Below are 282,240 nucleotides of genomic sequence, written 5' to 3' on the forward strand. Positions count from 1 at the left end.
GCATTGTCTGGGTTACTGTGAAATCACAGAATCTTCATAAACAAGCTAACTGTTAGGGATGGCGGAGAAATCCGCCATGGGCTCCAATGAGGCCGGATTCTTTAGAATCCGGCCCCCCTGGAGTCCATGGTGGAATGGACTACCCCCCTGCCACCCCCCGAAATCCCCCCGGGACGGACCCTACCTGGCGGCAGCTGGTCCGGGTCTGTCGTCTTCGTTCCGCAGCCATCCGCTGTCAGGCTGCGGAACAAAATTGCATCCGGCGTAGGGGACACCATTTGCATCCCTGCCCTTTGCCATGATTGGCTACGTAAATATTTACGTAGCACAGCCAAGGGCAGGGAAGCAAATGGCATCCCGGATGCCGGACACCATTTGCGGCCACAGCCCGGCAGCGGACGGAAGTCTGGCTGCAGGTGGCCCCAGCCAGCGGCTCTGCGGACTCACTGCAGAGCGGAACAGGCCAGGGAGGATTCTGGTGGGTAGGATGGATCGCCTCCCCTGCCAGCGGATCCCGGAGCAGGACAGTAAGTGGGGTTCGTACACCCCTACTAACTGTCATGCGTGAAGATTGTTGACAATCAATGCAACTTTGGTTGCATTTCATATATATATGAAATTGGCATCAGTTCTCTCGCTCAACAATATTGAGCTTCGCAGGATGGAAACTCATATTTCAGACTCAACAAGCCTCCTAGTACAGCCTTCCCTAACCTGGTGCTCCCCAGATGTATTGGACTGCAACTCCCATCACTCTAAACCAGCATGCCATGGCTGTGGTAGGCTACATAAATATTTACGTAGCCTATCACGGCAAAGAGCAGGGACGCAAGTGGCGTAGCAGACGCCATTTGCGTCCACAGCCCAGCAGCAGATGGCTGCAGAACTGAGATGATGGACCTGGACTGGCTGCCACCAGGTAGGGTCCATCCCGACCGGCCTTTGCGGGGTGGCCGGGGGAGCAGTCCATTGGATTCCTGCATCAAGCAGGGGGTTGGACTCAATGATCTTGTAGGCCCCTTCCAACCCTACTATTCTGTGATTCTATAAAAGAGTTAAAGCGGCAAGAAGAGGAGCGAGATCAGTGAAAGATAATGGAAGACTCCAATATGGGGAGAAAGGGGCGGGAAGGAAGCATGTGTAAGGGGAGTCAGTGGTGATCCTGCATTTAAAACGGAAGCATAAAGCCTCGTTTTAAATGCAGGATTTTAGGCTGGTGTAGAAATGCCCTCTGTCACTGAGCCACAGCCCCTTCCCCCTTCCAGGGTAAAGGAAATCAAAATGATATCAGCAGGATCTCTGACAAAGTGACCTATAGCACTGTGGTTGGAAGGGGAAGGCAGGTATAAACACTTAATCACAAGGGAAACACAAATTGAGTGTATCAAAGAGAGATGTTACTCAACAGATCTCCCCAAGACATGGAGTTCTTTATCAAAGGCAACGTTCTAGAAAAAAGACTTGACTTCAAAAATGACTGAAGCATGGTTTTATTGGGTCTTTTTGCAGCAATTAATGCTTTTTAAGAAGTGAGGTGTTGTGTTACAAGCAAGCTGTGTGTGTAAAATTGGAAAGGGGGGAAAGATTTTGCTTGGAAACCAAACCATATCTGTTTAAAATTTTCAAAAGCCTGGATCCTGAAACCCAAAAAGTTGGGGGGAGGGAGTTAAAAGGGGGAGGGGGTTATAAAAGGAAACTCAGGATTTTCTATAGTAGCTTTAGAAGTGAAATTAGCAATCATGATGTTTAGCCTGTGTATTGCTGCACTCTCTGAGTGCTGAAAGTGCCTCACATCCATTATCTGAATAGTTGGAACAACCTTGTAAGACAACGTTCTACTACCACTGCTACTACCAGCACCACCAGTAGTTCTGCTGCCATCTCACTCCACACCTGGAAAGGATTCTACGAGATGTTTCCAAATGGCGGACTCCCACAACCACCACCGAGAAGACATTATGAAGCTGTTCCATCTTTCCCTCCTTAACTGATTTTCTGCAGAAAGAAAAAAGATGAAAGAAAGCAGTGGGGAAACATGGGAGGTTACAAGCAGAAGACCATGTCTGGGCTCCTTGTAAAATTCCATGACTGAGGCACAATCACAGCGCAATGCAAGCCTCAGCTGGAAGCACGGTCAGACATTCTGTCGAGCTCATCATACGAATATTCAGCAAAATCTGAGACACAAAGAATGTTAAAAACAACAGCAACTTCTGACCAAATTAAGTTGGGTTAGCAAAAAAAGAAAAAAAAGAAGAGCTTTCAGGTTTCAAAGGAAGCATGAAAGTGTATATACAAATCCCAAATCAGCAGAAGCTGATTTTGTTGATTCAGCAAAAATTAACATTGTGTGTGATGCGATCCTTAGGATGGACATAAGCACCCGCCCTCTACAAAACTAGACGCAGAGATTGGGCACACATGACACAACAATCCATTGTGGGTAACAAGCCAAGGTGAGTTGTCATGGTGTCCAAACCCAGACCGCTATCCACAGGGTGATTTATTTGGGTCAACAAGCCACCCTGACAACCCATGGCTTGTTCTAGGGGATATCTTACCCACAATGGATTGTCATGTCATCTGAACCTGGGAAAGTTCAATTTTATCACAGGTTGTTGCAGTTGGGTACAGAACCACTTGGCAAGAATTGCGAAGACCCCTGCCATTCTTCGTAATCATGCCCGCCCGTGCCACCTCCAGCCTCCTTGCCACTGACTGCCCCTCCACCAATGTTGAAATGGCACTTCGAAGGGACTATCAAGTGTTCGCCACCTTCCCCCCCCCTTTTTTACGGTCCTTGAAAACTGCACAGTTCTGTTCATCATTTGTTGTTGTTGTTACTATTATTATTATTTCACAAATCAGCAAGCCAGCACATAGGGCTGTCCAATGCGTGTAGACCTGTCTTGTCAATGTCCTTGTAAGTTTCGGCTGTCGGTTGTCAAAGGGAGTGAAGTGCAGTAGGTAACTTTAGGAAATTGACAAGGAAAGACTGCACAGGCAAATTTGCACACACTTGCCAAGGACCAGGGGAAAGTAATAGTAAGGGAGAGGTACCAAAAGGGGGGAGGTGTCAATATCTCCCACTTAGCAAGGTTGTCGTCTCACTTTTAACTGTTGAACTGACACTTGTCAGTGTCCTGCTTCCATTCACCACTTCCTTGAGTCTCCAGCAAGGCCAGAAAGGGGAGATCTTGACTCCCCGCCCCACTTTCAATAGCTCCTTTTCACAGAAGGTACTGCTGCAGGTACTGAAGGGTTTTGTTTTGTTTTCTAAATTCTAGAAAGTATCTGCACAAATTTAAAGGCAGGGAAATAAATGAGGGGGGAATTGGCACAACTTTACAGGATAAGCAGCACAAGGAGAAATGATGACCTCATTTGCGCATTTTGGGGGGCGCTGAGAAAAACAATGAAAAAAAGCTGGGGAATGAAAAGGGGTAGTGATAAGAGCAGGGAGGGGGAGACAAGATGGGTTCTGCCATGAAGAACTTTGGGGTACCGGCTGGAGGACCAAGGGGGAAGGATGGAGAGAACAATCCCCAATGAACCCAATAGTCTGTTGGGTTCACTGTGGGTTGCTCCGTGAACACACTGCATAGCTTATTTGTAGGGTGGCTTAGCATGGTGTCCAAACATGGCCAGTGAGACACAGAGACAAAGAAGGATATAAGGAGACAGAGGAAGAGGTTTTGGTTGGATGTATACTGCCAATTTGGCTGGCTGAATCTGCCAATTTCAGTTTCTCTCAGTTTCTCATTTTTCCATTATCAAGCTCGGTTCCTCTCAAACTTTGACAGTTTCTCAAGTCTTACATTTGGTTTATCCTGAACTGTGAGAATTTTTTTTTTGTTAATGTGCATGAAAAAGCATTTTTGTGTACATTTTTCCTAATACATGCAATTTTGAATGCATTTGAACTAATATGCACATTTTTGCAAGTGCTTTCCTAATATAATGCATATTTAAGAACATAAGAAGAGCTCTGCTGGATCCGGCCAGGGCCCATCTAGTCCAGCATTCTGTTCAGACAGTGGCCAACCAGCTGCCCACGGGAAACCAACAAAAGGACACGCGTGCAACAGCACCCACCCATGCTCTCCAGCAACAAGTATACACAGGCATACTGCCTCTGATACTAGAGGTAGCACACAGCCAGCAGGACTAGTAACCACTGATAGCCTTCTCCAGGAATTTATCTGCTCCGCTGTTAAAGCCATCCAAATTGGCGGTCATCACTACATTTGAACATTATGTTCTCTAACATACACATTTTTGTGTGCTTTTTTATTGGAGAAGTCCACTACAAAATCCAGAAATGTGAATTTTAAAGTATAACTGAGTTTTGGTTTGCATAATACTGGGAAAGTGAGAAAACCAGTAAGTTTTCATTAAAATGTGGACTGAATTAATTTCTCCCCCATCCCTAGTACAGGAATATCTTGAAAATTAGAGCAAAGAGATACAAACATCTGCTTAATTGAAGGGAATAGCAAGGAAAGGATGAATATATTGAGGTCTGTGCAAGAGAAGGGATGGAGATGGAGGAGGAATGAAAAGACAGCCAGATGCCTAAATGAATCCTTTGATTTTCTGTTGCTTCCTTAATGCCCACGCTCTGTTCCAAGGGATGATAACTAACCTTGAGAAGGGATTGTAAGAGTTTTCCTGGCTTGATCTGCAGGAAATTCCCTATCAGAGGCAGAGGGGTGGGTCCCGGGGGTAGCTTTCGCTTGCATGGTATTTTCCTCTTGGCTGATATGACAATAAGACAGGATTGGTAGATGACAAGGAAGATGGTGACCACACCAGCCAACTCCATGATCTTTGTCTCCACCTGTTCTTCTCCTTTTCCAAAGTATGGACCCTCTCCTGTTTTGCTGGGGTTCTATGTTTTTCATTAGGGCGGGCTTTGGCACCACCTTCCGCATTACATGAGTGCACAGGGCAAACATGTTGAGTGCCTAATCCCTGAAACTGGTGCAAAATCTAATAGTCTCTTTTCTGGTTAATCAGTATTGTGAACAAAAAAAGGATTTCTAGGATGATGTCTCTTAGCCTTTTTATCAAAGTTGTTTCTCAAATATTATGGTATTTTTAATTGACAGTAAACCCAGCATTGAAGTCAGAAGTAGGGATGATGGAGAAATCTGCCACAGACTCCAATGAGGCTGGATTCTTTAGAATCAGGCCCCCCAGAGTCCGCGGTGGAATGGACTGCTCCCCCCCGCCACCCCGCGAAGGCCGGTCGGGACGGACCCTACCTGGCGGCAGCCGGTCCAAGCCTGTCATCTTCGTTCCACAGCCATCTGCTGCCGGGCTGCGGATGCAAATGGTGTCTGCTACGCCATTTGCATCCCTGCTCTTTGCAGTGATAGGCTACGTAAATATTTATGTAGCCTACCATGGCCAAGGGCAGGGACACAAATGGCATCCGCTACACCGGACGCCATTTGCGTGGCAGCGACTGGAAGTCCGGCTGTGGACGGGCCTGGCCAGCGGCTCCGCAGACTCGCCGTGGAGCAGAGCCAGCCAGGGAGGATTCCGGAAGGAGGGACGGATCGCCTCCCCCCCCCCCCCCGCGGACCCCTTCAGCGGACGGGTAAGTAGGTTTCGTATACCCCTAGTCAGAAGCAAAAGTACAAAGTTGGTTATCTTTCAACTTTTTTGAGAATCGTTTTGTTTCTGCAGTTCTTGAATATGTGTTCCAGTGCTCTTTCTTGGGAGTGTATGTGAACAACTCAGCCATCAAGATCCGAAAACAGATAAAAGGGAGACTTACGGGTGAAGCCTAGGAGCTGGTGGGGTTTCCCAACTGGCTGTCTTTGCTTTAGATGCAACAATCAGTCTAATATTGATAGCCAAAGCCTGGCTTCTAAAAGGCACCCCCACATACACAATATGATTTTATTGGGAATTTTAGACCTGCTAGTTTCTAATTGTTAGTTAAGACATCAGAGGAGCTATGCTGGATCAGACCAAGGGTCCATCTAGTCCAGCATTCTGCTTCCACAGTGGCCAACCAGCTGTTGACCAGGAACCACAAGCAGGACATAGGTGCAAGCAACAGCGCCCTCCCAGCCATGTTCCCCAGCAACATTTTCTCTTTGTCTTGAGTCACTGGGATGGAAATTGAAACAGATCTATACATACATGCAGCTATAAAATTTCTGCCTGAGGCACCTGCTATGGGTGTTTATACTGGATCCTGAAGCAAAGTCCTTAAGCTTCCTGCGTCCTGGCAGTTGAGTGCCAGTTATTTGTTCCTGGGTGTCCCCTTATTGCAGTGTGGTTTGCCTTAGACAAAAGGTAGCGTCATGTTAAATAATTACTGGAATATCTGCCTGTTGTGTGCTGCTCTTTATTTGGTCAGTTTGTAGGCCACCCTTCAGTACAAGGCTCCCAGGGCAGTGTACCCCAGACCAAACACAATATAACAAGGGTGGGAAGAAGGTAGGTCAGGATCTACTTGTAAACCTTGGGGTGACTTGCCATCGATCATCAAGGGTTCCTGACTTCCAAGGGCTCAACTATAGCAGCTACAAAATGTCTGCTCCAAATTAGGCTGCTCTAATGGAGAGAGCTTGAGGTAAAAACCAGGCGTAAATCAATGGGCGGATTCACATGTCCTGCTAAGCCAACCTGTGGTAAGCCCCGGTGCGTTGGCTGTGCGCAGAACAACCCACGGCACGCCCAGCACACAGTGGGACTTGCTGTGGCCTGATCTCCCGCTCCGCCCCCCTCAGTACTCTGGCCGGCTCTGGCACATATCCCAAGCGCCTTTGCAGCAGAGCCCATCTTGTCTCCTTGTCCCCGGCCCCCTCCCCACTGCAATTGCTACCCCTTTTCATTCACCACTCTTTTTTTCCAGTGCTTTGGGAGCACACAAATGGGGTCATTTTAACATTATTATTATTAGTGTCCCATTCAGCACTTCCCTGAGTCCCCAGCAAATCCAGAAAGGGAAGACACTGGCGCTCCCTCCTACTCACACCTCCTTCTTAGAGCAGTTACTGCTGTGGTTGCTGCACTACTGGGGGGGGTGGGTGGGCAGGGAGCCAACATCTCTTTCTGGACTTGCTGGAGACTCAGGGAAGCGTTGAATGGGAGTCGGACACTAACCAATGTCAGCTCAACACTTGATACTGAGAAGATTTCATTGCCAAGTGGGAGATGTTGTCTCCCCCTGCCCCGCCCCGCCCCATTTTGGCACACCTTCTTCTCTCACTTCTCTCATCTTTGACAGCTGAAACAAAGACAGGAAACCAACAAGGGAAGGCTGAGTACTGCCAGCAGCTGAGTGGGCGGGAAGCTTCAGTCTGTTTCCCGCCTCCCAGCTGAGCAGAGCAGAGCAGAGCAGAGCAGAGCAGAGCAAGCTGCTCCAGCTGGCCCAGGGACTACAGAAGCAAGCAAGCTCCCAGAGAGCGAACGACCGGAGCGAGCAGACAGGGGGAGCAAACAGGAGTTGGCCAGGGGAGCTCGTCAGGGGAGGTCAAGGGGGAGGCCCCTAACATTTTTTTTCATTTTTTATTTTATTTTTAACTAACTTTTTCCATTTTTTTGTCTTGTAACACACACTTTCACACCAGTGGGACTCTGCTTTTAACCTCTACTGAGTAGAGGAGCAGGCACAGGCTAGTCTAGAACAATCACAAGGCTAGACACAAAAAGGGAAAAGAGGCAATGGAAGGACAGGACTCTCTGGTGGTGGTGACCTGCAAGGTGTGTGCAAGGTTTGTTTTCTTGCCTGGGAACAACATGGCCTACACCTGCAACAAGTGCAAGTTGATCACACTGCTGGAAGAAAAAGTAAGTGGACTGGAGCAGCGACTGTCGACCCTCCGGGGAATAAGAGAACACGAAGAGTTCTTGGACAGAATGGGGGAACTACAGCAGCAAAGGGCAGACCAGAAGCTTGAAGAGCAACAGCAAGATGAGGCAGTGGGAAATGCTGAGGTGAAGAAAAATGGAGTAGAGGATACTTCTTGGAAAAGGGTGACAGGAGGAGAAGAACTAGCCGCCACTCTGCACCAGTGGAAGCAGTGGAGCTGTGGAACCAATTCCAGGTACTTGCGGATGAGACTGCAATGAGAATCACAGGGGAACCTACATGAGAGTGAGCAAGAGGCTAAAGGTCAGTCAAACAGAGGCGATGAAACCCAGGCCTACAAGAAGAAGAAGAGAAGAGTGGTAGTAGTGGGAGACTCCTTGCTGCGTGGGATTGAGACCCAAGTATGTTGTGAAGAACTGTGGACTCGCCAGGTATGTTGGTACCAGTCCCGGAAGGACGAATTAGAGATGTGACTGAAAGGTTGCCTGCACTCATTAAGCCCACTGACAGGTATCCCTTTCTTCTCATCCATGGAACAAATGATACCGCCAAGCAGAGCTACGAAGAAATCACGTCAGACTTTGAAGCTCTCCATTGGTAGAGGCGTTCAGAGCACCATCTGGTCCAGTTTTATTGGATGAGTTTCAGTTACTGAGGCCTGAGGTTGCGGACAAGGTGTTTGGCCAAGTCCGATCGACCACTTGTGTGCTTGACCCTTGCCCTTCATGGCTTATTAAATCAAACAAGGAGGGGTTGTCCGGCTGGGTCCAGGAGGTTGTAAATTCCTCCTTGAGAGAGGGAGTGGTGCCTGCCGCTTTAAAAGAGGCAGTAATTAGACCACTCCTGAAAAAGCCTAACCTGGACCCAGAGGATGTTAACAATTATAGGCCAGTGGCCAACATCCCCTTCCTGGGCAAGGTGCTTGAGCGGGTGGTTGTAGGACAGCTCCAGGCACTCTTGAATGAAACGGATTATCTAGATCCATTTCAATCGGACTTCAGGCCTGGTTTTGGAACGGAAACTGCCTTGGTCGCCCTGTGGGATGACCTCTGCCGGGAGAGGGACAGGGGGAGTGCAACCCTGTTGATTCTCCTGGACCTCTCAGCGGCTTTCGATACCATCGACCATGGTATCCTTCTGGATAGGTTGTCTGGGTTGGGAGTTGGAGGCACTGCACTGCAGTGGTTCCGCTCCTACTTGGATGGCCGATTCCAGAAGGTGGTGCTGGGGGATTACTGCTCTGTGCCATGGCAATTGTGCCATGGGGTTCCACAGGGCTCTATTTTATCCCCCATGCTGTTTAACATCTACATGAAACCGCTGGGGGAGGTTATCCGGAGATGTGGGCTGAGGTGCCATCAATATGCAGATGACACCCAGCTCTACCTCTCTTTCTCATCAAAACCAGGTGAGGCAGTGGCTGTTCTGAACCAGTGCCTGGGCACGGTAATGGACTGGATGAGGGCTAATAAACTGAAACTCAATCCAGACAAGACGGAGGTACTGTTAGTGGGTGGTTCGTCTGCCCGGCTAGGTGATATTCAACCTGTTCTGGAGGGGGTTGCACTCCCCCTAAAGGATCAGGTTCGTAGTTTGGGGGTGCTCTTGGATCCAGAACTGTCACTTGAGGCACAGGTGAACTCAGTGGCACGGAGCACTTTTTATCAGCTTAGGCTGGTATACCAACTACGCCCTTATCTGGACAGAGATAGCCTTGCTACAGTTATCCATGCTCTGATAACTTCTCGTCTGGATTACTGCAATGCGTTATACGTGGGGCTGCCTTTGAAAACGGTCCGGAAACTTCAGCTGGTCCAAAATAGGGCAGCAAGATTGTTAACAGGGACTGGCCTGCGAGCTCATATTACGCCAGTACTTTTCCAGCTGCACTGGCTGCCAGTCCATTTCCGGGCCCGATTCAAAGTGCTGGTGTTAACATTCAAAGCCCTTAACGGCTTGGGGCCAGGTTACCTGAAGGATCGCCTCCTCCCATATGTGCCTGCCCGGACCTTAAGATCATCCTCAGCGGCCCTTCTCCGAGAGCCCCTGCCAAAGGAAGTGAGGCGGGTGGCTACTCGGAGGAGGGCTTTTTCTGCTGTGGCACCCCGGCTCTGGAATGAGCTCCCTAGTGAGGTTCGCCTGGCGCCTACATTGTATTCCTTTCGGCGCCAGGTGAAGACCTTTTTATTTTCCCAGGCATTTTAGCATTTTAGCTTTCTAAATTTTTATCTTTGCTGTTTTAAATCTGTATTTTAAACTCTTGCACTGCTGCTAGGTTTTATTGTGGTTGTATTGTTATATTGTGGTTTTAATGTTCTATATATTTTAAATTGTTTTATTGTGTGTTGTTTGGTTTTAGTTTTTGTGAACTGCCCAGAGAGCTTCGGCTATTGGGCGGTATAGAAATGAAATGAATAAATAAATAAAGCTTTGGCAAGGAAACTCAACAACTTTGGGGCACAGATAGTTTTCTCATCCAGTAGTTAGAAGCGGGATAGAAAGGGAATGAAAAATACTCTGGGTGAATGATTGGTTATGAAGGTGGTGCCGACGAGAGAGATTTGGATTCTGGGACCACGGGCTATACTTCCTGGAAGATGGGCTGTTGGCAAGGGACAGGTTGCACCTCACAAAGGATGGGAAGAATGTGTTTAGCCACAGCATGAAGAACTTCATCAGGAGGGCTTTAAATGGAATCCTACGGGGAAGGGAGATGTAATGTTGGGGGTAACAATGGATGTAGGCGGATGCACCGCAATGGAGGGAACAGCTCTGACACATGTAGGAAGAAAGCCAGACTATGAAGCACATGGTCTTCGATGTCTATATACTAATGCCCAGGTATGGGAAACAAACAGAACGAACTTGAACTCTTAATACAGGAGGGAAATTATGGCTTGATAGGTGGGATGTCTCTGAGACTTGGTGGGATGACTCTCATGACTGGAATACCGCAATTGAAGGATATAACTTGTTCAAAAAGAACAGGAGGAACAGAAAGGGAGGTGGGGTTGCACTGTATGTGAAAAAGACATATCTCTGCACAGAAATACAGGAGGATGAGCTTGGTAGCCCCATCAAGAGCATCTGGATCAAAATAAATGGAGCAAAGAATAAAAGGAACATGGTGTTCGGAGTCTACTACCGGCCACCCAACCAAGGAGAAGACGAGGATGAAACTTTTGAAAAGCAAATTGCCAATGTTTCAAGGAAGCATGATGTAGTAGTAATGGGGGACTTCAATTTCCCCGACATTTGTTGGGAGACACATTCTGCAAAACATGGCCCCACCGGGAAATTCCTGACTTGTGTGGCCGATAACTTCCTCCTACAGAAGGTAGAGGAAGGAACTAGAGGGTCGGCTATCCTTGACTTGATCCTAACCAACAGAGATGACTTAGTGGATAAAGTAGCAGTTACAGGAACTCTGTGGGAAAGCGACCATGTTGCACTTGAGTTCTTGGTTCTAAGGGAAGCAAAAGCTGAGTGTAGTCAAACGCGTACCCTGGATTTTAGGAAAGCTGATTTTAATAAATTCAGAACAATGATCAGTAAGGTCCCATGGCAAGCGACGCAAACGAGAAAAGGAGTCCAAGATGGGTGGGAGCTTTTAAAAAAGGAAATTCTCAAGGCACAATCACAAGCAATTGCAACAAGAAGAAAAGGTGGAAGACAACAGAAGAAGCCAATGTGGCTTCACAAAAAGCTTAGGGATGACCTGAAAACAAAAAAGAACACATATAGGAAGTGGAAAGAAGGCCAAGTAACAAAGGAAGAGTACAGGCAGATAGCACAGAATTGCAGGCATGGCGTCAGGAAGGCTAAAGCTGAGAATGAGCTGAGGTTGGCGAGGGATGCTAAAAACAGCAAAAAGGCTTTCTTCAGCTACGTGTAGGGATGTATGAAAGTCCCTTACCTTTCACGAAACTTGATTCACGGTGGGGGGGAGGCGCTCCATCCCTCCCCCCAAAATTCTGGCCGGGGGGGGAGGCGACCCGTCCCTCCCCCCTGAAATTCTGGCCAGGGGGAGGCGTCCTGTCCCTCCCGCCGCGAATCCTTGCCGGCTGGGACGCAAATGGTGGCAGCCATAGCCGCCGCTGTTTGCGCCCCTGCAGTCAGCCGTGATAGGCTACGTAAATGTTTACGTAGCCTATCACGGCTGAGTGAAAAAAAAAAAACCACGCGTAGGCAAATGGCGGCGCCCATGGGCGCTGCCATTTGTGTTCTTATTTTGGCACATGTAGTCTACGTAAATGTTTACGTAGACTACGGCGAAAATAAGGGGAATGCTATTAAGGGGAACGCTATATGTAAATGTTTACGTAGACTACACGTGCCAAAATAAGGAACGGAAATGGTGGCGCCCATGGGCGCCGCCATTTGCATACACGCGGTTTTTTTTTCTTTTTCACTCAGCCGTGATAGGCTACGTAAACATTTACGTAGCCTATCATGGTATTTTTTTTAAATCTAAGCATGATAGGCTACGTAAATGTTTACGTAGCCTATTACTTTTTCTTTTCTTTTTTTTACTGGAAATGGTGGCGGCGGTAGCCGGTCAGAAGACCGGCTGCCGCCGCCAAACTGCCGCCGAACCGCCGCTGGAGCCACCGTCGCCAGGGACATTCGCACAAGGTAAGTCCCGTCCCGGGGGGGCGGGGGGGCAGACCGTTTTGCCACCAATTTCGGGGGGCCGAATGCCAGTGCACTCTGCACTCTGAATTCTCTCAATTCTCTCACTCTCAATTCCAAGATCCTTCTTGCTTGTAGTGTTGTTGAGCCACGTATCCCCCATCTTGTAACTGTGCCTTTGGTTTCTTTTTCCTAGGTGCAGAACTTGGCATTTATCCCTATTAAATGTCGTTCTGTTGTTTTCTGCCCAGCGCTCCAGTCTATCCAGATCACTTTGAATTTTGTTTCTGTCTTCCAAAGTATTAGCTATCCCACCCAATCTAAATCTATATGTATTCAGGATAGGATGGAGTGGTACTATACTGTATTGTATTGGTTTGTGGACTCCTCCAGCCCTTCTCCTGTTATAGTTATCAACAACTGAACTGACTGTCACCCATCTAAAGGCTGAGCACAAAACAGAGGTTGGAGTTTATGACTCCACTGGTATAGCAGGGCTTCTGCAAGATCCTCTGCCCCCTCAGCTGGAGAATCATAAGTGTAGGGTTGCCCCCTTAGGCTATGTCAGGGTGGACACTGAGCCCACAGAATCCCAGAGTAGTTCTGATTCTGAGGAAGAGCAGTCGCTCCTGGGAGGGGAGCGCGCTCCTCTTTCCCAGGGCCAACAGCTGACGGAGATTCCTCCCACCAGCATTCCTAGCTTAGATAGCAGTCCTGGGAGTAACAGAGCGTGGATAGCAGACTTGGTGGACACACGACGCCGACGCAGAGAGCGGCGCCAGATGGAGGGCGTGGAAAGGAGGCGTAGTGCCCAGTTGGTGTGCAAACAATGGCTGCGCCCAGAGGATCCAAGGGAAAAGGGGAGGGACTCTCCCTAGTCCTTAAGTTCAGGGGTCTGCCAGTAATTCCCTTTCAAACGGGGACCAGCTGTTCCATCGTAGGGCATAGGTACTCTGCTGCTCAGATCTAGTTGCAAATGGTAGAGTTGTTAAGTTGTAAAAGAGGAATAAAGCTTTGAAAGGAATCCCTTTGTCTGTGTCTGGACTTGGCTACTGGATTAGACTGAGAGAGGCCTCCAAGGAGCCCTTGACAGGCTATAAGTGTTTCAAATTTCAGCTGTTTAGTGTGTAAGTACCTATGACTATGATATCCAACTGAGCCAGTAAGGCTACTTCCAGACAAAGGTTTTACTGTGCAATTGCACCACTTATGCACTGAATTCTACATGAGGTCCACATGTCACTGTCTTCTATTTGTAGCCCTCCCATATTTATCCAATGCTTCTTCCATTTTTTCTTACTAGAAAAAAATATCTGTGAAGGGAAAAAATGGAAGAGGGGCACAATGCTGTGACAAAACTCCTATATGCCGATGTAGCTCAAGAGTGCCCCCTAAAGTGTCTGGTAAGATGGTACCATGTCAGGATGCCTGAACAGGCTTATCACATCTCTTTCTTTCTCAATATGCATCCACAATCTTAAGATCTTATTTGAATAGGCTAACTTGTTCAAAGTAGCAGAGCCTTTTGAGAGGTATGTTTACCATCACTGGGATCAGCCACTAAGTGATTTTCTGACTTTCTAGCTAAACCACTGAGATAAGAAATAGAGGCTATCACATTACTGGACAAAACAACCATCAGTTATTCTAAGGGGCTGGTTGTTGTTGTTGTTGTTTTTTACTGAAATTGGATTCACATAAAATTAAGTTTTTGTTCACTCCTTGAGAACCTTCCATATACTATCTAACTGGAGGCCAAGGTGCTCTCACTTAGACCATCCTGTCTGCAGTGAACTCTGCATATGTTCTGGAACCCAAGACTCTACTCAAATACATAACATGTAACTAGCTAAATTAGCTAGTTTAGATCCTCGCTAAACTCTTCCCCAGCTGAAGGACCACAGGGTAACCACTTGTGTTCTTAGGACTGTTAGGTTTTGAGCTTCTGGGCTTTGCGCAAGAATGTTATTTATTTATTATTTATTATTCGCATTTATATACAACCTTATCTGCTAAAAAGCCATCAAGGCAGTGTACAACAATATCCAAAGCACCTTTCTTTTTATTTTTTCCTAGAGCTGAGCTCAAGGCAAGGGTCCTTGACAATAGGGCTCAGAAACTCCCCAAGCAGCTGGACTGATTAAGGTATGTTAAGCAGTTCATCCTGACTACTGGCAGCCTATTAGTAATTCTTTGGGGGGAGGAAACCGTGTAAAGAACAGGTCCACCAATAAGAACATTTATTCCCCTTCCCAGTCCATATAAAATACCTTTTGATTGTTAGCACTGGGTGTCCTCCATCTAGAACAACCCTAAGTGAGGCCCAGGTGTGTGTTTTTAATATATATAATTATATGCACATACATTTTTAAAAATCTATTTGCACTGCTGATTACTAGGGTCTTTGAGTCTAAAATAAAATTTCCATGTTTATATTTCCACCTGAAATATAAAATGCCACTGGTGGGATACCAACCTGGTCCAGTATGTAATGAGTTGTACAGTCAGCCCAGATGTTTATCCAATACACAATGCCCAATGCTGCCAAAGTTCTCTGAGAAGCCAGACAATGAGTCAGTCTGCATGTAATGGTGGCAAATTGTGGGTTAATGAATAACTTCCAGTGCCTTATACTCTTATTTCCTGGGAGGCGTTTCCACCAGCAATTTACTCCAAGCCAGCTGCGTGCTGAGGTCGTCAGGGATACATGACGTTGTGGCCATCCAGCAGCCACCCTGGTGCTTATCACGGGATTTCCTGAGACTGCTTAAAGTCTGATTCTCAAGTCGGGTTCTCCGCGGTATAGTTGCTGTGTGCCCCAACCCCCACATTGACCTCGGGTATGCTAGCCCTGCCCAGAGGGGCACCTTTCACCATGACCGCAGTCAAGGGGTGTTTCCTCCCATTGTGCTGAATGAGGCTTGCTCTCTGCATGCCCACAGAAATAACAGAGAAGCCCCTCAGTTGACACTGCAACATCAAAGCCCAGTTCCTTAAGTGCGATCAAGCGTGATCTCGAGGCTCCGATTCATTGCCTTGGAAGTAACTACTTCACAGCTTCCTTATAGAGATCCTGTGGTTTAAAAGGGGGGCCGGTTTCCATCTCTTCCCCACAACAAACCCATTACTGTCTCCTCAGAAGTAACTCCCATTGTGCTGAATGAGGCTTGCCTTTGAATGCCCACATCAGAACTTACAGAGATCCTGCTCTATTTAATCATAGAATCATACAATAGTGGGGTTGGAAGGGGTCTACAAGATCATCGAGTCCAACCCCCTGCTCAATGCAGGAATCCAAGTCAGAGCATCCCCAACAGATGGCTGTGCAGCCTCATCTTGAAGGCCTCCAGTGTGGGAGAGCCCACCGCCTCCCCAGGTAATTGGTTCCATTGTTGTATTGCTGTAACAGTCAGGACATTTCTCCTGATGTTCAGCCGGAATCTGGCTTCCTGTCACTTGAGCCCATGATTCTGTGTCCTGCACTCTGGGATGATCGAGAAGAGATCCTGGCCTTCCTCTCTGTGACAACCTTTCAAGTACTTGAAGAGCGCTATCCTATCTCCCTTCAGTCTTCTCTTCTCAAGGCTAAACATGCCCAGTTCTTTCACTCTCTCTTCATAGGACTTTGTTTCCAGCCCCCTGATCATCTTTGTTGCCTCCTCTGAACCCTCTCCAGTCTGTCTGCATCCTTCTTAAAGTGTGGTGCCCAGAACTGGACACAGTACTCCAGATGAGGCCTTACCAGTGCTGAGTAGAGGGGAACTAGTCCTTCACATGATTTGGAAGCTATACTTCTATGAATGCACCCAAAATAGCATTTGCCTTTTTTGCAGCCGCATCACACTGTTGGCTCATATTCAGCTTGTGATCGACAACAATTCCAAGATCCTTCTCGCTTGTAGTGTTGTTGAGCCATGTATCACCCATCTTGTAACTGTGCATTTGGTTTCTTTTTCCTAGGTGCAGAACTTGGCATTTCTCCCTATTAAATGTCATTCTGTTGTTTTCTGCCCAGCGCTCCAGGCTATCCAGATCACTTTGAATTCTGTTTCTGTCTTCCAGGGTATTAGCTATCCAGCCCAGTTTTGTGTCATCTGCAAATTTGATCAGCATTCCCTGCACCTCCTCCTCCAAGTCATTAATACAAATGTGGAAGAGCACTGGGCCCAGGACTGAGCCCTGCGGTACCCCGCTCGTTACCTCTCCCCAGTTTGAGAAGACCCCATTGATAAGCACTCTTTGAGTCCAATTCTGTAGCCAACTGTGGATCCACCGGATCGTTGTTTCATCTCGCCCACTTTGAGCTAGTTTGCTCATCAGGATATCATGGCATTTTGTCGAAAGCTTTGCTGAAGTTGAGCTATATGATATCTACAGCATTCCCACGGTCCACAAGGGAGGTGACTTGATCAAAAAATGAGATCAGATTCGTCTGGCAGGACTTGTTTTTGACAAATCCATGTCGGCTTCGAGTCATCACGGCATTGTTTTCAAGGTGCTTCCAGATGGATTGCTTTATCATCTGCTCCAGAATTTTCCCAGGGACTGATGTCAGACTGACTGGTCTGTAGTTCCCAGGTTCCTCCTTTTTGCCCTTTTTGAAGATAAGGACACCATTAGCCCTCCTCTGATCTTGAAATGGCACACTTTAAAGCCCAATTCCTTAAGTGCAATTAAGCATTGCCTTAGGAAGTAAGTGCCTCACAGCTTCGTTATAGAGATCCTGCAGGTTACAATGGGTGCTGGTTTCTGTCTTTGTGTTTACTGCTCTCTTTCCCACAACAGACCCATTGCTGTCTCCTCAGAAGTAACTCCCATTGTGGTCAATGAGGTCCTTCAGGTTACGATGAGGGCTGGTTTCCATCTTTGTGTTCCCCCCCTTTTCCCAGCACAGGCATATGTGTGTCTACTTGCAAGTTACTCCCATTGTGCTCAATGAGGCTTGCTCATTGAATTGTGCTCATGAAATGCAGGTACATCTGGACTTTCAGGGGAAAGGAGAAAGGGAGAGAGGGGGGGAAGCCTCTCTTATTGGTTGAGCAGCCCCCACCGGTCAGATGACGTTCACTCCAACCCCCACCCCCACCAGGAAGTATGTTCTGTGAAGCGGTTTTTACTGGTCCAGAGAATCTGCTCATGGAACCCTGCTCACAGCAAAGTCGATTCCTTTCAAAAAATCTGGTACTCCTCCATTAGCTTCTCCTTCTGTTGTCATGGAAACACGGCCCTGGACCCTGCCTTGTGACTGAACGTCTGTGCTGTTGACCTCTGGACTCCTGTTCCACTCTGCATTTTGAACTATGTTTCTATTTGTCTGCCGTCTTGTGTTTTGACCTTGGCTGCACCTCCAACCTCTCTTCTGGAAACCAACTGCTTGCGTGGTCCAACTGTGCCTTTGGCTTTTGCCTGTTTATTGACCCATCTTTGGGTTTGCCCCTCAATTACCTTAATGCTGAGTCTGACCCAGCCTAAGCAGGATGGATTCCTCTTCCTCTTTGCTCTGTGGTGCTGCCCTTTGGGGGTTCTTCAAGTAGGAAGAGGAGAAGCACATCTCCCAATGTAAGAAGCTTGGGGAAAGGTTTAGTGCCTGTTGTTGCCTGGCCTGAGGCCCAACACACACTAGCCGGGTGTCACAACCTGGGCCTCTATTGGCCATGATGGCTAAGGGCTGGCCAGCATCCATTTCACAGCAGACCTGAGGAGTCAGCAAAGCAATCATTTATTTTGTGCAGCCCATGCCTATGGCTTAGATAGCAAACGTCCCTCCCTCCGCTTTCTGTCCATTGCCCAATTAACCTTGAACGTTCTAGGAACACGTGTCCTCACACACACAGCTCCCCCTATGGAGGGAGGGGGGGCATTATCGACCACTTCAAACCCCTACCGGTTTGGGATCACTGTGTCTGGTCCCATGTGAACCTGTCCGTCCACTGAGGTCATCAATGGAGGCTCCAGTCCAGGCCCCTTCAGCGAAGACAAAGAAGGTGGAAACAGGAGAAAGGGCAAAACTACACATGACAGTATTCACACAATTAGCAATGGTGTGACTGGTTTGTTCTTTTTTAAGGAAATAGCATTGGGGTGTGTGGGGGGAATCTGGATCAGGACCACAGGGTGAGGGAGAGAGGCATTATCCCTTTGCCTCCCTCCACTATGGACCTGATGGGGATCCCACCGCCACCACCCTCAGCCCCCATAGCTGCACTTTGCATTGGAAGGAAGACTCGCAGAGGGATTTCTCCTAAATCTCATAGTGAAATTAAGCAGTTCACTATCAGCGAGTGTGGTGTACGTGGTAGTGGCGGCAGCAGGAATCCTGCCTCGGATATTTCCTTTGGAAAGCACGTTTAAAGATTCAGACTTCCCGGATGAGGCAAAGAGGCTCCTCCATTTGTTGAGGGCTGTAGGACCCCAGTAGTGCTCAGCCCCACGGCTGCTGCTCCCTCCTGCAGCGTGTGGACAGGACCGGCTCCACTGGAGGCTTCTCCGTTTTGCACGGATTCACTGAGGAGACCGGGCAAGGATTTGCGGGAAATCTGCTCTCTGTAGATTCCTCCTGCCTGACAGCATTTTTCTTCAGTGGCAGTGGGGGGACTGAAGGCCGCAAGGTTAATGCGACACTTCGTTTTATCGCTCACATTCCCCTCTCTTGCCACTTCCAAGTCACCCTCTTCTACAGCATGCCAGTACAGGGGGGAAATGTTTTTTCACATTTCATTGGTCTCCCCCTTGTTAAAAAAGGGGTGACTGCGGAGAAGAGCGAAGAGTGGCTGGTCGGCGCTCCCCTTTTGTTGTTCGCCCCAGAAAGAGCTGAGGAGGCTCCTCTGTCGGGGCCAGTGGAATCTGCCCTGCCCCCCACAACCAAGGGCGGAGAAAGCCCTGAAAACGAAGGGCCGAGTCATACTCGACGGGCGCCAGCCACGCCTCTGAGGTAGCCTGGGCCTGCTCCCCGCATGGGCCTCCTCTCTCAGCAGCCGTAGCATGGTGGCTTCCCTCCATGGTGGCCTCCTCCCAAACCTCGGTTCTTTTCACCTCAAAACTGCCAGGCCTCAGTGCTCCTCTTTGGCTTTAAGTAACCTCCCGCCTTGCACCGCATGAGGCAAAGGCGCTGCTGGATGCCTTGTAAGGGGCAGGGGGCCCAGGGCTCTTATAGCAGGTGCACAGCAGGGAGAAGTTAAACAGGGCATCAGGAGAAACTTCCTGACTGTTAGAGCAATAAGACAATGAACCAATTACCTAGGGAGGCGGCGGATTCTCCCACACTGGAGGCGTTCGAGGCGTGTAGGCTGTACGGATCCTGAGGCTCGCTGTTGTCACAATTCTCATGAACCAACTAACTGCAGCACTGTCCCTTTCAGTAATGATGCAGACAAGGTTGTAATATTCCCAACACCAACTGGTGCCATCTCTCACTCAACTCAAAGCAGGGGGCTCTTAAATTTTATTTTTCAGTTTGTAAAATGCACTCAACCACAACAATCAGCTTGTGGGAACTGATCTTAGTGTCAGGGTTCCCCTGTTGCCTACTGAATACTCCAATAGCCAAAATCAACACTCAGACAAAAGGGTTGCTTTCCAAGGCTTTAATTCCATTTATCCTAATGAGGCATACAGATGCTAATTGCTTGAAACTTAGAGAAAATACAAAAGAACAGCCATCTAGGGGTTTCTAAGGGTTAGGGCGTCAGTTGATCTCCAATTGGGAAAAACGCAGCAATTCTCTGAACTTAAGGGGTGGGAGGGGAAGATCTCCCCCTCTCCCATGATGCTTCTGGACGCGCTGTTGATGTTGAGCCAATCGGGCTGAGCACTGAAGCTCCAGCCCCTGCGATCTCTCGCTTATTCCTGCGTCTGCACCTCACGTCTCGAAGTTCAGATTGTCCCTCCCTTTCCATGCCTGGTTCACTGTCGTTCCCAGGGATGTGAGAAGGGGGGGCTCCCCCTCCAGCTGCACCTCTGAAGTCTGAGAGAGTTCCTCACTCACGAGTTGTCTCTCCTCCTTGGAATCAGCTGCTTTGGGACTCTATGGGCTCAGATACAACCCTGACACTTAGTTTGCAAACAAAGCTGGTTTCAGGGGAAGAGACTGGGGCTAGATTTGTATGGAGATAGGTTGGCCCCTTACGCATTGGCAAAAAGGAGAAAATGCATCACCACGAAAAGGGGGTGAAAGAGCATTTGCATAAAATGTGCGCGGGCTAATTAGTAAGTGTAGATGTATATTTAGGAATATGCTATAAGAGGGGCCGTGGCTCCGTGGCAGAGCCCCTGCTTTGCACACAGAAGTTCCCAGGCCCATCCCTCGGCAGCAGCTACAGGTTAGGCTAGCGAGGAATCTTGCCTGAAACCCCGGAGAACTGTCGCCGCGAGTCAGTGTCAACAATACTGGGCTAGATGGATCAAGGCTCTGACTCTGCATTAGGCAGCTTCCTATGTACTATCGTTTAGATAGTCCTTGGGGTGATACGCAAGGATTCCTGACTTCTAATAGCTTAGCGAGAGCAACAACCCAAAGGTTGTCTGTTCTAAATTAGCCTACGGTAGCAGAGAAAGCTTGAGGGAAAACCAGATGTGAATCTTTGTGTGAAAGGACTATGAGCTCAATTCTGCTAATAAAAAAACATGTTCTTGGGCTGAGCATATGGTCAGAGTCACCTTGGTCCTTAATTCTATGTATACAGAAGCCCCCCTGAACCACCATTTTGTATCTGGCTCTGGTTGGTGAATCTTGAATTTGTAGTGAAAAAATAAAGTGGATACATCAAGCCTGAAAAACGAGCAACAAAACTGAAGAGGCTTTTACAAGTTGTCCTCTGGAGTGGCTGAAAGAAACTCGGTGCGGCAATATTTTTAGAGGTACCAATAAATTTGTGAGAGGCTGGGAAGTGAACCCCAGGACCCCTTGGTGTGTCTTTCCTGGACAACCAAACAGTTTTGCCCCAGGATTCTCTCCCAAATTGCAAGGGGCTGGCTGCATTTGATAGCTGGCATGGAATAATATTTAATACTAATTTAATTATTCGACAGTTGACAACCAATGGCATTTAATATTTCATGGTATGAAATTGTGACAGTTGTATTTCTGACAGTTGACAGCTTAAGGTGTTTCTTATTTGATGTCTGCCAAAATCACAATTATCATGAAATATCAATACCCATAAAACACTCAAATGTTGGATTTTGAGATAAAATTTCACATTCAGAATGGGAATTCCCATTTTGTGTTCAACATTTTGCACTCAAAACGTATATGGCAAAATTGCAAATCTTTGCAAATAGTTGTGTAGCAGATCAAGCCGATCTTTCAGATTTGCATCATCTTACCCCTGCTGCTCAATAGGAAATTCTATAATCAAATGTCTCCAAGATAATTCTGGAATTAAAAATGAAATCCCAGTGTCTAATTAGTTACCCAGTTTAGCCCTCTGATCGGAGAGTAGTTAAAATATCTTACCTATGAGGTTTGCCAGAGGAGAGACAGTACAGTAGTACCAGGCCATTAGAACCCTTTACTTATTAGAAAGGAATCCAGATAAGCAGGTACCAATGTTAAATTTAGGTAGGGATGTACGAAAGTCACTTACCTTTGACGAAATTTGCTTCGCGGTGGGGGGGAGGCGCCCCATCCCTCCCCCCTGAAATTCTGGCCGGGGGGGAGGTGCCCCGTCCCTCCCCCCTGAAATTCTGCCCGGGGGGGAGGCGCCCCATCCCTCCCGCCGCGAATCCCGGCCAGCCGGGAACGCAAATGGCGGCGGCCGTAGCTGCCGCCGTTTGTGTCCCTGCAGTCAGCCGTCATAGGCTATGTAAATGTTTATGTAGCCTATCACAGCTGAGTGGGGGGGGGGAAAAACTGCGCGTACGCAAATGGCGGTGCCCACGAGCGCCGCTATTTGCGTTCCTTATTTTGGCACGTGTAGTCTACGTAAACATTTACGTAGACTATGGCAAAAATAAGGGGAACGCAAATAGCGTATTTGCATTCCCCTTATTTTCGCCGTAGTCTACGTAAATGTTTACGTAGACTACACGTGCCAAAATAAGGAATGCAAATGGTGGCGCCCATGGGTGCCGCCATTTGTGTACGCGCAGTTTTTTGGGTTTTTTTTTCACTCTGCCATGATAGGCTACGTAAACATTTACGTAGCCTATCACGGTATTTTTTGAAAATCTAGCCGTGATAGGCTACGTAAATCTTTACGTAGCCTATCACGTGTTTTGTTTCGTTTTGTTTTTACTGGAAATGGCGGCGGCAGCAGCCAGTCAGAAGACCGGCCGCCGCCGCCCCGCCGCCACCGCCGCCAAGGACATTTGCCAAAGGTAAGTCCCGTCCCGGGGGGGCGGGGGGGCAGACCGTTTCGCCACCAATTTTGGGGGGCCGAATGCGCTGGCATTTGGCCTCCCCGAGATTCGTGGCGATATTCTCTGACATCCCTAAATTTAGGGTTACAACTTTGACTTAGCAGGGTTAACAAGGGTACCATAAAACAAGTAGCTACATGATGAGGCCATAGGCCAGCAGATAAGTGACCAGTAGCCTCATTCCAGATCATAAAAATAATGAAGTATGTATAAGGTAACAAGCTTACAAGACAGCATGTTACCAAGGTAATATGTCTGTGTCAAAAACATACCTGTAACATGTCAAAGAAAGCTAAAATGTATGTTGTTATGCACATTAGTCTTGATAAGAAGCTTCAAAATTTGATAATCTTATTTAGACAAGTGAAGATTTAAAGTAGAAATGGTATCTTTGGAATTCTTAGATAAGAAAAATAAACTGTAGTTTGAACATATTTTATAGCATCCAAAAAGTAGATAGATGATAGATAGATAGATAGATAGATAGATAGATAGATAGATAGATAGATCCAAACTATCCTATGCCCCCCAGATGCTGTCTAGGGGCCACAGGATTGCTCTGTAGATGTTGTGCATGTTTTATATTTCCAGCTGCAGTGTAAAATTCCGCTGGTGGGATCCCAGTGTGATCCAGTATATAATGAGTTACCCAACTGGCCCAAACGTTTATCAGACACGCAAGGTTCCCTGAGAAGCCTGCCAAAGCCTCCCCTCCCAAAAGAAACCAGCAAGCAGAGAAACTATTAAGAACAGAAGGCGGTGAAAAGACAGGTATGCTGTCTCCTGGGAGGACGGATTACAGACGTGACTGAAGGGTTGCCTGCACTCATAAAGCACACTGATAGGGATCCCTTTCTTCTCAGCCATGTGGGAACAAATGATACCGCCAAGCGGACCTACGAAGAAATCACGTCAGACTTTGAAGCTTTGGGAAGGAAACTCAAGAACTTTGGGGCCCAGGTAGTTTTCTCATCCATCCTTCCAGTAGTTAGAAGAGGGATAGAAAGGCAAAGACAAATACTCTGGGTGAATGATTGGCTACGAAGGTGGTGCTGACGAGAGAGATTTGGATTCTGGGACCATGGGCTACACTTCCTGGAAGATGGGCTGCTGGCAAGGGACGGGTTGCACCTCACAAAGGAGGGGAAGAATGTGTTTGGCCACAGCATGAAGAACTTCATCAGGAGGGCTTTAAACTGAATCCTACGGGGACAGGAGATGTAAAGTTGGGGGTAACAGTGGATGTAGGCGCATGCACTGCAACGGAGACAGCAGCTCTGATAGCGCCCAATAACAGTCTTCAGACACATGTAGGAAGAAAGCCAGACTATGAAGCACATGGTCTTTGATGTCTATACACTAATGCCCAGAGTATGGGAAACAAACAGAACAAACTTGAACTCTTAATACAGGAGGGAAATTATGACCTGATAGGTATAACTGAGTCTATCTAGCCGTGATAGGCTACGTTAATCGTTAGGTAGCCTATCACAGGGGCGTTTTTTTTTTTTCTTTTGAAGTTTGCGGCCGGGGAGACGGGGCGCTTCTCCCCGGCCTGAATTTCGGCCGGGCGAGGAGGGAAGCCTCCCCCCCCCGGCCTGAACTTCGGGGGGAGCAGCGAAGCGCCTCCCCCCCACTGCGAAGCAAGCTGCGAGACCAGGTAAGTGACTTTCGTGCACCCCTACAGAGAATAGCAAGGAGAGACAAGAAGGCCTTCTTAAATGAACAATGCAAAGAAATCGAAGAAAACAATAGAATGGGAAAGACTAGAGATCTCTTCAAGAAAATCGGAGATCTCAAGCGAACGTTTTGTGCAAAGACGGGCATGATAAAGGACAAAGAAGGCAGGGACCTAACAGAAGCAGATGAGATTAAGAAGAGGTGGAAAGAATACACAGAAGAACTATACAGGAAAGATCTGAATGTCCCTATGACATTATTCCAGCTGAGCTATTTAAGATCCTAAAAGATGACGCTGTTAAAGTGCTTCACTCAATATGCCAACAAATTTGGAACACACAACAATGGCCACAAGACTGGAAAAGGTCAGTTTACATTCCAATTCCAAAGAAGGGCAACGCCAAAGAGTGTTCAAACTACCGCACAATTGCGCTCATTTCACATGCCTGCAAGGTGATGCTCAAAATCCTACAAAGTAGGCTTCAGCAGTATGTGAACCGAGGACTACCAGAAGTACAAGATGGGTTTCAAGAGGCAGAGGAACTAGAGATCAAATCTCCAACATTCGCTGGATCATGAAAAAAGCAAGAGAATTCCAGAAATACGTCTATTTCTGCTTCATGGACTACGCTAAAGCCTTTGATTGTGTGGATCACAACAAACTCTGGCAAATTCTTAAAGTGATGGGAGTACCAGACCACCTTACCTGTCTCCTGAGAAACCTGTACGAGGGTCAAGAAGCAACAGTAAGAACCGGACATGGAACAACCGAGTGGTTCAAAATTGGGAAAGGAGTACAACAAGGCTGTATATTGTCACCCTGCTTATTTAATTTATATGCAGAGTACATCATGAGAAACACCGGGTTGGATGAATCACAAGTCAGAATTAAGATTGCCGGGAGAATTATCAACAACCTCAGATACGCAGGCAATACCACCCTAATGGCAGAAAGCGAAGAGGATCTAAAGAGCCTCTTGTTGAGGGTGAAAGTGGAGAGTGCAAAAGCTGGTTTGAAACTCAACATTCAAAAAACTAAGATCATGGCATCTGGCCCCATCACTTCCTGGCATATAGAAGGGGAAGAAATGGAAGTAGTGACAGATTTTATTTTCTTGGGCTCCAAGAGCACCGCAGACGGTGACTGTAGCCATGAAATTAAAAGACGCTTGCTCCTTGGGAGGAAAGCTATGGCAAACCTAGACAGCATAGTCAGAAGCAGAGACATCACCTTGCCGACAAAGGTCCGTCTAATCAAAGCTATGGTTTTCCCAGTAGCAACGTATGGCTGTGAGAGCTGGACTATAAGGAAGGCTGAGCGCCGAAGAATTGATGCTTTCGAACTGTGGTGCTGGAGAAGACTCTTACGAGTGCCCTAGACTGCAAGGAGGTCAAATCAACCAATCCTAAAGGAAATCAACCCTGACTGCTCATTGGAAGGACAAATATTGAAGCTGAAGCTGAAATATTTTGGCCACCTAATGCGAAGAGAAAACTCCCTGGAAAAGACCCTGATGCTGGGAAAGATTGAAGGCAAAAGGAGAAGGGGACGGCAGAGGATGAGATGGCTGGATAGCATCACCGATGCAATGAATATGGACTTGAGCACACTCCGGGAGAGAGCGCAGGACAGGAAGGCCTGGCGTGCTATGGTCCATGGGGTCACGAAGAGTCGGACATGACTGAACGACTGAACAACAACAATAGAAACATAGCTTCCAAATCCTGGGAAGTACTAGTTCCCCTCCACTCAGCACTGGTTAGGCCTCATCTGGAGTACTGTGTCCAGTTCTGGGCATCACACTTTAAGAAGGATGCAGACAAACTGGAGAGGGTTCAGAGGAGGGCAACAAAGATGATCAGGGGACCGGAAACAAAGCCCTATGAAGAGGTACTGAAAGAATTGAGCATGTTTAGCCTTGAGAAGACTGAGGGGAGATATGATCATAGAATCATAGAATCATAGAATAGTAGGGTTGGAAGGGGCCTACAAGGCCATCGAGTCCAACCCCCTGCTCAATGCAGGAATCCAAGTCAGAGCATCCCTGACAAATGGCTGTCCAGCCTCGTCTTGAAGGCCTCCAGTGTGGGAGAGCCCACCGCCTCCCCAGGTAATTGGTTCCATTGCCGTATTGCTCTGACACTCAGGAAGTTTTTTCTGATGTTCAGTCGGAATCTGGCTTCCTGTAACTTGAGCCCATTATTCCGTGTCCTGCACTCTGGGATGATCAAGAAGAGATCCTGGCCTTCTTCTCTGTGACAACCTTTCAAGTACTTGAAGAGTGCTATCATATCTCCCCTCAGTCTTCTCTTCTCAAGGCTAAACATGCCCAGTTCTTTCAGTCTCTCTTCATAGGGCTTTGTTTCCAGTCCCCTGATCATCTTTGTTGCCCTCCTTTGAACCCTCTCCAGCTTGTCTGCATCCTTCTTAAAGTGTGGTGCCCAGAACTGGACACAGTACTCCAGATGAGGCCTAACCAGTGCTGAGTAGAGGGGAACTAGTACTTCCCGGGATTTGGAAGCGATGCTTCTATGAATGCAGCCCAAAATAGCATTTGCCTTTTTTGCAGCCACATGGAAGGCCCGCTCAGTCTTTCTCCAGAGCAAGCGGCACCATTCCCAGTGCCTCTGAGCAGCGTCTGGCTCATCCGAGCCGTGATGTCACTGCCGGTCTCTGAACTGCATAAGAAGCCTCAGGCTGGGGCAGTCCTGTCCCCCTCTTCCCAGAGCTGGGGCCATGCTGCTGACATCACGAGGTGCCTCACCCCTGCAGGGGCGAGGTGCCACACCGCTGCTGAGATCGCTCAGAGCCTCTCCTCTAGGAGGAGAGGCTCCACGCGGCCAGAGCAAGGGGCCAACAGTGGGTGCTTTACCTCCCCAGTCAGGGCTCTCTGCTCTCCTTCCTCTTCCCCTGAGACCAGGAATTGCAAGGCACATGAGTTCCTGTCTGCAGGAAAGGGCTTCAGCCCAAGGAAAGATATTATTGTTTTTAGAAGGTCTTACTACAAACTGTAGCCTCCACCCCTGCTTTCCCGTGTGTGTGTGTGTGTGTGTGTGTGTGTGTGTGTGTGTGTCTAGGCTTCAGGCCTCAGGAATATTCCTTCCCACAGTCTTGAAAGCTACTTTTAGGCCTGGAGCACAGCTCCACCAAGAATGCAGCTAATTTCCCCACCAAAGTATAGCTTGGTGAAGGCTGGAGCATCCCCAATTGGTCTTAAGTGTTAAATCCATTTGTTCAGCTAATTCCTCCAGAACTAGCTTGTGCATTTGATACTTTGTAAACCTCAATAAATGTTCCATTGTGGCTTTATCCTCTCCAACAGTGTCTGAATGTGAATCTCTTTGGGTGAGAGTTGCCTTCTTTCTTTCTTTTTTGAATCTATCTTTATTTTATTTTTATAAATGAAATAAACACTACCAACAATATAATCAGAATCTTCAGTTTCCAACATTACAGTATTCTAAGAAAAAGAAAAAAGGGAGGATAGCAAAAGAAGGAAGAGAAAAAAGGCGGGGGAAGCATTATATTAAACTTCAATAAGAACAAACCAAATATCCAAACCATCTTATAGCACAGGAATAGAAGCAAACAATCCATTTCCATTGGCCATATATTACCATTCAGTTAATGCGTATTAATAAACATTAAAGGTTTAGCCAACAAGGAATAGTAATAATAATAATCCCATAATGATATTAATAATAAGAATACTAATAAAAAGGGGGAAAAGAAAGAAAGTTTAAGAAAAGGATGGGTGAGAGTTGCCTTCTTGGCCATAGACGCTCTATTGCCAGTGTCTAAAGATCCTTTATAAGCGGGTATGTGAGACTTGTTAGAATGTGTGCAAGTGTGAACACAGGTCTCACTAGGGCACATCACAAAACAGATTTTGAGGTATGAAATTTGTGACAGTTGAATTTGTGACAGTTGACAGCTTAAGATGTTTTTTATCTGATATCTTCCAAAAATCACAATAACAATGAAATAATATCCTTAAAGCACTCAAATGTTGGATTTTGAGATAAAATCTTTACATTCAGAATGATAATTCCCATTTCATGTTCAACATTTTGCATTCAAAATGTATATGGTGTTGGCAAAATATTGGAAATCAGCAACTATTCCAAGTACTAAGGAATAGCTGCTTGAACTATTAGAACTGGCTCATATGAACAAATTGACAGAGATGGTCCATAAAAGAGATGGGATAATGCTCCAAACAGATTTTTTTCTTGAAATGGAACCCATATGTTAGGAATAGTGTTCATGTGTGTGTGTGTGTGTAAATCTATATTCAGGATAGGATGGAGTGGTACTACACTGTAATGTATTGGTTTGTTGACTCCCCCACCCCTTCTCCTGTTACAGTTATTTGATTGTTTTTGTATTTGTTTCTAAATAAATGTATTTTTTAATGTTGGATTTTGAGATAAAATTTCACATTCAGAATGAGAATTCCCATTTCAAATTCAACATTATGCATTCAAAATGTCCATGGCAAAATTACAAATGTTTGAAAATAGTTATGAATATCCATTTCTGACTTTATGTTCATCATTTTAACATGTTTGACCCAAAATAAGTCCCAATCTCCTGTGCTTCGAATTCACAAGTGGGCTGATGCACCATTCCTTTTTTCCAGCTCTGTTCGTATCTTCTAGCAACAAAAGAGCAACTGTAGTGTGCCAAAGCCTAAGGAGGTGTAGCTTCTGTTGGCATTGCACAGCCTCGATCTTCTGGAGCCTTTACATCCTGACACGTAACCTCAGGCTCCATCATCCAGTTTTGACCTCCTCTCTTTTGATATATGAGTACAGGCCCTGGATCTCCAACACACCCTTCCCTGCCCAGCTGCAATTGTCCTTGAAAATTGCCCCCTGCATGTCCATTGAGTTGAAAAATGCCTTCTATTGGCACCAGTTGAGACTTATTGCTCTGGGGAATAGACGTGGGGCAGTGGGCAAAAGACCCGCGACTGGGGGCCCATGAGCCTAGGCCTAGCAATGCCACTGGCCCTGAGTGTGGGCTGGCACCCCCTGCCTTTGGGAACAATCATGTCATGTGCTGCAAGGAGCCATGGGAGAGCTCATCCCTCCCTCAGCAACTCTCTGTGCATCCTAGGGAGGCCCAGTTGCTGCGTGGGGCACCCTTGCACAAGGGGAAGCCAGGCGAGGGTGGAGCTGTGCACTTCCTTGGCTGGACCTTCTGGGCACATCAGTGGAGGCTATTAGCACTGGATCAGGCTGAGGGCCGATGGGTCGTGGACTTCTGATGCTACTGGCTTGGAAACCTGGTTATGTTCCCTGTATCACAGTGGTCCTTTGGACTGGTGAATGGCTTATAAGAAATTAGAAGGCCAGAACAAATACTCAGTGTGTTATTTTTAATATACATAATTTCTTGTCAACCCCAAGGCGAAAACACTCTCAGATATAGATATATATAGATATAGATACACACACACACACACACACACACACACACATCAAGAGGCATCAAAGTCCTTCAGGATCAGCAGGGGTAGGAAGGGCTGCAATGGGTCAAGAAGGGGCCCATAAGAAGGGCACTCCAACCCGCTTCCATCCCGGACTTCTAAAGACACCCCAATCCACCTTTGGGAACAAGGCCTTATTTGAGGGTGAAATATGGAAGCCATCCTCCAAAAGCCCTTTATGAGAGCCAGAAAAGAGAACAAAAGCCCACCACTCTCCCTGCCCATCCTGGGAATCCAGCATCTGCAAGGGGGGGGGGTCTGAGTTTGGTCTCTGCACTCATCGTGGGATGATGGAGAACTGGTAGAAGGGCGGGATGCTGGCAAAGCCGCTCTCCTGGGGCATTGGGTCAATGTCCTGGGGGGCCTGGAGGGGCTTCAGCCAGAATCTCTGCAGGACGGTGGTGAAGAAGAGGAAGAGCTCCATGCGGGCCAGCGCTTCGCCCAGACAGATCCGCTTGCCTGCGAGGGAAGGAGGAGAGTAATCAGCAGGGAAGGACCCAGCAAGCTTTGCAGCTGGTGCCTGGCTTAGGCCAGGGGGGTCGGCCTCCTCAGGATTGTGGCCAGAGCAGCTCATCTCCATGTGTGTTGTACCTTGGAAAATCCAGAATGGCTCAAGCATTCAGCAAGACAAGTAAGAGCGGGGGTGGGGGGTAGAGCAGCCTTCCCCAACCTGGTGCACTCCTGATGTTTTCGGCTACAACTTCCAGCCTTCCTGGCCACTGGCCATGCTGGCTGGGGCTGTTGGGAATCAAAGTCCAAAACATCCGTCGGGCACTGGGTCGGGGAGGACTGGGGTAGAGATTTGTGAAATAATACGTGGGGTGGAGGAAGTGGGGAGAGAGAGGAGTGTTTCTGCAACTCAGGGTCATCCAATGAACCTGATAGGCAGGACTTCCAGGACAGGCAAACAGACGTTCTTCCTTCTTTCCAGTGTGTGTGTGTGTGTGTGTGTGTGTGCGCGCGGGGGGGGGGGGGGGGCTGACAGATTGTTGTTGGCCCAAGAGGTAGCGATGCCTACTCTGTGAAAGAGCTCCACAGGGGAATTAGAGTAAGTCATGATGATGGAGGTGGAGGGGAAGTGGCCACTAGTCGTGATGACTATATGCTACCTCCAAGATCACAAGCAGATTGCCACTGAATAGTTGCTGATCTGCAGGATTATTACCTGTGTGACCATCTGCGCGGGTCCCCTGGGTATGTACTCAGTTCAAGAAGGCTGGATCAGAGGCAGAACTCAGAGGCTCTGCATGACGGGTCTGATCCTAGTCCTCTGCAGATGCTGGCGTGCGGGCCCACCTTGCACCTCCTGCTCCCCAACAGCCTGGCTTCCGGAAAGCCTCCCCACGGTCTATCAATGGCCTCCATTCGCCACGATGGTGCCTATGTGGGACTTGGGGGTCATTACTGGCAGCCAGTGCGACTCCTCCAGAAGTGGTGTACTATGATCCCGGGAAGGGGTCTCACTCAGCAGCCACTGGGACAACCTCGTGCAGCTCACTGCAGTAGTCCAGTCCTGTGGTTAACAGTGCATGGACCACTGTGGTCAGGCCATCACTGTCCCGGAACGGCGGTAGTGGGCAGGCCAAGCGAAGCTGGCAAAAGCCCTCCTCGCTGCGGCAGCCACTGGTGCCGCATCAGACCGTGGCGGATCCAGGCACACCCCGAGCGACGCGCCTGATCCTGGAGAGGGAGTGCCACCCCAATTCCCCAGGGAGGCGGTGGGCTCTCCCCACTGGAGGCCTTCAAGACGAGGCTGGGCAGCCACCTGTCAGGGATGCTCTGACCTGGATTCCTGCATTGCGCAGGGGGTTGGACTCGATGGCCTTGTAGGCCCCTCCCAACCCTACTATTCTATGATTCTATGACTCTATGATCCCCCACAGGCCACTTCCCTAATGCCCAGATATGGGAACCACCTCTCCACAGTGCCTCTGCCTCAGGATTCCTCCTCAGCTTACTGCCCTCATCCAGCTCGGAGGGGATCCTCATGTGAAACTCCACACCTGCTTTGGCAGAAACAAGAGTTCCCTTGGTGTCTGCGGCTCATGGCTGAACTATGCCCCATCCCATCCCGCCATTCCTGCGTTAGAGACTCTTTCCAGCAGGTGTTGCCCGTATCCTCGTGTCCACCATAGCGGCCTCACGCTTCTGCTGCCTGTTTATTTGTTAGCATGTGAGAGGGAGGCTCAGCCCCACTTCCTCCACAGTCCCCAAGGCTGGCCGCCCTCCTTCCAGTGCACACGGCATCAGGGTTATTGGCGTGGGCAGAGGTGCGTTCGCAGGAATAAGGAAGCATCTGTGCACATTTTTACCATAAAAAGCGGGGGAAGCAGATTAGAGATGTGCGAAAAAGCCATTGTGTAAAGGACTCTATGTCAGGAGAGATCTAGCCACTGCCAGAATGGCTGTTTGCTAGAGGAGACCCACCTTCACAGGTTCAGACAGCGAGCATGTGAAAGCAAAGCAAAAGGGATGGGCCCCTTCTCATTTGCGGAAGTGCTCAGGAGGGTGGCTCTACCTGAGGAGAAGGGCACAAAGGCGTCGTTCTTCTTGAAGCGTCCGTTCTCATCCAGGAAATGCCCTGGGTTGAAAGCATCTGGGGTCGGAAACTTTGTGGGGTCATGCAGGACGGTGGTGAGCATGGGGTAGATTTCTGTGCCCTAGGGAAGAGACGGTGTGGAGGTCAGAACTGCACAGAGGCAGCAGCAAGAACAAGAGCTCTGCGGCTGTGGTCCGCAGACCACTGGTGGTCCATGAGCTCCATTCACATCATCTGTGGAAAGGATGTGGAACAGTCAAGAGTACTGGCCCTGTATGGGGAGGCCCTTTTGACCAGGGCAGGATTAACAAGGCGGTTAACCCAGCCCTGGGCTGTGGGCCATAAAGGTTCAGACTGTGAGGCTGGCCTGGTCCACTAGTATTTCCAGTGAAGCGTCTTCAGCACTGGGCAATGGCCCCAGTGCTGAAGAGATGATTTGATTGACGTATGAGCTACCTCTTTGCCTTGATTTGTAGAACAACCAGAACAAAGTTTACTAAGAGATTTACGGAGATTCCCGGGAACTTTCAGCTGGTCTGTGGGGGACCAAAGTTTGAGAACCGCTGACCCAACGAGAACGTGTGACCCAGTGATCCGCCCCCAGCTAAGTTCTCCTCCTTATTATGTCTACGAAGTGCTGCCGGTGTGCGGTGTAGCCGTGTGGGTAGCTGGCCCACATAAGTATGGCGCTGACCTCAGGGAGCTCAACTGACCTGTCCGCCGCAAATGCTACCCGATGGGCTGAGCTACAGGAACAGCTGTCCGCCTCTGCCTGCAGCCGGGCTTAAGCCCTTCAGCCAGGCTGAGAGGGGGATGCCAGTGGAGGAAACTGGGATCCCACTTGGGGCCCCATTTGTTTCATGAATGGCCAGGAAGAAGGAGCCCAGGCTTTTAGGCAGAGAGGCCTCCGGAGCAGGCCCCACCATGGCTCAGGCCAAAGAGCCATCTAGCCCAGCATGCAGCTTCTGGCTGTGGCCACCCGGATGCCCCTGAGGAGCTCTCAGTCCTCCTTGAGGATGCTGACCCCATTCTTGGACATAGCCATCAGGACCTGCAGTCAATACCTTCCGCGGGCAAATTACGGGCTGAGTGAAGCAGCCCCTCGTTAGCAGATGCCCGTTGGCGGCTTGGCTTAAAGCAGGTAAAGCAGGATCCCGCGAATATTGCTAAGCTCTCCAAGAGGTCGCTTGGCTGCGCTGCCCCCTGACCTTCCCGCACCATGCACCTCAGGGATGACGTAGCCTCGGAATTCGGTGTCGCGCGTAACCGAGTGGGCCACGTTCATGGGGATGAGGTCGCTGACCCTCTGCACTTCGTGGATGACGGCGTCCACGTACGGCATCTGGCTCCGGTCTTCAATGGTCGGGACGCGGCTCTGGCCAATCACTCGGTCAATTTCCTCGTGCATCTTTGCTGCCAAATGCATTCCAACAATCAGTTACTTTGATTTCTAACTCCAAAATGGAGCTGAGTTTCTGACTGCAGCTTAGCTCAATGGACCCCCATCTTTAGAGCCTGTGAGATGCTGAGGGATAAACCGCCCAGGTGAGGGCAGTTGCCTGTTAGCCCAGGCCCAGGGCTTCCTTGAGCCAGTTGGCTGGACTGTGGAAGAGTGGCCGGAGGACTAGATGGAGCTGCTTTGTCTGACCCAGCATGGTCAGTTCTGACAGAGAAGGCCCATTTGATCCTAGCACTCTCTGCAAAGCACAAAGTTGGAAGGTGGCAACTTCGTACTCACACAGAGATACGTACAGAAACACACATAATGCTTAACTCTGAAACTGCTCTTAACCTAAGACTGAAACAGAATTGTACTGATCGTATTGTACTGATTGTATTAGTGCATTAGTACTAATGCATTGTACTAATGCATATGGGTATAATCAGTACAGAGATTAGTGTGGTGAACCGTTGGGGATATGAGCTTTGCCTCAGAACATCATTAGGAGCTCAAAACGTAGAGCAGAAAGGTGTCAGTGGAATAAACTTCCGTTAGATAAGAAGAGGGTTCACAGTAATGAACTGTGAACAACAACAAAGATCAACTTGGCAACAATGCAAAATCCAAAAAAAGATTTAGAATTTTATCACAGTTGGACTTGAAAAACACTTTTTGTACTCAGAACTGAATTCTACCAGTATCCCGTAGGACATTGATATATATGTCCGCAATTGTGTATTGGTACTTAGTGTTTGGGGAGATATATATATATATATATATGTGTGTGTGTGTGTGTGTGTGTGTGTGTGTGTTTAATGGATATATATGTTTGTAAAACACTCAGAGTAAGTTGTACTGTGTGTTGGTCTTGGGTCTTGGCTGTGGTGGAATTGTACTCGATCAGGCTTGGACAAGCTGTTTCTTGACCTGGGGAGACGCCCTAGGGTGGATCTTAATAGCCATTGTTACAGGGTGTTTGCTTGCCCGGGTTTCTCCCCTCTGTACCTTGCACCTCCGGGTATTTCATCAGCAGCAGAAACCCGTATCTGAGGGTGGAGCTGACAGTCTCCGTCCCGGCAAAGAACAAGTTAAGGGTGGTGAGCTCCAGGTTCCTGATGTTGAATTCACTGGATGGGTTGTCTTTTTCCTAGGAACAAATAATCATTAGAACATTCCTATCTGGATGGCTGATGGGAACAGGAGGGGGGGACAGGAGGCCCCCTTGTTCTCTGTTGACAGTGGCCATGGGGAAGTGTTTTGTGCCTGCAGGGTGAACAAAGACCAGACTAGCTAAATGTAGCATTAGGTCTTGCATTAGACCTTTCAGCTGGCTATTTAACATCGACGTGAAATGTTCACTGGGAGAAGTCATCAGCAGGTTTGGACTGAAGTGTCATCTTCAGAAACGTAGTCCAGGAGCTTCAGCTGGTGCAGAACGTGGCCACCCGAGTGTTGGTGGGGGCACGGTGATTCGATCGTGTAAGGCCTATACTGCGCCAGCTGCACTGGTTGCCAGAGTCTTTCTGAGCCCTATTTAAAGTGGTTTTTTAACTTTTATTTTATTTCTGACATTTATATCCTGCCTTTGTTCTCTTGCGAGGAACCCGAGGCAGCTTACATGATCCTCCTCGTCCTCTCCTGTTTATCCTCGCAAAATCAACACCGTGCAGTAAGTTGGTCTGAGCCTGAGAGTCAGTGACCAGGACGCCCAGTGAGCTTCAAGGCTGAGGGGGGACTTGAACCCTGATCTCCCAAGTCCCAGTCCAGCGCTCCAGCCGCGATACCACACTGGCTCTCTTTAAAGCCTTAAATGGTTTGGGACTGAACTACTTGAAAGACTGTCTACACCCATATCTGCCTTTGTTGTTTATTCGTTCAGTCGCTTCCGACTCTTCATGACTTCACGGACCAGCCCACGCCAGAGCTTCCTGTCGGCCGTCGCCACCCCCAGCTCCCCCGCACTTTAAGATCAGCATGCCCTCCTCATTTGTCCACCTGTGAGAAAGCTTTGGCATGAGCAAACAGAGTGCTGCAAATAGTATAGAGACTGTAGAGCTCCAAATTTGGTTTTAAGCCATTGCTTAGTGTGCTTCGATCCTTGGTCTGTTAACGAAAGGATGGTGGCTTTTGATTTCCTGGCACACCTTTTGTCAGGTGTAAAAGACACTGCATCCATTTGTGTAAGCAGGAGATTGCGTGTCTGCAAATACTGAGTGGCTCCTTAATCTTCATGTGAGCCTAGTCGTTCGGCAGTCCCCGCCCACCTCATGCCCCAGCAAGGTACCTTCTCCATCTGGATGAGGAAGCAGTCGATGAAGTCCCGAGGGGAGTCGGGGTCGAGGGTCTGCTGGCTCTCCTTCACTCTCTTGGCAATGAAGAGCCTCATGCCTCCCAAAAGGTCATAGACCTTGGTGTGGGGCCCTGGAAAGTACTTCAGGAAATCCACATATATGTCGTAAAACTGCAGGAGAAGAGGTCGTGCCGAGTAAATGACCTGCAATTCTTCCACGGGACACGCAACACTACCTTCGTTTGCCCCGGGGAGGTTTTCTGGAGATGCTATCATGCAGGGGGAACCTACAAAGGGCAGACTTCCTGCGTCTCCTGTCCGTCATCTTAATGAATCAGTGCAAAACTACAAAAGTCCACGTTGCAAGAGAGAGCAGCAGTGGGGCTGAGCGCTACTGCTGTCCTCATGCCTTCAACCAATGGAAGGGCCTCTTTGCTCTGCCTGGGAAATTTGAATCTTTAAACGGGTTTTTGGAACAAAATATTTAATGTAGGACCCCCCCACACACACACACACACACTAAGGCATGGAGAGCTCTTTAATGGACCGATACCACTAAAAGTGCAATATGAGATTTAGGGGAAGTCCCTGTGAATGCACGTTTGCTGCCTGCAGGAATGGTAGGAAGTCTGTTTGGTAGGCGAACCCCCGCCCCCGCACCCCCACTCTCCAGCCTAACCTGTTTGTAATCCTCCCAGGCTCGTTACAGGCTAACTGTTTTGGGTGGAGAATGTTGACAAGGCAGCTGTGGCGCAGGAAGGGGAATTGGCCCCTCCGGTATGCCAACGGGTTCGCCAGGGGCCCGGGGACAGTGAAGGCTTTATCCGGTTGGGCTGCGGGCATGGGAGCGGGAGAAGCCCAGTGAGAGTGGCCAATGATGTAAGAGGGGCAAGGAGGGCAGGGAACGTGGATCTCATCCTTACTCTACCAACGTATACCCTGCCCTTGGATAATGAACATTTCCAAGGTGCCAAAGATTAACAAACAAAAAACAAACCAATAAAGTCACAAAACAAAAAATAAAGCAAGCATAAAAGCCTCCCCCAGTTTGGTGACCTCCAGATGTCTTGGGCTGCAACTCCCATCACCCCCAGCCCATGGCCATGCTGGCTGGGAATGATGGGAGTTGCAGTCTTTCTCCTCGTTTTTGACTGAACACAAAGGGGGGAGTTGGTGAGTTGAAGTCCTCCACCCTGGGGGTACCTGAGCCCAGGCTGTGCTCATGCCCAGGAAACTGTCGTTCATCATCTTCAGGAGGGCCTGGAATTCCTGGTCTCCATAGTCAAAGCGGTTGCCAAAGACGATGGAGCAGATGACGTTGGAGACTGCGCGGCTGAGGAAGAAGGTGGGGTCGAAGGGCTTCTCTGGAGCACAAGGGCGGAGAGGAAGAAGGGAGCATCACCGTACCGAAGGCCCCATTATTGACTGGAGGATGTAGCAGAGGGCATCTGGAGTAACTGCAAAATCTGCCCCTGCCTCCATCCTCTAGTCTAGCCATCCTTAACCTTTAAAGTGGACCGCTTAGCGATTTTAATATAGTAGGTGGTACAGAAGTATTTTCAGAAATAAATAAATGAGCACATAAACAAAGAAGACTGGATGCCCTGCTTTGGACCACAACGCCCAGCATTCCTGACCATTGGCCATGTTGGTTGGGGGTCATCGGAGTAGAAGGCAAAAACATCTGCAGGGCACCCAGTTAGGAGACTGGCCTAATCCATGTCTAAGTCAGAGAGGTGCCTGTGACCTGTTTCCTCGAAGATGTAGGACAGGACATTTGGAATAACAGCACAATCTGCCTCCCCCTCCCCATCCAGCCTTTCATTTGTGTCCAACTCAGAGTGGTGTCTCCTGCTCTCAGGAGGGAATTCTATTTCTCCCTCCCTCCCCGCTCATTTGGAATGAGGGAAAACCCACGTCTGTACAATGCCACTTCCCCCTTTCCTTTATTCTCCCAGTTCCTTTTCACTACTTCCCCTCAACCGATATTTGGACAATAGTGATGCTCAAGATCCCCGGCCTTTCCTTCTTCCTCCCTGCCCCCTCCCTGCTCACGGCTGGTCTTCTGAAATTCCTCCAGCAGGAACTGGGCCTCCTCCTTGATCCGGTCCTCGATGCTTTTTTTCCCCATTCCGAAATTCCTCAAGATGGTGAGGGAGAACCGCCGCAGCTGCTTCCAGCGCTCCCCTTCAGCAAATGCCACCCCTGGGGAAATGGGAAATGGAAAAGAAATGGAATATCCTCCAGGAAAGAGCGGAAGGGATGCTGTTCTTGCAAGGCCAAGCTGCTCGCCTCACCATATCCTTGGAAGGTCCTTTCCAGAGTAGGGTTGGTTTTCCTTCCGCTGAATTCTTCGGCCTTGTCTACCAGGGCCTCCTTCACGGCATCATGTCCACATAAGACCACAATCGGACGAGTTCCAAAATAGACGGTGAACACTGGGCCATATTTTTCACGCAGCTGCACAAGAAAACAACCAAAGGCTTATTATTATTTTTAATGGGGAAATCTTTTATCCAGTGCTTCCTTTTTTAAACAGTGCCTTGACTGTTGTGATGGCTACTGGAATCAGTGGCTTTAAAAGAACATCAGTTCTCTATCCACCAACTTGGATGGGTTTACAAGGGGATCATTGGACAAATTCATGGAGGATAAGCGTATCAGTGGCTTCCTGATCACGATGGCTCCAGGTGCAGAAGCAGCATGCCTCTGAATGCCGATTGCTGGGGAGCAGGAGCAAGAGGATGCCATTGTGGTCCTGTCCTGCTTCTGGGCTTCCCATTAGGGCATTTGGCTGGCCACAGTGGGACAGGATGCTGGGCTAGAGATGGACCTATCATCTGATCCAGCACAGAAGAGGACAGGTCTTTCAAGAGCTGTGAGCCATGACAACTATCTGGAGCCCCCTTGTCCAAATGACATCAGCAGATCTTCTTACAAGGTGAGCTGCCTTGGAGGTCCTGTTTTTGGAACACAATGGCAGGATAAAAACATTTTAATAAATAAATACATTTAACAAATAAGAGACCAGAAAAACCACAGGGGGGAAACCCTCACACTGTTAACACACCAACATTTTATCACCAGGGAAACACAAACAAAGATGATCAAAGGAAGGTATTACTCAGTTATTTCCCCATGTCTGGATCTCCCCAAGACATGCAATTCTTTCTCTAAGGCAGAGCAAAGTTCTAGGAAAGCATTGGACTTCAAAAATAACCCAAGCATGATTTTGATGGATCTTTTTGCAATAATTAAAGCTTCTGTGAAGTGTTCAGTTACAAGGAAGCTGTATGCAAAATTGGAAAGGAGGGAAGGTTTTGTTTGGAAACCAAACCATATCCATTTAGATTTTCCAAAAGTCTGGATGCCAAACCCCCAAACAGTTTTGGGGTTCAAAAGAAGGAAGAGGTTTATAAAAGGAAACACTTTCTGATAGTTCCTTTGGAAGCAAAATACCTAGCAGTCATCATGTTTAGTATGTACTTTGTTGCACTTTTTGAGTGCTGAAAGTGCTTCACATCCATTATTTGAACAATCCTTACAACAACCCTACCAGGCAGGCAGACAGTTTCACTGCTCCTTTCACCACCACCACCAGTAGTTCTGCTGCGAGCATTCAAAGCAGGAAAGCATTTCACAGGGTCTTTTCGGATGGGGGGCTCCAAGCGTCGCCCACAACGGACATTGTGCAGCTCTTCTGTCTTTCCCTCCTTACTTCTCTGAGGTAAGATGACAGACTGAAGAAGTGGTGGGAAAGTACAGGAGAGTTACAAGTAGAAGATGATGTCTTCTAGACTCCTCATAAAATTCCATGTATGAGGCAGGGCAATTGCAAAGTAAAAGACTCATCTGGAAGCACCCACAGCCACTCCCTAAAGACACTCAGTGAAGCTGTTCATAAGAATATTCAGCAAACTCTGAGACACAAAGGTTAAGAGCAACACCAACATTTGCCCATGTTACACTGGGGTAGGAGGAAACAAGCTTTCATGAACTCTAAGCAGAAGAGCCTAGAATTCTGTGAAACTCTACCAGAGAATCATAGAATAGTGGGGTTGGAAGGGGCCCACAAGTCCATCGAGTCCAACCCCCCGCTCAATGCAGGAATCCAAGTCAGAGCATCCATGACAGGTGGCTGTCCAGCCTCATCTTGAATGCCTCCAGTGTGCGAGAGCCCACCGCCTCCCTAGGGAATTGGTTCCATTGTCATATTGCTCTAACAGTCAGGAGATTTTTCCTGATGTTCAGCCGGAATCTGGCTTCATCATCTACCAAACAGACATACAGAAGACTATAGGGAGAAGGATGAAGATATTTTGGTTGGAGGGATAGGTACAGAAATATCTAGAGGAGAAGAAGAAGAAGAAGAAGAAGAAGAAGAAGAAGAAGAAGAAGAAGAAGAAGAAGAAGAAGAAGAAGAAGATACACACATGTTCTTTATTTGAGGGAAGCACAAGGGAAAGGATGAATCTATTAAGGCCTGTGCAGAAGGGGTGATGAAGATGCAAGAGGAGTAAGGAGATAGACAGATGCCTACATGAATTTTGAACATTTCCTTTCAATTGCCATTTAATTCTTAATGCCCATACTCTTGAAGGATGCTTACTGATGAGGCTTTTCTTGTGCAATCACGGTGCCTCATTCACAGAATATTACAGGTGTCCAGACCATGTTGTCTTCCATTTGTAACCTTCCCATGTTCCCCCCACAACTTCCATCTTTTTTTCTTACCAGAAAAGAACTATGTTAAGGGGAAAAAGACAAAATAGCCGCACAAGGCCTTCTGACTGGTAGCACCAGGAGCCCCCCATCTGGAAGCACCCCAACTCACCTTGAGAAGGGATTGTAAGGTTTTCCCTGGCTTGAGTTGCAGGAAATTCCCTAACAGAGGCAGAGGGGTGGGTCCCGGGGGTAGTTTCCCCTTGCGTGATATTTTCCTCTTAGCTGATATGATGACAAGGCAAGATAGGTAGATGACAAGGAAGAGGGTGACCATGCCAGCCAGCTCCATGATGCCAGTCACCTGCTGTTCTTCTTTTCCAGGGTGTGAAACCTCTCCCGTTTTGCTGGGGTTCTATGTCATTTATTGGGGCGGGGTTTGGCACCTCCCTTTGAGTTACATAAGCACACAGAGCAAACACGTTGAGTGCTTAATCCCTGAAACTGGTGCCAAATCTAATAGTCCCTTTCGTGGTTAATCAGGAAATCAACTTGATTTTGAATAGTTGATCCACAGGATCAAATAATTTTCTGGGCCTGTATTCATAAAGGTAGAAGGATTGCTAAGATATTGTCTCTTAACTGTTTTTATCTGCTATATTCCTCAAATATTATGGCATAGTTTTTACTGGCAGTAAGCCTACCTACTAAAGTCAGAAGCAAAAGAGACTCACTCAGTTTCTGCACTTCTTGAAAAGAATCATAAAGTTGAAGGCAGCTATTTAGCCACTGATATCCAGTTTAAAGCATCCCTGACAGATGGCTGTCCAGTCTTTGCTTGAATACCTCCAGCGACAGAGAGCCCAGCACCTCCCTAGGCAGTTGGTTCCACAGTCTGACTGCTCTAACCATTACAAAGTTTTTCCTGATGTTCAACCAAAATCTGCCTTCCTATAACTGAATCCTGTGATTTCATGTGCTTCTGTGTTGGATCACAGAGAACAAGTTGTGCCCCTCTTCTGTGTGATAACCCTTTAGGGACTTGAAAAGTGCTATCCATCCTCAGTACTTACTTCTTAAGGCTAAACATACCCAGTTCCTTCAATCTTTCCTCATAGGACTTTGTTTCTAGTCTCCTGATCATCCTGGTTACCCTTCTCTGAACTCATTCCAATTTAAAGTGTGGTGCCCAAAACTGGAAATATATTTAAGGTGAGTTCTGACCAGTGCAGAGTAGAGTGGAATGATTATTTCCCATGATTTTGAAACTGTACTTCTGCGGGTACAACCTAAAATTTCAGTTGCCCTTTTTGCAGCCACATCACACTGCTGACTCATATTCAGCTTGTGATCAACTCCAGCTCCAAGATCCTTTTCACACAGACTACTGCCAAGCCAGGTATCCCACATGTTATACCTGTGCATTTGATTTCTCTTTCCAAATGAAGAACTTTGAACTTGCCTTTGTTGAATTTCATTGTTATTTCTGCTCAAGATCATTTTGAATTTTGTTTCTGTTTTCCAGGGTATTAGCTATCCCACCCAATTTTGTGTCATCTGCAAATATGATAAGAATTCCCCCCCATTTCTTCCTCCAAGTCATTAATAAAAATGTTGAAGAGCACAGGGCTCAGGACTAAGCCCTGCGCTCTCCACTTTCACCCTCAACAGATCTTCTTCGCTTTCTGCCATTAGGGTGGTATCGTCTGCATATCTGAGGTTGTTGATAATTCTCCCGGCAATCTTAATTCCGACCTGTGATTCATCCAACCTGGCGTTTCTCATGATGTACTCTGCATATAAGTTAAATAAGCAGGGCGACAATCTACAGCCTTGTCATACTCCTTTCCCAATTTTGAACCACTCGGTTGTTCCATGTCCGGTTCTTACTGTTGCTTCTTGGCCCTCGTACAGGTTTCTCAGGAGACAGGTAAGGTGGTCTGGTACTCCCATCTCTTTCAGAATTTGCCACAGTTTGTTGTGATCCACACAATCAAAGGCTTTAACATAGTCAATGAAGCAGAAATAGACACTTTTCTGGAATTCTCTTGCTTTCTCCATGATCCAGCGAATGTTGGCGATTTGATCTCTAGTTCCTCTGCCTCTTCGGAACCCAGCTTGTACTTGGGGTAGTTCTCGGTTCGCATACTGCTGAAGCCTAGCTTGTAGGATTTTGAGCATCACCTTGCTGGCATGTGAAATGAGCACAATTGTGCGGTAGTTTGAACACTCTTTGGCGTTGCCCTTCTTTGGGATTGGAATGTAAACTGACCTTTTCCAGTCTTGTGGCCACTGCTGAGTGTTCCAAATTTGTTGGCATATTGAGTGCAGCACTTTAACAGCATCATCTTTTAGGATTTTAAATAGCTCGGCTGGAATACTGTCATCTCCGCTAGCTTTGTTGATCGTAATGCTTCCTAAGGCCCGCTTGACTTCACTCTCTAGGATGTCCGGCTCAAGTTCAGTGACCGCACTCTCATGGCTATCAGGGACATTAAGATCTTTCTTGTATAGTTCTTCTGTGTATTCTTTCCACCTCTTCTTAATCTCATCTGCTTCTGTTAGGTCCCTGCCTTCTTTGTTCTTTACCATGCCCGTCTTTGCACAAAACATTCCCTTGAGATCTCCGATTTTTTGAAGAGATCTCTAGTCTTTCCCATTCTGTTGTTTTCCTCGATTTCTTTGCATTGTTCATTTAAGAAGGCCTTCTTGTCTCTCCTTGCTATTCTCTGGAAATCTGCATTCAGTTGGGTATATCTTCCCCTTTCTCCCTTGCTTTTCGCTTCCCTTCTTTCCTCAGCTACTTGTAAAGCCTCCTCAGACAGCCACTTTGCTTTCTTGCATTTGTTTTTCTTTGGGATGGATTTAGTTGCTGCCTCCTGAACAATGTTATGGACCTCCGTCCATAGTTCCTCAGGCGCTCTGCCTATCAGGTCTAATCCCTGAAATCTATTCCTCACCTCCACCGTATATTCATAAGGGATATGATTTAGGTCAAAACTGAATGGTTTAGTGGTTTTCCCTAAGTTCTTCAATTTCAGCCGAAATTTTTCAATAAGAAGCTCATGATCTGAGCCACAGTCAGCTCCAGGTCTTGTTTTGACTGACTGTATAGAGCTTCTCCATCTTTGGCTGCAAAGTACATAATCAATCTGATTTCGATATCGACCATCTGGTGATGTCCATGTGTAGAGTCGCCTCTTGTGCTGTTGGAAAAGCGTGTTTACTATGATCAGTGTGTTCTCTTGGCAGAACTCTATTAGCCTTTGTCCTGCTTCATTTTGTACACCAAGTCCATGCTTGCCTGTTATCCCGGTGATTTCTTGACTTCCTACTTTGGCATTCCAATCCCCTATGATGAAGAGGACATCTTTTTTTGGTGTTAGTTCTAGAAGGTGTTGTAGGTCTTCATAGAACTGATCAACCTCAGCTTCTTCGGCCTCAGTGGTTGGGGCATAGACTTGAATTACTGTGATGTTGAATGGTTTGCCTTGGATTCATACTGAGATCATTCTGTTGTTTTTGAGATTGTACCCCAGTACTGCTTTTCCCACCCTTTTATTGACTATGAGTGCTACTCCATTTCTTCTAAGGGATTCTTGCCCACAGTAGTAGATATAATGGTCACCTGAATTAAATTCGCCCATGCCTGTCCGTTTTAGTTCACTGATTCCCAAGATGTCCATGTTCAATCTTGCCATGTCATGTTTGACCACCTCCAGCTTACCTTGATTCATTGACCTTACATTCCAGGTTCCTAACAATATTGTTCTTTACAGCATCGGACTTTCCTTTCACCACCAGACAAATCCACAGCTGAGTGTCCTTTCAGCTTTGGCCCAGCTGCTTCACTCTTCCTGGTGCTACTTGGAAATATCCTCTGCTCTTCCCCAGTAGTATACTGGACACCTTCCGACCTGAGGGGCTCATCTTCCAGCGTCGTATCTTTTAGCCTTGTGATACGTTCCATGGGGTTTTCTTGGCAAGAATACTGGAGTGGGTTGCCATTTCCTTCTCCAGTGGACCACTTTTTGTCAGAACTCTCCACCATGACCTGTCCATCTTGAGTGGCCCTGCACGGCATAGCTTATGGCTTCACTGAGTTACGCAAGCCCCTTCGCCACAACAAGGCAGTGATCCATGAAGGGGAAGAGGACATGAATACACTGAAAATGTTTTTAGAGCCATGTGAGGCGAAGGTTGTGAGCCTTGTGCTTCCAATGCACATGTGGGCCGGGGCACCTTTCTGTCTCTCTAGCTCTGTTCATATGTCCTGGCAGCAGAAGAACAACTCCAGTGTGCCAAAGCCGAAGGAGGGGTGGCTTCTGTTGGTATCACACGGCCCTGATCGTTCTCTGCTTTGGTTCCACTCAACCATAGAGGACTCCTCCCTTGTTTTTCTGCTCTCCTCTGCCCCTTTCCCTTTTGGGTAATTATGTTGGTTACCAGCAACTCAACTGGCACTTGCCCAGCCAAAGGCTGAGCACAAAACCAAGGCTGGTGTTTACAACCTTTTCTCTCTAATCTAGGATGCTGGCAGGGGAAGCATTAAAAACAACAACACAATTTTCTAAGTAGAATCACCAGAGGTAGAAAATAACCATTTCTTTCCTGGTTTAAATACCTCCTTTAAGACCACTGCACCATTCTGTTCCCTTCCAAAAGTGAGAATAAAAGCCAGAAGTGCCATTTTTTTCTCATGCTAGAAGGATGAAGTGACAAAGAATCTTGTAGTGCCTTGAAGACTAACAAATGTATGATGGCCATCAGTCTTTAAGGTACTACAAGATTCTTTCTTGGTTTTGCTGCAAGCTCCCATACTGGAGGTTGTTCCCTCTAGGGCTAATTGGCAGATTTAAGGTCTGTTTGTACATGAGCATTTGTAGAAGATCAAAGGTCCTTATTAGCTCACAATGGATCTGAAGTTGGAATGGAGGGTGCCAATTTGGAGAACTTTGTTTTGTTTTCCTTCCTAAAACTCTCTTTCATTTCTTTTTCTTCTCTTTTTCCTTTCACCTGATTTTCGTTTGTAGGGCATTTTTGCTCAAGGGTTGTTGTTTTTTTCTTCTTCTGGTAACACACTTCCAAAATTGGAGAGGGAGAGAAAAACAAACAAAAGATTGAAGAAACATTTCCCACCAGAAAATGTCAGGGAGGATTTAATTAACTGTGACTGGACCACAAATGTGGATTCATAAACTGGGATTAACACCCTTCTCTGGCTACAGAAAGATGAGCATGTTTCCCAGGAGGGTGCAGGTGAGGGGCGTATTAAATTACCTGGGCACACTCATTGCCAAGGGATGAAGCACTTTGAAAGGCTATCAGGTTACCTCTCTGGGAAAGTGTGTAGGCAGTTCATAGTGGTGGGTGGGGCTCTTTCTGGGGCAGAGGAACATTGGCCCTTGGGTTGGGTTGTGGCAAAGGAGACGGGGGGGAGTAGCTTTTGGAACTCCAGGCACGTGGCTCTTCCTTGCGCCGCATGGAGGCCCTTGCATAAGAATCGGCGGCACTCCTGAGGGGGGCACAAAAGGAGCAAAACCAATAGCAGCTGCCCTGCTCCTCAGAACATGCTCTTGGTTCGATCTCCATGGTCCTGGGTGCAGCCGGTCCGGTGGAGCCCTGGAGGATCACGCTGTGGCCAGCTGCGGAGGCCGTGGGCCACGGAGCACGTGCTTTGGGAGAGCGCAGGCTTTGCAGGCAGAAGTCCCAGCAGGTTCAGCCTGGGGTGCCTTAAAACAAACTTATCTCAGGGACCAGAAGTGGGGAAGACCGTAGCTTCCCCATGCAGGACTCCTGGCCCATATGCCTAATCCAGCCTGCAGAGCCTTCTGAGGTTCCACCAGGGGATGGTGCACAGAAGCAGTCTGCAGGGGACCCCCACCATGACCTCCCATCTCAGACTGGGAACATGGGCAGCAGAGAACTTGGCCAGTGCTGAGAAGAGCAGGGATGTCCAGCACCATGTGAAGCCAGAGACCTGGTCAGCACCAGAAGCAACAGGTCTGTGGCCAGCCCTTTCTCCCTGCTGAGTGGGTCACATAACCCCATTCCTCTCTCATAGAATCATAGAATAGTAGGGTTGGAAGGGGCCTACAAGGCCATCGAGTCCAACCCCCTGCTCAGTGCAGGGATCCAAGTCAGAGCATCCCTGACAGATGGCTGTCCAGCCTCCTCTTGAACGCCTCCAGTGTGGGAGAGCCCACCGCCTCCCCAGGTAATTGGTTCCAATGTCGTATTGCTCTTACAGTCAGGAAGTTTTTCCTGATGTTCAGCCGGAATCCGGCTTCCTATCACTTTAGCCCATTATTCCGTGTCCTGCACTCTGGGATGATGGAGAAGAGATCCTGGCCTTCCTCTCTGTGACAGCCTTTCAAGTACTTGAAGAGTGCTATCCTGGACAGGATATCCAATAGGATAAGAGCACTATCCTACGCAAGTACCTGGAATTGGTTCCACAGCTCCACTGCTTCCACTGGTGCAGAGAGGCGTCTAGTTTGTCTTCTCCTAACTGTCACCCTTTTCCAAGGAGTATCCTCTACTCCATTTTTCTTCACCTCAGCATTTCCCACTGCCTCATCTTGCTGTTGCTCTTCAAGCTTCTGGTCTGCCCTTTGCTGCTGTAGTTCCCCCATTCTGTCCAAGAACTCTTCGTGTTCTCTTATTCCCCGGAGGGTTGACAGTCGCCGCTCCAGTCCTCTTACTTTTTCTCCCAGCAGCGTGATCAACTTGCACTTGTTGCAGGTGTGGGCCATGTTGTTCTCAGGCAAGAAAACAAACATTGCACACACCTTGCAGGTCACCACCACTGGAGAGTCCTGTCCTTCCATTGCCTCTTTTCCCTTTTTGTGTCTAGCCTTGTGATTGTTCTAGACTAGCCTGTGCCTGCTCCTCTACTCAGTAGAGGTTAAAAGCAGAGTCCCACTGGTGTGGAAGTGTGTGTTACAAGACAAATAAATGAAAAAAGAGTTAGTTAAAAAAATAAATGAAAAAAATGTTAGGGGCCTCCCCCTTGACCTCCCTTGCCGAGCCCCCCTGGCCAACTCCTGTTTGCTCCCCCTGTCCGCTCGCTCTGTTCGCTCGCTCTCTGGGAGCTTGCCTGCTTCTGTAGTCCCTGGGCCAGCTGGAGCAGCTTGCTCTGCCCTGCTCAGCTGGGAGGCGGGAAACAACAATCGCCATGGAGAAATGCTGAAGGGGGGGGAGATTGCATCAGTGGGGGTGGCCACACCCACCTACACCATCCAGCCTGTGGAGAGCTTGATGGTGTGGTGAATCCAGCCCCCCGCCATAGATGTGTTCTGCACCCCTGGCTTATTAGGCCTTGAGCATAACATATTGGGCTAGATCAGACTTCCTCGATCGTTCCTTCAAGATGTGCTGGACAAGAAGTTTTCCCAGCTGTTTTTAAGTCTTAGCCTTACTTAACTCCTCTTAACAGGGTCTTAGTTTGATGCAACATCTCAGTGTGCCCAAGTGAGCCTAACTGCCTGGAGAATCTCACTGAAGAAATCAGTGCTAGCAAGCAATCTAGGTAAAACTGCATAACTTCAAAACTTACTGGGGGGTGGTAGATAAAACCTGAAAATTATAGGAAGGGAGATCACTCAGCCAGATGGCATTGGCTGGTAAAGATTAAATAGAAGCAAATTGCTATTTGTGTATGTGCTCTCCCCTGTTTTGTTTTGTTTTATTAATTGATTGTTAGTGAAAGATTTGTTGTGTGATTTTACTGTCTTTTATTGATACTGTAACCCTCTTTGGGATCCTTTCAGAACAAGGAATGGGTAATAAACTTTATACATGAGTTAAATAAGCAGAATTTAGGGGACTCTGATATGAGGGAACACTAATCTGGAGGGATGGAATTTGTGGGATCGTCCTTTCCTTGCGCTCATCGGCTGCTGAGTTTAGGGTGTATTTCACACATGGCCCAATGGCCCTACTGGGTCTGTGAGGCAGCTTCCTATGTTACCAGGGGAAAATGTGGTCTGTCGGCCTGCTTCTTGTTGAACTGCAGGCTCGCCTTTGGACCCCATGTTGATCTGCAGGCCTTTGAACTCCATGTCCTTCCTGAGCTGTTCCGTCTACAAGGCCGTTGTCTCTGGCCAATGATTTGATTACAAAGACAAACAAAACAGAGAGGGTGAAGTTGTGAGCACATCCAGTAAGTAGCTTAGCAATACTGCAGGTGATTGAGCTGGGCCTACCAAAGCAAGAATGTGTTGAGTCAGTTGCCCTGGAATGTTTCCAGATGTAAGGTGAGGCAAAATAAGGCAAGGGGTTTCCCCGCTCCCTCTCTCAGAATGCTAGAACTTGGCATCTTCCAAAGAAACTGATCTGCAACATGTCCAAGATGTTCCTTCTTCACACAATGGGGGAAGAGAGATTCTGTGTTTGCCATCAGTGCTTGGCTGTTTCCGCCTGCCTTGCAACCCCACACCCGCCACACCCCAGGAGCCTTCCAAAGGGAGCTGTTGCTCCTTTTGGCAGGGGTGGTGGTGAAGGTGTGGGCCGTCTCCAGGGGCCCGTCTACATGGGAAGTTTTCTCTGATGCGGCTGTGGCTTAAAGTTGTTAGGGACACATGATGTCGTAGCCAGTCCACACCAACCAGCTGCATCCCTCTTGAAAAGCCACATTTCCTCAAAGTCCGTGAAATACTCTGTCTTTTTGACTTAAAGCGGCTCCCAGGCAGTTCCCCTGCAGTGTGCCCCGTCCCTCTGCATTAAATCCCGGGCATGCCTCTGTGATGTGGCTGTGACCTGGCAGTGAGTTGGTCAAGGGGTGGGGCTGCTCCCCCCCACACACACACAATTCCCTCTTTTTCCCCATTTGCAGTAGGGCTGCTTTCACAATAAGTAGCCTCCTTTAGGGATGTACGAAAGTCACTTGCCTTTTACAAAATTTGATTCGCAGTGGGGGGGAGGCGCTCCATCCCTCCCCCCGAAATTCTGGCCGGGGGGGAGGCATCCCGTCCCTCCCCCCCGAAATTCTGGCCGGGGGGGGGAGGCACCCCGTCCCTCCCGCCATGAATCCTGGCCGGCCGGGTCTGCAAATGGTGGCAGTCGTAGCCGCCGCCGTTTGCGTCCCTGCAGTCAGCCGTGATAGGCTATGTAAATGCTTATGTAGCCTATCACGGCTGAGTTAAAAAAAACAAACCACGTGTACGCAAATGCGTTCCTTATTTTGGCACGTCTAGTCTACGTAAACATTTACGTAGACTATGGCGAAAATAAGGGGAACGCAAATAGCGTAGATCGCTACGCCAAAATAGCGTAAATCGCTACGCCAAAATAAGGAACGCAAATGGCGGCGCCCATGGGCGCCGCCATTTGCGTACACGCGGTTTTGTTTTTGTTTTTTAACTCAGCCGTGATAGGCTACGTAAACATTTACGTAGCCTATCACGGAATTTTTTTTAAATCTAGCCGTGATAGGCTACGTAAATCTTTACGTAGCCTATCACGTTTTTGGATGTTTTTTTTTAAAACTTGGAAATGGCAGCGGCGGCAGCTGGTCGGAAGACCGGCCGCCACAGCTGCTGCCGCCGAACCGCCACCGAACCGCCGCCGGATCCGCCGCCGCCAGGAGGATTTGCCCAAGGTAAGTCCGGGGCGGGGGGGCAGACTGTTTCGCCACCGATTTCGAGATTTGTGGCGAAATTCTCTGACATCCCTAGTCCTTTTCCCATTCATAGTATCAGTGGCCCTGTTTCATTCACACTAGTGGAGTACCCAGTTCATATGTAGTGCACCATAAAGAATACGCAGAGCAGGAGAAAGGGTGGCCAGCCGCTGTTTCGCAGTCGCGCAATGCACCTGCAGCGAAGGGACACACAGACGGGAAGGAGAAAGGGCAGCCAGTGCAGCACGGGGGCCTGGACAGGGCTGGGAACAAGCCTCCCCAATCACAGACTTGTGCTGGGTCGCCCCTCCAGAGCAATGCAGCAGTTTGCTGTTTCCATTCACAGGTAGCAGCCGCTGATTCATTCTTATCTCCCATTTAGAATAGTCCCCGGAGTGTGCGATTTCCCTGCGGGGGGGGGCTTAGTTCACATTGGGGAAGTGGAGGTGGCGGCACCAGCAGCAGCCCCCACCACCGCTGACCCCAGAGCACTAGCAGAGGGAGGCCATGCCGGCCCTTTCCCTCCGTGCAGGCCCCAGGCCCTCCCGTCTGCCCACCTGTCAGCCTGCCCCAGGCAGACCGTGGGCGTGAGGGGAGCGTCGGCGGCTGCGAGGGGGAGAGAGGTGCAGGGCAAACTACCCAACACGATTCACCCCTTCCATGACACGTCCCTGAGCGCCAGAGCAGGGAGAGGGGTGGGGGCAGGCCTCTGTCCCTGGCTGAGCAGCATCCGTGGGGTTTGTGGTGAAACGGCATTTTGCTGTGTTGTGTAACTGCGTCTGCTGACGTTCGTTTGCCTGCTGGATACATTCTAACAGATCCTTTCCCCCAGTGGCCATGGTAAGTGTGGGGAGGGGGGGCGGAATGCTCAGATGTACATGGCGTCTCCCGACTGGCTGGGCTTTTCCAGTGGGGAGGGGGGATCCCAGGCCCCCGGTTCCCTTTAGCGGCGGGGACAGGGGCTGGCTTCCTGGGGAGCAGGACTGGGGCCCTGGGCTCTAGTTCGAGGGGTGGCTAGATTCCCCTGGGAGGTGGAGGGAGATATTTATTTCAAAGCCTTATTATTAGAAAGGGTAGAGTAGGTAAGGGACTAATAAAAACTTGGAACAATAATTTTACCACATGCAACTCGAACCACACTGAAACATCTTATACCGTGTAAATAAAGCTTCATTTTGAATTTGTTCTTTCAGACCACACCATTCTTGGTTTCATTTGTTACCAATAAAAAGGTAATATTGTTAGATAAAAAGTTCTTGCTGCTGGTTGAAAGAAAGGATGCCAGGCAGGCAGCAGTGGATCCAACACTATTTTATTAGTCGTTTTGCAAAACGGGTGCAGAGCAGTCTGGACCCCGAGCTAAGCATGCACAAATCTTTTATACCCCCCCCCTTTACAATTTTCTGTTAGCCACGAGTCATGTCAACTGACTGAGCCGTTAGCTGACTCATTAGGGCACGACTATGTCAACATGTTTATTTCTGATTATGCTTATGTGACTGTCTTGCTAGACTTCCCCTTTTTCTAACAATATGAAGCTATGAAAGAAATAGGCCAAAGTCTAGGAATCTACGCGCATGCGTGCGCGCACACACAAATTAAGGGTACTCTCCTCATGAGGAGGAGGAGGGTGGCAGCATCCTAATAAAGTGGTAGCTTAGGTTATAGTTGATGTATCACTTCCACACACACTCGCTCTACGGTGTTACCTCAAGGAAGAGGTTGAGAGATGATAGAGGTACTGAAGTTCTGGGGCTAGAATCAGTACTCGGTGTTGTCAAAATATTCATAAGAGTGATAATGTTGTAATAATCACAGGCAGGAGAAGGGTGATACGTCACGGAGGGATGACGTCCGCTTCTCCAAGCAGGACTCCGTCCATTCAACCAGGAAGGGCGGCTAACAGCGCAGTTTGACCTGTGAAAAGCGGGTTTCAAGGTCGTGTTTACTCCACATTTTTTGCCTCATGATGTGCTCCTGATGGACCAAAGCCGACTTCATGAAAATCTGCATTAAACATGAAAGCGCCTCACATTCATTGCCATGTAGATTCGGCCCAGGACAGCCTGGGGACATTTGCCCAGAGAAAGGCCTTTTCTATCTTAAGAACATAAGAAGAGCCCTGCTGGATCAGACGAAGGGTCCATCTAGTGCAGCACTCTGTTTACACAGTGGCCAGCCAGCTGTTGACTGGGAACCTACAAGCAAGACATGAGCACAACAGCACCCACCCACCCATGTTCCCCAGAATCTGGTGTACATAGGCTCACTGCCTCTGGTGCTGGAGGTAGCACATAGCCATTAGGACTAGTAGGCCCTGATAGCCTTATTCCTCCAGGAATTTGTGCAACCCCCTTTTAAAGCCATCCAAACTGGTGGCCATCACTACTTCCTATGGTAGTGAATTCCATAGTTTAACTATGTGCCATGTGAAGAAGTCCTTCCTTTAATCTGTCCTGAGTCTCCCACCGATCAGCTTCATAGGATGCCCCCACTGGGTTCTAGTATTTTGAGAGAGGAAGAAAATTGTCTCCCTATCCACATTCTCCACACCAGGCACCTCGCCTCTCCTGGTGCTTTGCTGCGAAAAGACAGCGAGGCGGGGAGGTTCCACAAGGGTGCCCTGTCTCTGCTCAGGACATGGGACCCTGGTGTGGGGAGGGTCTCTTTCCACTGTTTGAGGGAGGGCTTCTGGAAGTGCTTTGTGGTGTTTTCTTTCCCTTTATTGCTGCAAAGGTGGTGTGGATGAGGTATCGTACTGTTCAGTCTCTTAACATAAACTGCTTGGTGAATTGTCTAATCCCAGTATATGTGATTGGTACTGGAGATCATTAATTGACTTACTGGTATGTCTTGCGCTTATTTAAATGTTGATCTGTTTTAAGTGTAATTGAGTTAATGTTGTATTGGAAGGTGTTATAATGTTTGGCAATTGTATTTGTTTTGTGAACCACTGTGAGCACAATGTATTGTGGAAAACATCGTATACAAATAAACTGATTATGACCGCACAGAATTAATCTATGGAACTCCCTGCCACGAGGGGTGGTGCAGGCTAGAGGCAAGGGGCTCTAAATGGGGCTTCGACACGCCCACGGAGGAGGGCCAGCAGCAGCTGCAGAGGTCAATCAGGGCCTATTTTTAAATTATTTTTCATTTGTTCGTATCCTTGTTGTAAGCTGCCCTGGAAACATGGCTACAGGGCGACATACAGATGCCTTTAAATAACTAACTCTGGACCATGAAGGCTGAGAGGAGCTCCATGTTTCAAGGAAGACAAGGATGTCTGGTTCCCTCATAAAATCCCATGAGAGGCAAGGCATTTGCACAATAAAAAACGCTCATCTGGAAGCAGCAGGGACCTGTGCTAGGTGGACCTTGGGCTGGATTTTGCTGTGAATAAAATCACCCACTGAGAGGTTTTCCATAGGGGAGTTTTGAGGGGGGAAAGAAAGAGGAAAGAGGGTATAGCTTTCCCAGAGCAGGAAGGCCACCATCTCTGGGAGCAGGGTTGACCCTCGTCCCACCCCGCCCCAATCAAAGCAGGGCCTCTTCAGCCCAAGGACAGGACTCGATGTCAGAGAAGCTCTCCGACTGCATTCCAGTGGTGGACAGGGATGAAGAGAAACAGGTCAAAATACCAGCATATTTTTGCTTGAGGTTTGCACCGCCAGTAATGAAGGCTTAGGAGAGGAATTTCAACCTTTTTGAAGGAGGGGGGGACTGCACTAAAGCCTGATAAAACCAAACAGCTGGTGGCTGGGAAAGAGGCAGGGGCAGGGGGCATGGCCAGGGGAAAGGCTCATGCAGTCACACTGCATACCTGGAGTGTGTCACCTGTCTGTCCCCCAGAAACTTGATCCTGGAAACACACTTTCCAGCCTCCTCCCTCCTCCGCTCTCGCGCTCTCTGGGCGTGCCGCAGTTCTCCCCCTTGGCTATACGGCTGGCCATCTCATGGGCATGCCTGTCTCCATGTCAGTTCTTTCCCCTTCCAGTTCCTGCAGAAGTCAGGAAGAGGTGGCCTCGCTGGGTGCAGGGAGAGAGGGAAGGATGGAGGCTTGGCCGCTTTCCCTGGCCGCTTTCCTCCTCTTGCTCCTTCTGCTCTGGCGGAAGAACCGCCCTGGGAACCTGCCCCCAGGGCCCCCCAGCTGGCCTCTGCTGGGAAGCCTGTTCCACCTGAAGGGGCCCTCGCTGCTCCAGAGCCTCCTGAAGGTGAGTTTCTGGAGCGTCCCAACGGCTCCTGTCCCAGCAGAGCAGGAAGCTGCTGGGCTGGATGCAGCCGGGGGAATCAGCTCCTTCCCAGGAGTGGAGAACAGTTTTGGGGCCAGGCACCAAAAGACCCCCCTTGGCCCTTCACCGACCAGGTGACCTCAGGGTACATGGCCTCGCCTCTCCAGTCTCTGCACTGTGGACTGCCCAAGGGATGGAGCAGATGCAGTCGCCCTGATCAAGGGGGCACCTGGACTGCTCCACCAGGGACCCTCCCCTGCTTTGCCCAGGGGGGATGTGTGGCACAAACGAGCCCCTGGCTTCACGTGCCGTGCATCGTCCCCATGCAAGCGACACGTGGAGCGCTTCTAGCATCGGCCAGGTCACCCCCTGCCTGCATCCCCATTTCTCTCTCTAATCTGTGATCGGAGGCAACAGCAGGAAATCTCCCAGCAGGCAGGGCTACGCCTTTGAGCCCCACCCCCTGGCGGATGCAAGGAGGCTCCGAGGACTGGATGGGGCGCCTCCATGCCAGATTAAGCACATGGGATGGAGGGGCACCATTTCTGCAATGAGGGAGGTGGGACGGTCAGACCAGAGTCCTCTCACATCCAGCCTTCTCTTTCCAAAGCGACCAACCAGATACCCCAGTGAGAAGCCCACAAGGAGGGCATTAGTGCAATAGCACCCTCCTGCTGGTCAGGAGGACCTGGCATTGAGAGACATATGCCCTCTGATCCTGGAGATAGTATATAGCTATCAGGACTAGTAGCCATTGATAACCTTGTCTTCCATGGGTTTGTCTAATCCCTTTTTACAGCCAACCAGGTTGGTAGCCAAACAAGAACTGATGTTCTTTTAAAACCACTGATTCCAGTAGCCATCACAACAGTCAAGGCACTGTTTAAAAAAGGAAGCACTGGATAAAAGATTTCCCCATTAAAAATAATAATAAGCCTTTGGTTGTTTTCTTGTGCAGCTGCGTGAAAAATATGGCCCAGTGTTCACCGTCTATTTTGGAACTCGTCCGATTGTGGTCTTATGTGGACATGATGCCGTGAAGGAGGCCCTGGTAGACAAGGCCGAAGAATTCAGCGGAAGGAAAACCAACCCTACTCTGGAAAGGACCTTCCAAGGATATGGTGAGGCGAGCAGCTTGGCCTTGCAAGAACAGCATCCCTTCCGCTCTTTCCTGGAGGACATTCCATTTCTTTTCCATTTCCCATTTCCCCAGGGGTGGTATTTGCTGAAGGGGAGCGCTGGAAGCAGCTGCGGCGGTTCTCCCTCACCATCTTGAGGAATTTCGGAATGGGGAAAAAAAGCATCGAGGACCGGATCAAGGAGGAGGCCCAGTTCCTGCTGGAGGAATTTCAGAAGACCAGCCGTGAGCAGGGAGGGGGCAGGGAGGAAGAAGGAAAGGCTGGGGATCTTGAGCATCACTATTGTCCAAATATTGGTTGAGGGGAAGTAGTGAAAAGGAACTGGGAGAATAAAGGAAAGGGGGAAGTGGCATTGTACAGACGTGGGTTTTCCCTCATTCCAAATGAGCGGGGAGGGAGGGAGAAATAGAATTCCCTCCTGAGAGCAGGAGACACCACTCTGAGTTGGACACAAATGAAAGGCTGGATGGGGAGGGGGAGGCAGATTGTGCTGTTATTCCAAATGTCCTGTCCTACATCTTCGAGGAAACAGGTCACAGGCACCTCTCTGACTTAGACATGGATTAGGCCAGTCTCCTAACTGGGTGCCCTGCAGATGTTTTTGCCTTCTACTCCGATGACCCCCAACCAACATGGCCAATGGTCAGGAATGCTGGGCGTTGTGGTCCAAAGCAGGGCATCCAGTCTTCTTTGTTTATGTGCTCATTTATTTATTTCTGAAAATACTTCTGTACCACCTACTATATTAAAATCGCTAAGCGGTCCACTTTAAAGGTTAAGGATGGCTAGACTAGAGGATGGAGGTGGGGGCAGATTTTGCAGTTACTCCAGATGCCCTCTGCTACATCCTCCAGTCAATAATGGGGCCTTCGGTACGGTGATGCTCCCTTCTTCCTCTCCACCCTTGTGCTCCAGAGAAGCCCTTCGACCCCACCTTCTTCCTCAGCCACGCAGTCTCCAACGTCATCTGCTCCATCGTCTTTGGCAACCGCTTTGACTATGGAGACCAGGAATTCCAGGCCCTCCTGAAGATGATGAACGACAGTTTCCTGGGCATGAGCACAGCCTGGGCTCAGGTACCCCCAGGGTGGAGGACTTCAACTCACCAACTCCCCCCTTTGTGTTCAGTCAAAAACGAGGAGAAAGACTGCAACTCCCATCATTCCCAGCCAGCATGGCCATGGGCTGGGGGTGATGGGAGTTGCAGCCCAAGACATCTGGAGGTCACCAAACTGGGGGAGGCTTTTATGCTTGCTTTATTTTTTGTTTTGTGACTTTATTGGTTTGTTTTTTGTTTGTTAATCTTTGGCACCTTGGAAATGTTCATTATCCAAGGACAGGGTATACGTTGGTAGAGTAAGGATGAGATCCACGTTCCCTGCCCTCCTTGCCCCTCTTACATCATTGGCCACTCTCACTGGGCTTCTCCCGCTCCCATGCCCGCAGCCCAACCGGATAAAGCCTTCACTGTCCCCGGGCCCCTGGCGAACCCGTTGGCATACCGGAGGGGCCAATTCCCCTTCCTGCGCCACAGCTGCCTTGTCAACATTCTCCACCCAAAACAGTTAGCCTGTAACGAGCCTGGGAGGATTACAAACAGGTTAGGCTGGAGAGTGGGGGTGCGGGGGCGGGGGTTCGCCTACCAAACAGACTTCCTACCATTCCTGCAGGCAGCAAACGTGCATTCACAGGGACTTCCCCTAAATCTCATATTGCACTTTTAGTGGTATCGGTCCATTAAAGAGCTCTCCATGCCTTAGTGTGTGTGTGTGTGTGGGGGGGGGTCCTACATTAAATATTTTGTTCCAAAAACCCGTTTAAAGATTCAAATTTCCCAGGCAGAGCAAAGAGGCCCTTCCATTGGTTGAAGGCATGAGGACAGCAGTAGCGCTCAGCCCCACTGCTGCTCTCTCTTGCAACGTGGACTTTTGTAGTTTTGCACTGATTCATTAAGATGACGGACAGGAGATGCAGGAAGTCTGCCCTTTGTAGGTTCCCCCTGCATGATAGCATCTCCAGAAAACCTCCCCGGGGCAAACGAAGGTAGTGTTGCGTGTCCCGTGGAAGAATTGCAGGTCATTTACTCGGCACGACCTCTTCTCCTGCAGTTTTACGACATATATGTGGATTTCCTGAAGTACTTTCCAGGGCCCCACACCAAGGTCTATGACCTTTTGGGAGGCATGAGGCTCTTCATTGCCAAGAGAGTGAAGGAGAGCCAGCAGACCCTCGACCCCGACTCCCCTCGGGACTTCATCGACTGCTTCCTCATCCAGATGGAGAAGGTACCTTGCTGGGGCATGAGGTGGGCGGGGACTGCCGAACGACTAGGCTCACATGAAGATTAAGGAGCCACTCAGTATTTGCAGACACGCAATCTCCTGCTTACACAAATGGATGCAGTGTCTTTTACACCTGACAAAAGGTGTGCCAGGAAATCAAAAGCCACCATCCTTTCGTTAACAGACCAAGGATCGAAGCACACTAAGCAATGGCTTAAAACCAAATTTGGAGCTCTACAGTCTCTATACTATTTGCAGCACTCTGTTTGCTCATGCCAAAGCTTTCTCACAGGTGGACAAATGAGGAGGGCATGCTGATCTTAAAGTGCGGGGGAGCTGGGGGTGGCGACGGCCGACAGGAAGCTCTGGCGTGGGCTGGTCCGTGAAGTCATGAAGAGTCGGAAGCGACTGAACGAATAAACAACAAAGGCAGATATGGGTGTAGACAGTCTTTCAAGTAGTTCAGTCCCAAACCATTTAAGGCTTTAAAGAGAGCCAGTGTGGTATCGCGGCTGGAGCGCTGGACTGGGACTTGGGAGATCAGGGTTCAAGTCCCCCCTCAGCCTTGAAGCTCACTGGGCGTCCTGGTCACTGACTCTCAGGCTCAGACCAACTTACTGCACGGTGTTGATTTTGCGAGGATAAACAGGAGAGGACGAGGAGGATCATGTAAGCTGCCTCGGGTTCCTCGCAAGAGAACAAAGGCAGGATATAAATGTCAGAAATAAAATAAAAGTTAAAAAACCACTTTAAATAGGGCTCAGAAAGACTCTGGCAACCAGTGCAGCTGGCGCAGTATAGGCCTTACACGATCGAATCACCGTGCCCCCACCAACACTCGGGTGGCCACGTTCTGCACCAGCTGAAGCTCCTGGACTACGTTTCTGAAGATGACACTTCAGTCCAAACCTGCTGATGACTTCTCCCAGTGAACATTTCACGTCGATGTTAAATAGCCAGCTGAAAGGTCTAATGCAAGACCTAATGCTACATTTAGCTAGTCTGGTCTTTGTTCACCCTGCAGGCACAAAACACTTCCCCATGGCCACTGTCAACAGAGAACAAGGGGGCCTCCTGTCCCCCCCTCCTGTTCCCATCAGCCATCCAGATAGGAATGTTCTAATGATTATTTGTTCCTAGGAAAAAGACAACCCATCCAGTGAATTCAACATCAGGAACCTGGAGCTCACCACCCTTAACTTGTTCTTTGCCGGGACGGAGACTGTCAGCTCCACCCTCAGATACGGGTTTCTGCTGCTGATGAAATACCCGGAGGTGCAAGGTACAGAGGGGAGAAACCCGGGCAAGCAAACACCCTGTAACAATGGCTATTAAGATCCACCCTAGGGCGTCTCCCCAGGTCAAGAAACAGCTTGTCCAAGCCTGATCGAGTACAATTCCACCACAGCCAAGACCCAAGACCAACACACAGTACAACTTACTCTGAGTGTTTTACAAACATATATATCCATTAAACACACACACACACACACACATATATATATATATATATATCTCCCCAAACACTAAGTACCAATACACAATTGCGGACATATATATCAATGTCCTACGGGATACTGGTAGAATTCAGTTCTGAGTACAAAAAGTGTTTTTCAAGTCCAACTGTGATAAAATTCTAAATCTTTTTTTGGATTTTGCATTGTTGCCAAGTTGATCTTTGTTGTTGTTCACAGTTCATTACTGTGAACCCTCTTCTTATCTAACGGAAGTTTATTCCACTGACACCTTTCTGCTCTACGTTTTGAGCTCCTAATGATGTTCTGAGGCAAAGCTCATATCCCCAACGGTTCACCACACTAATCTCTGTACTGATTATACCCATATGCATTAGTACAATGCATTAGTACTAATGCACTAATACAATCAGTACAATACGATCAGTACAATTCTGTTTCAGTCTTAGGTTAAGAGCAGTTTCAGAGTTAAGCATTATGTGTGTTTCTGTACGTATCTCTGTGTGAGTACGAAGTTGCCACCTTCCAACTTTGTGCTTTGCAGAGAGTGCTAGGATCAAATGGGCCTTCTCTGTCAGAACTGACCATGCTGGGTCAGACAAAGCAGCTCCATCTAGTCCTCCGGCCACTCTTCCACAGTCCAGCCAACTGGCTCAAGGAAGCCCTGGGCCTGGGCTAACAGGCAACTGCCCTCACCTGGGCGGTTTATCCCTCAGCATCTCACAGGCTCTAAAGATGGGGGTCCATTGAGCTAAGCTGCAGTCAGAAACTCAGCTCCATTTTGGAGTTAGAAATCAAAGTAACTGATTGTTGGAATGCATTTGGCAGCAAAGATGCACGAGGAAATTGACCGAGTGATTGGCCAGAGCCGCGTCCCGACCATTGAAGACCGGAGCCAGATGCCGTACGTGGACGCCGTCATCCACGAAGTGCAGAGGGTCAGCGACCTCATCCCCATGAACGTGGCCCACTCGGTTACGCGCGACACCGAATTCCGAGGCTACGTCATCCCTGAGGTGCATGGTGCGGGAAGGTCAGGGGGCAGCGCAGCCAAGCGACCTCTTGGAGAGCTTAGCAATATTCGCGGGATCCTGCTTTACCTGCTTTAAGCCAAGCCGCCAACGGGCATCTGCTAACGAGGGGCTGCTTCACTCAGCCCGTAATTTGCCCGCGGAAGGTATTGACTGCAGGTCCTGATGGCTATGTCCAAGAATGGGGTCAGCATCCTCAAGGAGGACTGAGAGCTCCTCAGGGGCATCCGGGTGGCCACAGCCAGAAGCTGCATGCTGGGCTAGATGGCTCTTTGGCCTGAGCCATGGTGGGGCCTGCTCCGGAGGCCTCTCTGCCTAAAAGCCTGGGCTCCTTCTTCCTGGCCATTCATGAAACAAATGGGGCCCCAAGTGGGATCCCAGTTTCCTCCACTGGCATCCCCCTCTCAGCCTGGCTGAAGGGCTTAAGCCCGGCTGCAGGCAGAGGCGGACAGCTGTTCCTGTAGCTCAGCCCATCGGGTAGCATTTGCGGCGGACAGGTCAGTTGAGCTCCCTGAGGTCAGCGCCATACTTATGTGGGCCAGCTACCCACACGGCTACACCGCACACCGGCAGCACTTCGTAGACATAATAAGGAGGAGAACTTAGCTGGGGGCGGATCACTGGGTCACACGTTCTCGTTGGGTCAGCGGTTCTCAAACTTTGGTCCCCCACAGACCAGCTGAAAGTTCCCGGGAATCTCCGTAAATCTCTTAGTAAACTTTGTTCTGGTTGTTCTACAAATCAAGGCAAAGAGGTAGCTCATACGTCAATCAAATCATCTCTTCAGCACTGGGGCCATTGCCCAGTGCTGAAGACGCTTCACTGGAAATACTAGTGGACCAGGCCAGCCTCACAGTCTGAACCTTTATGGCCCACAGCCCAGGGCTGGGTTAACCGCCTTGTTAATCCTGCCCTGGTCAAAAGGGCCTCCCCATACAGGGCCAGTACTCTTGACTGTTCCACATCCTTTCCACAGATGATGTGAATGGAGCTCATGGACCACCAGTGGTCTGCGGACCACAGCCGCAGAGCTCTTGTTCTTGCTGCTGCCTCTGTGCAGTTCTGACCTCCACACCGTCTCTTCCCTAGGGCACAGAAATCTACCCCATGCTCACCACCGTCCTGCATGACCCCACAAAGTTTCCGACCCCAGATGCTTTCAACCCAGGGCATTTCCTGGATGAGAACGGACGCTTCAAGAAGAACGACGCCTTTGTGCCCTTCTCCTCAGGTAGAGCCACCCTCCTGAGCACTTCCGCAAATGAGAAGGGGCCCATCCCTTTTGCTTTGCTTTCACATGCTCGCTGTCTGAACCTGTGAAGGTGGGTCTCCCCTAGCAAACAGCCATTCTGGCAGTGGCTAGATCTCTCCTGACATAGAGTCCTTTACACAATGGCTTTTTCGCACATCTCTAATCTGCTTCCCCCGCTTTTTATGGTAAAAATGTGCACAGATGCTTCCTTATTCCTGCGAACGCACCTCTGCCCACGCCAATAACCCTGATGCCGTGTGCACTGGAAGGAGGGCGGCCAGCCTTGGGGACTGTGGAGGAAGTGGGGCTGAGCCTCCCTCTCACATGCTAACAAATAAACAGGCAGCAGAAGCGTGAGGCCGCTATGGTGGACACGAGGATACGGGCAACACCTGCTGGAAAGAGTCTCTAACGCAGGAATGGCGGGATGGGATGGGGCATAGTTCAGCCATGAGCCGCAGACACCAAGGGAATGCTTGTTTCTGCCAAAGCAGGTGTGGAGTTTCACATGAGGATCCCCTCCGAGCTGGATGGGGGCTGGATGAGGGCAGTAAGCTGAGGAGGAATCCTGAGGCAGAGGCACTGTGGAGAGGTGGTTCCCATATCTGGGCATTAGGGAAGTGGCCTGTGGGGGATCATAGAGTCATAGAATCATAGAATAGTAGGGTTGGGAGGGGCCTACAAGGCCATCAAGTCCAACCCCCTGCGCAATGCAGGAATCCAGGTCAGAGCATCCCTGACAGGTGGCTGCCCAGCCTCGTCTTGAAGGCCTCCAGTGGGGAGAGCCCACCGCCTCCCTGGGGAATTGGGGTGGCACTCCCTCTCCAGGATCAGGCGCATCGCTCGGGGTGTGCCTGGATCCGCCACGGTCTGATGCGGCACAAGTGGCTGCCGCAGCGAGGAGGGCTTTTGCCAGCTTCGCTTGGCCTGCCCACTACCGCCGTTCCGGGACAGTGATGGCCTGACCACAGTGGTCCATTTCATGCATTTATTTTCATTGTTTATCTTTCTACATCACCCCATAGCCAAAGCTCCCTGGGCAGTTCACAAAAATGAGAAACCATTAAACATACATTATACAGAGTACAAAATCATTTACAAAAAACATATAAACCAATAGCCCAAACACAGAAAACATGTATCTAAAAACCATCTTTAAACACTCAACCGAAGACAATCCAGGACCTATTTATTTATTTATTTATTTATTTCATTTCTATACCGCCCAATAGCCGAAGCTCTCTGGGCGGTTCACAAAAACTAAAACCAAACAACACACAATAAAACAATTTAAAATATATAGAACATTAAAACCACAATATAACAATACAACCACAATAAAACCTAGCAGCAGTACAGGAGTTTAAAATACAGATTTAAAACAGCAAAGATAAAAATTAGAAAGCTAAAATGCTAATTAGCAAGCTAATTAAAATTAAGATAAAACAGCAAAGATAAAAATTAGAAAGCTAATTAAAAACTTTAATTATATACTGCTGAATGCCTGGGAAGAGGGCAGTTTTAACATGGCACTGAAAAGATAACAATGTTGGCACTAGGCAGGCCTCGTTGGCGTGATCATTCCAAAACTGGGGAGCCACCGCCTAGAAGGCCCTCTCCCCTGGTGGCACCTTCTGAGCCTCCCTCGGAGGAGGCACCTAGAGAACAGCCTGAGATGCTGAAATTACTCTGTGGGTTGGCTCATACCCTGCATGGGCAGCCTCAAGATTGGACTGTTGCAATGCGCTTTGTGTCGTGTGGGGCTGCCGGTGAGGTTGGCCGGGGGCTGCCGCTTGTAAAAACTGCTGCAGCTAGTTTGGACAGCCTGCCAGGAACATATTGCACCCATTCTGAAGGCGTTGCCCTCGCTGCCACTAAGCCACTGGGCCTATGCTGACATATAAAGCCCTACATGGCTTAGGACCCAGTTGCCTGATGGAGTGCCTTCTCCCTTATGTACCTGCCCAGATATTACGATCGAGTGGGAGTGCCCCCTTGATGGCGCTGCATTTGCCTGGAGTCCCAGAAGCAGCAACCCAAGAGAGGGTGTTTTCCATACCCACCCCCCGACTGTGCAACTCCCTCCCCCCGCACATGCGGGCGGCACCATGTTTTACAGCTTTCTGGGCCAGCTAAGGACCTATTGGTTTGCCCCAGCTTTCGACTAGATTTTCCTCTCTTTTCTCTTGCTGCAGTGTGTAAACTGTGGTTTGTCTGTTACTGTTCTCTCCAGTTCGATTGTGTTTCTTGTCGATGCTGTATTATTTAACTGCACTTTATTGCCGGCTGCCTGCTTTGGGATTATTTTCTATTGCAAACTGGGTAAGATGTTTCTTAAATAACAAGTAGTAATTGGGGCAGGTTGGTCATATAATAAAGGCCATAGAAACATAGAAACTACTTTGCCTGATCGGCTCCTTCAAGTTCAACAAACTCTGTTCCAGGGTGGTTGAGCGAGAAGGGTGTGGAGGCTGCATCCCACCCCCTGATGCTGCTATGCCCCTATGGTAGGCATAGGACATCCTGCCTCTGGACCTGAAGGTCCCATAGAGCCACCATCATAGCTAACAGGCGACGCTGACGGACCTCTCACCTCCCCAGCATGCTTTGGCCGGTTTAGGAAGTCCCCAAAATAGTTTGGGGAGGCTTTGCTGAGAAGCAGGAGACGGCACGAGCGGAGACAGCATGCCAGAGCCCACCAGGGAGCAGCCTCACACTCATTTCACACAGAGCCATTGACGTCTGCCTCTGATCCAGCCTTCCTGGGTGCAAAACGTGTCCCAAAGATGCCCCTCACATGGCTGCACAGCCAGCAACCCTGCAAGCAAGCAAGTGGTGTTCAATGGCCATCGGCCCCTGATCGTGGAGGGAGCATATAGCCGCCATGAAGGGCAGCCACCTCTCCTCCTCCCCCTCCCCCCCTTCAAGAGCTCTCTTAGACGGAGAGCTCTCTCACCACATCTTGTGGCAACAACCATCTATCAGCTAATCCCCAGAGACGCACATCGGGGAAAGAAGGAAGGACTTCCTTGTGTCTGCCCTGGAACTCCTGCCAATCACACGCATTGGACAACCCCAAGTTGTGGCACGCTGAGGGAGAAGCACTTCTCTCTCTCAACTTTCTCCAGCCCATGGGTATTTCACAAACCTCTTCCATGTCCCCACCCCCACCCCCTGCTCTTGTCCTGTTGAATGCTTGAGCCATTCTTGGTGTTTCCAGGTACAAATCACATGGAGATGAGCCCTGAGGAGGCCGACCCCCCTGGCCTAAGCCTGGCATCTTCTGCAAGGCTTGCCAGGCCTTTCCCTGCTGATTACGCTCCTCTTTCCCTCGCAGGCAAGCGGATCTGTCTGGGCGAAGCGCTGGCCCGCATGGAGCTCTTCCTCTTCTTCACCACCGTCCTGCAGAGATTCTGGCTGAAGCCCCTCCAGGCCCCCCAGGACATTGACATGACTCCCCAGGAGAGCGGCTTTGCCAACATCCCGCCCCTCTACCAGCTCTCCGTCATCCCACGTTGAGCAGAAAAACCATACTTGGAGGGCTCTTTCTCCCCTGGGTAAGCTGGATTTCCAAGAGCGCAGCAGGCTCTTGTCCTCTTTTCCGTCACACACAAAGGGGCTTTTGGGGGCTTCCATATTTCACCCTCAAATCAGGCCTTGTTCCAAGAGTGGACTGGGCTGCCTTTGGAAGATCAGGTAGGAAGCAGTGTGGTAGTGCTGGCTCTCCTGTTATCGGTCCCTACTTGACCCACTGCAGCTTTTCCTATCCTGTGAATCCCAAAAGACATGGATGCCTCTTTGAATGCATTTTAAAAATAACACATTCAGCCTTTGTGTTTGGCCTTGTGATTTCTTATAAACCACTCACCAGTCCAAAGGACCACTGTGATACAGGGAACACAACCAGGTTTCCAGGTCAGTAGCATCACAAGCAGGGGCATTGTTAGGGATGGCCACCTGGGCATGGGCCCTGGATCTTTTGAGCTGTCCTAATTGCCATTTTTTTACATTTACCAATTGACTTGCATTGGAAAACAAAAACAGCCACAACGTAGAAAACGACATGGAATTTGGAGGCTTGGTAGCCCCCATGCAGCTGAGTGAATATGCCACATTTCAGGCAGTTAGGTCCAGTGGCTTTTGTACTAGTCACAGGTAACATTTGCTATTTTCAAGAAAATCTGTCAAAGCAAAGAGCTGTAATTTTTTTGTGCTTCCACATACGTGCACGGAATTTGGGGACCTGGCAGCCCCTGTCAAGCTGACTGAGCCTGACAAATTTCAGACAGCTAGGCCTAGTGGCTTTTGTGCTAGCCACAGGTAAAATTTACTTTTTTCAAGAAAATGTGTCAGAGCAAAGAGCTATAATTTCTTTGTTCTTCCACATAAGTGTATGGAATTTGGAAACCTGGCAGCCCCCATGGAGCTGATGGAACCTGCCAAATTTCAGGCAGTTATGTCTAGTGACTTTTGTGCTAGCCATGCGTAAATTTTCCTTTTTTCAAAGTCTAAAACAAAAAGTAAAAACTGTCAAGCCACCCAGGGGATTAGGGATCCTAATCAGAAGGTGTTTAAGGTGACCATTAGGAGGTCACTGTCCCTAATCTCTGGTGTAGGTTTTTTCTGAGGTGCGAAAAACCTCCCTCTCCCTACTTTTCTTTTCTGCTCTTACATGCCTACTGTTGGGAGCTTGCCTGCAATGAAATTTTGAAGAGGAAGAAGGAAGGGAAGAAAGAGCTCCATGTGAAATACTGGTATTTCATACAGCATCTGATTTTACTGCGCCAAACTGGAATCTTTGGATTCTGCAGAAGTTTAGTAGCTTCAGTACAGCAAAGGATCCAATCAGCCTCCACAAACTTCTTTCTCCCCTTCCACTTTAATTTCTCCTAAATAGCTGTAGGACTCAAATAATCCCAAAGGGAGGGCTGGGACTATGTGGCATCATGATCGAGGAATTTCTGGGGCTTTTAAATGGTTCTACAGTTTTAAAAAAGCTAGAAAAAGCCCTCATAAAGTGCATTTAAGTATGTGCAATCCTTGCAAACCCTGCACAGCCTCCTAAATTCCTCTGAAGTACTACCCCTCTGAAAGGAGCCACTTGGCTTAAGGAATCCTCTCTACCCCCCACCCCTGCGCACATTTCCAATCACCATTCTTCTTTTCTTCTTCCCTCCCCTATCCTGGTCTTTCTTTCTTTCTCCTCTTTATTCCACCCAGAGCATCTCTTGGGGAATTCTTAAAGAGAATTCTCTTCGGTGGGCAAGGGAAGTTCTGAACTGTGTTTGACTTTATACAAACAGGCAAGAGGGCTGGTTTTCTCCTTCTCCTCACCCAAGTCTTTGAGAAGAGTGGCTTCACATGGCTGCAGAGAAACAAATCTGGGGCTGTTTTGTTGCCTTTATCCAGCAATAGGAAGGGCTGTAGCTCAGTGGTGGAGCTAGGGATGTACGAAACACCTACCTGGCTCTGCGCCGGGCAATCCACGGTGGGGGGGGAGGCGCTCCTTCCCTCCCCCTGGAATCCTGCCCGGCCGGCTCTGCTCCGCCACCAAGCCACGGAGCCGCCGGCCGGCTCCATCTGCCCACAGCCGGACATCCGGCCGCTGGGCAGCCCTGCAGGGACGCAAATGGCAGCTGCCGTAGCCGCCGCCATTTGCATCCCTGTATTGAGCCGTGATAGGCTACGTAAATGTTTACGTAGCCTATCATGGCAGGGGGAAAAACCTCAGCGTACACAAATGGCGGTAGCCACCGCCATTTGCGTACACTGGGGTTCCCCCCCCCACCTTGATAGGCTATGTAAATACTTACGTAGCCTATCATGGCCTCCACAGGGACGCAAATGGCGTCTACTGAGAGGAGGAAGCGAATGCCAAGCAGTGCGGACGGGAGCAGGTAAGTGCTCCGTTTCGCGCGCCTTTCGTGGGGTGGGGGCGGTGGGGACTTTGTCCCGCGCGCCTTTCACGGGGGAGGGGAGGGGTCTTCGTTCCGCGACAGATTTCGGGGGGCCGAATGCACTGGCATTCGGCCTCACCGAGATCCGTCGCGGAATTCTCTGACATCCCTAGGTGGAGCACATGCTTGTCCCAGGTTGAATCCCCAGCATCTCCAGGTAGGGCTAGGAAAGAATCCTGCTGCCTGAAACTTTGGAGAGCTGCTGCTGCCAGTCAGCGTCAACAATCCTGGGCTAGGTGGACCCAGGGTCTGATTCAGTATGAGGCAGCTGCCTATGTTCCTATGAACAGAAAGCTTTAATTTAAAAAAAAAGAGGTTTTGGTTTGTTTTTTAAGTGGAGGGGAGATAAATATTGCTAATTTAGGCAATGCTAGGTATGCCTACTGAGAAGTCCCATGATGTTTAATGAGGCTTACCCTCAGGAAAGTGTGCGTAGGATGCCAGCACAAGTTACTTTTGCAGGGAGGTTTGCATCTTGATGTTCTGCAGGTTTATAAGAAATAAGTCCTGAGTTGTGAGCATGGCACTGCAAGCTTAACACAGCGCCTACCCAATTCCGTCTAATGAACTGACTACCCCTTCAGCTCAGCCCTATGCATGTCTTGCCATTTGGGGGTTGGGGTGGGGCGGGGTTGCATGAACTCTAGCTTCAGCGGTGAGGGAAAGGCACTTAGGACGTGCTAGGAGTTTCTCCATAACTCAGCCCTTGTTCTGAAAACAGACTCATTGGCTGAATCCTGGTGAAGTCTTGGCACAAATGAAGTTATGGGGAGGAAGATACAATGAGAGCTTGTGCATAACAAGGAGGAGGTAGAGAGGAGTTGCGCAAAACAAGACATCTGTTTTGATGAAGAGTTGCCGGAGGATGGCAGGATGAGGAGGGATGGTTGCATGGAGGGGAACAGAATTGGTAGGGGGAGAATGTAAGTGCTCAGTGGTGAAAGAAAAACATTCTGCACATGCTCAGGGGCACTCTATATTTAAGAACATAAGAAGAGCCGTGCTGCATCGGACCAAGGTCCATCTAATCCAGCATTCTGTTCACACAGTGGCCAACCAGATCTCCACGGGAAACCCACCAGCAGGACATGAATGCAATAGCACCTTCCCAACCATGTTCCCCTGCTGCTAACATTGGTGAAATGTAAATAAAGTCTAGTAATTCTAAATTTGCATGCATGTACATCCTTCAGAAACTTCGCAGGTTTCTTGCCTGGGAGACACCTCTAATGACCTGTGCATTTTCATACAAATTTACCCAAAAACTGTTGGGGAAGGGGTGAGTGGAAGGGAAAGCAAATCACTCCCTCCCCCAAATTGGAGAACTCCCCTTCCACATGAACTGTTGCACCTATCCTTCTGAAATGTTGCTGGTTTCTTACTTAGGGACAACTGTAGGCTGTCTGTAATTTTCAGAAGAATGGTCCACAAGGAACATAGTATGTCCTCTTTTGGAGACCTCAAAATGTCAAGGCCACCCTTGCACAAAAACCCTTGAGGCTAGCATTGTGAAATGTGGCAGAGAGGATCTCCTCTGATGGGGCAATGAATCCTGAAATGTTTATCCAATTCTTCCAAGGAATTAAAATGTTACTGGCAGTTCCCTTTAAAAGAAAATCAAAATATAAACCCTGCACCTATTTTCCTGACATTGGGCAGGTGTAATCCCTTTTTAGGGGGCTACTATGCCTGAAATTATCATCCAGTTCTGAGCAAGAGAAAAAAGTTACAGTTTTTTTCTAATTTCCCATGGTCGTCAGCAGGAAGCACAAAGACCCATTCTTCCAAACCTTGACTCAGGTTTGGTGCTGAGCGGAAGTGATCCGACTACAAATTGGCCTGAGCAGCGGTATGTTTTCCAAAATGCTGAATCGGGGTCTGAGTTGAAGTGGGGTGGGGGGTCAGTGCACACTTCTTATGTATGTATGTAATCTATACACACACACACACATGCAAGCACACTGCATGCACACACCACACACACACACACACATATATATTAGACGTGCGCTTAAACTCATATGCGTGCATGTGTGTGTATGCAAATTTGTGTTATGGGCCTGTGCCCCAGATCTTTTAAGAACCTAGCAACACCCTTGATCACAAGTCCATGACCCATCGACCCTGCCTGCTCCAGAGGTAAATAGCCACCACTGATGTGCCCAGAAGGTCCAGCCAAGGAAGTGCACGGCTCCACCCTCGCCTGGCTTCCCCTTGTGCAAGGGTGCACCGGGCATCAGCTCGGCCTTCCTGGGATGCGCAGACGGCTGCTAAGGAGGAATGAGCTCCCCTCGGCTCTGCGCCACATGTGACATGGCTGCTTGCAGGGGCAGAGGGTGCCAACCCATGCTGACAGGAACACAGGACACTGCCTTATGCCACATCAGACCCATGGTCCATCTAGCCCAGTGCTGTCGACACTGACGGGCAGCAGCCGCTCTCCGGGGTTTCAGGCAGGAATTTTTCCAGCTGTACCAGGAGGTGCCAGGGATCGAACCTGGCACCTTCTGCAGGCAAAGCAGGGGCTCTGCCAGTGAGCCATGCCCCCTCAGGGCAGCACAAATGGCACACACCCCACCTCAGTTCTACAGCACTTTCAAATTACAAATGGCAGCAGCAGTCGCAGCCGTCGTCGTCGTCGGGACCATGCCACCAGTGTACATGGCACCACAGGAGCTACTTTGGCGCCGCAGACAGGTGCCTGCCCCAAAGGTAGAGGGGAATGCAGGACCGCGCCGTGGCAAGTCCGGGGGGTCTCCCGTGTGGTGTCCACAGGCACGTCCCTTGGCGTCTGCCCAGCTCCCTGCCCCTCCTGATGTCCATGCTGTTTTTACGTTACAAAATATGTTTAATATGGGGAGGCTGGAGCACTTCCCCGTGGGCCCCGGAGCCACCCTTATGAATAAAGCAGCGGGCAGCTGCCATCGCTTCAGAGTAAAGTGCACCCAGCTGCCCAGTAAAGAAAGGGAAAAGGTATGCTGGGAGGGGAAGTGTCTTGGGGGAGCTAAAGAGGGTGGCAGAACGCATCCTGGGGGTGGGGGCTAGAGGGCTAGTCAAGGGGCTATTTTATCTGTGCGCGGGGGGGGGTTGCTTTGGGGGGGGGGTTCTGCCTGGGGGTGCCTCCCTGAGCATCACCAGTTTGCTTCTCCTGAAATGGGTATTTTGCTGCGCTTTGCGGGGCAAATATGTGATTTGACATTTGGGGCTCAGAAGTCACCTCTGCCTTGTACTTAGGTTCTCGGGGAGCCGCTTGTCTTTGCGCCTCACCAGTTCGCCTTCTGGGAAACGGCTGTTTTGTGGCTGGACAAACCCATCATGGCAACCATTCTGTGAATGGGTCAGCCCCACCCCCTTGGCAGCCATTTTGTCAGAACACCCACAGCTCTCCCTCAAAATGCCAAATGCATCTATGGACCCAAACAGTTTGGGGATCCCAATATATAGCATAAAACAGAGGCGCAAAACCTGTTAAGCCACATCAGGTATCTGCTGTGGGGGGGGGGGGATGTGTGTTTGTGAACACACATGCACATACACAAATATTCACATGCAACGTAGAACATACATGCGCACTCAGTCCAACTCCTGCCCAAGAGCATTTCAGAGGCCTGGTACCTGCTTTAACCAGATTAAGGGCTTTTCTACACGAGGCTGTTAATACGCTGTATCTACTTTTGGTTTCGTTGCCAAATTGAGATCCGAGCACTACACGAAGAGTGTTTCCTTTCCTGCTTTACCACTACATAACGTCTAGGTGGCACTGTGGTACAGCAGAATAGCACAAATACACAAGTGAAAAAAGTGTTTTCTTTTGCTTTCACAAATAACACCCCACTGCTCTAAAAAATGTGTTTAAAGTGCTCTTTCAACACAGAAGCAAAACTGGAGGGTCACGACATTGTCTAAAGAACCTGTAAACAACCAGGAGTAGGGAATGATGAGCACACAATAAATGCCTTGTGTAGAAAAGCTCTAAAAACCTCTCAGAAACTTCAGTTCTCAAACCACTCACCAACCATCCCGGAATCTTGGCTCCTAGCCCTTCTCCCTCCACTAAAAGAAAAGAAAAGGAACATTTTTATTTGCAGTTTAAAGACTGTCTGGGGATAGTGAACCCAAGGCAGAGTGTTACAACTAGGGTGGCTGGGGTCTCTGGCCCAAACTACACACAACAGTATCCACACAATGGGAGTTCTCCTTCCAGGGCAAATTGCAGCTGCGGGGGGGGGGGGAGAGACACCTCAGGACCTTAGTGCCGGTGGAAGGTTAATGCCTCCCCCTCCTGATCCATTTGTCTTCCCCGCCACTGCTATTTGCACAGTTAGCTATGTATGCGATTCGCCACTGGGTGAATCATGTCATGTGTGGTTTGTCCCTTTGCCTCCTGTCAGCAGCTATCTTGTCATCTCTGAACGGTGTGTGGGGGGGGGTTGGAGTGGAGCCTCCATCGATAACCTCAGTGGAGGCAGAGGTTCATATGGAAGCAGAGGTCCTTCAGTTCCCTTGGTCCAAACCGATGGGGCTTTAAAGAGGCCAGTAGAACACTTCTCCCTCATAGGGTAGCCAGACAGGTGTTGGGAGGTTTATAGAGCACAGATACGTCATTCAAGGCTGATTGAGCAATGGATGGAAAGGGGGGCAGACAGGGATGGGGCTGGGCTTGCTGGCTAAGCAACAGGCATGGCCTGCAGCAGCCTTCCCCAACCTGGCACCCTCCAGCTGTGTGCACTGCAATTCCTATCATTCCCAGCCGGCATGGCGACTGGGGAAGGCTAATATGAGGTTAGCGAGGCATGCTAAAAGCAACAAAAAGGCTTTCTTCAGCTACGTGCATAGTAAAAGGCAGAGGAAAGAAATGGTTGTTCAGCTATTAAATAAGGATGGCAAAACGATAACAGATGACAAAGAAAAGGCAGAGGTGCTCAATTCCTACTTTGGCTCAGTCTTCTCCCAAAAGAGGGTCTATGACCCCCCTGGCAAAGGCAAAGTGCAGGCTGGGCAGGATTGCAGCTTGAGATCGATAGGCATATGGTCAAGGAACACCGAATTACTTTGAATGAGTTCAAATCTCCAGGGCCAGATGAACTGCATCCTAGAGTCATAAAGGAACTGGCAGAAGAACTCTCAGAACCGCTGTCTCTTCTCTTTGAGAAATCATGGAGGACGGGGGAAGTGCCAGACGACTGGAGGAGGGCTAACGTTGTCCCTATCTTCAAAAAGGGTAAAAAGGAGGAACCTGGGAACTACAGACCAGTCAGTCTGACATCAATCTCTGGGAAAATGCTGGAGCAGATGATAAAGCAATCCATCTGGAAGCACCTTGACAACAATGCCGTCATTACTCGAAGCCAACATGGATTTGTCAAAAACAAGTCCTGCCAGACAAATGTGATCTCATTTTTTGATCAAGTAACCTCCCTTGTGGACGGTGGGAATGCTGTAGACATCATATACCTCAACTTCAGCAAAGCTTTCGACAAAGTGCCCCATGATATCCTGATGAGCAAACTAGCTCAAAGTGGGCGAGATGAAACAACGATCCGGTGGATCCACAGTTGGCTACAGAATCGGACTCAAAAAGTGCTTATCAATGGGACCTTCTCAAACTGGGGAGAAGTAACGAGCGGGGTACAGCAGGGCTCAGTCCTGGGCCCAGCGCTCTTCCACATTTTTATTAATGACTTGGAGGAGGAGGTGCAGGGAATGCTGATGAGATTTGCAGATGACACCAAATTGGGCGGGATAGCTAATACTTTGGAAGACAGAAACAAAATTCAAAGTGATCTGGATAGACTGGAACGCTGCGCAGAAAATAACAGAATGACATTTCCTAGGGATAAATGCCAAGTTCTGCACCTAGGAAAAAGAAACCAAAGGCACAGTTGCAAGATGGGGGATACGTGGCTCAACAATACTACAAGCGAGAAAGATCTTGGAATTGTTGTCGATCACAGGCTGAATATGAGCCAACAATGTGAGGTGGCTGCAAAAAAGGCACATGCTATTTTGGGTGCATTAATAGAAGCATAGCTTCCAAATCCCGGGAAGTACTAGTTCCCCTCTACTCAGCACTGGTTAGGCCTCATCTGGAGTACTGTGTCCAGTTCTGGGCACCACACTTGAAGAAGGATGCAGACAAACTGGAGAGGATTCAGAGAAGGGCAACAAAGATGATCAGGGGACTGGAAACAAAGCCCTATGAAGAGAGAGTGAAAGAACTGGGCATGTTTAGCTTTGAGAAGAGAAGACTGAGGGGAGATAGGATAGCGCTCTTCAAGTACTTGAAAGGTTGTCACAGAGAGGAAGGCCAGGATCTCTTCTCCATCATCCCAGACTACAGGAAAAGGAATAATGGGCTCAAGTTACAGGAAGCCAGATTCCGGCTGAACATCAGGAAAAACTTCCTGACTGTAAGAGCAATACGACAATGGAGCCAATTACCTGGGGAGGTGGTGGGCTCTCCCACACTGGGGGCCTTCAAGACGAGGCTGGACAGCCATCTGTCAGGGATGCTCTGACCTGGATTCCTGCATTGAGCAGGGGGTTGGGCTCGTTGGCCTTGTAGGCCCCTTCCAACCCCACTATTCTATGATTCTATGATTCCGTTTTTAAATAGATCGCAGATAATGAGCTATCAAATTACCCTGCTGTGTTCTGCTTCAGTTTCCTCCGTGAAAAGACTTAAAGCGGGCAAGAAGAGGAGTGAGACCAATGGAAAATAATGGAAGGTTCCGATACGGGGAGATGGGGGGGGGGGAGCGCATGTAAAGAGAATCCGTGGTGGTCCTGCATTTAAAATGGAAGTAGAAAGCCCTGTTTTAAATGCAGGATTTTAGGCCGGTGTAGAAATGCCCTGCAGCACTGAAGTTGTTGGTTTGAGTAAATGGTAATTCCGTTGTGGCATATAAAACAAGCAGATTGCTGGTTATTCCATGACCAAAGAATGCCACCATGTGACATCTCAAAGGCGGGCCTTCCCAGTGATGCTCCTGTGCCGTTCAGGAAGCAGGGAAGGTGATACATTTCAAAAGCTTTCTGAAAACGAACCTGTTCACTCAGGCCTTCTCTGGCTTGTAAAGAAGTAGTCAAACACAAATGCAACCGGAGAAGCAGAGCCAGGAGGAGAACCCAGGCCAGCAGCACTGAGGTCCATTCACCAAGCAAGGCCAGGGACACAGGGTTGAAAAGCCAGGGTCAAAAAGTGTTTCCAGCCGCTCTCAGTCCCAACTGAGCACTGATAGAGCTTCCAGAGCCCTAGCCAAGGCTCTGCGCTTTGCTCAGCTGCAAGTCCTCTGCACTTTTGGCAGGAGTCTTACGCATGAGAAGCGCCTTTACCCCTGAGTAATCTCACGCGGGAGTCTGGTTGCTGTGATTCTGAGGTGCGCACTTTCTCTCCACGTGGCAGCCTGCGCCTCCGCCTTCTGGGGCCGGCATGCTCAAGGGCGGAGTGGGCACTCTGCTTCCTCCTCTGCCGCCACAGGGGCGTTACAGTCCTCAGGGGTCCCACCTGGGGGTCCCTCGGAGACTGCTGCTGTAGAAGGGCCTGATGCATCTTCTCCCCTGATGCGAGAGGTGCCTGGGGTCTTGCTAAGGTCAGGAGCCCCACAGGGAGCTCACGCTCTGCCAGGTCGAGCTCCTCATCTGACAAGTCATCCCACCTGCTGTCAGGTGCAGATACGACTGCCAGGGCTCATCCTCTGAGCCAGAGGACAGCGGCAGGGCTGTGTTCTCTTGCTGGGAGGGCCCTGACTGTCCCACCCCCCCTGAGGGCGTAGCCTTTGCCTCGTCCTCATCATAATGCTCTGCTGCACATCCAAAGGCCTCAGGACAGGAGTCAGGGTCATGACAACAGTATAGGCTGCACATCCTATTGCTCTTTTTCTGCCATGATAAAAAACAGAAATAGAAGGAAGCCAACACAAGTATATTGATATGAAGACTTCTTTAGATCAAGATTGACATGTACTGTAAGACTCTTTATTAGTAGTAATTTTCTGAGAAATTATTCAGTGATATTTTGCAAGGCTTAATTGTGTTCAGATTTATTTCCTTATTATTTCTTTATTTGATTTGTACCCTGCCTTTCTACCAAGAAAATGGCACTCAAGAGAGCTTACAATCATAGATAAATAAAAACATCTGAAACAATAATAAATGCATTAAAACACAACCATTTGGGGTGGGTTAGGGTATTTTTAGAAATATGATGTTTTAATGTAGAATTTTATTGTTTTAAACTGTTTCTATTATTGTACATCACCCAGAGCAGCTGGGTGACCAGCCAGATGGGCGATAAGAAAGAAAGAAAGAAAGAAAGAAAGAAAGAAAGAAAGAAAGAAAGAACAATAACAGAATAAAAATAGCACCCAACCCAATACACCCACGTACACACTAAAGGCCTGCTTAAATAAAGACATCTTTGCCTGCTGGCAGAAGGACAGCAGAGAGGAAGGGAACCTGGCATTCAGCACCACGCTTACCCGCTCAGCCAGTCCGCACCTGTCCCCCCCACCCCACCCAGGAAGGGCAAAGTGCCAACACATAAGTGGCCGGCCTCACCTCTCCAAGGATCCTGTCCACATTCTTGGGCTGTACAGACTGAAAAGTAATATAACTGGACAAACGGGCCAAAGCTACATCCACCAGACCTGTATCAACGATGACATCCATGTCAGCACAGATATGATCAATTTTATCTGCAAAGTGTTGTGCAAGTTGGTCCCAACAAGCTATCGAGTGTCCACCTCTTCTCACAGGCCAGAGCATAATCAGCCTCTCACCTCCCCAAAAAGCTCCATTGTGTGCCTCCGTGCAGATTGTGGCAAATATTGGGACCCATATTGCCCAGCCTGACTTAGCTAAGCAGTCAGAAGATTCCATAATCAAAGGCATCAAAAAATATTCTGCATTAGGATTTCATGATTTCATTCCAGCATCCAATCCCACACAACTGGGCCCCTTTGGCTGAGAGTAAAAAATTTTTAACCACAGTCCCGTGGGAATCTTGTTGTGATACCTAACATTCTGGGAAACATCTGTGCCAGGGTGGAATGGTAAATAGCTGACAATGGAAGTTTTCGTGTCAAAACAGGAGATTGCAAATCGAGGGGGTCACAGTGGTATTAGATCATGAGCAAAAACAGCCATAAACTAGAAACGTTGGGCTTCTTCACGTGGAGCTATTGAGATTGGTTATTCCCAGAAGTTTGCAGGCCCTTTATATGATGTCATCAACCTCCAGGGTGTCTCCTGCACTAAATGACCCTTATTCCATTTTTTAAAAGATCGGAGATCATGAGCTACCAAATTACCATGCTTGAGTTCCACTGGAGTTCCCTCATGAAAAGAGGAAAACCTGCAATAAGAGGTGCTAGGCCACAGCGCCATCTAGTGGCTGTATAATGAAACATATGGAAGACTCAGAAAAGGGGGGAAATGGTGGGGAAGGAAGCGCATGTAAAGGGAGTCTGTCGTCATCCTGCATTTAAAACGGAAGCAGAAAGCGCTGGTGTAGAGATGCTCGTTATCAACCCAGGAAGGGATGCTTGAAACAGGAAACACTTGGTCTCCCAGGCTAAAATGCAGATACAACTATTTTTGAGACAATCGATTCATTTGTCACTGACATATCAGTTGTATATTATGAAGGTCATGGACGTTGTCTCCCAGACATGTTTTTGTAGCTAGAAATCTGCTTTTGAGATCAGGAGATATAGATTTATTAGTAATGTGCTGATACTTCCACTGTACTGAAAGGAAACATAAAACCTGAATGTATGTAAGCAGATAAGCACAGGTACAAATGCTTAACATGTATAAAAGGCAGTCCAGGGATCAAAGATTTTGGTTCCCCATGGGAGACCTCACCTTCTTTGCTCGATCTGGGAGGACTGGTAAGGTGCCATATTTACTGTGACATTCTGCTCTTCATCAGCCTTCGTGCTAGAAATGTATCTTGACGTTGTTTTGATTCTGTTTATGTCAGCATCGTGTGCTTAGTGCTTACTCTGCACGAGGGATGTACTTGAAATAGGTGAAAGGAAGAAAAGACAAAAGCTTGGTCTCTAAGAGTTGTTAGTGAACTAAAACTCTGTGTCCAGTACCAGAAAGCAGTAAAAACCTGCATTTCCTGGTGACACCTGCTGCTGGGGAACAGGGAATGGGAGTGGGTAACTGGTGGACGAGCCCCCCGCCCCCATAGAATCCCTGGGTGAGGACAGATTTGTCACAAGATGCAGTGGTGGTGATGAAGTACAGTTTATTTGCCACCCTCTCTACCACAGAGTGGGCTTTTGAATTTGCTCTAGCCTGTATTCGATTTGATTCCGAGTTTTCCCCCAACGTCACTGTGGTTACTATCCCACCTTTTTCATCACCTCCAGGGAGCTTGTTTGGCTTCACTCCATGGGAGAGGGTGCTCAGGAGCAATCGTGTCTATTGTCTGGATTGTCCATTCCAGAGGTCAATTAGGGCTTTGACAGAATTACCCAATGTGACAGGAAAATCCCCAAGAGCCACCAGAAAACCATCAGGGCACATCAGGCTCCTGGGTGGACCATCTTAATCAGTCCACAATAAGCCAAGGGGACTCGAGCACCAACCCCTAGACCCCCATCCCATCCAGTCAGGCCTCTGTGATACAGGCCAGCTAGGCACGTGCATCCAGGATCACGTCCCAGATGGTGCTTGCTTTTCCATTCTCCAACCTTGTATTCAGCAGCAGTACCTTCAACTTGGGGAACTGTCTCCAAGGCTACTCAGGCTCTCAGAGCAGCCTGGGAGCAACCAACGCACGGTTGCAATGCCCACCTCCTAACAACCTCGCCGCCTCCTGGCACCATATCTCCCACTGCCTTCCACTGATCCAGTGGCCTGCTCCCTGTATCCCTCTCTCTGGATTTACAATGTTATCTGCCAATTAGAGACAGATGTTGTTCAGACTAAGCAGAAACGCCTGACGTGTTTCACAGCTCCTACTCACCCGGGCCCATTGACCATGGAAACAGGCAAAGTTGGTAGTGCTGAGGAAGTTGTCCCCCACTTTATACTGCGGGTGACATATGTATCCTCTCCTTTTCTGTTTCCATTTTAATTCCACTTCAAACTAATTGCCAAGAAGCAGTTTCAGCAGCACTTAAGGGCCCTGCTGTGGAAGCAATCTGAGCCTCCATCAGGTGCATTCACGAATTTGACTGAGAATATATTCATTCAGTGGTGGCACTTAGAACATTCTGGATGCACACATCCCACTGCTCTTTTTCTACCCTGATAAAAACCTAGAATGGAAGGAACCCAACAGAAGTATGTTGACGTAAAGAATTCTTTTAGATCAAGATGGGCAGATAAGAATCTTTATTAATAGTAAACCTCTGAGAAATTATTCAGAGATGTGGCTCTTTTTTGGAGCAACTCTTGCATAGCCCAGCTCAGTCAGAAGGCTTCATTGAGTATAGAGTTATTACGTTACCTTCCAGTGTGAGAGAGCAGCCGTTCAGATGAAGCAGGAACACCCCGCGTGCATCTGTGCTCGGCAGACATCCCGGCGCTTGCTCCTCGGGGCCCATTTACCGTGGAACCACGCGAAGCTGGTAGTGCGGGGGACGTTTTCCACCACCCTGCACTACTGGCAAAATGTCTATTTCTTCCCGGTCCTGGAGTGTTTTCAAATTCAGGTTTTGCAACACAGTCGTGAGAAACAGAAAGAGCTCCATGCGGGCCAAGCTTTCACCCAGGCAAACCCTTTTCCCTGGAGAGACAGGAAACGGGAGTTCTTTACAGTGTGTTTTTGTATCACAGGAAAGTTTCTTAAGGTGCACGCAAGATGAGTACAGTCCTTTAAACCCAATGCTCAACCCAACAGTCACCATCTCTCTCTTAATGCAATCCAGTAATTAGGCCCATCTCTCTCTCTCTCTCTTTCTCTCTCTTTTCCTCATTAGATCCTCATAAGCTCTAATATTGCAGCCACTCTCCATTCCCTCTCCATTGCTGAAGCAAAACACAGGTGTGCCACCTGCTGAAAACGGCAGAAATGCCTCGCTCTTCTTAAAGGCTCCATTTTCATCCAGGAAGTGGCCAGGATTGAACTTCTCGGGTGTCTCAAAGTGCTGGGGGTCATACCAGACAGATATCAGGAAAGGCATAATGGTGGTGCCCTGGAGAGAAAAAGCAGAGCCCCTGACGGCAACAGTTAGCAAGCCTGGTCCAGGGCAAGGCCCAGCTCCTCCTCAGCCTGCATCAGAGCTAAGAGGGTACTTAAAGGCCCCAGGCTGCTTTGGTGAATTCCATGTTAGGGAGCATTAAAAAAGGGATGGAAAATAAAACTCTCAATATCATAATGCCTCGTGTGGAAACTACACTAGGGGGTTCACAGGTGAGGTGAGCCTTACACTACGGGTGTCTCGCCTCACAGTCTTTTAGCTACCACCCTGTACAGGCTCACAGTTTTGCATTTTCTCTCCCCCCCCCCATCTGCTACTGCTTATTTTAAATTAAAACAGGGGAACTGCAGCCATCTGGACCACTCTAGCTTAGCAACTCATGGTGGTGGGAATATGTTAATATTGTTCTGAAGACACACACACACAATCTCTTCAGCTCTACACCTGCTGGGAGTATTTTGCTTGTGTGTTAACGTTTCAATTAGCCCCCGACTCACAGCACCTGGGGAAGGCGGAACCCCCGGAACTGCGTGTCGCTGGTCGCTAAATGAGGAGCCCCCACTGGGGCTATGTCTGCAAACCGCTGGATCTCATGGACGACCGCGTCTGTGTAGGGCATCCAGCTCCGGTCCTCCATGCAGGGGCTTCGATTCCTCCCAATGACCCGGTCAATCTCCTCTTGGATTTTGGCTGTAAAGAAGTAGGTGAGGTGCTTGGTTTAGAGCTATGCTGTGTGGAACAGAGGGGCTGGGATAAGAGCTGACTGGCAGGTGGAGGGAGTTACATATATTTATGGGAGGAGTCATAGCTTAACAGGAGATCCCAGGCTTTGCGTGCAGAGGCCTGGTTTGGACAATACGACAGCCCACCGTGGCCCAATTAACTCTTGGGAGGCACATCTGCCGTTATGAATATGCAAGCCCCAGTCAGGGTTTACAAGGGTTTGTCATGTGGTCTGAACCTGGCCACTGGGGGTTGTTTGAGAAGTAAACAACCCTTGCAGAACCCATGGTCTGTTTTAGGGTTGAGCAAGAGTTGTTTGACCTTCAGATAACCCCCAGCGGTTGGTTTCACACAACATGACAAGCCGCAGCAACCCCAAGCCAGGGCTTGCATATTCCCAATGGTGGCCAGCACGCTATGCAGCTCCTCGCAGCTAAATTAACCCATGATGAGCTGTCGTGCCATGCATACTGGTCCAGAAAGTCCCAGAATCAATCCTTGGCATCTCCAGTTAAAAGCATCTCAGGAACCAGGGCGTGGGAAAGGCCTCTCATTTCCTGAGAACCTGGAGAGGGGTGGCCAGTCAGATCAGACGACACTGGGGGCCTGATTCATTATAAACAGCTTCCTACCTTCCTATCAACTTTTAGAGTAATTGTTCTACATCCCATCTCTTCTCTGTATCAATAAAAGAAACCCCTGCCTGGTTCCTGGTTCAGGTATGTTACAGGGTGGTAAAGAACTACTACAATGGGCTCTGAATCCACTGTATCTACTTTCAGTTTCATAGCAGAATTGAGATCTGAGCTCTACACAAGCAGCCTTTCCTTTCCTGCTTTTCTACTACATAACCTCTCGCTGGCGCTGAGCTACACAATTACACAAATATGAAAATACATTTTCTTTCATTTTCAGAAATAATACTCCATTTTCTGTGCTCAAAAAACCCCCTGGGAATGTGCTCTTAAAAAAACAGATGTGGAACTGGAATGTCATGACATTGTCTAAAGAACCCACAAACAACCATGAGCAAGGAATGTCAGGCGCACAATAAATGCCTATGTAGAGAAGCTCTTAGTTCCTAGGTAGAGAAGAACCCTACACTGCTGCCTAACTAGTTCTCTCACAGGACAGAGGCAGTTACTCCATTTTCCAGGACTATCCACCCCACCAAAGCACCATGGGTTCAAATCAGAGATGGGAGTCCTGGCTTATTTGGCAAAGAAGGGACCCAGCAGCCAGCCAAGCAGAAATCCTTATCGATGGGGCCAAGCAGCTAGCATGAGACAGGGCAGATCTGGTTTTTCACCTTCTGTCTCTGGGTACCGGAGGAGGATGAGAAGTCCGTATCACAGGGTGGTGCTGAGCGTCTCTGTCCCCGCAATGAACAGGTTGAGAATCGTAACGGTCAGGTTTTCGTCATGGAATTCGAAGCTGGATTCTCTCTGTCCTGACAGACAGAGTGGTTTTAATGTTCTATATATTTTAAATTGTTTTATTGTGTATTGTTTGGTTTTAGTTTTTGTGAACCGCCCAGAGAGCTTCGGCTATTGGGCGGTATAGAAATGAAATAAATAAATAAATAAATAAATAAAATAAAGAGAGAGAGCAACACGATCAAGCCAAGCACAAATTGGCATGCTTGCAGGAAAGTTTTAAGGAAGGCTGATGAATGGTCAGTGGGATTGGGGAAGCAGTCCGATTCAAGGTAGCATAGAACAGATTGGTAAAAATAACAGCAGGTCATTGGTGCATCTTGGAAAGTGCACTGATCCTGCACCTCACAGAAAAATGCAGTTTCACATAAATCCCAAATACTCAATATTACGTTCTGTGGGATGCTTAAACTAAATCTCAGGTTTTGCTGATAACATTTAAGGAACTAATGCTTATCAGTTTGCCACATTCAAATCTTCATGTTCTGTTTCCTGAAAGCCTCTAAATCCAAAAGGATCTGACATTAGGAATATCACAGAGGCCACTGGCCAAACGTCCACTCTGAAACTAATTTACACTCCTCTGTGAATATTCAGTCACCTGAGGTTGTCTTTGCAGTTCTCCTTTCCCCTTGGTTCTGATACACACCTGCTCCATTTTGGCGAGGAAACAATCGATAAAGTCTCGAGGGCAATTTGGATCGAATGACTCCCGGTGCTTCTGGACCCTCTGAGCGATGAAGCTTTTTAAGCATCTGGTCACTTTGTGGTGTGAGCCAGGCAGGATCCGCATCAAGCCTGGGAAAAAATTATTTGCCTTTGAAGAAAAGGAATATATTTCCCTGCCAGAGCCTGCCCATGCTGAACATCCTCCATTCCATGCATTGGACCTTAGTTCCCAAACCCTGCCCAGTTTGTTTTCCTTAGAAATAAAAAGGAGTGATTTAGCCCAGGAAAAACACAGGGAGAGGCAGCGGAGGCCTGGCGGAACTAGCACTTTTTCTTAACCCAAGCAGTTATTTTAGAAGCTATGGAAACGGCCTTCATCCCGACCACGCAGCTGCTGTCATTACCCAGACCCTCCAACATTTCGCCATTAATGTTCCTTTCAAACACACGTTTTGGCAATGTCCATTAGTCGCTTCTTTTGGGGAGGAGGTTACTATACGGCTAAGTTTTGTACTGGAGTAGTCATTAATGTTCGTTTATTGGGATATCTGGTCCACTTTTGTTGAAGCTCATGTTTAATTGTTAGAAAGTTGTACTTTCATATGTATGCATTTCATATGTATGCATTGCTAGGGATATATACAAATCCATGTATGCATATTTTTAAAAAAACTGGAAAAAAAATCACAGCTGGAAAACAGGGACACTTTTGTGTCTTTGCAGTGCATGCATAGCCCTATTTTCTCTCCAAGGATCTCTGCCTGAGGGTGCCCCTCCTCTTAAATATTGGTGAAGGTTCTTCTATTCCAGTGATGCATTGCATGTATTTTCTCTGCAACTGCCCAACCCATTTTGGGGCTTACCTGCATAGGAAGCTGTCTTCTACTGAGAGAGATCACAAGTCCATTTAGCTCAGTATTGTCAGTACTGTGCCAGATGACAGGAAAGTGACCAATATAACACCTTTTTTAAAAAAGGGGATGGGGGGGTATTGTCCAAGAAATTAGAGGTCAGTCAGCTTAACTCCTGTTCCAGGTAAATTGATGCAAAGCATGATAAAAGCTAGAATTATTGAGCATGTAGTCTTGCTGAAAAAGAATGAGCATGGCTTCTGCAAAAGCAAGTCCTGATTCACTAACCTTTTAGAGTTCTTTAAGAGTGTCAACAAACATGTTAACCATTGGGGTGATCCAGGATTGTTTACTTAAAAAACAACAACAGAGACAACAAACAACTTGTGTCACCTTAAAGACCAACAAATGTATTATGGAATAAGCTTTCATGGTATACGGTCCACTTCATCTTAAGCATTATTGTTATCCATGGTTTGGGCATCAGGATTGTAAACAGAGAAGTCAGAGAGAACTGAAATGCAGAAAGAACAGACCCTGGCACATTTTACACATCAGGAATAGCCACTGTGGGTGAATTTCCCCATGGTGCTTCTCTTCATGGCAGCGCCCACCATTTTGAAGATTCAGGGCAGGGCGGCGGCATGCTGCTATGGCTTCTCATTCTGTGCAAACCTGGCAAGGGTGGGTAGTTGGGGTGGTTGACAAGCCACCCGCACCCCTAAAACATCCCATGGGTTCTGTGTGGCTTGTCAGCCACTCCAACAACCCACCCTCACTGGGTTCGCATGTAGCAGGAGGCTGCGGTGGCAGGACTTTGATTGTAAATGTAGTGCCCAAGGGTGCGATGGGCTAATAAGCCACAGTGGGCAGTGGTGATTATGCAGACCAGGACAGTGATAGTTACCCAGTGTTATCACCACTTGCTCAGCAGTAACACCGACATGATTGCACTGATGAACTGATTAACGTACATAGTATGACAACAAGACTTTGTCCCTGTTCAGGCCACAGGAGATACAGCTGAACCTCTTGATGAATCAGCTTTTTCACACTGAAATCTGTTTTTAAAGTTCCTTGCTGTCAGGATTCCCTTTTGCCCTGCTGAGAACTCCAATCAACACTCAGACAAGAGGCTGCATTTCCAAGGCTTTAATTCCATTTACCCTAGTGAGGCATACAGACGCAAATTGCTAGAGACTCACAGACTACAAAGGACAAGCCTTCAAGGAGTTCAAAGGAGAGCTACGAAAGTTGGTCTCTGTTTGGGCAAAAGGCAGCAAACTCTCTTAACTTAAGGGGTGGGAGGGGAAGATCTCCCCCTCTCCCCTGACACCTCTAGGCGCAGCTGTTGACACCGAGCCAATCGGGCAGAGCACCTAAGTTCAGCCCCTGTGATTTCCCACTTGTGCCTGCGTCTGCGCCTTGCGTCTAAGAGTTCAGGTTGTCCTTCCCTTGCCTCCCCCTGTTCGCTATCGCTCACAGGGGAGAGTTAAGGGAGGGCCACTCTGTCCAGCTGTGCCTCTGAAGCCTGGGAAAGTTCCTCCCCCATGTGTTGCAGCTGTTCCTCAGAATCTGAACTGCTCTGACCCTCTATATGTTCAGAGGCAACCCTGACACTCACTTCAAGAATGGCCACCTTAAAGTCAGGCTTTTTTAAATCACACTACAGGTGTTAATCAGATCCCCAAGGCAACAATGTCTGTGTACTCACCCAGCAACTGTTTTGTGACTGGCTACTGTTAATAATGAAATTTTCACTCTCTGTACTTTCTGCATTTCGCCTCCCTCTGACCTGTTTACAATTCCCCATCCCTGTGTGTGTATAATATAATATAATCATATAATATACGCACACATACTTGCAAGTTACATCTGCTGAAGTGGCCTGTAGTCCATAAAGGTCCATAATAAATGTCTTAGTCTATAAGTTGCCAACAGACAACTTTGGGCTTTTCTACATCAGGCTCTTAAACTGTTGTATCCACTTTCGGTTTCGTCGCAGAATTGAGATCTGAGGAGCACACAAAAAGCTTTGGCTTTCCTGCTTGTTTGCTACATAATCTCTAGGTGGCACTGTGGTATAGTGGTATAGCACAAATAAACAAGAGGGGAAAGCATTTTCTTTCACTTTCACAAATAATACCGCATCTTCCCTGTTCTAAAAAAACTCGCTGGAAGTGCTCTTTAAAAACAGAAGTGAAACTGGAGGACCATGACATCATCTAAAGAACCGGTAAACATCTGTAAGTAGGGAATGATGAGCGTACCATAAATGTAGAAAGCTCTTTGTTGTTTTTGCTGCAAAAGACTAACATGGCTACCCCACTGGACATTGTTTACTTGGACTTCCAAAATGCTTTTGAAAAAGTCCCTCACCAAACACTCCTGAACAAACTTAGCAGTAAGGAGAGGTCCTATTATACTTCAGTAACTAGTTAAACAAGACAAAGCAGAGAGGAGGAATAAATGAACAGTTGTTTGAATAAATTAAAAACACATAGCATTTTTCCCTGTGTGTATTTCCATTCCCGTGGGCAACCAGGTCACCTGGATCAGGTCGCAGAAAATAGGGACTGTAGCTAGTAAACGTGGATAGTTGAAGATTGCACTTACCTGTCCCGAGGGGGATAATAAAAGTTGTACAGTTTTGTTGATCAGATTAAGTAAAGTGATGAAATTCTTGTCCTCATATTCAAACCGGTTGCCAAAAACAACAGAGCAGATAATGTTGGAGAAGGCATGACTGAGGTTGAAAGTAGGGTCAAATGGCTTCCCTGTGGAGGTGGGAGAGCGGGACAAGTGGAGAGTTTATTTGCCAATGTGGCTTTTGAGGTCTGTGGCTGGGTTGATTTCAGACCATAGTGTTGCAACTGCTACTCTCCCCACTTCTCCTCCATATTGTCCGAAAGTTCACAGACCTCAGAGTTCCTTTCTTAAAAAGTAAAGATTCAGTGATGATAATCAGTCTCACATAATGTCCTCCTCTAGATCCTTCCCAAGAACTAACCCTTCTACTCTGTGTTTCATGAGGACTAGCACCTCTGATTTTCAGTGTGTGGCTGCAGTTCTTTCTCTTTTGCCTTCTTCTGCACATTAAAAAAATGAAAGAAGCAAGAATGTCAACCACACAGAGAGACAGACATTCACACATGGAACGGTTTCCACACCCCATGATTTGAACTTGGAGGGAACAGATGCGAAGGAAGGGTTGGTATACCCCACTGCCCTTCAGGGCCCACTTCTTCAGAAACGCCTGCCTTAGCCCCTTGCCAAAAAGCCTCCTCCTCTCTTTTTGTGCACATCACCGCCCCCCCCCCCACCTTCAAGCCCTCTTTTCCAAAGCCACTCCATTTTTTTTTGTTCAGTTGATTATGTAAATTTGTTGTTAGTATGGTACACCACCTAGAGTGGCCGGGTAGCCAGCCAGATGGGCAGCTAATCCATCCATCCATCCATCCATCAAATAAGTAAATAAATAAATAGACTGTCCACTTTGGTGCTCTGTGCCAACACATTTGGAGAGCTTAGCGAGTGTCACATCTGCGCAACATCCCCTTTGGCCCTCCTCGGACAAAGAGCCACCTCCCCTTTGTCTCCACTGCTGACCCTAAACCACAGCACCCTTGTCAGGTGGCACAGGGACGCAAGGCGAAATTCACCTTGCATTTTCTGCAGCACTGCCACCAGGGACTGGGCCTCCTCCTGGATGCGTTCCTCGATGGATCTCTTCCCCATCCCAAAGCTCCTCAGGGTGGAGAGGGAGAAGCGACGCAGCTGCCTCCACCATTCCCCGTTGGTGGAAACCACTCCTGAAAGTGGAGAAATACACCAGAGATCAGCTCGGAGAAAAGCGCAGAAAGATAACACAGAAGCACTGGGATGCAACAGCTTGGCAGTGACATGGGGCATCTCTACACCAGCCTAAAATCCTGCATTTAAAACGGGGCTTTCTGCTTCTGTCTTAAATGCAGGATCACAATGACTCCCTTTTTCACATGCTTCCTTCCCCCCCTCCCCTTCCACCTCCTTCTGCCTGTATGGAGTCTTCCATTATCTTTCATTGATCTTGCTACTCTTCTTGTTGCTTTTCCTCTTTTCAGGGAGGAAACTGAAGTGGAACACAATGGGGTAATTTGATAGCTCATTATCTGTGATCTGTTTAAAAAAGGAACAAAGGGCACTTAGTGCAGGAGAACCGAAGAGTCACGGTGTCATGTAAAGAGCCTGCAAACTTCTGTGAAGGCACAATCTCAATCACAGGATAAAAGCTCCATGTGAGGAAAGCATTGTTCTGGATTCTCTGCAGGAAATGAGTGACAGAAGCATAGAGATTATAGAGAAAATGCCTAGCGTGGAAGCCAAGAAGAGCGAGAGTTGGGAGTTTGGCTGGAGTTAGCATGAGCTCCGGGGCAGCCTTGAGGGACGGTGGAGCTGGCCCTGCACTGGTTGCTCTCCAGTAATCAGCTCAGGATCAGAGGAATTCCTGCCTGCAGTAACTGTTTGACTGGATTTAATGACGCGTTTTGCATGGTCATCACAGCCCACTGTGGCTCATTTAAGCCAGAGTGGACTGCAGCGCACACCAGCACATGCCAGGAAACTTTTGAATATTCAAAGCCAAGCCTGCAGCCATTGTCATATCATCCAAACTCAGCAAGATGGGTTCTTGGTGGTTTTAATGAACCACCCACAGCCCTAAAACAGCCCATGGGTTCTGGGTAGTTATTAAACACACCAACACCCCACCTTGCCAGGTTCAGATGACACGAGAAGCCAGGATTGGATGACGGTTGTGCCTTGAATATTCAAAATGGCCACCCGCATGCATTGCAGCCACTTGATCATGCGAACTGTCCCAAAATTTGCATGCATTCTCTCTCTCTAGACCAGACTTGGAAACCAAATCCGGTGGCGCTAGCCCTGGATCTTCTCATCTCCCGGGGACGGGATGGGACAATGCCAACACAGGCACCATACTCTCTTCAGAATCTGGCCAACCTCTGCCTCGTCTCCCTTCCCCTCCAGCACGGTGGCAAAGTCTCAACAGGGGCAGAGGAAGCCGCTTTCTACTGAGTCAGACCAGACAAGGGCAGCGATCTCCAGGGCTTCAGAGACAGGAGCCTTCGCCAGGCCTACCTGGAGGGGCCGGAGATCGAACCTGGGTGTGCAACGCACATGTTGTGCTGCTGAGCGGTCACCCTTCCCCTAATATTGCAGGAGCGTTTCCCTCCACCCCAGTTCTGTGTTGCATCTCTTCTGCTCACAATCTCTTTCTCACAAGCAGCCGCTCACCATACTCGGCGATGGTATCGCCCAGGGCCAGCATTGGACCTCTGCCACCAAATGCTTCTGCGTTGTCCATAAGTGCTTCTTTCACAGCTTCATACCCACACAGCACCACAACTGGCCGGGAGCCCATGTAGAGGGTGAAAACTGGACCATGCTGCTCCTGGAGCTGCCGAGAGACAAAGAACACATCTCAGTAGCCCGGATTTGGACACAAAGCGACAGTGTTACAGTGGCAACTATTCATCTGGCCCAACTGTTGAGCCTAAGCAACCCTTGGTTCTGCAAGTCCCAGAGCAGCCGTGATGGACTCAAATGGATGACACCAGTGGGGAAGTCCAGCTCTGCACAATCCCTGAGGAGGCACATGCTGCTTGTGGATGAAAGTGGCACTTTTGGCCATCAAAGAATGGGATGCTGTTGGCCCTGCTCTGAGGCTTGCAAAGAACAAAGAAAGACACAGAAGGGAAGGCAATGGGGGGAAGAGGGAGAGGAGCGGGGATGACAGACTGGTGAGTTGCCAACCGTCAGCCACATTCAGTTGGGGCCAGGCTGACCTTCCCTTGAAGGTGCAGCTCTCCAGATGCCAAGGCAGAGCGACTCCGCCGACCCCTTCGTTCTTCGGGCCCAGGGCAACCGCAGTTGGAGCAGAGCACTCTTTCCAGCGGGAAAAGGAAGCGAGTTCCATGCAGTTGCTCCTCCTATGGCCAATGGTCAGCGCCAGGCTGGTCCTCCTCTTATATTATATTATTTATTTATTTATTTATTTATTTCTATACCGCCCAATAGCCAAAGCTCTCTGGGCGGTTCACAAAAATTAAATTCTATACCACCCAATAGCCGAAGCTCTTGCCATGATGTCCTTCTGGGGAGGCAGGGCTGTGGCTTCCCTATGGCCCTTGGTCCTCTGGCTAGTGAGAGAAGCCATATCCTTTCCCCCTGACACGCACCTCAGCACCGCCGGAGGTCCCTCTCCCACACACCTAGCTGCTGCTTTTCTGCCCTTCCCCCCTAGTCACCCTAAGGCTGCATCGAATGCATACTTGCATGGGACTTGCTTCTGAGAAAACATGCAGCAGGTCAGGATGCATGTGAAATGTTGTTGTTGTTGTTGTTGTTGTTCAGTCGTTCAGTCGTGTCCGACTCTTCGTGACCCCATGGACCATAGCACGCCAGGCCTTCCTGTCCTGCGCTCTCTCCCGGAGCGTGCTCAAGTCCATATCCATTGCATCGGTGATGCTATCTAGCCATCTCATCCTCTGCCGTCCCCTTCTCCTTTTGCCTTCAGTCTTTCCCAGCATCAGGGTCTTTTCCAGGGAGTTTTCTCTTCGCATTAGGTGGCCAAAATATTGGAGCTTCAGCTTCATTATCTGTCCTTCCAATGAGCACTCAGGGTTGATTTCCTTTAGGATGGACTGATTTGACCTCCTTGCAGTCCAGGGGACTCGTAAGAGTCTTCTCCAGCACCACAGTTCGAAAGCATCAATTCTTCGGCGCTCAGCCTTCCTTATAGTCCAGCTCTCACAGCCATACATTACTACTGGGAAAACCATAGCTTTGATTAGACGGACCTTTGTCGGCAAGGTGATGTCTCTGCTTCTTACTATGCTGTCTAGGTTGGCCATAGCTTTCCTCCCAAGGAGCAAGCGTCTTTTAATTTCATGGCTACAGTCACCGTCTGTGGTGATCTTGGAGCCCAAGAAAGTAAAATCTGTCACTGCTTCCATTTCTTCCCCTTCTATATGCCAGATGCCATGATCTTAGTTTTTTGAATGTTGAGTTTCAAACCAGCTTTTGCACTCTCCTCTTTCACCCTCAACAAGAGGCTCTTGAGATCCTCTTCGCTTTCTGCCATTAGGGTGGTATCGTCTGCATATCGGAGGTTGTTGATAATTCTCCCAGCAATCTTAATTCCGACCTCTGATTCATCCAACCCGGCGTTTCTCATGATGTACTCTGCATATAAGTTAAATAAGCAGGGTGACAATATGCAGCCTTGTCGTACTCCTTTCCCAATTTTGAACCAATCGGTTGTTCCATGTCTGGTTCTTACTGTTGCTTCTTGACCCTCGTACAGGTTTCTCAGGAGACAGGTAAGGTGGTCTGGTACTCCCATCACTTTAAGAATTTGCCAGAGTTTGTTGTGATCCACACAATCAAAGGCTTTAGCGTAGTCAATGAAGCAGAAATAGACTTTTTCTGGAATTCTCTTGCTTTCTCCATGATGCAGCGAATGTTGGCGATTTGATCTCTAGTTCCTCTGCCTCTTCGAAACCCAGCTTGTACTTCCAGTAGTTCTCGGTTCGCATACTGCTGAAGCCTAGCTTGTAGGATTTTGAGCATCACCTTGCTGGCATGTGAAATGAGCGCAATTGTGCGGTAGTTTGAACACTCTTTGGCGTTGCCCTTCTTTGGAATTGGAATGTAAACTGACCTTTTCCAGTCTTGCGGCCACTGTGGAGTGTTCCAGATTTGTTGGCATATTGAATGCAGCACTTTAACAGCATCATCTTTTAGGATTTTAAATAGCTCGGCATGTGAAATAGGACGCAGTAAATGCAAGGGGGGCTTCACAGGCTCACGCCACCACCCACAGGGAACAGGCCATTTGAACAAATGGGTGGGCGGGCGCGTTGTGGGCTAGGAAGCAGAGCTCCCACACTGAAGACGATGCACCTGTGGATTTCTGCCTGTCCTGCAGCTGATAAAGGCACAGGGCTCCTTCACACTGAGCTTTTATCCTGCAATTGAGATGGCTCCTTCACGGAAGTTTGCAGGTTCTTTACATGGCGCTGTGATCATTCCAGGCATCTCCTGCACTAAATGCCTGTTGTTCTGTTATTAAATACATCGCAGATAATGAGCTATCAAATTACCCCGTTGCATTCCTCTTCAGTTTCCTCCGTGAAAAGAGGAAAAGTGGCAGGAAGAGGAGCGAGATCAATGAAAGATAATGGAAGACTCAGATATGGGGAGAAGGAGGGGGAAGGGGGTGTGGGGGAAAGGAAACATGTGAAAAAGGGAGTCGTCGTGATCCCGCATTTAAAATAGAAGCAGAAAGCCCTGTTTTAAATGCAGGATTTTAGGCTGGTGTAGAGATGCCCACAGAAACTCTCAGCTGGGTGGAACAATCCATCAGAAGCCACAAGGGAAATTGGCTCCCAGCTCTGCCACTATCTCCCCTCTGTTCCACTTTCCCTTAAAAAGACATGTGTAGCTTTTAGATTTTAGGGCCTATGGAACTCCCTGGCACAATCACTTGAGAGTTTCACAAATTGATCCTTTTCCGCTACCACCTTGGAATACTTTAAAACCTCCTTGTTGCTTGGTATAAGACACTTAGGCATAAGATGGGCACCAACACTAGTATGGAGACAGTACGAACTATTTAACAAGCTCGTTTATTAAACAGATATTTTGTACATAAGGAAATAATGATAGTTATTTGGGGTTTTAAAAGTTGCTTAATGACCGTTCTTAAGGACTCAAGAGACACTGTTGCTGATACAAGCCTGTAAGGGTGCAGTCCTATACATGTTTAGATAGGTCTATCCCCAGCCGGCATGCTGGGAGTTGTATTATTTATTTCTCTCGCCAAACATGCATAGGACTGCACCTTAAATTACTTATTTTTAATGTCAGGCCAAATTCCCTAAACCTCCACCCCAGCCAGTTGTTCACAACCAGGTCCAGTGAATTGATGCAGTCTTCCTCTTGGATACAGCCTTCCAAAGCACCTCCTGTTGTGCTGTTGGCAGCTCGGACAGTTTATCCGTTTTTCAGGCCTGCTCATATAATCTTCTTCTGGGAAGGTCTTAGAGCAGCCTCCTGGCATAACACAGTCACCTGCTCCCTACTCCTGATCTTCACCTGCAGTGAGTGAGCATCATACTGTTAGATTAAAAAAGTTCTTGCTTTTGGTTGGAAGAAAAGGATGCCAGGCAGGCAGCAGTGGATCCAACACTATTTTATTGATCGTTTTGCAAAACGGGTGCAGAGCAGTCTGGACCCCGAGGCACGTATGCAAAAGCCTTTTATACCTTATCACTTCTATTGTTCTTGCCAGTAACCAATAAAACAGTCAGTACATCAGTTTACCAAGCCGTTAGTCATGAGCGCGTCAGTATGGTTCCCCTTTTTGCTCCGCCTACATTTTCCCCGCCACTCGGGCTCTTACGTGACTGAGGCGCCAACCAGTTATGGAGTCTCTTTTTCTAACAATTCCCTCCTTTAAGTCTTTATTCATGTCTTAAAGCGCTTAAAGCAGAGTCTCTTTATTGGTACAATAAAACAAGAGCATCTGCTTTGACAGAGCAGTTTCAATTAATCGCTGGGATAAGCCTCTAACGCAGGGGATAATGCAACAACCAAATAATACTAAAACTCTGGCCGTTACTGCAAACGAGATAAGGATCAAGGCCACTAGGTGCTTCCATTTTCCAAACCATCTTTCCAACCAGGCGGTCACGGGGTTGTTAATTCCTGAATTCTCAGCTAACTCCTCGGATAAGGTGGTGAGGCCCCGCAAGGCCCTTGTTACTGTGCCGTCTGGAGCAGTGTTGTTAGGGATGAAGGTGCAACATCGCCCACCTAGCATAACACATACCCCTCCTTTTTCTGCTAACATCATATCAAGAATACGCCGATTTTCCCAGGCCATTTGGCTAGTGGCATCTAGCTGCTCAGCCAATCCCTTTACAGCATCACAGGTGTAGTTTATAAACCTTTGTTGATTATAATAAATGTAATTGATCCAATCTACATTTTTGTTAATTGTCACCCACCAAAACAAGGTAGATTCAAATCCTGCAGCGATTTGATTCCTCCTTTTGAATTCATCTGGTACTCCCCGTGGCACCCCTATAGAGTCAATGTATATTTGATCATCAAAAGGGGTTAGCAACCACTTCCGTCGGGGTTGGTTAGTTCCTTCTACTGGATGATATGCAATTGAAAAGGGGACCGCCAATTGGACTAATCCACAAGCTCCGGACCAATTGGAGGGCAACACTTCATATAACTCTAGACCCCCACAGTACCACCAGAGATCAGCCCGTGGGATTGGAAGGGAATTATTCCTAAAGCGAGTGGAATTAACACATTTTATTTTGCTTGTCAGGTTCCCCAACTGCTCCCCCATCCCTGTAAGGCCCCGGTGTATGCATCCAGTATGGTTTCTTTGTTGCAAAAAAACTATGGAGGGTCTAATGCGATTTTTTAATTTGAGAGGAGGGTATAGCTTATTGAGAGTCTGGCACTCCTCTTCTCCCCACGCGTCAGGGTGTTGGAACAAGCAGATCACACAGGTGAGGAGGGAGGGAGTGTCCCATCCTAGAGGAAAAGGCATCACTCTCGCTACCGAACTTCCTGCGGCACAAACAAAACAGTCAGACTTATTTAAGGACTTGGCGGTATACTTTGCCCATTTTAACCACACATTATCAATTTCCTCTGTTATTGGGATTCCTAACCTGGCTTTCCAGGGACGCTTCTCTCCCTCAGGGATTTGCACCAGAGGTGGTTTGGGAGGCGCAGGTGTGGCATTTGGGGGTTTTGCTTTAAAGCTGTCAACCCTAAACCCTTGAGGTATCACCACCCATGTTAATATTTCTTTGACTAGCATTATCAACACCACCCACAATACTTGCTTCATATTACAAGTTTTTTGTAATTCGAACCCGAGCTTTTCCCAGATGTTGTGACTTGTATATTACAGGTGATTGTGGCTCCTGGATGGCTTCTTTGCCTGTGTCCCTGGCAGTTTCCGGGGGGGTGCCAGGGAGCAGAGGACCGTTGCCCGTGTCCTCCTGTTCTTTCCAGGTGACAGGAGGAAGCAGGGGTCGTCTAAATGGCTTCAACCGGCTGCAATGTGTCCATTTGCTAGAACCTACAAGTTTTACACATGAATGGCTGGTTGGTCCCACTAGGTAGGGTCCTTCCCACCCTTCCTTTAAAGCTTCTTTATTCCACTTTTTCAGCAATACTTCATCTCCTGGTTGGAAAAGATGGATGGGAGTATCTAGCGGCAATCTCTGGAATGGGACAGAGTAGGCCCGGAGCTGTGAAAGAACAGACTGTAGAGAAGTCAACTGGCCCATTAACATTTGATCTCCCATCTCCCATTTGACCTCCTCCCTCCTTCCGCAGTGTACCCGAGGCGGGAATCCAAACATTAGCTCAAAGGGGGACAGCTTTATGTCTTTTCTTGGCATTTTTCGAAGCTTTGGCAGAGCTATTGGCAGAGCCTCAACCCAAGTGAGTCTTGCCCCTTGCTGGAGCTTGATTAGTCTCCTTAAGACTCCGATTGGTTCTTTCAACTTGCCCACTCGCCTGGGGTCTCCAGGGGCAGTGTAGGTGCCACTCTACCCCCAGGGCTCGTGCCAACCCTTGCGTAACAGCTGAGGTGAAATGTGAGCCCTGATCGGATTCTATAACTTCAGGCAAGGAGAACCGGGGCACCACCTCCTGTAACAACTTAGCAACTACAGTTTTTGCTTGACAGTTTCTGCATGGGAACGCTTCTACCCACCCCATCATCTGACACACTATTACAAGCAAATACCTGTAACCCCTACATGGTGGCATTTCAGCAAAATCAATCTGTACCCTCTGGAAGGGATAGTACGCCCATGGTCGCCCTCCTTTTGGTGGAGGGGGTGCCCTGGGGGAGTTAGTTTTCTGGCAGACCTCGCAGGTTGCGGTTAGTCGATGGGCGCGTACAGTTAGGCCAGGAGAGACAAATAGCCTTTTTCAATAGTCAATCATGGCTGATGCCCCAGGGTGTCCAAGAGAATGATGCACTTGTTCCAGGATAGCTCCCTGCAGGGTCTGTGGGAGAAGCAGTCTTCCATCCGTCATATGGATCCATCCATCGTCGTGGGGATTCACTTTGTGTTCTTGTGCCATTTGCAACTCAGAGGGGGAGTATGTGGGGCGCTCTCCCCTTCAGGGTAAGACAAAGAATGTTCCTTGGATTCCTTCCCTGGCTGCTCTCTTTGCGGCCTCATCAGCTCTTTGATTTCCTTGCTTCCACTTTTCCTCTTTTTCCCTTCCATGGGCTCGGACATGGATAACAGCCACTTGTAAGGGTAACTGGAGGGCATCTAAGAGGTCCACGATTAAGCCGCCATTGGCAACTGGGGATCCATTTGCTGTAAGGGATCCCCTCTCTTTCCATAACTGTCCGTGAGCGTGCACAGCGGCAAAAGCATTTTTACTGTCAGTGTAAATGTTTACCCGCTTTCCTTTGCCTGCCTGCAAAGCTCTTGTCAGGGCCACCAGTTCAGCGGATTGGGCGGAGAAATGAGGAGGCAGTCGTTCTTCATGGGCACTCTCGCTTTGGGTGACGACAGCTGCCCCTGTGTAACGCTTTCCATCTAGCATATAACTGGACCCGTCTACAAACAAATCTTCGGCTCCCTCTAACAGTTCATCTTCAAGATCTGGCCGACCCTTGGTATCCAAGTCTAGTACTTCAAGACAATCATGATCTGGGAGCCCCGGCCCAGGTGTGGCCTGTATTGCCAGTAACAGGGTGGCGATGTTGAAGCTAGAGCAGGCCTTGAAAGTGGGGCTTTCGTTCGTTAGCAAGCCTATTTCATATCGGGAATGCCGAGCCAGGTTGAGGAATTTGCTTCCTCCCCCTGACCCTAGGATTTGCAGTACCCCATGTGGCACCCAGACCTCGATGGTCCCTCCCATTGTCATTTTTTCAGCTTCAGTGCAGATTAAGGCTGTCGCTGCTACCGCTCTCAAGCAGCTCGGCCATCCTCGTGCCACAACATCAAGGACTTTGGAGTAGTAGCCCACTGGCCTCCAGGAAGGGCCCGTCTGTTGGCAGAGTACTCCCGAGGCTACACCCTTATTCTCATGCACATAGAGTCTAAACGGTCGACTGGGATTTGGCATGGCGAGGGCCGGTGGTGACACAAGGGCAGCTTTAAGGCTGAGGAAAGACTTATTCATTTCTTTAGTCCATTTCCATTTGTCTAATTTATCTTTCTGCAGCACCTCATATAGTGGCCGTGCTATTTCCCCATAGTCGGCTATCCATAGCCGACAGAATCCAGTCAATCCCAGGTAGGCCCTTAGCTCATGGGGGGACGTAGGGACAGGGGTGTCACGAATGACTTCGACTCTTTCTGATCCCAAGCTTCGGGTCCCCTTGGCTAAGTGGTAACCTAGGAATTTTACAGTTGGTCGGACTAGCTGCACCTTCTCCCTTGACACCTTGTAGCCCCCCCTCTGCTAGATGATTAAGGAGGGAAATTGTTCCATTAAGGCACATATCCTTAGCCTTGGCTGAAATCAGGAGGTCGTCACAGTACTGGAGGAGATGCACCTCAGGTGCTGATGGACCCAAGGCTCGAGGTCCCTTTGAAGTTGCTGGCCAAAAACGACTGGTGAAAGATTGAGCCCCTGAGGGATCACTGTCCATGTTAATTGTACCTTTGACTCACTCTCTGGACTCTCCCACTCAAAGGCGAACAAAGGCCTCGAATCAGGGTGGAGTGGGATGCTAAAGAAAGCGTCTTTTAGGTCTATGACAGTGAACCATGCATGATCTTCTGGAATTCTTATGAGAAGGGTGTGTGGGTTAGGGACCATAGGGTGGGGGGGCCTCGATTTGCTGGTTAATGAGGCGGAGGTCTTGCACAAGGCAAAACCCCTTGCCCCCCCCTTTTGACACAGCGAGAATGGGCGTGTTGCAGGGGGACATTATCTTGATGAGTCGACCTTCCTCTCAGAGCTTCGTTATTACTGGTTGTAGACCCAGCTTCCCTTGGCAGGAAAGCGGATACTGTTTCACATGAACTGGTTTCGCCCCTTCCTTGAGAGGAATTTTGTACGATGCTGCCGATTTGGCATGAGAGGCCCCTCCAACCCCGGCCCAAACCAGAGGATTGACTCTGTTTTCTATTAAGCACCATTCTTCATTTGCCTCTGAGGTGGGTTCCTCTATGGCTTTAAAAAGGTCCATTTGATATTTGCTGCTCTGTTGCTTGGGGAGTTGTACTTCTATTCTTCCATCAGGAGTGAAAGTGATCTCAATTTGGAGCTTAGTCAATAAGTCCCTCCCTAACAATGCCACCGGACAGGAGGGGGTACAGACAAACGCGTGTTCTAGGTGTGTTTTCCCAACGTTGGTAAACAAAGGACGAGAAAGGGGCACTTGCGTTGCCCTTCCCTCGACCCCCATTATGGTGGTTAGTTCCCCCACTTCCCATTGGTGGCTTGTTAAGGGGAAGTATGGACAAGGCAGCCCCTGTATCTACAAGGGCATCGTAGGAGCAGCCCCCAACTTTAATTTTGACCATGGGGTCCCGTCTTGCCTCGGAGACAGCCAAGAGGGGGCCGGACCCCGGTCTGTCCTAATCTCTTTCTTGTTCATACAACACTCTTTGTTCTTCCTCCCTGCTTTCTTTCTCTTTCTGTTTTAGGGCTTCACAGTCTCGCTTCCAGTGTCCAATCTTTCTACAAAAAGCACTGATCCTTTCCTAAGGGAGGCCCTTTTATGTTCCCCTTTCCACCCTTCTTAATCCCTCCTTGCTCAGGCCTGAGAACGGCAGCAAGTAGTTTTGCCTGTCTCTTATCTTTCTCTTTTTCTTCTTCTTCCTCTCGTCTTTCATAGACCTTCTGGGCTACCTCAACCAGGACTCCCAAATCAGCCGCCAGTCCTCCTTCGACTTTTTTTAACTTCTTTCTGATATCTTGGCAGCTATTTCCTACAAACTGCATTGTGAGAACCCGTAGGTTATTTGGGTCATTCAGGTCGATGTCAGTATATTTAGCAAAGGCTTCTCTCAGCCTTTGGAGGAAGACGGCGGGGGGTTTGTTTTTGTCCTGCTTTAACGTCAAGACCTTTTGCAGATTGGGGGCCCTTCGAGCGGCCTGTTTCATGCCCGCTAAAACAAGCCAAAAGTATTCAGCATGTAATTGCCTTTGCGCTGCCGTGGCCACTTCCCAGTCAGGCCTCCCAATGGGCAAAACCTCTGCCACCCGCTCTTCAGTCGCCTAGGGGTTCTCTTCTCTAAATCTAGTTCGCGCCCCACAAGAATAGTCAGTTTTTGACTAAGGAAACAAGTGTTTAACAACATTTGTGTGTCGTCCCAGGTAGGACTGTGTGTGAGCCTCACATTTTCTATTAAGGACAACAATGGACCAGGGTCCTCCTCAAAGGGAGGATTGAACTGTTTCCAATTGTACAAATCAGACGTCGTAAAGGGGACGTAAACAAACATTGTCCCCTGAGGGTGTTGGGCGGTAGGATCGGGGACCTCTCTAATAGGGAAGGTCAATTTTACTGGTGGCTGAGGGTCCTTTCGTAAATTGTAATTAGGCCCTCCTTTAGTTTCCCCCTCTTTATCAGGCAACTTTTCCTGGGTTCGAGGCCCCCAAGCACCATTTATCTCTTTAAGATTTTTCTTGAGGGCATCCAAACAATCTTGGAAAGTGTCCTCGAACTCAGTCATAGACTCGGGGCCAGACCTTGGCTCACGAGGAGGGTCTCCCTCAGGAATTTTCAATGGTTGCAACCCTTGGGCAGGCTCCCTTGGAGGAAATGGAGGCTGGAGCGGGCGTTGTCCCCCTGCGACAGCCAACCCGTAGGGAGGAGGAAGTAATGGATCCTCGGGGGCCGTAGCTACCACCCTAGGTGGTCCCTTCCTCATTAATTTTTTTCCAGTTAACACAGGGAGGGCCAAGGACATACATTTAACTACCCACGGGGCGGGCTTGCCGCCAAGGGGTACGCAAGTTGCCCATGAATCAATATAGGGGAACTGATCCCAACTTCCCCTCTGTGTTACTATTATACGTACATCAGAAACTAAAGTCGGGTCAAAAGACCCCCCAGGTGGCCATTTGGGCTCCAATATTGGCCATTCCCTGGTACAAAGAAGGACAAGACGATCCTTCGTCATTTTAGTTCCATAATCTTGTTTGAAATGTGACCAGTTGCGCAAACAACACTCCAAGGGCGTATGGGACTCTTCCGTGGGCCTGGATTGGGACCCGCCCATGATGGTGGGATTTCACTCAACAAATCTCGCGCTTCGCCCTCCTCTGACCCAGCTCGTCGCCGGGATAGGAAAATGCAGATCGGGGCTCCTCACTCGCTTCGCCCGTAGGCGTCTCACACAATCACAAACATACCACCGTCCCCCATGTGTCCCCTAAAGTAAGCTGTTTTACTTACCCCAAGCCCTCCTCTGTCCCGCCCGCAGCCACATCCAGCTGCCTATTGATCCACTGCCGGTGCCAAAAAGGAGTGATCACGTCTCCCTCTCCCTCTGGCGTTGGTCCCCAAGCGCCTTCGCCGCCGCCAACGTGAGGAGAAGGCAGTGTAAAACAACCGCCTGTGGACACTCCTCCTCCACGGCCCCTCGGCTCAGCACGAAGGGGACGCGCCCCGAAGCAGGATCCGAGTCACGGCACCAAATTGTTAGATAAAAAAAGTTCTTGCTTTTGGTTGGAAGAAAAGGATGCCAAGCTAGTCAATATCAACTGAACTTTTACTGGACCATCACCCCCAGTCTCTTCTCTCAGCGCCCTGTAACTTTTTGCAAGGATGACGATTCATAGGCCTGGGGTGAGTTGCTGTGGAGACAAGATAACTTATCTCTACTGTCCTAGCAGTTTCTTCTTCAGTACAGAGGAAACAATGACAACAGTTATGGGCTTCTGAGGAATCTGCCACATTGGCACAAGGAAGCCGATCAACATGGCCTTGCCTTAGTTATTTTCCACACTGGCGCCCGTCGAGTATGACTCGGCCCTTCGTTTTCAGGGCTTTCTCCGCCCTTGGTTGTGGGGGGCAGGGCAGATTCCACCGGCCCCAACAGAGCCTCCTCAGTTCTTTCCAGAGCGAACGGCAAAAGGGGGTCGCCGACCAGCCACTCTTTGCTCTCCTCCATAGTCGCCCCTTTTTTAACACGGGAGACCAATAAAATGTGAAAAAACATTTCCCCCCTGTACTGGCATGCTGTAGAAGAGGGTGACTTGGGAGTGGCAAGAGAGTGGAATGTGAGCGATAAAACGAAGTGTCGCATTAACCTTGCGGTCTTCAGTCCCCCCACTGCCACTGAAGAAAAATGCTATCAGGCAGGAGGAATCTACAGAGAGCAGATTTCCCGCAAATCCTTGCTCCGTCTCCTCAGTGAATCCGTGCAAAACGGAGAAGCCTCCAGTGGAGCCGGTCCTATCCACACGCTGCAGGAGGGAGCAGCAGCCGTGGGGCTGAGCACTACTGGGGTCCTACAGCCCTCAACAAATGGAGGAGCCTCTTTGCCTCATCCGGGAAGTCTGTATCTTTAAACGGGCTTTCCGAAGGAAACATCCGAGGCAGGATTCCTTCTGTCGCCACTACCACACACACCACACTCGCTGATGGCGAGCTGCTCAGCTAAGTAGTGCTACTAAAAGGGCTGAACTCTGGCTCACATCCTCAAGATCCCATTGGCCTCGAATGGAACATCCCACTCCCAGCCAACATCCATACTAGAGTGGCTGGGTAGCTGGCCAGGTGGGTGGCTAATAAATCTAACACATAAATGAATTCTTCTGATTGAAAAAAGACAGCAGGGCGGCTGGCTGGAGCCAATGTCACCCTGGCAGCATTCCATGGAGCTTCTGTGGGGCGCTATCTCAACAGCTTTTTAAAAGGTTGAAAAACCTTTTTATCTCTCCCCTGGAATTAAAAGGGGAGGCAAAGAGCGCATCTGGATGAAGTCTTGGAAGATTAGTCCTCGCTGCGAAGGAGTGGGGGGCTGGATTCCGAGACCAGCCTGCCAGAGCTTAAACATCGCTCAAAGTTGTTTTGAAACTCCTATCTAATTAGGAGGAATCAGGGCTGACGTGCTCCTTTGTAGTTTATGGATTAAGAAATACCAGCAATATCTGAGGAATGGTTTAAGAAATACTAACAATATTTGAGGACCTGCAAGATCTGTTTGAAGAGCAGAATGGCTACATCAAGGAGAAAAAAAGTAACTGGATCTCCACCTACCCCCCCCCCCCATACCTCCTCTGGCAAAGGTTCCGAAAACTGAAGATATGGGGGAATTACTTGCTCTGATAAAAACTTTGTCTTCGCAATTTGCTGAACAGGCTAAGAGATTGGATACAATCCAAAATTCCATCACTGCCCTACAAGGGGCTGTGGATTTAATCAACACTTCTTGGCAAAAAATGGAGGCGAAAGTTAGCAAGCTGGAAGATCGAGTTGCAACAAATGAAACTGCGTCACAAGCTTTTTTCAACAATTTCTCTGTCAGAATTTCTCAACTGGAGGCTTTTACATGCAGGGCAAATGTACGTATCATTGGTATTAAAGATCTACCTAGTGATGTAAATTTGTCTACTTTTGTAGATAAGCTTTTGCATGAGATACTCCCTGTGCCATCTGATTATTTACTTGATATTGAGCAGGCATTCCATGTGCCAAATACCAAAGGGACTGGTCATACGATTATAGTCCAATTTGCAAGAATCTCCACAAAAAATTATATCCTGAGTTTGGCAAGAGGGGGTAGAAATCTTTTCTGGAAACAAGATAAAGTTATGTTATTTCTGGATTACACCAAATAAGTTGCTGATAAAAGAAGGCAATTTATCAAGGCGAAAAATCTGGCAAAACAAATGAACGTACAATATCATTTAAAATATCCTGCTACATTTTGCATTTTTTCTGAAGGTCAGATGAAGAAGTTTCTAAATCACGAAATGGCGGAGGCATGGCTAAATGCAAAAACATGTGAGATTTCTGTCCCAGCCCCATGAACTGGAATCTACAAACATGTTTTGTTAACTGGTCATGTTTAGTCTGTAAGATTTAGGCTAGGCCAGAGATAATTGCTCCTATATAGATCTGTCTTCTTTCTCTCATTTCCCCCCCCCTTTTTTAAATCCTTTCTCTTTAAAACTGATATGATATATTGTACTTAAATCTACTGTTTGAGGGTATATAGAAATGTGCACACTCATTTATATATCTAGTATAAAATACATTAGTGATTGCTGTAAGGTTGTTTTTATCATATAATATTATAAAATGTATTATTGATTTGTTATTATTATTTATTCTTTTTAATTTCCTTCCTTTTTTATTACTATTATTATCATTATTATGAGACTAGTTAGTAAGGTTCTTGGCTGGTTAAATTGTTAAGCTTTATAATTATATGTTAACTGAAGGGCAATATATGGTTACTGGAAATGAATTGTAGGCCTGCTTCCTTGCTATACGATTAATGATAGAATATTGAAATATAAGGTTGATTATCTATGCTCTATTGAATTGTAATATTGCCAGTGTTATAGGTATAATTCTTAAGTAGAATGGGATTCGAAGTTGGTGTGTAATGGATTCCTTCTTCTGTTTTCTGTTTTCTTTCTCTCTTTTTCTCCTTTTGTTATTGTTGTGTCCTCTTAAGAATACTGTATTGTTGGGAAACTGTAGTTACTGATTAGGTTGTTGGTATTGTTTATTTCATTTAAAAAGATAAAAATAGAATAAAAAGTATTTTCAAAAAAAGACAGTGGGGCTCTAGGCCAATGGGAGAGCCCCTGCTTAGCATGCAGAAGGCACCAGGTTCAATGCTGGGCACGTCCACACAGGGCTCGGGAAGACTGTCGGAAATCCTGGAGACAATAACCCAGAGGAGGCAGTTCCCAGAACACAGTCAGTACAAAAGATAAAGAAAGGAACCATATAGTTATAAAATGGGTATAGTTGTGATTGTTGTTGTTGTTGTTGTTGTTCAGTCGTTCAGTCGTGTCGTGTCCAACTCTTTGTGACCCCATGGCCCACAGCACGCCAGACCTTCCTGTCCTATTTTGTGATAGTTCAGTATAAATACAGTGCGTATGTTATACAACAATGATTACAATTGCTGTAGTCGGTGGAACTTTTATTATTTGTTCTGGGAGATCTCCCGCTGATGTCCCGTTTCATTACTTCATCAAAACCAACTTAAAGCCAAAACTTCCTCCATTAAATCAACATTTGTCTTAAAGCCAAAAAGTCCTCCATTTAATAACAACCTGGAGAGCCACTGCTGCCAGTCAGTGGGCCTGTTCACATAATCAAGTAGCCCACCGTGGCTTATTTAATCCACGATGGACCGCAATGTGTGTGGGCAGACATTTTGAATATTCAGGCCACGACGTGTCATCTGAACTTGACGAGAGGAGGCTGTTAGCATGGTTAACAAACCACCCACAACCCTAAAAGAGCCCATGGGGTCGGGGTGGTTTGTTAACCACACCAACAACCCACCCTCACCAGGTCTGGATGACACAACAAGCTGCAGCTGCAGCTTGAATATTCAAAATTAGCCTGGCACATGCCACAGTCCAACTGCGGTTGCGGTGATTGTGCAAACTGGGTTGGTGTATTAGAGAATAGTGAGCTAGACGGGCCAAAAGTCTGAGTAGATGGTGTAAGGCAGTCTTCTGTGTTCCTAGTGTTATGCCCTCAAACCCCAATCCTCTGACAGGTGAATCCGCCAGGGGTGCAAGCATTACCCAGGAATTTTGGTTTCCTTTGGAATGAGGTCGTGGAGGTCTTAAGGTGCTTTTGTGATTTAAGGATTATTTACACATCTATACAAGTGGAGCATAAGTGGAGATTCACAACAGTAACACTCCAACAGATATAGCGTCCTCATCAGGTTTCCCAGGGGGACCACCGGTGCCAGAGGATTCTTGCAGAAAGCAACTCAGCCCGCTGTGTGTCTCCTTCGGTTTCACTCCAATTTGCAGGCCTGTCGTTTGGTTTCCTGCTTGCACACAGACCTGGCTTGCCCACTTCCCCCACCTAGCGATGATCCTCTCCAACCATCAACTCTGTGGCCATCTTGGGCCATCTTTAGCTCCCACTGAAATGCATCCCCTGAATATTGCAGGCTACCAACAATCTCTTTTGCCGGATCTTATGAGGTATTGCATCAAGGCATCCATCTTGGTGTCCCACACACAAAAACCTTATGAGTGGGAAGAGATCATGAGAGGCCATTCAGACCAATCTATCAGGCTTAAAACACTATCACAAGGAGCCAAGCTACATGTGGATGGTGATCACATAGTGAGCAGCCGAAGGTTAGCTTTTTATCTACTCTAGTGTAAGCGCATGCCACTCTATGGGAACATCATGGGACCATCATGCACCAGGAGGGGAGGATTAAACCTCCCCCTTTTTTTCCAAAATTACACACACACGCATGGGGGGGGCGGTTTAAAAAAGAAAAAAATCCTCCACTCAGTGTGTGTGCATGCAGGGGAGAGATTACAGGGAAAAAATAGTGGAGGGGAGGTTTAATCCGCCCCTCCTAGTGTGTGGTAGCCGTGATCCAAATTACTAGAATAACATAAGTGCACTCTTCAGAAAGGAGACTGCATCCCTTCTGGCACCAAGGATACACACTCACCCTGCGCAAAGATGAGATGATATTCTGAACACCGACTTGGAGCAAGTTGCCCAGCAAAGGCAGTGGGACGGGCCCAGGGGGCAGGTTGCCCGTCTTGGTGTGTCTCCTCCTGCCCAGGATAAGCACGAAGGTGATGCAGGAAAGCAGGAAAAAGGGCACCAGTCCAAACAGACCCATCAGGAAACGGAAGGCTGTGGCTGACGTTGCTGCTGGAACTTTGGTTGTGCAAAGAAGGACTCAGGCACCCAGAGACCTCCCTGTAAACTCAGGGAGCCACCCAGCTTTCTGCTTAGAGATGAACTACTTTCCAGAAATGGGCAAATGAAAGGACAAAAAAAAAACTTTGGGCCTGTGTTTGGGCCAGCGCTATATCACCCTTTGGGCTTCACTTCAGTTTTGCACGAGAAAGAAAGGCAACAGGCATTCCGACCCTCCTTTAAAAAATAAGGCAAAGGAGACCCCTTGTGTTTAGAGATTAACTCATTTCTGTGAACTGAAAGGGCCTTGACCGCAATGAATAAACGTATTTGTCTAGGGAGAAAAGTGCACATGGCTTCTTGCCAAGCCTGACCAATGAAGCCCCACTTGGATGTTGTGCAGGAACCTCCCCATTGGATGGAGGCCATGTTGGTGAAGAAACCCTTCTTTTTACAAGAGCTGTACCATTCAATGACTGCAAGTAAGAGAAGGGGAAAGAATGAAAAAATCCTGCCATAACGCTTATTGTGAATTAACTGGGACACTGCTTGGGGCAGAGACATATCCTATGTTATTGTGTAAAGTTCTGTGCCTGTTGATGGTGCATTATAATTATTTATTAACTATAAATTCATATATGGGCAATGCATTTGCATTTATACAACCTCTTCCTTGGGAAATTTTCTGTCCTATTTTGAGAGCGAAGCTCTGTTCACACGAGGCATTTATAGAGCACTCGTGCCTGGCCATCCACGGAAGTCTGCGGGTTCATCACATGACGCCATTGTCATCCAGGGCCCTCCTGCGCTAACCCCCGCAAAAAGCGTAGTTAAAACAACAACAACAGTTTAAATGAAGTATTTAAAAACTACGGGGTGCACCGCCACTTTTCAGCCACTAGATGGCACTGTTTTTCATTGAAAAATGCACGGGCTGTGAGAAAGGGCGCTTGGCCACGTTCCTCATCTAATGAGCCAATTCTCATCGCGAGGAAGAACATGTTTTTTCTTTGATGTAGAGACGTCCTAGGTCTCTCTGGAAACTAAGAATGTGAGAACATAAGAAGAGCCGTGTTGGATCAGATGAAGGGTCCATCTGGACCACTATTCTGTTCACACAGTGGCCAACCAGCTGTTGACCGGGAACACAGAAGCAGGACCCAAATGCAACAGCATCCTCCTGCCCATGTTCCCCAGCAACTGGTGTACATAGGCATATTGCTCTGATACTGGAGGTAGCACATAATCTTCAGGACTAGTAGCCATTGATGGCCTTCTCCAGGAATTTGTCCAGTCCCCTTTTAGACCCATCCAAATGGGTGGCCATCACCACATCCTGTGGTAAGCGAATTCCATAGTTTAACAATGCTCTGTGTGAAGAAGGACTTCCTTTTATCTGTTCCGAATCTCCCACCTATCAGCTTCATGGGATAACCCAGGTTCTAGTATTTTGAGAGAGGGCAAAAAATGTCTCCCTATCCACATTCTCCACACTATGCATAATTTTGTACACCTCCATCGTGTCTCCCCTTACCCTCCTTTTTTCCAAGCAAAACAATCCCAGTTATGTTTCCCTCATAGCGGAGATGTTCCAGCCCCTTGATCATTTTAGTTGCCCTTTTCTGCACTTTTTCCACCTCTACAATCTCTTTTTTTAGGTATGGTGACCAGAACGGTGCACAGTATTCTAAGTGTGGTCACACTGTAAAATTGTATAAGGGTTGTATGATCTTGGCAGTTTTATTCTCATTTTTTTTCCTAATTATGCCTATCATGGAATTTGCCTTTTTCACAGCCGCTACACACTGGGTTGATATTTGCATCGAGCTGTCCACCACAACCCCAAGATCTGTTTCTCGGCTGGTCACCACTAGCTCGGATCCCATCAGGTAATACTTGAAGTTGGGATTTATTGCCCCAGCATGCATAACTTTACACTTGCTTACACTGAATTTCATTTGCCACTTGGATGCCCATTCTCCCAGTTTGGAGAGATGCTCTTGGAGCTCCTCACAATCCCTTTTTGTTTTAACAACCCTAAATAATTTGGTGTCATCGGCAAACTTGGACACTTCACTGCTCACTCCCAATTCCAGATCATTTATGAACAGGTTGAAAAGCACTGGTTCCATATTTCATGATCTTGAGGAAGTTCCTTAGAAAGCCGCAAGGGGACCACGACAATAGAGATGCTTTCGCCTTTAAAAGAAGAGCGTATGTCATGAAACTAGAGTTTTTGACTAGACAATATTTGTTGCCTTTCCAAAGAGAAAGACAAAGAGAAAGAGATTGAATTGACTCAACTGTGGGGGACTTTGGAATAACCACTGGTTATTTAATCTGGAGCACCTGGCAAGATTGTTCATTTCATGTTTTCTTTTTATATATTTGTAGCCCATTATGGATAACGCTTACAAAGAATGGATTCAAAAGTATCGTCAATAAATCAGTTCAAAGGCAGTAACCGTTTGTAACTCTGTGCAGTGCAGCACCCTGGAGGAATGCCCAGAGTTCAACCCCTTTTGACCCCGAGAGGCTATGGCACAAGGGCTGGTTCTGAGAAAGGGAGAGGTCCTGAGGAGGCTGTGGGCGGTGGTGCAGGGGAAGAGACTTCAGTTCTACTTCCCCCACCCCACCTGGAAGTATGTTCCTTTCAAGCACTATGTGAACCCTGAAAACTGGATTTTAAAGGTGCAGTACACTCAGCTTATCTTGCTCCATGTGTCCCTGGCGGACCAAAGCCGATTCTATGAAAATCCAGGTAATACTCCAACACGCTTCTCATTCCGTTGTCGTGAAGATCCCACCAGAGAGAAAGGCTCTGAGCAATCTGATGAGGGAGAGACAGAGATGGAAAAGAGAGGTCCTGAGGAGGCTGTGGAGAGAGAAAAGGAAATATAGAAAAGGAGACAGAGATTCTGATGAAAGATCTTGAGGAGGCTGTATAGGGAGAAAAGGAGACATATTGTGAAGAATGATCTCATGTGGAAACTGGGAAGAGGGAGACGGAAAAGTGAGGTCCGGAGGAGGCCTTTACTAGCCACCTAAGCTGTAGTCTTTTTGGCAGCAGGTAAAGGCCTTTTTTTATTTTCCCAAGTTTTTTAGTTGTTCCATTTTAAAAATTGCATCAGGGCATTTTTAGATCTTTGTACCACTGCTGACTTTTTACCTGGTTTTTACTTTAGTTTTATTCTGTTTTAAACTTTTTAAAATCAATTTTATTGTGAGTTTCAACAAAAAACAAAAACAAAAATATAACAAAACCAAAACGTTGAAAATATAACAACATGCTCTAAAGTCCTCAGTTTCAAATATTACAACACTGTAGAGGGGAAAAGGGTGGGAGATGAATAGATTACACATAAACTTCAGTAAAAGCAGACCAGATATCCAAATATAAGTCCATTCGCAAATGACACCTATATACCACTCTTTCAAATGTTGCTAGTGTTGTTAAGTTGGTAAGTCTTCAATCCACTGCATTATAGGTGATGAGCTTTTATCCTTCCGGTACTGTAGTATCAGACTATTAGCAGCCAAGAGGGTGCAAAAATCCATTTATGCTGACTGTGTGTTACATTCCAAAAAGCAGGTAAATAGTTTAAGAGAACATGTACATCAGTAAATATTAAAGACCTTTGCAATACAAAGTTTATCTATATGATAATTTCCTCCCCAAAGGAGGCAACTATTGGGCATTTCCAAAACGTGTGAATAAAAGAAGCATTAACTGCATTACACCACCAACAATTAGCCAAGTTCAAAAACCTTTGTTAAAGAGATGTTGTGGCATCCAATAGACCTGAAACAAAGGTTTTTGCTGAATGAGACATAACCAGAGGTTCATAGAGATATCAGATACAGACGTCAAAGCGGAGGTCCATTGATTAAACAAAACAGGACATTCCAATTCCCTAGAATCATAGAATAGTAGGGTTGGAAGGAGCCTACAAGGCCATCGAGTCCAACCCCCTGTTCCATTCCTGCTGTAGACCCTATATATCATATTTATTCACTGATAATAAGTATTTATAAACATGAATCGTGGGTCGATATACCTGGTCAGCTTCAATAAGTGTTTCCAATAGCAAAGGAGACTGAGGCAGTAAAAGCAGCAGGACCAAATCTAGATACTAACAAATGTTTCATTTGCAAATACTGCCATTCAGCTGCAGCAGGCAAATCAAATTTATCTTGCAAAGTTGAAAATGGCAAAAACTCATCATCAGCACCCAATAATTGATCCAGGGTACAGATCACTTTATCTGTCCAGGTCCTCCACAGAAACATTTTCATTCCTATTCTTAGATCTGGATTTTCCCATAAGGTCTGTTTTAAGGTTTTTATATTATGTTTTACTATGTTATTGTACTTTGTGGTTTTATGTTTTGTTTTGTGGATTGCCCAGAGAGTTTTGGCTATTGGACAGTAAATAAATGCAATAAATAATAAAATCTATAATAATAAAAGAGGATGTCTGTCCGTCTGTCCATCAGTGCCATAGCTCCAGGACCATGAAATCTAGACACCTGAAACTTGGCATGCATACAAAGTTATTTTGTTTGTAAAATGCATTAGAGAGCAATCCTATGGTCCTTGGGTTGCTTGTAAATCTCCTAGGGACCATGCTCACCCCTGCCTCCATCTTCCCCTGTTCATCCCTGACTCAGTCTCTCATCCTTACATGTCTTGTCTTTCCTGTGTCGAACATTTGATTGTACGATCCTCAGGGAAAGGACTTGTCCTCTTGTACACTGCCATGTACACTGATGGTGCTAAACAAACAAACGTCCCTTAGGTGAGCACTCAGGGATCACACACCCCTTTATATGATCCGCCAGGTCTAGAAATTAGCACTGCATTGTTCGAACAATACAGAAGTGAAGTACTTCAACTGCTGAGATTAAGGTGGGAATATTTAGCACACTTTTAAAAGATACCCAAATGCTATCTCCCATTCTTTCTCTTTTCTCAATCATCTTCCTTATTTTCCAGAGTACATTCATGTTTGTGGTATAAATTCCATGTTGCACAACCCCACCCAATTCAAAGCGTGGAAGATCTTTTACCTGGGGCACTTCCTACCCTAGATGAGAAGGACATATTTAAGGAACCCACTACCTTCATGCCATTTTCTGCAGGTGAGTGTTGCAGAAGAATGTTTTTTTTTAAAATCCTATAACAGAGCCTCCAGTCCCCTCTCACATAGAAGTAACGCCCATGAAATCCCTAACTTTTAAAATCTGAAATGTAATGAAAAACCAAGCCTTTTAACCTTCTTCAAACATAAGGATGCTAAAAATACCATCTTCTTGTTCTTGGAAATGACAAACGCAACAAGTTCAAACACCAATAAACCGGTTCTATTCTTAACCACCTACAACCACAAAAGCAGAATAGGTTAAAGGAAAATTATGTACAGTATATCCAAAAATATGACAACATTTTAATATAAATGCTAATGCCTCACACAAAATTAAACGATTAGCAGTCAAAAATGCCCATCAATACATCACATACATAGGCTGTACATAATCACAATACCAATTTGCAAATCCAAGGCTGTACAGGTACACAACAATACCAATATCTCAAACGCATTTTGATCAATCTGGGCTAAAAATATCATCATCTTGTTCTTGGAAATGACAAACTCAACCAGTTTTCTTCATGAAAACATCTGAATTGAGGTGATCAAGGCTGCAATCCTATACACACTTTCCTGGGTGTAAGTCCTTCTTTACATGTTTTGTCTGTTTCCTTGCTTTCTGCTCGGTGTGGCTGGGTGGGGATGGGGGTGGGTGGGTTTAGTGATGAATTCCCATTTAATTGCCTCTAATTAGTCAACTTCAGTGTTTTTTTGTTAAAATTACCAGGTTTCTCACTGTCCCTAACCATCTGCTCCCAGCAGTGGTTCATGCCCTGGTTTCCTCTCTCCTAGACTACTGTAATGCGCTCTTTGTGGAGTTACCCTTGAAGATGGTTCAGAAGTTGCAGCTGGTGCAGAACGCGGCAGCCCGCCTGACTAAAGGCAGCCGTTGGTGAGACCACATCACTCCAGTGCTGAAGGAGTTGCACTGGTGACCAGTTGTTTTCCAAGCCCAGTTCAAGGTGTTGGCATTGACCTTTAAAACCCTATATGGTTCCGGTCCAATCTATCTTAAGAGCACCTCCAACAACACCAGGGATGCCACTCAATGAGACTGGCCTTAGTAGGCCTTTTGTCTTTCCCATCAGCCAGGACAGCTAGGCTGGAGAGGAGTAGGGAGAGGGCCTTTTCTGTGGTGGCCCCCACTCTGTGGAATTCCCTCCCTAGTGACCTCTGTCACACACCCTCTTTGATGAGCTTCCTCCGGGCTTTAAAAACCTGGCTGTTCAGGCGGGCATTTGAGGTGGGTGAGGGTTTTTTAGAGCAGTGTTATTTTGTTATGTTGTTTTGTTCAGTTGATTATGTAAATCCGTTGTATTTCGTGTTATTATTAGTATTGTATGCCGCCTAGAGTGGCCGGGTAGCCAGCCAGATGGGCGGCCAATAAATCTAATAAACAAACAAACAAACAAACAAAGTCCCATTTAACTCAGTGGGGCTGACTTCTGAATCAACATGTATAGGGTTGCACTACGTGTCTATACTGTTCTTCACTCTCCTCTCTCCAACAGAATTATTTCTGCACAATTAAAACAATCCAGTCCCTTTATTTATTTTCCACTCACCCTGCCGGGAAATGCTCCTGCCCGGAGAAGCGTGGCTCAGAGAGATTTTGTCCTCTACCTCAGCACCACGTTGCAAAACTTTTCCCTAACCTCTCCTGTTGGCTCCAAGGAAATCGACATCACCCCAAAATACAGCAGTTTTGGGAAAGCCTCATGCCAGTACCAGTTTTGCCTCGTTCATCACTGAAGCATGGCACCCGCTGGTGTAAGAGTTGCCTGATGATTGTGGATTTTTCAGATCTGATTTGTGGCAAAAAAGCAATTGCCATGCCAGCCTCCCCACCGTAGATAGGAAAAGTGCTATGGAAGCTTTTAAGGGTTACTACACTTTTAATCAAAAGCTTCCTCCTTACATGTTCTGTTTGTTTCTTTGCTTCCTGCTCAGCATAGCTGGGAGGGATGGGGGGATTAGTGATGAATTCCCATTTAATTGCCTCTTATTAATCAAATTCTGTTTGTTTTTGTTAAAATTGCCAGGTTTCTCACTGTCCCCACATTTTCTATACACATTTTGCTATAAAAGAAAGATAACACACAAAAATAATGGAAGGAAGATAGTCATTTAAGACAAACACACACTATACAGGAAGCAGACACTGATGAATTAAGAAGGAATTAAGGAACATTTTATCTCTAATCCACTATCTGTGCTAAACAGGAACTGATCCAGTGGGCAGAATCTGCAAGGAATAAGCTTCTAATTAAAGTTGCAAGGGATCCTTCCTGACTAGAACTTGCTTCTGAGTCAACGTTCAAGAATCTGTTGAGCTAATCTGTTGAGGGCAACATGTTAGCAGCTGTCAGAGTGGACAGGACTACCCATTTCTCTCTCTCTTTCCATCTGCCCCCCACCTCTCTCCCTCTCTGTCCCTCCCTCCCTCTGCCAGGGGACAGCTAGGTGAGGGACAGATCACTCTTGCCAGAGGTCTGAACTGATAGCTTGCAGAAGACTTTTGAAATTAGGCTGAGCACCATGGGCTTCCGAGCTCTGTTCCAGAAGGACCTTGGCTTTGCTAGATAATTTAGTGCTATGGTAACTGCTGTGTGAAACCACTATTCTATTTCCATTTCCAGTTAATTGCAGAAAAGCAAAGTTTCAGCAGTGGTTAAGGGCCTTGGTGTAGAAATAACCTGAGCCTTCAACAGCCTGTTTCCCTATTATGGCCTTACCGATTTGATGGAAAACTCACCAATCTACACCACAAACCGCAAACGGCTGCATTTAGGTTAAACTCAGGGCTTTACGGCCACAAGTGGCATCCACTATGCCATTTGCGGCTGTGTTTCTCCCAGCGATACGGTGATGGCGGCCACCATTACCGTATCGCCAGAGGTATGGAGCCAGAGTGCGGCTCCGCGGAATCCTCCCGGAGCAGAACCCATGCCCTGGTGGGTGCTTCCTAACAGTGCCCATGGGAGGAACCCAACAAAAGTAAAAGACTCTTTTCAGATCAAGATCAACTGATAAGGCTCTTTATTAATAGTAAATTTCTGATTACTTATTCAGAGATGTGACTTTTTTTGAGCAAATCTTGTGTAGCCCAGCTCAATCTGAACACTTTATTATGTTTAGGTTTATGGCAATTATCTTCCAACTGGAGACAGAAGATGTTCAGACGAAGCAGGAACACCCCGCGTGCATCTGTGCTCGGCAGACATCCCGGCTCTTGCTCCTCGGGGCCCATTTACCGTGGAACCACGTGAAGCTGGTAGTGCGGGGGACGTTTTCCACCACCCTGCACTACTGGCAAAATGTCTATTTCTTCCCGGTCCTGTAGAGTTTTCAAATTCAGGTTTTGCAACACAGTCGTGAGAAACAGAAAGAGCTCCATGCGGGCCAAGCTTTCACCCAGGCAAACCCTTTTCCCTGGAAGGACAAGCACTGGGATTTTTGTGCAGTGCATTTTCATATCACGGGGGGGGGGGGGGGATTAATGCCCTAACTCAAAATAAGTCCTTCTAACACAATGCTCAACACAACAGTTACCACCTCTCTGTTAATGCAACCCAATGTTCTCTCTCTCTCTCTCTCTCTCTCTTTTCCCTTATAAATCCTTAGATCCTCCTAAGGCAGGGGTAGTCAACATGGTGCCCAAGGGCACCATTGCCCTCCCCTGGACAAATTTCTTGGTGCCCACCTAGGTGCCTGACTTCTCCCACTTTGTATTTACTATTTAAAAACAAAACATTTTCTTAGCAGCAGCTGGGATTGCTTCAAAGCAAAGTGAGGGTCTCTGGGGGCTGCTGTCTTCATTTCCCACGAATGCCTCTGGGCCATACGTGGGGCTTAAAGACATGCTTAGGCAATGAAGATGGTGGGTGGCTGCAGGCCAATGCTTCCCCTTGCAGCACGTCCAGCCACCAAGGGAAAGAAGGGGGAGCAGAACAAGGGACTCCTGTCACTTCAGTCTGGTAAATGGGGCAGGGGGTCTAAAAGGAGCAGCAGGGGGCTAGGGAGAGCTGTGGAGAGGCTAGGGAAGGCAGCGATGATCCAGCTTGGGGGTCAAGGAAGGCAGCAGGAAGCCCCTGGGGGTGGGGGAGGGAGAGCAGCAAGAAGCCAGAAGGGGCTAAGGAGCCATCTGGTTTTTTGTGTGCTTGCAGTCAGGAGAAAGGAGGGACAAGTGTGCATGCATGCGTGGTGGATTAATGGGGTGATTGCGTGCGCGCGCGCGTGTGTGTGTATGAATGGATGCATACTGGGGCGGGCTGGCTGGCTGAGGGCATGTGGGGGGGTGTTGAACACTGTAGGTTTGAATGAATTGTTTAGTGTCTTGGGGTTCAGACCCTAATGGGGCATGTTACTTGTCCTTTGTGTCTAGCCATGACTCCTATGGCACCATTTTGTGGTGGTGCCCAGGACAGTTTCTCAAATTGCCAAATATGCCCATGGGCCCCAAAAGGTTGCCTACCCTGTCCTAACATCTGGCCTAACAACCAGGACTCCTATCCCCCCCCCCTTTTGAAGCAAAAACCAGGTGGGTCACCTGCTGAAAATGGCAGGAATGCCTCATTCTTCTTAAAGGCCCCATATTCATCCAGGAGGTGGCCAGGATTGAACTTCTTGGGAGCCTCAAAGCGCTGGGGGTGCTGCAGGACAGATGTTAGGAAAGCCACAGCAGCCGTGCCCTAGAGGGAGAAAGCAGAGGCCCCAGAGGCAACGGTTAACCAAGACCAGTCCAGGTCTCTCTGGCCTGACACCTTTACCTTTCTGCATTAGTAATGCTAATATGAATAACAAACGCTTAGTGTCTGCATAGCACATCACATGCTGGTATAAATGGATGGTTTCAGTTAGGGCCGTGCCATTCTTACAGGACTGTATGTGTGATTGGGATTGCCCCCACACCAGAGCCCTTTCTTACTGTTGAGTGATTGCTTTTGTGCAATCTGCTGGAAGTGGAATTAAAAGGGAGGTCTCATACAGGAATTTGAGGAGCATGCATCCCACAAATAACATGAAGACCATCAATAACAGATTATTTGAATACAGCAGGAGCAGGAAACCAGCCAGGGAGGCATTTGGACTGCTGGATGACGACCGAGTTAAAAAGGTTTTCTGCACAAGACATCTATTGTTTGCTCGTCATTCCGTGCTCATGGTTGTTTATGGGTTCTTTAGATGACACCCTGAGCCTCCAGTTTCATTTCTGTTTGTGAACAGCACTTCTGGTGAGTTTTTTAGAGCAGGGAAAATGTGGTATGATTTCTGATGGTGGAAAGAAAACAGTTTCTACTTGTGTATTTGCGCTATTCCAGTATATTCCAGTATCATATAGAGGTTGTGTAGTATAAAAACAGGAAAGAAAATGCTCCTCACATAAGGCTTGGATCTCAGTTCTGTAATGAAACTGAAAGTGGATGCAGCAGATTAACAGCCTTGTGTAGAAAAGACCAAAGGAGTGCTAAAGGAAGATAAGGAAATTGCAGAGAAGCTGAATGAATTCTTTGTGTTTGTCTTCACTACAGAAGATATAGAGCAGATACCTGTGCGTGAACTGATATTTTCAGAAAGTGAGTGTGAGGAACTGAGGCAAATAGTGATGACAAGAGATGAAGTTCTAGACCTTACTGACAGATTGAAAACAAAGAAATCACCATGTCCAGGTGGTATTCATCCAAGAGTTCTTCAAGAACTGAAATGTGAAAGTAAGAACATAAGGAGAGCCATGCTGAATCAGACGAAGGGGCCGTGTAGTCCAGCATTCTGTTCACACTGTGGCCAACCAGCTGCCTGTGAGAAGCTCACGAGGAGGACGCAAGAGCAATGGCACCCTCCCACTCCTGTTCCCCAGGAACTGGCATACAGAGGCATACTGTCTCTGATGATGGAGGTACTATATAGCCATCATGACTATGTAAGTTCTTTGCAAGAGTTCTTGAGAGTGTGAACAGACATGTGGATATAGATAATCTGGTAGATATTGTCTACTTGGACTCCCAAAAGACTTTTGACAAAGTCCCTCACCAAAGACTCCTGAGCAAACAGGAATGGAATAAGAGGAGATGTCCTCTTATGGATCAGTAACTGGTTAAAGAACAGAAAACAGAGGGGGGGGGGGAGAGAATGAATGAATGATGGCAATTCCAGAACAAAAGGTTGTGTGGAAATGACCCTGGCGGGGTTCATGGGTGAGATGAGGTCTGGACTATGGGTGTTTTGCCTCACAGGGACCAGAGGCATCTGGGCCACTCACGTTTTGCAACCCATGATGGTGTGAATCTGTTACTATTATGTTACTGTTGCTTTTAAAGACACACACACTCTACACCTGCTGGGAGTATTTTGCTTGTGTGTTAATGTTTCAATTAGCCCCCGACTCACAGCACCTGGGGAAGGCGGAACCCCTGGAACTGCGTGTCGCTGGTCGCTAAATGAGGAGCCCCCACTGGGGCTATGTCTGCAAACCGCTGGATCTCATGGACGACCGCGTCTGTGTAGGGCATCCGGCTCCGGTCCTCCATGCAGGGGCTCCGGTTTCTCCCAATGACCCGGTCAATCTCCTCTTGGATTTTGGCTGTAAAGAAGTAGGTGAGGTGCTTGGTTTAGACTAGAGCTATGCCATGTGGAACAGAGGGGCTGGGATAAGAGCTGACTGACAGGTGGAGGGAGTTACATATATTTATGGGAGGAGTCATGGCTTAACAGGAGATCCCAGGCTTTGCATGCAGAGGTCTGGTTTGGACGACATGACAGCCCACCGGGGCTTGCCATGGTTTGTCATGTTGTCCAAACTCAGCCAGGTTGGCTGAATGAATCTAGGCATGTCGGAGTGTCTCTGAAGTGGCAAAGCGGAGTATCACCTGCCTTGTGTGAATGCAGACTGAATGCATTCACACTCTTGGATGCAGACTGAAAGAACTAAAACAGGGACTCTCATACACAGGGCCGGCCCAGGAGATTTTGCTGCCCAAAGAGAAGGACGAGATGGCGCCCTCTCCCATTCCATGGACACAAGCCAGCTGAACTGGCAGTTGAATCTTTCTTCAAAACTGATGATGGGACCGCATCCTCCGCCGCACCTGAGAGCAGCGGCTATCTTAGGGGTCACAGAGCGGGCCTCATGGCACACGGTTCTCTGCTCCAGCAGGTTGCTGCTTCCTCCCAGCATTTACCACCTGAGACCACCGCTTCACTTTGCCTCACAGTGAGGTCAGCCCTGGTCACACAACCTAAAACCCAGTCCTGTAGTGCAGGCAAGAAAAAAATCAAAACACGCTGGTGTCCAAATGATCCAGAAGCCAGGTCCACAAGACTTTTGAAATGTGGCGGAGCCTCAGGAGGTTTTAAATATATAAATACCCAAGAACACGCTGGCATTGTTCTGATAAAAAATCAAGGACAAGTTATAAGCTACTCTTATCTTAATCAAGTCTGGGGATTCAATCAAAATACTATACTGAGGTAAATGAAAGGAGGAAGAAGTGTTAGTTAAGAACATAAGAATGTAAGAAGAGCCCTGCTGGGTCAGACCCAGGGTCCATCTAGTCCAGCATTCTGTTGGAACCAGCTGCCCACGGGAGACCCACAAGCAGGAGTGCAACAGCACCCTCCCACCCATGTTCCCCAGCAACTGGTGTACACAGGCGTACTGCTTCTGATACTGGAGAAAGCACATAGCCATCAGGTCTAGCAGCCATGGATAGCCTTTTCCTCCAGGAATTTGTCTAATCCCCTTTTAAAGCCACCCAAATTGGTGGCCATCACGATGCACTGTGGTAGCCAATTCCATAGTTAAACTGTGTATTTCTTTTTATCTGTCCTGAATCTCCCACCAGTCAGCTTCATGGTTGACCCACTCGGGTTCTAGTATTATGAGAGAGGGCAAAAAATGTCTCCCTATCCACATTCTCCACACCAGGCATAATTTTGTACACCTCCATCATGTCTCCCCTGACCCTCCTTTTTTCCAGGCTAAACAATCCCAGCTGTTGTAACCTTCCCTCATAGGGGAGTTGCTGAAGCTTCTTGGTCTTGGCCACTTCACTGCTCACTCCTAATTCCAGATAATTTATGAACAACTTTAAAAACAGGCTTGAAATTTGCTTCCCCTCTGAAATTAATTTACCCCCTTCCTTGAATATTCAGTTACCCGAACTTGTCTTTGCAATTCTCTTTTCCATCTAGTCAAACAGGTAGGTACCTGCTCCATTTTGGTGAGGAAACAATCAATAAAGTCTCGAGGACAGTTTGGATCAAATGACTCCTGGTGCATCTGGACCCTCTGACTGACGAAAGTTATTAAATCGTTGAAGCACCTGGACAGTCTGCGTTGGGGACCAGGCAGGATCCGCATCAAGCCTGGGAAAATATTAACCACCTTTGAAGAAAAGGAATATATTTAATTTTTATTTTGGTGAGTTTTTAACACATCATATATTTGTATGTTTGAATATAAATTTAGGAAGTAATTTTTTAAAATCATTTTTATATTCACAGGTGGAAACACTGCAGTGTCCTACATTGTTTATAGTTATGAGGAACTTGGATTGTAAAATGTGCATGTATCTATAAGCCTTTGGTTCTTATAAACCCTTCTACATACTAGATCATTTTTATGCACTAGACCAGTGATGAAGACTTTAGGGCGAAATGCATTTGATTTTTCTTGGTACTGGCTACTCCTGGTATTATTGGATATTATAGCACAACATTATTATAGCCTAATGAATATGCAGTGGAGGTGAAGAATAGATTTAAGGGACTAGATTTCGTAGATAGGGTCCCAGAAGAACTATGGACAGAAGTTCGCGACATTGTTCAGGAGGCGGCAACAAAAAACGTCCCAAAGAAAAAGAAAACCAAGAAGGCAAGATGGCTGTCTGCTGAGACACTGGAAGCAGCCCAAGGAAGAAGGAAAGCAAAAGGCAACAGTGATAGGGGGAGATATGCCCAATTCAATGCAAAATTCTAGAGGTGAGCCAGAAGAGATAAGGAATTATTTTAAAACAAGCAATGCGCAGAAGTGGAAGAAGATAATACAATAGGAAGGACAAGAGACCTCTTCCAGAAAATTAGAAACATCGCCGGTAAATTCCAGGCAAAAATGGGTATGATCAAAAACAAAGATGGCAAGGACCTAACAGAAGCAGAATATTTTCTGTATAGGAAGGATAATAATATCAGGGATGGATTTGACGGTGTGGTCAGTGAGCTAGAGCCAGACATCCTGAAGAGTGAGGTTGAATGGGCCTTAAGAAGCACTGCTAATAACAAGGCAGCAGGAGATGACGGTATCCCAGCTGAACTGTTTAAAATCTTGCAAGATGATGCTGTCAAGGTGATGCATGCCATATGCCAGCAAATTTGGAAAACACAAGAATGGCCAACAGACTGGAAAAGATCAACATATATCCCCATACCAAAAAAGGGAAACACTAAAGAATGTTCAGACTATCGAACAGTGGCACTTATTTCACATGCCAGTAAGGTAATGCTCAAGATCTTGCAAGGTAGACTCCAGCAATTCATGGAACGAGAACTGCCAGATGTACAAGCTGGGTTTCGAAAAGGCAGAGGAACTAGAGACCAAATTGCCAATATCCTCTGGATAATGGAGAAAGCCAGGGAGTTTCAGAAAAACATCTATTTCTGTTTTATTGACTATTCTAAAGCCTTTGACTGTGTGGATCATAACAAATTCTGGCAAGTTCTTGGTGGTATGGGGATACCAATTCATCTTGTCTGCCTCCTGAGGAATCTGTATAATGACCAAGTAGCAACGGTAAGAACAGACCACGGAACAACGGACTGGTTTAAGATTGGGAAAGGAGTATGGCAGGGTTATATACTCTCACCCTACCTATTCAACCTATATGCAGAACACATCATGCGACGTGCTGGGCTTGATGAAGCCAAGGCTGGAGTTAAAATTGCTGGAAGAAACATTAACAATCTCAGATATGCAGATGATACCACTTTGATGGCTGAAAGCGAGGAGGAGCTGAGGAACCTCATGACGAAGGTGAAAGAAGAAAGTGCAAAAGCGGGGTTGCAGTTAAACCTCAAAAAACCCAAGATTATGGCAACCAGCTTGATTGATAACTGGCAAATAGAGGGAGAAAACATGGAGGCAGTGACAGACTTTGTCTTTCTAGGCGCAAAGATTACTGCAGACGCTGACTGCAGCCAGGAAATCAGAAGACACTTACTTCTTGGGAGGAGAGCAATGACAAACCTTGATAAAATAGTGAAGAGCAGAGACATCACACTGACAACAAAGGTCCGCATAGTGAAAGCAATGGTATTCCCTGTAGTACCCTATGGCTGCGAGAGCTGGAACATAAGGAAGGCTGAGCGAAGGAAGATAAATGCTTTTGAACTGCGGTGCTGGAGGAAAATTCTGAGAGTGCCTTGGACTGCAAGAAGATCAAACCAGTCCATACTCCAGGAAATAAAGCCAGACTGCTCACTTGAGGGAAGGATATGAAAGGCAAAACTGAAGTACTTTGGCCACATCATGAGAAGACAGGATACCCTGGAGAAGATGCTGATGCTAGGGAAAGTGGAAGACAAAAGGAAGAGGGGCCGACAAAGGGCAAGGTGGATGGATGATATTCTGGAGGTGACGGGCTCGACCTTGGGGGAGCTGGGGGTGGCGACGGCCGACAGGAAGCTCTGGCATGGGCTGGTCCATGCATGAAGTCACGAAGAGTCGGAAGCGACTGACCGAATAAACAACAACAAAGCACAACAGTATTATATTTTCCTCTATTGTCTTTTAATGTATGTTTTTAACCTGCATAGATAAAATAATATTATCAGATATTTCTGTATATTTATTTAATTTTCACCAGTTTCCCTATCCCAATTGTTTTATCACTATTTCGTTTAAGATTGGGATACATTTCCTGTTTTGTCTCGTGTTATCCTGTGTTATATATATGGTTGCGGGGGGGGGGGTTGTAAACAGTGATGTCAGAGGTACTTGAAATACGGAAATCACAGACAGTGATAATTACCTGGGGTTATCACAGAAATTGTTCTATGATTAACACATGGAGTGTGATTAAACACACACACACATTTTTCCCTGTTCAAGGCACAGGAGAGAGATCATTTGAGGAATTGTTGTTCAGCTGCTTCCCCTGTGTTTTAAATTCCTTTGTTCAAGAATGGCCACCTTGAAGTCAGGCTTTTTATCACATTACATATGTCAATCAGCTCATCAGTGCATGGATGTCGTGTTACACCCCCCACACACACACTACTGTTTTGTGAACAGCCACAGTGAATAAGGCAATTATCACTGCCTGTACTTCCTGCATTTCAGTTCTCTTTGACCTCACTGTTTACAGTTCCCTCCACCCCAACCACACACAGAGAGACACACAGAGTTACAGGGTAATGCTCCATGCATCTGATGAAGTGGGCTATAGTCCATGCAAACCTGTGCCAGAATAAATGTGTTAGTCTTTAAGGTGCCACAAGACCCTTCGTTGTTTTTGCTGCAATATTTTTGTTGCGCATGACTAATCCTATGGAAATTGTTTAGTTTGACTTCCAAAAGGCTTTTGACAAAGTCCAAAGACTCCTGAGCAAATGTAGCAGTTATGGGTTAAGAGCAGAGGTCCTCTTATGGATCAGTAACTGGATAAAGAACAGAAAGCAGAGAGGAGGAATAAATGAGAAGTTTTTGCAATGTAGGGATTAAAAAGTGGGGTCCCCCAAGGATCTGTACTAGGGCTGGTGCCTTCTAACTCGTTCATACATGATCTGGAGTTAGAGGTCAGCCCTGAGGTGGCCAGGTTTCCTGATGACACCAGATTGTTTGGGGTGTTTAAACAAAAGGGATAGCAAAGAGTTCCAAAAGGATCTTTCCAAACAGAGGGAATGGACATTAAAATATCAAATGTGAGTTACTGTATGCATATGTAAAGTGAAGCATATTGGGGCAAAAAATCCTAACTTCACACATATGCTGAGTGGCAATTACTAAACATGGAAAGAGATGTGGTGAAATTGTTGTCTCAGTGTGCAGCTCCTGTGAAAAAGGCAAATTCCTTGTTGAGGATAATTAGGAAAGGACTCAGAAATAAAATTGCCAATATCATAACGCCTTTTTACAAATCTATGGTACAACCACGCTTGGAATACTGTGTATAGCAGGGGTGGGGAGAAGGTAGATCAGAATGTATTGGTAGATCTCTGGGTGATTAGAAGCAGAGAGGCAAGGACTTCTTACTCCCAATTCTTTAACAATGGCGACAATAAAATTACTCCTCCCCCCACCCCCCAATTATACTACTGAAATGGAGGAAGCTTGGGGTATGCAGGAGTGGATTTTTGCGTGGAAGGACTGTGAGCTCGGTATTGTTCAGTTCTCATATTGAAAACAAATTCCTGGGCTGTGTTTCCACCAGAGATTTACTCCAACCTGGCTGCGCAGTGAGGTCTCTGCATTTCCATGACGTCGTGGCCATTCAGCACCAGCCCTGCATTTTATCATGGAAAAACCGCTTCTTCTGAGACTGGTTATAGTCTGACTTTTCCAGCTTACTTTGGCTCCATTACTGACCTGTTTCCACAACCACACTGGGTTCGGTGTCATAGTCTTGCCCATGGGGCATGTAGCCCAGCCCTTGTGGGTGTGTCGCTCACCTGCTCGTGACCTCAGTGACCAACCCTTTCCCTCCCTGCTTTCCGGAAGTTTCATCGCCTTTTTGGAGCAGGATGCCAAGCGACCAACTTTTAAAACATAATTGGAAATGAGCACTGGAACACTAATGCGTATAAGCCTGCTATTGCGGGCAAGCAAGTACTCCCACTGCACCCTGAAAATCAGGTTTATCTCCAATCACTTCCCCAGAACTACACATGGAGAGGATCCACGGCTAATATTCTTTTGTGTCATTTGGACCAGGGTAATGATGCCGCAAGCTTCATAGTCTAGTTTTAATATTACCCACTAAGTCACTATCTCATTATCACACTATTGCACAGATCTGCCATCCATATGCATACCCTCTATGTCAGTATCTTCCTATGACTCTATCACTCAATCGCAAAATAGCACTAACATGCATTTGCGCTATCACGTGATAACACTATTGCACCATAGTGCATTTTCCGGAACAACCCTACTTGACCTCAGCAGGAGTCAGCAAGCACCCCTGGACTAATGAGCTATCATGCGATAGCGCAAATGCATGTTAGTGCTATTTCGTGATTGAGGGATAGAGTGATAGCAACATATTGATGTGGAGGGTATGCATATTGATGGAAGACTTGTGCAACAGTGTGATGAGATGGCGACTTAGCATGTGCTTGCTAATGCGGTAGCCTGCTATTTATAGGGAAAGGGGGGGGGAAATGGGCAGAATCGGGCATACGTCCGGGAAGTCTACTCAGAAGTAGCTCCTGTTATGGTCAATGAGGCTTGTTCCCAAGATTGTCATTACGGGGAGTAGAGCCTGGAGGAGAAAGCCTCTCTGACTGGTTGAGCAGCCCCTGCCAGTCTGATGACGCTCACTTCCAATCCCCTCACCCCACCGGGAAGCATGTTACTGTCAGCGATTTATAATGGTGCAGAGAAGTTGTAACTGGAGTGGGGCCCTGCGGGAACAATGGGAAGGGTTGCAGTGCCTGTTAACGTGCACTGCGCCTTTGCTTTCTCATTCCTCTTCATTAAAGCGCAATTGCACTTTAAAACTCACTTAAAGGGGGGAAAGGGGTTCAGAGGTCAGGGAGGAGAGAGGGGAACTGGAGCGGAGCAGAAGGGGGAGGGGGGCTCAACAAGAGGAGGAGGTGGGAACGCGGAGGAGGTAACCAAAGCCAGCCCAGGCTCCTCCCAGACACCACCCTGCCATCAAGAAAAGGATTTGATCAGAGCTCCACGGAAGCAGCACAGAGCCCCAGGCTACAGCGATGATAAGCCGGGACTTTAAGCAGTGTGGAAACTGGAAAAGGAGCAGATGCGATTGGGGAAACATCCCAAGAAAGTTGCAAGCCAGGTGAAGCCAACATGCCTCTGGGCTCATATCTTTTGCACTACTTTCTAGTTGGTGGGTCCTGAGGTTCTGCTAGTAAAAAAACAAAGTAGATCCTGCAAGTCTGAAATCTTCCCACCCTTGGTGTAGAGTCCTGCCTTAGATATGATGGATCAGGAGGATGTTTTATTTATTCATTTATTTAAAATATTTTTAGGCTGCCTTTAACGGTAAAAGCCCTCTCAAAGTGGTGTCCAAGATAAAATATAGGGCAACAACAATAAACACAAAAGAATTAATAAAAAGCCAAGGATAATAATAAAAAAAAATCATCCAAGAAATGCTAAAAATGTTGCTTAGTAATACTTCTGAAAATAGTCTTGTTTATACTGCTGAAATTAATGAGGATGAAACAGGTATAATACATACCTGTTTTAGACATGCTGATGATCAGCCTGGGGCTCTCCAGATATGTTTCCTTCCATCCCCATCAATTGCTAATGGCCTTTCAGCCTGGAGAGACTTCCATGACAGACAGACCAGGTGTTTTAATTGGTTTTTACTGGTATTCTGTTTTTTTTAAATAACATTTTAATATGGTGTTTTATTCTTGTATCTTTTTATCTTTTATTGTTCACTGCTCCAGAATCTGTTTATATGTGGAACGGTATATAAATGCTATAAATGAATGAATGAATGAATCACAGAATAGTAGGGTTGGAAGGGGTCTACAAGCCCATTAAGTCCAACCCCCTGCTCAGTGCAGGACTCCAAGTCAGAGCATCCCCAAAAGATGGCTGTCCAGCCTCGTCTTGAACGCCTCCAGTGTGGGAGAGCCCACCGCCTCCCTAGGTCATGGGTTCCATTGTCATATTACTCTAACAGTCAGGAGGTTTTCCTGATGTTCAGCCAGAATCTGGCTTCCTGTCACTTGAGCCCATGATTCCGTGTCCTGCACTCTGGCATGATCGAGAAGAGATCCTGGCCTTCCTCTCTGGGACAGCCTTTCAAGTACTTGAAGAGCACTATCCTATCTCCCCTCAGTCTTCTCTTCTCAAGGCTAAACAGGCCCAGTTCTTTCAGTCTCTCTTCATAGGGCTTTGTTTCCAGTCCCCTGATCATCCTTGTTGCCCTCCTCTGAACCCTCTCCAGTTTGTCTGCATCCTTCTTAAAGTGTGGTTCTCAAAGAGAAGAGACAGCGGTTCTGAGAGTTCTTCTGCCAGTTCCTTTATTCCTCTAGGATGCAGTTCATCTGGCCCTGGAGTTTTGAACTCATTCCAAGTAATTCGGTGTTCCTTGACCATATGCCTGTCGATCTCAAGCTGCAATCCTGCCCCTTCAGCCTGTACTTCGCCTTTGCCAGCGGGGTCATAGACCCTCTTTTGGGAGAAGACTGAGCCAAAGTAGGAATTGAGCACCTCTGCCTTGAATTTACCATCTGTTATCATTTTGCCATCCTTAGTTAATAGTTGAACCGCCATTTCTTTCCTCTTTCTACTATGCATGTATCTGATGAAAGCCTTTCTGTTGCTTTTAGCATCCCTCACTAACCTCAGCTTGTTCTCAGCTGTAGCCTTCCTGACGCCATCCCCGCAATTCTGTGCTACCTGCCTGTACTCTTCCTTTGGTGCTTGGCCTTCCTTCCACTTCCTATATGTGTCCTTTTTTGTTTTCAGATCATCCCTAAGCTTTTTGTGAAGCCACATTGGCTTCTTCTGTTGTCTTCCACCTTTTTTTCTTGTTGGACTTGTTTGTAATTGTGCCTTTAGATTTTCCTTTTTTTAAGTCCTCCCACCCATCTTGGACTCCTTTTCTCATTAGCGTCACTTGCCGTGGGACCTTACTGATCATTGTTCTGAGTTTATTAAAACTGGCTTTCCTAAAATCCAGGGTACGTGTTTGACTACACTCGGCTTTTGCTTCCCTTAGAACCAAGAACTCAAATATAACATGGTCGCTTTCCCCCAGCACTGCTACTTTGTCCCATAACTGCTACTTTATCCACTAAGTTCCCATAACTTAGGAGCCTGGGAAAGGAGGACCAGCCAGCAGCTGCACCGGGTGTTCCTGAGCCTGCTTCTGCCCCCGCCCACAGGTACTTAAGGCGGGGCTGCCAGAGGCAGCGCCTCGGCATGCGCCTCGGCGTCACGCCAAGTACGACGCTAAGTGCGCACTTAGTGTCGCACTTGGAGTCGCATGGAACAGGACCTGAAGACCTACCCACCTGCTTCTCCAGAGACACCAGCAGCCACAATACCAGCAGCAAATAGCGGCAGAAGAGGGCAGCAGCTTTAAAGACAAGGGGAAAGGGGCAAATGTGGACTTTATCTGCTCCTTCTTAGCTGCTGTTCTCTTTTATCTCTTTTATCTTTTATATGCTTTTAAACTGTTGTGCTATTTATATCTTAACATTTTAATATGTGCCTGGGAGGACTATTGGGCAACTCAGGGAGTCAGAGAGGTGCCACCATAACTGTGGTTACGGGCAGGGGGAGGTATGGCGCTGGGGGATTAACAAGCCAGATGAGGAGAAGAGGGGCTAGACACCTTACAGCTGTCCCCTCTTCTGGTCCCCAACCTGATGGTTCCTGGCAGCCTTACCATTCTGCCCTCGGGTCTGGTGGTGCTGCTGCTGAATGCCAGGTCGGTCCAAAATAAAATCTCCCTCATCCATGATTTGATTGTGGATGAGGGGGCTGACCTGGCATGTATTACTGAGACCTGGGTGGGGGAACTGGGAGGGGTCACTCTCTCCCAGCTGTGCCCCCCTGGGTACTCGGTGCAGCACCAACACCGACTTGAGGAATTCAATCTCCCTGTCCAGGCTTCCTGCTCATTCGAGTGCAGATCTTGAGTGTTTGTACCTTGTGTTGGGTACCCGGGACAGACTGGGGATTCTGTTGGTGTACCGCCCACCCCGCTGCCCATCAGACTCCCTGCCTGAGCTGACGGAGGTGGTCTCGGACTTGGTGTTGAGGACCCCTAGGATGATGGTCCTGGGGGATCTCAACTTCCATGCCGAGGCCGCTGTATCCGGGGCGGCTCAGGACTTCATGGCCGCCATGACAACCATGGGGCTGTCCCAACATGTCATCAGCCCAACGCATACAAAAGGACACACGCTTGATCTGGTTTTCTCGACTGGGCAGGAGGATGGTGATCTGAAAGTGGAGGAATTAACATCTGTCCCTTTGTCATGGTCAGATCACTTCCTGCTGAGGTCTAGACTCCTGGCGGCCTTTCCCCTCTGCAAGGGTGGGGGACCTATTAAAATGGTCCGCCCCCGGAGATTAATGGATTCCGATGGATTCCAGAGGGCTCTGAGGGATTTTCCTGCTGGTATGGCTGGTGCTCCTGTCGAAGCCCAGGACGCTCTGTGGAATGCAGAGATGACTCGGGCGGTTGACACGATTGCGCCCAAGCGCCCTCTCCCTCTGAGCAGAGCCCGGCCAGCTCCTTGGCATACACCTGAGCTGAGGGCAATGAAGCAAGAGGGGAGACGGCTAGAACGCAGGTGGAGGAAAACTCGTCCTGAGACTGACCGAACACAAGTAAGAGCCCACTATTACGGTTGGCGGAGAATTTCTCCCCAAAACTTCGGGGGGCCGAGTGCCAACGTATTCGGCCCCCCGAAGAAGTTTCGGGGAGAAATTCTCCGCCCCCCCCTGCCTCCCGCACCCCCCCGGGACGGGACTTACCTTTCCCAAATGTCCCTCCCGGCGGCGGGTCCCGGTGGCGGTTCGTCGGGTCTTTGTCAGGGGCGGGGGCGGCAGCCGATCTTTCGACCGGCTGCCGCCGCCATTCCAATAAAACAAAAACAAAAAAAACGCCCCCGTGATAGGCTACGTGACAATTAACGTAGCCTATCACGGCTAGATCTGCAAAGTCAGCCGTGATAGGCTACGTAAATCGTCACGTAGCCTATCACGGGTGACTTAAAAAAAAAAAGCGCATACGCTAATGGCGGCCCCCATAGGGAGCCGCCATTCGCGTTCCTTATTTGGTCGCTGTAGTCTACGTAAAGATTTACGTAGACTACAGCGACCAAATAAGGAACGCGAATGGCGGCTCCCTATGGGGGCCGCCATTAGCGTACGCGCTTTTTTTTTTAAGTCACCCGTGATAGGCTACGTTATGATTTACGTAGCCTATCACAGCTGACTTTGCAGATCTAGCCGTGATAGGCTACGTGAATCGTCACGTAGCCTATCACGGGGGCGTTTTTTTTGTTTTTGGTTTTAACTTTTTATTTTGCGGCCGGGCGAGGCGGGAAGCCTCCTCCCCGGCCTGAATTTCGGCCGGGCGAGGCAGGAAGCCTCCCCCCCGGCCTGAATTTCGGCCGGGCGAGGCAGGAAGCCTCCCCCCCCCGGCCTGAACTTCGGGGGGAGAGCAGCGAAGCACCTCCCCCCACCGCGAAAAGCTGCGAGACCAGGTAAGTGACTTTCGTACACCCCTACCCACTATCGAGCCTACTCTGTGGCGGTGAGGGTGGCAAAGAGGCAGTTCTTTTCCACCAGCATTGCATCTTCTCAGTGTCGTCCAGCGGAGCTTTTCCGAGTGGTTCACGGCCTGTTACATTCTGGGCCAGGGAGAGAGACGGTGGAACCCTCGGTAGCACGCTGTGATGAGTTTGCGCGGCACTTTGAGGATAAAGTCGCTCAGATTCGTCATGAACTGGACACCACCATTAATGCAGTTCCATTGGTAGAGGCGTTCAGAGCACCGTCTGGTCCAGTTTTATTGGATGAGTTTCAGTTACTGAGGCCTGAGGATGCGGACAAGGTGCTTGGCCAAGTCCGATCGACCACTTGTGTGCTTGACCCTTGCCCTTCATGGCTTATTAAATCAAACAAGGAGGGGTTGTCTGGCTGGGTCCAGGAGGTTGTAAATTCCTCCTTGAGAGAGGGAGTGGTGCCTGCCGCTTTAAAAGAGGCAGTAATTAGACCACTCCTGAAAAAGCCTAACCTGGACCCAGAGGATGTTAACAATTATAGGCCAGTGGCCAACATCCCCTTCCTGGGCAAGGTGCTTGAGCGGGTGGTTGTAGGACAGCTCCAGGCACTGTTGAATGAAACGGATTATCTAGATCCATTTCAATCGGGCTTCAGGCCTGGTTTTGGAACGGAAACTGCCTTGGTCGCCCTGTGGGATGACCTCTGCCGGGAGAGGGACAGGGGGAGTGCGACCCTGTTGATTCTCCTGGACCTCTCAGCGGCTTTCGATACCATCGACCATGGTATCCTTCTGGATAGGTTGTCTGGGTTGGGAGCTGGAGGCACTGCACTGCACTGGTTCCGCTCCTACTTGGATGGCCGATTCCAGAAGGTGGTGCTGGGGGATTACTGCTCTGTGCCATGGCAATTGTGCCATGGGGTTCCACAGGGCTCTATTTTATCCCCCATGCTGTTTAACATCTACATGAAACCGCTGGGGGAGGTTATCCGGAGGTGTGGGCTGAGGTGCCATCAATATGCAGATGACACCCAGCTCTACCTCTCTTTCTCATCAAAACCAGGTGAGGCAGTGGCTGTTCTGAATCAGTGCCTGGGCACAGTAATGGACTGGATGAGGGCTAATAAACTGAAACTCAATCCAGACAAGACGGAGGTACTGTTAGTGGGTGGTTCGTCTGCCCGGCTAGGTGATATTCAACCTGTTCGGGAGGGGGTTGCACTCCCCCTAAAGGATCAGGTTCGTAGTTTGGGGGTGCTCTTGGATCCAGAACTGTCACTTGAGGCACAGGTGAACTCAGTGGCACGGAGCACTTTTTATCAGCTTAGGCTGGTATACCAACTACGCCCTTATCTGGACAGAGATAGCCTTGCTACAGTTATCCATGCTCTGATAACTTCTCGTCTGGATTACTGCAATGCATTATACGTGGGGCTGCCTTTGAAAACGGTCCGGAAACTTCAGCTGGTCCAAAATAGGGCAGCAAGATTGTAAACAGGGACTGGCCTGCGAGCTCATATTACGCCAGTACTTTTCCAGCTGCACTGGCTGCCAGTCCATTTCCGGGCCCGATTCAAAGTGCTGGTGTTAACATTCAAAGCCCTTAACGGCTTGGGGCCAGGTTACCTGAAGGATCGCCTCCTCCCATATGTGCCTGCCCGGACCTTAAGATCATCCTCAGCGGCCCTTCTCCGAGAGCCCCTGCCAAAGGAAGTGAGGCGGGTGGCTACTCGGAGGAGGGCTTTTTCTGCTGTGGCACCCTGGCTCTGGAATGAGCTCCCTAGTGAGGTTCGCCTGGCGCCTACATTTTATTCCTTTCGGCGCCAGGTGAAGACCTTTTTATTTTCCCAGGCATTTTAGCATTTTAGCTTTCTAAATTTTTATCTTTGCTGTTTTAAATCTGTATTTTAAACTCCTGCACTGCTGCTAGGTTTTATTGTGGTTGTATTGTTATATTGTGGTTTTAATGTTCTGTATATTTTAAATTGTTTTATTGTGTGTTGTTTGGATTTAATTTTTGTGAACCGCCCAGAGAGCTTCGGCTATTGGGCGGTATAGAAATGAAATGAATGAATGAATGAATGAATAAATAAATAAATAAATAACTGCTACTTTATCCACTAAGTCATCTCTGTTGGTTAGGATCAAGTCAAGGATAGCTGATCCTCCACTTTCTGTAGGAGGAAGTTATCAGCAACGCAAGTCAGGAATTTCTTGGAAGGGCCTTGTTTTGCAGAATTTGTCTCCCAAAAGATATTGGGGAAATTGAAGTCCCCCATTACTACTACATCATGCTTCCTTGAGACATTGACAATTTGCTTTTCAAAAGTTTAATCCTCATCTTCTCCTTGATTGGGTGGTCAGTAGTAGACTCCAATCGCCATGTTCCTTCTATTCTTTGCTCCGTTTATTTTAACCCAGATGCTCTCGATGGGGCTACCAAGCTCATCTTCCTGTATTTCTGTGCAGAGATATGTATTTTTAACATATAGTGCGACTCCACCTCCCTTTCTGTTCCTCCTGTTCTTTTTGAACCAGTTATATCCTTCAGCTGTTATTTTCCAGTCATGGGAGTCATCCCACCAAGTTTCAATTACACCTATCAAGTTGTATTTTCCCTCCCGTATTAAGAGTTCAAGTTTTTTCTGTTTGTTTCCCATGCTCTGGGCATTAGTATATAGACATCGGAGGCCATGTGCTTTATAGTCTGGCTTTCTTCCTATATTTTTTGGAAGACTATTATTTGGCGCTATTAGAGCTGTTCTCTCCATTGTGGTGCATAAGCCTTCATCCATTGTTACCTCCAACTTTACGTCTCCCTTCCCCTGTAGCATTCAGTTTAAAGCCCTCCTGATGAAGTTCTTCATGCTGTGGCCAAACACATTCTTCCCATCCTTTGTGAGGTGCAACCTGTCCCTTGCCAACAGCCCATCTTCCAGGAAGTATAGCCCATGGACCCAGAATCCAAATCTCTCTCGTCGGCACCACCTTCGTAGCCAGTCATTCACCTGGACTATTTTTCGTTCCCTTTCTATCCCTCTTCTGACTACTGGAAGGATGGATGAGAAAACTATTGGGGCCCCAAAGTCCTTGAGTTTCCTTCCCAAAGCTTCAAAGTCTGACGTGATTTCTTCGTAGCTCCGCTTGGCGGTATCATTTGTTCCCACATGGCTGAGAAGAAAGGGATCCCTGTCAGTGTGCTTAATGAGTTCAGGCAACCTTTCAGTCACGTCTCTAATTCGTCCTCCCAGGAGACAACATACCTGGTGAGTCCACGGGTCTTCACGACATACTTGGGTCTCAATCCCACGCAGCAAGGAGTCTCCCACTACTACCACTCTTCTTCTTCTTGTCGGCCTGGGTTTCATCGCCTCTGCTTGCCTGACCTTCAGCCTCTTGCTCACTCTCATGCAGGTTACCCTGTAGTTCTTCCTCTGCAGGCTGTCCTCCAGTCTCATCCGCAAGTACCTGGAATCGGTTCCACAGCTCCACTGGTGCAGAGTGGCGTCTAGTTCTTCTTCTCCTAACTGTCACCCTTTTCCAAGGAGTATCCTCTACTGCATTTTTCTTCACCTCAGCATTTCCCACTGCCTCATCTTGCTGTTGCTCTTCAAGCTTCTGGTCTTCTCTTTGCTGCTGTAGTTCCCCCATTCTGTCCAAGAACGCTTCGTGTTCTCTTATTCCCTGGAGGGTCGACACTCACCGCTCCAGTCCACTTACTTTTTCCTCCAGCAGCGTGATCAACTTGCACTTGTTGCAGGTGTAGGCCATGTTGATCTCAGGCAAGAAAACAAACATGGCACACACCTTGCAGGTCACCACCACACTGGAGAGTCTTCTCGTTCCATAGTCTCTATTCCCTTTTTGTTTCTAGCTTTCTGATGGTACTGGGACAGCCTGTGCTCTGTCATCTATTCACTGGAGGTTAACAACAGAGTCCCACTGGTATGGAAGTGTGTGTTACAAGACTAAGAAATTTCAACAAAAATAAATTTTAAAATGTCACCCTTTGAGTGGGGGCACACCTTGTGACATTGATCTAAATATTGGAGATGTGAAAACTTGTCTGTAAGAGAGGTCTGCCAGGATGGTTCTACAAAATTTTTTATTTCCATTCGATACTTCTTAAAAGACATTTCTAATATATTAAATAACAACAAGTGGAAAATTTTGTTTGAATAAATTAAAAACACATAGCATTTTTCCCTGTGTGTATTTCCATTCCCGTGGGCAACCAGGTCACCTGGATCAGGTCCCAGAAAATAGGGACTGTAGCTAGTAAACGTGGATAGTTGGAGATTGCACTTACCTGTCCCGAGGGGAATGATAAAAGTTGTACAGTTTTGTTGATCAGATTAAGTAAAGTGATAAACTTCTTGTCCTCATATTCAAACCGGTTGCCAAAAACAACAGAGCAGATAATGTTGGCATGACTGAGGTTGAAGGTAGGGTCAAATGGATTCCCTGTGAAGGTGGGAGAGGGGGCAAGTGGAGCGTTTATTTGCTGGTGTGCCTTTTGAGGCCTGTGAGGTCATGGCTGGATTGATTTCAGGGCATACTATGGAAACCGCCTGCCTCCTGCAATCCCCCTCATCCAGATTTTGACAGACCTGAGAATTCCTTTATTTTAAAGGAAAATATACAGTGAGGGGTTGGTACTAGACTGTCCACTTTGGCGCTCTGTGCCAACACATTTGGAGAGCTTAGCGAGTGTCACATCTGTGCAGCATCCCCTTTGGCCCTCCTCGGTCAAAGAGCCACCTCCCCTTTGTCTCCGCTGCCAACCCTAAACCACAGCACCCTTGTCAGGTGGCGCAGGGACGCGAGGCGAAATTCACTTTGCGTTTTCTGCAGCGCTGCCACCAGGAACTGGGTCTCCTCCTGGATGCGATCCTCGATGGATCTCTTCCCCATCCCAAAGCTCCTCATGGTGGAGAGAGAGAAGCGACAAAGCTGCCTCCACCGTTCCCTGTTGGTGGAAACCACTCCTGAAAGTGGAGAAATACACCCGAGATCAGGCCTGGATAAGTATGGGAGGATAACACAGAAAATACTGGGATGCAACAGGTTAGCAAGACATGTTCTGGATTTTCTGTTTGATAACTGCTTGATTTGATTTCGTATTTGCATCTGCCCCCTCTAGACAAGACTTGGAAACCAAATCCGGTGGCACTAGCCCTGGATCTTCTCATCTCCCGGGGACGGGATGGGACAATGCCAACACAGGCACCATACTCTCTTCAGAATCTGGCCAACCTCTGCCTCGTCTCCCTTCCCCTCCAGCACGGTGGCAAAGTCTCAACAGGGGCAGAGGAAGCCGCTTTCTACTGAGTCAGACCAGACAAGGGCAGCGAACTCCAGGGCTTCAGAGACAGGAGCCTTCGCCAGGCCTACCTGGAGGGGCCGGAGATCGAACCTGGGTGTGCAACGCACATGTTGTGCTGCTGAGCGGTCACCCTTCCCCTAATATTGCAGGAGCGTTTCCCTCCACCCCAGTTCTGTGTTGCATCTCTTCTGCTCACAATCTCTTTCTCACAAGCAGCCGCTCACCATACTTGGCGATGGTATTGCCCAGGGCCTGCATTGGACCTCTGCCGCCAAATGCTTCTGCGTTGTCCATAAGTGCTTCTTTCACAGCTTCGTACCCACACAGCACCACAACTGGCCGGGGAAGTCCAGGGCCCCATCTACACAGGGCATCTCCTCTGGCGCGTACTGTGCTCCCAAGATGATTGTGGCACATGATGCATGCTCCTTTCCATAGCAAGCACCATTTCTCATGCTGTAAAACCTGTTTTTTGCAAACTGGTTTTCTGACAGATTTTCCCATCATGGCAGCTTCAGCACAATTTTTGAGTCCGTGTGACCTGAACTGCCTTCGGTGCAGGATGGGGGAGCAGTGCTGATTGGCAGAAGGGAAAGTGGCATCATGAAAGGGTGAAGACAGGGAGAGGAGTGGCCAAAACATGTCTATTCGGAAGTAACTCATTCCCTTCAATTGCACTTAACAGAGTGCGAGCAGAGAGAGGGGTCAGGAGAATCCCTTTGCTTAAATGTCCAGACCAGCGAATGTGCACGTACATTTAATAAGTTTAGAAGGTGATCACCCTGAAAGGAGCCTTCTTCCTGCCGAGAAAGGGTGGACACAAGGGGGCATGTTGGCTAAACATGTCTACTTGAAAGTAACGTATTCTCCTCCATTGCACTTTATTGAGCACACAAGCAAGGAGAGGGGTGGGGAGCAAGCCTTCACTCCTTTGCTGCCCCTGCCCCTATGCAGTTGATGACCTTCCGTTCTACTCATGGGGCTCTGTCTACCCAACCCCAAACTAATGCAGTTTCAGCTGCCATTTGCCCCATGAAAGCAGATTTTTAACAAATGTATACACCGCTTTACTGCCTATGTTTGCCAGGGAGGAGCAAACCTGATTTCATGAAAATCCAGATTTAAATGGAAAGTATGTCCATGTAGATGGGGCCCAGCTCTGCACAATCCTGAGGAGACTGATGCTGTTTGTGGGGTAAAGTGGCACTCTTCGCCAAGGCAAAGACGCTCCCGATGTGCAATCTTGGCACCAGTTGATTATTGTTTATTATTTGTTATTTACTTATTGCATTTCTATACCGCCCCATAGCTGAAGCTCTCTGGGCAGTTTACAGAAGTTAAAACATTAAATACAATATAACAAGTTTAAAAGCCATTTACAAAAAAGCATATAAAAGCACACAGACAATATACACAAACAACATATAACTAAAAACAGGATGAGAAAGACATTGTTATTCAATAAGAGACTGAGGAACATCATTGGGTGGTAAAGCAGATTAAAGAATTTCCATGAACGAGCCAATGCAGGGGATTAAAAAAAACTGTCACAAAGGAAAAGTTCCATTTGTGCAAGTGTCTTATCAGAGCGATGCTCATAGAGTTTCAGTCCTACTCCTACAGTTGGGCCTCACTTCAGATTTCATGAGAACGGAGGCAACAGGCATTCTGATCCCCCTTTAAACCCTTCATGTTTGGAGATGAACTCAGTTCCATGAACTGAAAGGACATTGACCGGAATGAATAAGCATCTTTGCCTAGGGAGAAAGGTCCACATGGCTTCATGCCACGCCTGACAAATGAAGCCCCACTCTGAATGTCTTGCAGGAACCTCCCCATTGGACAGAGGTCATGGTGAAGAAACACCTTTTTTTACAAGAGCTGCACCAATCAATGACTGCAAGTAAGAAAAAGGGAAAGAATGCAAAGTTGCTGCCATAATGCTTATTCTAATTCAATTTGTAAGCTCCCTGGAGCAGGGACCTATCCTCTGTTATTCCGTAAAGGGTTGTGGCTGTTGGTGGTGTTGTATAACTAATGAACAATAACCTTGTATATGTGCAATTCATTTCCATTTATGCAACCTCTTTCTTGCTGAATTTTCTATCTTATTTCAAGAGCAAAGCTCTGTCTAGGACTCTTTGGAAACTGATACGTGTAACAGAGCAGAGCAAATTGAACCCAGAAAGGGAACAGAGCTGCATTCTGCAGACAGAGGGAACACCTCTCATCACCTTGATTCAAAGGTGGGAACACCTTCCCAGCCCCTAATGTGGGCGCTGGCCAGATTCTGAATCAGTGTGATCACCCTAGAATAGATGCTTAACGCTGCAAAATGCTTCCTCTGCTATCTCCTGGTGAGAAAAAGGTTAACCTGTTTAATGTCACTATGTCCAGCTGTTGGCACAAACAGTGAGTGAGGGGCAGAACAGCTGGACAAGCAATTACACACACACACACACACCCCAGGAAAGCCCATCCATCCAAAAAGTCTTTCCTTTCACCAGCTTACCCGAGACTCGTTTAACTGAAGATACTGAGTGGGAATCAGTCCTCAGATTTTCTACTTGGTGCTCTACCACTGAGTTAAGAGTCTTCCAAGCACATTTTATGGGGCACATTAGCAACATCACACATTTCCTTATTCCTTCTTTGCCATGTTTTTCCATTTATTTTCTCGCCACACTAGATCGCACACAGATTAATGAGAAGATCAAATTGGAAGCCCATCCCATTTTCTTTGCAACATCCCTGCAAGGAAGTTACAAGTAATCCAGTATCTCACCTTTCCATTGTCCCATTTCAGCGGAGACTTCCAGGTTTTCTTGAGCCCTGGCCCAGGGCAAAACCCCAAGCAACTTCATTTGCCTAGCTGCCTGCCCTTGCTTTTCTTCTCCTTCTCCTTCTCCTTACTATACTTGCATACAGCAGGTAAAGCCCTGGATTATGTGCCTGCCAAAATGGGATACATTGAGCTGTACATTTGATGCCCACGTAGTTTTGGGCATCAAATGAGAAGTATGTGTCTCATGTAACTTGTAATTCTGAGATATGAGGCAAGCAAAGAAACTGTCAAACTGTGTTCTCTTAAATGCATTTGCTTTTATCTCCCCACCCTGCACCCCACTGCCACCCTTTCCAGGAAGTCGTCACAAGAAATGGGGCGGCCTCCCTGTCTCTCCCACGCCCTCTGCTGGGACATACAAGAAACGTTTGAAATGGAAGTGGGAGGAAGGACAGATGGAGTTAGGGCATCTCTGCACCAGCCTAAAATCCTGCATTTAAAACGGGTCTTTCTGCTTCCATTTTAAATGCAGGGTCACGACTCCCTTTTTCACCGGCTTCCCTTCCCACCTCCCCTTTCCCCCTCCTTCTCCCCGTATCTGAGTCTTCCATTATCTTTCATTGATCTCGCTCCTCTTCTTGCGCTTTCCCTTTTTTCACGGAGGGAACTCAAGCAGAACACAACCGGGTAATTTGATAGCTCATTATCTGCCATCTATTTAAGAACGGAACAAAGGGTATTTAGTGCAGGAGACGCCCTGGAGGATCATGGCATCATGTAAAGAGCCTGCAAACTTCCACAAAGGCGCCATCTCAATTGCAGGATAAAAGCTCTGCGTGAAGAAAGCCTAAGGGCTTCTTCATAGGGAGCTTTTATCCTGCTATTGAGATGGCTCTCTCTCAGAAGTATGTGGGCTCTTTAGATGACTCCATTAACCTCCAGGGTGTCTGCCACCATTTTCCCCAGCCTATCCTGTGTTTTCCCCAAATGCAAAAAACCCGTATTTTTCCCAGGCCACAGAACAGGTGCGCCATGACCTCCCTGTGAAATTCTCCAATAGCGGAAGAAACCGCTGTGTCTGCCTGCTGTGGGCGTTTGTTTTCAGTTGTTGGGGGTGCGGTCAGGATGACGAAGGCATTGAGAAGGGGCTGCAGGAGACCCTGAGTGGAATTGCATGGAAGGAGACTGCGCGAGGGCTTGTGCTCTCTCCCTTCCTTGCAAGGAGGGGAGGGCGCACGATTTGTGGGCGACGCCTGCCTCCGCTCAAGTCTTGCTGAGGAAGGAAAGATCTGCACCCAACCCTCTGCCCTGCCAGCGATTTCCCCCTTTGCTTCAAGGCGACCCCCCTGCCCAACTGTCCAAATCCTGGCGCCAAAGAAGTGCATTGCTCTCCAACCATGTGTGTGCCATGTAAATGCTTGAGCACATTTCTCGGTTGGTGGGAGAAGAGGGTAAAATGCCTCCCTGCCCCGAAGGGAGCCAGATCTGATCCCTCACCCCACCAAGCTCAGAAGCAACGTCCTCTGTTGATTCAGAGCACCCCATTAAGTTCAGTGGAGCTTAAAGGTGGTAAAGGCGTCCCCAACCAGTAGTGTCCGACTCTGGGGTGCGGTGCTCATCCCCGTTTCTAAGCCGAAGAGCCAGCGCTGTCCGAAGACGCTTCCGTGGCCATGTGGCCGGCAGGACTGAACACCGAGGCGCACGGAACGCTGTCACCTTTCCCGCCGAGGCGGTGCCTATTTATCTACTTGCAATTTCTTGCTTTCGAACTGCTAGGTTGGCAGGAGCTGGGGCTGAAGACGGGAGCTCACTCCGTCACGCGGCACGCGGGTCTCGAACTGCTGTCCTGCCGACCTTCCGGTCTGCAGCTCAGCGTCTTAACCACGAAGCCACCGCGGCCCCTCAGTGGAGCTTACTCCCAAGTAAATGTTCTGAGGCCTGCAGACTTACAGTGTGTCAGTCAGTCCCCACCCACCAGTAACGTGCAAGGGGAGGGAACGGGGCAGGGACCGGGAGGAATTACCGCTACACCCCGAGTGGCATCACCACCGGGGGGGGGGGGAGGAAAGAAGCGAACAATAACGCCACGGGGACAGCCATCTAAAGAGAACGACCCAGCCCCGCACTGATACCAGATGGGGAAGAACCGGCATGGCGGTGGAATTCTCCACCCATGCAGAGCCCTTAGAAGCACAGCCCCGAAACTGGATCAGACCCGGCAGGCCTCTGGAGTCCAGCATTCTGTTCCCACAGTGGCCAGCCAGGTGCCCCAACAGGAAGCCCACAAGCAGGACGTCAGCAACAGCACCCGCCCGCTCCCACTCCAAGTTTGGGCTGGGGGAGGTGGTTTCTTCTGCTTTACACACAACCACGCCTATAGATATACCATCAAGGTGAACATTCAAGAAGCCAAAGTGGCTTCTTTCACTCTGCACATATCTTTTTTCTCCCTTTGCATTATTTGGGACTGCTAGAACCAATGGAGGACAGGAAGAGGAACCCAGGGACGCTGGCATGGGTTCCATCCTTACTGATGGAAAATCCTGCACAAAGGATGTGCTTGGTGGCATCCTATTTCTGAATTCTACATATAAGGGTAGGGAAGGGAAAGAGGCAACTGCAGTTGTTCAATGGTGGGCAGGAGAAGGCATTCTGCCCATGCTCAGAGATTTTTCTTCCTATATTCCAGGATTCAGCCCTCTTATTGAAAACAGACTCCTGGGCTGAGAGTTGGCAAAGGTTCAGGACAGGGATGGGGTGGAGCCATGGAATAAGCATGCATGCATTCACACGCGCACACACAGAGCATGTATACCAGGTAAGCAGAAGCAGGAAAAAAAAGGAGGGGGGACACCTGTGAAGACTTGCTGGAGGTAAGGAGGTGTAGGATTTCGGGTGGAGACCAGAATGTGTACATTTCCTGGCTGCAGTTTTCTGACAATGGAGACTGGGGGGATCAGTGCTTCCTTGCCTACAACGGGAGAGCTCCTACAGCTTAAAACTGCTTGGCAGAAATGCCATTGCCATGTCAGCCCTGGGTTTTAGTTGTGTGCACAAGGAGGGAGGGGCAGAGGCTACAGCTACTCCAGGGGGAGGGGAAAGCCCTGGGCCTGCAAGGGGCACTCTGTTCCTGATTTCTGCCTAAGGGTTCTCTACCAAGGATTTATTTATTTATATTTATTTCATTTCTATACCGCCCAATAGCCGAAGCTCTCTGGGCGGTTCACAAAAATTAATATAGAAACACAGACAGACATGGAAGGGCTACAGCTCATTAGAATTGCTCTGTAGGGCCCCATGTAGCACAGCCTTCTCCTGCAGGTCTTTTGGATTTCAACTCCCATTAGCCCCTGACCAGATGGCTAATGATCAGGAATTCTGGGAGTTGTACTCCAAAATGCCTGGAGGGCACCAGGTTGCAGATGTCTGATGAAGTGCATATCCTGGTATTCCACATGCATATCTTGAAGTGCATATCCTAGTATGACACATGCATATCCTGAAGTGCATATCCTAGTATCACACATGCCAGCAGTGATGCTATTCCTTTTGAGCTGTTGCTAATTATATTTTACTAATAAGTATTTCAATGAAAAGAACAACCAGCCATTTTGCTTTGAAAGCAATGCAGGACATCAAGTGGTAAATATAAATACGAGCTGAAACCTAGAACTTTTGTGGTGCAAATGCGTGATGGGGGGTGTTCTCGAGGGGGCAAAGTTTCACAGAACTGCTTCCCCCAGTTCACCTTCTTCACTGCCGTGTGTTTCATCATCTTGGAGGTGGTGGTGCTCCCATTTGACAGGCGCCATTTTCCTCTCCCTCCAGGATTCCCTTGCTTTGAGACAGACTATTGGCCCTTCCAGCCTTGTATTGTCTTCCCTGATTGGCTATGGCTCTCGAAGGTCTCTGAAGGTCGAAGGATTCACTGCCTGAACTTGGCCCAGTCACTTACGGCGGCCGTGCCCAGTCACCTGCTTGTGTCTTCTGCTGTTAAGAGGGTTTTTAATCTTACCCTGCATAGAACTGTTGTGCAGGCATGAAAGCTGTTGCACTGGGGCCTACACCCATGTAGACACACATAGAATTGAGCTGTGCTTTATATGCTTGGTGGAAAATATGTCCAAATGGGGACCAATTATATCTGGCCCCACCCACTGCTGGAATGCAGCCTCCAAGACCCATCTCAAGGCTCAGTCCGAAGGCACGTGTGTACATGTATGTATACACACACGCACATGCACACTGATGTCTCCTCTGATGAACATTTTAATTAATGGCTCACTTCCCCATCCTTTTCACCTGGAGCCCCCGACCTGCAGGCACCTTTACTGCCCACTTGCAGCTTGCAGCACAGCAGAGCCTGGATTGTGTGAACCTTGCTCTTGGCCACCGGGCACCCGCCCTCGCCCCAAGCCCCAACAACGCATGCTCAAGAGCTCTTTTATCTGTGAACTGCCAGAAGGCGTGCGAGCCATGCAAGGTACAGAGAAGTCATCAGCCATTTCATGTGGAAAGTTTGCTTTAATTAAAAAACCCCACCCAGACACAACCAATGTGCCCAAAGCACAGAAACTGGGCAGGGATCAGAGGCATCGTCGCCTCTGTTCCCTGTGTGCAGCTGGGGCCAACAGCCACCGAAATGTTTTATTGCCATGTGGCTCTTCCAGCAAGGCTGGCTTCAAAGCCCAACAGCCACCAGGGTATTCCAACACAGGCCTGGGAAGGCCACTGCAAATGCCAATGAGCCACAGGCCAGCCTTTTGCTACGCTGGTCCCAGCACTTACTGTAGAACAAGTTAAGATTGTTTTTCCTTCTTTTTTTATTGGACCATCTTCCGTCAGCGGCAGAGCAGGCAAGCTTTCAAGTTAGGCAGAACTCTTAACCAGGAAGGAAGAGCGGCACAGAGCCATTTGCCAGCTCTCTCAGGCAGGGTTACACTTTTCCCAGAACAAGCAAGAGGGGCGTGCTGCAGCCCGGCAGCATCCGAACAGCTCCTTTGCTGCAAAAAAGCAAGCCAGCAGGCAGGAGAGAGCAGGCGGCTGGAGTCCTGGGTTCACATCACCAGTTTCTTGGAGGGACTCAGGCAGGCTGCGCTCTCTCAGGTTGAAGTGCTCTCAAGACGCCTGAGTTCTGAGGAGGAGGGCTTCCGGCAAGGGGGGTAAAACAAACAGAAGAGCTGCTTCCCCTTTCATACGTGCATCTCATCCTTCCCCCTTCTGCCTCTTGGAACACAGCTCCTCCACTATTTCAGCCCCAAACTGGGTCAGCCCAGCCCAGCCCAGCCCAATTCCCCACACCAAGGAGAGATTCCCAGAGCCCGGGATGCATCAGCACCTCAGAGACCCCTGCAAGCACACCTCAGCCGCCAGAGGGGCACCAAAAGGGCTGGCCGTCCAGTCAGGAGGGGCCTTCCCCATGGGCGCCTCAGCCGTAACAGCCTCAGGAGCCTGGGCAGCAGAGTGCTGGGTGGCCAGACACGAATTCCTTCCAAGAGGCTTTCTCTGGAGAGCGCCCCTGACCCCCGGGCACAATGGACGCAGCGGGGGAAGCGCTAAGGCAAGGCCGCGGGCACCGAAGGGTCCGGCGTGTGGGGCAGAGGTGTAGGCACGCTGGGCAGGGGCTCCGGGCCAGGGCCCGTGGGCTCTGGCCCCAGGGGCGGTGCATCAGGGCCAGCCCCCCTGCGGGCCCAGTAGGCGGCAGAACGGTCCATGGCCTGCTGGAGGCACGCCCAGGCCTGGCAGTCGTGGCTCTGCACCGCCGCGCAGAGGAGCTGGGCCTGCTCCCGCAGCTCGGCCAGCTCCCGCTGGGTGCTGCTGTTCTGCCGGATCAGCTCCTTGGTCCGCAGCGTGATGCCCAGCAGGCCCGACTTCCGCAGGATTTCCACAGTGTTGTGGAAGCGGCGCTGCTTGCCCAGGCTGCTGCAGCCCAGCCGCTTGGAGGCCTTGGAGATCATCCGCCCCTCGGCCTGGTCCCACCCCGTGGAGGAGCTCACTGTGTCCTGGGAGAGGGCCTCGAGGCTCAGCAGGGTGGAGGCCGGCCGGCCGGCCGGAGGGGGAGGCAGCTCCCCGCCACCGGCTGGAGCAGCTGGTTCAGACGATGACACCCAGGCCTCCTCCAGACAGAAGCGCTTGCTCTTATTGGCACCTCCCGCTGGAGCAGGTCCTCCCCCTCCGCCCTCCTTGGTCTGCAGGTCACGGCCTGGATGAGGCGCAATCTTGGGGTAGTTGCTGAGGATGGGGAGGTAAGTCCCCCTGGCAGAAGACTTCTGGCTGGGAAGCAGAGCCTTCAAGGGGGCCACTGGCTGCTGGATCAAGAGAATGCGGGCCGGGTGCTCCTTGGTGCCACCAAGAGGGTACTGGCTGCTCCATGCCAGGAACTGGGTGGTGGGGGACGGTCCCAGGGGCTGTGAAGAGAAAGAGCAAGGAAGGGAAATCAGCAAGAAACAGGCCACTGGAGAGCGCTGGGCGGCCAGGGCATGGCAGCAAAGAGGCTGGACTCCCCTCCCACCCCATCGTCCAGCCAGTCAATCTACAAGAGTCTCCAAGAAGGGAAAGGGGATTCCCATGAGCCTTTGCAGATGGTATGCCCCTCAGGGCAGGGGACTTTCCTCTTCTGCTTTGCAAAGCACACACAGATGGCACTCAAGACCCAGACATGAAGTTGAGGCGGGCCTGGGGGGGGGGCGGGGGGGGAGACAGTGGCCCTGCGCGCCAGCAGCCTGGACCAGCCAGTGCCAAGGGCTACCTGTTTGAGGATAACGTTTTTGACAATATAAACGGGGGCCAGGCCAGGGAAGGCGCTGCCCGTGAGCCCCCCGGATGCCTCCTGCGATGCCCTCTGCCACTTGGCCGGCTGGTGCGACGAGTAGCTGGACCGGTCCTCGGTGTCCATCTGCTCCATGGCACTCAGACACTCCGAGCTCACGTCTGCACAGAGAGGTATGGAGAGAGGTGGGTTGAGAGCACTCAGAGGGAGAAGCCAGGCCAAAGTGACATCCTGGCTGTTGCCCCTCGTCCCGGAGCCAAGGAGCTTCCCCCCCCCCCCCTGACGCTCCTGAAGGAGGACCAAGCTGTCTCCAGGGGAGAAGCTGCCTCTGGCCTCTCAGCTGGTTGCCCCTTCAGGCTTCCAGATGGCTTCCCCCGAGAATCCCCCCCCAACACCTGCCCCCAAACTGGTCTCCATGAGGTCACAACAAGGGGCCCAAGCGCTAGTCCAAACTCAAACAAGTGAAAAAATGAATTTTTGGAAGCATAGACTGAATGCATTTCTTTCAGCTTGATCCTAAAACTTAAGCTATTGTTTTTTAAAAGGAAATAATACACAATCACCCACAAGGCAATATTCAGGAAACCGAAGTAGATTCCATATTCCCTTTTGTTTTATATCCTTGCAAATTTGTCTTCTGTGCCCTTCACCCCAGGCCCTGGGGCAGGTCACCCCCTGCTTGCTTAGAGGAAGCAGAGCTGGACTATGAGGAGGTGCTGCGGAACGCCAGGGGAATCCATCACACCCCCTTCTCAAGTAAATTTACTCACGAGGGAGAGCGAGCAGCTTGCCACTTTAAGACCAGCTTTCTCAGAGCCTGACCCCACTCCCACCGCTTACTCTGCTACCTCTCCTCAAAAACATTTTAAAGCTGTTTTAAATTGTTGTTTGAAGCTGCTTTAAATTGTTCTAAAGGTTTATATGTTTTAACTCCTGTTGTAAGATGCCTTCAGTCTTTTTTCCAAAAAGGTGTCTAAGAAACTGAATAAAGAAAGAACTACGATGAGGATGTCCAGGCCTTGAAGCAAAGGCCTCACATTTCTGAGGGTGAACATTGTTCTGGGGGGCTCATTTTCCACCCCTGTTTAGCTGCCTTTTCCAAGCACGAAGTGCCACAGGCGCTCAGGTGGGGCTGTGGAGTCAGAGCAGCTTGAGCAGAGACAAGTTTGCCACGTGGAAGGTTGCCCTTGAGGGGCTTTGGACATACGCGTGGCTGCCCTCTCTGCCTCCCAGGCAGCGCTTGCAGTGAGCCGAACAGGAAAGGGCTCTTGGATGCCCAAAAGAGGGTGCAGCAAAAGGGCCCGGGGTGGGCCAAGGCTCTCCTTGTACCACACCAGGAGGGGCCAGAGCGTGTCCTCTGCAGAGCACACGGTTATTATGTTCTCCAGCCTCACTGCTGGACGGCTCAGAGCCTCTTGGCAGGCTCTCTACCTGAGAATCCGGAGTCCTTCTCCCCTTCGCTTGCCGGGCGACAGGGCTTCCTGGCGGCAGCATCACCACCTCGCCCCATCTTGTCCGACTGGCCCCGGTGGCCTTTGGGGCCAGGGCCATCAGCCTTAGAGGTCTTCTCTTTCAAGGGCTTGGCTGGGCGGCTGGGCAGAGAAGCCTCGTCCGAAGGCATGGCCGCTCCTTTCCTCCACTCCTGCGGGGCAGACGAAGAGGGCTGTTAGGAGGAGAGGCAGGGAAAAGGGGGAAAAGGCGTTCAAGGGCCAGCCAAGGCAAGGACTGTGGAAACCCGCCAGCCTCAGAAGATGCCAGCTGTGACTCCCTCTTCCTGCCCCACGCTCGGGGCTCGAGATAATCATTTTGTTATCATAGAGAAGCCTCACCAGAAAGCTCCACTGCTCTGTCACATTCACATGGACAAGCCCTAAGGGTTCAAAGCAGAAGAGGACGTGACCACAGAATCTCTTGCTGCTGAAAATTAACAGCACTGATTTCCACATTTGCACCTCTCTGCCTCGACCGGGGGGGGGGGGGGGCATGCGCGCGTGCATGAACACACACCAGCCACAATTACACAAACAAGCTGTCATTAAAAAGATGCAAGGATTCCTCCTCTCAAGGTGAGAATTCCATGCTGTATGTTTAAAAGCACGCAGAACGCTTGGCTGGCAGCTAGTTTTGCACAGAGACCAATGTGAGGCCTTCTCACGCCGCCCACCTCTTCCGAAGGCCTGCTGCCACACCCCACTGACCAAGGAGCAGCTCATCCTCTGCAGGCGACACGCCCGAGTGAGGCTGCAGCCAGTGGGGTGGGGGTCCTCGGTCTCCTTGCCTACAGTGGACAAGGCCAGCAGGGCCAGGCCCCAGAGAAAGGGGCTGCACTAACCAAGCCCCATTCAGTGGTGCTTTCATTGCCTCGGAGGACCTTGCTCGAGGCAGCTCCCAGCTGGGCCCAAGGGGTGTCCACTGGGGGAGAGGCGAGTGCCCCGACAGTGGGGCTCTTGCTTCTCGCAGGGAGTTGGATTGGTGGGCTCATGTATGTGTTCAACATGACAGAGCCGCAGCAGCAGACAGGCATCAGACACAGCAGGGCATTTGCCTTCCACCCAAGACCAAGCCGCAGATGCCAGACCATCTATGCTGAAGGAGGAGCCCTGGTCTGGCAAAGCAGCTTACGTCGGACACTCTAGAGGCCCTGGTTCAAATCCAGGGGAACCCCCCCCCCACACACACACACAGTCATGCCTGAGCCAAGGAGAAGGAGTCCTGCACGGACCAGCAGCCTGGCCCTGGATGGGCCTTCCTCCCTGCCACACGAACATCAGAGGAGCCCTGATGCTGGATCAGACCAAGGGTCCATCTAGTCCAGCATTCATAGAATCACAGATCACAGAACCATAGAATAGTAGGATTGGAAGGGGCCTGTAGGACCGTCGAGTCCAACCCCCTGCTCAGTGCAGGAATCCAAGTCAGAGCATCCCTGGCAGATGGCTGTCCAGCCTCGTCTTGAAGGCCTCCAGTGTGGGAGAGCCCACCGCCTCCCCAGGTAATTGGCTCCACTGGTTCTGTTCACACAGTGGCCAGCCAGCAGCCCACCGGAAACCCACAAGCAGGACAAAAGTGCAACAGCACCATGATGCCTGATAGACCAGACCAGCCAGGTAACATCCCAGAAGGACCCGTCCAATGCCGCCTCAGTCGTCTCCCAGCCCCCAAGGGACTGCCTCATACCCTCTAGCGGCAGTGTCAGCACCTCACCCCCTGCCCCCGTGCGCCCAGAGAGGCCTCCCCGCTCACAGTCCAAAGACCCTGAGCGAGAAGAGAGCAGGGCACTGCTCACAGGTCCTGAACCCCTCCAGACTCCCGCCCACGCCTCCCAGAGCCCATCCTGAGGCCAGAGCAGGCGAGGGCATGGGGTCGGCCTCCTCACCTAGTACTGGTGAGGAGGGCCTTCGGCCTGTGAAGGGCGAAGCCCTCTGCAGGACCAACCTCGTGGGGCCTTTGGCAAGGCCGCCCACCACTCAGGCGTGACTGCTTGCCAGCAGCAGGGCCTCATGCTATCGATCCCCGATCCTGGCATCGCCAGCTAAATGAAGCAGGAGTAGGGGACAGAGGCTCCTCTGCCAGTCCAGTAGAGGCTACTGGGCCACATGGACCGAGGGCTGGCCTAGATCCCCCCAGCGCATCACACTAGATGCCTGACAGAGGCGCCGCCTCACATGTTCCGCTCCGAGCTATCAAGTGACGCTGCTGCTGCGTGTGGGAACCGGCCTTGAAGGCCCATCCGAGAGATCACTTGCAAGCGGTGCAAAGCCTTGCCCAGGAGTCCGCGGGGCAGCGGCCGTTGCTCAGGTCTCACTCTGGCGTGCGCACGCGCATGCCCCTCCTCCCTGCTCTGCTGGGAGGCCGCCCCACACAGCCCTCCACATGGCAGCGGGCCGGAGCAGGCCTCCGCCGGGAGCGCTCAGCCTGCCTCGCCACCTTGGCAGCGTGAGCGAGGTGGGCGGGGCCTCGGAGCATGCGGCCCGCAATGTGCTGCCTGTGCGTCTCTCGCCTTGCCATGTGCGTCAGGACTTGCAGCAGGCCAGGCAGCAGCAGGCAGGCTGGAGATCAGAGGCAGCTGCCCGCCCGCCCGCCCTCCTCCCGGCCTGGCAGGCTGCTTCTCAGAGTTGTGCTGTGGCAACGCAGGAGGGCAGGGAGGCGGGCTGCTATTACATAACAAGGAGCAGCCCTTCCAGATCCCCGCCCAGGCTGGGCTGCCTGCCAAATGCAGAGCGCGGGCTCACTGTGCAACTGGGAAGGCGTGCTGGGGCGGGGGATGTGGATGCTGGCGCTGGCCACGGAGCCTCCCTCAGAGCCGGGCAGGGCACTCAGCCCACTGTCCATCCCAGCAACAGAAAGTCGAGAAATTGGTGGCTGGAGAGCCCCTGCCAGAAGTGGGATGCAGAAATCTGAGCCAGGAGGGTCCTAACTGAGCTGGGCTCATGTCAACATTTTATGTGTTTATTACACTTATATCCTGCCTTTTCTCCTCCAAGGAACCCAAGGCAGCATACATAATCCTCCTCCTCTCCATTTTATCCTCACAACAACCACCCAGTGAGGCAGGTTGGGCTGAGAGTCTATGACTGGCCCAAAGTCACCCAGTGAGCTTCCATGGCCAAGTGGGGACTAGAACCCGGATCTCCCAACTCCCAGTCCAACACTCTAGCCGCTACGCCACATGAGCTCTCATGAATTTCCCTCTGCAAGTGGGAAATAAGCACAGTCCCCCTTTAATTCTAGGGACCCATTTCTTCACTTTTACCCTTACATCTCTCTTTGTCACACGCGTGCAGCCTCTCTGTTGCCACATGACCGCGGTTTTATGACTTGCACCCCTCCACTCTGAACCATACTGTCATACTCAACCCCCTTTTTCTGCGTCATTTCTACATCAGGAACAAAACGTGCGCTGTGCCATATCATCTAGTCTATTCTCTCTCTCTCTCTCTCTCTCTCTCTCACACACACACACACACACACACACGCACACCTCTGCCTACCACAGTCTTCTGGCTTCTCAGCAGCACTCCACCACATGGGTCACGCTTCCTTTTCTTTTGCCACAACACTTTGCCTTTAATTAACACATGCAAATACACACTCCCCGTTTCACAATGCACAATCTTCACGCACAACGCACCCTTTGTGACATTTTCCCACTGGCTTATCATGAGCCCTCCTATCATTACCCACCACTTCTCCCTGTGGTCTGTGCAGCTACCTGCCTTCCTTGGGCGCGTCACACGCCACCACCACATGTGATCTAGCATCTGGGCATCACCTCGTAGGGTTCAATTTGAGCAGAGCTCAGCCCTGAAACTTGTGAAGAGCGCCTCTGATCACGAGCAAAAAGCACAGCAATGAGTGCCCATGTGTGGCCCATCTAACTCGGGTGGGGGAGAGGGCATCCTTCCTTCTCGACACACTTTCAGGGCTATGCAATGGAAGCATGGGATGGAGACAAGACCCATCACTGAGGTAACACCAAAAAACAACCACCCCTCTCTGCTTGCAGACACTTTCATCCAAAGGGATGGAACAAGGCCCCCCACCCCAAATGCATCCGTTATTGAGAGGGATAAGAGCGTTTATCCCTGCTTCACTTAGAAGCTCAGCACAGCTTCTGTTTTGTGAAGAAACAGCCAGGAGGTGGGGAGGGGGGGTTGAACTGGGAGCTACTGACAGCCCTGCTGCTTTTGTCCCTGCCCTGGCAAAAGCTTCTCCAGGGGAGGGGAGGGGAGGGGAGGGGAGGGTGCCCCGGAGCTGAAGCCAGAATATGCCCAGCGACCAAGGCGAGGCCCCTCTCACAGCCCTCCCTGCTCAGTTCCCAGGCTGCTACTCCCTTTACTAAATGCAACCCCTCTCTGTTGCCCATGCCCTCTGAGGCCCCTAGCAACTGAGTGGGGGGCGGAGGGAGATGGAAAGACATCCCCAGTCCCCAACCTGTGGCAGAGAGACTGGGTCGAGAGGAATGCAACACATCCCACTCTTCATCCCCACTTTACTTATTTATTTAATATAGGCGTTTTACAATAAAACCACGCAAAACATAAAATACAACCCATTTTTAAAACGTGCTTCCCATGGGACAATGGCGCCTGTGGGGGCTGTGAGCCCCGTGTGCAGGAGGAGGTGATGCAGCAGCAGTGAAGGGGGCAGAGACAAAGTGCTGCAGAGAGTGAAGCATGAACTGCTCTAAGCCCACCCTGCTCCCTGCAGGCTTTCTCTGCTGCTGCTTCTCCACTGCCTGCCCAGAGTTGGCTGCAATGATGAGGGCTGCACAGGGGATACTGAGGCGAGGGGGCCGCTGCGAACTGCCACAGGCCAGGGGGTGACCCAGGAGCGCAAACTCTGTGCGCTCTTCAGCAGCCTCTCTTGCTTCCCTCGCAGCTTCCCATTCGTAAAACAGGAACATTCTACAGCTGACGTCAGCCTCCCACAACCTGGCACCCTCCAGATGTGCTGGACTACAACTCCCAGCATCCCCCAGCAGAGCCATGCTGGGAGTTGTGGTCCAACACACCTGGAGCACACCAGGCTGGGAAAGGCTGGCAGGACACGTACAAAAAAGGCTGCAGGAATGCTGTCGAGGTGATTTAGGAATACGCAAAGCGAGTCCTCTTGGGAAAGCGAGTCCTCTTGGGTGGCCTTTGGGTGGATTTGGGAAAGACACCTGTGGGGAGGCGCATCGGCAGGTGGCTGATTGGGAGAAAGGCGGGCAGGGGGTCCTTGGCAGGGGAGCTGCTCCCCTGGGCAACTGCTGGTACCTCAAAAGGGAGGTTCAGCTGACCTCACACACCCCTGGAACATGGGGGGGGCATGGAACTGCGTGGGCTAGCCCCACAGCCCCACACCCCTCCCCACACTCCACCGTGCAGATGTTCAGGACGTGTGAGAAGAGGTTCTCCATGTCATGCTAGCATGAGGGGGCTGATGGGACAGCACACAGCCATCCCTCCCACACCCCGCCAACCCCACCTCAGGAACAGTTCCCTCACCTCTGATCTCCAGTGAAACGGACATGATCAGGGAAAAGGCCTCATCAGTGTCACAGATAGGAGGGTGAGGGGAGAAAGGTTTTCCCCTCAACTGTGTCCATCTTACTGGAAGTGGGGGTTGAGGGCGGCAAAGAGACAGGGAAGAAAACATGTACAGCTCCCGGGGAGAAAATGGGGCCTGGACCACTAAAAGCACAGTTCAAATAGAAAACCTCTGTTCACAGCAGCCAGTAGCACAGATAAGTGGGCAAGATGAAATGCAGCTGTAAATCCTCCTTCCTGCAGGGCCATCAGTCAGTTCAAACCACACAATACAATTCTTTTTCCCCCGTGCCAGCCTTCCCCAACCTGGTGCCCTCCAGATGTGCTGGACTGCAACTCCCATAATCCCCCAACCAGCACAACTGTAATAAACTGCTTTCATTCCAATCAGAAGGCACAGAGAGAGCGCGCGCGAGAGAGATTTCCCCTAAGGCAACATATTGTTTGTTCCAGCATAGGTGGCTGGGGGATTATGGGAGTGGCAGTCCCACACATCTGGTGGGCACTAGGTTGGGGGAAGCTGCTGAGTGCATATCAACAGTGGGATGGAGGCTCAAAACCATTCCAAGGCACCCCTGTGAAGCCACGCAGCCACCTTGAGTGGTACCTCTTGCCCCTCCACCAGGCTTTCATTGAGCATCTGGAGAGGGCTACGGCAGTGCCTCCTGCCCAAGCCAACAGGGCTACTCCTCTCTATCCCCTGCTTGCAGAAATACAAAGACACACGCTGTCTGCAGCAGCAACAGCAGCTCTCTTCCTCCCCTCCCTTCACATACTGCTCACCCAAAAGCCAGCCCCAGCCAGCAGTTGCACACCCAAGAGTCAGTCGGAGGGCCATGTGCATTTGTTTATGCCACGCCCCTGCACGGAGCGAGGGAGGAGAGGAAGGAGAAGGGGGTGGCGGACACAGCTACAACTTTCTCAAGCAGAGCCAGATTATGTAATGGTACAGCGTGTTCCCAGTACACCGAGACCCACACGCACCGCACACTAAACACAGGCACACAGGCACGCACCCTCCTTGAAAAAAGCCATGTTTTGTTGGGCCGTGTGAGAGCAGCCTAGAACAGGTGGGGTCGGCTTGCCCACCACCACGTTACAGCCAGAGAGAGGGGGGTGGGGGAGAGACATAAGCCATGGGTGGCTGCCTGCCAGGATTGGGGGGGCGTGCTTGGCTGTGTGCATGTTCAGCTTCCCAGTCCAAGACAGACAGAGAGCTAACTTGGGGCGGGGAGGGGGTGAAGCCTCCCATGTTCATCCTCACTCCCCAACTCCACTGGATTTGTTGCACCCAAAAAAAAATGAAGTTGGCACTTTAATTTCATGGGGAACATTGCACTCAGCTCCAAGAAATCCTGCCCTCTCCCCCCACATTCTACACATACACCCAAACTGAATACTCAGAGCTCAAGCCCCTTTAATCCCAGAGACAGCGGAAAGGTTACAGCCCACCGTTTCACCACCACCACAGGAAAACTGTGATGAAATGCTCCCACCTGCAGAGGCAGTTTAGTCAGGGTGACTCAAACAGCAGATGTCCACCCTGCCGCTGCCCCCGCCCCCCCGCTGCCGCCGCCCACTCTATGCACGGCTTGGGGCAACTCTGAGTTTTAAAAAAGCAATTCTTAACTCCACACACATCACTGTCCAAGCTAGAAAGAGGCTCCTGACCATGCACAGACAGACAGAATTGGCGTAAGAATCTTTCCTGAGACAAAGACATAGCTGCTGGCTTACGTGGGTGTGGCTGCATAGGCTCCCTTGGATATTCGCCTTCGTGGGTGAAGCCCACTGACCCGTTCCAAACCAGCAGGGACCCCCCTTCACACAGACACACGCCCAAAAGCTCAAACAGCAAGATGCACCAGCAGCATGTTCCAAACCCTCAGCCCCGGCAGTGCTCTGGAGTGCCAGACTGGGAACGATGCCATAGTTCAAGGGCGCCACAGAGGGAGTCACACCAAAATTCTGGGGAAGCGAGATGCGTTTCTTGGACAGGTGCACGAGGACCTGGCATCCATCCATCCCACTGATTTGTCTCATAATTTGCCTTAAACACACACACACATAAAGCAATGGTGACAATGGAATATAATCTGAGCTTCCATCTGTCACCAGGCTTCTAGGCCTCACTGTTGTGAAAGAAAGTCTCAAAAGGCAGGTTGCAATAATTTCTGAGGCTTCCAAAGACAAAGCAAGGGCGGGCACTTGGTGGATAGGGAGCAGGACTTCTGCATCCAGCAAGCACCCTGCTCCTTCTGCTAGCAGCAACCATCTCTACATCACATCTTACTCTGCTAAATTCTTTGCAATCTTTATTCTGACTGCCTTCACAGCCTTGTGAAATAGGCTGCTTTCATTCCAAGCTGAAAGCAGAGAGAGAGAAATTGCCCCAAGACAACATATTGTATGCTCAGTCCATACCCCAGGAGAAATTTGAACTCGGATCTCCTTTAAGCTCTACTGTGTGCATGGTGGGCAGAGTCCCCGTTTCCCCTTCTCACGCTATTTCCCAGAAGGTGCAGTTCATAGAGAGTTGGAAAAAAATGTAGGGAGGGAGGGAGGAATGGGAGGTGGGGTCCAAACAGAATAATAAAGTACGTAAATTAAGTTAATAATGGTTCCCCCCACTCCATGGCAAATTAATGGATATCCCTGACTGATATTGTTCCACCACCAGCTGCAGACCTCCTTCCCCCGGTGTAATCTGTCCGACCCACTGCCAGGTCCGTTGGACTCTTAGGGGATTGCAGTAGCCCCACATACCTTCCCAAGGGGGCTGCACTGTCCCTGCCAGGCAAGAGAGATTCAGTTCTTCCAGAATTTATCTCCAGGTCAAAACAGTATCTCCATCTTTTCTTTTATGTGCTCTGTACTCCTTCCCATCAGAGACTGGAAGAAATAACCTTCCCACCGTAACTGGATGCAGGGAGACTGGGAAGGGCAAGGCGAGCTGCAGCGGGAATGTACGGGGGGGGGGGAACAGGCACCCACGCTCTCATGCGCGCGCACACATGGATCATTTGCTTGAGGAGGGCAGGAGAGACTCCAAGGCTACCGGCCATCTAAATATGGATGGGGTTTAGAAGTGCAGCGTCACATGGAGCGACACACACACAGCTGGAGGAAGAGGAGCCAAGAGGGATGCATTCATCCATCACACACACGCTGCCACGCCTCCCTGCTAGAGAGAGAGGAGCCAGGCAGTGCAAACTGGGAATGTGTGATCAGGCATCCATCTCTCTCTCTCACACACACACGCACACACACACAGGGACAGACACCAGTTTTTCTTCCTTGCTTAAAGTTAAAGGCGGCCTGAATGCGTGCAGCACTCACTCCACTTTTGCCACTGACTAAACAGGTTTGGCCCGTTTTGTAACCTCTTTGACCAGAGGGGTAAAATAGGTGTGTGTGAACACCCCAGAAGGTGAAACCCCTCTCAAGCCACTTTCACCTCTCCGAAAAATGACCATCTGTCTCCAGCCAGAAAAGCAAGATGCTTTTCATCTTAGAAGCGATTAAAGATCTGATATGAGAAAGCAAAGAGGTGTGTCCCAGCAGCCACCAGTTAAACTGACCACAATGCTACTGGGCTCTTGAGCTGCTCTCAGGTTCCCCTGGCTGGTCCAAAAACAGTCCCAGAGTCCAAACCCAGAAGGTCAAAAGCCAGCAATGCTGGTGGGAGGGCAGAGGGAATCAAAATCCCTGGGGCCAGCAGCAAACTCTGGAAACACCAGAAGGCGTGTGGGAAAGGCCAACTATCGTTAGGTCAATAGGCAGCCAACTGCCGGGGATGGTTCCAGCCCTGCTGGGAATCCACAGAGAAGCCCTGGTCAGCTCTGTGTTTCCACAGGGGAATCCCCCCACCCCCAGGATGAAAGGCGGAACGAACCACAGGGTTCAGGAAGTCAGAGCACACCACGGCAACAGACATTCTGGCTGCAGAAATGTTCCACCTATACGTACGGGAGGGCCAGGCTGGTTTCAGCTTGCAGGCACAAAAATGGACAATGACTGTAATGCTAAGGTTGCATTTCAAACCCAGCTCTCCCAACCCCTCAAGATTGAAGAGGCTTTCTGGACTGGTGTTTTGCTTCAAAAGAAAGAAAAGGAATCACGCACAGAACAGCACTTTCTAATTCGCGACTATTCCCAGCACCAGAAGAGGATTTCAGGCTGCGTGACCTTCTGCTAAGCTCCAGGCCTTCTCTGTGCCATCCGCAGCCTAACCCCCAGCCCCAGCGTGCACTCAGTCACGTGGGCCTCTACAGAAAGCAGTGCAATGTTCACTAATGTACTGGCCCCAGCTCAGCAAAAATCCAAAATTCAGGACTGGGAAAATGCAGCACATAAAAACACAAACAACCCCTAATTTAGCAAATTAGGATTACAGAGCACTTTTAATTTGCAACGTACTTTCCCAATCTTTTCAGCATTTGCCCTTGCAACGGCCCCAATGAGATGCATTTCTACCATTCCTGTTTTAAAGGTAGGAAATGCGACTGAAAGACAGCAACTTGCAACTTTGAAAGGTGAGTTGATTGGGTCGGCAATGAGTTGACCCTCATAGCCTACAGTCATAATGACCACTTCAGCATCTGGGGTTCTTGGTGGAAAACTGGCCATGTGCTGACATGCAGCTGTCCCAGCCCATGGAATGAAGCTTGGGAAAACATGGGTTGAGGCATGGAAACCGTGCCCCCACACAGAAAAAAGTTGACTCAACTTAGGGTCTTGTCACCGCTCCATCAAACCCACTGCAGAGGACTTACTCTGGCCCTCAGCCATGCTAGCCCTCCACACTGGAGAAGCCACTTGGATGGCCCCGTGCTGACACCAGGAACGTCCTGGGTTGACAAAAAAAGAGAGCAGGGAAACTTCGACACCCATGGGGCCAAGACAAGAGCGGCATGTCCGGTTCCTAGGACTGTCTCCCTTTGTTTTCCATCAGCTTCTTATGTTTGCCCAAAGCCGCCCCCTGGTACAACTAGTTCCATTAAACACCACCCACATGGCCTGACTGTGGTTGAGGGGAGGAAGGTCACACACATCCCAGCCATAGAGGCAGCTGGTAGAGATGTTTCTTAGGTCAGCAGCCAACTGCTGGAGCTGGGGAAAGAGAGAAATATGCACCCTCTGATCCTTGACACATTTAGGAAGAAAAGGACACCCATTCCATGCACAGTCAGTTCACAAGCCGCTCCAGGCCAAGAGGCCCAGGAGGGATTCCTGTTCACAGCGCACTCCAGACTGGTGGGACTCAGGGCTGGCTCCTATGTGCATGTTCTGCTCCTGGATGGCTGCAACGAGTGCTGCTTTGCATGTGTGAATGATATCACATATCATCTCATGTCACCTTAAACACAATGCTTTGCAGTGGAGCCAATCACACAGAGTCAAATGTGGAGGCACCAGGTGATGTGCCTACACACATGGGCAACCCAGGCCTACAACACCAAATAAAGACCTCAGCCCTGGTGAGCTTCTGCCAAGAACCCCAAGCTCAGCATTATTCACATGACAACTGGCAGTTACTTGCAAGCAATCCACGGTTCACGTATGACTGGCTGGGTATATGTGGAGGAGGCAGAACACTGGAAGGGCCTCCTCGCCAGCCTCTGCCCCCCTTCCCCTGGTTCCCCCTCATGCGCACCCTTGAAACATGCACTGCATGCGAGGGAGCTGCTGTTCCTGCACCAGAATTGCTCAGCGGAGCACCAAACTCCCGTTTCAAAACAAAGGCCCATCTCTCCAGGTTCCAGATTCCTCCAGAATCTGTACATCTTGACAACAGGAGGAAGGTGCACATGTCCCAAACGATCCCCCAGTGATGTGAAAACTCACCGGAACACACACACACACACACACACACACCCTTCCGTGCCAAGGCAGAGGCCAGTGTCAAGCCACAGGTGTGGAAAAGAGATTACAACTGCACACCTGAACGAGAAACTCTGTGCTCTTCCTGCTCACTTGCGGCTTTCTATGCTAGTCAGACGGTGGGAGGGCGGCGCAAAGCTCTGCACCAAACAGCCCCTGCCCCAAAGGATCACACTCTGTATGAGCTGCAGACTCCTCCTTGCCCCTTCCTCCAGGGTGAACTGAAGGAAAGCCAGGGCGAGGCTCCTGAGTCGGGAAGAGCCACGCAGGAGAACTTCGGCAGCTGGTTGTTGCTGCTGCTAATTAAATTTATTAGACGCCTTTCTCTAAAAATGACCTAAGGTATCTTACAGCAAGGATCAGAACATACAAAAAGTTAAAACAATTTATAATAGCTACAAAGAATTTTAAATGCCGAGACCCAGCAAAACAACTACGATCAGAAGCCCCATCATATGCCATCCAACGTCTGGGAGTAGAGAAAAGTCTTGACCTGCTGCCGAAAAGACGACAATGTCTGCGCCAGGCTGTCCTCACTGGGGAGGGTGTTCCACAACAGTCATGCAGAGGTGAGGACAGCAGCACCCACACCCACCCTCTTGAAAGCCAGAGGAGGCCTCGCCCATCCTCTGCATTCAGCCATCCCAAGACTCCCCCTCCGGCGTCTCCCTGCCACCCCAATCTGCCCCCCCCCCATACAGACCGGGAGCACCAGGACTGCACAGTGCCCCACCTTCTGTGCTGCCCCCAGCACCAGGCTGGCGCTAAAAGCGCTCAAGTGCCAGTGGGCTGGCACTGATGTGGCTGACGAAGGCTCACTGGCACACCCGCCACGGATTTCTTGCGAAGGATGAGAAGTGTCCACCCCCCGCCTAAGAACACCTTGAAAACATCTACGGCCCAAGAGCCCTGCTGGATCAGAGCAGGGGCCCATCTGATCCAGCATTCCGTTCAGGCGGTGGCCGACCAGCTGTCGACCGGGACCCCCCACGCAGGACATGAGCTCAACACCCCCCCCCCGCTCCCCAGCCACTGGAGTACAAAGGCGTGCCGCCTCTGCCATTTTACAGCGCCGCCCCAAAGCAACGCGAAACAGACTCCTACCCACGTTAGACCCCGAAGCAGCCAGGCCGCGCCCCGCCTCACGGCGACACCCAGGCGGCATCGCCGGGCCGGGCCGGGCCGGCCAGGCAGCTCCCACCCGCGGCCGACGGGCTTCCTAGAGAAGGCGGGGGCCGAGGCAGCTCCGGGCCAGGGCTCCCTGGCAAGCGGGCCGCCGGGGCGCCCGTCCCCGCGTGCGGGGCAGCGACTCTCCCGCGGGGGCGCGCGCCGGGCGGCGGCCGCCTGGCCGGGGCGCGGAGCACTGGGGCGGGGGCGCGCGCCCGGCCAGCGCGCGGAGGCGCGGGGGCCGCCCATGGGGAGGGCGCGCCGGCGCGTCTCCCGCGCGGGGCCGCCCTGTCCTCCTGGAGCGAGCCCCGACGGGGCCTGCCGGGCCTGGGGCGACGGCGACGCAGGCCGCCCGAGAAGCGCGGCTCTGGGCCGCACGGCGGACGGGGCGGGCTGCCGCTGGCGGCCCGCGAGGGGAGTCGCGCCAGGCCCAGGGCGGCGGGGCGCAGTACCTGCTGCGCCTTCCTCCCGGCCGGCGCCGCGGCCCCTCCGCGGACGCAAGGGCGGCGGCGCCCGGAGCCCCGCCCCGCCCCGCCCCTGAGCGACAGCCGCCGCAGCCAGCGGGCGCCGCCTCCCGAGCGCCGGGCGGCCCCGTGCAGCGCGGGGCGGAGGGCCCGCTGCGGCCCCCGCGCCTGGTTCTCGGCCCGGCCCGCCGCCTCGGGAGCCCGGCCCGCGGCGTCCGGGGCGCTCGCGGGGCCGCCCTGCGGGGGCGCCGGCCCGCAGCCCGCCCCGCCGCGCCTTCCGCTGCCGCCGCCCTGTGCCGCCGCCGGGCGGGGCCCTGCCGCCGCCCGCCTCGCGACCGGCCGCACCCGCGGGCGGCGCGCTGTTCTCGGTGGGCGCGCAGGGAAGGCGGCGGCGCCGCGCTCCCCTCCGCCTTCCGGCCCCCGCACCCGGAGGGCCGTGGAAGCCCTCGCGGCGCCCGGCCCCCGCCGCTCCCCCGGCCCGGCGCCCGCCCACGTATCTGGCGGGCACCGGGCCGGGGAAGGCGACAGCTGCGCTGCTGGGCCCGCGAGGCCGCTCGCCGCCCCCCCGGAAGGCCCCGTGGGGGCTGGGGGCCCGCTGCGCGCGCTCGGCCCCGCCGGCTGCGCCCCGTGCTTCCGGTCCCGATTCATTCGCCGAGGCCCTTCCGCATAACAGGAGCCCCCGGGATGCGGAGCGCGCGGCCTTGCCTGGGGCCGCCTCGGCGCCGGGCCGCGAGTCCGCTGGTGGGCATAGCGAGGACGCTGGGAGAGCCGCGCTGGATCAGACCAAGGGCCGCCCAGGTCGGCGCTCCGCTGACGCAGCGGCCAAGCGCCCGTCGGCCGGGAACCCGCGGGCAGGCCGGAGCGCGACAGCGCCTCCCCCCCGGGAAACGCCCGAGCAGGGCGCGAGCGCGACGGCGCTCTCCCGGTTGTGTTCCAGCGGCGGGGCACGCGGCGTCCTGCCTCTGGTCCTGGAGGGAGCACCGAGCCATCGGGGCTAGTGGCCATGGGTGGCCCTTCATGAATTTGCCCAACCCGCTTTTAAAGCCATCCCCCCTGGTGGCCGTCACGGCCTCCTGTGGTAGCGCGTTAGACTCTGCTGTGTGAAGAAGCCCTTCCTTTGACCCGCCCTGAATCGCCCACCAGTCGGCTTCATAGGGACCCCAGGTGTCTCCCTATCCATGTTCTCCACACCAGGCATAACGTGGTACACCTCCATCATGCCTCCCCTTACTCCCCCGTTTTCCAAGCTGAACAATCCCAGCTGTTGTAACCTTCTCCCATAGGGGAGATGCTCCAGCCCCTTGGTCGGTGTAGTGGCCCTTTTCTGCACTTTGCCCAGCTCTACAATCCCTTTCTTTAGGCGTGGCGACCAGAACTGTACACAGTTTTCCAAGTGTGGCTGCACCATAGATTTGCATAGGGGCGCTGTGATATTGGCAGTTTTATTCTCAGTCCCCTTTCTAATTGTGCCTAGCGTGGAGTGTGCCTTTTCCACAGCAGCCGCACGCTGGGTTGACATCTTCACTGAGCTGGAGCGGTGCACCATCGCTACGCTGCATCACGCAGTGATGGTGCTGATGACATCAAATGGACATCGGGCCTTTAGGGTGACCCAGAATCCAGTCGGTGGGGCTGGGCGAACTGGGCCATGCCCCCTGCTGAAATCGAAATGTGGCTAGCCAAGGGAGCAGCGTGGCGCCTCAAGGGGGCAGGAGGACGCTGCAGCCTGCTGGGCTCTGATGGGCTGAGAGGGATGCTGCCTCCAGGACTCTCCTCCTCCACCCACACCCCGTGGCATGGATGCTGGGGATTGGGCGATCTGCCTTCTGGAGCATCTGCTTGTGTCCACAGCCTCTTCCTGCCCGCCTGCCTCCTCCTCCCCTCTCAGCCCTTTCCCTCCTGCACACTCCTATCTGATGGACAGGTCCTGGCAGGATGAGCTCTACAGGAATCCATCGTGGCTTCCTCCGCAAATACGGTGAGTTGCCGACAACTCCTCCCTGACCTCCCATAGTTTTGCGCTCTGCACTGAAGTTCAAGGGGTGGGGGGGGGGTGGGGGACAGTGCCTGGCTCCATGAGGGTACAAACGCACTTTCCTTCCACCTGGCCCTGGCATAATGGGATGTCAGAAGGCAAACCCTCCAAGAGCACTCTGAAGGAACTGCTGGGTATTATCTTCAGCCCAAAGCCAAAGACAGGGCACAGGTTATCCATCTTCCCAAATATTTGAGGATGCCGTACTTGAGTAAGAACTCCCTGGAAGCTGCACCCCCTGTCCTGGGAGAGTGCCCCCTTCCGCCATCCCAGCTGTGGAGGACTAGTTGTCATTTCTCAGGATTGAGCAAACAGCACTCTGCATGAGTTCGGAGGCCCTTTCTTCGTTCCTGGTGCTATGCATCTTTTGGGATGAGCTGTGAAGCCACAAAAGGGCCTTGGGGGACTCTGGCTCAAGAATCTGAAAGGGGCTGTCAGTTATTGATGTATGCATTTGGCAGCAGCATATTCAATATTAAAATGGAAAGATTGCTTTCCAAATCTGCAATTCTTTACAAAACTGAAGGACTTCTTTAAGCCCTAGCTAAATTTAAACAAGTTTGTAAACAGGACAGGGAGAAACTTATTGTTGTTTCTAGTCAGCTCCTGTCCCTCTCTAGTGCTAGAGATGACAGGCAGAAATTCAACAGATGGAGCTTGCCCATCATTGCATCTCCAGGCTGAGAGAAGCTGCGGTAGTGAGCTTCCCTTGTTGAATTTCTGCCTGCTACAAAGCGTCATGTTTTGAGGGTTTAAATTTTTTTTTTAAATGTCTAAAATTGGGGCAGGTTTGCACAATTGGAGACAAAATATTTGTGGTAGTGGGTGCTACATTTCTAGAAAGGGAGGTGTTGGAGCATCTTTTTCCCTAATCCTTGATGTGTAGGAACTCAAGGTGATGGATATGCAGTCTGTACCTGCTCAGGGGCATTTCCACCTATTCTTCTTTCCAGCATTCAGATCTGGCACTGTTGTGAAAATAGATCCCAGGGCAGCATCTCAGCACAAATTAAAAGCCCGCTGCATGCGATGCTTGCCTGCAGTGCCACAGGGCTGAGCATCATTCCACCAGGTACTGGTATGGTGCGAGCAACACCCTGGGCTGCTTATATCTTTGCTCCATATTCATAAGGATGTGTGAGAGGCACACAAAAAAGGTAGTTTTCCCACAAGGGAAATGAGTTTCCAGGTCAGTTAGCGTGCTCTAAAAAAAATCTGCCGCTAGAGCTTTAATTGATTACTTACACAGTTTAATTGATTAAAGCCTGAAGCTTGCATTTTACAGTTGTGCAGAAGCAACCTGAAAAAAAGTAGGTTACCCCCAAACCACCCAGACTGATCTTGATATGACCCCATGTCCAAATTCAGCATGGTATTCTGTTAGTCTGCGTTGGCTGCTAAAATGCAAGGGTTTTGAAAAGCTTTAAAAATAAGATTGCCAACTTTTTTGTTTAATCTGGCTTTGCTCCTGCGCCTTTAACAGTTGCTTGATTTGCGAGCATGCTGCAGATCATGCTGCCATTAACGGCACAAGAGCAGGCCAGGGCAGGTTTTGTTTAATTAGATGGCAGCCATATTTAACACCCCCACATGCTCCCCAGTTGTGAATTCATCCTAGCTATTTCCTTTCACCAAGCTCCTTCCTGCCACAAGATTAACCTCCTCTGCAAAATGCCAAGACGTGGGTTTTGCCAGGGTCTTCTTGGTGGGTCTGCTGAGCCATGCTCCAGACAGGCACCCCCCACCACACCGTTGCCTTGTGGAATTACAGTGGCCAGCATTTGATTGAATCCTAATCCCTGGGCAGCAAAGAGAGAATGTAATCATTATTATAATCTGTTGTTGCCGTGCGTGCTGTTTGTCCTGTCTTAGGCCTGTGGCAGATTGATAGAAATAGAGTCTCTTTACTGGCAAATTAGTCTTTGGGATGAATGAGGCATCCATCCACTCAGTAATGAGAGCCTTACAAGAAGCTGCAAACTGGGCAGATGCTTAATCCGTGCTTGTATAGCAAAGGCAGCCAAGCAAGTTCCTAGCCTCCAACGGCAAAGTGTTCAAGGGATGGGACTCCCGCACGACTGTGTGAGACTCTTCTCGAGTTCCCCTCCCTAGGCAGGTCCATCCACAGGGATCACCAGTGCATTTGAGGCTGACACCCCAGCAGGTCACACCCTCTGCCCTAGAAACCATGTCGGAGCTGGTTGAGATTCCTCTGTATGGTGCCAGAGGCGCTCTGCGCATGCTCTCGCCCGCCTGACTTTATCTTCCTGCCAACCTTGACCTCAAGTGGTCCTTTGCAGGTGGCTTCCTCTTTAAGCAGTGGAAGGAGAAGTTCTTCATCCTCTCTGCGGATGGAAGCCTACTCGTCTGCCCAGACGCTGACTCCCCGGCCGAGCTGGGCGTCTCGCTGGGCACCAACTGTGATGCCGTCCTGGAGGGCAGTGAGATCCGCGACCTGCCACGCCTTCCACTGGGCGCCCAGAGTGACAGCTGCCTGGGCCTGAGCCTCCACGGTGGGAAGTTCCTGCTTCTCCTCGCTCCCAGCGGCCAAGAGTGCAGGTAGAGGCCCTCTCCTCCCACGACGCTGCGGGAGCTCTTGCCTGCCAGCACCCCCCCCCCCCCAGCTGCAGGGAGGGACGGGCTCATCCTGTACTTCCAGGCAAAGAGTAGATGAGCCTCCCCCACCGTGATGTATTGGACTGCAGTCCCCATCACCCAGGCTGGCTGGGTGATGGGTGTTGTAGCCTGACACACCAGGGTGGGGGAGGCCAGGTGGATGTGCCTGACAGCTGAAGGTTTCATATGGCAATGTTGGCAGCACCACACTCCCCATCTTCTCCAGCCTGACGAGAGGGGCGGGGGGGGGAGTGTAACTGAGTGGCGCCAGGGGTGGTGCTCGCCAGTGCCAGGAAGGAGGCCAAGCCATCAGCTGCATGGCTGGCTCTGAGGCTTCAGCACCCATGGAGCAGAAGCACACACGGGTTCAAAATATTCATTCAAAGTAACCGATACCTTGCACTTCCATTGGGATCGCAGCGCTCAGGGCGGCTGCAACGAATTAGAAACTCTCACAAAGCAAGTCAGAACATGAACGCTGCGGTGAACCAGGAGGTGGCACAGTCAGTCAGAGCTCCTCAGCCCGGCATGTCCGCTGCCCGCTGGGACGGAAACATCTTGGCCAGGCAGCAGAGCCGGGCGGCGGAAGAGGGCCTCCCGAGGCAGGGAGGCCCGTAATCCAGAGAAGCCCCCTTTTGTGCTCCGGCCTGTCACGCTCCATCACCAAGAGGACGGGGGCAGCAGCCTTCCCTGCAGATCTCAAAGGATTGTGTGGGAAATGGCCGGTGTATTTCAAGGCGCCCAAACGGAGCCAGGTCCGCTCCCTGGTCCACCTAAGCTAGTGCTGTCGGGCTCTTCAGCCGTGCTCTCTATCTGGTGGCCCTTTAGCTGGAGCCATATGAACGTGGAGCCATAAGGGCTCTCGCATTGAGCCCTTATGGAACTATTTGGAATGAAATGGGCATCTCTCCAATCCACAGCTACTGTAGCTTGCCAGCCCTCCTAACTGGGGACTCATTCATAGAATCATGGAATAGCAGGGTTGGAAGGGGCCTACAAGGCCATTGAGTCCAACCCCCTGCTCAATGCAGGAATCCAGGTCAGAGCATTCAGTTGGCTACAGTGTGGTTTTTATGGAGAGGTGCCATAGCTCAGGGGCAGAGCACCTTCCTTGCTTCCAGAAGGTCCTGGGTTCAATCCCTGGCATCTCCAGGTAGGGCTGGGAAAGACCCGTCTGAGACCCTGGTAAGCCCCTGCTAGTCAGAGTAGCCAAGGCCAAAGCCACTTAGGGCAGCTTAATTGGGGTTGGGGTGGGCAGGGGGATTGTGTGATGAAACACAAAGACATAAAATGAAGATGTTCTCTCTTTTCCTGTCTTTCTGCAGACAGTGGCTCAGCGTCTTAAGAAAAGTGAAAGAGGTAGGTAAGAAGCTGAAATTTAGGAAGGAAGGCAACAATTGGCTAAAAATCACATTGCTTGTTACTGGAATCCTACTTGAATATCAGTAATTAAAAAAACCCTCCATAAAACCTGTTGGTACATTTCATTGGCTTAGCATTTTTGTTTTTTTAAATGCAGATTTTTATAAGTTTCATTTGTGGGAAATGGAAAAAAAATAGCAGAAAATATTTTTCCCCAAGAAAAATTAGTGGATTAATGAATCTTGAGAAAGCTCAAATGGACACTTTATATTACAGAAGACATTTTAAAGAAAAAATCAGCAGAACCAGAGATGGAAGTTCTCTGTCTAGACAATGGAGAAAAATGTAATTCAGGGAATATTTGGAGTGTTGCTCACTCAAGCCCCTGAAAGCCACCCTCACCCTGATCCCAAAAGTGTTCTGGTGGTCTGTTGTTCCATAGTAGCAAGGAAAACACTCTGCACGTGCTCAGAGGCTCTGTCACCTTTATAGCTCCTTGAGTTCTGCATTTGAGCCATGGTAGCTGCTAGCTGTCAGGCTCCCAAAGGGTGGGTCCTTCCAAGTAAGATGGGCTGAAGCTGCTGGTGTTTCCCGTTTTGGCTCCTCTTTCCAGAGCTTCTCCCATGGATCTCCCTCCAGTTGTAAACTCCATATCAATGCACCAGTGCGAAGATGTTGCAGGAGAGGGGGAGGAGGTGGCGGCGGCAGTTCTCCCAGCGCCGTAGAGAGGCGAGAAGGTAGGCACGTCCCGAGGCTGCTTGGCTGACCCACCTGTGTGTTAGAACCACCCTGGGGTGACAATACTGCTGAGGAAAGGCTCATCCAATTTCACAAGGGGGCCAAATGCCAGGAGGTGGCCACCGCCGGATGCCTTTCTTTATAGTCAGCCAGGGAGGGGTTATTGGTGGTCTGACACCAATAGTGAATGAAACCAGACCTGGTCTCGGAGGAAGCTGCCTTACCTTGTGCCAGAACATTGCTCCGCCTACGCCAGTACGATTTACTCTGGCTGGCACGAGCTCTCCACATTCTCAGAGGGCATCTCTACGTCAGCCTAAAAGCCTGCATTTAAAACGGGGCTTTCTGCTTCTGTTTTAAATGAAGGATCACCACGGACTCCCTTTACACGCATTCACTTTCCACCTCCTTCTCCCCCTATTGGAGCCTTCCATTATCTTTCATTGCTCTTGCTCTTCTTGCTGCTTTTCCTCTTTTCATGGTGGGTAATTGGATAGCTCGTTATCTCTGATCTACTTAGAAATGGAACAAAGGGTATTTGGTGCAGGAGATGCTCTGGAGGGTCATGGCGCCATGTAAAGAGCCCGCAAACTTCCGTGAAGGAATCATCTCAGTTGCAGGATAAAAGCCCAGTGTGCAGGAGCCCAGAGTCTTTCAGAGCGCTGGTCTTCCCCAAGGTCCTTCTCACCAGAGATTACACCTGGGGCTTTGTGTGTGCAAAGCATGCCCCGACTGCGGAGCTGGAGCCCCGCGCAGGTTAGCAGGTCCATCTTTGAGAAACATGGGTCCCTCGCCGAGCTTGTCCAGAACCGCCCCAGCCAATGGCCGTGCTGGCCCCTGAGAATTATGGGTGCCACAGTCCGGCACATCTGGAGGGCCCCAAGTTTGGGAGGGCTGCGTTACTTGAGAGGTGTGACCGCAGCTGTCTAGGTCTGTGGCCTGCCCACCCCCAGAGGGTTCGGCCACTTTTCCCCACTCCCCGGTCGTGAGGATGGAATGGAACATGGCTTTGTTCCCTTGTGTTGGTAACGCCTGCCCTGGCTTTTTTTCCTGTAGCTGCTGCCCGGACCAGCTTGTGCCAGGAGCCCAGTTCCCCCCACTGCCTACGCCATGGCTCCCCGGCACCTGCCCGAGTGGAGGCGGCTTGCCTTTTGGTGGGGGGTGCTGCAGCTGGACCCACCATGGGGTACATGGTCACCTCGGCTACAGCCGGGCACCCTGGGGAGACGCACCCGCCAGACTTCAAGGAACTGGGCTACCACCCGTCTGCTGGTGACTCCGAATCTCATTATGAAGCCCTGGATTATGAGGGGATGGACCAGGACTTTGACCTGCTGGATTTTGGGGGGTTTGCCTTCTAGGCTTTGGCATCAGCAGGCCCCCAACGCAAGGTCTCAACGGCTAAGGTGAGCATTCTTAGCTGGAGTTGAGGGGGTTGTCCTCTCTCCTGGGGCCCATCAGCCTGGCACCACTCACAGCCCGACAAGCTGGTCTGCGCATGTTGTCGGGGGGGGGGGGGGAGCCTTCAAAGACCTATTTTCATTTTGGTCTTTGTCTTTAAACTCTGTTATCAGGACACAGGGAGAGAACTTTAGGCTTCAGCTTGCTTGAGGGAGCCAGAGTAGGCACTTATTGCTACCTGCCGTGAGTTTGTTTCCGTTCTCCCTTCCATTTAGCAGTAAACAGTGTCTTCTTTTCACTTGCTGGCCTTGGTGATCACAAGCAGCCCACATCAGCCAGGGGACGAAGGTCCCACTGGGTCCCCCCGCTTCCCAGGAAAAGCATCAAGGCAGGGGGGCGACCAACCTAGCCCATCCATCAGCTGGAGAAAGAGAAGCTGCAGGGAGCGCACTTCCCCACCCCACTCCCGCCAGACAGAACATTCAGCTCCTCCAACTGCATATCGCTGCAGACTCGAGGGGAGAACGTTCTGGCCCCCTCCATCAGCCGAAGGAATGAGAGCCACCCATTGCTACCCAGCGCAAGAACACCAGCAAGGGAGGAGCTGCCTGGCCCAGCCCGAGTATAAATACCCACTTTATTCTGGCCTTGGAGAACTGATCCCCCCCACCTGTTTTTTCCCTCCACTCTCCTTCCCTGGTTTGTCTTGTCCTTTCCGTTTGTAAGCCTGAACACAGGGTCTGTCTGTCTGTTATTGATTGGAGCCACTTTGAGAGACCAGAATTGTTTGAAATGTGGGATTAAAGCTACAGTTAAATGAGTGAGAGAAACCACACACAGAAGATATTAAGGTGGCCACAGGGTGCGACCCCAGCTGCTTCCTGACAAGGCCTTTATCCTGCAATTGCCAGGCCTCATTCTCAGAATTTCTTTACAGAAGGCTCAGGCAACATCATTTTCAACTCCTATCCCTTCCATGTTTTCCCACCTCTTCCATTTTTGTTGTATTTCCCCAAAGAACGTTAAGAAAAGGCAGAGTAGATGCACAGCGCCTTTGGTCGGTAGCAATAGAAGCCCGCTGCCTCGAAACGCCCATCCACCTCCATCCTTTGCACCATGGTTTTGTTGCTCAGGGTGCAGCCCTGTGCGCAGCTAGGCAGAAAAAGGTTCCACAACTCCCAGGAACGCTGTCTAAACATGCCTAGGGTTGCTGCTTCAGTCTGAGAGCTGTAAGGGAACAAAACCTGCCTCCTGATATTTACTATAAATAGTAAGGTACGTGTTTCTTGGACCTCTCTATAGGACATGAAAAAGCTGTTGCATTTATAGGATTCTTATTTATACACTGATCTGACTTGTACCCCGCCTTTCTGCCAAAAATGGCAGTCATGTAGCACCATATGTGACATTCTATGGAATAAAGTAAGCGGCAGCCACACACACACACGCCCCACAGCTGCCACTGCCAAGGGCTGGGGGTTGGGAAGCAGGAGATGGGAGTTTGAGCCCCACCAGGAGATGAGGGCAACAGCCACTCATCTTTTGCCTGCCTGGGGGAAAAAGGGCTGTCAGGGCAAAAGACTCCAACCTGCTTGTCGAACGCCAGAAACTGGCTCTGCACCCATTTGCCCACAGCAGCAGATGGCCAAATATCCCACCCCAGCCCAAGGGTCGCAGATCACCAGAGCTGTAGGAGGAGCCCTAACTAGAGGAAGCAACTTGTGTTTCACATGCTAGAAGGCCCTGGTTTCAACTCTGGGTCTGTGCACACATTGGAAAAGAGGGAAGGGACCCCCACCCAGGTACATCTGGCCCCATCAACAGGTGCACTGCATGGGTTGACCAGCATTTTGGCCCACCACTCCCTTTGGCTGCCATGGCCATCCTAGCAGGCCAACATACCCCTCTTCTTCCCTCCCCCCTCCCATGCTGCTGCCTCATGCATTCACTTTGCACATACTGACCGCCTTTCCTGTGCTGCCCCCATGCCCTGCGCGTAGGGCACCTTTCAGGCAGCTTAGCTTCTCTTTAAATGCACAAACAATTATTTATTGAACAGTCTCTTTCAATGGAACAACTACTTCCAGTCCACAGGAAATGAGGTGATCACAAACAAGGGTTGGGTCTGGTGGGAAGTTATTGGTGGGTGCTGGATAAAAGGGGAGGCCTGGTAAAAACAGAGCCTTCTCTCCCAGGCCTTCTGAGCCTCAAGCTTCTTTGCTGGCTGGGTCAAAAGTAAGGAAAGACCCCTGCCCAAAGGAACACCCCTTCTGGTTCATCTCAGGCTTCTAGGGTCCAGCTACAGCAGGCCTGGCTAGCAGATCCTTGATCTCCCCACCCACAGTATAAACACAAACATTTCTTATACTTTAATGCAGTACAGAACTGGGGGCAGCACATTTCCTGGTCCAGGGTGCCTGTGGGAGCAGAGGGGCTGCCAGCCCTGTGTCCATCAAGGTTGCTGTCAGCCCCACCCTGAGGCCAGCTGATGCCAGTGAGTGGGAAAGGGCTCCCCATCTGCCGCTCCCTAGCAACACCTGCAGCAAGGGCAATGCATTTATCAAACAGCGTCCAGGGTGGAGGAGACCCTGAAGAGGAGCACCCCTACTGAGCCCACCGATGTGCACCTGGAGTCAGGACACCTGCTGCTGTTCACCCTGGTCTCCATCTCCCTCCGTTTGTTGTCTCCCCTGCATCCACTGCTAGACTGCAAGCACCTTGGGGCAAAGACCTGGCCACGCATTCTTTGCAAAATGCCTCGCGTGTGGGTGGTGGCGTATAGACAACGGGTCATGATAATAAAGACCACTTTGCTCTGCCTGCTCCCTCAAACGTTCAGGCCCCTTAAAAGGATTCTGTGGAAGAGGCGACTCCCGCAGCTGCTGTGGCGTGGTGTGGCGTGCAGTGGGCCTGGGTGGGCAGCCGTGGCTGCTAGCGGGTGGTGCCACAGAGTCTGGGAGGGTACTCCCCAGCTCTCTCAGGCAGAGATACAGACAGTAGTGCATATTTTGACTGTTCCCTGTGGTAGGAAAACAGTTTTAGAGAACACACCATTGCTTGCCCCTCTAGGGAAAAGGGCTTGCCTGGGTGAAGGTTTAGCCCGCATGGCGCTTTTCACAACAGTGCTGCAAGACTCCCACCTGAAAACATTCCAGGACCAGGAGGAAAAAGCGATTCTAACAGAAGCATACAGGGGCAGGCATCTTCCTTGGCCCGACTCGTTTTGTGTGGTTCCCCTGTCAATGCGCCCTGGTGAGCAAGAGCTGTGATCGGGGGAGGCGGCGTGGCGTGTGTTTCCTTAGTCCGAACACCTCCAGTCTCTAATTGGAAGGGGATGTCATAAATCCAAACGCAACAAAGCCTCCTGAGTTGGGCTATGCATGATTTGCTAAGAAAAAACAGCCCTCAGATCTCTGCATCAGTTCTCATCCACTCACCGCTCACTTAATGAAGCAGGGCCAGTGTTGCAGGCAGGCATGGCTGGGCCCCTGCTGAGCTCCCCCCCCCAGCAGGGGCCCCCTGGCAAGAGCCCTCGGGCCCAGCTCCCCCTCTTCCCCAGGGCCACCTGCTTGTTCCCCTGCCTCTCGCTCCGGCCCAGGCAGCAGGAGTGGCGAGCAGGAGATGCCGCGGCCTGCCCACTGTGGCAACTATCCATGTAAGAGGTGTCCTGGCCCCCATCCTGAGCAGCAGCTCAGACCCCGACTCTGACCCAGATGGGGACTGGCAAGATGAATTGGACCAGCAGCATCGGAAGCAGAGGAGCTGGATTCCGATCCAGGCCCCAACGTCACTCCTGAGCTTCGCGGCCAGGGCTCCTTCCAGCCAGGACCTCCAGAGACATTAAACCCAGAGCCCACTCCCCATCCACCCCATGAGGAACCCTCCCCCTCGACACCAAGGACCACACAGCCCCAGTGCCTGCTCGTCTGCCCTGGTAACCAGCCTGGGGAGAAGTAACGGAGAGGCCATAGGGCTGCCCCACCCTCTGCCAGCCCTCATGGGAGTGGTGTGGGGAGCAGAGACCAGCAAAGGGGAATTCAGCCCAGTAGGGATGAAAGGGTTCAGTTCAGCCCCCCCAGCTCCTTGGAGCAGGTTGCTCTCTTGGAGCTCTCTGTGGTTCTGCAACTCCAGCCTGCCTTGTTTCAGGGGCTTCAGGACAGGACAGCAGCCAGGATCTCACCTCCAGACACAGCTGTTTAATCCCCTCCACACACACACCACCTTCCCAATTCCTCCCTCCTGGCTCTGGGGCAGGTTGTACAGCCCCAGTTGTCCCTTGTTCGTCCCTCTGGCCCAATTCCCATGGCAAACCCTTTTCCCTGGCTGGCTCTGTTTCCCCACCCTTTCAAGAGCCAAAACATACATCTCAGCCCAACTGCAAGGTGGAGGCCAGGCCAGTTCACCGCTGCCTTTCTGAAGAACCCCTTCACAAGCAAGAGCATTCATCAGATGGAAAGAAAACGTGGCCATCGGGGAGCCGGGATGAATCTCTCCTCTTTGGGGGCCATGGATGCACAGACTGGGCGACCACACTTCCTGCTGGACAGAAACAGGCTGAGCTAGCATAGCCCCGTGGCAAGGGGCTCTACGCTTAGCCCGCAGCTGGAACAAAGACCAGGAGATGTCAGCAAGGCAGGGATGGAGGGAGCACAGCTCGGGGCTGCCGCAAGAAGGGCAGGAGGCTGCAGCTGAGGCACTGCTGGAGGCATTCCTCCGTAGGGGCAGGATTCTCCTCTCGCCTCTTGCTGCTTCCCCTGCTGAGGACACATCAGCCTCTGCCCTGTGTGCTGCCTCCTGGGGCAGCACTCCTGTCCCTTGGGAGCCCAAATCCTGGCCTCTGTTCTGCCTGGAGAGGCCTTGCTGGCTGCAGAGGCAGGAGCGCAGTGGCCAGCCGTCGCAGAGGCAGGGATCCCTCGCAGGGACCGGAAGTCAGGTTGGAGGGGAGGGGAGCAGGTGGCCCTGGAGCCCCTGGCCTGGTTGTTGTGACAAAGGAGGCTTGAGGCAGGCTGCGTGGTGTGCGGAAGAGGTGCAGCAGAGTTGCTGGGAGACGCCCCACGCAGCAAGAGAAAGCTCGGGACGGGGGTGGCTGCATTCTCTCCTTTTCTCTTCCCCTCCTCTCATGGGTGATGGTGGGCCGCTCCCTCTTGCTCTCCACGCAGGCCTCTCCCAGGAGCCCCTGGGGACAAGAAAGAGCTGTTTGCCAGCTGCTCTTAGCCCAGCCCCAAACTGCAGCGGGGTTGCCTGCCTTCGGGGTGTTTCCCCTGCTCCCTCTTCAGCATCCAAGTGGGTGCGTGAGGGAGGCACAGGATTAACAACACAGGGATGCCTTGCTCCATGCAGACCCATGCAGACATTGCTTTGGCCAGCTGCGTAGCTGCACCCTCATGTCGGCATAATCTTGGCCTTCATTTGCAGGGTGAAATATAAGCCCGATCCTGGGTGGTGAGTGGGGCCTGCTTGCAGAAAAACACTATCAGATCCTTCCCAAGAGCTTTGCATTTCTGCCTGTAGTACTCACACGGGCATCCTACAACCAGGAACTGGTCCTGGCTGCTTTCTCACAGACATACGGCCAATGTCTATAACAGGAACCTGCACTCAGGCCTTCTTGGCTCATGTATGCGCAATCACCATTAGATGGCTTCACAACTCTGAAAGAAAAAGAAAATGCACCAAGAAAACAAAAGGTGACAATCCCGTCCAGCCATTCATGATCTCTCGCTATCAGTCACTGTGGGGCTGTTCCACATTTTGTAGCATCCAACTGGCCGGATCTGGCTGTAACCCAAGATGACTCCCCAAGGTGGAGCCAGAATGTCTCCTGGGCAACCCCTGCAAAAGGAGGGAACATGGATCTCCAGACTAGGGAATGCCAATTTCTTTATCTTTGAGGAAGGGGGGAGAATTTCTGTTCTCCAGAGACTAGTCCACCCTCTCCCAAATGGCCAGGCTCTAGAATAAAACTGCCATTGTCTACCAGTAACACAGGCCTCAGAGGTACAGTGTCCAATGCAAACGGATGTTGTGTGTCACCGGCGGGGGCAGGGGGGGGAGCTGAGGGATACAAGTTCTTGCTTAATACCCCTCGTGAGGGGTCTCATTGCTTCTCATTGCTCCCGGAGTTGTTCTGGAGGCCAGATCCAGTCCTCAGGCTCTCAATTGCCCCCCCCCCCCCCGCTCTAGGCTATTTTCCAACAGCTCAGAGATGGCCCAGGCCAGCTCCTCTCAGAGCCCAGAGACAATATTGATCTGATCACGCTGATTTTGTGAGTCGCCACATCTGAAAAATGATCAGTATAAGAAGGCATAACATGTCCATCTAATATGTTCTGCACCTGCGAGGGTGGGAGGAACTGGGACCACTCCTGGACCCCATCCAGTCTGAACGTATCTTGTTGATGGGTAACAAATGGTAGGCCTTCTCTTCCCCACTTACCCTTCAAAGCGTGAGCCATCAATCCAAAGCCAACTCCAGTAATAATTCTGCCTTGTTTCTTTTAGTCCAATCCAGTATGAACGTGAATGCTGCTGAAAATTCAAAACAAAAGAGTTGAGCTACTTAAGCATCTCAGTCTGGGATGATTTCTACAGCTGGAGGGTGGGGGAGCGCTGTTAATTTGGGGGAGGGCGCTTGATGGAGAGAGGGGCCCCCACTGGGCAGAAGGTCTTCCCAACACTAGTCTCTCTTTTCCCCCTCAGTGCAGTCCAGTCAGGAAAACGGCTGGGAAACACTGCCTCCCCCCTTCCAGGTGCAACACGGCCCGAGATGGAGGAGGCAAGTCCCCCCTCCAAAAAGTTCTCCTGACTAACCACCCCCTTCTTGACAAAGTGTTTCACCACTTTCTCAAGAAAAAACCAGCAGAGGGAGGGAAACCCCCAGAGAGCTTCGGCTATTGGGTGGTATAGAAATGTAATTAAATAAATGAATAAAATAAACACCTTCTCTGTTCTTTTGGGACCACAAGCTCGCTAGGGGTGCAGCTCGGTAGTGGGAAATGGAAGTGGGGCGGTGCTGTCCTTCTGTACAGGCCAGCCTTCCCCAACCTGGTGGCCTCTGGGTGGACTACAACTCCCAGCATCCTCAGCCAGCATGGGCAGGCCACATCTGGAGAGCACCAGGTTGGGGGAGCTGGTACAGGCTTTAGATTGGGATGGTTTAGGTGTCCACTGACCTGTCTTGGGACAGATATGGAACTAGACTGTTCCACTCTGGCCTGTTTTTGAGCCCCCTGGGTTGCCCAACATTTTCATGTTTGCACGTGGAGCTGCCTTTGGATTTCTCCTTCTGGCCAGTAGGGCTTGACACCCCACCCCAGCCCACCCCTCCCACTAGAGCCATTTGCATCGGACCATTCTTCTTTCCACAGCCCATAGATCTGCAGCATTCCAGGGGTCTTTTAGAATAAGCAGCTGAGACGATCTCTGACGACAGTCATCCTTGCTGGTTTCCCAAGACTTGTGTTCACTTGAAATCCAGAGGCATTTCCATCGGAAGAGCATCCATTCAGGGGGACAGCAGCCTGGTGAAGAAGACATGAGGGCAAGAGAGACTTTGCTGGTCTTGAGCTGCAGTTATGGCCTGCAGAGGTAGTATTTGTCTTGGGAGGGGGCCTGATTTATTCCCAGATAAAGCACTGCCCAATATTTACTGTGTTTGCACCCCTTTTTGGAGCGTGGTGGGCCCAGAGAAGGAGGGCACATAAATAATGCTGCTACCTCTTTAAAAAAAGCCATCTCAGATGTGTGCATTGGGGAGGGGCGGCTTTCTCTTGCATATTGCCACCTTCCTAACAGACAGATGCCTATATTTCACAGTCTGTATTTCAAATTCAGACAGGGTGGGAAATAGTGGGCAAGCCATTTCAGAGTGGGCATTTGACCTCCCTTCCTTTCCCCTCTGGTACTGGCTAAATCCTACACAAGATCCTGCTTCATCAGAATACCGAAGTAACGTGAATATCTCTGAACAATGGTATATATATATATGAATAAAACTACTACTAAACATAAATAATATACAATGGACTGAGAAAGGTGGCACAGTGGAAGAAAGTAACAGGATCACAATGCAGGACTGAAATGTCAAGAGAGGAACTTCTCAATGTAACGTACATGAATGTAATTCATAACGCACATTTCCCAGAGCATCAAAGCATGAAGTGCTCAGAACCACTGCAACACATCAGAGGACAGTGTGCATGTGTCTTGTGAGTGTTTGACCTTTCAATTTTGCAGTCAGAGAACTGCCCCGAATCTCTACATCACCCATGAAACCCTGTCATTTTTTTCTACTTGTAATTGTATAAAAAGGAAAAAGGCTCTCTGTCCCCCCAGCCCCCTTCAAGTAGGAAGGCAAGGTAAAGAGATAAGAAGAAAATGAGAGAGAGCAGGACTAGGTAAAGACTGCTAAGGGAGCGAGGGCCGTGGCAGCAATGGGGTGACCGGCCGCAGAGACACTGGCCTTGCAAGACCTCCTGATTGTGCGAAAAGACTCGTGCCACATCTCGCTTGGCCTGAAGATTGCGGCCTTCCCAGGGCCAAGGCCAACGGTCCCTCCTCTGTCCTCCTCCTCCATGGCCTGTCCGCTACTTTGGTGGATAAGAAATGAGCAAACAAGCACACAACTGTGAATGGGTCAGGTAATAATAGTATAATGTTATAACTATATGAACACACAATGAACATAGTGGGTGTAAGTGATCTATTTAAAATAGATTATTGTTGGAACAATATAATTATAATATGAAAACAATATGAATACAATTGTACATATACTGGAAGATAACAGAAGCAATCTATGATTCTATGAATATATTATTCCTTTCAAATCAAGTCCAAATTAAGAAAACGCGTTTTGGATGCTCCCTTGGTGCAACACTTTGCAGAATGGGCTCGTACGCATGAGGACTTTAAGTTCCTAGTTATAGATAGAATTTATTCTCATAAATACAATTGGACAGATTATAACAGTTTACTGCTATGTAAGGAGGTTGAGCGGATCTTCAAACTACAGTCTGTGATCCCTAAAGGTTTGAATGTTTCTCTGGATCTGGCATCTTTTGTGTAATATATAAAGGCATTTGTACTGGAGATATTTTTTTGATGGCATATGAAGCCAAATACTATTACTATTATTATTAATTAAATTTCTTAATCGCCCATCTGGCCGGTCACCTGGCCACTCTGGGCGATGTACAATGGTACAATTTAAAACAGTAAAATTATACATTAAAACATTATTTAAAAATACCCTAACCCACCCCAAATGCCTACCTGAATAACCAAGTTTTCAGTGCGTGGCGGAAGCTCATTAGAAGGAGCATGGCAGAGTTCCCTAGGGAGGGAGTTCCACAGAGTGGGGGCCACCACAGAGAAGGCCCTCTCCCTCATCCTCACCAGCCTAGCTGTCCTGGCTGATGGGACAGAGAGAAGGCCATCCGAGGCTGATCTTGTTAAGCGGCCTGTCTGGTGTTGCTGGAGGCGCTCTTTGAGATTGGCTGGGCTGGAACCATAGAGGGTTTTAAAGGTCAAAACCAACACCGTGAATTTGGCCCAGAAAACAACTGGTAACCAGTGCAACTCCTTCAGCACTGGAGTGATGTGATTACACTGGCAGCTGCCTTTAATCAGGGGAGCCGCCGCATTCTGTACCAGCTGCAGCTTCTGACCCGTCTTCAAGGGTAACCCCACGTAGAGTGCATTACAGTAGTCTAGACGAGAGGAGCCCAGGGCATGTACTACTGATGAGAGCAGATGGTCAGGAAGGAAGGGGCGCAGCCGTCGTATCAGATGGAGTTGATACAGCGCTGTCCGGCTCACAGCTGACACCTGAGCCTCCATGGGCTCTCCCACACTGGAGGCCTTCAAGATGAGGCTGGACAGCCATCTGTCAGGGATGCTCTGATTTGGATTCCTGCATTGAGTAGGGGGTTGGACTCGATGGCCTTGCAGGCCCCTTCCAACCCCACTATTCTATGATTCTGTGGACAGCTGGGAGTCTAAAATGACCCCCAGGCTGCGGACCTGGTCTTTCAAGGGTAGCCGTACCCCATTAAACACCAGGTCAACATCCCCCAACCTCCTCTTGTCTCCCACCAGAAGTACCTCAGTCTTGTCAGGGTTCAGCTTCAGCTTATTCCTCCCCATCCAGCCACTCACTGTCTCCAGACATTTAGACAGGGATTCCACGGCCAACCCTGGTGAAGATTTGAACGAGAGGTAGAGCTGTGTATCATCCGCATATTGATGACACCGCACCCCAAACCTCCTGATGGTAGCCCCCAGCGGCTTCACATAGATGTTAAATAGCACCAGGGAGAGGATGGAACCCTGTGGCACCCCACAAGTGAGCGGCCACAGATCCGAAACCTCCTCTCCCAGTGCTACCCTCTGGTACCTACCGGAGAGGAAGGACCAGAACCACTGTAATATGGTGTCTCCAATGCCCACCCCGTCCAGGCAGTCCAGCAGGGTATCATGGTCAACGGTATTAAAAGCCACTGAGAGGTCGAGAACAAGGAAGGAGCATTCACCCCTATCCAAAGTCCTCCTCATATCATCCACCAAGGCGACCAAGGCCGTTTCTGTCCCAGGCCCAGGCCTGAAGCCCGACTGAAATGGATCTAGATAATCAGCTTCTTCCAAGTGTGCCTTCAACAGCATCACTCAATCACCACTCAATCACCTTGCCCCAAAATGGCAGATTCAAGACTGGGTGAAAGTTGTTCAAAACTTAGGGATCTAAGGAGGGCTTCTTTAAGAGCGGTCCTATCACTGCCTCTTTGAGGGCAGATGGCATCACTCCCTCCTCAAGGGAGGCGTTCACCACCGCCCTGATCCCCTCACCCAGCCTCTCTCTGCAGCCCATAATGAGCCAAGATGGGCAAGGATCAAGTAAGCAGGTGGTCGGCCTTACAGATGAAAGCACCTTGTCCACTTCATCAGAAGGAAGAAGCTGGAACCGATCCCACAAAACCGATTTGCCACAGGCCGCCTCTCGCTCACCAACTGTATCCATGGCGCATGGAATAACGCTCCTGATCCGATCAATTTTATCCGCAAAGTGCCTTGCCGAGGCCTCACAGGAGGCCTTAGAATGCTCCAGTGGTTCCAGAGCCACTGGACCAACCAGGCTCCGGACCACTTGGAACAGCCTCCGGGGACAGCACTCTGCGGACGCGATAGAGGCAGCACAGTATTCTTTTTTTGCTGCCTTCACCACCACATGATAGGCTGAAGATACAGCTCTAGCCCGTGTCCGATCGTCTTCGGAGTGAGACTTCCGACACTGGCACTCTAGCCATCTCAACTCCTGTTTCAGGGCTCGTAACTGTGGACTGAACCATGGTGCAGTCCGAGCCCTGTTCAGGGGGAGAGGGCGTTTCGGAGCCACCCGATCTAATGCCCCAGTGATTGCAGCATTCCAGCCACCCACCAGGGCCTCGACCGAGTGGCCGTTGGCGTGCTCCAGAGAATCCCCAAGCACGTTCAGGAATCCATTCGGATCCATAAGGCGCCTGGGGCGGACCATTTTAATGGGTCCTCCGCCCCTGTGGAGGGGTTGTGGAACCGAGAAGTCCAACATCACCAGATAGTGATCTGACCATGTCAAGGGGGTAGTGGATATACCTTCGACTTCCAGATCACTCCCCGCTTCTCCAGAATCAAACACAAGGTCTAGCGCATGACCGGCTACATGGGTGGGCCCAGTTGGAATAGTGTGCAGCTCCCAGGAAGCCATGGTCTCCATGAAGTCCTGAGGTGCCCCCGTGAGGATGGCCTCTGAATGTACATTGAAGTCCCCCAACACCAGTAAGTTAGGGGACTGCACACGCACATCAGAGACCACCTCAAGCACCTCAGCCAGGGAGTCAGTCGCGCAGTGGGGTGGACGGTACACGAGAAGAATCTGCAGACTGCCCTTCAGGCTCGACCTCCAGTACATGCACTCAGCAACCTTGGTCTCCCGGAGAGGGGGTCTGGTGAAGACCATGGACTCCTGGTAGATAACAGCCACTCCCCCTCCCCGATCCCCAGCCCTCGGCTGCTGTGCATACGAAAACCCGGCTGGGCACATGGCTGCAAGGGTTGGAGCAGCAGCCTCGGCCAGCCAGGTCTCCATAATACATGCCAGGTCTGCACCCTCATCCAGGACCATGTCATGGATGAGGCATGTTTTCTGGGTAACAGACCTGGCATTGCAGAGCAGCAAATGAAGGCCAGAAAATGGAGTCATGCCTCCCCAGCCATCCTTTGGCTCTGGGCAGGCCTGGATCAGGGGACAGATATTACACATCTCTCCCTTGTTCCCCTTACCCGGCATGGCCTGCCCTAGTGCTCCGCCAGCGCCTGCCGCCCAGCCTCGGTATGTTCTGGCCCCCAACACTCCCCTCACTGCCTCTGTCAGGTGGACACATGCCCCCTCGCTCCTGCCTATCAGGCAGGCTACCCACCCCTAAAAACACAACCAACCCTCCCCAACCAACAGTTAAACAAAAATCAAAACAAAAGATCCCCTTTACCAATACTGGCTCTCCCAGGCCACCTCAGCCAGCCAGCTTATACCTTTAACAGCAACGTGGATGACTTAGCCTTCTTTCAATGCTGGATATTTAAAACCTGCTACGAATTGGTAGTGATCCCTTCATGGATCACTGCCTTGTTGTGGCGAAGGGGCTTGCGTAACTCAGTGAAGCCATAAGCTATGCCGTGCAGGGCCACCCAAGACGGACAGGTCATGGCAGAGAGTTCTGACAAAATGTGGTCCACTGGAGAAGGAAATGGCAACCCACTCCAGTATTCTTGCCAAGAAAACCCCATGGAACGTATCACAAGGCTGAAAGAGATGACGCCGGAAGATGAGCCCCTCAGGTCGGAAGGTGTCCAATATACTACTGGGGAAGAGCAGAGGGTATTTCCAAGTAGCGCCAGAAAGAGTGAAGCGGCTGGGCCAAAGCCGAAAGGACACTCAGCTGTGGATGTGTCTGGTGGTGAAAAGAAAATCCGATGCTGTAAAGAACAATATTGTTTAGGAACCTGGAATGTCAGATCAATGAATCAAGGTAAGCTGGAGGTGGTCAAACATGAGATGGCAAGATTGAACATCGACATCTTGGGAATCAGCGAACTAAAATGGACAGGCATGGGCGAATTTAATTCAGGTGACCATCATATCTACTACTGTGGGCAAGAATCCCTTAGAAGAAATGGAGTAGCACTCATAGTCAACAAAAGGGTGGGAAAAGCAGTACTGGGGTACAATCTCAAAAACAACAGAATGATCTCAGTATGAATCCAAGGCAAACCATTCAACATCACAGTAATTCAAGTCTATGCCCAAGCACTGATGCTGAAGAAGCTGAGGTTGATCGGTTCTATGAAGACCTACAACACCTTCTAGAACTAACACCAAAAAAAGATGTCCTCTTCATCATAGGGGATTGGAATGCTAAAGTAGGAAGTCAAGAAATCACCGGGATAACAGGCAAGCGTGGCCTTGGTGTACAAAATGAAGCAGGATAAAGGCTTACAAGGTTTTGCCAAGAGAACACGCTGATCATAGCAAACACTCTTTTCCAACAGCACAAGAGGCGACTTTACACATGGACATCACCAGATGGTCAATATCGAAATCAGATTGATTATGTCCTTTGCAGCCAAAGATGGAGAAGCTCCATACAGTCAGTCAAAACAAGACCTGGAGCTGACTGTGGCTCAGATCATGAGCTTCTTGTTCCAAATTTCGGCTTAAATTGAAGAACGTAGGGAAAACCACTAAACCATTCAGGTATGACCTCAATCATATCCCTTATGAATATACAGTGGAGGTGAGGAATAGATTTCAGGGATTAGACCTGATAGACAGAGTGCCTGAGGAACTATGGACAGAGGTCCGTAACAGTGTTCAGGAGGCAGCAATGAAATCCATCCCAAAGAAAAAGAAATGCAAGAAAGCAAAGTGGCTGTCTGAGGAGGCTTTACAAGTAGCTGAAGAAAGAAGGGAAGCGAAAAGCAAGGGAGAAAGGGGAAGATATATCCAACTGAATGCAGAGTTCCAGAGAATAGCAAGGAGAGACAAGAAGGCCTTCTTAAATGAACAATGCAAAGAAATTGAGGAAAACAACAGAATGGGAAAGACTAGAGATCTCTTCAAGAAAATTGGAGATCTCAAGGGAACGCTTTGTGCAAAGATGGGCATGATAAAGGACAAAGAAGGCAGGGACCTAACAGAAGCAGATGAGATTAAGAAGAGGTGGCAAGAATACACAGAAGAACTGGACAGGAAAGATCTGAATGTCCCTGATAGCCATGAGAGTGCGGTCACTGAACTTGAGCCGGACATCCCAGAGAGTGAAGTCAAGTGGACCTTAGGAAGCATTAGTAACAACAAAGCTAGCGGAGATGACAGTATTCCAGCTAAGCTATTTAAAATCCTAAAAGATGATGCTGTTAAAGTGTTGCATTCAATATGCCAACAAATTTGGAACACTCCACAGTGGCCGCAAGACTGGAAAAGGTCAGTTTACATTCCAATTCCAAAGAAGGGCAACGCCAAAGAGTGTTCAAACTACCACACAATTGTGCTCATTTCACATGCCAGCAAGGTTATGCTCAAAATCCTACAAGCTAGGCTTCAGCAGTATGCAAACTGAGAACTACCAGAAGTACAAGCTGGATTTCGAAGAGGCAGAGGAACTAGAGATCAAATCACCAACATTCGCTGGATCATGGAGAAAGCAAGAGAATTCCAGAAAAACTTCTATTTCTGCTTCACTGACTACGCTAAAGCCTTTGATTGTGTGGATCACAACAAACTGTGGCAAATTCTTAAAGTGATGGGAGTACCAGACCACCTTACCTGTCTCCTGAGAAACCTGTACGAGGGTCAAGAAGCAACAGTAAGAACCAGACATGGAACAACCGAGTGGTTCAAAATTGGGAAAGGAGTACGACAAGGCTGCATATTGTCGCCCTGCTTATTTAACTTATATGCAGAGTACATCATGAGAAATGCCGGGTTGGATGAATCAGAGGTCGGAATTAAGATTGCCGGGAGAATTATCAACAACCTCCGATATGCAGACGATACCACCCTACGCTTGCTCCTTGGGAGGAAAGCTATGGCAAACCTAGACAGCATAGTCAGAAGCAGAGACATCACCTTGCCGACAAAGGTCCGTCTAATCAAAGCTATGGTTTTCCCAGTAGCAACGTATCGCTGTGAGAGCTGGACTATAAGGAAGGCTGAGCGCCGAAGAATCGATGCTTTCGAACTGTGGTGCTGGAGAAGACTCTTACGAGTGCCCTGGACTGCAAGGAGGTCAAATCAGTCCATCCTAAAGGAAATCAGCCCTGAGTGCTCATTGGAAGGACAGAGACTGAAGCTGAAGCTCCAATATTTTGGCCACCTAATGCGAAGAGAAAACTCCCTGGAAAAGACCCTGATGCTGGGAAAGACTGAAGGCAAAAGGAGAAGGGGACGGCAGAGGATGAGATGGCTAGATAGCATCACCGATGCAATGAATATGAACTTGAGCACGCTTCGGGAGAGAGCAGAGGACAGGAAGGCCTGCCGTGCTATGGTCCATGGGGTCACGAAGAGTCGGACATGACTGAACGACTGAACAACAACAACGAATTGGTATGCTCACAGCTCTCGACTCAACTTATTGATGTTAGAGCAGGAGAAATCATCAGCCTGTGGTCTGAGGTTTGTTTGGTTACCTTTTGTCTCATTTCAAATAAATTTTTTGGTGCTATACCAATACTATATGCTTTAAGTGTTGTTCTTTCTTAGCTCTGTGAAGCTCTATGAGATAAAATGCAAGCTATGCCAGTGGATTAAGCGGCTTCATTCAAAAACTATTCAGATTACAATACGGCCACAGCGTTTTTTGTTGAGTCTAAGGACGGTGAGTTGAAACAATTTCCTTGCTTATAAAGTACAGCCCCGCTTTCACATAAATAATTTTTGATAAGATTATGATAACAATTCTTAACAAGAATGTTTGTGTTTATTTGAATGTTTTTGTACATGTACATATTATGATAATAAATGACAACTAATGTGAATATAAATATAATACTGTGTGTGTGCCTATGTGCATATATATATGACTGCAGATTTTAATATCTTTACAGTTATTATTTATCTGAAGAAGCAACTCATACGTGAAACAGGATTACACCGGATTCCTGTAAGACTTTTTGGATGGACTTTGAGATCCTTTGAACAAATTATAATATTTATATGTATATACCTGTGATACAGATGCTTCTGTTATCTTCCAGTATATGTACAATTGTATTCATATTGTTTTCATATTATAGTTACATTGTTCCAACAATAACCTATTTTAAATAGATCACTTACACCCACTACGTTCATTGTGCGCTCATGTTGTTATAACATTGTACTAGCATCACCTGACCCATTCACAGTTGTGCGCTTGTTTGCTCATTTATTGGTTGCCACAACTGGGCCCTTTTGTACTCTGCTGCTTCGGCCGACCGCGTTCTCCCCGACTGGCAGTGCCTCGCCTCAGATGGCGGTTTTCAGGCCCCTCTTCTCAGCTTTGGTCTCGCTGCCCTCGGGCTCCCCGCTCCCTGCTGGGGCCCTGTGTGGGGCCCCCCGCGTTTCCGCCCCTGGGCTGGATGCGCCTGATCTCGGAAGCTAAGCAGGGTCAGCCCCGGGCAGTCGGCGGACGGGAGGCTGCCCGGGAACCAGGCTTCCTGTGCCGAGCCGGGGGCTGGACTCGATGGCCTCGCAGGCCCCCAGCCCTCCGACCCCCTGATCCCGAGCACGTTCCCGCCCAGGCCCCTGGCGGCCGCGGCCACCCCTCTGCGGACCACGCCCGCCGTGCCTCGCTCCTGCAGCCCTCCCCTCCCCTCCCCTCGCCTCGCCTCGCCCCCCTCCCCTCGCCCGTCGCCGCGCGCCCCGCCCCCCCGGAAGCGCGCGGGAGGCGCCCCGCCGCCCGGCCCGAGCGGGCCCCGGGGCGGGGGCCAGCGGGACATACCGATCTCCTGGCACGAGCCGGCGAGGGCCAGCTGCGCCTGCAGCCGCCGCGCCGCCCCCTCCGCGTCCTCCTTCTCCCGCTGCAGGCGAGCCAGGCCGAGGTGCGCCCGCTGCAGCGCTTCTTCCCGCCGCTGCAGCAGTTGCTGGCTTCCGTTCGCAGCCGTCCAGCTGTCCAGGAGGGCCGCCCTGGTGGAGTTGAGGGCCGCCCCGGCCTCGCGCAGCCGCCGCCGGGCCTGCGCCAGGCTCTCCTCCCGGGCGCGGGCGCTCCGCTGCAGGGCGCCGCTGGCCGCCGCGTGGGCGCGGGACGCGCGCTGCAGCTGCCGCGAGGCTTGCCAGTCTGCGGAGCACAGCCGGGCCGGCGTGAGCGGGGCTCCGCGGAGCGCGCCGGGCTGCGGGCGGCGCCGGCCCGCGCGCCCCTCGGGGCGGGCGGAGGAGCCCCGCAGCCTTGCGCTCGTGGCCCGGGGCGGGGCGGGGCGGGGCGGCGAGTCCGGCCCGGTTCCAGCCGGGGCCCGGGGAGCTGCCCCGCGGAGCTGGCCGGGCCCGCGGGGCCGCGCCCTCGCCCTGGGAAGCCTGCCCGCGGGGCGGGGCGGGGCGGGGCGAGGCGGGGCGGGGCGGGGAGCACGGCGCCGGCTACTCACAGCAGACCCCGAATCCGACGGTGGTGGCCAGGAGGAGGAGGCAGGCGCCCGCCAGCGCCGCGCGCCAGCGCCGGCCGCTCCGCTCTGGAAGGGAGACCCGCGCGGTGAGCTGGGCTGGGCTGGACGACGCGCCGCCGCCCCGCCGCAGGCCGGGGGCAGCGGCGGCGAGCCGGACGCGCCGCAGCGCCCGGGCAGGGCGGGCCGAGCCCACCCCCAGGCGGGCACGGCGCGGCCGCCACCGTCGGGCCTGCCGGGCGGGACACGGGCCGCTGCCTGCCGCAGAGGCAGACCCTCGGCCTGTCGAGCCCAGCCTTGTCCCCGCCGCCCCGGCAGGGCTCTTTCCTAGGGGTGCCGCCCTCCACGAGTGATTCGCCGCGGCCTGGCTGCATTTGGAGGGCGTTCAGGGCGCATGATGCCGTGGCCACCTCACTGCCCTCCTGGAGAGCTTTGCAGAAAAACCGCGTTTTCTGAGACTACTTTTAGTCCGATTGTTGTCCTTAATTCTGCACTTCTGTTGTAGCAATCCTCCGCATTTACTTCAGCATGACAGCCCTGCCCAGGGGAGGGTCTTTCACCTGGCCATGAGCTCCCTGACCCTGGTCAAGGGGTGTGCCCCCACTCTTTCCCCTCCCTGTGTTTCCCCAAAGTTTCTCCCATTTTGCAGCTGGTCATTCAGGAGTTCTGAGCTACCTCATGGTATTTACCTCGCCTTGCCCACCACTAACCTCTGGTGGCCATCCCCCCCCCCCCCAGTGTAGACGTGTTCTGCTTGGCAGTCTCTACCTTAAAAAAAAAAATCCCCTTAAAAGCACAGCGTCGAAATAGCACATTGCCACTCCATTGTGAACCTTAAGGAAGCGCTCCAGTTTCACCAACCACAGCTGCCTCGGGGGCAGGGGGACTGGAGTTATTTACAAGTGAGGTATGGGGTGGTTGGACGTAGGGTAAAAAAAAAACAGTGGGGAGAGCAATGAGGGAGGCTTGTTTCCCACCCGTCTAGACTCCCTGCTGCTACTACATTATGAATGATCCTGTAAACCAGAAAGAATGTTACCACGATAAAACGACAAAACAGAGAAGGGATTTTACATAACTGGGAAAACAGAGAACATCAAAGAACCCCTCATTTTACCACAGAGCGGGGACACTCGATCACTTCAGTTAGCCTGCTTTCAGTCTTTAACATTTCCCACCCCCACCCCTCTTCTGTGCATGTTAACTCAGCAATAAGAAATAAATCTCACCCCCCTGCAGTGAAAGGGTTAAAGGCTAAAGCGCTCTTTCACTTTTCCTTCTGCAAATGTCATGGGAGAGGAGCTCTGGACGACTGGGTTCACAGAGAAGTCTTCAAATTCAGAATTCAGCTTGCCCATTTTGGAGGGGATTCTCATTATTATTATTATCATCATCATCATCATCATCAAATTTTCCTCCTTTTGTTTCTCAGAACTCCTCTGGGAGACATTGGCCGCAATTCCAAACCCACTTACAGGGGAGGAAGCCCCGTTGAACCCAATGGGGCTTACTTCTGAGTAGAGATGCATAGGATTGCAATGTTCCCCATTTCTAGCTCCCCACCCCAGTTTTGCTGCATCCCAGCAATCTGCTGCAGAGTTACGGCTCCCCACCCCATCTGTCCCCATGTGTGCACTTTTGCCTACTGCCTCCACCAGCCTCCCTTTCTCCTTCCCGCTGCAATGAGAAGGCAAGACTGTTACTGTGATTTTACATCACAGGGAAGCTACAGAACATCAAAGAAGCACATCAGGACAGCAAGAGAGAAAGGAGAAGCAAAAGAGCACTTTAGGGCGAGTTCCTACAGTTAGTCTTTAACCCTTTCACTGCAGGGGAGTGAGATTTCTTACTTCTGAGTAAACATGCATGGGGGGGAAATGTTATAGATTGAAAGCAGGCTACCTTGAGTGTCCCCACTAGTGCAGTAATGTGAGGGGTCGCTGCTGCGCATTTAGGCCTGTTGCTATTGCGTTTTTAGAGGGAAAATCAATTTTTAAAAATTGGGTGGGGAGGGCTCAACATCGGTTGGGAAGGGTGGGGGCATTAACGTACACACTGGCCAGAGGAAGCAGAAGGGGTGGAACAAGGTGAGAGTGGGAGGGAGGGCACAGGCTCTCTAAATTATGACTTGGATGAGACCTCCACCCAGTAGCCACCCAAACAAGTCACAGTAAACTGCCGTGTGACCTGCCGAGAGCCTCAGAGTAGCTTGGGATAATCTGGGTTTTCAGCCCTTGTGTGTCCCCAGATGGAGCAGATTCTACTCCAGTAAAAACCAGAACAAAGTGGAGAGCGAACTAAACTCATTGCGTGGAGATTCTTCCTATCCTTACCTGGAGATGCTGCCAGGGATTGAACTTGAGACCTTCTGCATACAAGGCAGGGGCAATATCACACTGAGCTATGGCCCCTCCCTATACTGCCTTTGTTGAAAAGACACAGGTTGCTACTGATGGAGGGTAACCCAAGCCCCAAGACATGCCCTGAACAGCACCTTCCGATCATCCTCGTAGAGCAAGGTGTAGAAGGGAAACTTAGCTGGACACAGGGGCAAGGAAAAGGGTAGACCAATTTGGGTGCACCCAAGATGCCAAAGACCCATCAGAGGAGTTTCCATTCTGGGCTGTTGCCTCCCTAGAACAGTCATGTGGGAGGTCTGGATTTTTAGAACTGAGCTGAGTGGGCTGTAGAATCAGAAGCACCTGACAGTCTCTAAGCCCCGAACCCTATGGCCATGGATGGAAAGGGGGCTGGAGGAATTAATTAACTGAAAGTGTAGCTTGCTTCTTAACCAGAGTCCCCAAGGCAAACGCCAATGGACATAAAAGACAATAGTTACTTTTAAAACACCTTACAATTTACATAGTAAAACTATGAAAGAAATGGATCCAGAAGAGAAAGTCATTTGGGGGGTGGAAGAGGGACAGAAGAGGATTTTCAAAGCAGGATTTTAAAATAGTCCCAAGCAGGCAACAGTGTCAATATTAAAAGAATAAACCCATAACAAATCAATTTCAATGCCAACTCAGCTTAAAACAGTGAGAAACACATAATCTATAAATGTGTTCTTGGGTTAGGTGGGTGCATGGTGAAATGGGAAAGTCATCTGGGGACAGGGGAAGCTGAACAACTGACTTCCACCCATGCTAGAGGCTCCAGGTATGCTATGCATCTTCCCCCTTGTCTTCACCAGCTGTGTCTCTACCTGGCAGGGGGAATATTGTGTTGGGGCAAAGGTCCCACTCACCTTTAGGGGGCTCTGAGCTGACAGGGACATTCTCTTCCCCGGGACTGGCTACCTGGACGTTCTCATAGGTGAGCTCCCCATCACTTGCCTCTGGAAGAGAAGGGGGGGGTGAGGCATGAGTGGGGAGGTAGAGAGGAAGCCCAGAGGGGGGTCTGGAGCAGCTGCCTTTCTTTGGTTATAAGCTTGCTGTCCAGTTGCTGCAAAGGAGTTGGAGATTTGGAGAGAAAAGGGGTAAAGGGTCCAGAAGGACTGCCTAGGGTTGGTCACACTGTCAGCCAGGTCTGGCCAGACCTTCCTTTGGTTCAGGAGATTTCTGGCTAATTGCCCACAATGGCTGGAATGTCCTTGAGTAAGGGGGAACTCTTGGGGCACCTTTCTGGGGGGCGCCTTTCTCCCCCAGCTAAGAATGAACAAGGGTGCTGCCAGACAAGGTTTTTATAGCACCATCACCCTGCCTAATTCACAGAATGTTACAGAGGGTCCAGAAAATGTCTTCCACTCAAAACCCTCCTGTGTTTTCCCACTGCTTCTGATTTATTTTATTTATTATTTATTTATTGCATTTATATCACGCCTTTTTCCTCTTGCAAGGAACCCAAGACGGCTTACGTGGTCCTCCTCCTCTCCCTTTTATCTTCACAACAACCCCAACCCTGCGAGGTTGGGCTGAGAGTCTGCAACTGGCCCAAAGTCACCCAGTGAGCTTCCATGGCTGAGTGGGGACTAGAACCCGGATCTCCAGGCTCCCAGTCCAACACTCTCACCACTACACCACACTGGCTCTCTTCCATCTTTTTTCATACTGCAGAAAATCCTTTAAATAAGAAAAGATGAAATAGCAGCACAATGCTTTCTGATACTTAGCACCAGGACCCTCCCATCTGGAAGCACCTGAAATCTGGGCCTGTGTATCTGTGAAAAGGAACAAAGGGGAATCTGCAGTTGGAGGGAGACTGAGAGGGAAGAGCTAGCTTTGGAAAGGCAGAGCCTCTGGGCTACCTCTCTGGGTGATCTGACGTAGGGTGGTGTTGCTGCAGCCTTGAGGACTATTAAGCTGGGTATCCCCCTATGCCCAACTTGCATCGTTGTAAATAAACTCAAATATTCCAGAAACCTCTCAAGTCTCCACTTATCTCTCCTTGAAAAGGGAACCGAACCCAGATCTGGGCTGCCCCCAGAACTTCTCACTGCTCAGGGAAGTTGGGCCCCGTAACAGTACCTTCTGGTTGAATCTTCCCTGGAGAGCTCCTCACGAATCTCACATCAGCATAAGTCACCCCCTGTGACATCCTCGGGATGGGAGAAGCTGCTGTGCCCACATGGGACGTGCTGGTAGAAGGCAAAGTACCGACTGGCCGGAAAATCACTTTCTCTCTACCAAAAAGGCCTGTTGCGTAACTGATTCATATAAGCAGAAGTTTATCTTGACCAGATGGGGCCAGTCAAGCACAAACCAAAACTCCCTGGACCACCCACAATATAATTCTAAAAGTGGAAGTCTTGTCTCTCTTTTTCTCATCAACCTTGCTTGTTCCCCAGGGAGAAGAAACGTACAAGACTGACAAATGCTTCTCAGATGTGTAGCTTCTTTTTTTTTTTTAATTATTATTACTTTATATTTTCCACTTAGTGGTTCCTCCCCTGCTGTACCCTTCAAGCAAAAGCCAGCCTGTCTGGAGTAAACAGGTCCCACCCCCTCCTAGAAAAGCACCTCATCGCTTAATGGACCATTTGCTTTTTTAAATGCTTCTTAGAAGGCTGTGCACTCCCCTTCTCCAGTGCTGCAGTGCACACCTTCCCTGCATGTTTTCTTTCAACATCTGCTCCAGTCTCCTTCTTTCACTGGTGCATGTCAGATGAGTGCATATCCCCCGCATCAGACTGCAAGAGCACTGCATGATCACATGGTGGACGAGGGGGCGTCCTTATTAACTCCGTGGGTCTCTTAGCTAGGTACTGTTAGGCATCAAACCTTTAACAAATCTGCAGTTCTTCTGCTACAGAGACTGTATTCAGTTTCCTTGCAATTCATAGTTCTACTTGGCCCTTTAATCCCATGTGCCAATAAATGTTTCAAGTACAGACAAAGGGGTTCATCACACGGAGCTTTTATCCTGCTATTGAGATGGCTCTCTCTCAGACGTTTGCAGGCTCTTTAGATGACGCCTACCCTCCAGGGTGTCTCCTGCAATTTCCCCCAACCTATCGTGTGTTTTCCCCAAACACGAAAAGTGTGGTATTTTCCCAGGCCACAGAACAGGTGCGCCATGACCTCCCTGTGAAATTCTCCAATAGCAGAAGAAACCGCTGTGTCTGCCTGCTGTGGTCAGTTGTTTTCAGTTGTTGGGGGCGTTGTCAGGATGAGATTTGACAGGCGCGAGCGAGGGCAAAAACCGCCTGCCAATTGCATCTCCTGCCTCTGCATTTCTCAATCGGAGGGAGAAGAAGGTAAAATGAAGGGAGACACCTCTGATCCCCCACCCACCCAAGCTCAGAAGCAACGTCCTCTGTTGTTTCAGAGCACCCTATTAAGTTCAGTGGGGCTTGCTCCCACGTAAGTGTGCCGAGGGCTGCAGACTTACAGGGCGATCTTGTGTCTACTCAGAAGTAAGTCCCATTGAGTTAAATGCAGCTTATTCCCACATAAGTGTGCCAAAGGTTGCAGACTTACAGCACAATCTTGCATGTTATGTCTTCTTGTTGTTGTTCAGTCGTGTCCGACTCTTCGTGACCCCATGGACCATAGCACGCCAGGCCTTCCTGTCCTCCGCTCTCTCCCGGAGTGTGCTCAAGTTCATATTCATTGCATCGGTGATGCTATCTAGCCATCTCATCCTCTGCCGTCCCCTTCTCCTTTTGCCTTCACTCTTTCCCAGCATCAGCGTCTTTTCCAGAGAGTTTTCTCTTTGCATTAGGTGGCCAAAATATTTGAGCTTCAGCTTCAGTATCTGTCCTTCCAATGAGCACTCAGGGTTGATTTCCCTTAGGATTGACTGATTTGACCTCCTTGCAGTCCAGGGGACTCGTAAGAGTCTTCTCCAGCACCACGGTTCGAAAGCATCAATTCTTCGGCGCTCAGCCTTCCTTATAGTCCAGCTCTCACAGCCATACGTTACTACTGGGAAAACCATAGCTTTGATTAGACGGACCTTTGTTGGCAAGGTGATGTCTCTGCTTCTGACTATGCTGTCTAGGTTTGCCATAGCTTTCCTCCCAAGGAGCAAGCGTCTTTTAATTTCATGGCTACAGTCACCGTCTGCGGTGATCTTGGAGCCCAAGAAAGTAAAATCTGTCACAGCTTCCATTTCTTCCCCTTCTATATGCCAGGAAGTGATGGGGCCAGATGCCATGATCTTAGTTTTTTTAATGTTGAGTTTCAAACCAGCTTTTGCACTCTCCTCTTTCACCCTCAACAAGAGGCTCTTGAGATCCTCTTCGCTTTCTGCCATTAGGGTGGTATCACCTGCGTATCTGAGGTTGTTGATAATTCTCCCGGCAATCTTAATTCCGACCTGTGATTCATCCAACCCGGCGTTTCTCATGATGTACTCTGCATATCAGTTAAATAAGCAGGGCGACAATATGCAGCCTTGTCGTACTCCTTTCCCAATTTTGAACCAATCAGTTGTTCCACGTCTGGTTCTTACTGTTGCTTCTTGACCCTCGTACAGGTTTCTCAGGAGACAGGTAAGGTGGTCTGGTACTCCCATCACTTTAAGAATTTGCCACAGTTTGTTGTGATCCACACAATCAAGGCTTTAGCGTAGTCAATGAAGCAGAAATAGAAGTTTTTCTGGAATTCTCTTGCTTTCTCCATGATGCAGCGAATGTTGGCGATTTGATCTCTAGTTCCTCTGCCTCTTCGAAACCCAGCTTGTACTTCTGGTAGTTCTCGGTTCACATACTGCTGAAGCCTAGCTTGTAGGATTTTGAGCATCACCTTGCTGGCATGTGAAATGAGCACAATTGTGCGGTAGTTTGAACACTCTTTGGCGTTGCCCTTCTTTGGAATTGGAATGTAAACTGACCTTTTCCAGTCTTGTGGCCACTGTGGAGTGTTCCAAATTTGTTGGCATATTGAATGCAGCACTTTAACAGCATCATCTTTTAGGATTTTAAATAGCTCAGCTGGAATACTGTCATCTCCGCTAGCTTTGTTGTTACTAATGCTTCCTAAGATCCACTTGACTTCACTCTCTAGGACGTCCGGCTCAAGTTCAGTGACCGCACTATCATGGCTATCAGGGACATTCAGATCTTTCTTGTATAGTTCTTCTGTGTATTCTTTCCACCTCTTCTTAATCTCATCTGCTTCTGTTAGGTCCCTGCCTTCTTTGTCCTTTATCATGCCCGTCTTTGCACAAAACGTTCCCTTGAGATCTCCGATTTTCTTGAAGAGATCTCTAGTCTTTCCCATTCTGTTGTTTTCCTCCATTTCTTTCCATTGTTCATTTAAGAAGGCCTTCTTGTCTCTCCTTGCTATTCTCTGGAACTCTGCATTCAGTTGGATATATCTTCCCCTTTCTCCCATGCTTTTCGCTTCCCTTCTTCAGCTACTTGTAAAGCCTCCTCAGACAGCCACTTTGCTTTCTTGCATTTCTTTTTCTTTGGGATGGATTTCGTTGCTGCCTCCTGAACAATGTTACGGACCTCCGTCCATAGTTCCTCAGGCACTCTGTCTATCAGGTCTAATCCCTGAAATCTATTCCTCACCTCCACTGTATATTCATAAGGGATATGATTGAGGTCATACCTGAATGGTTTAGTGGTCTTCCCTACGTTCTTCAATTTAAGCCGACATTTTGCAAGAAGCAGCTCATGATCTGAGCCACAGTCAGCTCCAGGTCTTGTTTTGGCTGACTGTATAGAGCTTCTCCATCTTTGGCTGCAAAGGACATAATCAATCTGATTTCGATATTGACCATCTGGTGATGTCCATGTGTAGAGTCGCCTCTTGTGCGGTTGGAAAAGCGTGTTTGCTATGATCAGCGTGTTCTCTTGGCAAAACTCTTATTAGCTTTTGTCCTGCTTCATTTTGTACACCAAGGCCATGCCTGCCTGTTATCCTGGTGATTTCTGGACTTCCTACTTTAGCATTCCAATCCCCTATGATGAAGAGGACATCTTTTTCTGGTGTTAGTTCTAGAAGGTGTTGTAGGTCTTCATAGAACCGATCAACCTCAGCTTCTTCGGCATCAGTGGTTGGGGCATAGACTTGAATTACTGTGATATTGAATGGTTTGCCTTGGATTCGTACAGAGATCATTCTATCGTTTTTGAGATTGTACCCCAGTACGGCTTTTCCCACCCTTTTGTTGACTATGAGTGCTACTCCATTTCTTCTAAGGGATTCTTGCCGACAGTAGTAGATATGATGGTCACCTGAATTAAATTCGCCCATGCCTGTTCATTTTAGTTTGCTGATTCCCAAGATGTCGATGTTCAATCTTGCCATCTCATGTTTCACCACCTCCAGCTTGCCTTGATTCATTGATCTGACATTCCAGGTTCCTAAACAATATTGTTCTTTACAGCATCGGACTTTCTTTTCACCACCAGACACATCCACAGCTGAGTGTCCTTTCGGCTTTGGCCCAGCCACTTCACTCTTTCTGGCGCTACCTGGAAATTCCCTCTGCTCTTCCCCAGTAGTATATTGGACACCTTCCGACCTGAGGGGCTCATCTTCCGGCGTCATGTCTTTTAGCCTTGTGATACGTTCCATGGGGTTTTCTTGGCAAGAATACTGGAGTGGGTTGCCATTTCCTTCTCCAGTGGACCACATTTTGTCAGAACTCTCTGCCATGACCTGTCCGTCTTGGGTGGCCCTGCACGGCATAGCTTATGGCTTCACTGAGTTACGCAAGCCCCTTCGCCACAACAAGGCAGTGATCCATGAAGGGGAACTACTCCGAAGGAAGTCAGAGGTTGCCTGGGGACTGTGAGAAAATAGTACACCAGAAGTTGAGCTACGAAAACAAGACTCCCCCCGCCTCCTTTGCAGACATGCCAGGGTAGGAGGAAGGCACTCTCTCAGTTCAAACCATGTGGCTGCCACGTAAAGAAGCCCTTCCTAATCCCACAAAGAAACCGAAAGATCCCATTGCTTATCAATGGGATCTTCTCCAACTGGGGAGAGGTAACGAGCAGGGTACCGCAGGGCTCAGTCCTGGGCCCAGTGCTCTTCAACATTTCTATTAATGACTTGGAGGAGGAGGTGCAGGGAATGCTGATCAAATTTGCGGATGACACAAAATTGGGTGGGATAGCTAATACCCTGGAAGACAGAAACAGAATTCTAAGTGGTCTTGATAGGCTGGAGCGCTAGGGAGAAAACAACAGAATGACATTTCATAGGGACAAATGCCAAGTTCTGCACCTGGGAAAAAGAAACCAAATGCACAGTTACAAGATGGGGGATACGTGGCTCAACAACACTACAAGTGAGAAGGATCTTGGAATTGTTGTAGATCACAAGCTGAATATGAGCCAACAATGCCATGTGGCTGCCAAAAGGCAAATGCTATTTGGGGCTGCATTAATAGAAGCGTAGCTTCCAAATCGCGGGAAGTACTAGTTCCCCTCTACTCAGCACTGGTTAGGCCTCATCTGGAGTAGTGTGTCAGTTCTGGGCACCACATTTTAAGAAGGATGCAGACAAACTGGAGAGGTTTCAGAGGGGGGCAACAAAGCTGATCAGGGGAGCAGAAACAAAGCCCTATGAAGAGAGACGGAAAGAACTGGGTATGTTTAGCCTTGAGAAGAGAAGACTGAGGGGAGATATGATAGCGCTCTTCAAGTACTTGAAAGGCTGTCACAGAGAGGAAGGCCAGGATCTCTGTGATCATCCCAGAGTGCAGGATAACGGAATAATGGGCTCAAGTGACAGGAAGCCAGATTCCGGCTGAACATCAGGAAAAACTTCCTGACTGTTAGAGCAATACGACAATGGAACCTATGACCTAGGGAGGTGGTGGGCTCTCCCACACTGGAGGCATTCAAGACGAGGCTAGACAGCCATCTGTTGGGGATGCTCTGACTTGGATTCCTGCATTGAGCAGGGGGTTGGACTTGATGGTCTTGTAGGCCCCTTCCAACCCTACTATTCTATGATTCTATGAAAGAAGGAAGCTCTGGAAAGGATATGGGGTTTTGTGCTTAATGTAGAAACACCCAAAGGGATCAAAGGGACCAGTCATAATGATCCTTAAATTCTGGGAACTAGATTCCTCCCCAGCTGGGGTTGGGGAAGTGCAGGGAAGGCTGAAATCTATGTGGAATCGATGAGCACTGCATGTGATATCTGTAGGGGCCGGAAGGGAGGCACACCGTTAGTTTTGGAGACTGAGGTTGCTCCCAAACTACACTTTTATAAAAGTTTTTGTTCAAACATTATCACCTTCTTCTCATGACCATCCTGTGTTTTCTTACTGCTTCTTCCACCCTTTTCTTTAATGCAGAAAATGTGTTAAGAACAAAAGGAAAGAAGAGCTGCAAAAGGCCTTCTGACTGCTAGCGCTAAGAGCACTCCATCTGGAAGCACCCTCAGAATCAAGGGGCGAAGCCCACATTGAGCTTACACCTATGAGCCCGAAGCGTTACACCGACCTGCAGCAGCAGAACAGGATTCCGTAGTGAGGAGTTTACTCTGCCAACACTCCAGAGCCCAAGACTAAAAGACAACTGAGCAGGGTAAGGATAAACACACATGTGTAGAGGGCATATGAAACATAAGAGATGATGGGGAAGCAGCTGGTGAGGGGCAAAAGTCCCTTGGGGCATGGTAGAATTTTATAAATTTAAGCATGGTGTGGAGAAAGTGGGTAGATAGGAAGCTTGCATCAGGATGAAGGATTTTTCTCACATTACATGTGCTAATTGGCTTACCTACTGTCAGGATGTTTGTGTGTTATCAGCAGCAACTGATTTGTGACTGGCCACTGTTCATAACGTTACTGTCAATGTCAGTACTTTCTGCCTTTAATTCCCCTCTGACCTCACTGTTTACAACCCTACCCACCCTGTGTGGTATATATACCTGCAACTTTCAATAACACTCCTCCAGTACCAGAGGCAGGATGTCTGCGCACACCAGTTGCTGGGGAACATGGGTGGGAGGGTGCTGTTGCACTTGTGTCCTGCTTGTGGGTTCCCGGTCGGCAGCTGGTTGGCCACTGTGTGAACAGAATGCTGGACTAGATGGACCCTGGGTCTGATCCGGCAGGGCTCTTATGTTCTTATGTTCCACACGTCTGATGAACTGGGCTGTAGTCCATGACAGCTTATGCCGGAATAAATGTGGTAGTTATTTAAGGTGCCGCAAGACGCTTTGCTGTTTTTGCTACAATGGACTAATAGAAACAAAGAAAGGGGGGACTGAAGTTTCCAAATTATGAAGCATTTCAATTACATAAATTAATAGATTTATATTGTCAGGGAGATTTTCATTGGACAGGGATGGAATATACAAAAGTGTGGGGTTTTCCTATTAATCATGTTAATTCCATCTGCGTTAAAACATCTACATGAGATCAAAATCTTTTCACCAGTACTTTTGCAGTATGGAAATGATGGGTAAATATATTAGTGCCTGCAGCATACACTTTAATGCCCTTTATGTTTCATCCAGCTCTTTAAAGATAATTGCATTGATGTAGCCTATAAAGTTTGGAAGGAAAATGGACTGAGTTGATTTTGGAATATTATTCACAATGAACAGTGTGTATCTATGGATGGAACCAATTACCTAGGGAGGTGATGGGCTCTCCCACACTGGAGACATTCAAGACGAGGCTGGACAGCCATCTGTCAGGGATGCTCTGACTTGGGGTATTTCTTGTTGTTGTTCAGTCGTTAAGTTGTGTCCGACTCTTCGTGACCCCATGGACCAGAGCACGCCAGGCCTTCCTGTCCTGCGCTCTCTCCCGGAGTGTGCTCAAGTTCATATTCATTGCATCAGTGATGTTATCTAGCCATCTCATCCTCTGCCGTCCCCTTCTCCTTTTGCCTTCGATCTTTCTTCTCTTTGCATTAGGTGGGCAAAATATTTGAGCTTCAGCTTCAGTATCTGTCCTTCCAATGAGCAGTCAGGGTTGACTCCCTTTAGGAGTGACTGATTTGACCTCCTTGCAGTCCAGGGGACTCGTAAGAGTCTTCTCCAGCACCGCAGTTCAAAAGCATCAATTCTTCGGCGCTCATCCAGCCTTCCTTATAGCTTCTGTTAGGTCCCTGCCTTCTTTGTCCTTTATCATGCCCGTCTTTGCACAAAACGTTCCCTTGAGATCTCCGATGTTCTTGAAGAGATCTCTAGTCTTTCCCATTCTATTGTTTTCCTCAATTTCTTTGCATTGTTCATTTAAGAAGGCCTTCTTGTCTCTCCTTGCTATTCTCTGGAACTCTGCATTCAGTTGGATATATCTTCCCCTTTCTCCCTTGCTTTTCGCTTCCCTTCTTTCATCAGCTACTTGTAAAGCCTCATCAGAGAGCCATTTTGCTTTCTTGCATTTCTTTTTCTTTGGGATGGATTTCGTTGCTGCCTCCTGAACACTGTTACGGACCTCTGTCCATAGTTCCTCAGGCACTCTGTCTATCAGGTCTAATCCCTGAAATCTATTCCTCACCTCCACTGTATATTCATAAGGGATATGATTGAGGTCATACCTGAATGGTTTAGTGGTTTTCCCTACGTTCTTCAATTTAAGCTGAAATTTTGCAATAAGAAGCTCATGATCTGAGCCACAGTCAGCTCCAGGTCTTCTTTTTACTGACTGTATAGAGCTTCTCCATCTTTGGCTGCAAAGGACATAATCAATCTGATTTCGATATTGACCATCTGGTGATGTCCATGTGTAGAGTCGCTTCTTGTGCTGTTGGAAAAGAGTGTTTGCTATGATCAGCGTGTTCTCTTGGCAGAACTCTATTAGCCTTTGTCCTGCTTCATTTTGTACACCAAGGCCATGCTTGCCTGTTATCCTGGTGATTTCTGGACTTCCTACTTTAGCATTCCAATCCCCTATGATGAAAAGGACATCTTTTTCTGGTGTTAGTTCTAGAAGGTGTTGTAGGTCTTCATAGAACCGATCAACCTCAGCTTCTTCGGCCTCAGTGGTTGGGGCATAGACTTGAATTACTGTGATGTTGAATGGTTTGCCTTGGATTCGTACAGAGATAATTCTATCGTTTTTGAGATTGTACCCCAGTACTGCTTTTCCCACCCTTTTGTTGACTATGAGTGCTACTCCATTTCTTCTAAGGGATTCTTGCCCACAGTAGTAGATACGATGGTCACCTGAATTAAATTCGCCCATGCTTGTCCATTTTAGTTCGCTGATTCCCAAGATGTCGATGTTCAATCTTGCCATCTCATGTTTCACCACCTCCAGCTTGCCTTGATTCATTGATCTGACATTCCAGGTTCCTAAACAATATTGTTCTTTACAGCATCGGACTTTCCTTTCACCACCAGACACATCCACAGCTGAGTGTCCTTTCGGCTTTGGCCCAGCCGCTTTGCTCTTTCTGGCGCTACTTGGAAATTCCCTCTGCTCTTCCCCAGTAGTATATTGGACACCTTCCGGAAGAGCTCATCTTCCGGCGTCATAGCCTTGTGATACGTTCCATGGGGTTTTCTTGGCAAGAATACTGGAGTGCCTAAAATCCTGCATTTAAAATGGGTCTTTCTGCTTCGGTTTTAAATGCAAGATCACCACTGACTCCCTTTACAAGGTCTTCCACCCCCCAATTCTCCCCATATCTGAGTCTTCCATTCTCTTTCATTGATCTCGCTCCTCTTCTTGCCCACTCGAAGTCTTTTCAAGGAGGAAACTGAAACACAATGGGGTAATTTGATAGCTCATTATCTGCAATCTATTTAAAAATGGAACAAAGGGCATTTAGTGCAGGAGGGTCATGTAAAGAGCCTGCAAGCTTCCATGAAGGAGCAATCAGAATTACAGGATAAAAGCTCCATGTGATGAAGCCCTTGGATTCCTGCATTGAGCAGGGGGTTGGACTTGATGGTCTTGTAGGCCCTTCACAACCCTACTATTCTATGATTCTATAGCTGATAAGAAGGAGAAATTGAAAGATACAAGTCTTCATTGGTTCCATATATCCAAATACCCCACCCTGTACATAGTCCTGTTGTGTTGCCAGAGGTAACATGCCCACAAATGAGTTTTGAAGTTCCAGATCTCTAGAGTTAAAGGGCATGGTATCCAAGCTATACAAATTGTTGATTGGACTATTTTGTGGGTTATCTGAAGCATTACAAGGAGGTCTGGAAGTAGATTTTCAAGGCACAGAAGATCTTCAAAGCAGCTTCAAAGAGGGGGTGTCACCGGACTGCTGACGGTCGTGTTCTCTGGCACAGGCATTTGGGGACAAAGTCTTCAAAGGCATTAACAATATGCCATACAAAACACCACCAACACTTGCCGTTCTGGGTATCTTTCCAAAGGATTTACCTTCTACTTTGCATAAAGTCTTTACTTGACACTCTTTAGCAGCAGCAAAAGCAACAATATCAAGGCTTGGTTTCGGAGGCTTTGGTATCATTTATTAATGGACAAACTGACCCAACATATGAAATTTGTTAAAGGTCATGCAAAAACCCAAAACTTTCTATGCAACATGGTACCCATTTTTGTGGTATGATGATCATACATCACAGAGCCAAGCCCCTCTAGATCATTATAGGATTTTGCTAACCTACTAAGAGAAAACAATTTCTGCTGGAAGGTTTTGCAACTCTGTACTCTGTGCATCCTAACTGAACTGGATTGTGTTTGATTGTTTTCTTTTAACTTTTTCAAGTTATGTTTAGCCTGCGTTGCACTGAAAAAAGGATATTCAAATATAGTTTAAAAAGAGGGTTGTGAAAGTAGGCCTGACAATGCAATTGTAACAAGGTCCCCATACCTTGCCAATTGTAATTAGGCTTAGGAAGTGGCACTGCGATAATCACCTGTCCCTCCGCAGTTTACTCCCACCCCCAGTCCCATCTTCTTCCTTTCCCAGGTGTCTCCCCTCTCCCGAATTTTAGATGTAAGCCCTGTGGGCCAGGAGCCTCTCCTCTTGTACTTGGTCCACTCAGTGACAGCAGGTGATGCTGCCGCGTTACTGCGGCTGTCATACAGGCAAAGAGAGTGCCGCCTGTAGCAGGCGTCGCAAGGGAAACGGCAAACGGATGGCGGCCACCGACTGAGTGCCAAAGCCGGAAGACTCGGCATCATCCCCGGAGGCTGCAGTTTGGCCACGTGAGAAGGGCCCTTTTGGATGAGATCAAAGGTCCAGCTAGTGCCTGTGACCCCCACAGTGGCCAGCCAGGGGCCCACGGGAAGACCGCAAGCAGGACGCGAGCGCAACGGCGCCTTCTGTGGGTGTCTCCCAGCAACCACCTCTGATGCCCTGGCAGGCTGCCCCTGATGCTGTGGGAAGTATGGAGCCATCATGACCACTGAGACGCCGGTGAGTCCCTCTGTCACCACAGTTTTTCTGTCTGTCCACATCGTGCATAGTGTATGCACCTCGATTATGTCCCCCTTCACTCGCCTTTTTTAACAACTGAGAGGCTCCTAAACGTTGTGACCTTTCCTCATAGGGGAGTTGATCCAGCCCCCACGATCATTTTTGGTTGCGCTTTTTCCAGCTCCATATACCCACGTTGAGATGTGGCGACAAGTACTGTACGCAGTACTCCAAGCGTGTCCCCACCACAGATTTGTGAGAGGGCCATGCAATTCAGTCCAGGATGGCTCCAGAGAGTGACGTTTGCACCACAAGCAAGCGGGGCCTGCAGGCCAGGGGTTTGCTTCTGGGGCTGGCCAGTATTATGCTGGATTTGACTGCTGCAGAGGCACAGAGAGCAGCAGCTTAATGAGGCGAATAGGGATTGATATTAAAGCTACAAACATGGGTTGCATAACAAGGCATTAATAATGTAACATGGTTAACCTTCTGCTTAGAGAAAGTTTACCTAGGAAATTGTGGGGCAACAGATTCTGATCAAACAAAAGAAAATTATTCTGCACTGCTTGTGTATGGATCTCACTGCCACATGATGCAGATATGGCCACCAACTTGGATGGCTTTAAAAGGAGATTGGGCAAATTCATGGGGGAGAAGTCTATCAGTGGCCACTAGTCAGTACAGCTGTATATTACCTCCAGTATCAAAGGCGGCATGCCTCTCAATACCAGTTGCTGGGAAACATGAGCGGAAGGGTGCTATTGTGCCCCTGTCCTGCTTGTATGCTTCCCGTTGGGGCATCTGGTTGGCTGCTTCTGGAAACAGGGTAGGACCGACACCCACACATCCCTGCAGGGCTCTTTACTTCTTCTTTTTGAGAACAGGGAGGAGAAGGTTTGGGTTGCAATCATGTGATGGCACAATTTTGCTTCTGCTTTATGCAAGAGAAGAGAAAGCAAACTTCCTAAAACTTGTTTTTCACATGCCCGGGAAAGGATGTCTGGGCAAATTGCGCCTCCCCACAGCAGGGGGCCGCCGGCCGAAGGCTGGACCGGAGGGAGGGAGCCTAAGAGTTGCAGCCCCACTTTATCAACAGCCAGACTTCCGGCTCCCCTTGGAACGTGCGGGCGAAGCAAAAGGGCCGCCATAGAGGTCTGAGGATAGAGCGGCTCTCCTTTCCGGCTTGTCACGGTGGGGGCTTAAATGGCAACCGGAAGTGAGCGCCATCTGCCCTTTTCTAACTCTTGTGTCACCTCTCCGAAGAGACGGGGGGGGGGGTACTGGACTGCGTCAGGACGCCAGAGGCGGGTCGCCGCTCCCTGCGCGAGTTTCGCGCCCCGGCGACAGAGGCGGGGCGGCCTGGCCTGGCGCCTGCGGCCACGGGCCTGGGAAGCCGAGGGCCCATAGAGCCGCGGGGCTAGACGGCCCCTCCCGGCTGCCGGACCTCGCGGGCACGCGGAGCTCGGAAGGAGCCCCGGCGCTCGGCCCGCCAAGGCGGCGGCCGAAGAAGCACCGCGCGGCCCCCGCCCGCCGCCCAGGGGCCCGCTGGGGAGGACGGCTCCGCCGCAGGCGCAGGGCCGGATGCGCATGCGCCGCAGGCAGGTGAGCCCTCGCCATTGGCTGAAGCGCGACCAGTCCGGGCGCAGAGCGGCCGGGCCCGCGGGTCGGTGGCCCGCGGGTCGGGAGGTCGTGACCGGGCCGGCGCGAGGGTGGCTGCTGTTATTCCAGAACGCCAGCAAATGGCCGGGTCTGCGCCCCGGAAGCCCACAGCCACGTTTACGACCCCTGACGTTTGACCTCCGTCACTGGAGCGGTAGGGGGGAGAGGCGCGAGGCCGCGCCGGCCCGGGGAAAGCCTCCTGCCCCTTGAACAGCAGGCGGGGCCTCGCATTTATTCTCAGTGGCCGGAACAGGTAGAAAGCTGCGTACAACCTGGTATAAACCCAGCAGCTAGATTTTGTTTTAGTACAGTTATCTCCCACCTTTCCATTAGAAATAGCACTCAAGGCTGGCAACAACACTAAGATATAAGGTAAAGCGCAACGTTGTAATTAAAACCAATTCAGCGAAAGCCACATCAATAAAAAGGAAACGAAAGTTTACTGTTAACTATTATTCTATATTACATTAGATTGTTGTTGTTGTTGTTCAGTTAAGTCGTGTCTGACTCATCGTGACCCCATGGACCATAGCACGCCAGGCCTTCCTGTCCTCATTACATCAGATATCCTTAGCCAGATATTTGGCTTCAGCTCAAATAAACATGTGCAATTGGGCGCCACAGTTGCCCTTTTGGTGCTTTGCCCTTCACTCCCAAGTGCACAGGCTTCAACACTTGATTCCTACTTACACAGCTCCTCCCATTGGTCCCGAGTGAGGCTTTTTCTGGTCTAAAATTGGCCTCTCTTTTCCTTGGCAGAAGTTTCACTGTCCACCTACAATTAGTGTCCTTTGAGCAGTTAGAATGTTTGTGAGTATTCCATGAGAGTGTCACAGTTACTGAATGCTTTTCCTTGTCATAATACTATGACATAGATAGATAGATAGATAGATAGGTATCTATCTATCTATCTATCTATCTATCTATCTATCTATATTTCATTTATATCCTACCTTTCTTCCATCATGGAACTCAAAGGGGTATACATAGGGTTTCCAGGTGTTAGAATCAGACCTGCTCAGCTTCAGAAGGATAATGGCACCATGTGCTCTTAGACCACATCCTAGGGCCCATCACTCCCATTTAACAGAGGAGAAAACTGAGGGGCTTATGAAACAGTAGTTAACATCCTGAATAAATTGGTATGCATTGCCAAAAGCATTTCAGCAATTTTATCTCCAAAAAAACATTTGCCCAGAAATCAGAACGCATTTACGTGTCATTGTTCTATGATTCTTATCCAAAACATAGATTTCTGTTCAACCTTAGCCTGACCCATTGCCTAGGCCTGTTTCTCAGATACGGTGGCCTGCACTGTGCCAGCAAAATAGGTGTGGTTGGCAGGTAAGCTCACCCATTTCCAGCAGCTGACGGACATAATGCAATAAAACCAGGTACATTTGGAATGGGGTTCATTGCTTCTGTGCAGCTTTTGCAAAGCAGGGGAGTTGTCACAGGATTATAAGCTGGCAGCTACAAGCCAAGGTTCTTAATGTATGTTCTTGACTCTTGCCAGGATTGGAAGAAATGGAGCCTCAAGCAGCCAAAAAGGCCTCAGAAGGGAGGAAGAAGTTCACTGTGAAGACACAGGAGGAGGATACAGGCCCGGTACAATGAGAGGTTTGGGTTGCAAAGATATGGCTTTGGGGACTCTTTTCCACGGAGCTTTTACCTCTTACTGGACATCAGATGGGGACCTACATTTGCACCTAGATGCGCTGACAGAGGGGACGCCTGCCCCACTCTCTCACAGAAACCACAAGCTCACCTCTCAAACACAGCCTGAATTGGCTTCTCGGTTCACCTTAAATGTTTTTTCCCATTTCCAGGTGAAACTGCTCTTCAAACCCTCTTCTGCAGCAAAAGCCTTGCTGGTCCCTGAGGCCCCTGTTGTGTCAGGAGGTGCATCCTATGCAGACTACATTGTTGGGCAAGCAGCTCCCTCCTCTGCTCCCCAGGTGAAACAAGGCACATCCGTCACTGCCACAGCAGCAGCAACCATCTCAGAGGTGTCCTCTGTGCATGACAAAAATAGGAGCACTGTGCAAAGTGCAGCAGAAGACAAAGGCTGCCCCTTGAACCCAGCATCAAAAGCAGGAGCAAAGCACAACAGCATCATTGTCAGCCCCCGTCAGGTGAGAGAGAAGAGGGCAGACTGACAGGGAACGCCTCCTCCTCCGTGCCCTGCATTTGGACAGTCGGTCAGCAGCAGGCCTAAATTGGTAGGCCAAGCTGTGGGTGATCTCTAAGAGAGGATCCAGGGCTGAAACTTGGTTCTCAAATCCCAAGTGTGTGGGGCTGGCTATGGCTACCATGTGAACTTCCTTGCTGAACAAGGGAGTCAAGAGATGTAGTCTTTCTAGACCCTAACCCAGAAACTCACAGCTTGGTTTCAGAAAGGGAGACGTCCTGAGGGGAAAAAACTCTGCATGTGATCAGAGGCCATATCCTCTTTATTGATAGTTCACAGAGGCCAGCCATTCAAAACCCCAGTTTAAATATGACCACCAAGCCCTCAGGGTTGTTGAGAAAACCTTGCAAGTGTTCATGCAAAGTCTGTGAAAGCAGCACAGGCATTAGTACCCCTTGGCACGGGGAGGCAGGACCCCTTGCTTGGTCCCTCCAGCCCCTCCCCCTACTGCCCCCCCCTTCATTCAGCACAAGGTATTTCCTTTCTCCACCCCGATAGTTCCAAATTTTGCAGGAATAGGTAATGAGGCAACACATTTATCCCCACTGTGGTATTTAGGGGGCTTTGAGAACAGAGTTCTAGTTCCTTACCCAGTTGTTTCTCAGAACGATGCTCTCCCCTTTCCCTCTCATCTTCTATGTTCCCTTTTTGGGCGCCAACCCCTGCCTCTGCTCTGTACTGTTCTGCCTTTCCAGTCTCTCTTTCTCCCTTACCCTGTAGCCTGCTTCTATGACCTCAGGCTGACTTTGACAGCCTCCTTGAATTCCTTCTTCCCTCAGAGAGGAAACCCCATTCTGAAGTTTGTCCGCAACGTGCCATGGGAGTTTGGCGAGATTGTCCCAGATTATGTGCTGGGCCAAAGCACCTGTGCCCTTTTCTTGAGGTGAGGAGAGATTTTGCACAAAATCACACACACCAAGCTGTTCAATTTTTGTGAACCGCCCAGAGAGCTTTGGCTATTGAGCGGTATAGGAATGAAATAATTTATGTGTAAAATTTGGTTCCATGGGTGCCTTTCGGCCTCCCTCCCACAGCTCCCTAGTTCTTCTTGCCTGTTTTGTCGTTTCCTACCAAAACTCCCCTCCCATGGCTAGACCCTGAGAGCCAAACTGCAAACTGTGTTGCCAGCAGCGTCTCATGAGGCTTTTAAAAAAAAAAAAATGCTTGGCACTAGGAAGGGCGTGTTTTGAACTGGAACTCTCTTTCTATTGCAGCACAGCAAGGTGATTTTGGTCAGGCCCACAGCGGGAGAAGGGAAGGGTTAAACCTACCCTCCCAGCATGCTGCAGCCCCAATTCAGAATGGAGCCCCACCCCTCAGACTTCCAATTAAACATTTTAAAACTTCACGATGCTAAAGGCAACATATGTAATGTCACACATCCTTAGGCCCTGACTGAGCTTTCTTTTCTGATCAAAACGGACCTCTCATTACCTTGGCAGAGGCTGCACTGTCCACATGCCATTGGCAGCTTCCTCCTCTCGAGGACTTAGAATGTTCCTGAACATTCCATGATATCATCACAGCAGTAACTGCTGGCAGTGGCCGGCGAAGTCTGCAGCTAGGCAGGCAATGACCAGTTTTAGCCAGAGAGAGAGCATGAGGGAGAGATGGAAATCCTTTCAGGGGCTCAGGGATACATCGATCCAGAAATCCAGATTTCTGGCTGTGTATCAGAGTTAAAGGGCCTGGGAGCTTAGCACTGGACCGCTAACCTGGCCTCATATGGCATCTGTACGACTGGAGCAGGGGAGGGGGTTCTCCCATCCAATTCAATAATATAAGTTAGTCTTTGTGTCTTGGGATTTGCTAAACACAATTTAAAGGGCCCATCAGCCTCCCCTGCCCCTCGGCTGCTGCCCCTTTTGAAGAAAGCCCTCTCTGAACAGGTGATCTCTTTCTCTGCCACATGCAGCCTCCGGTACCACAACCTGAACCCCAATTACATCCACGAACGGCTCCGCAACCTGGGCAAGACTTACATGCTGCAGGTGCTCCTGCTTCAGGTTGATGTGGTGAGACTCCAGGCCATGAGGACAACCTCGCCTCCTGTTGCTCCATCCCTCTCCTCCTCCTGTCTTGGACCACTGGCTGTACAAACTCTCAAGACCCGCTTTACTCAGTCCAATACTTTAAACCCTGGGCCACAGGGGTTCTGTTTTTGTTCTCTCTGTGGCTGCTGGGAATTTGCTGGACACCAGCTGCAGGGGGCATCAACAGGAGAGGACCACTGCCGTGGTGGGCTGCTTGCGGGCTTCCCAAAAACATCTGGTTGCCATTGCGGTGGGAATGGACAGAACGGTCTGTTGTTCTGGTCCAGCCTCAGGGCTCCTCTTCTGTTCCTGACATTTCCCCGGGTTCTTTTTGTTTTCCCTTGTTTTCTGCCACGTCCTGCCCCTCCAGCCCTGGCTGGCTCAACTTGCCAACTCCTTTCTCGCTTCCTTTAGAAAGACCCGCACCAGACGCTCAAAGAGCTGGCAAAGATCTGCATCCTTGCCGATTGCACCCTCATCCTGGCCTGGAGGTGAGAACCAAAAGCTAGGCTGGGGATGGCACTCCAGGTTTCCGGCTGATGCCTCTTGCCCTGCCTGTGGGGCTTTGGGGATCTTGGCAAGCCCTTGCCACACACCCTGGGGGCCAAGCTCAATGGCAGCACACAGACCTTGGATGGAGAAGGTCCCAGGCTCACTCCTAGGAATCTCCAGCCAAGAGGATCTCTGGTGAGGCTGAGAAAGGCCTCTCTGCCCAACAGCCCCTGCCAGTCCAAGTAGACCACACAGGCCTGGATGGAACAACGGCCTGACTCTAGATGAGGCCATTTCTCAGGAGGGACTGTATGCAAGTCCGTGGCAGAATGCACACTGTGTGCGGAACACCCTGGGCTTGATCCCTGGCTGGGAATGGGCCCGCTCAGCCCGAGAGCCACTGTTGGTCAGAAAGGAAAGTCCTGGGCTCCATGGACCAGCAGTCTGTCTCAATGTCTGCCAGCAGATCCTCCCCTGCAGCTCTGAGCCTGCCTCTTCCCACCTCCCTCAAAGCTCCCTTGGTGCTTCGAGTCACCAGGCCTTGAATGGGACAGACAACAGATTCCCGCCGGCTAGAAGGCCGGCTGGCTCATTCCACCCCTGGCATAGCGTCGCTGCACTGCTCCAGTGGCTTAGCAAATGAGAAGGCCCCACTTGAAACAAGCTTCCCACATTTCCCTGCCGCCAGAGTTTGTGAGACTTACCACAGCACCTCTCCAGTAAAGAGCTCACAAGGGCAACTGTACATAAGCAAACTGAGCGTATCTTGGGGGTAGATCTAGAATATTGCACCAAGAACTGCATCCAATGCCGAATCCCCTATTTTATAAAGCTGTTTCTACACCCTCTTGCGACTAGAGATTTTTGTAAAAACCCTTCGCGCGTTTTGGCAAATGCTGCTCAGAACATAGGGAGTGTGGTGTTCAGAGGTGGCCCTCTTGAACCTCTTTCATGGCTCTTTAAGTCAACCGTGGCTGCTTCTTCCCATCCTTAGTCCGGAGGAAGCTGGCCGCTACCTTGAAACATACAAGGCCTACGAGCAGAAGCCGGCTGACTTGCTGAAGGAGAAAGTGGACCAGGACTACCTCTCAAGGGTAAGAGCGTTTCTCCCTGTGGCATGCTGCCCACGGTGTAGCATGCTGGGGCCACTCGCTCTCCAAGGGCAAACTGCTCCTCTGCTTATTCCACTCACACACAGCTCACATTCTGACCTTCTCTGCCCTGCCATGTTGGTTGTAAGTAGGCAGTAACTATTACCTCTCATCGCCCCCCGCCCACCCCAAGCCTCAGTGGTGGGAGGGGAACGAGATGGTACTATGCTATTGGTTGATTTTTCAAACTTTAGGGAGGTATGTAGTGCCCTGAAAGGCTTGCACCCTCTTTATTGACAGACACTCTCACTCCTTTGCATTTCTAAAATCAAGTGCAGGGGCTTCCTCACACACGTTCCCTAACCACTTACACCTGAAATGCGATGGAGTGTTTCTTCCTCTCTGGAGTTTGCTAAACAGTTACTAAAGAGAGCTCCTGCAAGAACCTGGCATCGTAACATTGGATGATGCAGCTGCTTCATTCTCTCATTACAGGTGACAGACTGCTTGACCAGTGTGAAATCCGTGAACAAAACAGACACTCTCAGCCTGCTCTCCACCTTTGGAGTGAGTTTCTTCTTTAGGCTGGGGGGGGGAGATCAAGTGCCTCTGAGACGGGCACTGATTCCAGGCCTCACAACGCCTCCCTGCAGCCGCCCGTAAGTTATGCCTTCTAACCCAAACTCCCCTTTATACACAGAGGTGTGGGGGTAGCTGTGGTTACAGGGGTGGGGCTCTGTTATTTCTCCATGGACTAAGCTCTAGTGCTGAAAATAAGTTCTGGGGTAAAGCCCCTGCACAAATAAAGTTCTAGTTTGAACTTCTGCACCTATCCCATGCCCTTTTGGATGCTCCTTGTTGGTCTCTTCTGCTGCTCTCCTAACATTAAAATACTTTAAAAACTCTACCCTCTTCTGACTTTCTGGCCCTGCTTAATTCCAAGACATTCTCTTGCCTTGCAGTCACTGGACAGCATCATCCATGCTTCCAAGGAGGACCTGTCCCTGTGCCCAGGGATTGGGCCCCAGAAGGTAAGCGGGGAAGGCCACTCAGCCCATCGATCTTTGACCAATCAGCTAGCTTGGGGGGAAAGTATTCCTTGCTTTCATAATCACATGCTTTAAAAGCCTCCCAGGAATTACTTTAAAAGCCTTAATTTTCTAGCTCTTGTGACTGGAGGGAAACAGGCAGGAAATACATCAGTTGGGGAAAGGGCTGGCTGGGTTCGCAGCCTAGGCCACGTTTCTTCACCACTGTACCCAACACAACTGGAATGTTGGCTGTGGGACCTTGGTGGTCATGCACTTCCACCTGGGAGAAGGGATGCTACTTTAAGTGGGGATGAGGGAAAATCTGGAAATTTCAGTGTGGAAATGCAACACACAGTGGCTAGAAGACTGTGGGAGCCTCAAAGCAGATGGTGAGCCTTAGCAGCAGGGACTAAAGTGAAACAGAGAGCTTTGGCTACTGGGCGGTATAAAAATGTAATAAAGAAATAATAAGCAGGCAGGCACAGGTGTCTAGCTTGGAGCATCTGGGAGGTGGAGTGACACAGAGAACCTCCCCACCCATTCAGAGACCTGTGGGGCAGTCCCCATGGGAATCCCCAGAGTTTGCTCTCTTCCCCCTGCATCTGCCTCCCATTCTCCCTTGCACCTCTTCTTTCCAGGCCAAGAGGCTCTTTGATGTCCTACACGAGCCATTTCTCAAAGTTCCGAAATGACCGGAGACGCAAGGAACAAACGTGTGCCCACAAGCAGTTGATGAGCACCTCAGCCCCCTCACCTTCCCACCCAGGAGTCAGCTTGTCTGCAGAGCCCTATGGAAGCCCAGCAGAGTCACACAGCCTTCTGGAAGAGAATGGAAGCCTTATTTTACTAGTGGCCAATAAGTTTCTCACTTCCCCACCCCCCGGTAAATAAAACACCAGCAAGTGGCAAGAATAGCGAGGTAGTCTCTTATTCTTCTGGGGAAGCTGGGCAGAAGGAGAAAGCTAAGCAAAAACCGTAAAAAAAAAAAAAACCCTTGAGAGAATTATTGGTTCCTGCTTCTATATTTGCAATTCCTAGTTCCTTATTTAATTCAGCGGTGCAGATGGAACCTAAATAAGGATGTGGGAGCTGAACAATTCTCCCCCCACAGCCCCAAACAAATTCGGGACCAATACCCATCCACGTCACTACGTGCAGCCAGACCAAAGCTGAACTGGTCAGAGAGCTGACAGGAGGTTTGAGGGGCCCTTAGCCAAGGCAGGAGCAGAGTTCTCACTCCCCCCACCCCCAGATACCCCAGGCTGGGGTGGCTTTTACTCCTGTGGGGCCAGCTCCTGCTTGATGAAGTCCAGCCCCTCCTCTGCTGCCTCCCTCTTGTGCTTCTTCTTCTTCTTCTTGGGCTTCTGGCTGGGCTCCTCCCACAGCCCTGCACCTGGTCCAGAGGGGGCCTCCAGCTCATCGCAGCCCGGCAGCTCTTGTTTTATAGAGCTGGGCTCCAGCAACAGGCTGACCCCTTCCTGCTCCTGCTCCTCTTTCACCTTCTCCTTCTTCTTCGTCTTCTTGGACTTGCGGCTTGGGGGCCCCATCCCAGACTCCTCTGCTGCCAATGCCAGGCTGCCCTCTGGGCTTCCCCCCAGACCATACCGCTCCCATGGCTCTGGAACAGCCTCTTCCTTAATGGAGGCCACGTTCACCAGTGTCATGGCCTCCTCTTCCCGCTTCCTTTTCTTCTTATGCTTGTGCTGAACCAGCCCCTCCATTCCGGAGCTCCCGTTCTCTCCTGCGTGGGGCTGTGGCTCCCCTGGCAACCATGGGTCAAGTTCAGACTGCTGGTTTATGGAGCTGGGATGCAGCAGCAGCAGCAGCCCTCTCTTCTCCACAATCTCCTCCTCCAGCTGCTTCTTCTTCTTCTTGCTCTTACGACTCTGCTCCTCTGCTGACAAGAGACTTTCCTGCGAGGAAGCCCCCATGCTGCTACTTGGCTGAGAATCCTCTGCAGGCACTGTGGTTCCCCCAGAAGGCACCTCTGGACCTCTGCCCTCCCAGGGCTCCTGCTTCAGAGGCAGCTGCTCCTCAGGGTCTCCCATGTACTCCATCATCTGAAGCAGACGCTTCTTTTTCTTCTTTCGGGGGGGCTTCTCTGCAGCTTCCTGGGAAGGAAGGGGTGGTCTCTTTAGCTGCCCGCCAAAAGGCAAGAAGCGCTGCTTGAGACCTTCTGGGATCTGGGGAGCTAGTCTGTCTGCCACCGGCAAGAGGGGCTGGTTGGCACTGGGGTCCCTATATCTCTCCCAGAGGCTCAGGGAGCCGCTGAACAGAGGTGCACATGTGAGCTGATCCAGGTGGCCTGAGGGCACAAGCAGGTGCACACAACTGCCCAGATCCCCCGGAGTCATTTGGGTCCTGTAGACTTTCTGCATCCTGTCCGGCTGCAGCGCTTTCAAAGTCTGGAAGCCCGACAGGGATATGACATGTCCATCCAAGCTGGGGGGGGGGGGGGGAGACAGGGTAAGTATTGGCTGTTATCCATGGAGCAAAACAGATGCACTCCCCCCTCCAACAAAACACTGTGCAGATCTTTGGTGGGGCAGCTCTTGCACAAAATAGGCCTGCCTGAATCCCAAATTTCATTTGCAGAAGCAATAACATCCCACGCAGCTTCAACAGGTTTGTTCCCTCTCCCCACCTCTCTGGAAACCAATTCCCCCCAAGACCTGGTCCCACATGCACCCTTTATTCATGGGGCAGTGAGGTGAGTGGAGGACTATCATCCCATTTTCTACAGATCTCCAGGAAACCCCAACTCTCCGCCTGAGGCGTCAAGAGTGCTTGCTTGTGCGCTCTCTTTCTCTCTCTCTCTCTCTCTCTCACACACACACACACACACACACACACCCCGCTGCCTACCTCTCTGGACTGAAGTTAGCTGGGGCTCTGATCAGCAACAGCTGCTTCGAGGGGTCCTGCAGCATCTCTGGGGAGAAGGGTAGCCCAGGTGCAAAGGGGCTGGCCGAGAATCCCGCTGGACACACAAAGCGGGGAGATCCTGTTGCAAAAGAACAAAGCAGGGAGATTTCTTTTTTTTTCATTTCATTTATTACATTTCTACATTGCCCAATTGCCAAAGCTCTCTGGGCGGTTTACAAAGATTAAAACCCTAAAATATCATATAACAACATAACATAACACCAGTTTTGTACAAAAATATAACCATTTTAACTAATCATCAACAGGAATAACAAACAATAAATCCCCGGAGACCAGAGAAGTAAACAACTCCCAATATCAGGGATACCACGGAGGCCCTTTTCCACAGCCAGATCCATCCCAATGTGTGTTACTCCATTCCTTTGGATTTCTGCTTGACCTCTAGAAGAACTGCCTGCGAGGTTTTATTTCAACTGGTGCTTTAGCCTGTGAAGTCTGATCACAGCACTCCGGCATAGGCTGCTCTTGAACATGGGGGTTCGGTTCTCCCATTACGGTGCATGAGGGTCCTCCCCTTCCGCCCTGAACTGGTCCAATCCTGGGATGGCGACCCTGTGGCCCCCCAGAGGGGCTCCCAACTCCCATCAGCCCCAGCCAGCATGGCCAGTGCTCGCGGGCGATGGGAGTTGTAGTCCAGCAGCGTCCGGAGGGCCGCGGGTACCCCAGCCCGTCCTAGCCCCTTCAAAGCAAGCGCGCACTCGGCCGCCGCCCACCACGCACCCTCCGGGGCGCCCCGCCGGCCGGCCGCCGCCATGCCTCCCGCCGGCCGCACGTGGGCCTCCCCGCCACAGCCACTTCCGGCCTCTCCTCCCGGGCGGCTCCACCGCGGCGTGGGGGGGCGCCCCTTGGCGCGGTCCTCGCGCCGGCGCGCATGCCTGGCGAGTGACGCCGACGGCGTCCCCCGGACGAGCCGGATTGGTGCCGCCTCGATCCTTAAAGGGGAGTCGAGGGCGGGGCTCTCTACTTGCGCCCTCCGACCCTAAGGAGCGCGACCGGGTTCGGTCTCCGGATCGGCCCGGCGTCGCCGCCGGCTTCCGTGGGCGGGGCCAGCCCGGCCGCGCCGGCGCCCCCCAGCCGCGTTGGACTACCGCTCCCAGCATGCCCCGCCGGCGCGCGCTGGGAGCGGCGTCCGAGGCAGCCGGGGGCGCCGGCGCGGGGGGCTGCGAAGCGCGGCGCCGCTTTGCCCAGCCGCCGCGGGCAGCGCCGGCCCGGCGCGAGCTCCCCGGCCCCGCAGGCCCCTCCTCGGGCCGGCTGGCGGCAGCGCCACGGCCGGGCGAGAGGGCCGGGCCGGGCCGCCCTGCTCGCGAGCTGCGGGGGGCGCAGGGCGCGGCCTCCGGCTGCGGCGCGCTGCGGGGGCGCCGGCCGGCAGGCGGGAGCCTTGGAGCGCGCGGGGCCAGCGTCCCCGAGCCCCGCCCCGGAGCGGAGCCTGGGCGCGGCTGGGCGCGGGCGCGGGGTGCCCTGGGCAGAGGAGCGGAAGAGCGGTGGCGGCGCGCCCTCGGCGTCAGGCGCTGGGCGGAAGACGCGGCGGCCTGCGCCGCTCCGCGGCGTCACTCGCGCGGCCGCGGCCCGTGCGGGCGCCCGCGCGGGCAGAGCGGGAGATGCGGGCGGCGGACCAGCAGCCCGGGCGGCAGGCGGGGCTGAGAAGGCGGGCGGCCGGCTGCCCGGCCGGGTTGCGCGCGACGTACTTGGCGCGGGCCGGGCGCGGGCCGGGGGGCCCGCTCGCCGCCGCCCGGGCGCAGGCTGAGGCGGGCCCGGGCGCGCGGCGCGCTGGGGCCAAGGCGCGGGCGCGTTTCCCGGCGCGGGCGGCGGCCCCGGGCGGCGGCGGTGACGAGCGTGCCGCGCGCTCCCGGCTACGCGGAAGGAGGGGCGCGCGGCCCGCTGGCGCGGAGAGCCTCGCGGCGCGGCTTCTCGCCGCTGGGCGGCGCCGCCGGCGGCTGCCGCGGTGCAACAACACGGCCTTTGCAGCAGAAAGCGGCCCGTGCGCGGCTGGGCGCGCAGTGGCGTCGATCTCGCCAGAAGGGCCCTTAAGCGAAGTGAGCCGACGCGATGGCAGAAGCCAGACGCAACATATGCGAGGCTGGGCAGGCATCTAACAGAGGCAGCCTTCCCCGTCCTGGTGCCCTGCAGATGTGCTGGACTGCAACTCCCACCGTTCCCAGCCAGCGTGGTCAGGGATTATGGGAGCGGTGGCCCAAAACAACTGGGGGCGCCCAGCTCCTTGCCCGTGCTGCAGAAGATCAGGCAGGGCCGGCACCCCCATCAGGCAGATGAGCAGCTTCCCCAGGCGTGGGCGCTGAGGGGCGGGGAGCGCGGGCGAGGCCAGAGCTGCGTGTGCTGCGCCCCGTGCTAGTCTGCTGCCTTCAGGTGTGATGGAGGCCACTCTCCTGTCCCCACTGGGGAGGCAAGATTCAGCTGCCAGTCCTGCCAACTTCTGTTCCTGGCGTGGGAGGGGCCACCATCTTGTGGCTTGCCTGAGGCCTTTGGCCAGCCCTGGCATCAGGCCAAACTGGGCCCCTCTAGTCCAGCGCCCTGCCACTCAGAGTGGCCAAACAGAGGCTTCTGAGGTGCCCATAAATAGGGCTCAAAGGCAAAAGCCCTTTCCTTTTTTTGAGGCCAGGCGCTGGCCTGGGAGCCCCTGGCACGCTGCTTCCAGCAAGAAGATCGAATAGTCCTTCACTGACATCTCCCGGCGTGTGTTCAGTTGCTTTTTCAAGATGGTGGTTGTCGCCACCTCCTGTGGTCAAAGTGGATCATGAATTATTCCTCATGTGCATTACGTGTTGCATGAAGGAGTGCTTTCTGCTGTCTGTCCTGAACCTCCTCCCAGTCAACCCCATTGGAGACTCTTGGGGGTTCAAGTGCAGAGTCCTTTCTACCTCCTCACTTGGGGGCAGTGGTGGTGCTAGGGCTGGGCCTTGGCCCCCTAGCCCAGGAGACCCCAAAGGACAAGCCAGAGACTGCAGGGGGGGGGGGCGGCAGCAGGGCCAAACTCCCTTCCATTCCTGTAGTTACAAGGGTGCTATGATTTAAGTGCGTTTAAAACATAAAATTGCAAATGCTCTGAGTATTTCTTTTTATCATGGTTGGCAAACTGTCTGTTCTTTGTTTATTGCTGCAACGTATCAGGAAAATAGAATCAGGTGTAAAGCTTGGAATGGTGGTTGGGGCAGGGGGCGCGGAGAGAAACAATAGTTGTGAGCTTCCTACCTGAAACCATCCACCTAGCTGTCTAAAGGGGGGCCCTATCACCGAGCTGCACTGCTGCCCAGGGGTGCTGTGTGGGTTTGGGGGTATTCTGTGTGAGGACCAAGAGCTCCGGCTTTGATGGAGACAAAGTTTTTAGGATTCTGATAACTGGCCCTGTATAAATGCATGCTTTAGTCATGCAGCAGTCACGGCACAGTTAAACCAGTGACTGGAAAACAACGGCAGGGGGAGGTGGCTATTGCCCTCCTGACCTGCTTGTGGGCTTCCTGCTGGGGCATCTGTTGGACTAGGACTAGGAACCAGGACTGGACTAGGAAACAGGATGCTGGACTGCACAAGCCCCCTCGAGTCTGATGCAGCTTCAGGACTTTTCTCATGTTCCAAATTCTTCGCTAGGCCCAGTGTTCTGGGGACAATTGGGGCTGCACTGACCCCAGGCTCTCTCTGTTGGCAAGATTCATGATTTTTCCCTGTAACTTTTCCTCCCACAAAAAATATTTCTCCTGGTGCTGCAGTCTGGCTTTGGGAGGGCAACGTGGGTGCTGCACATGAGCTCCCTTCTCCCCGCTGCAGCATTAAGCCACCACATCGCGTTTGACATAGACACAAAGCCCACGTCTTTCTGGTCAGGCGCTATTTTGCCCTGCGTGTGCACGAGGTTAGCTGCGTCTGGGGTCACTCGGCTCCCTGCAGGATGCCTGTGCTGAGCGCCCGGCTGCTGCCATCCTCCTGGGCCTCCTGCTGCCGTGTTGGTTTGTTTTGTTAAAAGACGCGACTGGGGTGATTTCCCCACTGGCCTTTCCTCCTCTCTTCCTGTGCTTGTGTTTCTCCTCGTGGAGAATACCCATGGCTAAATTTGCAGTTTGTGGAGAAGGAGTTGGGGAGGGAAGCACTGCAGCAATCGGCAGCGGCGCCCTTTTAACATTTTAGTTTCTCATTACCGTGACTTGGGGGGCTGATCACGTGCAAGCAGGCAACTTGTGAGCCTGAGAGAGAGTGAGCAAATTTGAGCCCTTGACTCGCGCTACTTGGTTCACACAATCTGGGATCAGGTGAAGTGGGCATGGTGGATACACAACATCAAAGCTGGGGCTGAAAGGATGTTCAGTTAATTATGGGGAAGAGCCTTAGCTTAGTGGCAGGCCTCATGTTTGGCATGCAAAATATCCCAGATTCAGCCCTTGACATCTCCAGGTAGAGGTTGGGGGGGGGGGGACACCTGCCTGAAACCCTGGAGAGCTGCTGCCCATCAGTGCAGATAACACTGAGCTAGGTGGACCTGTGGTGCAAACTGTGTTCCTATCATTTTGGGGAGGGCTCACACCTCAGTGGTAGAGCCCCTGCTTTAAGGTCCAGGTTCAGTCCCTGTTATCTCCAGCTAGGGAGATTCCAGCCTAAAACCCTCGAGAGCTGCTGCTGCCAGTCAGTGTTGACAATACTGGGCTACATGGACCAAAGGTCTGGCTTGGTATAAGGCGAATTCTTAAGACGTGTGTGTGATGCAATGCTAATGGATGTTTCTGATGGATTTGTTCATGCAGGCTTGATCCTCATGTATGGTGTAGATCAGATTTGCAACTGTAAAAGACAGAGCAGGTCCAGGTGCAGGAATTTGTCCAAAGGCTCAACCCCAAAGTGGCGTGCCCTACCTCTGGGGAGAGCTTGGACTCCCGAAACAGCCAAGATGCTGCAGCTCTGGGACAGAGCGCAGGGGGGTAGGACCTCCAGCCCAGGGGGGAGGCCAGCCCAGCCCTCCCGAGGTCCCAATCTGGGGTCCCCACGTGGCCCCACCCGCTTCCCCACGAGCAGCTTTTCTGCCGTTTTCCCCCCCATTCTGAAAGGTTGAAATGCCTCCCCTGAGGCCTTGTTCCTGGCAGGACGAGCTTCACGCTACACGAGGCTGGCACTTCGGGAATTTTGGCCCCCTTTTCCTCTGGCCCCACCCACCGCCGCAATGCTGCCACCTCCCACCCGTCTTCCTGGAAATGGCCCCCGGCTGAAGGAGGGCCGAGGCCCCCGCTGCCGGCATGCAAAGACCCCGCGGTCTGGCCGCCCCGGCGCTGAGGGGGGGCTCCTGCCTGCGGCCCCGAGAGCCCTGCCCGCGCAGCACGAGGCGGGCCAAGGCCCCGGCCCGGTGCGAGGCAGCTTCCTGCGTCCCGGGCCTGCCGGCTGGTCGACGCGGGTCAGACGCAGGCGCCTGCTGCGACTATCTGGAGAGGGGCGGCTTTGGGGCGCCGAGGGAGCGCGAGGTGGTTCGCCGTCCAGCAAGCGCGAGCACAAGCCGGCGGGAGTGCGGCCTCCCCGCTCTGCCCTGCAGCGATCCGCCGGAGCCGCCTCGACGGCCCCGCGGCCCTCGACTCGGCCTCCCAGGCGGAGGCCGGCCCTCGCGGGCCAGTCCGCCGCCTGACCCGGCTGCCCTCTCAACCCGCGACGCGCGTCCCAGCGCAAGTGCCCCGCCCCGCCCCAGAGCCAGCCTGCGGTCCGCCGCGCGGGGGGAGAGGCTCCGTCGCCCCGAGGAGGGGCGCCCGGAAGCCGGCCGCTCCGCCGCGACTCGTGGGCGCGATGGCGCGTTCCGGAGGCGCTCTCGCGGGGCTTTCCCCGGCTCGAGGGTGGCCGCGCCTCCGCGCCCCACGCTGGAGCCGCGGCCCGGCCCGGCCCGGAGCGAAACGAGGAAGCCGGAACCGCCCCGCGCCACTTGGAGACGCGCCCGGCGGAGGGCTGCTCTGAGGACGCCCCCAGCGCCCCTCGGCGGGGAGGGGAGCCGAGCCGAGCCGAGGGCAGCGGCGCCCAAATGCCCTCTTCCGTCCTCAGACCCGCTCCGCAGCGCCCCGCCCGCTCCCGGTCCCCTCCCGGTTGGCGGCCGAGAATCCGCTCCCTCTCGGCCAGACGCCGCGGAGAGCGGCCCCTGGGGGCAGCCGGCGGCAAGAGGCAGGCCGCGGCGTGAGCGGGGGCGGCTCGCAGAACGTGCCCCGCTCGCCGGATCAGAGGCAAGCGCCGCGATGGCCGCGCGAGGGGCGCTGCTGGGCTTCTGGAGGGCTGAAATGGTCAGCCGATGATGGGCACTGACGGCCAGAAGGGATCTGTGTAAATCAACCAGCGGGTAGCAGCTGCTACTAGCTGTTGCCTGTGCCTCACCTCGTTGGAGCAAAGAAGGAATGTACCCAGCAGAGGAGACAGAAACTTGACTTAATGCAGCTGGCTGGCAAGGAGGCGGCTCGGAAGCCCCCGGGGGGCTCCTGGTCATGATGGCCATGTACTTCCTCCAGGCTCAGGGCCAGGCGCTGGGCAACTTGGGTGGGAGGGTGCTGTGGCACTCCTGTCCTGCTTGTGGGCTTCCCACTGGGGCATCTGGTTGGCCACTGTGAACAGAATGCTGGATCATAGAATCATAGAATAGTAGGGTTGGAAGGGGCCTACAAGGCCATCGAGTCCAACCCCCCGTGGACTAGATGGACACTCGGTCTGAGCCAGCATCGGGGCTTTGCTTCTGTTCTGAAGGGCTGTGTTCCGTTAGCTTCGGGGGAACAGATGTTAGAGACCAGCGGTTGGTGCCTGGCTGCTCTTGCAGGCTCAACGTGCATATTTTGTTGGCTGCCAGACCGAGTTGCCCCATCCACTCTTGACGTCAGCGCCACGTTTCTGTGAAGCGCTTCCCGTCCGTGTGTCCCTCCTTCCCTCCGCTCCCTTCCCGCTCCGGTCAGGAAGGGTTTATTTCTGTCCTCAAGGCCATGCCCTCCTGCTTGCTCACTGTGATGGAGATGTGTCATCACAGTGTCTCTACAAGCAGGGCTCCAAGATGGGCAGCTTAAAAAAGCCTCTCCCCCTCACCAGCCGCAGAGGCTGCAGGAGAGGCAGCTAGCGGTGCTGCCTCTGCCCCAGTTGCCTGGGGCGACTCCACTGAGACCCCTGCCAGAATAGCATAGCCCTGCTTGTGCAGAGGGTGGCTTCAGTTTGTTGGTTTCTTCATTAATTTGTTTAGATTTCTGAGACACCTTCCTCAAAATAAGACTCAAGGTGATTTACAACAAAATCAAAGCATACAAAATTTGGAACAGCTGGAACAATGATCCACTTAAATACAGTCACTCCATGAAACAACTGAAACAGCAGTGACGACATCAGTAACAAACTCAAGAGCCACATAGGAAGAGCCCAGCTGGATCAGACCAAAAGCCTCTCTAGTCCAGCATCCTGTTCCTGCATTGGCCAACCAGCTGTCCCAATGGGAAGTCCATGAGGGCATCACCATCACCCCCATGTTGGTTCCCCCACAGTGGCTGGTACTGGGAGGTATACTTCAGTTTGCCAATAGCCATGGATAGATCCCCCCGACACACCACCTTCTCCAAGTAGTTGTCTAACCCCCTTCCAAAGCCATCAGTGCCAGTGCCCATCATCACATCTTGTGGCAGGGGGTTCCATAGGTTAACTCTGCCCTGCACAAAGCACGACTTTCTTGTGCCTGTCCTCAATCCTGCCCTTTGTGCATTTCGACTACTGGTTAGTATGTACCATAAAATGGAGGCAGACTGCAAGTCAGGGTAAGATATTTGAGAGGAAGCAGAGGAGTCCTCTGCAGAGTTGCCCTTCACTTAGAGGCTCAGTCTTGCTAATATGTCTACAAGAATTCCTGGCCCATCTAGCAGTGCGGACCTGTGTCAGTCATTTGTGGCCCCTTGGCAGCCTGAAGGAGAAAATGGTGAGCCATGATTCTTCTAGGTGGCAAACAGCTTTTTGCCAGTCACCTGTAGGCAAAGCTCACTCACCATAGGCGAGCAGGTGAATGGAAACCTACATGCAAGCCTGTGTTGAGGCATTAGTTCTGCTGTCTCTGGTGTGTTTCTCCTATCTGAAAGTGATTTGTCTTTGTGGATTGACATGTCCTCGCACACACCGCCACATGGTATTTTGAGGCAAGAGGGCACTCTCAAGTATTGAAGGCGGTGTGGTTGTCTTGCCAAGTAAAGAAAGCAGCCTTCGCTGAGGGGTGCGGCAGCCCCGCTCTGCACTTGCTAGGTAGCTGTGGAGAGGTTCTCACCGCTGATGCAAAGGCTATTAGCGGCAGCAAAGGGTTCCCTTTGTCTCCACCAGGAATGGGCCTCAGCTAGTTGCCTGTAAGCTGCACCCGCTTGCACGGAGCAGCAATAAACATGAGCCATGCTATCCGGCTACTTTGGGGGCGCTCCATTTGACCCAGCGCACAACCTCAGAAACAGAACACGAAGGAGATTGCCTCCGAGCCCGTACAGATGGCTTTTCCAGTATGGCGGAGTATCTGCATGACCCTAGCCGTTCCAAGTGGTTTGGGGCAGGGGACACCTAAACTGGCTTTGGCCGCAACGCCTCTCCCCACATACCCAACACTGGCTTGACGGATCCCCTCCCTCCACCAAACGGTCATACTTTATCCATCTGGGCACGCAGGGCTGTTTTGAAGGAAATGCACTTCTGAGTTGAAGCATTTTCCTGCATTTCCCAGATAATAAACATCCCCCTGACCCCTCACCCCCCTTGCCTCCATAGCACCATCCTCGGGGAATACGTGCAGGAGAGCAAGGAGCGGGGGGGCAAAGGCAGGGTGTTTCCTTTCCCGCGGCCAGTGCCCTCTGCCCCATAGCAGCCTGCCCCCTTGCGCCAAGTGGCAATTGCTCCCCTTCAAAGTCCGCCTGCACCCCCTGGGTCCAGCCCACCTTCAGGCATGATGGTATCTCTAGATTTATTTCTTCCACCCCCACCCCATGAGGGCAGCCAGTTTCTCTGGCAGCCTCCTGACCCAAGGGAGTTGGCCCAGCCCCATACGGAGGCCATTTGTGGGGCAGCTATTTATAGAGGTCTCTCTTTTCCTCCCTGGCGCTGATACACTGCGTGTTTTAAAGCAGTGTCTCTTTGTGGGCTCAGCTCCCTTGTCAGCTACCCTAATGTCAGAGTAAAGAGCCAAGAGAGAGGCAGAGAGACAGACATCCTGGCCAGGACAGAGCAGCTGATTCTTTTTAAGGACCAGGCAGGAAAGACCTGCAGAACTCCCTGCTGCAGGAAGTTCACCATAGTCAAGATAGTGTGGTCATATACGAATTGCCAAAAAAGGAAATGCATAACTACGACCCCCCCCAACTAGTATCTCCTCCAAACCTGTGCCAAAATTTTGTGCCCCAAATCCCACCCACAATTATGTCCTGATACATCAAATATGGCTTTGCAGTTGACACAGACAAACCTTATCACCTCCTAACTTGTGCAGAAGTTTTGTGCTATTTTGTGTTGTTTTTGTGCCACAACCAAAAGTGTGAAAATCCTATACCCTTTGTTAGGGCCTGGCAAATGCTAAAAAAAATCACATTTTCATAGCTCCTCTGAACCTGTGCCAAAGTTTTGTGCCGCAACCGAAAATGTGAAAATGACATACCCTGAGGTGGGGCTTGGTGGGTGCTAAAAAAAATCCGCATTCTCATTTCCCCTCTGAACCTGTGGGAAGATTTTGCACCTCAAATCCCAAGTTTTGTGCCGCCACACACAGCTGTGTTACTGACACATCACATTTCTGAGCTAAACAGCCCCAGCTGCTATCAGCGCCCCTCACAGGGGAGTTGCTCCAGCCCCTTGACCATTCCAGTGGCCCTTTGCTGTGCCTTCCATGCTAGCGGTTGACTAGCAGGACTCTGCCCTAATGCACCCATCACAGCTGTATGGCCTTTACAGTAATTCCAAGTGAAACCTTAAACTGACCAGTGTCTACATTTATCCCCAAAATCAGTTTTATTTATTTCAGAGAATTAGTTATCCAAAATGTAAAACTGATGGTGGGCTGGAAGCTATCATCTCACCCCTGTCTCCTTTACTCCAGACGGACATCTCAACCCACAGCTTCATTCAGGGTCAAACATGAGTCCTAGGATGCTTGCAGAGGATGCTTGCAGGGTGAGAGGAGGGTATATCCTTTCTACTGTGTGTGTGTGTGTGTGTGTGTGTTTGCTTGCACACAGGTGGAGGCTTTTTCAAAAGCGTGGAATTACATTTTCTTCCTTTGCTTTTCTGGCGGGCCACTGGATGGCAAGGAAGTGTTGCGGCTCAAAGTGTTGCAAGACACTCTGCTTGGATGTGATGGAAGGGCTCATGATCAGGAATACTCGCTTATCCAGGCAGTTTTCAAAGAAAAGACTCAGGTGTTGTGCATTCAAGAGAGAGTTCACAATTTGGAGCAGTGCCGGGTGGGGGGGGGAGTGGAAGAATCCCCAGGGTTTACTCAAGAGTGTGAAAGAGTGCTTGCTAGGGGTGTGTGTGTACACAAATGGAATGTCTGATCTAGTGGAAAGTTGCTTCTGAGCATGTGCAGAATACATTTATTTCCTAGCCTTAGCTTGTCCAGCCCTGAGGTATCTGAGATAAAAGTTCAGGACTTTGGATCCCCAGGACCATCTTTTCCTGGCAGCTCCTTGAGTTGTGTGTGCTTTGCTGCTTTAAAAAACAACAACCAAAAGCCTAAGAGAAGAGCACCCGTGATCTCTGAACTGTTTAAATAAAACAAGAAAAATAGACAAGAAGAAAGACAGAGGAGAAGCCTCTGCCTGGTATGCTCTGCTGAGAATGTAAGTTCCCTGAAACTCCCTTTCTGCAGTTTCTCCAGAAAATCTGAAGATGTGGGAAATAACCCACATCCTACACACACTCCTGCTACCCTGAGAATGCAGCTGAGAAAGTGAGCGGGCACTCCCTGATTTGCCCAACATGAACGCTGTGCAAAAACTGTGGATCTGCGTGTATGTCCGCTTCTTCGTGTGGAATGGAGTTTAGATGTGTTCATGCAGGACGTCTCTCGTTCACTGCCCTTTCTTCCCCTTGAAGAGCACAATACTGTATCACTTGAGTTGCAGCCGCACATTATGAGGGATACTGCAGCACTGTGCAGTAATTCCCCCTTTTCAGGTTACGGAATGAGAAGAAGGCTGACACAAGAAAATAAGAGGAGCCCTGTGGATCAGACCAAGGGCCCATCTAGTCCAGCACTTTGTTCACACGGAGGCCAACCAGCTGCCTGTGGGAAGCCCACAAGTAGGATATGACTGCAACAGCACCCTCCTGCCCACGTCCCCCAGCGACTGCCTCTGATTCTAGAGATTGCATGTAGCCATCAGGACTAGTAGCCCTTGATAGCCTTATCTGCCATGATTTTGTCTAAACCCCCTTTAAAGCCATCCAGGTTGGTGGCCGTCACGACGTAGAATCATAGAATACTAGGGTTGGAAGGGGCCTACAAGGCCATTGAGTCCAACCCCCTGCTCAATGCAGGAATCCAAGTCAGAGCATCCCTGACAGATGGCTGTCCAGCCTCAGCTTGAATGCCTCCAGTGTGGGAGAGCCCACCCCCTCCCTAGGGAATTGGTTCCATTGTTGTATTGCTTTTACAGTCAGGAAGTTTTTCCTGATGTTCAGCCGGAATCTGGCTTCCTGTAACTTGAGCCCATTATTCCGTGTCCTGCACTGTGGGATGATGGAGAAGAGATCTTGGCCTTCCTGTCTGTGACAACCTTTCAAGTACTTGAAGAGCGTTATCATATCTCCCCTCAGTCTTCTCTTCTCAAGGCTAAACATGCCCAGTTCTTTCAGTCCCTCTTCATAGGGCTTTGTTTCCAGTCCCCTGATCATCTTTGTTGCCCTCCTCTGAACCCTCTCCAGTTTGTCTGCATCCTTCTTAAAGCATGGTGCCCAGAACTGGACACAGTACTCCAGATGAGGCCTAACCAGTGCTGAGTAGAGGGGAACTAGTACTTCCCGGGATTTGGAAGCGATGCTTCTGTGAATGCAGCCCAAAAGAGCATTGGCCTTTTTTGCAGCCACATCACATTGTTGGCTCATATTCAGCTTGTGATTGACAACAATTCCAAGATCTTTCTCGCTTGTAGTGTTGTTGAGCCACGTATCCCCCATCTTGTAACTGCATTTGGTTTCTTTTTCCTAGGTGCAGAACTTGGCATTTATCCCTTTCAAATGTCATTCTGTTGTTTTCTGCCCAGCTCTCCAGTCTATCCAGATCACTTTGAATTTTGTTTCTGTCTTCCAAAGTATTAGCCATCCCGCCCAATTTTGTGTCATCTGCAGATTTGATCAGCATTCCCTGCACCTCCTCCTCCAAGTCATTAATAAAAATGTTGAAGAGCACTGGGCCCAGGACTGAGCCCTGCGGTACCCTGCTCGTTACCTCTCCCCAGTTTGAGAAGGTCCCATTGATAAGCGCTCTTTGAGTCCGATTCTGTAGGCAACTGTGGATCCACCGGATCGTTGTTTCATCTAGCCCACTTTGAGCTAGTTTGCTCATCAGGAGATCATGGGGCACTTTGTCGAAAGCTTTGCTGAAGTCGAGCTATATGATGTCTACAGCATTCCCACGGTCCACAAGGGAGGTGACTTGATCAAAAAATGAGATCAGATTTGTCTGGCAGGACTTGTTTTTGACAAATCCACTACATCTTATGGTAGTGAAGCCCATCAAGCTAAAATGCAGAGCGGGAGGCTGCACGGAGGCGATGATCTCCACTGCTCCTCCTGCTCTGCACGGGATGCTCATGAGCCTCTGAGTTCAGAGGCTTACAAGCATCGAGAGTGCAATCAATTGGATGGCACCTCAATAATGCTTTCAACCAATTTACCTGGAACCGATGTTAAGCTAACCAGCCTGTAATTTCCCAGATCTTCGATGGATCCCTTTTAAAAAATTGGTGTTACATTGGCCATGCTCCCATCCTCTGGTACAGAGACTGATCTTGGGGATATGTTACATCTTTTTGTTAGAAGATCAGCAGTTTCACATTTGAGTTCTTTAAGAACTCTAGGATGGACACCCTCTGGACCTGGTGATTCGTTCACTTTCAATTTGTTAATAAGGTTGAAAATTTCTTCTCTAGTCACTACTATTTGCCTCAGTTTCTCAGACTCCCTTCTTGAAAACATCAGTTCAGCCACAGGTATCCTACATCTTCTACAGTGAAGACAGATGAAAATAATTCATTCAGTCTCCTTATCCTCCTTTAATCTTTCTTGAGTGCCATTGCCATCCAACAGTCCACCTGCTTCCATAGCTGGTTTCCTGCTTCTGATATAAAGAATTATTTACTGTTGGCCTTGATATTGTTAGCAAAATGCTCCTCAAAATGCTTGTTTGCATCTCTTATTATTTGCTTGCATTGCCTTTGTGCAAGTTTGTATTGCTTTTTGTTCTCCTCAATTGGGCCAGACTTCCATTTTTTGAAGGAAGACTTTTTTCTCTCTAATAGCTTCCTTTATACTGCTCATTTACCATGCTTGTGACCTCTTGGATTTGGTGCTACCTTTCCTAACCTGCAGCATTTATCATAGAATGTCCTTCTATCTAAACCTGTTCCCCCAAAATGCATACTTTACATTATGAGAGCCAACCCAGGGAGCACATATAGTGAACATTGTCTTACCTTCCAAAAAACCCTTTTATTGAGGATTTTTAAAACCTTTTATTGAGAATGATGACAATTCAGTGATGGAAAGATGCATACCCAAATTGTGATCCTGAAGTTGAACAGAGGGATAAGGGTGAAAGAGAGCTTCGGCTATTGGGCGGTATAGAAATGAAATGAAATGAAATAAATACAGAAATAAATAAATAAATAAATAATCTTTACTAGCGAAATGTCCTCCAATATGGGCAGTCCCTGCTATGGAAGTCAGTTGTAATGGAGGTTTTGCTTGCTGTGAACTATTGCTTCCCAGAGCAATAGTGGACTGTGGTTTACAAAGAAGGCAGACAACAGTTTGAGACTGGGAATGTGTTCTTGAATGATTCAATTTGATAGAAAAAGGGCTTCTTCACACACAGCTTTTATCCTGCTGTTGAGATTGCTCACTCACGGAAGTTTGCGGATCCTTTTCATGACGTCGTCAACCTCCAGGGCACATCCAGAGGTATTTGCTGATTATTCCATCTCAAAAAAATCTGGAAACAATGAACTATCTATACAAGTCAGATTGTTACGCTATTAAAACAGCCACTAGATGGCACTGTTTCATTGATCACTATTGAACCTTGAAAATTTAAAACATCCCCTCTCAGCAATCACGCTGTCTGGGAGCCTGCTGTAAACGTGGAAAGACTCTATAACGGGAGGACTGTGGGTTTTTTCTTTAGTTTAAAGACAGCCAAAGGCTAACATTGTGGCACAAAACAGCACAATAATTTGATGGGTTCGGAGTTGGTACAAGAATGTGGGATTTTTGTCTGTGTTAACTAAAAACCCACATTTGATGTATTGGCATATAGTTGTGGGTGGTGGAACAAAATCTGGAAGTTGTGTCACAAAACAAGCAAAAAACTTTGGCCCAGGTTTAGAGGTGATATGACACTGTTGGATTTTCTAGTATTTGCCAAGCCCCACCTAAAGGAAGATCATTGTTACACTCTTGGTTGTGGCACAAAACAAGAACAAAACTTTGCCACAGGTTTGCAGACAATATGACAGGTTTGGGGGGGGGGTGTTATCTGTGAACCCACATTTGATGTATCGGTACACACTTCTGAGTGGTGGCACAAAACTTAAGGTTAGTGGCACAAAACTGGCATAAAACTCTGGCCTATGTTGGAGGAGATACTGCGGGAGGGGGGGCATTGTAGTTAACAGAGCTGAAACGCATCACTCAAAGAAGTACAAAAGAAGACCTGCGATTTGCATAAAATTTGCATATGCTACTTTGTACATATAGATCCCAATCTAGAAATAGTTACTATAATGTAACTAGAAATACAGTACCTCTGACCACAGTGTGGAAAACTGAATGGGTGACCTGTGTACCTGCCTGTTCAGGAGCCGACTGTGGATGGGTAACTGTTGTTATGGTTCTTTATCTTTAAAACAGAATTGGAGAGGACAGCCCTTCAAAAAGAGAACTGTCCGCTGCAAAAGAGGGTGTCTGGCCACCCTAAATTATATCAGAACCTGAGTGTTCCTTGCTTATCTGCCATTTGATGGCCAGGCTTAAGCAGGGGCAGGGGGATTTTAATAAATTCCTTGGTATCCAGAAGTATTTCGCATACACACATGGATATTTTATCTTGTTGGTCTGCCCAGAGGTTTCTAAGCACATGGGCTCTATTTTCAGACAAGGACCTTTCTCATGCTGATGGCACCTAAATCCCTCCAATGAACATGGGTCACAATCCATTGGGAGTTCTCCTGTGCAAGCTTCATTGGAACCCACAGAAGCTGGCTAGGGACACTGCCACAGAGGCCACCGCTCGAATGTGGAAAACACGAGCTGGCTAGTGCCTATGATGTCACCAGCAATGACCGTGCTGTTGCACAGCTCTTGTTCATTTCAGTGGGGCTTGCCCAGGAGAACGTCCTGGTGGACTGTGCATAATGGGTCAGAGCCTATTCCTGTTCTGCCACTCTTATTGATATCCAAAATCTTACAAATCAAGTTGATGGTAACTGGGGACATTCCATCTCATTCAGTTGTGTTTGCTTGTTTTTAAAGCAAGTTGCAAGTTCCTAAGACTGTGGGAAGCTTACGCACCATCTGTTGAAATCCCAGAAGCCAGAGGAGGGCTGCGGAGGATGTTGTCTGCAGGGCCTGCACAAGACACCTCCGCACCCCACACGTCTGCACTGCATGACTCGGGAGCCCTGCCCCGGGATCCCTTGCTGCCTCGCAGAGGGTGCCTCCTTTCGGAAGAGGCGCTGCTGCCTGGGTGTCCCCAGAGAGACTGCTGCTGCAGATGATTGCACTGTTCACTTCTGCAGGTGGCCAGCCTGGTTCTTCTTGTGCTCCAAAGTCAGGGCTTCCCTGTTTCACTGTGTCACGCATGCCGTGGCTAAGGGAAGCAGAATAAATTCTGGCAAAGTATCTGCAAACTTCCCTCATTTGTATAACTTAGTCAGGCTGCAGGATTCAACTCCTCCTGGTGAAGAATTTAGTCAACGTTGAGCATATGTGTAGGTTTAGTTATATTTAGGGTAGTGGTACCCTGAGAGCCAGTGTGGCTTAGTGGCTAGAGTGCTGGACTGGGAGTTGGGAGATCCGGGTTCTAGTCTCCACTTGGCCATGGAAGCTCACTGGGTGACTTTGGGCCAGTCACAGACTCTCAGCCCAGCCTGCCTCACAGGGTTGTTGTGAGGACAAAATGGAGAGGAGGAGGATTATGTATGCCATCTTGGTTTCCTTGGAGGAAAAAAGATGGGATATAAATGTAATAAGTAATAATAGTGTGCAAGATGTGATTTTGCATGAGTGGGCAAAAAGCACAGAATTGAGCTTCCTGAAAATCCCTCTTTTTTTTAAAAAAAAAAAAGAGTTTCTAGCCCTTCGGGCTGCCAAGTGTGTAGGCCCTGTCTGCTGAAATCTCAGAAATCAGACGAGCAGCTTGTAGCATCAGGATATATAGGGGTGGGCAGAAAGTAGATTGGGATCTATTGTTAAATCTCTGCAAGGTTTGCAGTAGATTTTCAAGGGTTTCTGACTTTAATGAGAGCAAGGAGATAAAACAACAAGAATGAGTGCAGCAGCAACAAACCTCCGCTGTGGCTGGGCTTGTGCTAAGTGCTTCTCTCTTGGCCTCAATATTCCTCATCTGTAAACTAGGAGTACTAATTGGTAGCTTTTAAACAGGTCTTTGTTCAGCTCCACTGGCCAGTTTTAGAGTGATGTTTTCACACCCGTGATCTGTGGTAACCGTAGATGCCAGTTCATGGGGTGCAGTAGATGACTGACTCTGTCTGCCCCCACCGCCATTTTGCGCTTGTCTCTGGCTGGCAGCCCTCCACATTCTAGAAGAAACAAAATGGCTCCCACAAGCCTGAGGTCTGCCTGCTCCATAGTAGGCAGGCAGAAAATTAAATGCAATGTAGCTCAAATTTCCCCTTCATGGATCACTGCCTTGTTGTGGCAAAGGGGCTTGCGTAAATCAGTGAAGCCATAAGCTATGCCGTGCAGGGCCACCCAAGACGGGCAGGTCATGGCGGAGAGTTCTGACAAAATGTCACTGGAGAAGGAAATGGCAATCCACTCCAGTATTCTTGCCAAGAAAACCCCATGGAACGTATCACAAGGCTAAAAGATACGACGCCGGAAGATGAGCCCCTCAGGTCGGAAGGTGTCCAGTATACTACTGGGGAAGAGCAGAGGATATTTCCAAGTAGCGCCAGGAAGAGTGAAGTGGCTGGGCCAAAGCCGAAAGGACACTCAGCTGTGGATGTGTCTGGTGGTGAAAAGAAAATCCGATGCTGTAAAGAACAATATTGTTTAGGAACCTGGAATGTCAGATCAATGAATCAAGATAAGCTGGGGGTGGTCAAACATGAGATGGCAAGATTGAACATCGACATCTTGGGAATCAGCGAACTAAAATGGACAGGCATGGGCGAATTTAATTCAGGTGACCATCATATCTACTACTGTCGGTAAGAATCCCTTAGAAGAAATGGAGTCGCACTCATAGTCAACAAAAGGGTGGGAAAAGCAGTACTGGGGTACAATCTTAAAAATGATAGAATGATCTCAGTACGAATCCAAGGCAAACCATTCAACATCACAGTAATTCAAGTCTATGCCCCAACCACTGATGCCGAAGAAGCTGAGGTTGATCGGTTCTATGAAGACCTACAACACCTTCTAGAACTAACACCAAAAAAAGATGTCCTCTTCATCATAGGGGATTGGAATGCCAAAGTAGGAAGTCCAGAAATCACCGGGATAACAGGCAAGCGTGGCCTTGGTGTACAAAATGAAGCAGGATAAAGGCTTACAAGGTTTTGCCAAGAGAACACGCTGATCATAGCAAACACTCTTTTCCAACAGCACAAGAGGCGACTCTACACATGGACATCACCAGATGGTCGATATCGAAATCAGATTGATTATGTCCTTTGCAGCCAAAGATGGAGAAGCTCTATACAGTCAGTCAAAACAAGACCTGGAGGTGACTGAGGCTCAGATCATGAGCTGCTTCTTGCAAAATTTCGGCTTAAATTGTAGAACGTAGGGAAGACCACAAAACCATTCAGGTATGACCTCAATCATATCCCTTATGAATATACAATGGAGGTGAGGAATAGATTTCAGGGATTAGACCTGATAGACAAGAGTGCCTGAGAAACTATGGATGGAGGTCCGTAACATTGTTCAGGAGGCAGCAACTCAATCCATCCCAAAGAAAAAGAAATGCAAGAAAGCAAAGTGGCTGTCTGAGGAGGCTTTACAAGTAGCTGAGAAAAGAAGGGAAGCAAAAAGCATGGGAGAAAGGGGAAGATATATCCAACTGAATGCAGAGTTCCAGAGAACAGCAAGGAGAGACAAGAAGGCCTTCTTAAATGAACAATGCAAAGAAATCGAGGAAAACAACAGAATGGGAAAGACTAGAGATCTCTTCAAGAAAATCAGAGGTCTCAAGGGAACGTTTTGTGCAAAGATAAATCGGAGATCTCAAGGGAACGTTTTGTGCATGATAAAGGACAAAGAAGGCAGGGACCTAACAGAAGCAGATGAGATTAAGAAGAGGTGGAAAGAATACACAGAAGAACGATACAGGAAAGATCTTAATGTCCTTGATAGCCATGAGAGTGCGGTCACTGAACTTGAGCTGGACATCCTAGAGAGTGAAGTCAAGTGGGCCTTATTCCAGCTGAGCTATTTAAAATCCTAAAAGATGATGCTGTTAAAGTGCTGCACTCAATATGCCAACAAATTTGGAACACTCCACAGTGGCCACAAGACTGGAAAAGGTCAGTTTACATTCCAGTTCCAAAGAAGGGCAACGCCAAAGAGTGTTCAAACCACCGTACAATTGTGCTCATTTCACATGCCAGCAAGGTGATGCTCAAAATCCTACAAGCTAGGCTTCAGCAGTATGTGAACTGAGAACTACCGGAAGTACAAGCTGGGTTTCGAAGAGGCAGAGGAACTAGAGATCAAATCGCCAACTTTCGCTGCATCATGGAGAAAGCAAGAGAATTCCAGAAAAACGTCTCTGCTTCATTGACTACGCTAAAGCCTTTGATTGTGTGGATCACAACAAACTGTAGCAAATTCTTAAAGAGATGGGAGTACCAGACCACCTTACCTGTCTCCTGAGTAACCTGTACGAGGGTCAAGAAGCAACAGTAAGAACCGGACATGGAACAACCGATTGGTTCAAAATTGGGAAAGGAGTACGACAAGGCTGTATATTGTCGCCCTGCTTATTTAATTTATATGCAGAGTACATCATGAGAAACGCCGGGTTGGATGAATCACAGGTCGGAATTAAGATTGCCGGGAAAATTATCAACAACCTCCGATACGCAGACGATACCACCCTAATGGCAGAAAGCGAAGAGGATCTCAAGAGCCTCTTGTTGAGGGTGAAAGAGAAGAGTGCAAAAGCTGGTTTGAAACTCAACATTAAAAAAACGAAGATCATGGCATCTGGCCCCATCATTTCCTGGCATATAGAAGGGGAAGAAATTGAAGCAGTGACAGATTTTACTTTCTTGGGCTCCAAGATCACTGCAGACGGTGACTGTAGCCATGAAATTAAAAGACGCTTGCTCCTTGGGAGGAAAGCTATGGCAAACCTAGACAGCATAGTCAGAAGCAGAGACATCACCTTGCCAACAAAGGTCCGTCTAATCAAAGCTATGGTTTTCCCAGTAGCAACATATGGCTGTGGGAGCTGGACTATAAGGAAGGCTGAGCGCCGAAGAATTGATGCTTTCGAACTCTGGTGCTGGAGAAGACTCTTACGAGTCCCCTGGACTGCAAGGAGGTCAAATCAGTCCATCCTAAGGGAAATCAACCCTGAGTGCTCATTGGAAGGACAGATACTGAAGCTCCAATATTTTGGCCACCTAATGCGAAGAGAAAACTCCCTGGAAAAGACCCTGATGCTGGGAAAGACTGAAGGCAACAGGAGAAGGGGACGGCAGAGGATGAGATGGCTAGATAGCATCACCGATGCAATGAATATGGACTTGAGCACACTCCGGGAGAGAGCGCAGGACAGGAAGGCCTGGCGTGCTATGGTCCGTGGGGTCACGAAGAGTCGGACATGACTTAATGACTGAACAACAACAAGCTCAAGTTTCTATAATTTCTTTTTGTGTGTGTGGTGCAGAATTTAAACCATCTTTTTCAGCACAGAATACACCCAGTTTTATCCATGCAAAAAATCCATTTTCAAGATTTTTTTAAAAATGGACTGGATGCAAGTTTCATCATCTTGTGGAGATTTTGTCTTTTACTTTGGGGATTGTGGGTTCAGAGGAGGCGCCACAAAATGCTTCCAAACCCAGAGGTTTTTCCCATCCTTTTTTTCTTTCTGGGTTTGTGTGGGGAGAGTCGGGGAAACTGTTCTAGGAAATGTTGCTCAGGACAAGTGCTGCTTCCCTCACATGAGCGGATGGCCAAGCGCTCCCTCGAGGCGCCTGTGCTGGCAGGAGGGGCTGGCCAGTGCTGCGGCTATTCTTCAGCCATCAGGAGAGTTTACGTCTTGCAGGATAAATGGCCTGGCCTTTTCCCGCCAGTGTTTACTTGTGGAGGGCCAACTGGACAGGTCAGGACGCGAGAGGATTGATAGGGGATGCGGCGTGACTGGAGCTGTCCCTTGGGAGTCGGGGAGAGTCAGTACAGAGCGTTTGTGTTTCTAGCCTGGATCTGGAGATGTTTTTGGAGAAAGCGAGACCTGGCCAGCACACGGAGATGCAGCAGGGCAGGTCCCTCTGTTCCAGTGCGCCGCTTCCATCTACATGTGTCGCATCCGGGTTGCACCACACTGTGCGCAAGGATCTACACGCACGCGCGCACAAACCCAAATCAGTCTGAAACAACCTGCTCAACAACCTACCCTGCCTCCAGGCCAACCACAGGCTGCCTGCCAGGTGTCTGTTGAGGAAATAATGAATCATTCCCTCTAACAGTGAACTCAGGTGGTTGACTGCCAACAAGACTGGAATCAAAACACAGACACTGACTGAGAAAGAAGCCGGCGATATCGTCAGGCTTGGAAGACTCCTGAGATATGCAGAAGTACAAAACAAACCGCAAAGGGGATGACCTCCCCACCCCCAAAAAACACCCCAATGACAGCGGAGCAGGTTCGGTGGCCTGCACAGACCACGAAATGTTCAGTTGGGAAAGGAAAACGGAGCACTGGAAAGTCCAGCGGGCCACTTGAGCCCTGTACAGCTTATAGCACCCTGGAGGAAGGTGTGGCATGGCTGGCCGTCTGCATTCCGCTTGAGCAGCTGCAAGACAGGTGCTTGGGGGCAGGGGGAGGCTGAGCCCGTCCAGAAGTCCTGCTCTTCGACCTAAGTAGGGTTGTTGCCAGTAGCAAAAAACCTTTGAAAGGCCCAAGGAAAGGATGGTGGCCAGATGAAAAATCTTTACCTGGGAAAGGAACCAATGACCGAGTTTTTGTTTTGTTCTTTTAGAAAAGGCATATACGGACAGAGTACCTCTGCTTGGAGCATATGTAGACAGGACCCCTGCAAAGAATCTTTTTGGGGTCTGGAATTTTAAAGAAGCACATTTTTAGAAAAGAAGGAAATAACAAATGGTCCCAGGGCATAGTCTGAAAGCACTTGAGACAGCCACCTTGCTGAAGCTAAGCAGGTTGGGTCTGGTCAGTGCTTGGAGAGGGGACCATCTGGGAACCACATGTAGCCACCTTGAGTTCCACAATGGAAGAAAGGTGGGATATAAATGTAATAATAATAATAATAAGTATTATTATTATTATTATTATTATTATTATTATTATTATTATTCCTCCTCCTCCTCCTCCTCCTCCTCCTCCTCCTCCTCCTCCTCCTTCTGGCATTATACCTCTTCTGCCCTGGCAACAGAGTGAGATGCAATTCCGGAAAGGTCTGCTGGCCATCCAACTCTTGCTCCCTCATATGACTGTAGTTCCTTAGTGGTGAGGGGGTTGCACCCTGTGTATGCTCAAAAGCACCATCTTCTTCAAAAGTCAACATGTTTGAGGCACTTACTTTCAGTGGGGGGGGGGCGTGGAAGAGGTGTATACAGTTATGTCTGGCACAGAGAAAGTGGACAAGAAGAAGATTTTCTCCCTCTCTCATAACACTAGAACCCAATAGGGCCATCCAGTGACGCTGGATGGTGGGAGAGTCAAGACAGACAAGAGGAAGCAAGGACTTCTTCACACACTGTGTAGTTATACGGAATTAGCTACCACAAGATGTAGAGAGGGCCGCCACTTGGGTGACCTTAAAAAGGGATTGGACAAATTCCTGGATGAGAAGGCTCTCAATGGCTACTAGTCCTGATGGCTAATGTGCTGCTTCCAGTATCAGAGGCACTGTGCCTCTCAATACCAGTTGCTGGGGAACATGGATGGGAGAGTGCTGTTGCACTCATGTACCACTTGTGAGTTTCCTGGGGGCAGCTGGTTGGTCACTATACAAACAGAATAGTCCTTTGGTCTGGTCTGGCACAGCATTTCTTCTCAAATTACAGCGAGTTCCCTAGTTCCAGGAATATCCCCTGGTTTTCAAAAGAGGGTTGTCCCCTGGCCCAGCAGAGGCTCTGCTCCCATCACACCCAGCCCCCCCTTCTCTGCAACACCACCAAGCCAGCCATCCCTGCCAAGTGCTTCCTGCTGCACATGATTCAGGAGGGTTTGTGGCACCGAAAGTAGTGTCCTGGGACAAAGCCTAGATAGGGAAACTCCTCTGGCTGCAGCACAGCCTCTTAAACTCTCGGATCCATCTCGGGTGTGTCCTTTTGTACCTGACCCTGCTGGACAAGATGTTCTCTGCACACCCTCGCTGTGGCTGTTTCTGGGAATGGACAAGGCCCACGGCCAGGCCATGTCCACTGATCCTGGCGATGCGCAGTGGCAGGGGGCAGCAGCAGACCTCTTCCCCCTCCTGGAACTGGGCCATCTTGCCTGGCCTTCTGTCACACAAAGCTCCACTAATAGCTCAGGTGGGAAGCCAGCCCGGCCCTACCATCAGGCACGGTGAAGAAGTGGCCTGCCTCAGGCAGCACCACATTTGGGGGCATCGTTAGAAGGCTAGCAATCTAACATAGTTATCATGAGTCATCGCCAGTGGGGATGGGGAACTGGACAGTCTTCCTGCCTCAGCACCAAAACAATGTGTGCCTACTCTGGGGGCGAGGCCTGGACTCTGCCACAGTCTCCCCGTCTTGCCCTCCCCACTCGGCTTGTGGCCAAGCCCTCCCTGGCTGATGGTGGGGAAGCCACAGGGTCTCCACAGAGCTCACAGGAAGGAAGCTGCAAGAGATCAATTAAGACATGAGGCTGGGAAACTCATTAGGCTGGGCCTCTCCTTCACCTCAGCTCCCACCACATGACTGTGTGCGCGTGGAAGATATGTGGGGAGAGGAGTCCCCCACGCTGGCAGCTTACAGGTGGGGGGGAGCACAGGGCAGGCAAGAATCTCCCTGGGGGCTTTTCTATCTCTCGTGTAACTTTGTGAAACTCTCATAGGGGAAGAAGAACTAATGGTGGAGAGGGGGAAAGATATTTTTTTAATTTTACTAAAACGCAACCAAGATTCATTAAGAGTGACAGTGTGTGGCAGTGAAATCCTGAATGCAGGCTTGCAAGTAGCTCTTCGTTCACCTAGGCACCTATGGTGCGCGAGTCTGGCCTCCAGGTGTCCAGGCAAAAAGGTCTTTGTAACCTGGTTGATTCACCCCTCACAACCCACACATCCTCGTTTAGCTGTCAGTGACAGACACAGATGTATGTTGGTAGGTGGGCCAGGAATTCTTACAGACTCCTTGAGAAGATAGTTGGAACCTCTGTGGCAAGGGACAAGTCAGGGTTATTTGACACTGCCCTTGAACCACAGATGTTGAGCAAAAAGTGCTCTGTGTGTACTCGAGGCACTCATCTGTCTTATTTCTACATGAATCTCTAAAGACTGCCCATGTGTTATTTTTATAGAGAGATGTGAAAGATGTTGCGTGCATGTATTTGAGGTACTGGAGCAGGTAGAGGTGTTTGCGACCTGGAGAGATGTTTTTGCATGTGCAAGGCAGAGAGCCCTGTTGTGTGTGAGCAGAAAGTGCATGCAGGCAAGAAGGGTGTGCTGGGTGACAGCATGAGGCGCATGGAGCATGCAAGAGCTGGGTGGGAGTCACTTCATGGAGCTCTCAGAGGTCACCTTTTGATGAGGAGAGAGATAAAGTAAGAGGAGGTTGTACACTGTAAGCAGAATGAGAACAGGAGATGCACATGATTCATACAACAGAACTTTGCTCAATATTTTCTTTTTCATCCTTCTTGAGCTGAGAGAAAAGTAAAGATCAAACTGCTAAAGCTGGGTAGGAAGTAGGATTAGGAGAGTACCCAGACAGGGATCAAAGAAATGAGATAGGCTCAGAGTTTTTACTCAGGAACTGACATTAGGAGGAGTGTGGAGGGTATTGGATTTTCATGGGGGTAAAGGGTGAGACCCTTCACATTTGTTGAAGGCGGATTCAGGCTGTATATCACTGTAGTAACAAAATGGGGGAGGAGGAAGTTTCACTACCACAGCCATTTCATTAATTTAACTCAAGTTTTAATTCAAGTTGGCTACACTGGCATCCTTATTTGTCAGTTTGTCCAACTTTATTAACAAACTTCTAAAATACGGAGTGTTAATTTTTAGTTGCTTTTTATGCATCTGAGGGTCCTTCAATTGATGGTGTGTGTGTGTGTGTGTGTGTGTGTAGAGAGAAAGAGAGACTCTCCAAAATACTATGCAGAGCATGGAAATTCCCATCTTCTGACTAGTGGAAGTCTTGCTTTCTCCCTTCTTTTCCCAAGATTATGAGATTTCACCAGGCCCTTCTGCACATTTTAAAGCTCATCTTTGTAATCGTAAGGACTAGAACCTTCTTTTTTTAAATAACAGCTGAGCTTTTGGGGAAGCTAAATTTAGACTGCAACAAGCACCCCACAAGGGTAGTGGGAGAGATACATACCCCCCATAAGCCTGGCCACTCGAAGGCAGGTAAACATTTCCTTGAATTCCCCCTATTAACTACAGCTGTTAGATCCTGCTATGAATGACTGCTTGAATATGCCAACTCCATCTCACACACACACACAGAGCAATTCCTCAGCCCAGGACAGACAAGACCTCATCTGAAGATGTTGGAAGTAGTTGAAATCCATACCTTCACCCCAAAATATACAAGAAAGGGGTGTGGTTAAATTAATATGCATTTATTTTACTTTTTTGTGCAGAACAGGTATAACTTCCCCTCCACGAATTAAGCCAGCTCTTGCCATGTCCTGCCCCACCCATCCACTCCATGGCTGCATGAGTGAACTCAGTAACAGCAGGGTGCAGAGGAGAAGCAGCCTCAGAATATGCAAGTGCATGTCGTAGGCGCATTACTTAAATAAATGGCAGTGCTCTCTTTCATAATATATTGGGGGCTCCATTTTTCCTGTTCCACAACAGGCATGGCTGGATTCTTAACTGGTGCAGGCAGAAAGGACAGAGAGCCCCCACCCCCCACCCCTGTGGCCACATCCGTCCCCCTCCCCTCCCCCAACCAGTTGCACCCCCCCTGACATTTTCAACACATCCCCATTTAAAGGCGAGCGGTGCTCTTCTCCAGCCATCGCTACACAAGGTCATTTCAAACATGGCCACGGCATCTTTGAAAAGTCTTGGCTGCTCCAGAAAAGCAGAGAAAGTGACTCTGTTTGTGGGGGTGGGGGGATGGAAACATTAAAGCAAAGATACAGCAGGCTTTGGTGGGTGTGCTGGCGGTGGGGGTCCATTGCATCCCTTACTCAGAGTGGGGATCCCACAGTGGATGGTTCTTCAGAAATGGAACCCCTGTGGGAGACTCCAGACTCCTGCCCAGTAACCTCGGGGCTGAGAGAGGAGGTCTGGATTCTGGCAGCGTGAACGTTCTCACGCCAGCGTTTCAGCCTCATTCCCTGCAGGCCGCTGCTGCCGGTGCCTGGGTCTCCGGTCCAGCCAGGAGAGGCAGGATAGCCCCAAGTGTGAGAGGCGGTGCAGTTGGACCTGGACGCAACAGACTTCACTCGTAGGGATCTCAATGAAGAAGGCCCGATCCTGGCAGAGAGCTGCCTCCCCCTCCATCAGCTCCAAGCCCTCCATGACAGCCAGGATGTCCTGCCGCTGGGCTTGATTCTGCAGGCCCCGGACGTCCAGGATAGCCGACACATGATTCTTCCTGCAGGAGGCAAGGATTGGTTCGGTCATGGGTCACCAGAACATCACACAACAGTGGACTGTGTTTAAAAGGAAACGTGGGCTGATCCTGCACGCCCTAAAGAGCTCAAAACAGCTGCTATAAGACAAGCTGCAGGCAAGGACTTGCACCACTAACTTCTGCGAGCAGATGCGCTCATGACGCCATTTACATTGGCGGCTGCTTATATCTCAACCCATGTGGCATGGCTGTTTGTCTGCAGTGGCACTGCTCCCCATGTGGCTTTGGCAACTTTCAACCACACCAACTCCTGAACCCGCTTTTGGGGGACTTTTCAGTGATGGTGGGGTGAAAACAATGACAACCTCATAATAGGGCCATTTGCGTTACCTCTTTATGATGAGCTGAAAACTCACAATCTATTCTAGGGCCAAACCATTTACGGTGCAGGTGGGGGATAAGCTGTCTTGAAGGTTCCCCAAAATTAAACCAAGCCAAAACATCCTGCACATACAACATGTGCATGTAAGGGAGAACATTACAGGCTAGTTCGCTCCCTGGTATGCTAGTTTTGAGTGAACTTATAGTGGCTGATTCCCCTCCTGCCGCTGAAGTGGCGCAGCCCAGCTGTAGCAGCATCACCTGATTCTGCTGGTCCTCTAAATGAGCTCCATTTGAATCTGCCCTTGTAGCCGCTTGGATGTATGGCAGAAGATTCAGGACAACAAAAGAAAATCCTTTACGCAATGCAGAATGTGTCTGTAGAGTTTGCTGGTGTTGGTCAGTAGTTTAGATCAGGGTGGGCTAAAGGTAGAGCTCCAGATGTTTTGGACATTGCGTCCCAGCATACCTGGCCATTGGTCATGCTGGTAGGGGTTTCTGGGAGCAGAAGTCCAAAACATCTGGAGATCTACCTTCTGCCCACTCCTGGCTTAGATGCCTTTAAAGGGGGATTCAACCAGTGTGTGTGTGGGGGGGGGGGCTGTCCCTGGCCCTGTGCTCTCCAGGTCCGAGGTGAGAGATCGCAGGAGCTGCCAGGCGCCGCGTCCCCCTTGTGCAAGAGTTTATTTAAAGCCCTGCGGGTTCGGATGTCTTGTTAGCTTCAGGAAGCTGGCGCAGGGCCCACACAATCAGCGAAGCCCCGTTCTGCAGGCTGCCCAGAAGCGCCGCGGGTGAGGTGGGGAATGGTGGACTGGCGCATGGCTGAGCACTGGATTAATGGCCCCTCTGAGGAGCTTTTTCCCAGCACCAGAGGCCTGCGGAGTGGAGGGGAAGTCGCCAACTTTCTCAGGAGGACTCTGCTAATTAGCAACTCATATCCGTCCCCTGCTCCCTTCTCTGCACGCCTAAACAACAGGCCTTGCTCCAGTCCCCATCCAGGCAATGCCTCCAGTCGCATAGGAAGTCTCTCGCTTGGTAAATCACACCACTTCCTTCCTTGGATGTCTCCTGGGGAGCAGCGGGAAACAATCAGATGTGGCTGGTTGTGGGTGGCTGCCCTTCTCTGAGATGTGCCCCCTGCGCCTGGCATGTCTCAGCAGCACCAGAGGCAGTTGGCCTGCAGTCGTGTGCCAAGGGGGCTCCCCGTTGTCCCTCTGTGGCCAAGGGAGCCCTCAAGCCCCCAAGTGCTGATGGAAGGCGCCCCCTTCCCTTCACCCTGACCCCACGATGCAGTTTAGCTGCAAAGGGGTGGGGAGCAAAGGCTCAAAGGGAGGGATGAAGTTGCGCTCTCCAGGGTGCTCCCTCGGGGGCTTCGCCTCCTCTGAAGGGTCTCCATGGGAAGCAACAGGAGCTAAGAGGGAGGGGCCAGAGTCAAGGGGAGGCGGGTGGCCATTCCTGCTTTTGCCATTCGCTGGGCTGCTTCTGCTCCCCATCCTGTCCATCCATCTCCATCCAGAGGCACCTGGAAAAGACCGGGTCCTCCCCTGAGCAGATGGGTCCCCCATACCTGTGTCCCCCGTCCCTGTGAGGGACCACTAGGCTCCACTGATAAATCAGCAGGCTCCCTCCCCCCCCCCCCCCGGAACACAGGAAGCTGCGTTAGACCAGGCCACGCTATTTGCCCTTCCAGCCAAGGATTGTCTGACCTGACTGGCAGCAGCTCCCACAGGTCTCAGAGAAGGGCCTTTCCTATCACAAGCAAAAGATGTGGCTCTGCCTCTGAGCTGTGGCCCCTTCAGAAGAAGCAGAAGAGCGGAGAGAGAGAGAAACGTTTGCCTCTTTTCCCCCCTCTTTGGCATTTGGTGCTGCCCCCTTTCAACCCCCAAAGGCACACCCCTTAGCTTCCAGGTTCTGCCCAATTTTATTGGTCTGAAACTCGGATGTTCTGGCAAGCGTATGTCTGAGAGGCCCATGGAGCGAGGAGGGGAGAGTCATGAGTGGACAGAGAAGCCTTGGAGCCTGTTCTGAACATCACAACACTGCTCACTTAGCCCCAAACACTCTTTCACTACGTGGGCACGTTCACACTGCCTTGGTAGCTTAAAAATGGATTTTGCCACCTTGAACGCATGCTGATTGGCAAAGTGAGGATTCTGACCCTTTTCTCTTAATGCTCTGGAGCCAGGGCCTGAAGGTTCATCTGGGATAACGGACACACAGAGTCTGAGGTTCGCACGCTTCCCGATGGCTGTCAGTTGGCGAGTGGAGACAGAGAGCTGGTTGAGATGAACCTGTGGTCTGAGCTGGTGTGCAGGTTCTTACACTCTGAAACTTTTTTCTCTTCTAAGCTGTCAGAACAGCACTTAATGCCCTAGATTAGATTCCAGAGCCCACGGCACCGCAACAGAGCCCGTATGATTCTTGTCCTGCTGCCAGCACAAAATGGCTGTCCAGCAGGCAGTTGCTACCAAGCCCACTTCCTGCCTGAAGCCCAGCCACTTGTTTTTCTCCTACTGGATGTCTTCTTTTTTTTTTCTTTCAAGAAACAACAAGTCCAAAAGGGTCCAGATAAAACAGGAAACGTCCCTCAGCCACACTTAACGGGCAATCTGTCGCCTCTGAAACAATAAGATGCAATAAGAGGAAGATGGAAAGGAAAACAAACAGGAGATACGATAAGGCACGGCTTCGCCCTCCCAGAGTGACGCAGTCAGCTGGCAGATGAATGCAGCGGTGTGGGCAGCGTTGAAGGGATGGTATTTATAACTTGCCAGCCTCCCCTTTGTTCTGGGAAAGCGGCAGTGACACTTTTGGCTTCCAAGAACTTGCTGCTGCTGCCAGCCAGGCCATCCTTGGAGGAAGCAGAAGAACACCCGCCGTGTTCCCAGGGGCTCTCTTGAGCATCATCTGCCTATCTCCGCTTCCACTTCAGGGTCAAATGGGAGTGGAAGGATATATGTGGGCAATGTGAGTTGCAAGAGGAGCGATGCTGTTATGGGGACAGGAGAAACGAAAAAGGCAAAAAGATCTTGGCTTGCATCGACACCGAGGCTGTCAAGAGATCCTTCATGGAGATTAGAGCCAACACCGTTAGAATCAGAGAACTGGTGGGTCCAGCCCTCTTCTGTGACTTTGAGAAGCTCGTCTCGCTCTTTCTGAGAAGCCATAATTTTTCCTAGGTAGCTGGTTCCCTCGGGGAGCTGCTTTTTCTCTTAGGAAGTTCCACCTAAACCTGCTTCCTTGTATCCTGAAAACCTACTTCCTGATATATCTTCTCACATCCTCAGAAGATGGGCCACCTACTCCACACTAGCCAATCTGATGTGGAATTCCCAGCCAAGAACCTGTCAGTCTCCACAAAGGAAGGGGGGCAGCAGCTGCTCCCACTTTGGCCCTGAGCTGCTGGCTTTTCCACTTCCTTCAGGGAGCAGCCCCTAGGAAGGTCTGGAGCTCCGTACTGGAGCACTCTGCTTTTGGAATCTTAGAATCCTGGAGTTAGAAAGGGCCATTGAGGCCAACCCCTGCAGTGTAAAGCACCCCAGACAGGTGGCTGTCCAGGCTCTGCTTGAAGGCTTCCAGCGACAGAGCTAAGGAACTTTCTCGCTGGCCATGCACCATGTCCTCAGGTTGTGCACATCCCCACCTGATAGCCTTTTCCCACTTCTGATGGGAGAAACCTACCTTATTAATGCTTCCATTTAACTTTGGTCTTGGGTTTGTTTGTTGTTTTACATGGAGCAGGATTGTGGCTCCCAGCAGTCATGGCAACGGGCCACAGTAGGGAGCACGACTGCCTGGTCTGGCACAATACCAGTCTGCATCAGCCCAGAGGTAGGAAGGATGGGCAAGAACCTGGGTGGAGCAGTGGATGCTGCCACGAGAGTTGTTTGGCCCTGCAGAACCTCAAAAGTGTGGTCACACGCGCCAAGAAGGAGCAAAGAAAACTATCCCAGAGTGGCGTCACAAGCCCATGTTGACAAAGCACGGCAGTTAACTGAGCTGAAAGATGGCCACAGCAGAAGTTTTTCCATGGCTCAAAGATAGTGAAGGCCAAGAGGTCATTTAATCAGATGCCCAGCTCAAAGGAAAGCACTGTCTCTGCAATGGCCAGCCTACCAACCCACAGATATGGATGAGAGGTCTATTAAAGGCTATTAGTGATGGCAAGTAAATGGAACTTCCATTGGCAGAGGCAGTCTACCTCTGGGTACCAGATAACATGAGGCAGTTGTTCCCTTCAAGCCCTGCTTTTGAGTTTCCCAGAGTCATCTATTAGGCCACTGTGGGATACAGGATGTTGGACTAGAGCGGGAGTGGGGAACCTGTGGCCCTCTGGATGCTGTTGGAATACAACTCCCATCATATCTGAGAATTGCCTGGGGCTGACGGGAGTTGGAGTCCAAGAGCATCTGGAGAGCTACAGGTTCCCCACCCTTGGGTCAGAGGAAGCCCTGGTGTGATCTGGCCAGGCCTTCTCTTGGGATGCGAGAACTCTGGGGCCACTCAATGAAACGGATGGGCACAAGATTCCGGAGACAGGAGAACATCTGTCCACGTGCAGCATGTAACTCTTATGGAATTTGCTGCCACAAGGCATGATGGGCCCACCGGCCTGGGTGGCTTTAAAAACAGGGCTAGATGCATTCCTGGAGGAAGCGGAGGAGGAGGGGGCAGAGCTCTCTCAGTGGCTATGGACCCTGATGGCCACTTGGAACTTCCATGTTTGGAAGCCATGAAGGCACCCATTGCTCTGGAGAGCAACAGCAGCTGGTGGGCTTCCTGGAGGCACCTGGCTGGCCACTGTGGCAATGCTGGACTAGGCGGACCCCTTGGCCTGATCCAGCCAGGCTCTTCTCATGCCCTGGTGCCTGTCTTGTCTTCCCATTAGATGCTCTCCATCTCCTCTACGTCAAGGGGATGCTCTGTCAATGCAGACGGGCATGGCGGGTCCCCTCCCCCACATTACGCAAGCCCCCCTCCCCAAAGCAACATTGTTCCCGCACTCACTGCACATCAGGAAACTCTCTCACGAGGAAGCCCACTTCCATCTGGATGGCAGGCATGTCCTCCAGCTCAATAATTCTAGCCAGGTGTGGCACAGCCGAGTCCAGCCAGGATGAGGTGGATTCCTGCGAGGGTGGGAGGGAGATGGCCAGAGTCACAGAAGGGACAGCAGCAGGCTAAAGAAGGGGCAGGAGTTAATTATAGATAACCTCTTGCTTGTCCTGACTGGAGACAGGAGAGGGGATGTGCTGCACTGGCAAACAAATGCCAGGAAGTGACCTCTTCAAAAACCCTCACAAGCGCCCCATGGAACTCCCTGCTGGGGGATGTGGGTGGGGGTGAACCAGAGTTCCAAACAGGGTCTGGCTAATAACAGGAGACCAGAACTGTCAAAAGAGACAAGCGCCTTCTCAGACTGGAGTCTCTTTACATCAGAGGTGAAACTGGGGTGTGCAACTTAAAGAGAAAAAGTGGTCAGAGTAAGGTGCTGCATCTTTTCTCTGCCTGGAGCTTTTCCCCTGCAGCCCCCTCAGCAGCTGCTTCTCACAGCCAGGCCTCTAAACCAGAGTGAGCTGAGGGGAGGGGGCGGCAAGGGAAAAAGGCAGAAACCACAATGACAGCCCCAGATATTTCAAGGCATTGGCACCTCTTTTCCCTCAGCCCCATCATCTGCCAGCCAAATGCCATGTTTGCTTGCATCTTCTATGTATATTGGCACCTTAACTACATCATTCCTGAACTTTTGAGAAACAGCTCTGCCGTGTATCTTGGGTGGTGTCTATGAGTTATCTCCAGGTGGAGAATCTGATGCTGTTTGTATCCCCCACCCAGGGCTCCATCTGGCCCATGGGGCCTCAGGTGAGTCTACCGAGCCACCATTTTACATCCATCCCACATTTTAAGAACAAAGCCAGAATACCGTTTCTATTCTTGAAAGCTGGCTTGAATGACTTTGTCAGTACAACTCCACCACCATGACCCAGAAAAGCCTTGCTTTGGGGTGACGGGGTGCAAAGGGCATCTCAGAGGGTACAGCCGTCCTCAGCCTTGCGTGGCTCAGCGGGGGGACCTCCCTCCTCCAGGGCCCACATGCTCCACTGCTCTCCTCAGCATCCGGCCACCCTTGTTCGGCCTCTTCCTGGAGCGGATGGTTTAGACAGTTTTCTCTCTGCCCCCACCACACCCAGCCACCACTCTCACCAGCTGGATGAAGAGCTCCTGCAGCTGCTTTGCCTCACTCCTCAGCCTGCTGGCTACTTTGGCTCTCATCTTGGAGGAGGTGCAGATGATCCGGACACGCATCAGGGGGCGGACGTACTCGATGAGCACCTGGCGGTGCACGTCCTTCACCAGCATCTGGTTGGCCAAAGAGAGATCCACCAGGGCAAGGTCAGAGGTGGGCTGAGCCAGGACAACTGGCACACGGAGGAGGCCCTGGCTGAAGGCATGCAGGGCAGCTGCCTTTGGAGAGGGCGCTGGGGCGGGGGGCGCTGGCTGCCCACCCCTCACCGCCTCGTCTTCAGTGCCAGGCAAGGCTCCCCTACCTTTCACAGCAGCCTGGCATGCAGCAGCTCAGCCAGCAGATTCTCCCCTGGCATGAAGTGACGGGACAGCTTTGCCCACCCACTCACTCCCTGCATAGTCGCCTCCTGTCTGAGTCACAGGAGCCAAGATGGGGGAAATGGCCACCATGAGTGGGGGTGGATGGAGGGGCTTCCTTGCTTTTTAGGCTGTGCCAAACACGTTGTTTCAGCGGGGTGGAAGATGCTTAAAGGGGTCTTCCCTTCATCTCTCTTCCACAACGTCTGCACCCCAAAGCCAACAAATTGTCCGCTACGGCTGCCCCAGGTTTGCTGGCCCTCAGCCTGTATCTTTATTAACAGCAGCCCAGAAGACTGATTGCCATGCCAGGCAAAGCATCTTTGGCTGTGCCATGCAGTCCAAGGGGTGGGTGCCAAGACTCCTTGCGGTGTCGCCAAAGATGCTGGTAGGGGCCCCCTCTGACCTTGCGCTGCTTCACTGTCACCCCAAGCAACTGCCTGGGTCCTCCGTGCAGCCTGAACGGCCTGGGACATGACCCCCCACCTCCCCCTGGCCACGCACTCACCTGGTACGGCTCCAGCTTCATCTTGCTCAGCTTCTGGGCATGCTCCGTAAGCACAGCCATGATGGCAGAGAAGGCCTCTGAGTTGCTGAGCCATTTCCTTTTCATGAGTTTGTGAAAGTAGGGCTGGCGGGGGGGGGGGGGGAGCAGAGAGGGGATGTGGAAATCAGAACCGTCAGGAGCTGCCTTATGCCAAGGAGGACCATGCGGCTCTCCAGGGTTTCAGGCAGGGGACCTGCCCAGCCCTGTTTAGCAAGCTACTGTGTCCGTCCCCCCACCCCCTTAATAGTACCATCTCCCTGTAGCAGCTCTCCAGGGTCTTTTCAACCTCCTGCTGCCTGATCCTTTTTAAAGTGGAGATTGAACTTGGGACCTTCTACATGCGCGAAGGGGGAATTTTGGCAGGTCCGTCGTTTCCTTCTTCCACCCATCCACCCTTGGGTCAAGCTGCACTTGCCAGCATTCCCAGTATCCCTTGCTGCAAGTGGCCATTTTGGAACAAAAGGTTGAAAGGGCACATAAATTCCTTGCCCCGCCCCAGTATCCCTTTTGCCCAGCAGCCATTTTGTAGCAAAATGTTCAAAGAAAGAAGAGGCTTCCCCTAATCTTCTTTGCCCCCAGGGGCCATGCTAGAGCCGGGGTTTGATTTCCTCCTCTCCTGCTGATCTGTTCCCATGGGTGTCCTTCTGGCAGCCAGTCCTGCTTAGCCTTCTGCAAAACCAGTACCTTGAGGTTTTGGAAGAGGTGGTCAGCCAACACTCTGTTGCAGAGCCGAGTCACTCTGTCAAGGGAGGAGTTTGCCTGGCGCCTCGCTGCCTCGCTCTCAGGGTGACCAAACCTTGCCAAGCGCTCAGCATAGTCCCTGAAGGAGAGATTCTTGTGAAAGAGGTTGCATGCAAAGTGCTTCAGGCAGAATGTGATTAGGCAGCAAAGGAGCCAATCTCCTTTCCCACCACAAGTCCGTGAGGGGAGCATAGCTGTGGAATCAGCACTGGCCAATACTGTTGCTGACACCACTGTTCACTTGTGGCCTGCCAGCTCTATCCTCCACCACAGCCATAGGCTCACAAGCTGTGATGTCATGGAATGTTCACAGACACCCTAATTCTGAAAGGGAATGTGTTGCAACAGAACTTTGGCAAACACTGCAGCTGCTCTGGGGATGGTGAAAGCTCTGTTTAGCTTGGGGGAGGGGGAACAGCACACAGGGCCTAAATTGAGGAAGGGGGTGTGGACTGTTGTCATGATGAGAAGAAGAGTGTGAAGAGAGTGCAGGAAGTAGATCACCTAAACCATTTGGACTTGCCAGCTAGCGGGCAAAAGAGACAGACAGCAGGATCAGTCACACTTGGGTTGGCCCACTGGCACCATCATCTTTTGTTTGGAGTTCGAGGAGAAAGACTGAGGAAAACAAGGAGAGGAGGAGAAAAAAGGGGGAAGGAGAAAGATGGGCATACAGTGAAAACCTAAAAGCTACATCCCATACCACAGAGGCGATTAAAGGTGAGTTCCAGAGCGGAACAAGGTTTAAGACAAACTAAAGTGGGTAAGCGGTGTGGTGGCCATGGCACAAATGTGCCCCTGGACACCTTTCTTGACACCCACCAGGGTGCCCTGTCCCTCCCACTTCTTTTAATTAACACATTTTCTTGCTGGCAGCTGGGATCGCTTCTAAGGCATGTGAGGGCCTCTGGCCCTGCCATCTTCATTTCCCATGAATGCCAGTTCTGGGCTACATGATGGGGCTCAGAGACATTCTTTGGATATGAAGATAGTTGGTGGTGCAGACCAATGCTTTCCTATGCAGCGAGCCCAGCCCTCAAGAAAAAGGGGGGAAAGGAAAAAAGGCACGGAAGACTGTGAATTCAAAGACATTGTTTAGTGTTTTGTGGCTCAGACCCCACCTCTGCCTTGTACACAGTCATTTGGGCAGGTTACTAGTCCTTTGTGACTAGCCACACCTCTCATGGTAGTTATTTTGTGGTAGTGCCCATGACAGCTTCTCAAATTGCCAAATGTGCCCATGGGCCCAAAAAGGTTGCCTACCTCTGATCTAAAGGATGGAGGGATCATCAGGTGGGGGTGGGGTGGAAGGAAGTTGGGAGGCATGGCGCAAGGAGCTATGGGAAGGATGGATAGCAAAGGCAGAGGGCTCAGAGGAGGCAGAGACTTGACCAGGCCCCAAAACAGGGGGGATAACACCCACAGCAAAAAGGGGCAGAGAGGCAAGCGAATTGTGCAGACACAGAATTTGTGGGCTAGGAAGGCCAAGATGGTAGGCGTGTCTGTCCCTATTTCACCTACCAATGTGATATATCCAACCAAATTTTCTTTTGAAATGGACTCAAATGCACAAAAGAAAGGAGATCTTCAGGTGGATCCAGATTTCATCATACGTAGAGTAGAGCCACTAAAATAATGGGACTTAAGTAAGTGATGACTTTCCTGCATTGAGCAGGGGGTTGGACTCGATGGCCTTGTAGGCCCCTTCCAACCCTACTATTCTATGATTCTAAGGCCCATTGATTTCAGTGAGTCATCTCTAAGTATGACTAGGTCTGGATCCAACCCCTTGTGATTTAAAAACCCAGGTTGTTGTGCAAGTAGACAGAATTCAAGTTCTGAAGGACAGACAGGCTGGGGTAGGTGCATGGTGGGGGGCAGAACAGTTTGCAAAGGTCCCAGGTGGGGAGGCATGATGAGAAGGGGCTGATTACCATTTGCTCCTGCTTTGTCTTTGCTATTTGAGGCTAGATGCCGGGGTGATGGGCTCTCACCTGAAGGCCGGGCAGCAGTTGACCAGCATGATAGTCCGACTCATGTAGCTGTCGATGGTTAGGCTGCTCTCCACTTGCCCCTCATGGAACCTTTCAGCCTTCCTCTGGAAACTGAGGTGGTGAGAGGCAAAGGAGAGGGGGGCAAAAAGTAGAAGAGCACTGCAGTGACAAAAGCTGCCAGGTGCAAACCTCTCCCACTCAAAGGCACCTGTCCCCCCTCCCACCTGTTCCCATCACCCCTGCCGCTCTGGATGGTCTCACAACATCCTGTGATGTGATCCTGCAACCATCGCCTGAAACTTTCCTCCTTCCCCTTACCCCTGATTTATTTATTTTTTGCATTTCTATACTACCTATCTGGAACCAACAAAGGAGGTTTACAAAAAATCATAAACTAGGAATGATAAACAAATACCAACATAATAAAACTTAAAAACCCATACCCCAGTGATAATGCCCCAGTGCCAGCTCTGGGAACACCCTGACCTCCAGCTCAAGGCTTAAATCTTGCCCCACCTCCACTCCTGCATGTTTTGCTTGCAACAATCCTCTCCTCTTCTCCCTTTCCCCATCCTGCCTCTGACTGAGCTAATGAAATGGGTTCTACTCCTGATCTGCCCTCCCCAAAGACATGATGCAAATGACAGGCTCAGTCACACATGCATCGATAACCCTTGATGGCTGAAAGCTGAAGGTGTGAACTGACTCCTCTGGACAGCACTGTATCATGCGAGGACATTTCTTCTGGAGTGCCTGACCTGGGGTGGCTCTCTCACACGTGCAGGCCATGATGCCGGGCTGCATACGTGCTCCATGCTCCCTCGTGCAAACCCATGCAGCATGGCCTCATCTCTCCTCTGGCTCCTGTGGGGCAAGGAACCAAGCCAGGCCTTTCCAAGCTGCCAGCTGGGACTGGGGTAGTCCCGTTACGGAATGTTATAGTCTTCCTGTGGCTTTCACAGCCTCCGTGTCCCCAGAGGACACAGCATCTATTCAGACAACAACACACACAACCCAGCTCTCTGCAACAGACACTTCAGGAAGTGGGCCAGCTAAAAATAGCCCCTGTCTGGGCTTGGACTCTCCATCCCGGAGTCCCGACTCCACCAGGGCCTTTGTCCTAGGGCTCCACCTTGCTGGTGTTTCCTTACAAAGCGGGGGCACAGCAGCTATTTATACACTGAGTGGAATCCTGTTCTTGGCAGCCAGTTTTTGAAATGGAAATTGCGCGCCACTCCTGCTCAGCTCCTTCTCCCCCGCCCCACGTCATCTGGGTGTTTTCTCCCACAGGAAGACTTGCAACAAGGGTTATTCATAGCTGACAGTATCAGACATGGGATGCCACTCAAGTGATAAGAATGGCGGGGTCCCCCCCCATTTGATGGTGTCATGATGCGGTGGCTGAAGGAAAGAGCCGCATCCTCATGACACTGCCTTCCTGCTCCATTTTGTGTTGACGTTGGAAACAGTTTCCTGCCTTCTCTTGTGTGGAATCTCCCCAGTTTAGACTATTTGAGGTCCTGTCTGGTGGGAAACCAAGACTCTCCATCCTGACCTTCAGCCTTTTCCTCTCCTGTCTCGCTCCTCTCAGCCTTCCAAGACTTTCTGCTCCACAGGTCCCCTTCTGGGAGGCCCAGTCTCTCTTGTTCTCTTATGGCCCACTGTGGTCTCAGCCTAACCTACCTCACAGGGTTGTTGTGAGGATAAATTGTGGGATGGGGCAGAACCACATATGCTGCCTTGAGCTTCTCAGAGAAAAGACAGAATAAGTCTAATAAACAAATTAAATCTATTGATTGCATACATTGATCAGTGGGTGTCTCAGGGCCAAATTGCATGTGAGGTGATTTTCCAGGGTTCCACTTGCTGCGGGGGGGGCGGTCCTCTAGAATTTCAGTCTCAGGGCCAAACTGCATCAGCACTCCCCAACCTGGTGCCTTCCAGATATGTTGGACTACACCTCCCATTATCCTCGGTCAGCAAGCCAATGCCCATGCTGGCTGGGGATGTGGGAGTTGTAGTCCAAAGCACAGTCCACATCAGGGTGGGGGGGGCATCAGGTTGGGAAAAGCTGTGTTGTTACATTCACACTTTTTAAAACAGTGCACTCAAACAGTGCACTCAACAGTGCACTCAATCTTCTCCCAAAAGAGGGTCTATGATTCCCCCCTGGCAAAGGCGAAGTACAGGCTGAAGGGGCAGGATTGCAGCTTGAGATCGATAGGCATACGGTCAAGGAACACCTAATTAATTTGAATGAGTTCAAATCTCCAGGGCCAGATGAGCTGCATCCTGGAGTAATAAAGGAACTGGCAGAAGAACTCTTAGAACCGCTGTCTATTCTCTTTGAGAAATCATGGAGGGCGGGGGAAGTGCCAGATGACTGGAGGAGGGCTAATGTTGTCCCTATCTTCAAAAAGGGTAAAAAGGAGGAACCTGGGAACTACAGACCAGTCAGTCTGACATCAATCCCTGGGAAAATTCTGGAGCAGATGATAAAGCAATCCATCTGGAAGCACCTTGACAACAATGCCGTGATGACTCGAAGCCGACATGGATTTGTCAAGAACAAGTCCTGCCAGACGAATCTGATCTCATTTTTTGATCACGTCACCTCCCTTGTAGACCGTGGGAATGCTGTAGACATCATATACCTCGACTTCAGCAAAGCTTTCGACAAAATGCCATGATATCCTGATGAGCAAACTAGCTCAAAGTGGGCTAGATGAAACAACGATCATGTGGATCCACAGTTGGCTACAGAATCGGACTCAAAGAGTGCTTATCAATGGGACCTTCTCAAGCTGGGGAGAGGTAACGAGTGGGGTACCGCAGGGCTCAGTCCTGGGCCCAGTGCTCTTCAATATTTTTATTAATGACTTGGAGGAGGAGGTGCAGGGAATGCTGATCAAATTTGCAGATGACACAAAATTGGGCAGGATAGCTAATACTTTGGAAGACAGAAACAAAATTCAAAGTGATCTGGATAGACTGGAGCGCTGGGCAGAAAACAACAGAATGACATTTCATAGGGATAAATGCCAAATTGTGCACCTAGGAAAAAGAAACCAAATGCACAGTTACAAGATGGGGGATATGTGGCTCAACAACACTACAAGCGAGAAGGATCTTGGAATTGTTGTCCATCACAAGCTGAATATGAGCCAACAATGTGACGTGGTTGCAAAAAAGGCAAATGCTCTTTTGGGCTGCATTAATAGCTTCCAAATCCCAGGAAGTAGTAGTTCCCTTCTACTCAGCACTGGTTAGGCCTCACCTGGAGTACTGTGTCCAGTTCTGGGCACCACACTTGAAGAAGGAGCTTTGGCTATTGGGCGGTATAGAAATAAACAAATAAATAAAAATAAATAAGGATGCAGACAAACTGGAGAGGGTTCAGAGGAGGGCAACAAAGATGATCAGGGGACTGGAAACAAAGCCCTATGAAGAGAGACTGAAAGAACTGGGCATGTTTAGCCTTGAGAAGAGAAGACTGAGGGGAGATATGATACGCTCTTCAAGTACTTGAAAGGTTGTCACAGACAGGAAGGCCAGGATCTCTTCTCCATCATCCCAGAGTGCAGGACACGGAATCATGGGCTCAAGTGACAGGAAGCCAGATTCCGGCTGAACACCAGGAAAAACATCCTGACTGTTAGAGCAATACGACAATGGAACCCATGACCTAGGGAGGTGGTGGGCTCTCCCACACTGGAGGCATTCAAGACGAGGCTGGACAGCCATCTGTCAGGGATGCTCTGACTTGGATTCCTGCATTGAGCAGGGGGTTGGACTCGATGGCCTTGTAGGCCCCTTCCAACCCTACTGTTCTATGATTCTATGAAATTGGCCACTTTTATTTTCTAGCAGCAGCACCGCAGTGCCCAGCAGCAGTTTCCCGCTGAAATCCCCCACCCCCAGCTCCCTGGCTGCTCTTTGCCCTGAAGATGCTGCTTGCAGTAAACAAGACCTGCAGACTCAAGCCCTGAAGCTGTACTGATGTGCATTTGTAACAGTCAAATTCATGCAGAAACTTTGCATCAAACATTATTTTCTTTGGGTCAAAATCGCCAGATGTGGATTGAAATATTGCAGAATCAGGGATTTGTGGCTGACTTCAGATCTGGACCAAAGGCTACCTCCACACCCCAGGTGGCCCTAAACTGCCCCCACTGCTGGCACTTCTGCTGTCCCAGGGTGCCCCTTGCCCAGCCTTATCAGTGATACCTCTGCAGGAATTCTGCCAGGCTGGTCAGGCAACAGTGGGCCATCCTCCTCCCAAAGTCTTCTGTGATCTGGGGGGCTTTGTCTGCATGAACCTTCAATACCTGCAAAATGGAAGAAAAACCATGAAAAAAAACAGGGCGGGGCCAGGACGGTGTCTTGAGGTCCCTCCTGGGCAGCCCTAAAAGACCTGCCTCTGCGTGGGAAGAGAGGAAACATTCCTGCCCAAGACAGAGAAGTGACCTGGTGTGAGAAATCAGGGGAGGCAAATGCAAGAGAGGACAGGGATGAGAGACAACCCCTGGGATCCCTAAGGCCACATATGAGCTGTCCCCTTTTCATTGCCACAGCAATGAACCTGAGGGCCAGGGGACAAATCCTGTCCTCCTAAGAACCCGCGAGAACTTCTCTGAAATGGAATTCAGCCCTTGGGCTGAAAGAGGTTCAACACCCCTGCAATACACCTTTCTCTGATGTACATGTTATGCTCCCCAGTCTCAGACACTGTATCTCCTGAACCACACCGAGCATGAGTCAAAAATGGCTATGGCATGTAAGCAAACATGGTGGCATAGCACAACAAGGAAAGAAGATGACCACCAAGATTGCTGTGGGGTGGGGAGGCTTTCATCTCCATCCTGCCCCCCCCCCCGCATCAGTCTCCAGATCTCAGCGGGCAGGGAGGAGTGGGTTACATTGCCCCATCCCTGCGTACTGAGATACTGCGCACTGCGTGTGCGTTGCACCCCGATGTAAATGCTACCGAGCGAGATGGACCCTGGGAGAGCAGAATGCACTGGCCAGGAGTCTGACATACCATGATGACTTTGCTGGACAGGCCGAACTGGAAGCTGTCGCCCTCGCCTTCTTTGGCCCACCGCTCTTCTTCCTTCTGTAGCTCTTGCTGCATGTCGTCGATGATCTTTGCCTGGGAGCAAGTGGCAAAAAAGCCGAGTGGGTGCACCCACATGGGAGAAGGGAGGAGAGAAGTTGTTTTGAGAAGTCCGGGGCTTGTCTCAGTGTGGTTTATGGGGACCTCTCTGTAGAAATGTGGAGCTGCAGGGGCTTCTGAGACTCTCCCCACACTACTTTGTAACTCGCCAATTACAATTATTATTATTATGACTTTTCTCCTAAAGGTTTAGGGCAGTGTACATAGTCTCCACCCTGTTTTATCCTCACTGCAGTCCTGTGAGATAAGTCAGCTTGAAAGATTTTATTGTTTGTTTATTTTTACCCTGCTCCTCAGCCAAAAAAGTCTGGAACAGCTTACAATCAATGAGCAAAAAAGACAGTCCCTGCCCACAGGCTTATAATCTAAAAAAAGACATGACACACAAGGAGAAAGGGATGGGGAAGGAAGAGGAAAAAATTAGGCAGACCTATAAAAGCCTGCACTGTTTAGGCCCTCAACAACTGAAGGAATGTATTTTCCATACGCACCTACCCGTGCCCGAAGATAATCAAGCGAGACCCTCTCCAAGTGCCCCCTCCATCTGACACACGGAGGGTGATAGCAACAAGAGAGAGGGACGTTTCAGTGGGAGACAACAGCAACAAGAGAGAGGGACGTTTTCACTTTAAAGGCTTTTAAAGATCTTTTGACATGAAATATGGATATGTTTCAGCTCAATATTTTTCTAAAACATCTGTAGTGTTTTTGCGAAAGATGAAATGTATTATGTTTACGTTTAATTTAGTCTTTACTTTCACAGCATTTGATGATATTAGATTTAACCCTATAGGGTTGTAAGTTATAGCTCTCCATGTGTTTGATTCTCTGTTGTATTTCATTATGGTGTTTTATATTGTTCATATTATGTTTTTTAGACTTCAGTTGTATGTCACCTAGACGACTAGGTTGTTAGGCAGTTAAAGATAGTATCCAGTGTTAGTCCTACGTAGAATAGACCCATTGAAATGAACGAGACTTAGGTTATTCATGACTAACTCAACTCCCATTCATTTCAGTGGGTTAATCTGTGTAGGACTAACATTGGATACAACCCTAATAAGTGTAAGTAAATAAATAAATATGCTATCAACTCTTCAAAATAGACTTCAACAGCTGCACTGCATGAATTAGCAGGCTGTGTTGTGCAAAGTGCCTCAGTGTTCAAATGTGTGCATTTACATGTAGAATCATAAAGCTGGAAGGGTCCTCAAAGGTCATCTAGCCACCCCCCTGCCAAAGCAGGAAACGCACTGCTACAACATTCCTGAGAGGTGGCCATCTGGCTTCTGCTTAAAAACTTCTAACAATGGAGTGTCCACCACCTTCCAAGGCTGTCTGTTCCGATGTCAAACAGCCTGCACCATCAGGTATTTTTTCATAATGTTTAGTCTAAATCCCTTTTCTTGTAATTTGGACCTAGTGTTTCAGGCCCTACCAAGCAAGAGAAAGCAGATTTGCTCCATCATCTAAGTGACAACCTTTCAAAGATCTGAAGATGGCTATCATGTCACATCTTGATCGTCTCTTCTCAGTTGGAGCATGTTTATTTCTTTAAAACATGTGTATTCCACCTTTCATCCTTTTTGGATTCCAGGGCAATGTACAAATAATCATAGCGCAAATAAAATAATGAAAATTAGTAAAATCCATAAAAATAAACACACAACGGATTAAAATGCCTGGGCAAACAAGAATGATTTTGCCTGGTGCCCAAAATATTGTAAGGCACCAACAGTGCTTCTCTAGGGAGTTTGTCCTGTAACTGAGGCACCACTCCTGAAAAAGCCCTTTCTCTTGTTGCCGAATACTGATACACCTCTCACAAGGGAGGCACCTGAACCCCCCACAAGGGGGGTTCAGCCGCAGACCTCAAAAACCAGCAGATATGAGAGCAAGGTGCGACTTCTGTTTAAGGAGGCTTTTAACAATTACAGGCATACACACGGGCATTTTTGGCGGCACATTTTTAATGGTATGTTTTAATTAGTTCTTGTGTTTTGTTTGTTTGTTTGTTTGGAGCCTTACCAGGATAACATCATTAAAACAAAACGATGTTCTGCATCACCCTCTGCTATTTGCCATTACCTTCACTGCTGCGATGCAGTCCTCTTCCAAAGCGAACTGGGTCTCAAGGGAGAGCAGCGGGCCCAGCTCCCCAGCCTTGACCATGGAAGAGATTTCTGCCCGGCCCAGAACCTCTCTGCATGGCAGAGACAGAGAGAGAAGAGAAAAGTGAGAAGTGGAGGAATTGCTCTGAGCAGCAGCATGGAACAGCCCCTGAGCACGCCCTCTAGTTTGGTTTGCAACCTCCTATCTTACAAGCCTACGTAAACAGGGTTGGTCCCAACCAGGCCAGTGCCTAAGGCAGAAAACCCAAACGGCACCCATCAGCATCACCACCACCATCCCCCTCATGAACAGGAGACAGGAGCCACCAGGAGGTTCCCTTGCACAAGCGGAAGCAGGATGGCACTTGCAAACAGAGGACTGCCATCCGCTTGTACAACTCCCCTTTGTTTTAACGGGACATGTTCTGAAGAATTTCCAAGCAGATGGTCAGATCTGTCTGTCTCTGCCCTTCATGGTGCTGAAAACCCAGTGCCCTGCTTTGCCCTCTGGATGCAAGGTAGGGAGGCTGTGGAGGCCTCACAGCAAGGCGAGAGCCAGCGATCACTGGAGGGAAACCCACCACCTCTTTCTCAATATTGTGCTTCCACTGTGAGATCTATGGAGGGATAACAGTGCCCCTGAGCATGCGCAGTGTGTCCTTCCTTTGCCCATGAGGAAATAATCAGTCTGCCCCCCCCTTCTGGGATCAAGGGGTCATACTTCCCCATCAGAAGCAGTGGCTTCCAGAGAGGCTGCAGCCCCAGCACCCCAATTCTCTAAAAATGCAGGCACTGCCCACAATGGGTAGTCCCAGACTGTCTCCTCCCGCCCTGCCCCAATCTAAATGCCAGGGTCCAGGATTTACTGGGAGCTCTAATGTGTTGGGGGCATCATTTGATGGTTAACAGCTAGGTGCTGAACCTACATCCGGGTGCTGGGAAGCGCTCCTGGGTGCGAGAGGACGCCCTTTGGCAATAGTGAGAGAGAGTCACCACAGACATGCTTAGAGCTCCTCTGTTTTGACTTCATGTGTTTCTGGACTGAGCCCTGCCATTAAAAAAGGGGAGAGCCTAAAAATATCAGCAGAGCCCTGAGGCTGGATCAGGCCCAGGGTCCATCTCATCCAGCATTCTGTTCACACAGTGGCCAACCAGCTGCCCATGGAAAGCCCACAAGCAGGACACGAGCACAACAGCAGCTCCCACCCATGTTCCCCGGCAACTGGTGTACACAGGCATACTGCCTCTGATCCTGGAGGTAGCCTGTAGCCATCAGGACTAGTAGCCAGGAATTCTCCAGGAATTTGTCCATTCTTGGACAATGTTCCTAGGAGTAATGTTGGCTCCATTTTACAGTCCTTGATCAAGTAGGATTTGTCTAAGTTGGCCTTCCCCAACCTGGCGCCCTCCAGATGTGTTGGGCTACCAGGAGCGTGCCAGGTTGGGGAAGGCTGGTCTAAGTGTACAAATGTGCCTATTACATTCTGTGAGACTACAAACATCTGGAATGCCCTTAATATAAGGATGACAGGTGGGGCTGGCAAGAAAACATTCTGGTATGGAGTGCTCCTGTTCAGGGCTCCAGCCAACCACGCCCTCTTCCATGGCACTCCAATCCATTCCCCTTCACCCCCATTCTTGCGTTCCCCCGTCCCCAACAGGGAGCTAGCATTCCATGCCCAGTGAGCATGCTCAGTCCACACACTGAGCTGCTTGGGGCTTCCGCCCCCTCCCTTAGTTCCCCCCCCCTAAATATTCTTTGCACTTCTGCAAAGCTTAGGGTTTCTCCCAAGCTTGTTGATACCTCCATCTTGTGCATGGGTGGTGCTGTTTTGGCGAGCTAAGGATCCACATTTAGAGAATGACTTCAGTATTAGTATATAGTTTCCAGAGAGATAGCCATGTTACTCTCCTGCAGCAACACCAAGAAAGACTCTTCTGGCATTTATTTATTTATTTATTTGCATTTTTATACCACCCAATAGCCAAAGCTCTCCAGGGCATGCATAATAAAGGAGTTTGTCTTTAAGGTGCCACAAGACTCTTTGTTGTTATTCGTATATATAGGATGAGGACCCAAGAGACCCTTGTTCTCCAGGAACATGAGGTGGGAGCCCCCCACCCCCAAGGCAGCCAATCACCTGCCTTTCTCCCTCTGGGGCAATTACCTCTCCTTTGCACCTGGTACTGCCAAGAAGCCAGTCTCACCTGCCATGGATTCCTATGGAACAGTTCATGCACCCATGCGTGGACATGCACATCACATGACAAGGAAGCATGGCTGCCACTGTTAGCAGTCTAGAAAGGCTGTGGCTCCAAGGGCCAGCTGGAGAGGTGCCATAAGCCAGCCTGTGGCCCAGCCCTCCTGCCCTTCTCCTCCTCCTCTTACCTTTGGTAGATGTTGCTGTTCCAGTCCAAGACAAAGTAAACCTCCGAGATGGTCAGGCTCTTCTGGACCACCTCAGCCAAGCGCTGGGCCAACCCCTTGTGGTAGCTGCACAGGTAGACGCTGAAGGCCTCATACTTCTTTGGATAGGCGTGGAGCAAGTGGAACTTCACGGTGCACAAGTCCTCCACCGTACACTTGGCCAGCCGGTCCATCTGTGTGGCGATGGGGCCAGCCCTGCCCTCCATGCACTGGCACAACCTCTGGTTGACCAGTGTGTTCACTGCCTCGGCCCACTGCTTCTTCATGGCCCGGGGCCGGGGGCCGGGCCCCCCCACTGCATCCCCCTTGGCCTCAAGCCATTTGCGGTCCGTGTCCTCCTCCTGCTCTATCACGCGTACCATGAGCTCCAGGGGCAGGTAGGTGCCCTTGGCTGCCAGGGACTCGGTAAGGACGGCCCAGAGCTCCTTCTGCAGGGCTTCATAGAGCAAAGCCACATCCTTGGCCTTGCGGCTCCCGTCCTTGCAGAGCTCACTGCTCCCCGGGCTCTGCTGCCCATCCTGCATGCACTCCGCCTCCAGCTCAATGATGTGTTCGTCAGCAGTCAGCAGATCCCTTTTCTGGATCAGGTTCAAGATTTCCAGAACTGTGGGGAGGAGCACAAGAGGAAAAAGAGATCCATGTGTGGGGATGACAGGCTGCGGCTGGTGTTCAACCAGGTTGCCTGCTGGCGCACTGTGCAAGGTGTCACTTGGGCTGCAGAATAGAGGGCCATAGGGGTGGTGCATTCTTCATCGGTCTCCAATTGTGGGCAACTCATTGGATTGCCCTGATGCAGCCACCAGAAACCATCTTCACCTGCCCCATATCTTCTCCCACAGGGGAGAGGATGCAGGGCAGCCAGGTGACGCTGCCACTCCCCCAGTCGCCTTGTTATCTCTGACCTGTGATTGGCAATAACAAGGGGGTTCCTCTCCCAGTCTCCACACAAAACCACGTGTAGCCTCCAGGCCAGGGGAGCAGACCTTGGTAAGGGGGCAGGGTGGGGCCTACAGAGAAGCACAAGCCTCCACAAGCTGGATGGGCAACCTTCACAAGCCAGAGTAGGCTTCCAGGTCAGAGCTGTTTCTTTACCTGGGCAACAACTTAGTTTTGGTCTTGACTGTCTGGCCAATACTCATTTTGCGTTTGCCTCCAGCCTGCCCATTTCCCTTTCTGTCTGCCAGATCCCCCCCTGCAAGCTGCTGACATTGGACATATCTTGGCTTTGTCCTCCCACCCCCACCCTACCCAGCCAGTGAATGGCTTGGCTTTGGACAGCTCCTTCCTGCCCAATGCCCTGAACCTGACCAACAACTCCTTGGGCAACAACGGCTCCATCCCTGGAGGTACTCAGTCCGTTTCTGCTTAGCACTGACAGTGCCCTACCATGGCTCCTGGCATGGCTGTAGAGGGAGTAATGTTTGCATACACATAACTGAAATGATTGCTGAACTTTGGGCTTTGGTGTCCTTCATGCTATTATCTGGTGATAACACGTTGACTCCACACATGGACAATATTTATTTATTTATTTATTGCATTTATACCCCGCCTTTTTTCCTCTTGCAAGGAACCCAAGGCGGCTTACATTATCCTCCTCCTCTCCATTTTATCCTCACAACAACAACCCTGTGAGGTGGGTTGGGCTGAGAGTCTGTGACTGGCCCAAAGTCACCCAGTGAGCTTCCATGGCTGAGTGGGGACTAGAACCCGGATCTCCCAGCTCCCAGTCCAACACTCTTGCCACTACACCACACTGGCTCACAATACAACCTTGTTCCTTAATCCGAGTCATGCAATGTTTCATCCTAAGAACTGTGAGCTGTTTCTAGGAAGCCCCAGCTCCTCTGCGACATCCTGACCTTTCCTAACTCACATTCTTCATGGGTCTTGAGTACTTCCTGCTTCCACACACACACACAGCTGTGGTTAATAACTAAAAGGTTGGTCAAGCTTGCTTGGAATCTGCACCTTCAGGTCAGGAAGCCCAAAGCCTCTAGCAACCCATCCCTGGTGGACTGGGGGAGGGACCGTGGCTCAGTGGCAGAGCCCACGCTTTGCCTGCAGGAAGCCCCAGGCTCAGTCCTTGGCATCTCCAGTTAAAGAAATCTCAGATGGCACATGATAGGAAAACGTCTTCTCTGCCTGTGGCCCTGGAGAGCCGCTTCCCATCAAGAAGAGACAATACCAGGCTAAATGGACCAACAGGCTGACTCTCTGTGCGGCAGCTTCCTAGGTTTCCCTGCACACAGCCGAGGGGAAATGCCCTCAGACAAAAAGATGCATTGTCCAGCCATGACAATGGCCCTGCCTTATCAGCACTGTGGCGGGGGGGGGGGGGCGCTCTGGTTTCCCAGTCTTTGATCCTCAGCAAGACTGAACCCTAGAAATGTGGCTGGGCTGTTCAAAAGGAGAGGCTCCCATGTGTTACTCTCCCAGTGCTTATGCCAGCCTTCCCCAGTCTGGTGCCCTTCAGATGTGTTAGACTACATCTCCCATCATTCCTGGCAGGATGGCCAGGACACCAGGTTGGCAAGCACTGTTCCGGCCACTGGTCTGACAAAGCAGATTCATCTGATCCTTCTTTGAACTCCTCTCCTAAGCAAACAGGCTCAAACATAAGAAATCTGAGCATTATTTAAAAAAAACCAGACTGCCAGGTTGGAAATATTGTAGTATTACAATAATACATTGGCGGGGGGTCATTTCATGATTGGCTTTGTGACCCCATAAACTCAGGAGTGTTTGCAAACATAGGTGGTAGAACACAGAAGTCAGTGGTAATTATTTAAAAAAATAAAAGCAAGTTCTCAGTCCAGTGCTCTAAGAAAAGAAATACAGCCCAGTTTATATGATGAAATTGAGATGTGCAGCACCCCTGTGCTATACAGAGCAGCACTGGAACACCCTGCAGCACATGAGGTAGTAAAAGAAGACAGTGACTTTGAGGACACGCAGAGTTGCTTTTAGTTACTGACTGTGCCATCTCACGCATACTGACTTGGAAGTGAATCTCACTGGGGCACACAGAGCTTAATCCCTAGTAAATGAGAGCCAGTGTGGTATGGTGGTTAGAATCAGCCATCATGCAAAGCCACAGTCAGTGCAAACCAATCAGTGCAAACCACGGTTTCTGATTCTGGTGTGCTGACTAAAAGCAATTTGCTTCCAAGTCCCCATGATGCTCACTAGGTGACTTCGGGTCAGCCACTGACTCTTTCAGCCTAACCTACCTTACAGGGTTGCTGTGCAGATAAAATGGAAAGGAGGAGGAGGGTCATATACGCCACCTTGGTCTCCTTGGAGGAAAAGGTGGGGTTTAAATGTGACAAATATATAAACAGCACCTTTGTTGGGACTAGCTAAAATGTCATGAAATGGTAAGCTATTATTCACTTATTACATTTCTATACCGGCTGAGAGCCAAAGCCCTCTGGGCAGTTAAATAACAAATAAATAATTGAATGTCCGACTGCAGCCTGAACCTGGGAGTAGAGGTCTGGCTTCCAGGCAGGCTTAACCTGTCCCCCGCACCTCTCATGATTTGAGCCACATTAACTGCTGATGCCCCCAGAAGATGTTAAAGCTTCACATGCTGGGTGGGGTGGGTTGGCTCTTTGGGTGTTGATTCTGTTGTTCCAGTGGTGCATGCAGCCAACTGGAGGTGATGGGAATGAGAAAACGGGCTCTCGGCCAGAGTCCTCATCTGTCCCGGTCCTACAAACATGTTGTTTAACTTATTGCTTCCGTTAACTGCCTCCTCTGTGTATTTATAAAGCGGCCTTCCACTGCCCTGTGTGGAAGGGCTGCCAGACCCTGAGATCTTCTCTGCACGGAATGGCAGCCACGCACGAGAGGCATCTGGGCACAGTGGAGGCTGGTGGCTCCGATGTTAATGGGGCGGTGAATCCGCTCAGGGCTTCAGTCAGAACCAGTCAGAACTATAAAGAAGTGAGCACCTTGGATACTCTAAAGTTCTGATTGGTTCTGACTGAAACCCGGGGAAGATTCACTGCCCCACTGACATCAGAGCCACCAGCCTCCACTGCCTGGGCGACCTCTGTTGAGGGTGGTTTGTCAGCCCTCAGGAGCTGGCAAGTGCCGCAGTCTGTGCACCATCTTCCCCCAGTCATCAAGTTCTTAGACTGGTTCTGTTCAGACATATCAGCAAACCATGTTTTCTTCTACTTAATCAGAGTTAAGAATTATGTGTGAATACTTAAACCAGGGTGCAGAAATTCAGGCCTGGGGTCCCAATCCAGCCCTCCAGGACTTCTCAGGTGGCCATGCGCCCTTCCCCTGACTCTACCTCCTTACCACCAATCATTGATCATTTGGTGGATTCCTGATGTTTGTTCAGTTTTTTCCCCATTCTTAGAGGTCGAAATGTGTCTCCTAAGGCTTAGTTACTGGCAATAAGAGTTCTGCACTACAGTATGTTAATAATATTGGTACTTCGACTCTGCCCCTTTTGCCTTTGGCCCCGCCCACCACTGGAATGTGGCTCCGGAGAGCTTCTCCAAATTGGGATTCAGCCCTCAAGATGAAAGAGGTTCTACACCCTTGATTTAAGCCAGCCTTCCCCAACCAGGTGCCCTCCAGATGTGTTGGACTACAACTCCCATAATCCCTAGCTAGCTACAAAGTCCAAGACATACAGAGGGCCCCCGGTTGGAGACGGCAAAACTACGGTTGTGGTTATCCACATCTTCACTGAGCAAATAATGGTTAAGGCACTTGCCCTGTCTCTCCTGCCTCTCTGCTGGCAAAGTAATAAATGGGTCTTGCTGGTGATTCCCTATACATGCCCTTTGGGAAATAGGTCTTAGCAACCCAAACCATGGTTTCAGGGTCCAGTCAAACTCTTAACCAGAGTTAAGGCCACAAGCCATGGTTAGCACCTGGGCCCTCTGTCAGCTTCTGAGACAGAAATGGAAAGACAGATTCCACTTTTTTAACTAGAAAAATTTATGTCAGTCTAGTACTAAAGTTGCTTTTGATTTGCACAGACCATTTTGTCTCAAAAATTTTTTTCCTATTCCTCTACCTTCAGAAAGGCTGCCCCTCCTTAGAGATGCACCCTCCTTAGGTTATGTGCAGTGCTCAGGGCTTGAGACAAATTCCAGAGGGGTAGATGTTAGTCTATTAAGCAAACACAACAAAGAGTTTTGTAGCAACTTAAATTGACCATTTTTTGTGAGATATGCTAGGGTGTGGTCCAAAAAACACAGAAAAATGATATTCTTATGCATTTATTACATGTCCTAACTTCAGGCTTCAGTGTGTTATATACATGCATCGTCTCCTTCTCCAAAACATTTTAAATTACAATTCATTTGCAAGGATTGGCAGTCAAAAATAATTTGCTTAAAGGAATAGGACTCTGTGGAGTTGTTGTGGGGAGCTAGCTGGGGAGGTATGTTCTGAGGTGGCCCCAAGCAATGTTTGATGTTTGGTAATCCTCTAGGGCTGGGGACCACCACTGGGACACAGCCCACTTTCAGGTGGGCCTCAGCACTACAGCATGCAGGGGAGCAGGAGCTGGTTAGAGAGCAAAGCTGCAGCATGCCAAGTTAGGGGCGGGGAGAGGGGAGGGAGGGGGCAGGGGAGAAAGGAAAGGAAAGGAAAGGAAAGGAAAGGAAAGGAAAGGAAAGGAAAGGAAAGGAAAGGAAAGGAAAGGAAAGGAGCAGTGGCAGGTCGAGTGTGAGGGAAGGAGGAGTAAGAAAGGGAAGGGAAGAGATGAAAAGGGCAAACGGACTGAGGGAGGGGTCAAAGAGAAGCATTGGGGGCTGCTACTGCTGACCTTCTGGCCCGGGCAACGGACACCTGAGAAGAACAACCTGGCAATGGGCAGTGGTACCAGAATCTGGAGAACCATGGGGGTGGGGGCACGTGCGTGCACTAGGGGGTGGGGGAGAAATGGTGGAATGGAGTTAAGTGGTCAGGAGATGGGGAACGGCCCAGAGGGGGCTTCAGAGGAAATCAGAGAGAGAGAGAAAAGGTTAATCCTTTTACTACAACAACTGGGAATAGAGAGGAGGGAGACAAGAGAAGGAAGCTGTGTGTTGTCTGCACAGGCCAGCAGTGGCACTCAAGGGTGGGGACTGGGGTCTTTCTTTCCCAGCCCTCCTTGGAGATGCTGCTGGTGACCTAACCTGGGTCCTTCTGCAGGCAAAGCGGGGGCTCTGCCACGGAGCCATGGCCCCCTTCCTCTCAGCTTTCAGACGAAACCACTCTGTCCCTGCCGACTAATTTGTCCAGCAATCTAATTTGTCCAGCAATCGGTGGACACAAAGCCAGAAACCAGAAAGATGGGGCATTGTTCTATAGGAATTTGGGGGTGGGCGGAGGGGAGGGGATTTCTGGGTGGGTGTTGCATTTCTTTAATCTAGGGTGACGAGGCTATCATTGACGAATTGTTCCAGGCGCTGAAACTTCGGGAGAGGAAGGAAGGCTCTTTCCAGGCTTCTGAACCAAAGTTGAATTAATTTTGCGTATTTCCCAGTTTGCTCTGCTCTCCCCAGAACTCTTTGAGGTCTTTTCCTTCCCCCTGGGCACATTCTCAAGCAAGGTCAATGGGCCACTTTTCATGGAGGCTCCTGCAATCAGGAGGGGCAATCAGGCTGGAACAATGAGCAGGGGACAAAACCGGGGGGGGGGGGGGGGCTCATTAGCCTCACTCCAGTCATAACCTGAGTAAACAGGCCAGTCCTAGAGGTCAATGAAAATCAGGACTCTGTTTCAGTCCCCTGGGAAGGACTTTGCAGAAAGCCAAATATTCCTTATCAAAGCACAACTTTCAACAGCTGAACATTAAGTATTAGATGAGGGAGCAGCTCATAATCTCGGAATAAAGAGAACAAGCAGTTTCTGTGCAATGCTGTGCTTATGTGGGTCCTGTGGAAGCCATTTGTATTGTGAACCGCTGAGGGATTTCATTATATTCAGCGGTATATAAGTGTCAAAATAAATAAATAAATGTCAAATTCTCAATGTACATTTCCTTACCAAAGTGCACACTTTAATAGTGAGTTGCACAAGTCTACCACTGGTATCATATACCCCAGTACTTCACAAGATTCTTTTTAAAAGGAGACACTCTTGCAATGCCTCTATTCTCACACTAAGGTTTGCCACCTGAGCCCCTGCCTTGTATTACTAAAAAGATATAGTACAAAAACATACCTGCTGGACAACAGACTACCACTGTTCAAAATATACCTCAGCATCTTCATTGTGTGCTGAGACAGGCTGTGAACTCCAGGGTGCCTTTGTGTTCATGCGCAAGCATTGAATATGCTCCCACACGTCCACACGGCAACTTAATTTGTACAGCAGCCTGCCCCAACCTGGTGCCCTCCAGATGTGTTGGACTGTGACTCCCATCATTCCCAGCCACATCGAGGGCACCAGGTTGGGGAAGGCTTTTCTAGAGACTGCCCTGTCGAAGCAGCTGAACCCTGGAGAATGACAACTCCCACGACTCACAGTAAGGAAATTTTAACGAGATGAAAATAAGGACAGTGGTTTGGCATGGGCAGAAAAGAGAGGCAGCTGGAACTTTACATTACTGCAGGAAAATCCCATCCCAGGTGGCTAGTGGGAATAAACTGTTTGTAAAGGGCAGTGCAAATACACTTAGGTTGCCTCTGCCTAAACACAAGATGTGCCAGCATAATATTAGGAAGAAGACTGCGCTATGTTGATGTTTTATTGTTACTGATATTTATTTTTATATGTGGTTTCCGTGTCCCTAAACGTTTGTAAGCTGCCTTGTACCAAACCACTTGCCTAATTGGCATCAGCAACGTGGAATTATATACAGGTGAGTGCCTTTGTAAGGAGGTATCCTAAAGGGCAGGGTATACAGAACAACAGCAACAGCTTTGATGGCAGCCGGCCTGCGTCCTCTGCTTTTGGCTAAGGCCAGTTCCAGACTCACCCGAGAGCGGCTCCTTGGCCTTGGCTGCTGCCTCCTCTGCCAGGGGCACTGGCTCCAAGGCTTCCGTCTGGTTGAGCTTCTCCACCAGTGACGCCCTGCGCACCTTCCCCCCGAGACCAATCTTGAGGAAGGACATGCGCTTCATGGTGTCAGCCCCGCCATTCTCCTTCTCTGCCAGGCCGCAGTCCGAACTGTAGAGGCTCTCCTTGCGGCGCCCGTTGAAGCGCTGGAGCAGGCTGAAGTCCTCCGAGCAGCGGCGCGGCTTCCTCTTCTCCAGGGTCCTTTGGCCCTGGTTGCCGTCCGTCAAGGGGATCATCATTCGCCCCAGGAAGGACTTCCGGTCGCTTGGGGACTTCTTGTCCCCACTCGTCTTCTTGCCTAAGCGGAACGGGGACAATCCAACCAGCTTCTCCAGGGTTGCCCGACGCCTGTAATGCCCTGCAGGGCTACCGTTGAAAAGGCCGCTCTCAAAATCCCCTCTCCCAGCCTCTGAGGAAGGGTTTCTGCTGCTGTCGGGGGAGATGCTCCCAAGGAAGGAGTCTCTCTCATTCTCTTCGAGGTCTTCCTCGAAGGGGTTGGTGCCCTGGCTCTCTTTCTCCAGAATCAGTGTCCCACTGCTGCCACCAGCGTCTCCGTTGGCCATCTTGAGCTTGCAGGGGTTCTTAAGGACTGGCATGGCAGCCGCGGTTCCTCAGGACCTGGGAACAGAAAGGGCCCAGGGTCAGGTTATGCTAGAAGAGCGTGAGAGGGTGGTTATGGGAAGACATGCTGCACGCACTTTGCTTCTATTTTCCCTGGGCCAGGCCTGAGCCTGGTTTCAGGGCTGAGCAGAACCAAAATCAGATTTAAAGAAATTTCAAAAACTCACCCTCACCCCCATCCAATTTTGAAATCAAAATCTTACCTTCCATCTTGAGTTTGGGATTATTATTTTCTTAAGGTTTGCCTCCAAATTCAAAATGTGAGTGTTTGGTTTTGCCATTTGGTTCACAGAAGACACAAGGATTGAAATCGAGGGTAACCATGCAGAGTTAGCCATGTTCCCCTCAGGAGAGGACTGGAACATTCTCTTTTGCCCAAAGCCAAGCACAACACGGAGCGCCGTGAGGTGGGGCGGGAGGGGAGGGGAGGGGAGGGGAGGGGAGAGGCCTTGGACTGAGGGGAGCCATTTCAGCGACAGGCCTAGTCAGTAATCCAGACATGCGCCCGGCTGAGGGGAACAAGCCACACTGGCTCAAAAGCCCCGCGAGGGAGCAAGCAACTCTGGAATGGATCCCCATCAATGCCCACAGGTCTGCTGCCCCCATCCAGCCACCCCCAGGAGGTCCTGACCCAAAGGAAGACGCTCCGACAGGCCTGAGGAAGCTGTTCGTCGCCAGCCAACACTGTTCTGAGGGAACAAAAACCGGTCCTGCATCTGGGGCCCCCATGGCAGTTATTTCAAGGGGGCCCAGACCGGAGCTTCAAGGGACTCCGTCCCTTCTTCAGGCTGCCCCTGGCCCTCAAGCACCGCCACCGTCGACATCCCACAGCCTGCTTCTGAAGTGCTCTCAGTTTCAGGAATGGCTTTTCAAGTGTCTTAGGAGGGCTGCTGTTTGAGAAGCAAAAGGCCCAAACTCCCCTGGACTAGGCACAATGGAGCCCACTGGCATGGTTCTTTGGGCCCCGCTCAAAAGGTCTGGCAGTGTCCAAGCCCTGCCCGACCCCTGCGATGGATGGTCTGGGCAGCCTCATGCAAGCAGGCGAGCGACTCTCCAAGCTGCCTCCAGGCTGGGTGTAACAGTGACCAGGCTAACAGGGTCACGAGACGTTATCAGCCTCCAAAACCTGTTTAAAGCTGCTATATAAATGGTTAGCAGCCGATGACCGGGTGCAGAAGGGCTTTTCCTGACTAACCCCCAAAGGAGCAAGCCCCTGCTGCACACCTGGGAACTGGAGGGAGGACATCCCAAAGAGAGGGTGAGAAACTCGGGCAGGCGGCCTGACTCTTGCACTGCAGCCTGGGAGAGGGAAGTCCCTTACGGAGAGTCCCTTCGGGAGAGGGAAGCCCCTGGGCTGTGCTGAGCGATGGCCGCAGCGTTCAAGAAGCCCTACCTGACTCCCATGCTTCTGTTGCAGGGGAGAGGCCTCCGCCCTCTGGCTTCCCCAGCCAGCCAGCGGATCCACCAGGCGTGTGCGTGCGCACGGGCGCATATGTCTCTCTCCAGTGACCAGCTGTTGGTAGCTTTACCTGCGGGACTTGTACCTCCCCTTGCCATGTGACTGCTTTCTCTTTAACCAGCCCGCTTCCCAGGGAGGGAGGTGAGGAGAGAATACTTGAAACATCATCTCTGAAAGGAAGACAAGGAGGCCCACCTGGACACAAACGGGTGTCCTGTCAGTAGAAAATTTAAAGAAAATGAGGCCGGATCCAACGACTGGGTCAAAGCAGCCATACAACTGCATGCAGGGCAAGGAGGAGAGGCACTGAGGGGCCATGTTGATCAGTGCTAGTTCCTACAGGTGGGGCAGGCTGGTGGGTACCTTGGCAACCCATCCTTCCTTAACAAGCCTTGGCATTCAAAAAACAATGGATGGGGGCTGTTGGCACGTGACAACATGCACGCCATCCAGTGCCTGTCCTGCTTGGTGTCCTTTGTGGTATCACAGGGCTCCCTCGTGCCTTGAGTGATGCGCTCCGACATTTGAGAGAATAAAACAGGGTTTGTTAGGTGACCAAGAAGAGGAAAGGAGGTAGAGCAGCCCCCAGGGAAACTGATCAGGAAACTGATCAAAGGAAGCAGAACCTTACATCACAACAAAGAAGAACATTCATGCCATGTATTTTGAGTGCTCAAAGCACCTCCCATGATTCTTACAACAACCCTGTAAGGTAGGCCAACATCCACAGATTGCAAATCGGTGGCTGAGGCTGAGAATATTGTCTTGCCTTAGACGCCTTCCTGGTTAGCTCATGCCTGGAAACGAGAGTTGAGCCAGGGGCTCTCATGGCGTAGCTACACCAGCACCCTCCCATCTTAAACTGTGGCACTCTATGAAGCAGCCTTCCCCCACCTGGTGCCCTCTAGATGTGTCAGATTGCATCCTCCATCATTCTCAGACAAAAAGCTCTTGGGAGCTTCTCACACACTGTTTGCATACATGGGTTAATGTTAATGCGGGCTAAAAGTGGGCAGACAGACTCATTTTAAAACTGTATTCTACCTTATGTATGTGTTATAGCTGCATTACGGACACAGTAGAGTTGCCTTGAGAGGGTTTCACACTCAAAAATGGTCTAATTTTTTTTTTTAAATGAAAGGCATTTATTTTTGCATGCTGTGGATATGAAAACCCTCAGTGTTGGATCTGAAAGATTTGGTTGTAAACCAGCCTCTGTCCTGGGACCCCCTGAGTCTCTGCCATTCACTTTCAGGATCAGATCACCCATTAACTGGAAATGTTAATGATCTACCTTGCAAGGCGAGGGAAGAACGGAATGATGGCATAAGACATTAAGATCTGATAGAGACATGATGACAAGGGTGGGTACTTTCTACCACCCCCAAATTGGCCTGATGACATTCATAAGCGAGTAAGAACTGAGTCGGGCTGTATCAGACTCAAGGTCCATCCACCCCAACACTCAGTCTCCCAACACTGAGTCCCTGCGTGCACGCACGAGCTGGCCGCAGTAGAGATAGCTATCCCTGCAATATAATTTTTGGGATTGATGGGATTCACAGCCACAAGATGAGGTGATGGCCTCCAGCTTATACAGCTTTAAAAGGGGATTAGACAGATTTAACTCTCATTTCATTTATTAACCCATGTATGCAAACAGCACGTGAGAAGCTCCCAAGAACTGTTTGTCTGATGTGTGCCATAGAGGAGTCCAACAACATCTGGAGGGCCACAAGTTGCCCACCCCACTCTAATGGGAGGTCTTGGTGGTTCTTTCGAATTAGAGTGTACTCTGGTAGATGGTGGGAAGCTGACCGTGTCAGCCTAGCCCCCTGGAAGTAGCCCAGGCTGTGCCTCTCCTTCCAGCATGGCCCACAGTTCAGGAGACCATGAGTCATACCCCCAAGCTCTTCACAGAAGTTGCAGGAGACAAGGAAATTACACACCAGGATGGAAATGCAGGAAACAGCCTTTTTTGTGTGTGCAACACACACACACACACAAACACACACACTATAATGTATAAGCAGCAGCAAAGGACGGGTCCATCAGCTAACGCATTTCACACAGCCTAGTCTTCTCTAACTCTTTGGGCATTACACTGTTCATGCTGCAGGAAGTCAGGCATTCCCACAAGCCATGTTTCTGACTTGGAAGCTTTTTCCCATAATCGCAGACGTAGGAGCTGGTTGTGGTTACTGACTGGTGAGGGGAAAGCACTCTGCACATGTTCAAAATAACTCTCATGATTGCATCACCCCAAGGGATAGCCATCTCAGTCCATTGCAGCAAAAGCAACAACTTATTTATTAAAATATTTCTTGGCCACCTTTCAGGGCAGAAGCCTTCCCAAGGTGGCTTACAAGGATCTTGTGGCACCTTAAGGACTAGCAAGTTTAAATCTGCTGTGATAAACATGTTAGTCTTTAACAAGTCTCTCTGTGGTTTTCCCATTACTACATCATGTATCTCGGAGGCTGAGCTCTGGAGAGCCCCAGCTCAAATTAAGCCCCTTTGGGGCATAGATCTTCCTGAACTGCCCTCTTCTCCCCTTTCAGTGCTTGAATAGCACCATGGCTAGGTGCTGTACAAAACTGAGAAGGGAACACAGTCCTCCACGGTCCTCCACCAAGAGTGTTTGCAATCTGCATTAGATGGACAGACAGGGATAGGAGAGGGAAGGTTCTGCTGCTTGGAAGAATCAGGTGAACATGGAGAGTACTTGGATGGGAGACCGCCTGGGAATCAGGCTTCCTGAATTGAGCAGGGGGTTGGACTCGATGGTCTTGTAGGCCCCTTCCAACCCTATGATTCTATTTCATACATGGAAGCTACTGATATAAGGTTCAGACAAAGCTTGTGGGATAAATGACTCTTTGAGGAAACGCTTGAAGGAAGAAGGTAGTGAGATTATTCACAAGAATATTATTATTTAATGGTTCTATAGAGCTCCTATAACATTTATAGAATGTTTATGAAGCTTTATGCCAAGTGCTACAAGCATTACGAGCAGTTAGCAAAGGCAACTTGCTAAACCAACCCACAAATATTACTGCCCCATGAACAATTTTACGGTCCAGTCTGCCTGCACACACCCGTGTTAGTCAGCTGGGGCCTAAAAGAGCAGAATGTCCAGTTTTTATAATACTCCATTGCCTGGCAGAGTGCGGTGATCCTTATGCACTGCAGGCAACCAGGAGAGTGGCACTTTACAGGCCTGAGAGGGAGGACAGTCAGTGGCAATGGAGGAGCTGCTGAAGTGAGGCTTTGGTGAAAAGCAGCAGCAACAATGAAGTGAGTCTAGATGAGACGTTTGAAGCAGAAAAAGGCTCTGCTAACAACATAATGTAGGGATATCAAAAGAGTCCTTCTGGATCAAATGGAAGGTCCACCTAGCACAGAATCCTGATTCCCACAACAATGACTTAAATGACTCTGGGAGGCAGGCAGCCCACAGCTGGGCTGAAAGGCCATCCCTTCCCTATTTTGTGCCTGACAGCAACTGGTACTGAGAAATACGCTACCTCTAAATAGAGATGTGGAAGCCTGGAAAAGAAACAGAAAAGGGGGGGGGGGGAGAACAAAAAAGTGTGGAAAAAAGTTTTTCCCATTCTCCCTCCCAATGGATTTTGGAATAGGGAGGGATTTCCCCCCATATCTTTCCACCACCACCCATTTTTCCCCAAGCCTTCGAACCCTGTTGTTGAAATTTCTCCAAATGGAGCATTGCTTCCATTTCTCAATCATCCCAGAGTGCAGGACATGGAATAATGGGCTCAAGTTACAGGAAGCAAGATTCCGGCTGAACATCAGGAAAAATTTCCTGACGGTTAGAGCAATACGACAATGGAACCAGTTACCTAGGGAGGCGGTGGGCTCTCCCATACTGGAAGCATGCAAGACGAGGCTGGACAGCCAGCTGTCAGGGATGCTCTGACTTGGATTTCTGCATTGAGCAGGGGGTTGGACTAGATGATCGTATAGACACCTTCCAACCCTACTATCCTATGATTCTATGTTTCATATAGCCAACATGACTAGTAGCCAGTGGTAGACTTATTCTCTATGAATGGGTCCAGTTGCCTTTTAAAGACATCTCAGCTAGTGGCAGTCACCCACAGCTTGTGGCAGCCAGTTCCATACATGTGCTGCAGTCACGCAATTTCTCTGTTTCTTGATCCGTTACAGCTCTCTGTTATAGCTCTTCACAGAGATATCGAGCTGCTTCACAGAGATATCTATTCCTAGGAATGGAGGAGGGAGACAACATAGGGCTTGTCATGTAAAAAATGTATCTTGAAACCAAATGGGGCAGGAGGAGAGAGGGCGATGGGGCAGGGGGAGAGAGTAAGCTGAACCCTTAAAATGCTGAACATCAGAAGAGCCCTGCTGGATCCAACTAAGGTCCGTCTAGTCCAGCATTTTGTCAGAACTCTCCGCCATGACCTGTCCATCTTGGGTGGCCCTGCACGGCATAGCTTATGGCTTCACTGAGTTACGCAAGCCCCTTCACCATAACAAGGCAGTGATCCATGAAGGATATGGCAACCCACTCCAGTATTCTTGCCAAGAAAACCCCATGGAAAGTATCACAAGGCTAAAAGAGATGACGCCGGAAGATGAGCCCCTCAGGTCGGAAGGTGTCCAATATACTACTAGGGAAGAGCAGAGGGAATTTCCAAGTAGCGCCAGAAAGAGTGAAGCAGCTGGGCCAAAGCCGAAAGGACACTCAGCTGTGGATGTGTCTGGTGATGAAAAGAAAATCTGATGCTGTAAAAAACAATATTGTTTAGGAACCTGGAATGTCAGATAAGTGAATCAAGGTAAGTTGGAGGTGGTCAAACATGAGATGGCAAGACTGAACATCGACATCTTGGGAATCAGCGAACTAAAATGGACAGGCATGGGCGAATTTAATTCAGGTGAACATCATATCTACTATTGTGGGCAAGAATCCCTTAGAAGAAATGGAGTAGCACTCATAGTCAACAAAAGGGTGGGAAAAGCCGTGCTGGGGTACAATCTCAAAAATGATAGAATGATCTCAGTACGAATCCAAGGCAAACCATTCAACATCACAGTAATTCAAGTCTATGCCCCAACCACTGAGGCCGAAGAAGCTGAGGTTGATCGGTTCTATGAAGACCTACAACACCTTCTAGAACTAACACCAAAACAAGATGTCCTCTTCATCATAGGGGATTGGAATGCTAAAGTAGGAAGTCAAGAAATCACCAGGATAACAGGCAGGCATGGCCTTGGTGTACAAAATGAAGCAGGACAAAAGCTAATAGAGTTTTGCCAAGAGAACACGCTGATCATAGCAAACACTCTTTTCCAACAGCACAAGAGACGACTCTACACATGGACATCACCAGATGGTCAATATCGAAATCAGATTGATTATGTCCTTTGCAGCCAAAGATGGAGAAGCTCCATACAGTCAGTCAAAACAAGACCTGGAGCTGACTGTGGCTCAGATCATGAGCTGCTTCTTGCAAAATTTCGGCTTAAATTGAAGAACGTTGGGAAAACCACTAAACCATTCAGGTATGACCTCAATCATATCCCTGATGAATATACAGTGGAGGTGAGGAATAGATTTCAGGGATTAGACCTGATAAACAGAGTGCCTGAGGAACTACGGACGGAGGTCCATAACATTGTTCAGGAGGCAGCAACGAAATCCATCCCAAAGAAAAAGAAATGCAAGAAAGCAAAGTGGCTGTCTGATGAGGCTTTACAAGCAGCTGAAGAAAGAAGGGAAGCAAAAAGCAAGGGAGAAAGGGGAAGATATATCCAACTGAATGCAGAGTTCCAGAGAATAGCAAGGAGAGACAAGAAGGCCTTCTTAAATAAACAATGCAAAGAAATCGAGGAAAACAACAGAATGGGAAAGACTAGAGATCTCTTCAAGAAAATTGGAGATCTCAAGGGAACGTTTTGTGCAAAGACGGGCATGATAAAGGACAAAGAAGGCAGGGACCTAACAGAAGCAGATGAGATTAAGAAGAGGTGGAAAGAATACACAGAAGAACTATACAAGAAAGATCTGAATGTCCCTGATAGCCATGATAGTGCGGTCACTGAACTTGAGCCGGACATCCTCGAGAGTGAAGTCAAGTGGGCCTTAGGAAGCATTAGTAACAACAAAGCTAGCGGAGATGACAGTATTCCAGCTGAGCTATTTAAAATCCTAAAAGATGATGCTGTTAAAGTGCTGCATTCAATATGCCAACAAATTTGGAACACTCCACAGTGGCCGCAAGACTGGAAAAGATCAGTTTACATTCCAATTCCAAAGAAGGGCAACGCCAAAGAGTGTTCAAACTACCGCACAATTGCGCTCATTTCACATGCCAGCAAGGTGATGCTCAAAATCCTACAAGCTAGGCTTCAGCAGTATGCGAACCGAGAACTACTGGAAGTACAAGCTGGGTTTCGAAGAGGCAGAGGAACTAGAGATCAAATCGCCAACTTTCGCTGCATCATGGAGAAAGCAAGAGAATTCCAGAAAAACGTCTATTTCTGCTTCATTGACTACGCTAAAGCCTTTGATTGTGTGGATCACAACAAACTGTGGCAAATTCTTAAAGTAATGGGAGTACCAGACCACCTTACCTGTCTCCTGAGAAACCTGTACGAGGGTCAAGAAGCAACAGTAAGAACCGGACATGGAACAACCGATTGGTTCAAAATTGGGAAAGGAGTACGACAAGGCTGCATATTGTCACCCTGCTTATTTAACTTATATGCAGAGTACATCATGAGAAATGCCGGGTTGGATGAATCAGAGGTCGGAATTAAGATTGCTGGGAGAATTATCAACAACCTCCGATATACAGACGATACCACCCTAATGGTAGAAAGCGAAGAGGATCTAAAGAGCCTCTCGTTGAGGGTGAAAGAGGAGAGTGCAAAAGCTGGTTTGAAACTCAACATTAAAAAAACGAAGATCATGGCATCTGGCCCCATCACTTCCTGGCATATAGAAGGGGAAGAAATGGAAGCTGTGACAGATTTTACTTTCTTGGGCTCCAAGATCACCGCAGACGGTGACTGTAGCCATGAAATTAAAAGACGCTTGCTCCTTGGGAGGAAAGCTATGGCAAACCTAGACAGCATAGTCAGAAGCAGAGACATCACCTTGCCAACAAAGGTCCGTCTAATCAAAGCTATGGTTTTCCCAGTAGTAATGTATGGCTGTGAGAGCTGGACTATAAGGAAGGCTGAGCGCCGAAGAATTGATGCTTTCAAACTGTGGTGCTGGAGAAGACTCTTACGAGTCCCCTGGACTGCCAGGAGGTCAAATCAGTCAATCCTAAAGGAAATCAACCCCGACTGCTCATTGGAAGGACAGAAACTGAAGCTGAAGCTCAAATATTTTGGCCACCTAATGCGAAGAGAAAAGTCATTGGAAAAGACCCTGATGCTGGGAAAGATTGAAGGCAAAAGGAGAAGGGGACGGCAGAGGATGAGATGGCTAGATAGCATCACCAATGCAATGAATATGGACTTGAGCACGCTCCGGGAGAGAGCGCAGGACAGGAAGGCCTGGCGTGCTATGGTCCATGGGGTCACGAAGAGTCGGACACAACTAAATGACTGAACAACAACAAAGTCCAGCATTCTGTTGCTACAGTGGCCAACCAGCTGTCAACCGGGAACCCAGAAGCAGGACAAGAGTACAACAGCGCCCTCCCACCCATGTTCCCCAGTAACTGGTGTACATAGGCATACTGCCTGTGATACTGGAGGTAGCATATAGCCATCAGGACTAGCAGCCATTAATAGCCTTCTCCTCCAGGAATTTGTCTAACCCCCTTTAAAAACCATCCAGTTTGGTGGCCATCACTACATCTTGTGGAAGTGAATTCCATAGTTTAACTGTGTACTGTATGAAGGAGTCCTTCGTTTTATCTGTCCTGAATCTTCCACTAATCAGCTTCATGGGATGACTCCACTGGGTTCTAGTACTATGAGGGAGGAGAAAAATGTCTCCTTATCTACTTTCTCCATACCATGCATAATTTTGTACACCTCTATCATGCCTCCCCAGTCTCTGAAAGCCAACATCTGTATAAAACTCTATGTTGGTGAGTGTGTCTTTGTGCTTGATGGCAGCCCCACGTGTTACATAGCAAGCACAACTGTCATGGGAACAGTTTTTTTAGAGGTGCCAGTGAATAAGCAGGCAATCCAAAAGTTGCTCAGACCCAGCCCTGCCAGTCTGTAAAGCAGAAATGGTTGGGCAGCTCTAGACATGACAGTTTAACTGGTATCACACCCATAGTTCCCATAGCAAAGACATAATGTGTGGATGCTGCACATGTGTGCACATACAATATTAAAAACTCATATAATTTGTTGTTTAAAACCGAGTGGTATGAGATCTACATATCACATGTTTGCAGCAGGAAACACCAGTGTAACATTATTGTTTCCCACTGCAGCCATATGTGTGAGAGCTGCCTGTGGTTTCTTGCCCTTACAGAATAGCTGTGAGGACTGGAAGAACCCCCACCCTACCCCAGTTCCTAAAAATTTGATGCTAGCAGCTACAAATGTTCATGTTTTTCCCCTGTTTTGCATGAGCCTGGTTTCTAAAAATTGAAAACATTTTTCCAGGCCTTGATGGAACCAGACTTGTGCTTGGAAAAAGAAAAAATAAGTTATTTCAGAACACTAAAAAGCATGCCGTGTAATAGTGCACAGCGGAAAATAGGGGCACGCTTGTAACCCTGCTAGTCATTACTGCCTGAAGGCCCCCACAGTAAGTGAGGGGCTCTATTCTGCCTGCTATATTTGTTTATTCTGCAGTAGCCTGCCCTTCACTGATTTAAAAGTCAACAGGTTGATTGTACTTGGAGTTAAACATATACTAGAAAAGTGTAATTGTCCTCCAGTATGTCATTAACAGTCCAAACATAGCTCTACCGCTGCATGTGTGCAATAGCAGAATGTGTGCCCGGCGGATTGCCTTAGCATTCATGCACATGTGTGCTAGAGACAAGATGCATCCACACACACCCCGCCACTTCTAGATACCGCCCCCCCCCCCGAGGTCTGGGAACTGGACCCTGAAGAACAAGAATGCTAACATCTCAGCCTAATGCATTTTTAAGAAAGCATCGCCAGGAGGCAAACAGTAGGGCCAAAATAAGGATCATGATTTTCCAGGGGTAGCTTCCAAAAAAGAGGAACTGGCCCTGAAAGAAAGGCACCATTGGGGCGCATCCTTGGAAAACACCGTAGAAGAATATTCAACAATATGGGAATAGAAAGTAGCCATCAAGCTATAAAGTGCTCACCTGAGAAATGCCGTTCCAGATACCACATATTTATCAAGCAACTTTTCAAGGAGATACTGAGATACTGCAGGGAGAGCGAGAGAGAGAGAGAGAGAGAGAGAGAGAGCGCATGAGGCTCCTACCTTGGTGCACTCTTCGGGGCAATTCCAGTGTTCAGTCCATGTTCTGCTTGCAGGATGCAGCTTCCACGGTCTCCAGCTAGTCTGTCAGATCTGTGATTCTTCAGGAAGGTGCAGATCGGGATGCTGAGGATGGGGGAGGTTTTTTGAGAGGAAGCCCTTCCCTTGGTTAATCCAGCCAAGTAGGAGGTTGTTACCGAGAACCACTGTTTTATATAACCTCGCTACAAGCAGCCTCTTGCTACACTTAGCCCTGCCTGGTCTGGATGCAGTGACCAGTGGGGTATGAGGTAGTTTCGAGGAAGAGAACGAAATGACAACTTTGGATCGCGCCTCATACCAAGCCAGAGTTGAGCTCTGGATCCTGCTTTTTACAGTCACAAAGCTAAGAACTGAAGTGTCTGAAGTCATAATAAAGGGTGCCTCTGACCATGAGGAGAGTGCCCTTCCTCACAAATGAGTGGCCACAATCAGCCTTCTATGGATTTGGGATTAGGGGATAAGGATTTCCTCCTAATTAGAGGATTCAAGATTTCCAGGGGGGGCAGGGCAGTGTCAATTTCCACAGAAACTTGACTTTTTAAAAAATGAAGCACTGCTAGCAATCTGCTCAGATACAGAGTGAATGAATGCCTGGTAGCTTTTAAACAAGTGCAGGGTGCCCTCACCATCTTCACTCTACTGAGGCTTCAGCAGAAGCACTGGCCCTTCTTACCAAGAGGTTCTTCACAGGCAGAAATGGCCCTACCAAGAAACCAGGAGAGGTGGCTGGACAGAGGAAAGCAGACCATGGAGCTCCACTTCGGGCAGGGCTCTTTCCCAGTCCTCCCTGGACATTCTGGGCTGGGGGTTGAAGCAGCAACCATTTGCATGCAAAACAGGAGCTCTACCACTGAGCTAGGGCTCTTCCTCAAACTAGCTGACCCCCCTAGCTTACAGGTGCCATCACGGACATGATCCACCAGGAAACCCTCCTGCATAGGCCTTGCCAAAATGAGCAGATGCACAGAGCATAGCAGAGAGCATGTGTATCTCCCATGCATTTAGATGAGGCTCGTGCAGATGAATATGCCGGTGGATTGTGCCCCATCTTAATTAATGGGCAAATGGTTACCACTGGGATTTTCTGCTTCGGGCATCAAAATGTCTTGGGCCAGCCCTGTTCACAGGTTTGCAGATCAGCTCCTCAAACCACATGCCTCAATCGCTGTTCATGCTTGGCTTTGCGCAGGCTCCCTGCTTTGGCTGAGCACATGAGCTGTCCACACCATCTCATCTAAGCATTCTCCTGCCACCCTGTGGTCACTTCTTAAAAAAAAAAATTAAATACAGAAATGTGTCTCTGTTTAAGGAATCTTTTAGCAGGAAAGGAAAGGAATCAATATTTTTCCCTAGGAAAGAGTTTGTTTGCTCATGCAAAATGTGCTCCTGATTTCAGGGAACAACTGAAGGATAAAATGTTGAAGTGTTGGACTAGAACTGGAGAGACTTGGGTTCAAATCCCTATTCAAACATGAAGCTCCCTGGGTTACTTTGTGCCAGTCACTGTATTTTAGCCTTCCCTACCTCATAGAGTTGTTGTGACAATAAAATAACATAAGGTGAGGGAGAACCATACGTGTGCTGCCCTGAGCTCTTTGGTAGGATAAAAATATAATAAGGAAAAGAAATCATCCAACTGCACTTTCTATGGAAGATTTATGTGTTTCATAAGTGAGGACTAGCAACTTTTTTATTTTTTATTTTTATTACATTTATATCCCACCTTTCCACCAAAAAATGGTGCTCAAGGCCGCTAACAACAATAAAATACAGATTGAGAACAAGATCTTAACTGAAACATAACAAAAAAACCAATCAATTAAATACACAACAATAAAAGAAATAAACAGCACCCAACCAGTCAAAACCCTGCTTCAGCAGCAAGCAAGCTTACATGCCAAAGGCTTGCCTGAATAAAATGTCCTTCTACCTGGCAGCAGAAGGACAACAGAGAGGGGGGCAACCTATCCTCCCTTGGCAGGAAATTCCAGAGCCTGGGAGCTGCCACGGAGAAGGCCCTCTCTTGCGTCCCCACCAAATGTGCTTTTCCCTATTGGCATCTTCATTTCATTTATTACATTACTATACCACCTAATAGCCAAAGCTCTCTGAGTAGTTTACAAAAATTAAAATCCTAAAAATATATAATATAAAAACCAACATACAAAAATACAACGTTAAAACAATCAACCATAAATCCCAGGATCCATTAAAAACTGTATTGAATGCTGTCAAATGCCTATGAATAGAGGGAAGTCTTAACCTGGCACCCAAAAGATGACAATGTTTGTTTGTTTGTATGTATGTATGTATGTATGTATGTATTTATTGCATTTATATCCCGCCTATTTCCTCTTGCAAGGAACCCAAGGCAGCTTACATTATCCTCCTCCTCTCCGTTTTATCCTCACAACAACAACCCTGTGAGGTGGGTTGGGCTGAGAGGCTGTGACTGGCCCAGAGTCACCCAGTGAGCTTCCATGGCCGAGTGGGGACTAGAACCCGGATCTCCCAGCTCCTAGTCCGTCACTCTCACCACTACACTACTGGGGAGATTGTTCGATAACTGAGGGGTCCCCACCCAGAAGGCCCTCTCCCTTGTTGCTACCTTCCAAGAGAGCTTCAGCTATTGGGCGGTATAGAAATGAAATAAATAAATAAATAAATAAATAATTCCAAGCTTCCCTTAGAAAAGGCACCTGGAAGAAGGCCTTAGATGATGAACATAGTATACAGATAGGTTCATTCCAGGAGAGGCACTCTGCAGATATTGCAGTCCCGAGCAGCGTAAGGCTTATACGTCAAATATAAGACCGGCATGTCTTTCTTCCATGTCCTTCCCTACTTGCATGTTATGCTATATCCACACCACAGACTGAAACTAGTGTAATGGTTCTTCCCTCTTCTCTCCAGGGAACTGTGGCTCTGGGAGTGGGAGCTGCTAGAGAATTCTCAGCATCCTCACCAAACCACAATCCCCAGGATCCTTTGTGGTAATGCCACAGCAGTTCAACTGGAATGCCTCTGATATCAGTTTGCAGAGAAGGTTTTCCTTTAGAGATGTGGATGCTCCAGCTGTGAGGCATATTGGCTCTAGGTTATATCCATATCAATGCATGTTAGGGTCGGCACTTATGAATTGCCAAAAAAGAGGAAATGCATCACCCAAAAAGAGGATGAAAGAGGACATCAATTTGCATAAAATGTGCAAATGCTAATTTATATGTATAGCTGCAAATTTATAAATAATTATTATAATGTATTACAATGTAAATAGAAATACAGTACATCTCACCATAATGAGGAAGGCTGTATCCGGTGACCGGTGTGCCTGCCTACCTGTTCAGTCTACTGTCCAGGTGCTGTTGATAGGCTTGACAGGCAACGCTACTTATTCATTTATTAGATTCGACTTGCACCCTGCCTTTGTACCAAGAAAATGGCACTCAAGGTGGCTTACAATCATAGATAAATAAAACTTGAGTAAAACTATAACCAATACAATAAAACACATTTAAAAACATCAATTACAGAATAAAAACAGCACCCAACCCAACAAACCCGCACCATGCCAAAGGAACAGGACAACACTTCAAATAGAGGATGCCTGCAAGTAGAGGACAGTCACCTGGCAGCCCTGCAGAGAGGACTCTCTGCTGTAAAAGAGGACACATGGCCACCTTGCGTGCGTGACCACGCTTTGTATTTGGCAGTTGCTGAGATCTTTTGTGAACTGCTGACAACATATTGTAGGACAGGAAAGTTTTCAAGCAGGTCCCTAGCCAAAACAGCCAGCACCCCCATGGCTTTTAAATCAGCGGTGGGCTGAGAGCAGGGCTCTTGTAGGACAATGGCATGTGGTCAAGAGGCTGGCAGAGGATGGAGGAGTCTCCAAGGAAGTGTCAGAGCAGGAGGGCTTGCAAAGTGAACCTTGGCAAGATCATGGAACGTGTGGCAAGCAGATCCCGATTTTAATCTGTGCGATGATGGCAGGTACAGAAATGTCTCCTCATATGGGCCTGAGAGATGGCACACCTTTGAGCATCACAGATCTTTTGGGGAGCTGCTGTGACTGCTTTGCCTGCCACGTTTGCACATGCCATCCTCAGGGCTCAGAGACACAGCCAGACAAGCCACTGCTCTGACCCAGAAAGGTCTTTTCCAATGGCCTTTGTTTTGGTGTCTATGAAAGCCAGTCAGAATGAGACAATCGGCCTGTGTTGCCTGCCCTGCTCTCCCTCAGCACCACACCCAAGGGACCCTTGGGCCTTCCCGGCTTCATTGTTGTCTCTAGGATTCTGCTTTCAAGAAGGGAACCATCCATCGTGACTTCATTTAGCCCTGGTCACTTGTGGAGAGAGAAGCCCAGCTGGTGGTTTGCCAGGTCCAGACAAAGGCCTAGTGACAGACCCAGTCAGCCAGCCCTAAGGGAGGCCTTGTCTTGCTGGCTTCCAGCTCCCTCCTGCATGGATTGCCAGGCTGATCCAGAAAGGGGTATATGATTCTGAAAAGAGAGGTGCTGGAGCTCAGACCCAGTATCTGATCTGAATGCTGGGATTCAGCACATTGGCGTATTGAAATAGTAACGGAGAGTGACTTTGAGCATATACAGAGTGAATTTCTCTCACTAATGACTTCCA

At 49.8% G+C, this 282,240-nt stretch overlaps 9 protein-coding genes and 1 pseudogene across 36 annotated transcripts; 3 read left to right on the forward strand and 7 right to left on the reverse strand.

Annotated features, from left to right (window-relative positions):
* Nucleotides 1–27,903: 27,903 nt before the first annotated feature.
* LOC146337428 (cytochrome P450 2G1-like) lies at nt 27,904–41,321 on the reverse strand. Its single transcript, XM_084814562.1, has 9 exons — nt 41,105–41,321; nt 38,568–38,730; nt 38,326–38,475; nt 37,474–37,634; nt 36,265–36,441; nt 34,986–35,127; nt 33,765–33,952; nt 32,519–32,660; nt 27,904–30,459 (listed from the first exon to the last, which is right to left on the reverse strand). The coding sequence occupies exons 1-9, from the start codon at nt 41,282–41,284 to the stop codon at nt 30,278–30,280; spliced, it is 1,485 nt and encodes a 494-aa protein (XP_084670688.1). The 5' UTR covers nt 41,285–41,321; the 3' UTR covers nt 27,904–30,277.
* Nucleotides 41,322–54,115: 12,794 nt separating this feature from the next.
* On the forward strand, nt 54,116–69,088 carry LOC146337429 (cytochrome P450 2G1-like). The gene is made up of 10 exons (XM_084814565.1): nt 54,116–54,185; nt 55,745–55,907; nt 56,000–56,149; nt 56,841–57,001; nt 58,034–58,210; nt 59,348–59,489; nt 60,511–60,698; nt 61,803–61,944; nt 65,303–65,522; nt 68,972–69,088. The coding sequence occupies exons 1-9, from the start codon at nt 54,129–54,131 to the stop codon at nt 65,482–65,484; spliced, it is 1,362 nt and encodes a 453-aa protein (XP_084670691.1). The 5' UTR covers nt 54,116–54,128; the 3' UTR covers nt 65,485–65,522; nt 68,972–69,088.
* Nucleotides 69,089–79,486: 10,398 nt separating this feature from the next.
* LOC146337430 (cytochrome P450 2C8-like) lies at nt 79,487–105,745 on the reverse strand (annotated as a pseudogene). The gene is made up of 9 exons (XR_014784947.1): nt 105,479–105,745; nt 89,058–89,220; nt 87,425–87,574; nt 86,379–86,539; nt 82,892–83,059; nt 82,116–82,256; nt 80,586–80,773; nt 79,936–80,077; nt 79,487–79,668 (listed from the first exon to the last, which is right to left on the reverse strand). The product of XR_014784947.1 is annotated as a cytochrome P450 2C8-like (transcript).
* Nucleotides 105,746–114,074: 8,329 nt separating this feature from the next.
* LOC146337431 (cytochrome P450 2F3-like) lies at nt 114,075–135,010 on the reverse strand. The gene is made up of 8 exons (XM_084814443.1): nt 134,818–135,010; nt 134,106–134,255; nt 133,577–133,731; nt 119,031–119,207; nt 118,003–118,072; nt 117,217–117,404; nt 115,374–115,515; nt 114,075–114,256 (listed from the first exon to the last, which is right to left on the reverse strand). The coding sequence occupies exons 1-8, from the start codon at nt 135,008–135,010 to the stop codon at nt 114,075–114,077; spliced, it is 1,257 nt and encodes a 418-aa protein (XP_084670569.1).
* A 5,919-nt stretch (nt 135,011–140,929) lies between these two features.
* On the reverse strand, nt 140,930–159,509 carry LOC146337432 (CLOCK-interacting pacemaker-like). Of its 2 annotated transcripts, none has more exons than XM_084814569.1 (4): nt 158,681–159,509; nt 145,579–145,789; nt 144,127–144,308; nt 140,930–143,785 (listed from the first exon to the last, which is right to left on the reverse strand). In XM_084814569.1, exons 1-4 carry the CDS (start codon nt 159,338–159,340, stop codon nt 142,934–142,936), a joined length of 1,905 nt encoding a protein of 634 aa, XP_084670695.1. In that variant the 5' UTR covers nt 159,341–159,509; the 3' UTR covers nt 140,930–142,933. The 2 variants fall into 2 exon arrangements, with proteins under 2 accessions (XP_084670695.1, XP_084670696.1); XM_084814570.1 differs by lacking the exon at nt 158,681–159,509 and adding an exon at nt 158,166–158,468 and having other exon boundaries at nt 141,885–143,785.
* On the forward strand, nt 159,054–168,293 carry LOC146337433 (uncharacterized). Of its 4 annotated transcripts, none has more exons than XM_084814594.1 (6): nt 159,054–160,670; nt 163,028–163,286; nt 164,669–164,702; nt 165,319–165,442; nt 166,500–166,849; nt 167,120–168,293. In XM_084814594.1, exons 1-5 carry the CDS (start codon nt 160,628–160,630, stop codon nt 166,802–166,804), a joined length of 765 nt encoding a protein of 254 aa, XP_084670720.1. In that variant the 5' UTR covers nt 159,054–160,627; the 3' UTR covers nt 166,805–166,849; nt 167,120–168,293. The 4 variants fall into 4 exon arrangements, with proteins under 4 accessions (XP_084670720.1, XP_084670721.1, XP_084670722.1 ...); XM_084814595.1 differs by lacking the exon at nt 167,120–168,293 and adding an exon at nt 167,018–167,095 and having other exon boundaries at nt 159,112–160,670; XM_084814596.1 differs by lacking the exon at nt 165,319–165,442 and having other exon boundaries at nt 159,210–160,670; nt 167,120–168,285.
* A 581-nt stretch (nt 168,294–168,874) lies between these two features.
* Nucleotides 168,875–189,106, reverse strand: LOC146337434 (uncharacterized). Of its 7 annotated transcripts, XM_084814577.1 has the most exons (8): nt 188,978–189,106; nt 187,759–187,848; nt 184,497–184,580; nt 183,860–184,195; nt 174,195–174,364; nt 173,281–173,372; nt 172,363–172,495; nt 168,875–172,020 (listed from the first exon to the last, which is right to left on the reverse strand). In XM_084814577.1, the coding sequence occupies exons 1-7, from the start codon at nt 189,045–189,047 to the stop codon at nt 172,372–172,374; spliced, it is 966 nt and encodes a 321-aa protein (XP_084670703.1). In that variant the 5' UTR covers nt 189,048–189,106; the 3' UTR covers nt 168,875–172,020; nt 172,363–172,371. The 7 variants fall into 7 exon arrangements, with proteins under 7 accessions (XP_084670703.1, XP_084670701.1, XP_084670700.1 ...); XM_084814575.1 differs by having other exon boundaries at nt 173,281–173,369; nt 183,860–184,580; nt 188,978–189,065; XM_084814574.1 differs by having other exon boundaries at nt 168,875–171,380; nt 183,860–184,580; nt 188,978–189,065.
* ERCC1 (ERCC excision repair 1, endonuclease non-catalytic subunit) lies at nt 183,788–209,718 on the forward strand. 16 transcript variants are annotated; one of them, XM_084814591.1, is made up of 12 exons: nt 183,836–183,944; nt 195,219–195,450; nt 199,777–200,226; nt 203,402–203,493; nt 203,715–204,020; nt 204,856–204,959; nt 205,992–206,091; nt 206,524–206,600; nt 207,596–207,695; nt 208,188–208,259; nt 208,655–208,723; nt 209,362–209,718. In XM_084814591.1, exons 4-12 carry the CDS (start codon nt 203,413–203,415, stop codon nt 209,413–209,415), a joined length of 963 nt encoding a protein of 320 aa, XP_084670717.1. In that variant the 5' UTR covers nt 183,836–183,944; nt 195,219–195,450; nt 199,777–200,226; nt 203,402–203,412; the 3' UTR covers nt 209,416–209,718. The 16 variants fall into 16 exon arrangements, 12 of the variants coding, with proteins under 12 accessions (XP_084670715.1, XP_084670717.1, XP_084670718.1 ...); XM_084814592.1 differs by having other exon boundaries at nt 183,848–183,959; XM_084814590.1 differs by lacking the exon at nt 183,836–183,944 and adding an exon at nt 184,472–184,600.
* On the reverse strand, nt 209,461–212,458 carry POLR1G (RNA polymerase I subunit G). 2 transcript variants are annotated; one of them, XM_084814572.1, is made up of 3 exons: nt 212,390–212,458; nt 211,589–211,727; nt 209,461–211,165 (listed from the first exon to the last, which is right to left on the reverse strand). In XM_084814572.1, exons 1-3 carry the CDS (start codon nt 212,421–212,423, stop codon nt 209,998–210,000), a joined length of 1,341 nt encoding a protein of 446 aa, XP_084670698.1. In that variant the 5' UTR covers nt 212,424–212,458; the 3' UTR covers nt 209,461–209,997. The 2 variants fall into 2 exon arrangements, with proteins under 2 accessions (XP_084670698.1, XP_084670697.1); XM_084814571.1 differs by lacking the exon at nt 212,390–212,458 and having other exon boundaries at nt 211,589–211,853.
* Nucleotides 212,459–237,054: 24,596 nt separating this feature from the next.
* On the reverse strand, nt 237,055–277,746 carry EXOC3L2 (exocyst complex component 3 like 2). The gene is made up of 12 exons (XM_084814599.1): nt 277,562–277,746; nt 265,966–266,663; nt 257,985–258,627; nt 255,573–255,687; nt 253,350–253,460; nt 252,536–252,636; nt 248,309–248,419; nt 246,258–246,393; nt 245,535–245,657; nt 244,628–244,783; nt 243,431–243,552; nt 237,055–238,063 (listed from the first exon to the last, which is right to left on the reverse strand). Exons 2-12 carry the CDS (start codon nt 266,639–266,641, stop codon nt 237,778–237,780), a joined length of 2,580 nt encoding a protein of 859 aa, XP_084670725.1. The 5' UTR covers nt 266,642–266,663; nt 277,562–277,746; the 3' UTR covers nt 237,055–237,777.
* Between the last annotated feature and the right edge of the window lie 4,494 nt (nt 277,747–282,240).

The sequence above is a fragment of the Heloderma suspectum genome, chromosome 10 (genome assembly GCF_057233095.1).
Source record: "Heloderma suspectum isolate Gila_16-S chromosome 10, 16-S_ref, whole genome shotgun sequence".
In the NCBI taxonomy this organism is placed as follows: Eukaryota; Metazoa; Chordata; class Lepidosauria; order Squamata; family Helodermatidae; genus Heloderma; species Heloderma suspectum.

What these genes read in the sequence shown, in the direction of transcription:
- LOC146337428 (XM_084814562.1), bottom strand. Translation starts at nt 41,284, where the DNA reads ATGGAGCTGGCTGGCATGGTCACCCTCTTCCTTGTCATCTACCTATCT. An exon ending in AAGGACCTTCCAAGGATATG is followed by an intron (nt 38,476 to 38,567) that starts GTGAGGCGAGCA and finishes CCATTTCCCCAG; the next exon opens with GGGTGGCATTTGCTGAAGGG. An exon ending in TGAGCACAGCCTGGGCTCAG is followed by an intron (nt 36,442 to 37,473) that starts GTACCCCCAGGG and finishes CTTCTCCTGCAG; the next exon opens with TTTTACGACATATATGTGGA.
- LOC146337429 (XM_084814565.1), top strand. Translation starts at nt 54,129, where the DNA reads ATGTCAGAGAAGCTCTCCGACTGCATTCCAGTGGTGGACAGGGATGAA. An exon ending in GGAATTTCAGAAGACCAGCC is followed by an intron (nt 56,150 to 56,840) that starts GTGAGCAGGGAG and finishes CTTGTGCTCCAG; the next exon opens with AGAAGCCCTTCGACCCCACC. An exon ending in TGAGCACAGCCTGGGCTCAG is followed by an intron (nt 57,002 to 58,033) that starts GTACCCCCAGGG and finishes CTTCTCCTGCAG; the next exon opens with TTTTACGACATATATGTGGA.
- LOC146337431 (XM_084814443.1), bottom strand. Translation starts at nt 135,010, where the DNA reads ATGTGCCACAATCATCTTGGGAGCACAGTACGCGCCAGAGGAGATGCC. An exon ending in TCCTCACCAAAATGGAGCAG is followed by an intron (nt 118,073 to 119,030) that starts GTACCTACCTGT and finishes CCTGCACTACAG; the next exon opens with GACTGGGTTTTAGGTTGTGT. An exon ending in TGAAGCGGTGGTCTCAGGTG is followed by an intron (nt 117,405 to 118,002) that starts GTAAATGCTGGG and finishes ACTTCTTTACAG; the next exon opens with CCAAAATCCAAGAGGAGATT.
- LOC146337432 (XM_084814569.1), bottom strand. Translation starts at nt 159,340, where the DNA reads ATGAATCGGGACCGGAAGCACGGGGCGCAGCCGGCGGGGCCGAGCGCG. An exon ending in CCGGGAGGAAGGCGCAGCAG is followed by an intron (nt 145,790 to 158,680) that starts GTACTGCGCCCC and finishes TCTGCCCCGCAG; the next exon opens with GAGTGGAGGAAAGGAGCGGC. An exon ending in GAAGGACTCCGGATTCTCAG is followed by an intron (nt 144,309 to 145,578) that starts GTAGAGAGCCTG and finishes CTCTCTGTGCAG; the next exon opens with ACGTGAGCTCGGAGTGTCTG.
- LOC146337433 (XM_084814594.1), top strand. Translation starts at nt 160,628, where the DNA reads ATGAGCTCTACAGGAATCCATCGTGGCTTCCTCCGCAAATACG. An exon ending in TGGCTTCCTCCGCAAATACG is followed by an intron (nt 160,671 to 163,027) that starts GTGAGTTGCCGA and finishes GGTCCTTTGCAG; the next exon opens with GTGGCTTCCTCTTTAAGCAG. An exon ending in TCTTAAGAAAAGTGAAAGAG is followed by an intron (nt 164,703 to 165,318) that starts GTAGGTAAGAAG and finishes TCCTCTTTCCAG; the next exon opens with AGCTTCTCCCATGGATCTCC.
- LOC146337434 (XM_084814574.1), bottom strand. Translation starts at nt 187,788, where the DNA reads ATGTCCCTGTCAGCTCAGAGCCCCCTAAAG. An exon ending in CAGCTCAGAGCCCCCTAAAG is followed by an intron (nt 184,581 to 187,758) that starts GTGAGTGGGACC and finishes TCTCCCTTCCAG; the next exon opens with AGCGGAGCGGCCGGCGCTGG. An exon ending in CGGCTCGTGCCAGGAGATCG is followed by an intron (nt 174,365 to 183,859) that starts GTATGTCCCGCT and finishes CTTCTTCACCAG; the next exon opens with GCTGCTGTCCCCCTGAATGG.
- ERCC1 (XM_084814581.1), top strand. Translation starts at nt 203,413, where the DNA reads ATGGAGCCTCAAGCAGCCAAAAAGGCCTCAGAAGGGAGGAAGAAGTTC. An exon ending in AGGAGGAGGATACAGGCCCG is followed by an intron (nt 203,494 to 203,714) that starts GTACAATGAGAG and finishes TCCCATTTCCAG; the next exon opens with GTGAAACTGCTCTTCAAACC. An exon ending in TCCTGCTTCAGGTTGATGTG is followed by an intron (nt 206,092 to 206,523) that starts GTGAGACTCCAG and finishes CGCTTCCTTTAG; the next exon opens with AAAGACCCGCACCAGACGCT.
- POLR1G (XM_084814571.1), bottom strand. Translation starts at nt 211,770, where the DNA reads ATGAAAAAAAAAGAAATCTCCCTGCTTTGTTCTTTTGCAACAGGATCT. An exon ending in GCTAACTTCAGTCCAGAGAG is followed by an intron (nt 211,166 to 211,588) that starts GTAGGCAGCGGG and finishes CCCCCCCCCCAG; the next exon opens with CTTGGATGGACATGTCATAT.
- EXOC3L2 (XM_084814599.1), bottom strand. Translation starts at nt 266,641, where the DNA reads ATGCCAGTCCTTAAGAACCCCTGCAAGCTCAAGATGGCCAACGGAGAC. An exon ending in GGCCAAGGAGCCGCTCTCGG is followed by an intron (nt 258,628 to 265,965) that starts GTGAGTCTGGAA and finishes TCCTCCCCACAG; the next exon opens with TTCTGGAAATCTTGAACCTG. An exon ending in AACAGCAACATCTACCAAAG is followed by an intron (nt 255,688 to 257,984) that starts GTAAGAGGAGGA and finishes TCTGCCATGCAG; the next exon opens with AGAGGTTCTGGGCCGGGCAG.